Source organism: Eublepharis macularius, chromosome 19 (assembly GCF_028583425.1).
Source record: "Eublepharis macularius isolate TG4126 chromosome 19, MPM_Emac_v1.0, whole genome shotgun sequence".
NCBI lineage: Eukaryota > Metazoa > Chordata > Lepidosauria > Squamata > Eublepharidae > Eublepharis > Eublepharis macularius.
Window position 1 is genome coordinate 6,898,508 of NC_072808.1, and position 237,429 is coordinate 7,135,936.

At 46.3% G+C, this 237,429-nt stretch overlaps 2 protein-coding genes across 7 annotated transcripts; one reads left to right on the top strand and one right to left on the bottom strand.

Moving 5' to 3' along the window:
• Nucleotides 1–7,405: 7,405 nt before the first annotated feature.
• On the bottom strand, nt 7,406–209,376 carry ZNF385A (zinc finger protein 385A). Of its 5 annotated transcripts, none has more exons than XM_055003145.1 (8): nt 209,336–209,376; nt 97,143–97,285; nt 47,307–47,417; nt 44,928–45,093; nt 19,225–19,560; nt 13,448–13,626; nt 11,243–11,338; nt 7,406–9,704 (listed from the first exon to the last, which is right to left on the bottom strand). In XM_055003145.1, the coding sequence occupies exons 1-8, from the start codon at nt 209,346–209,348 to the stop codon at nt 9,474–9,476; spliced, it is 1,275 nt and encodes a 424-aa protein (XP_054859120.1). In that variant the 5' UTR covers nt 209,349–209,376; the 3' UTR covers nt 7,406–9,473. The 5 variants fall into 5 exon arrangements, with proteins under 5 accessions (XP_054859120.1, XP_054859118.1, XP_054859119.1 ...); XM_055003143.1 differs by having other exon boundaries at nt 97,101–97,285; XM_055003144.1 differs by lacking the exon at nt 209,336–209,376 and adding an exon at nt 154,616–154,682 and having other exon boundaries at nt 97,101–97,285.
• Nucleotides 209,377–221,861: 12,485 nt separating this feature from the next.
• LOC129346165 (retinol dehydrogenase 16-like) lies at nt 221,862–235,647 on the top strand. 2 transcript variants are annotated; one of them, XM_055003466.1, is made up of 6 exons: nt 221,913–221,967; nt 223,628–223,698; nt 226,962–227,286; nt 229,497–229,755; nt 232,947–233,110; nt 234,692–235,647. In XM_055003466.1, exons 3-6 carry the CDS (start codon nt 226,974–226,976, stop codon nt 234,907–234,909), a joined length of 954 nt encoding a protein of 317 aa, XP_054859441.1. In that variant the 5' UTR covers nt 221,913–221,967; nt 223,628–223,698; nt 226,962–226,973; the 3' UTR covers nt 234,910–235,647. The 2 variants fall into 2 exon arrangements, with proteins under 2 accessions (XP_054859440.1, XP_054859441.1); XM_055003465.1 differs by lacking the exon at nt 223,628–223,698 and having other exon boundaries at nt 221,862–221,967.
• The last annotated feature ends 1,782 nt before the right edge of the window (nt 235,648–237,429 follow it).

Below are 237,429 nucleotides of genomic sequence, written 5' to 3' on the forward strand. Positions count from 1 at the left end.
ACAGTATTTCCATGTTGGGCTGGACTCTGTCAGCCAAAATGGCATCAAACAGTGGATTTGGAGCCAGAAGAGACTGATCGAATTATCGCCTCTAGGGCTGACTGGGCAGGGAAACTCCTACAAAGCTGTGCTGCCTTTCTCAGGCTGGGAATAACACAATGGAAGCATTTGTTTGAAGGAGTCCCAGAGCTCAGCCTGTCAAATCCGGCTGGGTTCACCGCCAGCCTGCCCCGACCCAGGCACCCCACATCACCACCCATTTTCTTAAACTACAGCATGATTTTTTCCATCTCCTGGTTGCCATGGGAAAGACCCAAATAGCAGGCTAGGCTCCTCTGCCAGCATCCCATATAACAGCCAAACTTACTTGCTAAGCCAAGCGACTGGCTAAAAAGCAGGTTATGCGTTGGGGTTGCATTTGCATCAGCCTGCACATGGTTACACTGTTCCATGCTGGAGGAAGAATTGATAGCTGCTCATCTAATTTTTGGACCACTTTTATTCTGAGGAATGCCAATATGTGGTTTTCCTTCCCTGCATTTTATCCTCCTGCAAGGTGGCTTAAGCTGAGAGACAATGACTTGTCCAAGGTCATCATAACAGAGGAGTAGGGTTGCCAGATCTGGGTTGGGCAATTCCTGGAGATTTGGGGGGTGGAGCATAAAGAGGAGGGGTTTGGAGAGGGGAGTGGCCTCACTGAGGTATAATACCATAGGCTCCACCTTCCAATGCAGCCATATTCTCCAGTTGAACTGATCATTGTCACCTGGAGATCAGTTGTAATTCCAGGAGATCTCCAGCCACCACCTGGAGGCTGGCAACCCTACAGAGGAGTGAGCTGAATTTGGGCCTCTAGTCTGACACTTTTCTACACTGACTGCCATTTACTCAGAAGTGTCCACAGGTTTCCCTCTTAATTATCTGAAAAACTGCTTTTGAACCTTGGACAGATTTTACTGCAGATCTCGTCTTGGATAAGGAATCCCCTCTTCCCTGTCCCACGAGAGAGAGAGAACATCTCTTCCAAGGCATTGCTTGCCATCCATAATTTTTACAAGCTGTTTCATTAAAATGAATTTTTTTAAAAAAAATCTGAAACTGCTTTGAGTGATGAGACCATTTTAATAAATCAAAACGTTTTTCATCTAGAAATGTAACTGATCAATTGGTTAAACATCACACCTCTAATACATTTGTGTGTGTGTATGTGTGTTTATTCTTGTGAGTCCGCCATCTGATCACTGTGACAGACCCAATACAATAACACACCTAGTGGGAGTCTCAGGACTTATGACAAAACAATGCTAATGTTCTTTAACAACTGGAGATGTTTCACAATGTCAGAAGAGGGTCTCTGGAGAGCACTCTTGTTCAAGGATTTATTAGTTTGGAGGTGCTATTCCTCTTCCTAGCTGAGGGGAGAGATAAAAACAGCCTTTTTGGAGTTTGGAGCAGGCAGAATTAGGGAAAGACAGAACAATCTGAAGGGGCAGAGTCCATTACACCACCTCAGAAATTCCTCCATCTCGATTTCTTGCCCATACAGACCAGGCCTCAGAGAAAGGGGCTGTCCAAATAAAGTTCGATTCAGGGCCAAGCTACACATGACGAATGACACTTGAACGGCAAGTGGATTGAGTGGAGGGCAAGTGAACAGGGAGAAATACACTTGCCGTTCAAGTGTCATTCGTCATGTGTAGCTTGGCCCTCAGTCTCAGCAGGACAAAATCCTTCTACCAGTGGTTTGAACTACCTTCAGAGTCCAAACCCTAAAATATCTGTAATGCAGGACTAACTGACAAGAACACAACGGCCCACACCTGCAGTAACCATGCCTACGTACCTCGAAAACCTGGTGTCCTAAGGTCAGCCATGAGGTCAGTCAGGGCCAAGCTACACATGACGAATGACACTTGAACGGCAAGTGTATTTCTCCCTGTTCACTTGCCCTCCACTCAATCCACTTGCCGTTCAAGTGTCATTCGTCATGTGTAGCTTGGCCCTGAGTCCCCATCTTGTTGCATATAACTCTCTTGCTGAGCTTTATGTGTCGCAATTCCCTCCCTTAACCACTATAAGGGGCCTCTTCTGTGTCTTCTTCCATTCTTCTACATGTCTCAACCCCACAATTTCTGCGACAACTTTAGCTGAAACAAAGCTCACATGGCTTCACTTGTTCGTATTGTTCCCTATCTCATTTCCTCTGCTTCTCTCTGTTGAAATCTCCGCAGGGAGCGTGGGTTTTTAAAAAATGTCATTCAAGAAAACACCTTGCGTACTTATGGAGAAGTTGTGTGGGTAGATCATTGGACTAGAATCTCGTTCAAACCCCCACCTGCTGTGAATATCACTGAGTGACTCGGGGCCACAGCCTAACTTACTTCACAAGGTTGTTGTGAGGGTAACATGGAAGAGGGGCAAGCCATGTAGCTCCTTAGAGGGCGGTTTGGACACTTCCCCGCATCTCTGATGCTTTGTGAGGAGACATCTTATATCTTAACCGCTTATGCTTACTGTGGGAGACCCCTGTCATGTCTGTCTGTCTGTCCTACTATGAAAGACTTCTATGCTAGTAATTCTTCCAGATTTTTGCCTTGGACATTTAGTAGAATTCAGTCCTCCTTGGGAACTTACTTATCAGTCCAATCTGCTGATACAGAAGCCTCAGAGCCAGTTTGGTGTAGTAGTTAAGAGCGTGAGACTCTAATCTGGAGAACTGGGTTTGATTCCCCACTCCTCCACTTGAAGCCAGCTGGGTGGCCTTGGGTCAGTCACAGCTTCTAGGAGCTCTCTCAGCCTCACCCACCTCACAGGGTGGATGTTGTGGGGATAATAATGACATACTTCATAAACTGCTCTGAGTGGGCATTAAGTTGTCCTGAAGCATGGTATATAAATCGAATATTATTATTATTATTCATGTGTATTGCAAAGCTCGAGCGCAGATTCACCAGCCCGTTTATCAGGGTCTGGCACCCTGTGGAAACAGGTTATCCCATACATACTACCATCACCCTCAGCCTATCCTAGAAGGCTTGGATAGAAATGCCAGCCCATGTCCATACCTTCAGCTCTCCTTTAGGACCCGATGAGCCCCCAGCCGGGTCTTTTAAGAGGCCAGCAGTCCTGCCTGTAGAGGTCATCATGGCTTCTTTGCCACAGAATCAAGGCTTCAGCCCTGATAAAATGGAAAGCAGATAGCTGCGCTGCTGCTAGCTCAGAACGATGTACAAGAGCATTCATGGGCACGTATGGCTGCTTTCACGCTGCTTTCACACTGGTATGGGCCAGTTCACCACGGCCTTCACCTTGGGGGCTCTCTGGTTGAACGGTCCTGCTACCCACCAGATGGCCCAGGTACTTCACTTGGTGCACCCCAACCTGGCATTTAAAAAAAAATAATTTGAACTGGTATGGGCCAAAAAACCCACTCGCCAATGACTGCTGAAGTGCAATGAAGTGCATTATTCAACATGTGTGAAAGCAGCCTGTGTTTACTCTCAGGGTTTCTTCATAAGCCATGACTTGGTGGATCAGGCAAGGGTCCAGCATTCTTTTCCTAGCAGCATCCTCACAGAATCACAGAGTTGGAAGGGGCCATACAGACCATCTAGTCCAACCCCCTGCCCAATGCAGGATGAGCCTAAAGCATCCCTGACCAATATTCATCCAACCACTTCTTGAAAACTGCCAGTGAAGGGGAGCTCACCACCTCCTCGGCAGCTGATTCCACCTTTGAACTACTTTGACAGTGGATAAGTTTTTCCTAATATCCAGCTGGTACCTTTCTGCATGTAATTTAAGCCCGTTGCTTCGAGTCCTATCCTCTGCTGCCAATTGGAAACAGCTCCTTGCTCTCCTCCAAATGACAGCCTTTCACATATTTAAAGAGAGCAATCATGTCCCCCCTCAATCTCCTTTTCTCCAAACTAAACATTCCCAAGGCCCTCAGCCTTTCCTCGTAGGGCTCAGTCTCCAGACCCCTGATCATCCTCGTCGCTCTCCTCTGCACCCTCTCGATTTTGCCCACATCCCTTTTAAAGTGAGGCCTCCAGAACTGCACACAATACTCCAGGTGTGGCCTGACCAGGGCAGTATAGAGAGGGACTATGACCTCCTGCGATTTCGATGCAATGGCCCTTTTGATACAACCCAAGGCTGAGTTTGCCTTTGAGAGAAATCCTGCTTGATTTCTCTCTAGGAATCCCACAGGAAGGCAACTGCCCTCTTCCGTTAGGAGCCCCAGAATTTGATATACAGAGCTATAATTCCTCTGAACACCAATGATCCATTTAGTCCTCATAACCCGCAGCCTCTGACAGAATTCTCCTCCATCAATTTGCCGAAACCTTTTTTTCCAAACCACCTAAACTAATGATCATTGTCACATTTTGTGGCAGTGAGTTCCAAAGGCTAACGGTGTATGCTGTGAAATTTAAGAGCTGGAAGGCTGAGCACAAGAGAGAATACAGCAGTGGAATCTTTATGCCAAATCATTCAGTTGGTACGTTCATCCACCCTTCTCTCTTGTTTATTATAGCAAGCAGGACAAAGGGTTAGCAAATGAACATTGGACCAGTAGGAAAAGAGAAAAGAGTCCAGTAGCACCTTTAAGACTAACCAACTTTACTGTAGCATAAGCTTTCGAGAACCACAGCTCTCTTCGTCAGATGCATGACGAAGTTCTCTTCATCAGATGATCTTGGACCAGTAGGGTATCACAGCAGCTTCTCTGATGGAGTTATCAATCTGACACAGCCAGCTTCAGATATTACCATTGACATAGGGTAGATGCAGACCACTATTACCCAACAGCAAAGAGTCCAGTAGCACCTTTAAGACTAACCAACTTTATTGTAGCATACGCTTTCGAGAACCACAGCTCTCTTCGTCAGATGCATGGGCCAGTTCACAATGCATCTGATGAAGAGAACTGTGCTTCTCGAAAGCTTATGCTACAATAAAGTTGGTTCATCTTAAAGGTGCTACCGGACTCTTTGCTACTTTGCTACTGTAGACGAACACAGCTAACTCCTCTGGATCTATTACCCAACAGTAACTTTAAAATGTGCATACATCCACTTGCTCAGTTGCTTGATTGCAGGTCACCCTTAAGAGATCTTAAGATGCTCGCATCGTAAGACAGATGTCACCACTGAAGCATTATCTAAATGCATCAGATGTTCCCTGGTTTGGGGCATTGTTTCAGCAAGCCAGCTAGGAGTGAAATTGTTGAGAAACTGCCATAGACCTAGCTGTGCAAGTGATGACCTGGCGAGATGACCTTGCTATAAAAAGAGGATGTCTCGTTGATATGATTTCAAAGGCACCATGCTGTGCAGAGAACGAGGGCAGTCCATTGCCCCCTGCTGTTGGGAGTCAGCATTGCTCCGCACAGGACCGAAGGAGAGACGACAAGCAAACACATGGTATGTACTGAAATGTATGTTATGTGCCAACTTACAACTGACTTACTGCAACCTCAGCAAGGGGCTTTCAAGGTGTCAAGCGGTGGTGGTTTGCCATTGCTTCCCCCTGCAAAACAACCTGTCTTCCCTAATGGTCTTCCATCTAAGTTCTAACTGGAGGCGACCCTGCTTAGGTTCTGAGACCTGACAAGATCAGGCTATACCATGCAACCTTCCCTCCCATGCAGTGAAAGGATAAATTAGAATCAGCTTCTCTTCTTGCACTCCTGCAAACTTACAGCCAGAAGAATTAGAAATGTTGTGAAGGAAACATAATTGGAATACAACTCGATATAATGTGAATCAGACTGTAGCAACCAGCCCAAAGGAAAAAAAATATACCATGGCTGCAAAGATGGGAAATACTAAGACTAGGCAACCTGGACTGAGACTGAACAATGATCTTGCACGGCTCTCATTAATTTCCAAGGGTTTGCATACGAAAACTTCCCAGTGAATTGTGCCCCGTGGCACAATCTGTCTCTAAGTCTTCTGTCTTCAAAGGTACTCAGATTCTGTTCCTTTGCTCTTTCTCATTGGTATTCAGTATCGGTTGAGGCAAATCAGCCAACTTTCCCATTTCATGTATTTTAAAGTTTTAGTAGGTGCGCATTTCAGAACTGTGATGTACATTCAAGTGCACAGGCTTTTCACCTTGTATATCTTGTGAAAACATAGCCAGGCATAACAACTGTTTGGCGTTATATGCTCATTAATATTGTAATGTGTGAAACGGACCTAAATAGGAGAAACCTCAATTACAGGGCTAGATGTGCTGAGGGCGAAGCTACAAGTGACGAATGACACTTGAACAGCAAGTGTATTTCTCCCTGTTCACTTGCGCTCCACTCAATCCACTTGCCGTTCAAGTGTCATTCGTCACTTGTAGCTTGGCCCTCATTCTCCTGGTTTGGCAGGGGGAAACCCCAATTGGAATGACCTGCACTGAAGATTCTATTCCAATCATAAATGGCAATAAATATAATGCAACTTTGCAAGTGAGTTAGTAACACTTCTTTCTCTTTGGGATTTTCACAAATTGGCAGGTCAGGGACTGAATTAGGGAAAGGGACCTTGCTTTCCGCCAGACCAAAGGAGAAAGTAAGGGCCAAGCTACAAGTGATGAATGACACTTGAATGGCAAGTGGATCGAGTAGAGAGCAAGTGGAGGGCAAGTGAATAGGGAGGAATACACTTGCTGTTCAGGTGTCATTCGTCACTTGTAGTTTGGCCCTAAGTGGTAAGAAAGTGGCTGAAAGCAGTCCCTTTCATCTTCTGACTGGGCCCCGCTGAGAGAGACAGTACCAGGAAGAAATTGAAGTTCTTTCACCCCTCTTTGAAACTCCCACTGCCTGAAGCTCTGGAAAGGTCAACTCCATTATGGTCAGTGATGTTCGTATGCTATGGCGGCATATTCAGATTAAGGAGTGCTCCTGAGAAACCTGAGGGCCAAGCTACAAGTGATGAATGACACAGGTTGGACACTTGTCAGCTTCCCTCAAGTTTTGATGGGAAATGTAGATGTCCTGGCCTTGAAGCTTGGCTCTCCGACTGCTGTCCAATGGACTTTTCAACTGTCACTTGTCCAACTTTCCGCCAAGCTGCCTACATTTCCCATCAAAACTTGAGGGAAGCTGACAAGTGTCCAACCTGTGCCTTTTGCCACTGGTCGTTTGGCCCTGAGAATCGGACCTGGAGGCCTGAAAAGTTGAGAGACCAGGCTGCTAGTATTGAAACCCAAGCCTTGTCAATCCAGTGAGGCTTTCACTCTGTCACAAGGACTGATTTTGCACACACTCCCCCTTCCTAGCCCCATCCGAACCCGGAAGGCCTCAGAGCACCCAGTCCACCATACTCTACTAGGCTAGACTGCAACCTTAGGTTACAAAGTCTCAGCCCGTGACGAACTGAACAGACAGACTGAACACAGGCATAAATGAGCCTTATCACTTCTTTTATTGTTGTTGGGGGTGGGAGGGGGTAAAAGGTGCTGTGTGGGATGAAGCAGAAAGGCATTGGTATCAGCAAGAAAAGAGTGGGCCTGGGGGGCACGGACAGAGTCTAGTATGGATAGACGGATGGAAAGACAGACACTCAGGGGGTAAACGGGACACTGGGAGGGGGGCAGAGCAGGGGGAGGGGGAGTAACAGGTGGATCTGTAGTCTGAGGTAACATGGGGGCAGGCCTGGCAAGATTCATGCCAGCCAGGGATGGGGTGGGTCCCCTTCCCTCCCTCAAGACAGTATCTCTATTGCTTTGAACATCACTCACAGTTTTGTAAGGGCCACGGGGCAGGGGGGGGTCAGGAGAGAGGAGTGCGGCCAGTATACGGCCACGGCGTGGAAGACCTTCTTCCCTGGGCTATGGGGTTCTGTTCTGGGCCTTGCTTTGTTCGGCTCGGTAAGAAGGGAAACCACAGACCGTGGTGCGTGCATGTGAGAGAAAGAGCGAGTGAGCGAGAGAGAAAACCTCAGTCACTCTGTTAATCAACACATAAATGAATGCACGCATATAAGATACAATCTACTGATGTGAGCCAACTCGGATGTGAGCCAGGGAATTTAACAAGCATCTGGAATTTTATACACTCCGGGTGGGGTTGGGACTTTAGGAGAGGGGCCTGGAGAGGAGGGGGGGCATTTAATCCCCAGGAAATGACCTGGCCTCCCAGTTCATGTCCCGCCCACTCAAGAAAGGGGGTAGAGGACCAAAACTCTAGAGAAACAGTAAAAGGAAGGAGAAGGGAGATGTTGTGCTACTATGGCAACGGCACAAACTACCCAGAGGAAAGGTCTACAGGCAGAGGGAGAGAGATGCAAGCAGACCCTAATGAGACAGCCCTACCCTTCCTCACAGAGGGGCTGGGAGTCTATGCTAAACAACCTACACTCCTGGCCAGATGAGTAGAGACTCCGTCTTTGGAGCAGGATGAGTCCCATTCCTTCCTCCTTCCCCCATGCTCCCATGGGACATATTCTTCCAAACTCGGGTGAGGAGCCTCCAGATTTGATAAAAACCAACTTTAAAACCAAAACAACAATCAATAATTTTTTTTAAAAAAAAATTAAAAGCAAACAGCCCAGGTTCCCTTGACCTTCCCTTCCACGCAGCGGGAGGGGAGGAGTGCTTGATCCAAGTACAGGGCTCGGAAGAGGAGGAGACGCTGTCGACACTGGGCTCTATCTGTCTGCCTTTTAATGCAGGAGGGCATGGCGGGGCATGGGAATCGGGGGCACAGTTCTTGCTCTGCCAGTCTCTTGTTGAGGTGCAGTGGTGGTGGGGGCCCACAGGGGCCCCGTTGCATGGAAGCGCAATGAGGGCAGGGCCAGCACATGGGAGGGAAGGGAAACCAAGGGATATGTACATGGAGGTGCCGGCCAGCATTATTGCAGTAGGGGCTCTTTTTCCGGAGGCCCTGTCTTCTGTCCCGCACACGTACATACACACACATACGCCCCCCCACCTCTCAGTGCAAGTGGACAATGGCTTGTATGAGTGGGGGGGCCAGGAGGCCCCCTTAGCTCGGGGATGAAAGGAGATTGCTTGCTAAACGTTCCCTGAGGTACCAGAACTGCCCCTCCCTTTTCAATGCTCCATGGAGTCCTGGGGGAGGCACTACCACTCTCCAACCGTTCGTACCTCGGGAGATGTGACTGACACACGCGCATACACGCACACACACACGCGCACACACAAAGGAACACACCCCGGCCCAGCCCGTGGGGAACCCAGCGCTTGTGCAGATTTGGCCGGGACCCCAGATGGGGTTGAGAGCAGGGCGGTATGTGTGTGGAGGGCTGGGATTGTCCCTTGTCTCTTCTCAGAAAAATAATTCCATTTCCAGTTTAAAAGAAAAAGAAACAAAAAAAAAGTAAATCGCTCCCGTTGGAGGAGGCTGGACGCCGTGTGACGTTGCCGGGGCCAGTTTGCTAGTTGCCGGGGGGCGGTTCCAGTGGTGCCAGGAGTCCTGGGATTGTGGCAGGCAGGTGGGCAGACAGGCGGCATCAGTACGGCGAGAAGAGGATGGGTCCGTGTGCAGTTCGGATGGGCCCCGGAGCTGGGCGCAGCAGCGGATGTGTCAGCGGTGGGCCCTGCAGCAGTGGTGGTGTTGGGGCTGGTCGCAGTGTTAGGGGCGTGGAAGCAGCGGCGGCCATGGCTGCTGCTACAGCCAGTGGACTGGGCAGCAGCCCAGCTGCCAGTGACTTGGGAAGCTCCTTGGGGAAGGCCAGGGAGCCCTATGGGGGGGGGGGGAGAGAGGAGAGAGAGAGAGAGAGAGAGAGAGAGAGAGAGATGCATGAGAGACCATCAAAGAAAGTGATGATGGCCCTAGAAGTAGGACAACAATGTTCAAATTCCCGTTCAGCTATCGGTTCAAACAGATCGTTCATCTCCTTTCATCTTCCGTTACTAAAAGGCAACCTGTAGGCTTGTGCAACTTCGATTTTCCTTGGGGCCATGCAGGGAAAAGAGAGAGTGTTTAACCCTTCCTTCTTCTCCTCTGTTTCATTATTTTGAAACTGGGCTCTGTACTTTCTTATTAGTATTTTAAATGCAAAAACAATACTGTCTTTTCTCCCTTAAAACGTTGATTACCAAAGTGGGAAAACCAGTCTTGAATGGTGAAACCAAGTGGAGGCTCAAGGGTTAAATTGTTTTTTTGCACAGCCCCAAGGCCAATTGAGACGACACCAGGCAGGCCATCTTCATCTTGCCTGTTTGAATCCTATAAACCTCAATAATCACTGGTCACAAATAGAAATGGGCACGAACGGAAAAAAAACCCCAAACACCCTGTTCGCCGTTCGGTGCCATCCACAAACAACGAACAAGGACGAACATGAACTGTTCCCGGACATGTTTGTTGTTCGTGGGGGCCAGAACCCCCACCCCAACCCCTCCTTAGCCCCCCTCCCCTCAAACCCACTTACCTGGCCCTTTAAAGATCCCTTTAAACTATCAGCTGGCAGGGGGGAATTCCCCCCTGCTGCCTGCCAGCGGATAGTTTAAAGGGCCCTTTCCTGCCATGTGCAAGGGGCAAGGCCCTTTAAACACCCCACAAACTGACCTTCCCAATGTCCAATACCCACCAAATGTGCAGGGGACGTAGTCCTCACTGTCCTCTGAAGACCCCCCAAGTTTCAGAGAGATTGCACCCCGGGAAAGGCATGATCCAAGGGGCTCCCCATTGGCTGTCATTTTCTCTTCCAAGTGGCAAAAACGGGACTCTCTGCTGGAAGTACTTTGAAGGGTTGAAGCCAGAAGGAAAGCCAGAAGGAGTTCAGACAGAGTTCAGTCCCTCCTTGCCTCCAGTTGCCAAGGGGATTGATTGCAGCAGGTGCCAGACTGTCTGGCTTGCCAAAGGGCTGCAGAAGGCAACGAACGAGGCTTGCAATGACCACCTGTTCATTTAGGATGGGGCTTCACTGACAGCTTGTTCGAGAACAGCAGATTAGGCTGTTGGTTGGTTTTTTCTGTTCGTAATGCTGTTCGTGCCCATGTCTAGTCACAAACTTGAAGTGAAATGAAATTTTGAAAGGACGTTCCGAAGATGATGAAACTCCATAATACTTTAAAACTGAAATTTGTTCCCAGATTCTGAAATGGAAATTTGGACCCCCCCCCCCCCGCAACATATTTCTACATCTTTTTATTTTGTTTTGTTATCCGGTCAAGGGAGTGATGGTTATCAGACACTGCTGTGAGTCAACTATCAAATATGCTCATATAGGGCAGTGCCCCCCACTGTTGATCCCAAGCCCAGGCTTCCACTCACCGGCAGCTCTGCCAAGCCTCGCTGCTTCTTGTGCCTACTCAACAATGGGTTGGGCTTCCCAGCTACGCCATCCCGATGCCGCCGACTGGAAATGTGCTGCAAAACACAGAGGAAGAACCAGATGGAATGCTTAAGAATGAACCAAGGAACCTGCCTTCCTGGTGCAATTCCCCCCAAACTTCTTCCATCAGCCCCAGTGCAGCCCCTATGGTTCCTGCATGCTTCCTAGAACAGTTACTGGATAGAACAATGTTTTACGGTGGTGGAGGGTGCCATCAAGTCCTAGCTGGGGTTTTCAGGGCAAGAGACTAACAGAGGTGGTTGGCCATTGCCTGCCTCTGTATAGCGACCCTCCCTTCCAATTGCTAACCAAGGCTGACCCTGCTTAGCTTCCAAGATCTGACCAGATAGGCTTGCCTAAGCTATCCGGGTCACGGCAACAATGCTTTATACTCGTATATTTTATCTGGTAAGTGTTGCTGACATAGGGTAAAGTGTGGAAGTAAATGCATGCACACACATAAGCAGAAAAATCATGATGGTAGGCAGGGAATAAAATGGAATTCCACCCATCAGAGACGTGAGCGGCTCAAGGCATTTTGCTACTCCTGTGCTGCCCTAGCTGGACTGAAGATGTTCTGGAGGCAGTGCCTCTGTAGCCCACCTTGAAGCCAGGCAGCAGTAGCATAGGTGCAGTGTGCACTTGCTTCTTCTTATGCCACTGCTGCTGATTTGGTGCTATGAGTGACTATTTAAGTCACTAGAGTGTTGAACCAGCCCCAAAAGGAAAGGACAGGAACTCAGAGTCCTGTTACCCATTTGGCTGCATTTAATGGACCCCCACAGCGGTCATCACAGGCAGCTACCTTGCCTTGCCCCATAAAACGGCCCACTTTGCCACAGCGACACTGGCTGCAGCCGGTTCTTAAATTTCTAAAAGGATATGGGCTGGGACTACAGATTTCTAGGCAGCTGAATTCTTTGTCTTGAGTGGTTCAGTGGTAGAGCCTCTGCTTTGCAAGCAGAAAGTCCCAGGCAGGGCCGGATCGAGGGGGGCAGAGGGGGTACCCTGCCCCTGGTGCTGCCAAAGAGCCGGGCGCGGCTGCCAGCTGCCGGGAGCACGCCAGAGCTGGCGGCTTGCCACACGGGAGGCTGAGCGCAGGGTTGGGAGGCCCACCGCACGGTTCAGATGCCCCGCTACCCTGTGCTCCCTGCGCGGCAAGCCGGGTGCCCCAGCGCACGCCCACGCCGCCACCGCTGCCGCCAGCTCTGTGGTGCACCGGTCCCAGGTTTAATTCCTGGCCTCCCCAGTTAAAAGGATTAAGTAGTAGGCGATGTTAAAAGACTTCTCTAGATCCTGGAAAGCCGCTGCAGATCAGTGTAGACGGTATGACCTTGATATATGGATGTTTTGGAGTCAGCATAAGGCAGCTTCACATGTGGATGTATTCCCCTAATCACAGAGGTGAAAAGATTAGCTACTGTTGGTGGTGGAGAGTGCCCTCAAGTCACAGATGACTTATGGCCACTCCTGTTGCGGTTTTCATGGCAAGAGACTAAGAGGTGGTTTGCTCTTGCCTGCCTCTGCAACCCTGGTCTTCGACAAGATCAGGCTCACTTGGGCTATCCAGGTCATGGGGGGGGGCGGGGAGAAAGTATGCGCAAAGGGAACTGGGTTTAGCATTTATTTTGCTCAGGGCTTTTTTTTGAGGTGGAACACGGTGGAACAGAGTTCCGGCCCCTCTTGAAAATGGTTACATGGTCGGTGGTCCCGCCCCCTGATCTCCAGAAAGAGGGGAGTTTAGATTGTCCTCCAGTGGCATGGAGGGCAATCTAAACTCCCCTCTGTCTGGAGATCAGGGGGCGGGGCCATTGGCCATGTGACCATTTTCGCCGAGGGCACTTTAAACTTTAAAAAACTCCCCCCATCTTCCAGCTGACCCAAAGTGATGTCATTGTGCAGTCCTGGGAGTGTGCACACACTTTGCACATGCGCATGTGGTACCAGGGGCACCACCTCCCACCAAGAGTTGCCCCCTGTGCTGGCAACCCACTGAGTCCCACCACCTCTTTTCCCAGAAAAAAAGCCCTGATTTTGCATGTTCCATAGCTGAGCATCGGGAAACTAGTTTGCGGGGCATGAGCCCTGGCTCAAAGCAAGTCCTGACTTCTCTATCCCCCCCCTCTGGCAACCAGCCTCCATACCTGTTTGAGTTGAATCTCCGAGTTGACTTTGACATTACAGATTTCACAGTGGAAGGTTCTCTCCTGAGCGCTGGGGTCTTGGCTGCCTGGCTCCCCTCCAGCTGTCGGGCTGAGGCGTGGATATGCCTTGATAGGCCCCAACCCGCTGCGCGCTTCCAAGATAGTCTTGTGCTTTGTACCTAGGCAAAGAACATGATCCAGCTCCGTAAGCGCTACCGCCTAAAGCACCCTCTGAAAAACAGTCTATTCATCCAGTCCCTTTCTTAACCATGCTCTCTGACAGACACTTCTTTCACGCTGAGCAAAACGGATTTTTATTATATTCTAGAAATCCATAATGCAAGAATGTAAACAGTAGCATTGGGGCGGGGGGGGGGGGGAAGCGAGGGGGAGAAAAGTTGAGCTGCTTGATTTAGTATTTAACATTTAATATTGTGAAAGGAGAGATTAGGATCAGTAATTTCTATCTGGCTTCACTTTGTGGTTGACCGTCTAGGATGCTGTAAAGTTTGAACCAAAAACGGTCCTTGGAGGTGGGAAAATGAGAATCAAGAGGGAAAGCACTTCCATCCTAATTAATCATTCCCCCCTCTGCTTTTTAAGCTGAGAAGCTGTACAACAACATAACCTCTTATAATATTCTTCTACAATCGGAGAGAAGTAAAATAAGGATGGCAGATCAATGCCATAAGGCACGTATTTCCACCCCCCCCTCACCCCTCTCTCATTCAGCATGGCATGAGTGAGGTAAAAATACCTGCCTCCTATTCTACACTGCTCAGTTTTATGGCACAATGAGTGCTTACGCTTCTCTGGAGACTGGAAGTCAAGCTACATGATACGCCTGACACGTGCTGGGCCACAGGTGCGTGGCCGGACTTGCAGTCAAATGTACATTGGGGAACTCACCTTAAAAAGTGCTTATTTGATCAGTGCTGGGAGGGGGTAGAAGGACATCCCAGCTTCCCTCCCAACCCTCTTTCATCTGCAGAAAGGGAGGAGGAGTAGGGTTACCAACCTCCTGGTGGTAGCTGGAGATCTCCTGGAATTACAACTGATCTCCAGGCAACAGAGACCAGTTCCCCTGGAGAAAATGGCTGCTCTGAAGGGTGGACTCTATGGCATTATACCCCACTGAGGCCCCTCCCCAAACCCCACCCTCTCCAGGCTCCACCCCAAAATCTCCAGAAATTTCCCTGGACCTGGCAAACCTAGTGGGGAGGGGGCTTTTTGCCTTCCTAGGCAGTATACATGGAGCCAGAGAAAAGGGGGAGAAATTCCCCCCACTCCTTTTTTACTGGCAAAAGTGGAGTGGCAGGTAAATTGGAGGCTTCCCCCCCCCCACAGAGCACCCTCTCTGCAACAAATAAATGAACACTTTTTAAAGCGAGTTCCCTGATGTACGTCTGACTGCAAGTCCAGACTGAGGGCCAAGCTACACATGACGAACGACACTTGAACGGCAAGTGGATTGAGTGGAGGGCAAGTGAACAGGGAGAAATACACTTGCCGTTCAAGTGTCATTCGTCATGTGTAGCTTGGCCCTGTGAGGCCGTCTCTGAAGCTCAAGGATTTGGAGGTAGAATACAGGTGAGCAGAAATCCACTCTGGCCTTTCTGGGCCCCGGCTCTGCTGATGTCCCGTAATGCTGGGTCCTCCCCCACAGTTTCCTTCTGCTATCCGAGTTTCCCTTCACAGCTCTGCAGATGTCTGTCAACGACAGCTCTCTGTTAGATGCTGATGCATGTGGACAGAAAATAGAGCTTGAAGAATGGCAGACAAAATAATGGGGAGAATAGGAAGGAAAGGAAAGTCTTGCTTCCAAAGAGGCAAGGCGGCCAGCTGGGCTTCAGAGATCCCAGTCTTGAGCTCTGCTTCTCCAGGCATGGAAAGCTGGCGGGAAGAGGGCTTATCCTGCCGCCTGTGAGCTCATTTGCTGGGGAATGCCGCTCTTGCTGCCAACGAGGGTTCGGCAGCTACGCCCAGGGCTCTTGCTATTGTTTCCAGGGCTACCAGGCCAAAAATGAAGAGCACCGAGGAAACCCTGAGATGAGAATGAGTTTATGGATATAAAGAACATTTGCAGAGAAATGGCTACGAGGGGAGGGAGGCAGGACTAGAATTGGGATTGCTGCCTTCCTTTTGGCTGGGATCCCAAGCTTTGCACAAGGCAAAAAGTTCAACAGGCGAAGTACCCCCTTAGTGTACCTTCTGCTCAAGAAAGCTGCTCCTATTGAATTTCTGCCTGTTAAGAAGTTGGCATGAGGTATGAGAAGTGGGCTGTCTTAACAACAACATTCAATTTATATAACCGCCCTTCAGGACAACTTAACACCCATTCAGAGCGGTTTACAAAGTATGTTATTATTATCCCCACAACAACCAGCCTGTGAGGTGGGTGGGGCTGAGAGAGCTCTGTCAATATTTTCTTTATTTAAACGGTAAACAGTAAACGTAAAAGGTATAAACAATAAACCTAAAAAAATAAAAAAAACACAACATTCTAATCAAAAAGAGTCCAGTAGCACCTTTAAGACTAACCAATTTTATTGCAGCATACATTGGTTAGTCTTAAAGGTGCTACTGGACTCTTTGATTTTGCTACTACAGACTAACACGGCTAACTCCTCTGGATCTTTGACAACATTCTAATGACACACTAACAATACATATAGACATACAATAACAAACTAGACAAATTAATAATAATAATAAAGGAAAAACACAGTTTAAAAAGCTATGGAAAGGAAAAGACTAAAACTAAACTACACATTGAATTCCGATTTTCTCCACAACAAATATATATCATTTTCAAAATCTTCACTTATTCTGTTAAACATAAGAGCCCTCTTTTTCCTACTGTTCATGTTTCTTAATCCATAAATCCAGATATCATCAAGTCATTATGATCCATTTCATGCAAAAAGTCTATAAACGGTTTCCATTCCGCCACAAATGGATCTAATGTCTTTTCTCTAATCAGTGAAGTAAGTTTTGCCATTGATGCAAACTCCAAAACTGAGAGAGCTCTGGAAGAGCTGTGACTGACCCAAGGTCACCCAGCTGGCTTCCAGTGGACTGTCAGAAAATGCACTGGCTCCAACACCAAGCAGAACAAAGAAGAGCCATGTTGGACAGGGTCTGAGCTTAGGCGGCAGATTAAGGAATGATTCCCTTCCCTTGCTTTTTGGATTTGGATTAGCCATGCTGCACAACCCAAAGGCTGCTCAACTTCTCACCCCTCTTGGCTCTTTCAGGGATCTTCGCATGCTTGGCTTTTCCTTTTATTCAGCAGGCTGCTTACAGCACGGTTCAGGAAAACAATGGCTTCATTTGCAGATGCTTATAGTAATATATCCACACATTGCACTTCAGGGATGTTTAACCGCTCTAAGGGGATTTTGCACAAAGCCACCCAGCCTATGAAAATGCGCTTTTCAGGACGGATTAATGGCTCTGGGGGAATGCCGTAAGGTGACTTCTATAAAAGGGCCTTAATAGCGGCTGCAAAAGAGTAAGGGATATCTAGTGCACCAGAGAGGAAAGGGAAAATCATCTCAGAGCCGGGATAGCTATAAAGGTAAAAATATGGGCTTAGGGAGGGGATCAGAACAAAGAGATCATGAACAACCTGGATGTTAGTTTACGGGCAGGGAGAACACCTGCCTGATCAAAGAAGTGCCCCCCCCAATCCGGAGGGGCTCCACTGTTTTTTAGGCCAACAGCTCTGGTTACAGGGAATGGTGCCAGACTGCATGGGTTGGCACAGGTGGTGGTGTATTAGTTGTTACGGTTTGTCATGCTGTGCTCTTCCCAGCATGGGGAAGCCTAAGAAGTTAGCTAGGGAAAAATCAAACTCCCCTCTCCCCAGGGCAGGGAAACATTAATGCAAACTTTCGCTGCTCTTGTTATCGAACCAAAAATCAATTACCTATTTCTTCTCTCTCTCCCTGTGTCAATAAATGGGTTAGGGAGCATCTAGGTTTTCTGCCAGTGCAGTGTAGTGGTTAGACTATCCCGACTAGGATCTGTGAGACCCACGTTCGAATTCTCACTGTACCACGGGAGCTTGTTGGGTGACCTTGGGCCAGTCATATACTCTCAGCCTAACCTACCTTAAAGGGTTGTGGTGAGGATAAAATGGAGGAGGGAGAAATGTTGTAGGCCCCTTTGGACCCATATTGGACAGAAAAGTGGGTCCTTTATGTTATTTATAGTCCATCTGTCTCGCTGGGACTCAAGGTGGATTATACAGAATAAGGGCCAAGCTACATATGACGAATGACACTTGAACAGCAAGTGTATTTCTCCCTGTTCACTTGCCCTCCACTCAATCCACTTGCCGTTCAAGTGTCATTCATCATGTGTAGCTTCGCTCTAAGTCAATGAACAGAATGGGACATCCAATTAACAATGCAACCGGATATGTATTGTAACAATATGGAATCAACCAGAGATCAAAATCAAAGGTGAAGCAGAACATACCCAAAAATGACATAATGGGAACCTATTTAAAGCAACAGGTGCTACGAACTAAATACAGTGGTATTTTTTACAGTAAGTCCCAAACTGAGTGAGACTTGAGGGAGGTTTGGAAGGAGCAATATTGAAGCTCTTTGTAAGCAGCTTCAGGCCTGAATCGCAGGCATGAAAGTATATTTCATATGCTGGTACAGGAATCTGGAGGGGCGGGGGGAGAGTGCAGAATGAGGTCCTGGGTGTGGAACTCAGCTATTCAAGAATTCATTTTTCATTTTTTAAAAAGCCCTAATGCCTGTGATCATAGGTTGAAATCTTAGAAGCCAGAGAATGAGGTAAATAAGATTTCAAGCCGTTGAGGGGTGGGCTTTGGTGCTTTTCATAGCTCTCCCTCCCTTCGACAAGTAGAACTCAAAATATGCAAAGTGCATGTATGCAACTGTGTGAACGTGCATTGAAATGTTCCTTGGTGCAGCAAATAATTTCTCAAACTAACTTGTGCTCCAAACTACAATTCACCACTCATATGATGTTAGTTTCATGGCTTCATGGGCATGAACCGGGGTGGGTGGGGGAAATGAACTATGTAGTTCATGGTTTGTTGCATTTCATGAACCACAAACTTTCACGAATCTACCCCGGTTTGTGAACCAGTTCATTTGGTTTGTGAAAACGTCACATCCAGGTCAGCAAATGGTTACTTCCGGGTCAGCAGAAGGCCGTTTGCGGGTCAGCAGAAGATCTGCAGGAAGTCCATCCCCTGTTGCCTAGGAAACTGATCAGCGCCAGGCTGTCAGAAGTGACGAACCAAAAAATGAACTAAATGAACCAGCCTAAAGTTCGTGGCAGTTCATCTGAAATGGTCTCTGATGAACCGCTGGTTCACGAACCACGAATGGCCTGGTTCGTTATGAACTTTGGTTCGTATTTCGGTTCGTGCCCATCTTTACTCTTATCCTTTGCAAAGCTCCCGCAGGAGGGGACACTTTGCAGCAGAGAACCAATGGAGGAAGAGAAGGAAAGGGTGTTTCATCCTTCCCCTGCCTGTCAATTTTTACCTAGGTAGAATAGGGGAAGAGAGTGTCAAGTGAAATCTGGCTGGCAGAGGTAGCTTTAAGTTGCCCATTTCACACACACCCCTCAGTTTTTCTAAGTGCCCTCTCCCAAGCGTGCTCTGTAAACAAGAAAGGGCCATCATACTAAGCTAATGTGCAATTTGGCTGTAACGACATCCCCAACAGAGACTTTCCATCACCCTTCAGGCCCAGCCATTCCTTTTCCTTCTCATGAAAACATACCTTTGTTGTGGGCCTCGAGCTGAGAGAGCGAGTTGACCGCTACCTTACACAGCGCGCAGTACAACAGCTTCTTGGCCTTCTCTTCATCGGGCTTGCTGCTGCCGTTGCTACTGGGTGCCACTCCCGGAGTGGCTGGAGCGGCAACCGTCGTTGACATCTCTCCTACTTTGGTCCCCCAGGCTGGCCCGCTCTTGGAGCTCTGGCTGGGCTCAGGGCAGGGGGCTGGGTGGGGTGCTGCAGCCGCTGGAGATGCCAGGCAGGGCTGCTTATCTGGAGAGCTGGGTGCTGGCACAGGGGCCACTGTCCCTGAGCCCCCAATGCCGTTGAGATGCTCGGCTGCAGGAGGAAAAAAGAAGAAGGCATCATGGCTGGATCTGAGAAGCAGAAGCAGGTGAGTTACCTGCACTTTTTACGGTAAAGGGCCAATGAATGAAAGAAAAGTGGGATGATTCATTTAAATAATGAATGCCAGGCTAGGGCTCGGTCTTTAAACTAGTGCAGAAATTGCCCCCTGTACAAATAGGGTACAAGTACTGTACTTTCCTTCATGCTTTATAAAAAATAATGTTCCCCAAAGGCTTCTTCCACACACGTTGGCTAATGCACTTTCAATGCTCTTTAGCGATTATTTGGAACTGGGTTTTTGTGTGCGAAACAAAAAATCCACTTCCAAAGGATTGTTAAAGTGCATTGAAAGTGCATTATTCAACGTGTCTGGAAATGGCCAAAGTCCACCTTGCTAAGATAATGAGGAAGGTCAGGAAGAAAAGGGAAAGCTCAGGCCTCAAGAATAAAAGATGCTTAACCAATGCCAATGGTGGTGTAGGGATTATTAAGCGTACTGGATGAGAACCTGTGAGACCGGAATTCAGATCCCTAAGCTACCACTCAATGAAGACTGACCTCTCCAACAGAAACCTTTAATTCTGTATTCTGCTCTACCTCCCCAGAAGGAGTAGAAAAATGTGCTGGCTGAAAGTGGGGAATTCATGCTCCCACGCAAGATATACCGCTACTAATGCATTAATATCTCACTCAGAGCTGAGCTCTGGAATTCAAAATAGGTTCCGGAGCTGAGCCCCGGCTTAATTTAAGCCTGGCCCGTGGGGCAGGATTACTGGGACCTTTTCTTGATGAAATCAGGATAAGGGCAGGTGAGGCAGCTTGCTAAAATTAAAAACAAGATGCAGATCCCATGCCCAGGGGACCCTCAGTTCTAAAACGGAGGACCCATCTGTATATGCGGCACACAGGTGTCACCTTGGCATAATGCATTCTGCTCCTCCGATTCAGAATTAATTGTTTTTGCTGAGCAAATGGGCATGGGGGAAAAAATCAAAGAAGATATTGAAGAATGGAGAGGTTAGGCAGCCAGAGAGGAATCCAAGCTCTCCTGTCAAATACTTAAATCATTCTGAGTTAACCAACCACCTGCCTTTTCACTAATGCAGCAAGCAATAGAACACCAGTGAGGTTTTTTTTATATATATACTGAAGGCATTTTATTCATTCATTAAGGAATTTATACACTGTAGGTTGAATCCAGCCAGCTTCTTATGCGCAACCATGCCCGGTTCTGTTCTACTACAGCTCCTGTCCCACAGGGCTTCTGTCTGCACAAGTTCTATGATCCTCTGCAAAACTAACCTTTTTCATGGTTAAAGAGGTTCCCCTCCTCCTTTTTCACCAGTGGAAAACCTGGTTTGATCCACTCCTGCATTTTACAGTGGCTCAAAGCTTACAAAAATAGAGCTAACCAAGCACTAAACAATACCCATTGAGAGCCTACATGATAGGTACAAATAAATAAACAACCTCAAGCCCTCTTTCCCGCCATCAAATACAATGACAACTTCCATTGAAAGCTCTTTTGGATAAGACATCTTAACAACAACAACAACGTTTGGATAATAGACTTTGCAATTCTGGGGGATGCCAGTTGAAGAAAAAGAACAAGAAAAAATGATTAAATATAGAGATCTGGCAATAGGAACCACCCGACTATGGATGAAGAATACAACAGTAGTCCCTATTGTCATCGGGGAACAGGGACTATTTCGAAAAACTTCGTAACTTATATGGAAAAACTTCAGCTTTCTGATATAACACCTACAGAACTGCAAAAGATGGCGTTACTTGGAACAGCGTACATTGCACTGCAAAGCTTGTATCCAGCAATAATATTCATAAGCAGGGCTTTTTTCCTGGGGAAAGAGGTGGTGGAACTCAATGGGTTGCCAGCACAGGGAGCAACTCTTGGCGGGAGGTGCCGCCCCGGTACCACATGTGCGTGCGCAAAGTGTGCACACGCTACCAGGGCCAATGACATCACTTTGGGTCAGCTGGAACAAGGGGGGAGTATTTAAAAGTTTAAATCACCCTTGGCAAAAATGGTCACATGGCGGGTGGCCCCGCCCTCTGATCTCCGGACAGAGGGGAGTTTAGATTGCCCTCTGTGCTGCTCCAGTGGCGCAGAGGGCAATCTAAACTCCCCTCTGTCTGGAGATCAGGGGGCGGGGCCACCAGCCATGTGACCATTTTCAAGAGGTTCCAGAACTCCGTTCCACCACATTCCAGCTGAAAAAATGCCCTGCTCATAAGCAATAGTCAGAAATGTACAAGACAGCCTTTTGCTCCTTGGAAGTTCTGCCCTGCTTTCTGAAAGTTTCCCCAACATCCCCCCCCCCCTTTTCTGCAGGCCCAAGATAAGGTTCTCAAGATGACTGATTCTCCACCAAACACTGTATTTCGCAAACATTCACTATGCATCCGTGGGTGTGCCCGTGGGCCGTGCCCATAGAGGCCCCTTCTTCTAAAAGTGAAATAGCAGGAGATAATTCAGACGAAAACGATGATACAGTGTCTCTACATCTTACATGGAGATGCTCAAGTGACTTATTTTTTGTGTAGTCTTATATTAAAGTGTACTCTGTCTCCCTAGCAGTGCACATGTATCCACAATGGGAGAACAAGTGGAAGATCTTTTACTTGAGCATCCCCGTGTAAGACGTCTTGTGTAGAAAGACTCTAAAACTTGAATAGCTGGAAGCAATTCAAACTGCTGGCAGCAAAGCAACAGAAAGCAGAAACACAGAGAGAGAGGAAATGAGATTTGGGGTGCAGGCACAAGAAAATGAAGGATTTCAAAGTATGCACTGCCAACAGATAATAGCCGATTTACATTCTGATGCATTATTTATTGCAAGCCGCTTTGAGTCTCGGGTGGGGGGGAGTGAATTGAGGGCAAACATTTCCCCAGATAAATAAATAAATATCTGTGCTTGTTCGCTTTAACATCTGTTGTCAGCGCTGGTGAGGGAGAGAACAGAATGTCATTCTCTCAGCAACAAACCCTGGGAATATAAAATATATAGTGGTGCTGAATGTTTGCTCCCAGATCCCATATCTTGAGAACATATCCCTTTCTTGGTGCCGGTCTGCAGCCAGTGTTTCTCCCTAATTTGTTGCTTCCATTTTCTACCTTCCGTTCTCATTCACTAGGTATAACCCCGGACAGTCAGGAATCACACACTGGATGTGACGATACGGTGCTATGTGGTGGTGGTGGAGAGGGCCCTCCAGTCATAGATTCTGCACACGTTGGATAATGCACTTCCAATCCTCTTTAGAGATCATTTGGAACTGAATTTTTTGAGTGTGAAACAAAAAACCCACTTCCGAATGATAGCTAAAGTGCATTGTCCAACGTGTGCGGAATCAGCCCCTGTTAACTTATGGCGACCCCTGGTAGGGTTTTCAAGGCAAGAGACTAGCAGAGGTGGTTTGCCGTTGCCCGCCTCTGCAACCCTGGTCTTCGTAGGAGGTCTCCCATCCATGTACCAACCAAGACCAACCCTGCTTAGCTTCTGAGATCTGACGAGATCAGGCTCACCTGGGCTATCCAAGTCAGGGCATGGTGCTACAGAGCCAATAAGATTTGGCTAAGTGACACCCTCACAGAGAGCGAATAAAGCAAACTGAGGCCAATCCTTCCTGAACTGGTGATTTTGGCTGATCAAGCCAATGGAATGACCAATTGTCCTCCCTCCAAATAAGCAAACACTTGGCTCTCTTTTACTGCAGTACACAAACTGTGACCAAAAGGGGCATTTTTCTGCAGCTGCTGAAACATTCACAGCCTTCCTTCTTTTGGCTCAGCCATTTATCTTTATTTTGTCCTATTTTACGGGTAATTCAACAAGAGGGAAAAAAACCTCCTCAAAACGAATGCAGTACAAGCACGCTCGGCAGGAGCGCACACAGAGAGATGTATTCCTAAACAAACTCGGGCAGCATTTCAAGCCACAAACCGTCCTTCATCAGGGAATGGCGCGTATACTGAAAATGCAGCCTTAGATTAAGACCTGGATCTAGGACTGCATCGTCAATATATCTGCAGATCCCTGGTGAATTATTGGCATTATTTAATGAGGATGAATTGCCCGTCATTCACTCCAGATCTTTTGATGAGCATGTTCGGAACAGATTTTCCAGCTTGATTTGGCTTCTTTCCTTGTATTTTTGGACACACGGGGCAGTTTAGTGTGCTGCTTAAAGTGGGTAATTTAAGCCTGTGTGAAAATGGGGTGCATCTACACTAGAATTGTAGTGCATCTACACTAGAAACTTCTCCCTAGAAGCTAAAAGGATAAAACTGAGGCTGTTGTACTTTGGTCGCATCATGAGAAGACAAAATTCTCTGGAAAAGTCAATAATGCTAGGAAAAGTGGAAGGCAGTAGGAAAAGAGGAAGACTGAAAACGAGATGTCCAGACTCAATAAAAGAAGCCACGTCCTCCAGCTTGCAGGATCTGAGCAAGTCTGTTAATGATAGGACGTTTTGGAGGTCTTTCATTCATAGGGTTGCCATAGGTCGCAGCTGACTTGATGGCACATAACACACACAAAAACATACTACACTAGAAACATATTGCTTTTAGACCAGTTTAATTATCATGGCTGCCCTGGGGATTGTAATAAGACCACTCAATATGCTGTGGTGGAGAGTTCCAGTGACTCCCACAGAACTACAGGCTCCACAAGTGTACAAGGAAACAGACTATTAAGCCAGTGTGAGCCTTTTAAATCTGTATTGTAGATATTCCTTCAGGTCTTGACCTTCAGAGATTATTGCTTCACAATGACATGGGTTCCTTTGTTTGCTCAAAAATTTTCTGTCCTTTCAGAGATGCTCCTCAACTGGGATGTACATTTGCTTACAACATCATTCTCTCACCTCCGCCTTATCCTCACGACAATCCTGCAAGGTAGGTCAGGCTGAGAGAGAACATGACTGGCACAAAGTCTCCCAGCAAGCTTCCATGGCATGGTGGTGATTCAAACTTGGCTCTCCCAGGTTCACCAACCTGGTTCGAGGACAGCTTATTTTGCCTTAAGGAGAGAGCCTCCAGTCTAGTCCTTCTCCTACTTCCCTCTCCCCGTTTTGGATCCAGAGGAGTTAGCCATGTTAGTCTGTAGTTACAGACTAATGAAGAGAACTACGGCTCTCAAAAGCTTATGCTGCAATACAACTGGTTACTATTCTCCCTGTTTTGGGGAGCTTCCGCTTTTGGCATGACAGCAAAGCAAGGCTGGCTAACTTAAGAGCTCGCCTGGCACCTTGTAACTACTTGGACAGCGAGAAACAGCGGAATTGTTTGCTGCCAGCCCATGAGCTCAAAAGCAGCAGCTTCTGGAAGAAATGATGGCAGAAAGTGCTCTTTGGAGCCACCAGAGGCCAGCCAAGACTTGGCCAGGCATCCCCCGCCCCCCCCCCCCCAATCCAGCAAACAAAAAGAGCTAAGTGCAGGTATAACTTTGTTCTCCCAGGGCCTGTGGAGAGAATGTGGATGCAGCCCCTCTGCCAGCTGTCTGGAATTTTGCGTGCCTTCTTGTATATACTCCTGCAGTTCCTATTTACCAAACAAAGCCCCTATTTTCTAGTCTCTGCCCCTGCTAAAACCACTATCCCTATATTTCCTTTGGTGGAGATGCCTCATAGAAATAATTAGAGTTGCTAGACATGTAATTCTTCAGGGGTCCCTTCCCTTGTTAGGATGATGGCGGCCCGTGTCATCACAGGCCACACAGGCACTAAAAGCATCGTGCCATGCAAAAACCTATCCCTTTCGTCAGCTACAACCGTTGAGGTACACGCTGTTACGTTTTCCAAGAATTTATTGAACTGAAAGAACAAATATCCTCTTTGCTTCCAAACAGGTAAAGAATCACAGACTCATAGAATCATAGTAAAGAGTCCAGTAGCACCTTTAAGGCCAACCCATTTTATTGTAGCATAAGCTTTTGAGAACAACAGTTCTCTGCATCAGATGCCTCTGACGAAGAGAGCTGTGGTTCTTGAAAGCTTATGCTACAATAAAGTGGGCTAGTCTTAAAGGTACTCCTGGACTTTTTACTATTTTGCGACTACAGACTAAAACGGCAACTCCTCTGGATCTATGATCATAGAATCATAGGGTTGGAAGGGACTTCCCAGGTCATCTAGTCCAACCCCCTGCACAATGCAGGAAATTCACAACTACCTCCCCTCCCCCCACACACACCCAGTGACCCCTGCTCCATTCCCAGAAGATGGAAAAACACCTCCAGGATCCCTAGCCAAACTGGCCTGGAGAAAATTGCTTTCTGACCCCAAGGTGGCGATCGCCCATACCCTGGGCGTGTAAGAAGGGGCCATAAGAACTAAGCACTGATATAACCCTAAGCACTGATGTAACCCTTCCTGCCCTCCCTCTCATGATCTGGCCAGGTTCACAGAATCAGCATTACGTCGCTGCTTAAAAACCTCCAAAGGAGACCCTACCACCTCCAGAGGAAGCCTGTTCCACTGAGGGCCCGCTCTGTCGGGAAGTTCTTCCTAAGAGAAAATGAATGCAGCATACTGAAGGCAGAGCTGTCAACAATGTGTAAGGGAGGTGGGCAAAACTCAGACGGAGGATCTTTACAGGAGGACTGAATGTTATAAGTGTGCCCTGCCTATATGGTCTCACACAAGGGCCTGGCTCTTCCTTCTGCCCAGCAACACTCACCGTTCCATCCCAATTCATTAGACTCCACTCCTATCCCACCTCAGCTCAGCCTGGTTTTTTTTCAAGCACACTGGTACCCTCTTTTATCCTTCTGGACCTTTACAAAGTGTGCCGAAGGACATCAATGTTCACCCCATTTCTGCTCCTGGCAAGTCACATCAGAGCACGCTAACAGCCAGCTGTGCAGTCGGCGTGAAAGCTCTTCCCCGTTTCAAAGCAGGGAGGGAAGTTGGCCTCCGTACTGAGAAGACATCTTCCTGGGCGCTTTCGCTGCTTCTGCTTTGATTCAACAGCACTCATCACACAGACCTGACAAGCCTTGCGGAAACCTGCGGCTTCCAACATTCCCTCTCGCGCCATTCCTGCTCACGCCGGAAGGTTTTGCTATTAATAAGTCCCCGCAGGGCAACCGCAAAGCAAACCAGTCTGAAGAGGGGGTTACCCAGCAGGACGTTGCTTTGAAAGGCTTAAGGGATCATTAGTTGTTTCTGGACTTTTATGGTGATATGTAGGAGGCTGAACGTTTTATTGAACACATTTCTTAGAGCCATTCTTGGTTTAACAGCTAGGACCCTGGGCTCCCTCATTCTTAGATCTGGTGGGGGGAATTTTCAACTGCCTCCTAAATGCTGTCCCTTGACATTCAGCTACTGGTTAAGTCGCAAGTGATGAGTAACAGCAGGCTTACAAAGCTATGTTCTCGGGATCAAATGACAAAAACCACAGTCTATTCAAAGAACGCTCGGACAAGCAATAATGGAGAAAACTATCCAATTGTATGGGCTTTTGATGAGTCACCTGAAGTCCTTAAGCACTGAGTCTGCAAAGTTCTGGCACAAAGAGAAGATCCAGGCTGCAGAAATGAAGTGTGACCTTGAATCTATTAATAGGGCCCACTCTCTCATTGGCAATTCAGTAATTTTTTTAAAAAAGCAAAGCTGTTTCCGCTTATAAGGCTGTGTCCTTCCATGGCTCACCAAATGTCCACCCAAGCCAGCATTCTGTTTCTAACAGCAGCCAGTGTCAGATGCACCTGGAAATACTATCAGGATCTGACGAAGAGAACTGTGATTCTCGAAAGCTTACGCTACAATAAAGTGGGTTAGTCTTAAAGGTGCTACTGGACTCTTTTCGAGGATAAACTGGCTACCACAGTTATATTTTTTCCCAAAGTAAAATTCAGAGAAAACTTGTTCTAGAAACTTTTCCTCTTAGACACGGTCACCTGTACAAGTAGTAAAGAAAGTCCTCAAACTACAGCCACTCGCAGTTTACTTCCTTCCTTCCTTCCTGTTCTGGGCAGTAGGGATGGGCATGAGCTGGAAAAAAACCGAACCATGCTGTTTGTGGTTCGTCGCATTTCACGAACCGTGAACCACAAACTTTCACAAACCTGCCCCGGTTCACGAACTGGTTCATTTGGTTCATGAAAACATAACATCCAGGTCAGCAAATAATCACTTCTGAGTCAGCAGAAAGTCACTTCCAGGCCAGCAGAAGGCCACTTCTGGGTCAGCAGAAGGTCTGCAGGAAGTTCATCGCTTGTTGCCTAGGAAACTGATTGATCAGTGCCAGGCTGTCTGCAGTGATGAACCAAAAAACAAACCAAACGAACCAGCCTAAAGTTCATGGCAGTTCATCAGAAACGGGCTCTGACGAACCGCTGGTTTGCGAACCACAAACTGGCCCGATTCATCATGAACTTTGGTTCGTATTTTGGTTCGTGCCCATCTCTACTGGGCAGTGATCCTGTGATAGCCACCATGTGACAGTCTGGCCTATGGTGAGCCAGTGAATTTCATAAGCCAATTATGACCTCTGTGAAGTTGTTTTTCTGTTCTGAACATACTTTCCTGGGTGATTTTGACATCCAGGTACTGACTGACTTCTTCCCCATCTCATCTCTGAACTAAAATGTGTTTAATGTTTCCTAATAAGAAAGGAGCTCCAAGCCCGTGGTCACTTCAGCTGCTCTTTTCTGTATCTTTTCCAACTCTAAGATATACTGTTTCAGATAATGTAACCAGAACTACAGAGGCACATTCCAAAGACTTGGGGATATGCCCTCCCCACTCACAATGCAGATCTGTCCAATCTCTTTTTAAGAGCCACCTATACTAGTGGCTGTCACTACACTCACTGGCATTGCACTGAACAATTTAATTACTTGTTGAGTCAACAAGTATTTCGTTTTGCTTGTCCTATACATATTGCTCATCTCCTTCACTGATCTAAGACAGGCAAAAAGTTCAAAGTTGTTGCAAAGATGAGAAAAGATCATATATACAACCTCAAGCTCCTTGAATAATGGGCAGGCTAAAAATGGGGCAATACAGTTTTGAAAATGGCTGGGTGGGAAGTCAAGTTGGCGTTCGAACTTGAAGCATACAATTGTGTCCCGAACATACACACCCAATTTCCTTCTGGTATCTCAGAGCAGAAACTTTACAAACAAGCAAACTGAGAAAAGCAATCACGTCAACTAAAACAAAGGCCATACTTCTACTTTGGACATTGTTCCTGTAATTGAATTTGCTTTTTGCAGCACTCTGAGCTGTTATTGCCAGAAAGTTTTCCCTTAGACCCTTTGCCAGCAGATCTGAAGGGATGATATATAAAACTGCCCAGAGGAAAAAGCTCTATAGTTGTGGTCTGGAAGAAGTGGATGGCATACTCCATGGCCCTTGGATGATTCAATCAGAAAAGAACTTGAATCAGCTCTAAGGGCACTTTATCAACTTACCAGAGTCAAAAATGATTTACTACAAGAAGGCATGGAGATGTTTATTTCTATCCAGGGCAACAGTCTGCAATGCTATCCGCTGGAACTTGGAGAAGTTTCTTGCAAAATAATGTGATTTGTTGCCATCAGGCTCATCCGATGCAAAAATGTGTTTTATTTAAATCCATAGGCTTATTGTTTCAATGTGTTTGTGGCCAGTGATGCAATAATATATCAAATTGCATTCCTTTGGTACAATTGGCTTACGCAAATCATAAGTTATATGGATGTGTGTGGCATACATTCTGTATCTACTCAAGTCTGCTGTTAGGTTAATACCTCCATTATAGCCAGTATGCAACCAGGGCCGGCCCGCCCATTGAGGCTGATGAGGCTGCCACCTCAGGGCGCTAAGGCGCCAGAGGGGTGCTGGCCCAGGGGCAGGGGTGCGCGCCATGGAGCTGCTGCCACCGCCACTGGCCAGAAGTGCATGCTGGTGGTGGAAGCATGGGGCAACTGAGCGGGCAGCCTCCTATTCAGTTGCTCTGCGGGCCAGGCGCAGCCGGTAGCCAGGGCGGCTGGCTGCGCCTGGCCCACAAAGCAACTGAACAGGAGGGCTGGAATGCCCCCCGTGCGCGCACCAGCCCCTGTGTGATGACATCACTGTGTGTGATGTCATCACGCAGTCTGGTGCGCGCACGCGCACAGATGCAGCATTAAGCTGCCTCAGGTGCTGGCGATGCTGGAACCAGCCCTGTATGCAACAGTTACTTAGGGGTTGGATGTCAGAAAACCTTGCTTTGGTAAGAAGCCCAAGGGTGCCCTTAGCCAAGTCGTAATTTCTCACAGGACTGTTGTGAAGCTAAAACACCACTGCTGAGTTTCTTGGGGGCAATGGAGGTCACAAATGTAATACAATACATGGATACATCCTGATAGATGCTTCCAGGTAGAGAGCCATGTTGGACTGCAGTACCTGAAGAAGGGAGCTCTGACTCTTGAAAGCTTATACACTAAAAATCTCGTTGGTCTCCAAGGTACCACTGGACTCCAGTCCTGATAGACGAAAATCTATATGGTCTTCTTCTGGGCAGAACGACAACACAATCTCGTTAGTTTAAGAATGGTAACAACCTCTTTTGATTGGTTTATTTAAAAGTCTCTCTTCCTTGTGTGAAGGAACTTAGCACCACATCAGATGGTTTTGTCCTCTACCTGAAACCATTTAGTCATTGGGCAATATTTCTTTATTAATTTTATCCACACAGCAACCCTGCAAGTTGGCAAGCAACATAAAGTCCACTGTTGAATTTCATGTAGAACAACGCCTTGTCCCCAAGCTTCCTATGTGTAAGCCCCACACTCTACCCACTGAACCACACTGGCTTTCCATATCATATATGAAGATCTCTGCTGGAACAGGCTAAGGGCCTCTCTATAGCCGAGCATCCTTATTTTTCCAGCAATGTCCATTCAGATGTTTCTGTGGAGCCTGAAAGCAGGGCATGAAGTCTTCTTGTTGGCCGCTGTGTGAGGCAGGATACTGGACTAGATGGCTCACTGGTGTAATCCAGTTGGGCTCTTCTTATGCTCTTATATTCTTAATAATCAGAGGTATACTGCTTTTGAACATGGAGGCTTCTTTTATTTACAATGGCTAATGCCCATTGATGGACTTGTCCTCCATGATTTTGTCTAATCTCCTGGGTTCAAATCATCACTTGGCCACAAAGCAAATCGGATGTCTTTGGGCAAGTCACGCTTTCTCATCTTCAGCTATCTCACCAAGTCGCTGCGAAGATAAAATGGAGGATGGAAGGGCCTTGGATGCTACCCCCAAGCTCCTTGGTGGAAAGCTGGGATAAAAAAGGCAATAAATAACCTGTCAGTTCACTTAAGCTAATGGCCATTACCAGCTTCATGGTAGCTACCTAAGTTAATTACATGTTAGGTGGAAAAAGTGCATCCTATTTATCATGTGTCTAATAAAAACCAATTTCATTATGTAACTCCAAATTTCTGTAAAGGGGGACAAAAAAAAATCTTTCTACCCATTCTTTCTACACGATACATGGCTTTTATAAATCTGTATGTTTTTATGCCTTTGTCACCAGTTTTTCCAAAGTGAAAAGAAGAAAACTTTCTGTCTAGGGAAGATGCTCCAGTCCCATGATTGCTCCTCGCTCGTCACTGCACTTTCCCCACAGTATGCTATCTTCTTGTGTGTGGGGGGGAATTCAGTACCATATTCTAAATGCAGGCGCAGTGCGTATTTCTATTTATGACACCAGCTGTTTTATTTTCAGTCCCTTTCCGAACAATCCTCAGAACAGAATTTGCCTTTCTCACAGCTGCCGTAAACTGAGTCGACATTTTCATTGAGTTGCCACCAGAACCACGCAATCCTTTTTTCCTGTCTGTTCAGGTCCTATTTGGGTTTGTGTAAAATTAGGAATTTTTTTTAGCCACATACAATGTGAATCACTTACTTATCACTGCAACTCATTTGCTATCTGGCCTCACTGTGTCTGTGGGCCAAGCTACAAGTGACGAATGACACTTGAACGGCAAGTGGATCGAGTGGAGCGCAAGTGGAGGGCAAGTAGCTGTAGCTGGGCCCTAGGCACAACTTTCTTGGCCTCAGACTAATATGGCACCAGCTTGCTTTGCTTGTATCTGACGGTATTCTGCATTAAATATATGTAACATAGGAGAATGCTTGAATAAGGTTATCCAGAAAGCCTGAGTTAGGTAGGATTCTATAATCTTGGAAGCCATGTGGATGGAGGGGAGCAGGGGAGAATGGTACATTAGCCACTGCTGATTGATGCATGAATGTGAATGAGGCATTCTTGATGCTCTGGTGAATAACCAGGATCGGGGAGCAGGGGCAGCAGTTGCAAGCAATGGTAAGCCTTGCAAAGGGATTCTCCCCCTATAAAATGTTTCTCATTGTGGTTGCCTTCATGCCTGCCCCCCCATCCAACCAGCATAAGTAGCCTACCTAAATTCTCTTTGTTGCATTCTCTTTGACTTCCTCAGCTGGGTTCCATCCATAGGCTTGGATCCGGACTAGAGATGGGCACGAACCAAAATATGTACCAAAATTCATGATGAACCAGGCCAGTTCGTGGTTCGTGAACCAGCCATTCGTCAGATCCCATTTCTGATGAACCGCCATGAACTTTAGGCTGGTTCATTTGGTTCGTCACTGCAGACAGTTTCCTAAGCAACAGGGGATGGACTTCCTGCAGACCTTCTGCTGACCTGGAAGTGACCTTCTGCTGGCCCGGAAGTGACCTTCTGCTGACCCAGAAGTGACAATTTTCTGGCCTGGATGGGACGTTTTCACGAACCAAATGAACCAGTTCACAAAACGGGGGCAGGTTTGTGAAAGTTCGTGGTTCGTGAAATTTGACGAACCACGAACCACATGGTTCGTTTTTTTTCTGGTTCATGCCCATCTCTAATCCAGACTACATTGTCTGCTCCTGCAGAACACTTCTATCAGCTGAGCTCTGCTGTATTTAAGGCTGCAGTCTATTTCTGATGCAACTTGTAACAAAATTGATTTAGCCTCCTATTGTCAGCATGGATTGATTGATGGTGGGAATCTCAGAACTAGCTTCTATAGCCAGGAAGAGAGAGCTTTCTCAATTAGTGATGCTGGGCATTGATCTCGGTCATACCAGTGCAAGTGTTATTCTACTGAAAGTCCATCACATTTGGTTACCGACTTACTTAACGTATGTCCAGGGCGGAAGCAGTAAAATTAAGCAAGTGAAGTGAAGGGGGTCTCAGATGCTTCACCAATGAGTTAGGGACCACAGACTTCACCACTATGTTGCCTTATGTATTATCTATTGCTTTAAATTTGTACTCCTATATACTACCTGTGCTTTATATTGTCTAATGTCAGTCCTAGAATTGATTATGATCTGTTTCAGCAAGTCTTCAGCTCTGTATTGGATCCTTGCTAATGCTACGTCTTTGTAAACTTGTATTTATTTATCCTATGGTGGTGTCCTTGACAATGTATGGAAATACCCTTGACACTGCTTGTAATAATCTCACACTATGTAATCCACCTTGAGTCTCATTGAGAAAGGTGGACTATAAATGACATGCATAAACGAATGAATGAATGAATGAATGAATGAATGAAGTTCCATGCGAGAAAAAACTACCCTAGCAAAATTCCTGTGGGTCTGATTAATAGTTGGTAATCCTATTGTGTCCCCCCTCCTTTTTTGCATACCCTCTAACAGTGGTGCAACAGGTAGAAATTCAGCAGGTAAACCCTTCCATGTGGCTGCATCTCTATGCAGGAGAAACGGTGACTGTTGAATTTTCATCTATTCTGCAGCATTAAAGCTCTGCTACCGAGCAGGGGTGGGGGAGGAAAACCCTTCTCCCAGAAAGTTTTGGAAGGTAGTCGCCATTCAGAAATGATGCTGGCAACACATATGCATAGAGCATGAGACTTGGAGCCACTGGAAATTTCCAGACAGAAAGGGATTTCCATCTGCAGAGCATGGCTTCTTCGCCTCCACCCTCCCACTGCAGCCAAAAGGGCCTTCCAAAGAGAAGCCCCAGGGACAGCATGAGTGGAAGGTCTGCTGCGGAAGCGGAACTGGGGAAAATCACTTCTCCCCATTCTGTCTCCAGAAATCCTCCTCTGGATCAAACTACAATTAAGAGTAGCCATATAGCAAGGAAAACGGAGCCCTTGGTTTCTCTAAAGGTTATATAAACAAAAGAATACGGCTTGGCAGGGGTGAGCAAAAATTGCACCTGTATAAATCTTCTTTATGTCTGATCACCTTACCAGTGGGCCTAAGACGGTCCCTCTTTTGCATGCCGCTGTCTTCCCTGCCCCTTCTCCTATGTGTTAGCGGTACCAGATCAGTCAAAAACCATCTGTTTGCTGTTCCTTTCTTTTTTCGTTGCACTGCTGGAGCACTGGGGGAAGCATGGTTGTTTCCCTCATTTGCCTTGAAGCCGACAGCTATTATTAGGCCCAATTTTGAGCAATTAGAATCAGCCTTTGCCGTTGACGGTTTCTGGGCTTGGGTCGACGCCTGCGTAGGCTGCCCCGGCCAGGCCCAGATCAGCGTGTCAACGGAACAAACAACAGCCGCGCTTGGGGAGCCAGGCATGTGCTCCTAATCATCCCCCCACTTATTTCATTAACACAGCTACAAAACAAAAACAAAAGGCTCCCTGGTTCAGTGTGCAGCACTGAAAGCACGGCAGGGCTGGTGCACCAGGGAGCATGGTGCTTTGGCACATTTTGCAGGGAAAGCAGGCGTGGGGTGGGGTGGGGTGGGGGAAGTGCAATTGCCCAATCACAGGCTCTGCTCCCCTGCACCTGACGACAATCTCTCTTGCTGGGTTTAAAGGATCATTTCTTCCATTAGAAACAGAGCTCTGGTTTCAATTTGGAAACTCCGCAGCAGATAAAGATGAGAAGAGGTCACTGATCCAGGGAGAGGAGCAGTGAACTCTTTTAAGTGCATAAGAGAGAGAGGTTCAAGCTGGCATGATCAGATGCCACAGAAGGCAGAGATCTTGGTGCCTTCGCTTGTAATGCAGAAGATGGAATTCTGCCTGGAGTACCTTCTCTCTTCCTTGCAATGGCACAGAATGACAAAGCACACTGGCCAAAATTCACCTTTCTACACAGCTACGAAAAGGTATGAAGACCACTGTGTTCAGTGGCATCTGGTCACCCGAGGGTTGCCAGCTCCAAGTTGGGAAATTCCTGGAGATTTGGGGGATGAAACCTGAAGAAAGTGGGGTTTGTGGAGGGAGAGGACCTTGGCATGGCATAATCCCATAGAGTCCACCCTCCAAAGCAGCCATTTTCTCCAAGTGAACTGATCTCTGTGGCCTGGAGATCAGTTGTAATTCCTGCTACCATCTAGAGGCTAGCCAGCAAAGGAATTCAAGACCACCTAACGACAACCACTTCAATTGTAAACATTCATATAATCAATACAGTAATTATAAATTGCCAATATTTGTGCAGTTCATACAATATTCAATACCCATTCATTATTCACTGTTGTATCAATACATTTATACAGTCTTTGTTGCAAGACCCATAAAGTGCTAAGTGCTAGTATAACGACAAGTTAATCGTCCACTGCCATATAACTTCCAATCATAAGTCCATAAGCAGGAAGATTCAATCCAATACAGTAATTCCAGGAGATCTCCAGCTACCATCTAGAGGCTGGCAACCCTAGGTCACTCCGATTCACTCCGATTCAAGCCTGTCAGCTCAGTTATAGAAGTGTATGGGCAGACTGCAATTTGCTTGCGTAAAGAGAAATGTACTCTGCACATGCTCAGAGGAACTGCATTTCCCCTTCAGATTCCCTAAGGCTGGATCCAGGCACTGAAAACAGGTTTTAAAGCTGAGTCCAAGAAGACTGACTGCAAGTGTGCTCGAAGCTCAAGTTAAGCCTTGGATGAAAATAGAGGCTGGCACTACTACTGTCTTTGGAGCAAGCGCTACTGTCTTTTCATCAGCATCTGGAAGCCTTCTACCAGCTGTTCACCATCTTCTACCCCAAATGAAAACGACACATTTTAGGCCCATTGAACAGAAACTAAATGAACCCATGCACCCACAACAGAGAAACGCCAGTCTAAATCAGGGTACAGTGTGGCATTCCACACAGTGCCTGCTGTGCCAAAGAGAGAAAAGTCAGCAGAACGTTTCAGCCAGAAAACTTCAACCCAAACTAGTTAAAATGGAGCAGAAAAACCAGGATGGGAATTAAGTTGGAAGAAGAATTTCTCATGCCTCTGAGAACTAAAGATGCCAGGCCTAGGACTTAATAATAATAATAATAATAATAATAATATTCGATTTATATACCACCCTTCAGGACAACTTAACGGCCACTCAGAGCGGTTTACAATGTATGCCATTATTATCCCCACAAAAAACACCCTTTGAGGTGGGTGGGGCTGAGAGAGCTCCAGAGAGCAGTGACTTGTCCAAGGTCACCCAGCTGGCTACAAGTGGAGGAGTGGGGAATCAAACCTGGCTCTCCAGATTAGAGTCCTGCTGCTCTTAAGTGACTGACCCAAGGCCACCCAGCTGGCTTCAAGCGGAGGAGTGGGGAATCAAACCCGGCTCTCCAGATTAGAGTCCCGCGCTCTTAACCACTACACCAAACTGGGTCTCAGTTTGTCCCTGCTGAACTGGAAGTCCTGCCTCCTAATCAAGGAAGAGCCTGAGATTTCCCATTGGTGAGGGCAATACATTTTGCATATGTTTGCAGAAGGTTTTTAGAATGTGTACGTTGCCAGATCAAGTACGGGGCTGAAATGAGGTTCTGAGCTTGTCTTAGAGATGCTCTCCCCCACCCCCCAATGGCTCCTGCTCCTCTTCCTAGGTCAGTATGAGCCCTCAATGCATATGAGATCCAGCAGGCCAAATCCCCCCATGTCTAGCTTCCGTTGTAACAGTGAACATCGTGGCTCGGCAAGTATGTAGCTAAACAAAGAGTTTGGCTCCAGGCATCTGTTAGATTCCGGAAATGCTCAGCTTTCATTTGTTTTTGTTTATATCTTATTCCTTGGGAGTCTAAGGGTCTTAAAGGGGAGATGAAGAAGCCACACACCCCATCCCACAGGCCAGAACTTGGCAACTTGCCAACAGAGCATGTGGTTTCTATTCACACACAACAGCACAGAAAAAAGTTTATCTTCTGGATGTCAGCTCTCTCCAGGCCAGGGGGAATTGTGGAAGGAATAAGCAGAAACTGAAGGACAAAACAGTATATTTTATGGCGATAATCCCAAACCTTTTGGTATGGTGAGCCACAAGTCCAAATTTACTTGGTATGGTGACCTACTTAAAAAAAAATTGAGCATGCGGAAATCAATAAAACTGCAGAAGTCTGTGGCCCACTTTCTGACTGCTTCATGACCCACAGGTTGGGATCGGAAACACTGTCTTATGGTAGTGGATGCAAACCAGTCCTGTGTTGAGGGTAGAAGCAGCGTTGGCAGAGCCCAGGGAGTATTGTGTAGCTGCTGAGTGTCCGTGACTGCACTGCACCAAATTTGATATCTGGTGCCTCGTGCAGAACCCCTTCTGAGATTTTAAAAAACAAAGATTCTAGCCCTTAAGACTTTGGTGAGAAGCTCGAAAAATACGTAAGTGATTCTAGGCAAAATGTTCAGAAGCCTGAAGGGGGATGAATAGGCACTGCAGTGGTCACAAGGGACGTGGAGGATACAGGCCTCCTCCCCAGCAATTCCCTTCAGGCTAGCCTGCAGAGAATAAATTATGCAAAGCCCCACTGCATGCAAATGTGTACATTTTAATCAGCTAGTCGAATTTGGCATTTTGGGCACAGAAACTGGGTCAGCTGATGGAAAGTATATATAGCCTTGAGCACGGCGAACGTTCATAATGAACTTTCCTGTGCATTTTTAACATACAAAGTGCTTGTACAATCTTTTGCTTTTTAAAACATCTTCACAGTACTTCACAGTACAATTCTATTTGACCCAGAAGAACCAGGATATAGGGTTGCCAGGTCCAACTTGAGAGATTCCTGAAGATTTGGGGGATGGAGCCTGAAGAGGGTGGGTTTGGGGAGGGGAGGGGCCTCAGTTGGGTATAATTCCATAGAGTTCACCCTTCAAAGCCGTCATTTTCTCCAGGGGAACTGATCTCTGTTGCCTGGAGATCAGTAGTAATTCCAGGAGATCTCCAGCTATCACCTGGAGGCTGGCAAGCCTACCAGGATAACATTTTGTGCAAGAACATCAGAGGTTGCCAGTTTTCTTCTGGCAAGACTAATGCTTTTAAATTTTCAAGCTTATTTAACATTTTTAATCGGTCCTGATCCACGGCTATTAATAACTGCTTGATAGGCAGGAAAGATAGCAGAGGAAACTTTTTCTGTCACTTCATTTCTGTATCTGGCAAAACTTCCTCTGTAAAATGGTTTGCCTATCAGTCACAAAAACACTGCCAGAAAGAGAGTGAAAAAACCCTGGTAAGTCGCACTTCAACCATGCTAAAGAATTGGGTCACAGATTAGGAGGGGCTAGAATGTGACCCGTGCCTTTAACAGACCAATCTATATCAGACTGGAATAGGAAACTTTGGGATATTTTTATCATTGATAAAATAGCTGATCGTCTCCAATCGATTGATAATTTGCAATACCAATCGATATTCTTTGAGCAATGGCTACCCTTCTTAAATGACATATGCAATACAAAACAACCGCACATCTCTGACCCATTTGTTTACAGTTTTATTGGTGTAACTTGAATAATTATACTCTGAGCCAGGGCTCATTTTGAGGGGGAACATGCCAGAACACAGTTCCGGCAGTTCCCCAAAGAGGTCACATGTCAGGTGACCCTGCCCACCTGACTCTCGGCCATTTGGGCCCATTTCGGCCTGGATTGGGGCTGAAACGGCCCAGATCGGGCCTCTGACGGGTGGTGGATCACTCTCTCGCTCAGCAGAGGCCCGATCCTGACCATTCTGAGCCCCTTTTTGGCCATTTTCAGCCCCTTTTTGCCATTTTGGGCCCAATTTTTGGCCCTGAATGGCCTGGATTGGGTCCAAAACAGACAGGATAGGTGATGTCAGGGGGTGTGGCATATGCAAATCAGTTATGCTAATGACACACTTCTGGTGATGTCAAGGGGTATGGCATATGCTAATGAGTTATGCTAATGAGTTCCTCCAGCTCTTTTTCTACAAAATGACCCCTGCTCTGAGCTAAACTACAAGAGACAAATTACACGTGAATTACAACGTTAGCCGGGAAGCTGAGTTTTAAAAGACAGACTGGAGGGCTCTGTCAATTTCCCCTCTCTACAGAGCCGCAAAGATCGCCCCTTGGAGAGTTTATTTCCTCTTTGCCTCCTAACAGTGGAGGTGAAACTGACAGAGCCTACAGGAGGTGAAGAGGAAATTACGAGTTTAACCTTCTATGACAAGTTTAACCTTTTTGCATTGTAAATCGTTTTTTGTTTATTGTTATATAAAGTTTGTAAAAAAAGTTACAGAAATAATTTTTTTTTTTTAAAAAGTAGCCTGATACACAATAAATTAACCAGAGGACACTTGGCGTGAAAAATAAAATAAAGTGATAAATGATCCACTTGCTTGATTTCTCTGTGAAAGTCTGTTGCAAAAAGATACTGGAACTGGACCAGTTAAATATCAGCAGGCCTAAACTTAACACTGTTCACTATCCAGCTAAAGTGAATCATGACTCAGTCTAATTGAAAACAGTGGGATTAAAGTCAGTTGCATTTAAATTGCTTGTTTATACATTTCTTAAATAAATACCTCACCACACTGCTTAAAAACATTCAAAGCAGCTATCAGCAGGAGCTCAAGGAATGTCCCGCCGGATGTACCGTGAGACATCCCTCCTGACTTCTTCTCTACCCCTGCTCTCTGCCACAAACCCACGTGCAACTCAGGCTTGGACTGACCTTCCCCTACCCTGAGGTAAAACCTCCTCCTTTGTAAGCCTATGAAGCTGTATACTGGGCTGGGAAGCCTCTGGTAACATGGTTGATATTGAGCTTCAGTGTTCTTCTTTGTCCCATCCTTATGAATATTACGATCGGTTACCCAGCCAAGTCTTTATAGGGGACAGATCAGGGGTTTGTGCTTCCCTTTATCAGAAACTGGCACACGAGGCTTGGGGAGATTCCAAGAATATAACTGAAGGTTTATTAACAGAAGTTGAACTTAAAAGACAGGTAGGCAGGTGTGTAAATGTAATGACAGAAAGGTTTATGTACAACAACTTCACTGGTGTGAGGCACAAAACATTCAGTTGCTGCTTTTAGAGGTTCACACTGCTTCACAGATGTTACACTTGTCAAGTAAAAGCACAGCATGACTTTCCCTCCTCTCTAGACTTAAGGGCTCTCCACAGAGACAGACCCTTCCCAGATCTTGGGCAGGTGACATAGCTGTGAACTATAATCTTGTTCCTGGCACTGAAGGGGAGACTCCTTGCTACCTCCTCCTTGGCCCTCTATACTTCCCAGATCTATTGAGTCTATGTAGGGGGTGTATGCTGGTTTCCCCCACTTTAGTCCTAGGACTATAAGTGCTTCACAAAACACAGAGGACTTTCTGGCTGACCCTCACTGGTCGAAAACCAGGCTCCCACTCTCTTTCACTCTCTTGTTTTCTCTCCCACTCCCAACTGACAGCTTCCCCCAACGTTCCATCCCCAACTGCCATTCTAGGCCAGCCACAAGGGGGGAAGGAAACCTGTCAATCATAACCCTCCTGCTGGAAATCTCAGCGTGTAAAGCTGAGTTCGTCACACTCTCTTTCAAAGTAGCACGGGAAACCACGCGTGCCCAGCAGGGCTTCTAGAACTCTTGAAAGATGATATTCTGTTGTGAGCATTTGGCTACCGTTTTGATTGCTCTGGTTCGTTCGTTCATTTTTATTTTACTGGATTTATAACCCGCTTTCTCTGCAAGCAGGCTCAGAGTGAGTAACAACAAAATCACATTCAATATATTAATTACATTAAAACGTAAACCGTAAAAAAACTGTACAAGAGGCAGCAACTTTTAACAGCAACCCGTATGCCGAACCCGATTGAATACATCCCATGGTGTTTGGTGGGTCGGCAGATAATTGGAAGGAGCGGGCTACATTCTCCACTCAGTAGGAGACGGGCAAAGAAAAAGAGCCCACCCAGCCCCAACCGCAGCCATATGCCTGGTGGAACATCTCTTTCTTACAGGCCTGGCGGAAAGATAGTAAATCTTGCTGGGCCCTGGTTTTCACCAACAGAGAGTTCCACCAGGTGGGTGCCAGGACCAAAATGTCTCTGGCCCTGGTCAAGACCAGGCAGGCATCCTTGGGGCCAGGGACCAGCTGAGAATCATGGCCAGATTCTTACAACAAAAAGGAATCTCACAAGCTCTGCTCTGCAGGGAGGCCTAGCCCTTAGGCCTGGCATTATGCTATGTTGTTCTTAGGCTGCACCATAGATGTGTTCTGAGAGTGCTGTGCCTTCCCTGCGGGAAATGGTGGTGGGGGTGGGTGGGATCTTTACCTTTATGAGATTTTTTTTTAAGTCAGGTTCAGGCTACAGCAGGCCAACTGAGCCTGAAAATCAGACTTGAATACATCCTGTGTACAAACTATTTGGGTTTAACTGGAAGCAAGCAACACTTGGGTTTTCTTTGGGACACAGCATAAAACATCTTGAACATGAGCCCCTGGTTAGAACATGGCTTTGGAACTTTGCCCAGAGTTGCTATGACAACATAACCAACCCAAGGAACCAGGCGAGTGAGCAGGGAGCATTGTGTGCTACACCCTTCCTCGATGAGTCACTGGGACTTACTCTTTAACACTCTATCCTTTCATATGTAAGAGTCTGAACCCTCAACAAAAGCAACAGTCTTGATCAGGTGGGAGGGAGTAGGTGGGGGGGACCCATAAATATAAATATGAGGTCATTGGTGGCTAAGAATCAGCGGCCCTTGAGTAACCGTTTCTATAACTTCCACACCTCAAGACAACAGCATCCATGCCAAGTATTGGCTAGGAGGATTTAAGAACACTTCTAGCAATGGCTGTACAAAGCCCAACAGAAGGTTCAGAAGAACTCAGATCGTGCAAGAGGGAAAACAAGAGAGGATTCTCCCATCAGACAGACATGCTCTTGCATTCTCTAAGTTGATTGAACACATTTTGAACCTCAGCTTGTGAACAGGTCTACTTATATCCGGAATCAGTTGAGACCTGGACTGTTCTCAAGACCTCTTGATGCAAATGCAAAGAGATTTACTTTGCTTTAACAAGACCTGAGCTGACTTCAATGTGTTTATTTAAAATATTTCTCCTACACCTGTGGATGTTCACAGTAATAAAACACTTCAAAATCACACAAATTCACCTTAACGGTAAAATTCTATGGTGATTCCTAGAGCTACCCCTGTTACTTCTGGGTTGTACCCAGAAATGAAGGATCACTGACTAGGCTGAAGCATTCCCCCTCCCCTTATTTTTCTTCCTCTGCCATTCCAAGCAGCGGAAGGCAATGGAATAAATCCTCAAGAGTTTGCCCACCATAAGTAGTCACATAGTAAGCCTACCCATAAATGACCAGCAGGCCACATCCACGGAGGACTGTCTCTATCCTGATATGCAGCCAGGTAGCAACTGTGCTCCTCTTAATAGGGCCTTGCTAACAATTCCCTTGCTCAGAAGCATACAGCCCACCAATCTCCACAAAATAGCAGACCCCAAGGAATGACATGGGTGTGTGTGTCTGCAGCAGGAAGCGGAAATTGGTGGTGATTGTCAATTTAGTCCAGTGATGGTTCAATCCATTCTGTTCCTGCTGAACCACTTTGCAATAGCCTCCCCAGAAGGAATGAGGTAGGCACCTACTCTTGGTTCCCTTCTAGCAAGGCAGTCAGATTTATTTCAAAGAGCTGATGGGGCAGCTTGAATGAGCTCACACTTAACTGTTTAATTTCCTGCTTCTAAATTATGTACTTGAATTATATCTATTACTGTTAACCGAGCTGGGAGAAAGGTGGGGTAAATAAATGCTCTAAATCACATCCCAAAGGACTGTTGCCTTTGTACAGGACAAACTAAAGGTAAAAAAGGTTAAGGTAGCCCCCTGTGTAAGCACCGAGTCATTACCAGGGCTTTTTTTCTGGGAAAAGAGGTGGTGGAACTCAGTGGGTTGCCCTCAGAGAAAATGGTCACATGACTGGTGGCCCCGCCCCCTGATCTCCAGACAGAGGGGAGTTTAGATGGCCCTCCGCGCTGCTGAGCGGCATGGAGGGCCATCTAAACTCACCTCTGTCTGGAGATCAGGAGGCGGGGCCACCAGTCATGTGACCATTTTCAAGAGGTTCTGGAACTCCGTTCCCCCACGTTCCCCCTGAAAAAAAGCCCTGGTCATTACTGACCCATGGGGGGATGTCGCATCACGTTTTCGTGACAGAGTTTTTGTTATGGGGTGGTTTGCCATTGCCTTCCCAATCATCTACACTGTACCCCCAGGAAACTGGGGACTCATTTTACTGACCTCGGAAGCATGGAAGGCTGAGACAACCTTGAGCTGGCTATTTGAACCCGGCTTCCGCCAGGATCGAACTCAGGTCGTGAGCAGAGCTTGGGCTGCAGTACTGCAGCATACCACTCTGTGCCACGGGGCTCTTACAGGAGAAACTAAACAGGTACAATACAGAAGAACAGCTTCTTGGTCACCTGCACTAAGCCTAAAGGTCATTTCGAACAAAACAGATAACTGCTAAGATGATCCCCCCACATCTTCCTCCCTTAGCAAGTAAAATTATTTGCAGCGTAGCTGAGTTATTTTCTTTCTTCTGTGTACTGCCTTTCAGTTCACCCGAGGATCCTGAAGGAGTCAGCCCCAAGGAAGAATTAATCTTTCCCTTTTTTTTGCTCCATGTTCTACCTCCTTCCCTAAACACGCCACCTTCCCAGGAGAGACATTTCGCTTGGCATCTGTGAAGGAGGGAGTCAGCGGCATGCCGTGCATCAGGAAGGGCTGTGTGGAAGCGTGGGAGGGCAGACGGCTAGTTCCCTTGCAGGCCGCCCCAGCTCCCTGCTCTACAGCTGGGAGGCAGAGCTCCCCAAGCGAGGAGGCCGGCCCCAGCTCCATTTCCACCAGCTATCAGAACTGCAATCAATGTTTAATTAGAGGCGATTTAATTACCCGCCTGCTCGACCGTCACCCGGTGCTGACAAGCCGGCTCAGGTTCCCAGCATCGGGGGGACCAGCAAGACGTCAAAAGAAAGGATGCATGACCAAGCCCTTCTCGCAGCCCCCCTCCTCCCCACCTCTAGCACAAAGGTTTCACCCTCAACCCTGTAATTGGTGCAGAATACAGCTAATGTCTTATTGAACCCTGTAATTGAGTTGGAATCTAGGCAGTGCCTCGGACTGCGATTCGTTGCCAGAAAACATTATAAACATGCATCATATTCTCCCTGTAGCTGGCTGTATCATAGGAAAGAAGGCCAGAAACCTTCCTGAGTAGAGAGGACAACTCTAATTCAGAAAGCCCGTTCCTCTCAAACCCATCAAATATGCATAGGTGTGTTGGGGGTTGTGATTGCTCAGTGGTTAAGATAAATGTTCTTTGCACATGCTCAGGGGCACTTTTTTGTTTCACAGGGCTGGACGTCGGCATCCCAGAGCTCAGGCAATATTCCAGGGCTAAGCTTGAGTGTACACTGAGCTGTGGACTCCTTGCAGGGATCAGCCTGACTTTGGGGGATATGTGGCAGCTCTGACACATACACACACACACAGAGTGAGTAACCGCTGTTCCATGCCTAGAAGTTGGCAAAATACTGTCAGGATCCCTAGACAAACTGGCCTGGGGAAAATTGCTTCCTGACCCCAAGGTGGCGATTGGTCTTTCTCTGGGCATGTAAGAAGGGCTACAAGAAATAAGCACTGATGTAACCTTTCCTGCCCTCCCTCTCATGATCTCAGGGCCAAGCTACACATGACAAATGACACTTGAACGGCAAGTGGATTGAGTGGAGGGCAAGTGAACAGGGAGAAATACACTTGCCATTCAAGTGTCATTCGTCACTTGTAGCTTGGCCCTAACTGAACTGGTACTTCCACTGTAGCACAGTGGTTAAGTGGTTTGGATGCCAATCAGCACTCTACTGGTTCGAATCCCACCACTGTTATGAGCTCTGCAGGGGGCCTTAGGTAAGCCTCTCCTCTCAGGGCCAAGCTACACATGACGAATGACACTTGAACGGCAAGTGGATTGAGTGGAGGGCAAGTGAACAGGGAGAAATACACTTGCCGTTCAAGTGTCATTCGTCATGTGTAGCTTGGCCCTCAGATGCATGACAAGATTAGAATGGGAGAAATTGAGTACCTGTACGGTCAGAGTCACTCTCCCCGGTGCTGGAGGACGGGCTGCCCACGGGTCCCGGCTTATCTCCCTCGCGGCCTCCCGATTCCTTCTGCCGCGTCCGAGCTGCCTCAATTCCCTTTACTCGCCGGGCATGGCGGTTCCCCTTGTAGTGTGCTTCGGCTTGGCTCTGCGTGAGGAAGACAGAAAAGAAGAGGCCAAACAAACAGTTACTGACGCACTTCTACTTTGCTTCTTCTGCTCTGCCATCTTTTCAGGACAGCTTTGTTCACTCCCAGCATGCCCCTACCAAACCTGCCCCAAACCCTTCCATGCCCCCATCTTGCCCCAACCATGTATTGATAGGAAAGTAGAGGACTGTAGCTGTGCCCAGATGGCTTCTTAAGACTCTCAAGCCTGTTAAATATTTACATCTAGCTGTTCTGGGATGGCTAAGGATTCCTGTGACTTCATTGGGCACCTATACAAATACAGAGCTTTGCTACATCCCCGATTCCCCCTTGGCAGAAACTCTGTGTGTGGTGTGTGGTGTGTGTGTGCTTAACAACACAAAATGAGCAGAAATTGAACATGTACATACTCCAGCTTGGAGATACAGCAGATCCTTGCCATTCGCGGCTTGCAATTTTACCAATTCAACATCTGCTCACATGATGCGGCCTCCAGCCTGTTTTTACTTCCACCGTAATGATTACATCATTACATTTTGCTGGAAATGTGCCTGTTTTGTGACTAGGGGCAGCAGACTCCTATCTGCCAGTATTTGCAGATTTCGCCATTCATAGTGATCCTGGGAATGGAACCTTTGCGAATGGAGAAGGTCTACTGCAAAGTGAAAAGACCGCAGCTCCTGAATCTGGCTGCCACACAGAAGGCACGTGGATGGAGTCAGGGGAAAAGAAGAAAAGGAAACCAGACCCCAAGTTTCAAACTACACGGGCAGCCCTCCCGTGCCCAACTATTCCCATTGCTGTACTTCTGTTCTAACTTCTGAAGGGCCATCTACGCAACAACTACTCAGAGGCCCAGATAAGAGTGGTGCAGGTAACAGAACATGCAAACTGAGTCTTCTTTATTTCCATAGCAGAGTCAGGACTGGATAATTTGCCAGTTTGGTGTAGTGGTTAAGAGCGCGGGACTCTAATCTGGACAGCCGGATTTAATTCCCCACTCCTCCACTTGAAGCCAGCTGGGTGACCTTGGGTCAGTCACAGCTTCTTGGAGCTCTCCCAGCCCCACCCACCTCATAGGGTGTTTGTTGTTGTGGGGATAATAATGACATACTTTGTAAACCGCTCTGAGTGGGTGTTAAGTCATTCTGAAGGGCGGTATATAAATTGAATGTTGTTGTTGTTGTTGTTATACTAGGTAAAAAGACACATCCAAATGCTCAAGCAATACTCAACGCTCAGGCTCTCTACTGGGTGCAATGCTCAAGCTCTCAACAACTCACCTTATTGAACATGGTTGCCACTCCCGCTGGCTGTAATCTAACCTTCTTTTCAGTCTCTATATCTACACCTTCCACTCTATTTCTCCTGTGCTGTCTGTGGTGGGCCAATTGATTAAATTTGCATCCTGCCTTTCTGTCGGCAGCAAACAAAAATCAAAGTTTGACCCAAACTTACACACCAAAAAATCAATGTAAAAATAGAAACCCGAAGGCTGCCACTTCTCTTGTCTTCTGGCAACAGATGATGCTGAGCAATGACAGCAGGAATAGGAAACAGAGGGCTGTTGTTGCAGCCTTCCTTCTGCTGTGCTGATGGATGTTCTGAGCAAGAAACAGGGATGGCAAAGAGAGGTTTGCCTCTGTGCACCCATCTCTCACGTTGCCCCATTTGTGTGCACTTCGTTTTTTCAGCCAACTTCCCCACCTGCCTCATAAATCAATTGCTTTGAGCATGACAGTGCCACATGCTTTCTACCCCATCCAGGGCAATCAGGATGGGATTAAGACATTGCAAAAAAAAATGTAGCTGCTCAGGGCTGCCCCAGGAGGGAAGAAGTATGGGTTGCGTGGGGGGTGGGGAGGGGAGGGAACTCAGGATGCACTGTTTTCTGGTTTATGAGGTTTAATCTGGGGGAGCTGCTACAGAGAAGGAATCCAACCTACCCTACTTATGTGGCCTTATAATTTGGTGGTCTTTGAATCCAGCTCTCCAAATGCAACCTATTGGTCTAGGTTCCATTTCCATTAGCTTTGCACTGAATCTGGTTTGAGTAACAGATTTGTGGTGTGAGCAAGACCACCCTGTGGATATTCAATGGCACTTGTATGTCTCATGCCAATTAGCACCCTTCAGAATCCACCACAAGTTCACAGTATGAGAGCCACAGCACAAGACAGAGATATCTGAGCTCATCGCTCCAGTGACTCACCTCAGAATTGAAGCGGATCTGGCAGACGTTGCAAGAAATAATGGGACGCTTGGCCTTGGCGACGGGTACCCCGAAGGTATGGTTGATCACGGCCTTTTGCACTGGGTCCATCTTCCAGGAGAAAGTGAAGAGAGGGGGGGGGGAGAGGTAGGTTTTGCCGTCATAGACTGTAACTGATGGTCATAAGAGTAGCTTTCTTGTCCACTACTACATTAACTGGAGGCCAAGTCACATGATCTCCTCAATTTATGGCAGTTTCCAGTCAGCCTGTGATAACTTCCAGGCCCGTCAGCACATATTAAAGAGTCCCTGAGCATGTTTCATCACAGCTTGAATCCAACTCATCTCAGCTTTAGGCAACACATTTTTTTTAAAAAAACCCTCTGTCTTTTGTCAAAAGCCAACCTGAGCATTTTAAAAATTGGAAATAGAGAGAGAATTCCATGAAATAAGGATTTTGAATTTGTGGGCAGGACAACGTAGGAGATCTGAGGCATTCTCCATTCTGTTGCCCATGATATAAAGAGCCAAGAGACAGTTTAATAAATTATTTATATATATATTGTGATGTTATAAGGGTCATGAATAAATCAATCCAGTTTGACAAAGGCCAGTTTTTGTGTGTGCATGTAGGTAAGGTAATACAGCTGAGAATCTTAGAATGGCCTTTTCTCATGTTGGAGATCAACAGATGTAACAATGAATATCTTTAATATATATTTATCTTCATGTGTAAATGTCTGGCCTTAGAAGGAATTGTAGCAACCTTTGGTGGATACAGTAAAAGTGACCAAGACTGTTTTCACACTACTAACCTGCTTCCGTAACGTTGTGAAACATCGCACAAAAAACGCGGAAGATAGCATCTTCTCGTGAATGTTTTGTGCGACATCACACAAAACTCTTCTGAGAAGATGCTATCTTCCGTGTTTTTTGCACGACGTTTTGCAACGTTATGGAAGCAGGTTAGTAGTGTGAAAACGGCCCAAGAGTCTACAGTGGCAACAGCTCACCACATGGGGTTGATGCAGCTGAAAGCCAGAAGATTCCAGAAGGTCAAGGCCAGACAGGGTGGGGTGGCCTGCCCCAGATTTTGAAACAGCACTGGAAGGCCACAGATTTTTCAACTTATTATTATATTTTTGCCATCTTGGTGGTTGAAATTTGGGTTTTCCATGTGAGACACCAAAACATCTAGCGCTACATCTGGTTGCCTCAGGCTGAGGGGGTTGTATGACTCAGCCCCCAGTTTGTTCTCTGAAAGAGAGGATTTTAAGATACAGTGACAAGCCTGAGCATTACAACAACAGAACAAAATACCAAACATGGGAGCAATATCTAGGGTAAACAGGGTAGTGGAAGCACAAAACATACTGGGCAGCCTGGCATAGCTATCAAGGAGAAGACCAAAACAGAATTGGTGCGGTGAAATCTCTTAAGCATTTGCGCCGAGAAGCCCAAGGCTCAAATCTGACCTTGGTTGCAAAGTGACTAGGTGGCTTTAGCTTCTCTCAGCCCCTCATCTACAAAGCAACCTTATCTCTATAGGACTGCACCCTTCCCTCCAAGGAGATCAAAGTGGCACATATGGGACTATCTTCTTACAACAGCCTTGCAAGGTAGATTAGCCTGAGAGACAAAGACAGCCACCCAACGGGGTGATATAACCAAGCAGGGATTTGAATTTGGGTCTCGTCCCCACGGCCAATCTATGCACTCCACAATTTTCTGTTGACGTTCCACAACACTGACCTCCCTCCTTGCACGGATTACCATACGTAACCTGAACAGACTTTGCTATACGATTTTAAAGTATTTTTATCTGGGTGTGCCATAGGGTTGCCAGCCTCCAGGTGCGGCCTGGAGATCTCCTAGAATTACAACCGATTTCCACATGCCAGAGATCAGTTCCCCTGGAGAAAATGGACGTTTGGAGAGCATTATACCCTGCCGAGGTACTTCCCCTCCACAAATCCCACTATCTCCAGTCTCCACCACCAAAATCTCTAGGAATTTCCCAACCTGGAGTTGGCAACTCTAGTGCGTCAGCCAGTGCCAGAAGGGGATATGAGATATTCACAGTATTTCCCCCCTCAACATCAAGCATTCCAAGTGGGCGAAGAAAGACCCAGACATCACAAGGATAGTTAAATCACAGTGGAGTTGTACATTTAGAGTATTTAAAATACGTATCTGCCTGCCTTTTTATCCTGAGCATCTCTGGACTCAAGGTCAGTAACCACAATGTAAGAATGTACAAGAACTTCCAATGGAAACTATGGAGAGAAACTCCAGACAGCATCAATAAGAGCAGCAAGGGACACAGAATTCTGCCCAGCCGTTTTGCAGCTGGATCTAGCAGCCAGAGGACTGAGGGCCAAGCTATAAGTGACGAATGACACAGGTTGGACACCTGTCAGCTTCCCTCAAGTTTTGATGGGAAATGTAGGCATCCTGGTCTTGCAGCTTGGCTCTCCGACTGCTGTCCAACGGACTTTTCAACTGTCACTTGTCCAACATTCCACCAAGCTGCCTACATTTCCCATCAACACTTGAGGGAAGCGGACAAGTGTCCGACCTGTGTCATTCGTCACTTGTAGATTGGCCCTGAATTCAATTCTAGACTTGGTCAGTTAGCTGGCGGGCCAAAGATGCTGGGCATTGTTTAGGCTACCACTCTGGCCAATCTATTTCTCACTCTTGTATCCTGGGAGAACTAACCCCCATTCAGTTCTTACAGTCTGTTCCAATGTCCCAGTTAAGTTTGCTTGGCCTGCTTCTATGCCACATTACTGGACACAGAGACACATTGTATAGAAAAGATCTTCTCCTCAGGAAGTGCATACTCTGTAGCACTGCCAGGAAAAGATGCCTGGGAATCTTGCAAGCGCCACCGTCTCAAATTTAACCCTCTAGAACCTATTCTTTTCATAGTTGATGAGTGCAAATGCAACACTTCAATTGGCTGGTTTGGCAAAGACACGACAGACCTGGAGTTGATGCAAAAAAACCCTCTGAGGTGCTTGGCAGTGCTGAGGCTAATCAATAAGTTCTTGGCACAAAAAATGATCAAGGCCTAGGATTACTTGGCTATTTGGCCCCAGTTTCAGCCATTACAATATAATTGTTAACAGACAGCTGCAGGGAAGGGCCGGAGCCAAATCCAGTGCCAACTGCCTTGTCAGAGAGAGATTCAGTTGGCAAGGGAATGAAGAAGTTGAGGACAATTCACCATAAAGAGATCTCTCCTCCCCAGTACAAGGCTCCCAGTACACTGCCCTGAGTACTCTAACTGGAGAATAGTAAAGAGTCCAGTAGCACCTTTAAGGCTAACCAACTTTATTGTAGCATAAGCTTTCGAGAACCACAGCTCTCTTCATCAGATGCATGGAGGAGATGCATACATCTGACAAAGAGAGCTGTGGTTCCCGAAAGCTTATGCTACAATAAAGTTGGTTAGCCTTAAAGGTGCTACTGGACTCTTTACTATTTTGCAACTACAAACTAACACAGCTAACTCCTCTGGATCTAACTAGAGGAGTGACAAGATAATCTCAGCTTCAATTGTGCGCAGGCTGTCCAAATTGGAGATCATTTAAAGAGTTTTTGTACACAAGGCTTTAAATCAGATCTTGCATCATTTTATTTATTTAGACATTTCTCCCCGAAGTGACTTTTATTCTCTCCTCCTCCATTTTATTTATCTTCACAACAACTATCCTGTGAGGTAGGTTAGGCTGAGAGCGCGTCCCTGGCCCAAAGTCACACTGCAAGCTCCCAGGGCAGAGCAGTAATTCGAACCTGGGTCCCCACAGCCTGTCCCAGGCTAAACATCTCTGGTGCTCAACTGGATTTGTAAGGGGGAAATTTACACGAACTAAAATGCTCATCCACAGATCAAATGTCCTTCCTGAATTTTCTACTTCGTCTGATCATTAGGTTAACATAGAAAGCACAAATCAGCGACGATCAAAGATTTAAAATCAAAAAGAGTCCAGTAGCACCTTTAAGACTAACCAATTTTATTGTAGCATAAGCTTTCGAGAATCACAGTTCTCTTCGTCAGATGCCTGATACAGAGACTGGTCAAATACTCCTCTGCATCAATGAGCAGAACCACAAGTGACAAAAGGCACAGGTTGGACACTTGTCAGCTTCCCTCAAGTTTTGATGGGAAATGTAGGCATCCTGGTCTTGCAGCTTGGCTCTCCGACTGCTGTCCAACGGACTTTTCAACTGTCACTTGTCCAACATTCCGCCAAGCTGCCTACATTTCCCGCCAAAACTTGAGGGAAGCTGACAAGTGTCCAACCTGTGCCTTTTGTCACTTGTGGTTCTGCTCTATGATCAAAGATTTAAGTCTCAGAAAATGGCCTAGGAATGTATGCAAATTAAACTCACACTACATTCTGTTTTCTACCATTGTTAGCGTGGTTGGTCTAGTATGTGGTGAGTTTAGTATAGGCAGGTGTCTGGCGTTGTCTTCCTTTTTCACCACGGTCCTGCTTTCTGTCTATAATTAGAGAGCCAGTGTAGTGTAGTGCTTGGGATGTCAGACTAGGACCGAGGAGACCCGGGTTCAAATCTCTACTCTGCCATGGAAGCTTGCTTGATGACCTTGGAGCAGTCGCACACACTCAGCCTAACCTACTGTGATGAATGGAAGAGAGAATGATGCAAGCTGATGACAATGACAACAACAACAACAGTGTGCTTATATACTGCCCTTCTGGACAGATTAGTGTTCCACTCAAAGCGGTGAACAAAGCCAGTGTTATTGTTATCCCCCACAATACAGCTAGGGAGCTGGGGCTGAGAGGAGTGGTTTACCCACGGCCACCTGCTGAGCTCATGGCAGTAGTGGGTTTCGAAACCAGCAGAGCGATGATTCACAGCCCAACCACTTAACCACTATGCTACAACATCTCCACTTCACTAACGGAGCTAAAAACATTTGGGGGACTACAGCAGTCCATATTATTATTATCCTCTCCATGCAGCTAGGGAACTGGGCCTGAGATGCGTGGCTTACCGAAGGCCACCTGCTGAGCCCATGGCAACAGTGGGAGTCGAATTAGCACAGTACTGACTCACAGTCCAACCACTTAACCGCTATGCTTCCCCCCTGCCTAAATTCAGATTTGCCTGAATTTACCCAAGCACACCCTTTTCTGACAAACTGGATTAAATAGACGGGGCGAGACTTTAGAGTATGTGTGCGAAGTACGAAGCAACTGCACAAACACAGTTTTTATTAAGGGGGGGGAGTAATAAAGCACAATACGGTATTCTGGGAAGAGGAAGCACAGATGTTCGAGAAAAACACAAAAGATTTGTTCTGGGACATCAAGGAGTATACTTTAAATTAAATGAAAATGTAATAAAGGTACTGGCCTGGAAGACGCCTTCGCATAGTTTCTATATAATGTTTGGATGTTCTATGATAACAAAAACAAACAAACCTGGAATTAAGGGCCCCGTTCAGGTATTACTTGATGCTCGGGAATCGGGATTCTTCTCAGAGATGCTCTACACAAGACATCATACACAGGGATGCTCAAGTGAAAGATCTTACACTTGTTCTCCCATTATGGGTACACAGGCATTGCTAGGGAGACAGAGTACACTTGAATACAAGACCACACAGAAAGTAAATCTCTTGAGCGTCCCTGTGTAAGATGTCTTGTGTAGAGAGACTCTCAGGGAATGACGATTCTCAGGGCTCATTCTGAGAGGGAACGTGCCGGAACACAGTTCCGGCAGTTCCCCAAAGAGGTCACATGACAGGTGGCCCCACCCACCTGACTCTCGGCCATTTTGGGCCCGTTTCAGCCTGGATTGGGGCCGAAACGGCCCAGATCGGGCCTCTGACAGGTGGTGGATCACTCTCCCACTCAGCAGCAGCCCGATCGTGACCATTTTGGGCCTCCTTTTTGGCCATTTTCAGCCCCTTTTTGCCATTTTGGGACCAATCTCAGCCCTGTATGGCCAGGATTGGGTCCAAAATAGCTAGGATAGGTGATGTCAAGGGGTGTGGCATATGCAAATCAATTATGCTAATGACACACTTCCGGTGATGCCAGTAGACATGGGCACGAAACGGAAAACAAAACAAGAGTTTCGTGTTTTGTCGCGATCCACAAATCGCGAGTTATGAAATTTCATGAAATTGATGCGTTTACTGAAACAATTCGTTAGTTTCTTGATTTGTCAGAACCCAGGGCAATTCATACCTGGAGATGCCATACTCGCAGGGAGGCTCTCCTCCACCCATCCTCCCAGTTTGCAATACGTTGATCGGGAAGGTCAACAGGAAGGATGGGAAGGGAAGTACTGCCAGAGGCCTCAGAGTCTAGCTAGGCCCCAGAGCCAGGCAAAGGCCTGAGAAAGGGGGGGGTGGAGGAAAAAGGCACCCTCACCCAAAAGACCTTCCCAGCAAGCTCCCAAATCCACTCTCTTTCTCTTCCCAAAAAGCTCCCAAATGCTTCCCAAAAGATCTCCACTCTCTTTCCAAAAGCTCTAAATTCCACTCCCTCACTCCCAAATTCTAGCAACAACAGATCCTCCCTCTCCTCTTTCTGTTCTGAAACTGAAAGCACGGGGCAGAGCTGTGCCTTAAATAAATGCTCACATAGAGCAGAACAGGATCTCTCTTGCTGGCAGACAGACCTGCCCATCAGAGTTTGGAGGGAAGAGATTGGTGTTCCCGTGGCTACAGAAGGCCCATCTCCTCGGTAGCCATCCTCTGCCCCTTGCTGTATGGGACAAAATGGGAGGTCTCTCCAGTGGGCAGAAAGAGCTGCCTATCAGGGTTTTGAGAGCTAAGATTGGGCAATGAAAGAACTGCAGACTTTCCTGCCCTCCATTGCCTAGAGAATCAATAGATTGGCGCTGGCCTGTCTGGCATTACGAAACGATCACAAAACACCCGAAATGGCCCCAAAGATTGTGGATTTTGTGAAACCTCGCCCTCTGCCCCCGAAACACATTTCTCGAAGCACAAGATGGTCAGTTTTGTCACGATATTTGTTTCGTATTTCGATTTGTGCCCATGTCTACTTGCCAGCATAGCATTTAAATCAGGTCTAAGGGCCAAGCTAAACGTGACGAATGACACTTGAACGGCAAGTGGATTGAGTGGAGGGCAAGTGAACAGGGAGAAATACACTTGCCGTTCAAGTGTCATTCGTCACGTGTAGCTTGGCCCTCAGAATGAGTATTTAGGCAGGGTTCTTTTTTTATTTATTTTGCAAGTCTACCGCATCACTACTGTTTCAACCCATTACGGTTAAGGAAGAAACTGTGGAGTGGTGAGACGGGCTGCATGATCAAGAGCATTGAGTGGGGCGTTTTGAAAATCCCCAGCTCCTCCGAAGCAGCCAAGCATTAGAAGGTCATCAGAGCAGATGAGCAGAATGGGATCACAGCCAAGCCCCACAGGCCTTTCCAGGCATTTGCTAGGAAAGCAAGAATTTCCCAACCTCCCTAGAGAGGAACCGCCCTGTTCTAAACACACATGTCAGAAAGAAAGAGCACCCCCCCCACCCATTCCCAGCCCTGCCAGCAACACAGCCTGTCAAGTCTCTGCATAAACTGGAACCACTTCACACGCCTCCGCAGGGATGGGGGGGGGGGGGGTGATAGAGGCAGTGTGACAGCTGTTCAAACAGCTCCTACTTCATCCCAGGATGTTCAACATTCACAGGGGGGGACATAGAAGAGGGGTGGGGAGATGCAGAACTGTTCACACCCGGCTGGAAAGACTTTGCAACCTAAGGTTTGTCAGAGGTAATAGCTTCCCAAATGTTTAGATTAGTCGAACTGCGCGGTGCAGCATCTGCAGAACTGGACCATTGTAGACTGGGGGTGGGTCACATTTTTATTTCCCCCCCCCATTGATAGTGAAGGATTCTAGTTTCCTACAGATAAGGCTCCCCCCCTTTTTTTTAAGAACGGGGGAATATTAAAAAATGCCGTCTATTGCAAGGTGTTAATGTAGGTATTTAAAGCCTTTCATGGACTGGGACTGGCATAACTGCTGGACTGCCTCTCCGGCACTGCGCTCTGCAGTCAAACAACTCCTGGTGGTCCCCAGCCCAAGGGACATCCATCTGGCTTCCATCAGTGCCAGGGCTTTTTCTACCCTGGCCCCAGCCTGGTGGAACGCTCTCCCGGTGGAGATCCGGGCCCTGCAGGACCTATTCCGCAGGGCCTGTAAAATGGAGATATTCCACCGGGCCTTTGGTTGAGGACCAGCGGGTGTCCCCCCTCCCCCTATTCCATCTAAGATCACCACCTCTTCTATGACTGCCCTCGGCGATGCGTTCTGCCCACAGCTATAACCTATGGAGGTTTTTAATCAGTACCTAAAGCAGCCTCTATATAATGGCGCCTGGAGTATTTTAGTGTAAGTTTTAAGTGTGTTTTTAAAGTTGACTATTAACTTATTGTATTTTATCGATGATGTGAGCCACCCTGAGCCCATTGGTGGGGAGGGCGGGATGTAAGTCAAATAAAATAAATAAATAATAAATTCAGGATGGAATGCTTTGGCGAAAGTTCCATCCCGTGGTTGACCTCCGGTAGAGCTCAAGGCTCAGGGACAAATCAGACATTCGGGTTTTTAAAGATGTCTGGGTTTCCCGGGCCCAACAAGCTTTTAAAAAATAGAGGAGAAACCACGTGGGTTTAGAACGCTGCTGCAGGGGGGAGGAAGGGCTCCTCCTTCACACACACCCCATGCCAATGAGTCAAAGTTTGTCCCAAAAGTGGCCGCTTCTCATTGGAACTCCACTACACTTGATCTTAGCCAAAAGGCAAAACTGCGCAGAGGTTTGTGGATCAACATCTGCAGGAAAATTAATAAAGAAGTTCATCGAATGCCTTGTGCTGATATACATCTGATTCTATACTTTAAGCAGGGTAGCCTTACAGGAAAACTAGGTTTTGAATAAGGAAAACAAGACATAAAGAGGAAGGAACTGTAGAGATGGGAAATGAATATAATATATAGTTTGTTGTTATTATCGCCTTTGATTTCTTATGAGGTTGTGTTTGATATCCCCTGATGGGATGTCTATGTGTACATGTATGTGTTCTTATTGAAATCAACTTTTTAAAAAAGTTATGCAGTGGTGGTTATTCACCACGAGTAGTCAAAGTGCAGCTTCCTTGTTCGGAGACGGTATACTGCTGATTACCAGTTCCTGGGGACAATCCACGGGGGACTGTTATCATCTCCTGCCCTGCTTGTGAGCTCCCTGGGAGATGTGACAGGCAACCCCTTGGAGACAACGCACTGCACTAAAGAGACCTTTGATCCAACTCTGCACGGCGTTCCTTTTGCGCTTACGCCGCGGTCTCCTCTTCTGCAAAAGGACATGGACTCCGCAAACACTGCTCTGAACTTCTCCCTTCTTGGAGAAAGAACAGCAAAACAACCACAGCTGGGGAGGGAGAGCCCTCCAAGATATTTACCAGCTGAAAAAGAGGCTAAATACATACACACAAACACACACACACCACTTTCACAGGCATTGTGATAATGCAAAATCCTTACCCGTTTTGGGGGGAGTGCGGCTATGGGAGGATGGCAGGGAGAATGCAAGCTTGGCTGATGGAGGGGCAAGGGGCTTCAGGGAGAGAATTGTCACTGCAGTTTGTGCAGCTCTGCAAAGGTGACTTTGGAGACTGTTATTGATCCCTTTGCAGTATTGGCTGAGTGGAATCACCTCCCTGGAGAATGGGAAAGAGGGACACTGCAGGGATTACTTATGATGGCAAACTGGTGTCCTACTGCTTAACACTGCATTCCGCTTCAACAGAACAGACAGCCTCCCTTGCCCACAGAGCTTTCAATTTACGTGGTAAAATTCCAGAGGAGTAGCTGTTTTAGTCCGCTGAAGAAAAAAATTCAACTGGACGCTCTGCCAAAGAGGGCTCTTGGGCCACGAAAGCTTATGCTTGAATTTTAAAAAGATGTTAGCCTTTGACATGCCCCAAGACTCCTGTCGATTTTTACAATTTATATGATCTGGCCTTCTTCCCAGCAGGGGCACAGAATTGTGCAGCACAGAAATCAGAGTGGGAACAGGTAGGAATAGAATCTACTTCTCAGATATTAGTTCTGCCCAGTTCCTTCTTTAATCCAGAGCAAAACAAAACTTATTTTTTTCTCCCTGATTTAAAGGGCAACACTCTGGAAATCAGCCTGTGCAAAAGCACAACAGTGTGAAAAAGGAAAAAAAGGGTTGCAAAGACAAACCTTCCCTCCCTAAGGTCCAGAATCCCCCCTTTTCTATAGAGTTTCATTTCTCTGTCAATCCTGTGCTGTAATGCTACAGGCTAAGTTGGCAGGGAAATGGTGGCTGGGGGGGGGAAGCCCTTTAAAGAGCTAGAAAGGGGGAAGGGAAGGGGGGGGCAGAGTGTGTCCTCTAACCATACTGAAAGCACAGTGTAGTTTTGCCTCTCCTCCCAATTCCCCCATTAATTTGGAGCAAGACAATATCTGACTGGGCTTTCCCAACCGATTTGAAGGGGGAAGCCCTGGAAATAAGCATGGTGTCATAGGGAGGCTCCCAAGAAATACAGAGGCCTCTTGCTTTCCACACAGGGAAAAAAACCTTGAGGGGAAGTCATCATAGACAAGACAGGAGCAATGGGGGAAGCAGGGCTGCTCTAAGTTATTTTGGTGATGGTGGAGATTGCCCTCAAGTCATAGCTGACTTACGGTGACCCCTGGTGGGGTTTTCAAGGCAAGAGACTAATAGAGGTGGTTTGCCATTGCCTGCCTCTGCAACCCTGGTCTTCATTGGAGGTCTCCCATCCAAGTACTAACCAAGGCCAACCCTGCTTAGCTTCTGAGATCTGACAAGAGCAGGCTCACCTGGACTATCCAGGTCAGGGCAAATTATTTTGGCACTTGAGGTAAAAAGTAAAATGGCACCTTTTCTACACACTCAGTGTGTGTAATTCTTCCACAACCCTCATTTGTTTCAGTGCTGGTTGTGAGGAAGAACTTCTTGATGGTTGCCCCCCCCATGGATTAGACCTCTCTCCCCTCACCCCACTGCCCTAAACTGTCACTGATATTTAATGAGTACCTCATGTAATCATGCATGGTAGAGAAAGCTGAAGTAATGGGAAAGCTGAGGTAACGCTGATACAATGGTAGGAGGGAGAATCCTGTGATATTGGCTAAGAAGATTCCAGAAAGACTTTACTAAGGAAGCAAGTCTAGAGGAGGAAACTTGATAGTAGGGAAGTAACGATGAATAGACAGGAGAAGGCATTTTCAAGAAAATAACACAGCGTAACCAGAGACCTGAAAAAGGAAGTGAGTGATGTAGGTCAAACCTATATCCAGGTCTATTCACGCAACGATATCGAAAATCTGTCTCCAGAGGCGACCATTTACTGTTCATTGCTTCACACCTTTACAATAAGGCTGCCTCTGACCCTTCCTGTACCTACATAATGACATTCCATTACAGTCCCACTTAGATATGGGCACGAGCCAGGAAAATAGCGGTTCGTTGCGGATCATGATTCATCGCATTTCACGAACCACTAACCGCCATGAACTTGCCTGGTTCGCAAACCAGTTCGTTTGGTTCATCACTTCTGGGGAGCTGCAGAAGGTCTACAGAAAGCTCATCCCTCCACTGCCTAGGTAGCATATTGATCGGCGCCAGGCTGTCTGCAGTGACAAGCCAAAAAACAAATGATACAAACAGCTCTAAAAATCATAGTGGTTCATTGCGGTTCGTCAGAAATTTGTGAACCAAAAACTGGCCTGGTTTGTGATGAACTTTGGTTTGTATTTTGGTTCGTACCCATCTCTAGTCCCGTTTAAACACCAGCAACAGATCCCATGTCTCTCATTTTCTCATATGGAAGTAAACACACACACAGGTGAAGAGCTTGGATACTCTCTTGAAGAGCATCTTTTAAGAAAACACCTGTTCCACAGGAACAAAGAAAGGTGCACCTTCCAACTCTTTAGAATTTTAAGCATTGTATATATCTAGGGAGTATCAGCTGAAATTAACCCAGCTGCTTGTATAATCATGTTGATTTTTTAAAAAGTACTAAACTTAAAAAGCCATCTTAGCAGCTCTCATAAAGTGGACTTCATGAACACATAAAGCTGCCATATACTGAATCAGACTATTGCAGTGCAATCCTATGGTGAGTTACTCCAGTGTAAGCCCATTAAAGTTAATAGACTGGAGTAACTCTGCCTAGGATTGCACTGTTGTTCTAGGATGTCTGGGACTTAATTACCACCTGATCCTTAACTGGAGATGCCAAGGATTGAACCTTGAACCTTTTGCCTACAAAGTAGATGTTCTACCACTGAGTCACAGCTCCTTCGTATGGTGGGGGTGAGCACAGGCCAAATGAGGTTAGGAAAGGGACCAAGAGGAAATTTATTTATTGTTTTATTTATTTATGTCATTTATAGTGCACCTTTCTCACTGAGACTCAAGGCGGATTACACAGTCTGAGATTAGTCAATTTCAAGGACATTTCCATATGAATGAGAGTCACATGGGAAAATTCACAGCCTTTGAGGGGGTGGGGTATAGGGAGAAAAGGGTTCAGAGGGTGGAAGGGGGGGTTGCATGGGACCTTCAGTAGAACCTTTAAAATCCCATTTCCCTAACAATTTACAAAGCAAACTGGCACAGAGATTGTAGAATGCCTAATTCTAACCCCCCAGACAGACATCACAGCTGCCCCTATAGCTTCTTGTCTTCTTGGCTGAATTCAAACATCATTACTAGATGATGATGATGATGATGATGATGATGATGATGATGATGATGATGATGATGATGATAACAATATTCGATTTATGTACCGCCCTTCAGGACAACTTAATGCCCACTCAGAGCAGTTTACAAAGTATGTCATCATTATCCCCAAAACAAAACACCCTGTGTGGTAGGTGGGACTGAGGGCCAAGCTACAAGCTACACAGGCTGGACACTTGTCAGCTTCCCTCAAGTTTTGATGGGAAATGTAGGCGTCCTGGTCTTGCAGCTTGACTCTCCGACTGCTGTCCAATGGACTTTTCAACTGTCACTTGTCCAACATTCCGCCAAGCTGCCTACATTTCCCATCAAAACTTGAGGGAAGCTGACAAGTGTCCAACCTGTGTCATTCATCACTTGTAGTTTGGCCCTGAGAGAGCTCCTAGAAGCTGTGACTGATCCAAGGTCACCCCACTGGCTTCAAGTGGACGAGTGGAGAATCAATCCCGGTTCTCCAGATTAGAGTCCCACGCTCTTAACTGCTACACCAAACTGGCTCTCTGTTACCCAGGATGTGTACAAATGTAGCTTTCTTTGCATGGAGAAGCTCAGTTAGAAACTAAATCTGGTTACAAATGGGAGCGTATGGGTTAATCAGAATCAGCTTACCCTTTCCCCTAAATTTGAATTCTAAACTGCCCTGGTTTAGAATCACTGTTTGTAGCTAATTTTGGTTAATCTGTAGATCTCCATTTATACACCGCGGGTAACTAAAATTGCGGTGCAATCCTATACCCTTCTAAGTCGACCTATGTCAGAAGGGAGTAACTCTGATTTGAGTCGTTTTCACACGTCTCGGCATTTCTGATGTCATTGCGCCATGAAAACAAAATCGTGGCGTGATGGCATCAGAAAACACGCCATGAAGAAGCTCTCGTTCTGTGAATTTAGCGCTATGCCGAGACGTGTGAAAATGACCTAGGACTCTACAGGGTAAAAGAAAAAAATTCTGGCAGAATTAGGCTAAGTTCCATGAGGATTGACAGGTGATAGCTTTGACATTTTTACTTGCGGTGGGTATTTTAATGGTCTCCTGTTTGGTTTTACCCTGCTGGTGGTTTATTTTGCATTTATTGCTGTTCATTTTAGATTGTGCAGTTTTTCAGCCACGGTTTTATAATCACCTTTGGGGGAACCTCTATGCCAAAATGAGGCGTATAAGTATTTTAATATATCTTTTTGGAACAGAGACCCATTTTCTTCTCTTTTTAAATGTAAGCTACTAAAATGAAAATAGATGTAATGTTTTCATAGTGGCGGAGCCAATTTGAAAGCATCTTCCCGTAGAACATATGTTCCTTTCCTCCCACAACGGTGAGCTCTAGAAAAAATATATACTGAAAAAGGAGAGCTCCTAGGTTATGTTCAGGAAAAAAAGAATATTTGGGCTGTACGGACATTCTGCATGATTCTTGTTGAATGCTGATTAATTTATAGCTGTGATGGGTACCTACTGGCTAGTACCAGTAACATCACCAACATGCCTCCACTGTCAATCCTGGGAGATGCACAATAAAGCAACCAATCAATATGATAAAGCCAATAAGCACACAGATTTGCTTTTAAAGAAAAATTATAAATAACTCACATACACAAACTAAAGCATACAGGGAGAAGAACCCAAACTAAAGCATACAGGAAGAAGAACACTTAAGGTCTAACAAATCAGAGGTCGTTTTCACACGTCTTTACCCTCACGCAAAATCACGCAAAACTCATGGAATGAGGGAGTCTTCATGGCACACCATCGTGCCACGAAATGGAAACATGACGGGGAGATGTCAGAAATCATGCCATGAAGATTCCCTCATTCCATGAGTTTTGCACGATTTTGTGCGAGGGTAAAGATGTGTGAAAATGACCAGAGACTTGACTTTTTAGAGTTTATATTTGAACCACAAATTGCGAAGACAGTTGATAGAAGTGCAACCTTCCCAGAAATTTCTGAAACACACGGGATATAAACCCAACCGGTAAGGGCATGTATACAGAAGACCAAGTATCTGTGGCTACCATGTACTTCTTTTGGCGTACAGAGTACCCAGGTTCATGCCTGGTGCATTGCAACCTAGAAGTCATGGGACATGTTAGCCAAGGTACTACTGATTATCCAAGGTCACCCAGAACCAGGCCACAAGTGATGGAAAAGATTCAGGGATTTAGAACCGCCTATTCCGGTGCTAGATCCCACTCTACTCCTAGCACCAGGAACAGAACATAACAGTCTTAGAGCGGAACTACAAGTGACAAAAGGCACAGATTGGACACTTGTCAGCTTCCCTCAAGTTTTGATGGGAAATGTAGGCAGCTTGGCGGAATGTTGGACAAGTGACAGTTGAAAAGTCCATTGGACAGCAGTCAGAGAGCCAAGCTGCAAGACCAGGACGCCTACATTTCCCATCCAAACTTGCGGGAAGCTGACAAGTGTCCAACTAGTGTCAGGCATCACTTGTAGTTTGGCTCTCAGTACATGAAAGGCTGGTACTTGTGTCCACCGTCCCAGGGACGCTGGCAACCTCCCAGCTCCTGTCACTCTACCTGTTACGTTTCCACTGCCTCTGGCCAGCATGTAATAGATACCATTTCTGCTCAAGGCATCAGAGAGTGTCATCCACAGCCTCTCACCAAGACAGATGGAAAAGGGCAAATTTTAGACAATGACCTTCTCTGATTATGTGCATCATATAACCACTCTTCTGAAACGGAGCCAAAATGATGGAGCAAAGAGGTCTGCGACTCTCCTGACCACTGGAAGGGCATCACACAGATAACAGTTTCCAGTAGTTCAGCGCCATGAGGCTCTAATGACATAAAAATTAAGTATCTAGTCCTTAGGAAAGAAGATAAAAAAAGCTCCAACAACTTCGATGTAATGAAAAATGTATTGCTAACGGGGCAACCAAGTGTCAAGAAGAAGAAGGTTTTAAATAGGGTGAGGTAGAAGATAAAATTTAGCTTTTCAGCAGGCAAAATTAAGGATCCAGACTAGTTAAGCACTATTTAGTTCCATTTATTCAAGTAGGAGAGCTTAGCACACAATGGTATTTAAAAGTGTTGAACTTTGGGCTCCATGCTACCCATTATAATTAATTTATGGATTTAAATTTATATTCTGCTTGTTATAGGCTCAGATTTCATTTCGAAAGTATCCTTCACTACGCCCATTGTCACTCCTCTCCCCCCCCTTGACTAGGGTTACCAGCCTCCAGGTAGTGGCTGGAGATCTCCCAGAATTACAACTGGTCTCCAGGCCCTAGAGGTCAGTTCACCAGGAGAAAATGGCTACTTTGGGGGGTGGACCCTATGGAAGTATGTCATGCCGAGGTCTTTTCCCTCCCCAAACCTCACTTCCTCCAGGTTTCTCCAGGTTTCACCCTCCAGATCTCCAGGAACTTGGAGCTGGCAACCTTACCCTTAACAGAACATAACATTAAGGTTGGCCAATTGACCAGACATCAGCTAAAAGGCCAAAAATTTCAAATATTAACTTCTTAAAACTGTAACAATAACCCATTGCAAAAGTTAACTATGGAAAAACGGTGAAATTAAACCCTCAAGTAAGAAGTAATATATTACTTCTTAATAACAACTTAATGCAGAAATAACTGGACAGTTTCCTTTGGCTTTTATCCTGGAGCCCCAGAGATGAACATAAAACAGTTACAAAGTCTTATAAAAATTAAAATAACGTGTTCCCCACCCTCCCAGGGCAGCAACAGGTCAAAGTCTGATATAAGGGTTGTTATTGTAATAGCAGAGAGCAGAGGAGGGTAGCAGTTCCTAAGTATATATGGATATCAACCTTCACATCACTCAGAGCAAAAAGAACCCCCCCACACACACACACACTCCTGCTTTGTTATTAGATTACATCATAGTGCAATTAAAATGCTAGGCTGTCATTGATATAAAAACATTCTTGTCTTGATGGGATATTTCATCAAAGCCAGTTGCCAACATTCCATCCAGCATCCCAACATTCTAACATGCTCTGATGTGACTGAGAGATTCCGGCGTGAGGAGCAGGCTATATTGACAGAAGTGGACTGGATTCTGAATGGCTGGGGTTACCAGGGTCAAGGAACAAGAGTTGCCTTCATGGCTGCCATTCACTTGTATGGCAGGTGGTGTGTGTGTGTGCGGGGGGGAAGTATGACACTTGGGACTGGACAGTAGAGAGGTGAAGTCTACCTTCCATCTCTGAAGTGGGATCTTCATATGTCTTCCTCCCTTCTCTCTCTCTCACACACACATAGTGGAAAAGAGCAAGAGTCCAGTAGCATCTATAAGACTAATTTTGTTAGTCTTATAGATGCTACTGGACTCTTGCTCTTTCCTACTGCTATAGACAGACTAAATGGCTACCCATCTCTCTCTCTCTCTCTCTCTCACACACACACACACACACAAATAGAGAGAAAACAAAAAGAGGTGCGCTTTTAAAAGCTACTAGAAACAATGGCTATTTATTAAAGCACTCCTTGTTACTATACCTGATCAAGTTCCCTCTTCCATCAGAGGCAAAAGATTATGAAGAAAACAAGGTGGCTATCTCTCCTTTTTCTCACCCGTTGATCACTTCTTATCTCCTAAGCAAGGATCTGTTTTCACCATTGTGAGAGGACTGAGTGCTCTCTCAATGGTAAAAAGAGCTCCTTATTTAGGAGATAAGAAGCGATCAACAAGCGAAAACAAGGAAGGATATCTGTACCTTGCTTCCCCATAATCTTTGTAATGCCTGTAATGCAGAATGCTTCCATACTCGAATCGGGTCAGGCTCAGCGCTTTAATAAATAATAATTGTTTTTAGTGCCATTTTGAGGTTTGGCATTAGCAATTGTACACATGTGTGCTTTTGCAGAGGAGCACGCCCCACTTATTTTCTCTTCTGTATGACCTCTCTTCTCAGACAACTCACCAGTCTTTACTATCATTGGCTAGCAATTGACTAGTCAGCTGACAACATTTGACCAGTTGTTTTGCAGCCCAAGACACATTCTTTAGATTACATACTCACACCAGTGGGACCCATAAACAAATGGCAAAATGGGTGCTAACTGTAGCAATAGCATCGCTGAGGAAAGGCATTCACTGATTTGTTGACGGGGAGAAGTAGAGATTAACAAAGGTAAAATGATTGTACATCAGTTCAAGGTAGCTTTTATGACTTCACTTTTGTATGCTCCCATGCCCCACAGCAGCTTAATTTGGGCCGAATTGGGCCCAATTTGGGCTGAATCAGGCCCGAATCCAGCCGAATTGGGGCCGAATCCAGCCGAATTGGGCCTGATTCAGGTTGTTTAGGGTTTAAATCTTTATTGAAATAAACCCTAATCTTTTTAATCAAGCGAGGTATTAAACTGTAGTCATAATTTAAAAATTCCAATAACTAATGAATTTAGGCATACAACAAAAAGTAAATCTCTTAATATCTCTCAATTAAAGCTCTGAATGGTTTAACATCAGATCGTTGTAGTCTACTATGAAATGCATTGGAATCTCTGTGTACACACAGACAAATACATTTCTAACCTTAAATCTTCTGCATGAGATTTCCTTCATCAAAATCCTAATTTCTTATTTTAGTGAAATTCTTTTATACTAACTGACATTTTCTATCTGTAACGACAGCTCTGAGATCTTATACATGTGAATAATATAAAAATATGATTGGTCTTAGACATAGCTGATTCTTCATATTTTCAGTCATGACATCTTCATAGTCCAAGTATGATTCTACAAATCTTTAGCAGATGTTGAGAAACTAATGGAAGTGAGATGAACGGACTACCCATGTTTCTCCTTAACAATTAAGGAATCATTAATCTTCCTTTTCCCTGCCACTGTTAATTGGTTGTCAAAAGATGAAAGAACATCTGTATTTTTACGCAACTTTGCTAACAAGCTTCATTAGCGGTTATACAAAGTATTAAAGGTTATACAAAGTTCACTAGAATGCACATCGTGTATAACTAGCGTATACGTGATTAAAATCATATATCTATGACAATAGGACACAAGTCTAAAGTTTTTTAATGAACGTCCTCTTTCAATCCTGGCCATTTTCACACTGCTTACTGGCTGTGGAACGTTGTGCAAAGCTCCCAGAACGACAGCATCTTTCTGGCATGATTTCCCATCATAACTCCAGTTCTCACATGAAATCGCACCAGGAAGACGCTGTCGTTCAGGGAGCTTTGCGCGATGTTCCGCAACCGGTAAGCAGTGTGAAAACGGCCCCTGTCAGTGTATCTCTGTGAGGAGGGGAGAGGCAGGGAGGTTCTGCCCCATGGGAATCACTCTTTTGATAGAATAATATTTGATTTATATCCTGCCCTTCAGGACAACTTAACGCCCACTCAGAGCGGTTTACAAAGCATGTTATCATAAACCCCACAACAAAACACCCTGCGAGGTGGGTGAGGCTAAGAGAGCTCCAGAGAACTGTGACTAGCCCAAGGTCACCCAGCTGGCTTCAAGCAGAGGAGTGGGGAATCAAATCTGGCTCTCCAGATTAGAGTCCTGCGCTCATAACCACTACACCAAACTGGCTCTTGGGAGATGGGGGAGAGCACCAGGATGTTGGGAAGAGAGTGGGGTTTACACTCAGTTCAGAGGCCCATCAATTTCAGAAACTTGGCTAAATCTGTTCTCCTTGAAAAAAGGCTAGAGCGTAGGGTTGCTAGCCTCCAGGTAGTGGCTGGAGATCTCCTGGAATTACAACTGGTCTCCAGGCCACAGAGATCAGTTCACCTGGAGAAAATGGCTACTTTGGGGGGTAGACGCTACGGAATTATGCCACGCCAAGGTCCTTCCCTCCCCAAATCCCACTTTCTCCAGGTTTCTCCACGTTTCATCTCCCAGATCTCCAGGAATTTCCCAACTTGAAGCTGGCAACCCTAGTAGAGTGTCTTAAATGGGCTCCCCCATCCAGCTCCTGAGACACAAGGTTTAAGCTTCTTCACCCTTCGGTGTTTCCGAATCATTCATGGGACCACGTTAACAGCAACAGCAACTGTTCCACTGACTCCTGCCTACCCACACGCCCATGTTGCAGCATCACACAAAGCCCAGCATCGCTATCTCTCAAGGACGCTTTCCCTCCATACAGCATCCCGGCCAAGGACTGTAAACTGGCGAAGTGCCTTTTTGGCATCTGCAAGGCCTGGCCTCAATCCTCATGAACGCTCCTGGGCCAGGCACACAACAGGCTCCCAAAAAAGCATCACTCTAGCCAGGGCACCTGGGAAATTACTACTAACATGCAGTATTTGTGTTTGTTTTCATTCAACAGCAACCAAAACAAAACAGCTGAAAGTATCCGGAAATACAGAGTAGGGAAGGACTCAGGAGGCAAATCGCAACTGAAGTACTAAGAAGGCTGGGCACATTACACATTGGTCCTATGCCAGTGTGGCAATCTGTTATCAGCACAATGCTATGTTCAAAGTTTAAAAATAAAATAAAATTCTGTACTTAAACAATCCAAATTCTCTGCCGAGAGAGACTCCACTCTGTATCCAGTGTACATTATACAAACAGAGAGCATCTGCAGTCTTTGGGGGTATTTTGCATAATTAATTCTGGGCATCCTAGTTATGGGTGGGATAGTAGGTTTGCCAGATCCAGGTTGGGAAATTCCTGGAGATTTGGGGGTGGAACCTAGAGAGGGCGGGGTTTGGGGAGGGGCCTCAGAATGGTATAATGTCATACAGTCCACCCTCCAAAGCAGCCATTTTCTCCAGGGGAACTGATCTCTGTGGCCTGGAGATCAGTTGTAATTCCAAGAGATCTCCAACCACCACCTGGAGGCTGGCAACCCTATGGGATAGTGACCTGGAAACCACACGCCCCAATCATGGCAGCTTCTTGCCTTGAGCTCCGACTTTTTTGATAACCCACCATCTCTTCTGGCTGCTGCAGAACTTCCCGAGCATCTTTCAAACATAGGTCTCAAGCCACAAAAATTAGAAACGTTTCCTTTTTAAAAAAATGAAAATGTAAATCCTCTGGAAGCTGAATCCTACAACCATTGCAATTTTCCATGTTCTCCCCCCACCCTTACACAATCCTGGCTTCAATTAACCTGCTCAGTACTGGCCATTATTTGCTAAGATCTAGTCACTCTTGGCTTCCATTTTAAACATGGAGGACAAGAACAGAGTTTTGTTTAATGTAAGTGTAGCCATCAGAGACTACAGAGCTATTTCATCCTTAATCTTTTTTTCTGGGAAAATAGGTGGTGGAACTCAGTGGGTTGCCCTCGGAGAAAATGGTCACATGGCTGGTGGCCCTGCCCCCTGATCTCCGGACAGAGGGTCCGGAGCTGAGCAGCTTGGAGGGCAATCTAAACTCCCCTCTGTCTGGAGATCAGGGGGCGGGGCCACCAGCCATGTGACCATTTTCAAGAGGTTCTGGAACTCCGTTCCACTGCATTCCAGCTGAAAAAAAGCCCTGATCTTCATATCAGTTTAAGCTACAAAGGTCCCTGAGTCAGGGGGTGGGTGGGCAGTGAATAAATATTAGACTTGGTCTCAATATTTCATTCTTTTAGGGAAGTTCCCGCCACATGTTGTTTGCCAATGTCGGTCAAGATATAAGTTCACCAAATCTTTTTTAAAAATTGATTTTCCATATAGATTGCATAAATAATTAAACATTAACTAAACAGAAATATAAGCTATTAATTACTAAACATGACACCAAAGAGAAAAAACCCTCTATCAACACATGATTGCATCACCACAATCAATGAAGCAAGATAACAAGCACCTCAAAAATCCGTGAGTCAAACTGACAATAAAAAACAAGTACCCCAAAAATAAGTGAATCAAACGGACCATAAACAACTACCCCAAAATCAGTGAGTCAAACGGACCATAATTAACAATGATAATTAAGCTCCCCAGATCTTTGAAACAGGTACTAACTAAACCTATGTGTTCTCTAGGGAAAGTAACACATTTCTGTTGGCTGTATGCAATTAAGAGGTATGATGGGGAGGTATACTATTGGTTACCTTTCCTTCCCCCACCTCCCACAGTGATGTTAGATTTCCAAGAAAACTGGCTATTAAAAATGGGCAGCAGGCAAACATAGACAAGGGATTTCTGCTCTGTGGCTGGGAACCTTTGTGCCTTCTTTCTTTCCAGCAACTGCGTGAGCCACAAACAGAGACAGATGGTCTGCAGGACAAAGATGGATTTTACAACTCCACAACAAGAAGAACATGAAAGTTCGGTAAGGAATTGCAGGCATCGGAGATGAATAAATGATTCAGAAATCTCTCCCTCAATCTTTCCAGGGCTTGTCCAGTCCTGATTCTCCACATCTTTCTCTCATACCCTTTAAACTGACTTTCTACTTCACTCAACATTCTGTGCTTCCTGGAATATGCTCAGACCTCATTAGGCTGTTTTGGGGTGTTTCCCACCCACCCCCATTTTGATTAATTTACAAAATCCCTGGACAGTCCCTTGTATATAGAATCATCTTCCTTGCTTGTGGTTGACCTGGTTTTGCTGCTTTGTATTTGACACAGAAGTAAGTCATTTTGCCTAGTGAGCCATCAGATAATCTTTGAAGTGCTTCACATACATCTTGGGGGAATCCTTACAGTAACCCTGCAAGGTAGGCCAGTATATCAACCCTTATCGGGGCTGATGGGGGGAAAAAAGCAAAAGAAATGGAGGCTTGCTTAAGACTACTGATTAAGCTTATGGTAGAAGTAAGATTCAAAACAGAAACTCTCGAGTTTATAGTTGTCTCCCAATCAAAATCTGCTAGGCCAGCATATGTACAGTCGTTATTCTAGTGGTATGGAAACTAAACTTGCAGGAGTTCATTATGTCACAATGTCTTGATTGTGATCTGTAAACAAAGCACTGGTAAATGCTAACTGTTTTTGATTGGATTTAAAGCTACGTCCTATTGCCACTCACCTATGATATAGGAGGCAGTGAAAAATCTCTGGAATGTAAGTAAGAGAGTTACCAATAAAGTTGATCCCTTCGAGTGAGCACTCTTCTGTGGGGGTAGCAAATGAATACACTGAATCTATCAAATGCTGATTCTGCACACGTTGGCTAATGCACTTCCAATCTTCTTTAGAGACCATTTGGAACTGAACTTTTCGTGTGTGAAACATAAAAAAATCCACTTCTAAACGATTGCTAAAGTGCATTGAAAGTGCATTATCCAATGTGTGCGGAATCAGCCATCCACTCTGGCAAGCAGAAACTCTCCCAGGTCTCAGGCAGAGGCTTTTCATATCATGTGCTACCTTATCCTTCTTACTGAAGACGCCAGGGATTGAACTTGGGACCTTCCGCACAAGAAGTGGATGCTTTAGCACTGAGCCGTGGTCCCTTCCCACAGCTCCTCCAGTACTAATGGAAAGCTGTTTTCAAGACAATGTGGCCGGACAACCTTAGTTCCATTCAGGGGTTATTTTGTAGAAAAAGAGCTGCAGGAACTCATTAGCATAACTCATTAGCATATGCCATGCCCCTTGCCATCACCAGGAGTGTCATTGGCATAACTGATTTGCATATGCCACACCCCCTGACCTCACCTATCCTGGCTGTTTTGGACCCAATCCTGGCCATTCAGGGCCAAAACTGGGCCCAAAATGGCAAAAAGGAGCTGAAAATAGCTGAAAAGGGGCCCAAAATGGTCAGAATTGGGCCGCTGCTGAGGAGGAGAGTGATCCACCACCCATCAGAGGCCCGATCCTGGCTGTTTTGGGATGAATCCTGGCTGTTTTAGCCCCAATCCTGGCCATTTTGGGCCCAATCCAGGCCAAAATGGGCCCAAAATGGTCAAAAATCAGGTGGGTGGGGGCACCTGACATGTGACCTCTTTGGAGAACTACCAGAACTGCGTTCCTGCACATTCCTCCTCAGAATGAGCCCTGGTTCCATTTGGCCTTCCCTCAAATACCTTGTGTGCTAAACCCTTTTATCATCTGTCGGCTTATCTATGCTACAAATTTATGCGAATTTAAAGTGCTACAGCTCCCTTCCTCTTTCTCAAATAAGTGGACACTTCTCTATTAGAGATCTTTAGTGTGTTCCTCCTGCCCTGGTCAGAAAATTATGATTCCTAGAACTGCCTGACTATCACTTAAATCCATTTCTAGGTCTACAGTTCGTCCAGTTTTGCACCCTCCTCAATTCGAAGACACGCTTTCCAGTGAATAATGGTTTTAGACAGCCCCTGAACATCTCCTTGCTAGATTTCAATTATATGCAACCTTTAGGAAAAAATAATCTGCTAGCAAGGCAGTCTAAGTTGCCTAAGGAAGTACAGGATGTCATTGTTTGGCTGATCTTCGATTGGAGATGCTAACAGGATAAGATATTCTGCCTTACGGCAAGAGGTTGGGCTTGATGATCCATTCGCTCCCTTCCAAATTCCAACTCTATGACCCCAAAGTAAGAACAATGGAACAAATTGGGCAATAGAACAGGCTGCCCTGGATAATTTTGAAAACATCCTTCGGGGATGTTTTCGGGAGGAGGCTCAAGCTGTCATCAGAGATGGTTTAAAGACTAAACAATCTCAGTGGTACAGCTGGGTTAGACTCTGGTTAATTTCAAAGGAGGAAGAGAATCACTAGAGCTCCTTGGAGGCTGCAGGGACCCCATGAAATCTGACTGGCATTTCCAGTACCAAAATGAATGCGAGCCAGGGCCAGATCGAGGGGGGGCAGGGGGTAGCCTGCCCCCGGCGCCGCCAAAGAGGGGGTGCCAGCATGGCTGCCAGCCGCCGGGAGCACGCCAGAGCTGGTGGCTTGCTGCGCGGGAGGCTGAGCACAGGGTTGAGAGGCCCTCACCTGCCCCGTTGATGGGGCGGCTGGCTTGACCACCCAGCCCTGCACTTATCCAGCCACCCCAGTGGATGCCCACACCATCGCCAGCTCCATGGTGCACCATGCGCTGGGGCAGCGGGCTTGCTGTGCAGGCAGCACGGGGCACGGGGCAGGCGAACTGTGCAGAGGGCCTCCTAGCCCTATGCTCAGCCGCCCACATGGCAAGCCGGTTGCCCCAGCGCACGCTTGTGCCACCGCCACCAGCTCCGTGGCACACGGGGTGCTGGGGCAGCCGGCTTGCCACATGTGCAGCATGCTCCCGCCCTGCATGATGACATCATGGAAGTGATGTCATCGCGCAGTGCTGGGAGCATATGCATGAAAAGCCAGGCAAGGGTTGCACCAGGCGCCGGCGGGAACCCTAGATCCAGCCCTGATGAGAGCATTTGTGTGGCAACCCCAACAGCTAGTGCCAAGCAGGGCTTACACCAGGGGTTCCCAAAATTTTTGAGCCTGCGGCCACCTATGAAATTCTGACACAAAGTGGTGGCTGTGGGAGGCTGAACCAACCACAAAATATCAAGGAGTGAGGTTATGCATCATTTCAGTTGCAGATAAAGGTGCTACTGGATTCTTTACTGTTTTTCAACAAGACACTGGACATTTAGGGCTGTGTGCTGTCTTAGCTTTTTTTCCCCTGAAGGACAAAAACAAATGTGGTGTGGAACTACATCAATATACAAAAGGCAAACAGCACGTGCACACAGCCACAATTTGGATCAAAGCCACATGAGAGGGTAGAGGGAATTTATCACCCCCTGCTTGGTTAGGCTAACTGAGCTCCACACACTGTTATCACTATTTTAAATGGAAAAAGACAGGTCCTTACAAAATCCTTTAGACCTATGGGCTGGTTAATTGTGTTACCCCAAGGCAGAATAAAGACACATTGCACATGCCCAGAGGCATTCTATTGTAACATCTTCCGTCCTCAGACTAAATATGGAAAATTACGAAGCTCGTCTCTGGATCAAATTAATTTTGGGTTGGACAAGAGGATTTTCCGACTCTCAAAATTCTCAGCTGGGGCCGGGCTAAACAGTAATAAGCTATTGTATCTATTGAAGGGCAGCCAGCATGTGAGCGGTAGGAAATAACAAACCCTTCCCTCTGTCCTAATCCTCTCAGCAACTTTCCCTAAACAGGCCGGGCCTCAGGATACTTCTCTATCAGCAAACCGACTCCAATCACAGGGGCCAATAATGGCGAAACCTCCCTCACGCTAGAAAGAGAGATGAGCTGGCAGGCCGCCTACCACAACAGTATACCAAACTAGACTCTACAGCTGTCTTGCGACAGAGCTAAACAGGGCCAGGCATTAGAGTCGAAACTTGGCACAAGCTCCTTCGCCCTAGAAGCAAAAAGTCAAGTCTGCATCTGGCAGAATTCAGTGTTGCTCTTTCCTTCAGGATCTACCCTGAAGTCTAGTTAGAGGAGATCCTGAAGAAAGCCCCCACCCTATTGTACACAATATCCCCCACCACACCGTGAGTTGGATCCAAGCTAAATTTCCCAACGGCAGAATGGGACTTGCCTGCCTTCCCCCCTTCCGCTGCAGCCCACCAATCTCCACAAATGCTGCTCTTGGAACACAAACTGCTGCTCTTGGAGCAATGTCGAGGAATGACATGGGAGGGGGCTGCAGTGAGAAGGAAATGGGTGGAAACTGCCGATTGAGTCTGGATCCAACCCCATGAATGCATCAGAACTCAGGACTGGAAAACTGAAGCTCATACGACACGTCGTGTTTTTCCACCGGTTCTCCTTGGGTCCAAACGATCCAAAATGCATTTGCAAGCTTCTCACCAGGAACTCAATTCCCAAGCTTACAGGGATCAGATTTGGATCAGAACCAAGGTAAATGGCAAGAAGGAGCTTCAGACTTCCCCCCTTTGTGCCATTTTCCCTGTACAAAATGGAGCCAGGGAGTTCTATTTGTCCTGCGGGAGACTCCATGCATACTTACAGGGTACACAAAGTTCTCCCTCAAGGGACAAACAGCATCCCCCCATGGCCATTTTGGGTTGAGAAAACAGCAAGGGAGAAGGGAAGGCATAACCTCTTTCCCCCATGTGCTGTGGTCCTCCTCACCCAAACTGGTTTCCACACTCCTAAGAACAGAGCTCTCCGCAGAGAAATCTCAAGCCCGCATTTGATTGACAGTCCTCATGGTGGACGCAGACCCAACCTCAGAGCTGCATATTCTATAATTAGGTACTCCAAAGCGTCAGAGTTAAACAGTGACAGAAGTTTGTACTTCTAAGCCCCTCTTGTTCTAACCATCATGTCTGCAGAGGCCCTTGCCAATGTCTGAGCCGAGATAGCCACCAGCCGCAGTGTGCAAATATCACCAGTCTCTCCACCCACCCACTCCCCACTTTGAGAGGGGCATGCATGCCTTTTTCCACCAACAAAGTGGCTGCCTGCCTTAGGGTTGCCAGGTCCAGATTGGGAAATTCCTGGAGATTTGGGGGGTGGAGCCTGGAAAGGGTAGGGTTTGGGGAGAGGAGGGGCCTCAGAATGGTATAATGCCATACAGTCCTGCCTCCAAAGCAGCCATTTTCTCCAGGGGAACTTATCTCTGTCACCTGGAGATCAGTTATAATTCCAGGAGACCTCCAGCCACTACCTGGAGGCTGGCAACCCTAGCCTGCCTTTAAGTCCCATTTAAGCCTACTTCCCCCAAATTCCTCTTTCATTTCTGGCTTGGAAAAAAAAGAGATGATCTTGGATTATTCTAGCCTTCCAAGGGCCATGTTTAGCCCAAAGGGATCCCTTTGGCTAGTTCCTATTATAGATACGAAAGTAAAATTACAAAAGTAAATGTAAGGAGTCAGTTCTCATATTGCAGCTTGGCAAGACAGCTTGGGATAAACTATAACATCATTATTCCTGCTCTTGTCATTACTAAGGAAAGAAACTGATAGTCCTGACACACCCAGACCGAAATCTACTTCCACTGACCGCTTCTCCTTATGTTTTATGAATGGAATCCAGAAGTCCTGGTTCCTTGCTCTGCTGCTGCCCTTCTTGGGACCGTAGAACAGATCTGAAGTTTTCAAACATTCCCCTTTCATTCCACTCCCATAACTTAAAAGCATCCTCGAACCCTTCCATGCCCTCACCTTGGGTGGAGAAAAAACCCGTTGTGACACTGCTCTCTATCCAAGCTACCCAGGCCTCCTGTTTTCAGCCCCTCTGCTCTTTCTCCCTATCCCAACTTTTAAGCCAGGTCTGTGGCTCTGAAGAAGAGCCAGGCAGTTGCAATTTTCTGCAACCTGCTGTTCCTCCAAAGTGGGGGTATCGGTAAAACCAAGATTAAAATGTGCAGCCGGATGGAATTGGCCTGATTCAATAGCTTCTTTAATGGGAGAGCTGAGAGGTTTTTGAGAATCCGGGATTTTTAAATGCCAGATGGAAGTCCCTTACGGAAATGGAGCATGACAGTCTCTTGGCCAAAGCTTGGCATCCCCTAACAGAAGTGCACGATCAATTCAACAGGGAGCAAAAAAAAAATGAGCCTGGAAGACAGACCCGAGGGACTCCCTTTCATCTCCTCTCCAGCACTCCGCTGCACATGCAAACAGCATCTTCCACGATTTCCCCCTCATCGCCTGGAGAGCTCACATGCCCAAAGGCTCCTTGTCGTGCAAGACGACTCTCTAAGCAGGAAAACATCTCTCGTTATTCTTCCATGCCTTGGGGCTCCCCAGACTTTTAGAAAAGCAAGCGGCCAGCATTTTCCACTCTACTCACCCCCCGCCCCTTTCCTTGCAAGAACAGCAAGACAGCAACCCCCAAAGCAAGACGGCAATTGTCTCAATGGGCTGTTCTGAAGCCCAGAGCCGGCCACCCGCTGGGTGAGGATGTAACTACATCTTGTCATGACATTCAACTAGCAGAAATCCCACGTTCAGCAGATAACAGCTCAAAATAATACCTGAGCTAGAAATAGATGCCCTGGTCTCAGCGTTTGACCCAGGGAACTTAGGACAGAGGTACAGAGCAGTTCGCTGTGTTAGTCTGTAGTTGCAAAAAAGTAGAGTCCAGTAGCACCTTTAAGACTAACCCACTTTATTGTAGCATAAGCTTTCAAAAACCACAGCTCTCTTCATCAGATGCCTCTGACAAAGAGAGCTGTGGTTCTCGAAAGCTTATGCCGTTTGAATAAATCTCATTGTTCCACTTTGAACTGCTCCTACAAGTTCCATTAGAGTATTCCATCTTGTCCAGCATCTTCTTTCCTACAATGGCCAACGAGATACTTCCCAGAAGCCCCCAAGCACGGCATGTAGGCAAATGCTCTCCCTCACTATTCTCCCCTCCTAGCCACTTGCATTGCCCTCCCCCTATTTGTAAGAGACAGTGGGCCAAGCTACACATGACAAATGACACTTGAACGGCAAGTGGATTGAGTGGAGGGCAAGTGAACAGGGAGAAATACACTTGCCATTCAAGTGTCATTCGTCATGTGTAGCTTGGCCCAATGCTAAAACCAGGTTTTGGGCCGAGGAACGGCATAGATCCCCAATCACAGGGCACAGCCCCTTGCGTCTAAGGCTGTATGATTTGTGATCGTCCAAAGCTTATTTGGGGGGTGCAGAACTTTTAAGTACCTTCAATAATCTGTAGTAATACTGGCAAACAGAAAATGGGAAACTTCAACTTTCTCCAAGACTAGGGCTCTCCATTAGCTATCACAGCTAAATCTATCATTCACATAAGTCCCTGCACATAGAAAGACAGCATTTCAGGGTGGAAGTTCTCATCTAGATATCTCCCTGGCATCTAGTTTTTTATGTGCAGAGAGAATTCTCCTTTTTGTATGGAGGAAAGTTAAAATAATATGAGCCCTTTCAACCCCCCAGCAATCTGAAGAGGTACAGCCCGGACAAAATTTAACATCTCAGTGTGGACCAGGCAAAAGATGCAGTCTACTTAAGTGCAGAAATTGTACCTTTGTTCCTGTGCACACACAAAAGCACAGATTCTGCAATAGAGAGAAGGGGGGGAGCGTCTCCATTTCTACACAGCATCATCACCTGCTTTTTCAACAGCCTTGAGCATTCTCTCAACAATTCACATCCTGTCCACCTAAATAAAGAATGTCCTTTTGTTTCCCTTAAGGGTTCTACATAACCTTCTATATAACAAAGCCTTGGAAACAAGGAGAATACAGTCAAGGGCTTTGTTTTAGAACAGGGAAGCATGGAGGCCAAAGAACTAGAATTCTTGCCAGAGGAGGAACAGGGTCTTGGGCTGAAGGGGGAGAGGAACAGCCCCGGGAATTAGAATGTCTGTCCTTCCCTTTCCAGCTCTAATACTGCTATCCTAAGAAGAGTTACTCCAGTCTAAGCTCAATGAAATCAACGGGCTTAGAATGTGATAACTCTGCTTAGGGTTGCGCTGTAAGAGAGGAGTTGGGTTAAGTTCTGTAGCTTTCCACCTTTTATTTATCAGATTTTTACTCTGTTTATTCTCCAAGGATTTCCGGGAGGTATTCATTGTTCTGTACTCTACTCCCTAAATTATCCTCACGACAACTTTTTGAGGTAGGGCAGGCTGAGGAAGTGACAGATGATCCAAAGTCACTCCGTGAGTTTCACAGCAGAGTGGAGATTGGAAGCCGAGACTCCCTGTAGTTGGGCTCTGTAACCACCACACAACACTAGCTGTGGGTTCATATAAAATAGAAAACAAAAGCAACACAGGATAAAATCCAGTTTTTGTTTCAGACAGGTACGAACCATGTACACTAGAACAGTGTACACTAGACTTCTGAGAGCTTTTGCCCCATATTTACACAGAAAATAGAGAGCCAGTTTGGTGTAATGGTTAAAAGCGGCAGGATTTTAACCCGGAGAACCGGGTTTGATTCCCCACTCCTCGGCTTGAAGCCAGCTGGGTGACCTTGGGTCAGTCACAGTTTCAAGGAGCTCTCTCAGCTCCACCCACCTCACATGGTGTTTGTTGTGGGGATAATAATAACACACTTTGTAAACCACTCTGAGTGGGTGTTAAGTGGTCCTGAAGGGTGGTATATAAATCGAATAGTAAAGAGTCCAGTAGCACTTTTAAGACTAACCAACTTTACTATAGCATAAGCTTTTGAAATCTTATGCTATAGTAAAGTTGTTTAGTCTTAAAGGTGTTACTGGACTCTTTACTATTTTGCAACTACAGACTAACACGGCTAACTCCTCTGGATCTACGACCCCAAAACCCTGTTATCTGTTTCAAGTCTGGTTACCTGCTATGGTTCCCCTGCTTTGCCAAAGATTTTTAAAGTTTATTTTTTTTATTTTAGTTATGTCATTTATAGTCTGTCTTTCTCACAGTCAATATCAAGGACATTTCCATAAGCAATGCCATAGGGTAAAGTTAGGAGGCGTTTGTATGGCCAACCAACTTTATCGTAGCGTAAGCTTTCGAGAACCACAGTTCTGACGAAGTCCTGCATCTGACAAAGAGAGCTGTGGTTCTCGAAAGCTTACACTACGATAAAGTTGGTTAGTCTTGAAGGTGCTACTGGACTCTTTAATATTTTGCTACTACAGACTAACACGGCTAACTCCTCTGGATATATAAATCGAATGTTGTTGTTGTTTAATGAAGAGGCAAGAACGGGCACTCTTCGGAGGCCTCCTGTGTTCCACACATAAGAGTTCCTGTTCTGAACGAAAGGAGGGAAGCCTAGAGAAGGGACTCATGCAGAGATAAGCCACACAGCTCTCTATTTATTTTATTTTATTTTATTCGATTTGTATTCCGCCCTCCCTGCACCAGCAGGCTCAGGGCAGATTCCGATTAATAGAATAATATAAAATACAATATCTTTAAAACATCTTAAATATTTAAAAAAGAACACAGACAACAAGCAATACAGCAGCAGGTTTTGCAAAACATACGGCACCAGCAACCACCACCAGAAATATATGGCAGAGGCTAGGTGGTAGATGTCCCTTTGTAGAGGCACAGCTTTCTCTAGGTGGCCGGCAGGGAGGCCCAAAGCATCAACCGTATGCCTGGCAGAACAGCTCTGTCTTACAGGCCCGGTGGAAGGATCGTAAATCCAGCCGGGCCCTGATCTCTATAAGGGCAGGAAAACCTGCTACCTCAAGAGGAAGCTAATGAGCCCGTCCTACCCAATACAGAAACACAGCAATCGTATCCAGCAGAGGTTGAATGGGAACAGGCAGGGCTAGGGCAATGAATCATGTAGAGATCGAGCAGCAGCCTTCTCTGTGGGTGGATACTTCAGGCTCAAAAGAGCCTCTAATTATTCAATAAATGTATCACAGCAAACGAGCTGTTCTCTTGAAGCAACAGGTTTGGGAATTACTGGGTTATATAACACTGAGCGGCGGATTCGAGAGCATGAGAGACTCAAGTTCAAGTCCTCGCTCTGCCACGAAGTTGGCTCAATGAGCTGGGCCAGTCACACACATCCTGTCTCTCAGCCTAATCTGCCTCACAGGGTTGTTGTGACAATAAAAGGAAGGACGGAAGAACAACGTATGCCACCGAGAGCTCCCTGGAGGAACGGAGGGATAAACATTGATATAAATAAATCTGGGTAACATGGTTTTTATCACTAACTCAGGGGTCAGTGACTATTTGCAAGGCTTGTGAGAGGCCAAAGTCTAGATTCATGGATTCAGTTCCCAAATCTGAAAGGCAGAGGATAACAGTGGTTACAGCTGGAATGGGTGAGACCACCATGGTGTGTTGCAGCCCTGGATGAAAACATGGGATTGAGCAGTTTCACAGTGTGTGTGTGTGTGTGTGTGTGTGTGTGTGAATTCACCAACTGACAACAACCAACTAAACAGGACAGAACCTGGCTACATTTCCAAGAGAGAAACAGGGTTGAAATGGGAGCCTGTGATCTTTTTCTCCTTCTTCTTCCTCTTCCTCCTCTACTGCCAGGGCACAGCGTTATGCCAATGAATTGTTGCAAAGCGTTTATGATGCCAGGATAAAAGGAGGGGTGGTGGTGCTGAGACAATGAGAATAAATGTAGAATACCAGCTGCAAAGCCCACAGGAAAGATCAGAAGAGGGGCAGTGTGGTTTAATGGTTAGAATATTGACTAGGAGACCCAAGTTCGAATCCTCACACTATCACAGAATTTTGCTGGGTCACCTTGGGCCAGTCACACACTCTCATCCTAACCTACCTCACAGGGTTGTTGTGAGGATAAAATGGAGGTGCTGAGAATGACGTACCTCACCCTGAGCTCTTTGGAGAACGGGACGGGAGAGAAATACAATAAATAAATAAGGATCTTGCCACTGCCTGGAGGAACATGAAAGCTGTGACCTTGCGGAGAAGGAAAGGTATATGCACGTGCACAAAAATATAATGATTCTCAGCTGTTTGCCACCTCCTAGGAGGCAGGAGGGAAATGGGGCGAGGGGCAGGCACAAAGATACCTGTTAGGAAAGCGAGAGAGGCTCACACACCTGCCCCAATGCTCTAACTGGAGGAGAGGGGTGCTAATGGTCAGAGACCTCCACCTTCAAACTTCAGTAAAAGAGCTGGCAAAAGGAAGGGGAGAGAAGGGGGGGGCAGGAGAAGGCAGGCCTGCCTGCTGGGACCGGCCATTTGCAAAATTTGTCAAGACCAATGTGCAAACTCCCCACTAAGGAAATGGGGCTGGGGGAAAGGAACGGCTTACGATGCTCCCCGCTGTGCCAGCCCAAAGACTGCATTCACAAGGAGGGCACAATCCTGAATTTCCCCCCACTTAGGTTAGAGCCCTGTTAAGCAACCTGCTGGCAACTGCGGTGATGAACAAGGAGAGAACCTAGAATTCTTCAAGTTAAAATGAGATGCCAAGATTCCTGGACAGTACAGTTCTTGGCTCTCAGTAAATAAGCAAAGTTTAGTATATCATATGGATCCCCCCAAATCTTGGGGAAGGGAGACAGAGCGTTGATCACAGAGGTACTGGATCTAATGGATTCCAACTGTGTGCTAAGGATCAAGGGTTTATTTGTGACTGGCTGGTATAGGATGCTGACTAGTGGCTAGAGCACAGTACCAACTGGGACCACTGGTTCCTCTTCTCTGGTGGTTTATGTAAGTTCAATAGCACCTTTAAGACCAACCACCTTTATTGCAGCATAAGCTTTCGAGAATTACAGCTCTCTTCGTCAGATGCATCTGATGAAGAGAGCTGTGGTTCTCGAAAGCTTATGCCGCAATAAAGTTGGTCTTAAAGGTGCTACTGGACTCTTTACTATTTTGCAACTACAGACTAACACGGCTAACTCCTCTGGATCTATGTAAGTTCAGTACACGGCCGGTCTCATTTTACCGGGCACAAAAGCAAGGAAAACCCAGCAAGGGAATGGGAACACACAGCCTTCGACAGCTTTTTGTCCCCTTCCCGTTCCTGCAGAATCCTTGGCTGGGAAATGATGCCTTTCTTACACCCACCCCCTCCCCATCAAACTTTGCGCACAGTTTCACCAGAGCAAATGGCAGGCGGGGGCGGCGAAGAAAGGATGGGGAAAGGAGAATTGGCCGGCTGTGTTTTAATGACCCATTACAGAAAAGTGACTTGAGACAGAGAAAAGGCGACAGGCTTCTCCTCCCGTCCCGACCCCGCAGCGCCTCCAAACCGGCCCCCTACCCCGGACCAGGCGCCCTCCGCTTACCCCGCGCGCCTTCGCTGCGCTGCCCACGCCGGCTGAGTCCCCCGGCGCATCCCAGCAGCAGGCAGAGAGCGGAGCGCCCTCCTCCTTCTCAGGCCGGGGAGGAGCGAGCCAAGATGCCTGCCTCCCTCTCTCCCTCCCAGCCGGCTGGCCAGACTGGCCCTCCCGCCGCCGGAACGACTGATCGACTGATCGTGTGAATTCCCATCGGCGACGTCCTCTCGCCTCTCAAGAGGAGGGCGCAACAGCTGGGGCCATCTCTCTCTCTTTCATTCATTGATCCAGAGCTAGCCGTGTTAAGTCTGTAGTTGCAAAACAGTAAAAAGTCCAGTAGCACCTTTAAGACGAGCCAACTTGATCGTAGCCTAAGCTTTCGAGAACCACAGCTCTCTTGCATCTGACGAAGAGGGCTGTGGTTCTCGAAAGCTCATGCTACAATAAAGTTGGCTAGTCTTAAAAGTGCTACTGGACTCTTTACTATCTTTCATTCATTGACATCGCCTCGATGACACGACTCTAAGCCATCCTCCACGCAAGGAGGGAGAAAGGAGTTATCTGCAAAGCCAGTGAGCCTGCTGCAGAAAGAACGCCCCTGAGCATGCACAGACTGCAACTGCCTCCACAATGTGTGGAGGCTGTTGATAAAATACCTTGGCTATTAAAATACAATATAATACATTTATGTATAAAAATACATATACATTTGCTATTAAAATACATTTCTCTTCCTTTTCCACCTCTCTCCTCAGAGGAGGATATCCTCCGCAATGTCCGTACCCTAGAATTAGAGCGTTCAAAGAGGTTCAAAATTTTAGTAAGCTGCAGAAAAGCCATGCAAGGTAGGTCTGGGACACACACACACACACACTTTGCAGGTGGGGGGGAGATAAGGAAATCAGGTACTTGTAGGTGGGCTTGTGGGAACATTGCAACTCACAGCTCATATCTGGCGGCACCGAGGAGGCACTTGCCGATATTCAACCCCCACTCAAACCAATTTTCAGGGCCGATACTGAGCATCACCAAATGGGTCTCCTGAGCATGTACAGAGTGCATCTCCCCCGTAGATTCAAGACCTCTTTCATTCCTGGCATATGTATCAAAATGCTGACCTTTCCTCAGTAATTCTCGTTATTATTTATATAATAGTACTTCTGATCTACAAGAAAGCCTGTGTCTTTACTTCTGACAGAGCGTATGCAGAGTGGGTGAAAACAGCATTCCCGACTTGCCTTCATCCTCCTCCCGTTCCCCAGACACAGCCACATCTTCAGTCCGGAGTATGAACATAGACCAGTGGTCCCTGGAGCTGGACATTGTCTACACTGACTGGCAGGAGCTCTCCAAGCCATTCAGGAAATTTCTTCCCTGAAATCCTCCTTGGTGGCGATGCCAGGACTTGAACTCAGAACCTCCTGCATGCAAAGCATGTACTCGTCCACTGAGCTACAGTTCCTGCCTTGCTTGCTTCAGCAGTGAACGACAGTATGATTATTCCATATGTATTTTGTTCTTCTCCCAGGAATGCAAAGCGGTTTAGCTACCCACACCGCGACAATATGCACTGTTAAAGATTAAACACATTGCCCGCTGGCAGCCCTGTTTGCAAGTGCTTTACCCCCTTAAAAATGGAGATTTTAAAAAACAAAGATTAAAAGTGATGAATGGAGACAACGTAAGTAGCTTGGGCGCCACGCTGGGTAGAAAGGCCAGGCATAAATGAAGTAAAATAAATCTTTATGGTTTTCACCTTCATACTAGCACTAACCCTCTCTTATCCACATTGTACAGATGTGGCATTAAATCTGACTTGGAGAGATCTTTCGATCAAAGCCATGAATCCATAGCAAATGTGGAAGAACTCGAACCAAAGCCTCCCGAACTCATTCCTCTGGGGAAACTACATTTTGACCCACTCTAGAGTTTAAACAGAAAGCTAAAAACCGTCAAGTCCTTCTAGGCTGACAAAACTGACACCTGTTTGGAAACATCTGGAATGTGATACAGGCAAATAGGATTATATTTTTTTTAAAAAATGGGCAGACAACAAAAAGCACGTCAAGGCTACGATCCTAAACAAACTCTCCCACTGAAATTGGTGTGACCCAAAAAGGGCTTATTACGGTTTATACCCAAGGTTATTATTCTAATTATTCTAAATACGCAGTCTAGAATTGCTGACTAGGAAAAAAATCTGGCCTGCCCCTGTGCACAAGATATGAAGAAATTAGCCAGTGAAACTGTTCACAGCTTAGACAGACACAATCAAAGCTTATATCTGTACACCATGCCGCCACAGCTAGGTATAGCTACTGCGGAAGGCTGAAAAACTGGCAACCTTGCATTTGTCCTAGTTAGTGTGCACATATATAGATCAAGGTCTTCAACTCTTCTTACTGAGCGGTCCTGACATGCTTCTTTAGTGCTTATATTAGTGCATAAGTTTTTTGAGAACCACAGCTCTCTTTGTGAAATGCATCTGACAAAGAGAGCTGTGGTTCTCGAAAACGTATGCTACAATAAAGTTGGTTAGTCTTAAAGGTGCTACTGGATTCTTTATTCTTTTGCAACTACAGGCTAACATGGCTAACTCCTCTGGGTATATTAGTGCATTATTGATCAGACAAAGATTCCTTGACATCAAGATTCAGAATCTCAGGAGTCTTGCAATAAGCAGATGTTCACCCCTAGGTTTGGGGTTTTTAACCCATGGGTATAGGTAGGGTTGCCAGGTCCAAGTTGGGAAATTCCTGGAGATTTCAGGGGCGGAGTCTGAAGAGGGCGGGGTTTGGGGACAGGAGGGAATTCAGTGAGGTATAATTCCATAGAGTCCACTCATCGAAAGCAGCCATTTTCTCCAGGGGAACTGATCTCTGTTGCCTGGAGAACAGCTGTAATTCCGGGAGATCTCCAGCTATCACCTGGAAGCTGGCAACCCTAGGTATAGGGCAGAATATCTCACTTGTTTAGTGGCCCCACATTATCGCAGAGCTTATTCGTTAGCTCGGTTTAATGTGCTACCTTCTGTGATACTTTATGAGAGATTCCATAAAACGCCATATGCGAACAGGTTATGCACTTGTGCTCAGCGAGACATGGGGCCAAGCTACACATGACGAATGACACTTGAACGGCAAGTGGATTGAGTGGAGGGCAAGTGAACAGGGAGAAATACACTTGCCATTCAAGTGTCATTCGTCATGTGTAGCTTGGCCCATAGAAACCCTGGAACATGTTTTTTTGCATTGTACTTATTACTGTGATATACGTCCCACACTCATTGACCCGCTATTGAGAGAGCAAATTGGAAAATCTGATAAATGTAAAGTTATCTTCCCATTGGCTACTCAGAACCAAAAAGTTATCGAAACTGTAGCTAAATTTTTGTATCTTGCATCTATGAAGTGAGTTGTGTATTTGCAGACTCAGGGCCAAACTACAAGTGACGAATGACACTTGAACGGCAAGTGTATTCCTCCCTGTTCACTTGCCCTCCACTTGCTCTCCACTCAATCCACTTGCCGTTAAAGTGTCGTTTGTCACTTGTAGCTTGGCCCTGAGTTCTGGTTGCATCGAGTGTTTTTTTTTAACATGGATGTAATGCCAATAAAGGTTGCTGCTGCTATATTAGTGCATTATCTTATTTTGTTGGCTCTATGTACCCTGACCTGGATGGCCCAGGTGGCCCAATCTTGTCCCATCTCAGGGCCAAGCTACACATGACGCATGACACTTGAACGGCAAGTGGATTGAGTGGAGGGCAAGTGAACAGGGAGAAATACACTTGCCATTCAAGTGTCATTCGTCATGTGTAGCTTGGCCCTCAGAATCTAAGCAGAGTTGCCTTTGGTCAGTATTTGGATGGGAGACCACCAAGGAATTCCAGAGTCGCTATGCAGAGGCCGGCAATGGCAAACCACTTCTGTTAATCTCCAGCCCTGAAAACCCTACAGGGTCGCCCTAAGTCCGCTTATAGTGGCATAAAAAATGTACCACAGTTTCTTACTGCATTGATTTTAGCTGTAATCCAACTTGAGGTTCTTTGAAAAAAGCAGGCTACAAATGAAATAAATAAAGCTGATTGCTCCTATTAGATCTGCCCAATTCTGCTTCATGTTTCACACATAACCTCAGACAGATCCTTCAGGGTTCACCCAGGCTCATAAGCACCCAGAAGACCCTGGAGATCTGAGAAAGCTGCTGTACATAACAGTGATTTCCAAACTGTAAACCAGGCATACTAGGATGTCACAAGAGAAAGGCTGCAAAAAATACACTAATTAAATAAAGGCTCCGGCAAGCCTGGCACCTACTTTTAGAAGAGGATGCCCACTGCATCTCTGTATGACTTACTGCTCAGGCCTTTCCTCCTTCCAGTCAGCCTCTGCACTGGACGGATAATTCCGTAATGTTTTTGCATCAAGTGTGATTGGAGTTACTCAGCAGAATGACCTGTCCTCACAGGAGGCTGCCTGTTGCAACTGTGCACCATTCTGCATTGGGGCATGTCTCCTTTCCTTTGGGAAGTAGACTCAAGATAGTTCCTCTTGAGAAACACAGAGGAACTCTCAAGGGCAAGTCATTCTTTTCATCATGCGCTAAAAGGAAACCCTTTCTACTACCATGTAAGATGGACGAGGGGCCTCCAATTTCTATTCTCTCTGTGATGACAAAGATTTTTTTTTCTCCATAGAGAGAGTTCAGCTATGCAAAGCCTCACCTCCCCCGCCCCCCCCCCCGCCCCCGGCAGCCTGGAAGGATTCAATTGATGAGATGATTATTCCATCCACCCTTTCTCCAAGGAGCTTAAAGCAATATACTTAGCAGCCCCTGTTTTACCCTCACAACAACCTTGCACAGTAGGCTAACAGAGGTCTTTTCCACACTATCAATTTCTGGTGATTCTGATTCCATTCTGCTTCTCTCGATCTCCAGATTTCCACATGAGGAAAGGAAGCATGAGATGCAGAACCTAGCTTTCCCTGGACTTTTTTCATGCACACATACAGCACCCTTTTTTTTGAAGCCGCTGTTGAGTTGCTGCCGCTGCGATCTGTGTGTGTGTGGAATTCTGAGTACCTAAGTGCGTCTCTCCTCCCCTTTTCCTTTCCCTGGGTACTGACTGGTTGGCCACCCAGTGCCAACCACTCCCTCCCTCCCTCCCTGGCTGTACACACTCTTCCTTTGTATTTTTTTTTCTTGAACCAGGGAAGGTTTGTAATGCTATGCTCAGAAACGGCTGCTGCAAAATGCTCCCTTTTTATTAATTTTTTTCCCTTAAGCCAGGGAAGGATTGTAATACTGCGCTCTGAAATGACTGTGCAAAACGGTCCCTCCCCAGCTGTGCACACACATCTCCAGCCCCCCCCCCAAAAGATGGCTTCAAGAAAGCAAAATCAAAAAGAGTCCAGTAGCACCTTTAAGACTAACCAATTTTATTGTAGCATAAGCTTTCGAGAATCAAGTTCTCTTCGTCAGATGCGCCTGGTATGGGCTTTTGGGGACCACAGCTCTCTTTGTCAGATGCATCTGGCAGGGAGAGCTGTGGTTATCGAAGGCTTATACTACATAGGAATTGGATGCTTATACTGCTACAAACTAACACGGCAAACTGACTCCACACCAAAAGGAGATGTTTACATTTACTAGCAAAGGAATGTTTTGGTTGCCTCCCCGCTAATTGCATCTTGTCCCCTTCTGATATATGTCCTCTTCTCTCCCCTCTCCCTCCTCCTCTTCTGTATTTGCCCAGTTTGTATCATGCATCTGACGAAGAGAACTTGATTCTCGAAAGCTTATGCTACAATAAAATTGGTTCGTCTTAAAGGTGCTACTGGACTCTTTTCTATTTTGCTACTACAGACTAACACGGCTAACTCCTCTGGATCTTCAAGAAAGCAGACACCAAATCGCCTTGAGGTCGTGCAATGCAGGCAGGAGCCCCAGCTGATTCAGCGCCAATTGCCGTGCGTACACAACAGTGCCGGCTTAATGTGTGCCATGAGGAAAAGGCCAGAAAGTGACTAGCTCAAGATTATCCAGTGAGTTTCCTGGCTGAGTGGGGATTCGAACCCAGGTTACCACACCTGCCGACCAACATTCTAACCATTACGCCAAAGTAGCAGAAAGGCTCATCCCCCATTCCTGCATAGCTATGCCCAAGTCATTGAACATTTTCAAAGGGAAACCATCCCATTCTTTTGCAAGCTTCAAAAAGGCACATTCACCGAGCCGAATGGCGTCATATGGAGATTTAACTAATTTAATTGAGTAATTACTTAAAAACCAGACAGTGGATTTAAAAAAATCCTTTATTTCATTGACAGTTCTACAAATCACCCTTTCTACATAATGTTTCCTCTCACTCGTGCTCACAGACTGACTTCAAAGAGCGAGCACCAAGAGTTGGGACGGGCATCGCCTGCCAAGCAGAGCTTGGCAAGCCACGTGCTAGATTGAATTGCTGCTATTTTGCAGCAGGTGCAAACCAGGCCGGGTGATAGGAAGAAAGTCGGTGCTCGCCAGTTGGCACCCTCTGCCTCCCCCCTTTCTCCCATACTCCAGAAAATGCATGCACTCAAGGGAATTCGCCTGTAACATATGTGCACATGCGCATGCTCAGACAGCAATCTTGGTGTAAGAAAAGAGGCGTTCCAAAGCAAGCAAAAAGCATCCCCATTTTCCTCTCTGGAATGGTGGGCGCCATTCTTGGGTCGAGATGCCATTTGGGGCATGCAGTGCTCGTAGCAAAAGTTTCATGAGACATCTTCCACGCACCCACAAGAGACACCCAATACTCCTGGAACAGCTAATCCAAACCACATCTGATCTGCATAAAAACAGCTCCACCTTTCTTTGCTGATTGCCCGGAGATTTCACAACCATCCAAGGCTCCACAGGGCTTAAACGAAAACTACAAACAAGCCACTATTTGCCTCTACATGATAGTCTTCTGTGTCTGCCACCCTGAACCTCTTTGAGGGATGTAATAAATGAAGACATTTTTTTAAAAAAAAATGAAGACAGGTTACATGAGGCCATTTAAAGTATAGTGTGTGAAAACGTGTTTAGTAGTAGAGATTTTGACACCTGATATACACACAACACAGCAACTGTCAAAGAAGGCTCCAAGGAAGAATAATTTAAGCCTTGACAATTTTATTTAGGATTCCAGATGGAAATCTGGTTAGGGTAGAAGAGCAAGATTTGGGTCCAGTAGCACCTACTGCACCCAAATCTTGCCCTTCTACTATAGACCAACATGGCTACCCACCTGAAACATTTAGGGCAGAAGAATCCTAGCAATATACATCTCAACTGTGTTTCTTCTGATACTTGAATTAGCTGTAATGAATTGGTAATAATAATATAACATTCAATTTATATACCGCCCTTCGGGACAACTTAATGCCCACTCAGAGCAGTTTACAAAGTTTGTTATTTATTATCCTCACGACAATCACCCTGTGAGGCGGGTGGGGCTGAGAGAGCTCTGAGAGAGCTGTGACTGACCCAAGGTCACCCAGCTATCTTCAAGTGGAGGACTGGGGAATCAAACCTGGTTCTGCAGATTAGAGTCCCACCACTCTTAACCACTACACCAAACTTTCTTTAACTTATGTAATAAAGATCGGAGTTTTTTAAAAAATTTGAGATCTTTTTTGCTCCTTCTCGAGGCTTGTTCCCCCTGTCATGAAACTGAAAAGTCTATGCCCCAAACTGATCCAAGAGCTACTCTATCATACAGCAAGGGCGATCTATCTATTTAGCTATCACGTTTGTTTTAATTCCCCCCTACTCTGTTCTTTGGATCTTGGAGTAGCATACGTGGTTCTTCTCCATTTTAATTTCTTCAGCAGCCCAGTAGAGAAAGGTGACATGATAGAGGGTAAATTAGGCTGCTTCATGGTTGAACAGGAGCCAAGTCGCCTTAATCCAAAACTCTAATGACTACTTCATGCTGATTCTCCAGTGGGGCTTTTCTGGGGCCTGCCACCTTTCTCCCCTCCTAGCCTTTAACAGCATTTTGTCGGGCAGAAATTAGACTCAAGATGGAGTTCAGTTGTTTTCTAACTAGGCTTGCCAGCCTCCAGGTGATAGCTGGAAATCTCTCGGAATTACAACTGATATCTAAGCAACAGAGGGCCAAGCTACACATGACGAATGACACTTGAACGGCAAGTGGATTGAGTGGAGGGCAAGTGAACAGGGAGAAATACACTTGCCATTCAAGTGTCATTCGTCATGTGTAGCTTGGCCCAGAGATCAGTTCCCCTGGAGAAAATGGCTGCTTTGAAGAGTGAACTCTATGGAATTATACCCCACTGAGGCCCCTCCCCTCCCCAAACCCCACCCTCTTCAGGCTCCACCCCCCCAAATCTCCAGGAATTTCCCAACCTAGACCTGGCAACCCTAATTCTAACCAATGTAAATTTTTTTACCTTTATATGTAGTATTTTTACAGCAGCTAAAAACACACAAGTGTCTGCTCTGTTCATTTCTGCTGTGCATTAATCATGCTCGGCTATTAATCCCAACACAAATGTTGCTCGACCCACCATCTTATGCTCAACAGAAAGCTGAAACCGTGTGGCGCTATACCACATGGTTCAATACCCGATCAGGTTGGAAAAATTTGTGTGGACTGATTCACATATTTTACATACATCGCTCTATGTGTCATCACTGAATGACTCTTGTGTACGAATGTGTGAAGTGTTTCCCCACTGAAAAAGCATTGCTGTTGAGGTGATGTAATGTGGCATGAAAGCTGAAGTTTTGGTGAAGCTGAAGGAAAGGAAGAAGCAGGGCTTTTTTTTCAGCAGGAACGTGGTGGAAGGTGATTCCAGCACCTCTTGAAAATGGTCACGTGGCCTGTGGCTCTGCCCCTTGATCTCCAGACAGAGATCAGTTCACTGAAAAAAAGCCCACTTCGCCCAATGTCAGAGGGATGAGGGAATCCCCTCGCCCCTCTCGTACTGGGTGAAGGAAGCACCTTGCTCCTTGCTCCAGCAAAGGGGTGGAGCTGGGTGGGGGGAAATTTAAACTTTAACCCCCTCTTGCTCCAGCTGACCGGTGCCAGTCAGCTGGAGCAGGGGGGAGTTCAGGTTGCGAGCTGCGCAGAAGGCGATTTAAACTCCCTCCCATGTGGGAGCACTCTCAGGGGTGGCTGCGCCCCGCACAATGACATCACTTCCCAGAAGTGACATCATTGCACAGACCCGGGAGCGCATGTGTGCTTCATGTGTGCGCATGTGGTACCAGGAGCACCACCTCCTGACAGGAGTTGTCCCATGTGCTGGCAAGCCACTGAGTTCCACCACCTCTTTTCCCAGAAAAAAAGCCCTGGGAAGAAGTAATGCAAAAAAGAGGAGAATCAGAAAATGGGATGCCGCCATAGCCAGGGGATGGAAATGAGACTGCTTTGATTACAGGGCTGGGCAACGCTTTCCATTTCTGGGGACAGCCAAGAGCAATGTTTGAGGACATCTACTGTGTATGCAAAGAGTGCTGAAGACTGTGTGCTCAGAGACACCCTGAAACGAAGCAACCGCATTCCCAGGAGGGTCTTGGAGGGAGATCAGAGATTCTGAACTTTTGCTGCTTTTCTTGCTGTTTGCACCGCAGGACATCTTGCCTTTCTTCCCATCTATAGTTCAGAATTGGAAGGCTTCAAGTTAGAGGTTTTGACTCCGCTCAGGGCAAAACTATACATTGGGCTGGAGATCGTAGGCATCTTTATTTTTATTTGAATGCAGCCTTACGGGACTCAGTGTCTGATCAGAGGAGGGAGTTTTAACCCTTAATATCACAGTCCCAACTGCTTATCCCATGAAGCTGTTGTTTAGTCATGCAAGGGGGGAGGGGGGGAAACAACTACAACAGCAGCTTGAGACAGAAAGAGAGAGATCTGGAACGGCACTGCCACTCTTCCAAGCCATTCCTGAGCCATCCCCCATGCACACACACATGTGCACAACAGCAAAAATGTAAAAACAAAAAAGGGAAATTGAATCAGCCCATAATGTGTTGTTTGGCCCTTAAGAAGAAGCTTCCCTCTAGGAGAGCAACTGGATCTGGGAAAACAGAAGAAACCAGCGAGAGGACACTGAGACGGAAATGAATGAGAAAATCAAAAAGAGTCCAGTAGCACCTTTAAGACTAACCAATTTTATTGTAGCATAAGCTTTCGAGAATCACAGTTCTCTTCGTCAGATGCATGGTACATAAACTGGTCCAGTTTATGTACCATGCATCTGACGAAGAGAGCTGTGGTTCTCGAAAGCTTATGCTACAATAAAATTGGTTAGTCTTAAAGGTGCTACTGGACTCTTTTTGATTTTGCTACCACAGACTAACACGGCTAACTCCTCTGGAAATGAATGGGGGCTCTTTGGCTTGTTATCGATGTCTTAAAATTCAAGCCAATGTAAATTCAGGACTACAAAATGCAGACCGCTTTCACTCTAGAGGCATGTCACTCTCAGACACTAATTCAGAAAAAAAAAACAAGACACCCAATGGCTAATAGCTCATCTCACACTGAATTGACACCTAATGTAGCCCTTGATAATGAAGCTTTTAATAACAACAGCAACATTTGATTTGTATACCGCCCTTCAGGACAACTTAATGCTCACTCAGAGCGGTTTACAAAGTATGTCATTATTATCCTCACAACAATAATCACCCTGTGAGGTGGGTGGGGCTGAGAGAGCTTGGAGAGAGCTGTGACTGAGCCAAGGTCACCCAGCTGGCTTCAAGTGGAGGAGTGGGGAATCAAACCCAGGGCCAAGCTACACATGACGAATGACACTTGAACAGCAAGTGTATTTCTCCCTGTTCACTTGCCCTCCACTCAATCCACTTGCTGTTCAAGTGTCATTCGTCATGTGTAGCTTGGCCCCCAGTTGTCCAGATTAGAGTCCCGCGCTCTTAACCATTACACCAAACTAGTTACAGGGACATTTCTGACAGAAATGGAAATCATATACATCATGTCTATGTATGCTGTTCCCTGTAACATTCAAAGCACACACTCACTTTCTCGGAACCACATATCCACCACTCATGCAAAAAGTGGAGATCACGGCATACATACACATTAAAAAAGAAAAAAAAACCCAATGGCTTTACGAGAATAATGTGAACCAAATCTTACATGTTCAGATTCCAACCAAGCCAGAGGCCAGTTTGCGAGCCAGTTTGGTGTGAGAGCCAGTTTGGTGTAGTGGATAAGAGTGCAGGACTTTAATCTGGAGAGCTGGGTTTGATTCCTCACTCCTCCACTTGAAGCCAGCTGGGCGACCTTGGGCTAGTCACGGCTCTCTTGGAGCTCTCTCAGCCCCACCCACCTCACAGGGTGTTTTGTTGTGGGGATAATAATGACATACTTTGTAAACTGCTCTGAGTGGGCATTATGTTGTCCTGAAGGGCGGACAAATGTTGTTGTTGATGATGTTGTACTGCTGCTTCTACTGACAACTGATGGGAAAAATTGCTCCTGGCAAAAATTCTCCCTTGAAAACATCTTCTGTCTCCAATGAAATCAGGAAAGCCCTGCTTTGTCTTTATAAGAAAATGTTACTACCTGATTTCTCTATACAGTGGTCAAGGTAAAGGTGGTCCCCTGTGCACGCACCGAGTCATTACTGACCCATGGGGGGGGGGATGTCGCATCATGACATTTTTATGGCAGACTTTTCATGGGGTGGTTTGCCATTGTCTTCCCCAGTCATCTACACTTTACCCCCAGGAAACTGGGTACTCATTTTATCGACCTCGGAAGGATGGAAGGCTGAGTCAACCTTGAGCAGGAGGGAAGGCTGAGTCATCCTTGAGCCGGTTATCTGAACCTGGCTTCCGCCAGGATCGAACTCAGGTCGTAAGCAGAGCTTGGACTGCAGCACTGCAGCTCATCACTCTGGGCCACGGGGCTCCTTATCTATACGATGACTAGAGGGTAATATATGTGGCTTTAATGTGAAATGGGGGAAGATGCTGGAACAGATCTAATCTGGACAGGAATGGCCAAGAGATGCTTGTTCTTCGTCTTACAGTCCCATCCTAAGAAAATTTTGCTGGAAGTAAGACCTACTACTTAATAAACTAACAGTAAAGAGTTCAGTAGCACCTTTAAGACTGGACTCTTTACTATTTTGCTACTGCAGACTAACATGACTAACTCCTCTGGAGTGCAATCCTAAAACAGAGTTACTCCAGTCTAAGCCAAATGATTTAAATGGGCTTGGACTGGAGTAACTCTGATTAGTATTTCACTGTAAGACTTACTTTTGAGCAGACCAGCTTAGAATCGCTCTGTTAGTGGCTCATCTTCTTCCAAACACATAACCAAGGTATCTAGCAAGAGTGAATTATGTATGGGCTGATCTGGATTCATATCACTCCTGAAGACCAGAGTTTCCTAAAACGGGACGTGTCTCAGGAAGGGCGTAGGAAGTCTGCAATGGAGAAATTAAGCATTCTGTATCCATGGCTCTTATGTAACATTGTAAACTTGGCAGGAGGAAGAGACAGGCCATAGTTGTTGGCAACATTAAAGAGGGAAAGGGTGCGTGAAAGGAGGGGCAACATTACACTGTCAAAACCGAGCAACATTTTAAAAATTGGGATCTCAGGGCGTAGGTTTGCTATATTCAGATTTGATTTTAGACACGCACACGTAAGATTGGATATGAGTAAGGGTTGGTTGGATAGACAGGACGCATTGCAGAGCGGAGCCTTTTAAGGGGCTGTCCAGAGGGTTTCAGACTAACCTGACTTATTATGGGCCAGCAGGATTAAGTGGGAGACGTGTATTGTGAGGTTGCCTAGATTTGGGTAGGAAGGGTTGACGTTGGGAATCTCAGGTTCGAATCCATTGTGGGGCTCACTGGGCGGCCTTCAGAAAACAATACTGTTGCAGCATTCTTTCTTGGCCAGAGATACCTTACAGGGTTAAGGTAACAGCCACTATGGTGTAGTGGTTAGAATGTTGGACTCGAATAGGGGAAACTTGAGTTCGAATCCCTGCTCAGCCATGAAGCCCACTGGAGGATGGACAGGACAAGTGTGTGATGGTAGGACAGGCAAAGGATAAAAACCGGGGCATATTCCCCAAGCATGAAAAGGAATATAAACTGCAGCTATCCCACAGAGCTGAGGAGCTCCACTACTGGCAGAGAACTTGTTTTTCTCACAATCCAGATCCTCCAAGCCTAGAAGAGTCCAGTAGCCCCTTTAAGACTAACCAACTTTATTGTAGCATAAGCTTTCGAGAACCACAGCTCTCTTGGTCATGCATCTGATGAAGAGAGCTGTGGTTCTTGAAAACTCATGCTACAATAAAGTTGGTTAAAGGTGCTTACTGGACTCTTTACTATTTTGCAACTACAGACTAGCACGGCTAACTCCTCTGGATCCAAGCCCAGAAGGACTTAATCTGGGGCAGACAAGCTTGTTTGCTCGCTCCTTTCATTGTTTATTTAGGCAATTTTTATATCACCTTTTTCCTCAATGAGGACCTGAAGTGGCTTAAAAAACCACAATTTAAATAAACAGGGGAGAAAGCCCACCAAAGTGCAGTAAAAGTACAAAAAAAGATAACTACAGTATATTACATCAGACTACATCCTAGGCTGATCCTAGAGCTGCACAATATAATTTCCGGTGTGCAGAGTTTTCACTGGTCAGCCACAATCCTAAACTTGGCTGGACCGCAGCACCTGCCATTCTAGCAGGGCACCGAAGGACAGTGGCTCCTCCTGCTGGTAACTGCCTGGCAACACAAGAAGGAAAACTGTGGCTGGTGCACCAAAAGTTTTTATGCCTCATCTTGAGACCCAAACTAGACACAGGTTGCTGAACAGCTACAAAGCAGCAGGCACGGCTCACTGCAAAAAACTGTGGGAACAGGGAGGAAGAGTACTTTAATTCCTCCTCCACCTGCCCAGCCAGTTTTCCTGGCAATATCTGGCACTCTGCTCCAGGGGGAAAACCTTGATTCTTGCTGCCTCCTTTCCACTGCAGCTCCGTTTCTCCCTCTTCTGATATTTATGATTAAAGCTCCAGCTTTCATCTACTAGTTTCCTCCTACCAATTAAAGCATGCACCTTTCCAATCTGTATTTATTTTCCCCATCTGAGTGCATGTTTCTCAGATGCGGATTTCCAGGCTGCGGGGAAGGAGAGAAGGAGGGAGAGGCCAGATTAGCAACTAAGTAAATCCATAAATTGCAAAAGGGCCTCACCTGGACACCCCCACCCTGAACTACAAGGACCATTTCAGTCTCCAGCCAGCAGAGGGCACTCCAATACAAGCCAGAGGGCCAATGGACTGGGACGCAGGGAAAGCCTCCAAGGTTACAATTTTTCACCTCCTATCACTCCACCCGCAGAATTGGAGCCACAAGAGTGTGCAAAAGCCCAGTTACTGCACTGTGCCACAGATGCACTTGAGAACAGTTGCAGATCTTGCGCTGTTCGTCTGGGCATATGCTAGAACTCGGCATATGCTAGAACTCACAGGAAGGCAAGAAACCCTGGACTCGCCCGTGCAGTATTTATTTATTTAGGGATACGATGTGCTTGTGCAGAATGTTGGACCCCTAAAAGTTTAAGCCCTCCACAGGCATTCATCTGGACTTTCTCCGTTTGGGCACGTGGAGGGGTGGTTTTTCGGAACGGCCACTCCAAGAGAGCTGCCGATCAGACTTTCATTTTTATTGGCTTGTTCTGTAATAAAACTGCATTCTGGCCGGTAGCCAGTATTAAGATCTAAAAAAAGCCAGTAAACGCCAAAGTCAGACTAATGTTTTTTTTTTCCTTTTGCTATTGAGTCCAAGCCTCAGGCTTTCCAAGTTCTATCCCAACCAATCCTATTCCACCCCTGCATCAAATGCATTCTGGGCCACTTTAAACATAAAGTTGGAGAAAGAAAAAAGACCCTGCTTGGCTGACTTTATGCAGGTTCGGGGTTTTTATTTAAACCGTGCAAAGTAAGCTAAATCAGCACGCTGGCGTCAGATGGCTGCCAATTTTGGGTGTGCGAGCTAAGCAGCTTAGAATGGGTCTCAGCAAGGTTTAAAAGAAACCCGGAACTTGTGCTGAAACAGAGAAGCGCTTGGACTTCGTCGCCAGTGTTACACATGCAACCCCCAGGAAAACTAATTCTTGGGCCTCACCCTACAAAGAAAGAAGGGTGCCATCTCCTTTTGTGAGCCCTTTGAAGAGTCTGCCAAAAGTAGTTGTGGCAAACCTCCCTAACCGGGATTTCAGTTAAGAGACATCCAGGGGTAATAGCGTCCCCCACCCCCCGCCGCCCCTTTCAGTGCATGTGTCCTGGGTGCCTCACCTGGCATCCCCAAGCCAAAGCCCCTTTTTCTCTGGTGGGGGGCAGAGGAAGAGAAGGAGGAAAGTGGGAGGAGTTATACAAACAGTCCTACCCGAGCCTGCACCTCCTGGGCCGGAAGCAGCCACGGCCTTACCGTGTTGAAACCCGGGAAGAGGCCCACAGCCGGCTGCGCCTCCATGGGGAACGAGAGGAAAGGCTTGAGGTCGAGGGGCGGCTGCATCATGGCGGGCGGCGGGCGCAGGATGGCTGGGATGGGGCCCGCCCGACTCAGGCTGCCTAGGCAAGGAGAAACAAGGACAAGCATAAAGGGGATTGCCCAGCAATAACAAGCAATGTGGTCTGTTGCAAAGCTGGGGAGGGAATCCTGTGACCGGACGGAACAATATGGCTACCCTGGGCAGGCCAAGAATTCAGTGGGTGGTGGAAAGGGGGGGGGTATTGTACTGTACATAAGCAACTTCTAAATCAGCCACAGTAACTAGGTACTGTATTTAAATACTTCAAGCTTACACTCACAAATAACCTATTCAGCATCTAAAATTTGCAAGTCGGAGGGGGAAAGAATGTCCAAAAAAAGCACATTTCAGGTCTCATATTTGAGACTTAATCCAGTTTCAGATCTGGCCTTTTATCAGTACTGTATGCACATAGCTTATGCTACGATAAAGATGCATCTGACAAAGAGAGCTGTAGTTCTTTGAAAGTTTATGCTATGATAAAGATGCATCTGATGAAGAGAGCTGTGGTTCTCGAAAGCTTATGCTACAATAAAGTTGGTTAGTCTTAAAGGTGCTACTGGACTCTTTACTATTTTGCAACCACAGACTAACATGGTTAAGTCCTCTGGGTCTACTACTATTCCAGTGTCTCTACATGTCAGAAAGCAAACTGGAAAGATTGCTGCAGTATCACTAGCTGTAATCAATCCTGGGTCCCTGATAGGTGTAGCTACATGACGTTTGTCCATGTACGTGTTCAAATTTTCAATTGCATGCCTACAAACTGAATGCACGCCACTAGGGGAAAACAGGCCACTAGAAATTGTGCACTAGCTTTACAACCTAATTACACAGAGAAGAACTTCTACAAAGATGAATGTGAGCTTGGATGTTCCCCTAAAACACAGGACCTGACTCCCATAAAGCTCAGATTGGTGATGAAAGAAAAGGAATGAGAAAAACCATACATGCAGAGCCGCACGTAAACTCATACAGAGATGCACACCCGCGCCTTTTGAACTACCGCCAAAAGCAAGGTCACAAATCTGTCTCTCTTTCATGTGGCTACCCTGCCCTTCTCAGAGGAGGTCAGAGCATTGTATAGGATCCTCTCCTCCTCCACTTTATCCTCACAGCAACCCTAAGAGGTAGGCCATGCTGAGAGAGAGAGAGAGGCTGTCCCAAGGTCACTCAGTATGCTTCATGGGCTAATTGGGAATCTGAAACCAAGTTTTCTTAGTACTGGTCAACTCACCATACCGGCTCTCAGCATGAACTGATTATGGTGCTAAGCAGATGGATCACAAGAGGACTGATACCGCCAACTAGGGACAGAGCTTAATATCTGAAGCTTACTGGGTGCAGCTTTTTGAGAAACTCAGCTTTCGTCATTTAATAGGCAGGTTTCTAGTCCTCATGACAAAGAATACATGCTTCAAAGTGTGCGAGCAATACCAGCTTAAGGCTGTTTCCATACGCCCTTATTGAGACGACCCTCTCACGGAACGCTGGCAGCTTTCCCCCAGGAATCCAGACGTCTCCTTTTTCAAAACGGTTGTGAGCTGTTTGGCTTCTGTTTTTTCGGCACCTTTTCTGGGACAGTAGAAAGTGCATTCCCAGAAAAGGCACTTAAAAAGGGGGAAGTCAAACAGCCCACAACCATTTTGAAAACAGAGACATTTGGATTCCTTGGGAAAAGCTGCCAGCGTTCCGTGAGTGGGCTGTCTCTGTAAGGGCATGTGGAAACAGCCTAAGTCTCAGAAGCGGGGCAGGGGGGGGTATGTTTTCCAATGGCTGTGAAAGGGCTACGGTACTCTGGACGCTTTCTCAAACCTCTCTACTTTTAGCAAAGCCACAATAAATCATGCAGAATAGTGGGGGGGGGGGAGGGGGGATGCAGGATAAGGTATGCAAAAGAAATTATACACATATCTGTATTTGCATAATTTATTTAAATTGCAGGGTTAAGCTTGTCTGTGTACGGAACGTAAAAGGTAAAGGTAGTCCCCTATGCAAGCACCGAGTCATTACTGACCCATGGGGGGACGTCGCATCATGACGTTTTCTTGGCAGACTTTTTTTTTTTTTTACGGTGTGGTTTGCCATTGCCTCCCCCAGTCATCTACACTTTACCCCCAGGAAACTGGGGACTCATTTTACCGACCTCGGAAGGATGGAAGGCTGAGTCAACCTTGAGCAGGATGGAAGGCTGAGTCAACCTTGAGCTGGCTGCGTGAACCCAGCTTCCGCCAGGATTGAACTCAGGTTGTGAGCAAAGCTTGGACTGCCACCACGGGGCTTTTAGATTGCCCTTTTTAAAAAGTCTGAGGTCGGATTGCACACAGCTACGGACATACATTCACATCAATGTGCAGATATGCCCACACAGCACGTTTATGCAAATCAAGCTAACGAGCATCAGGGTGCAAGCAGTAAATGATGAATAGCGGTGATTAAATCAACTAAGCTCAGAATGCAGGCGGAAATTTGTGACTTCCACCCCGATCAATCAGTAGATCTGACAATAAGCAAACTTGGAAGATTAGGGACTCCTGAAGGGTACCTCTCTATGGGGGACACATAATAATGTGAGCTCCGTCCATGCTGAAGTAGACTTGATGAAAACCCATACCTCAAGAACCAAACTTGGCCCCCCCCCCCCCGCCCGCTCCTTTTGGTCTATATCAAAAGCTGCAGATAGCTTGAGCATTTAAATTATTACATACAGAAAAGAAACTGTTCAAAAACCTCAAAAAGGAACCCTGATAGAAGCTTCACAGGACCTAAATGTATTTAAATGCAAGCAATTAATTGATTGATGGCTTAAAAGGCAGACAGTTAATCGATTTTTTTTTTAAAAAAAACCCTTACATTAGTTAACAGTCCTAGCTTCCATGCAATATATCACTTTGCACAAAGTTTAAAGCTTTTTGTAAAGAATGCTAACAGAATCATCAATATGAATCAGGCCTAGGTCTTCCATGAATATCTATCACTTGTGATCATTTACGGCCCGGCTGTAATTTCTGGGAGTTTTAACTACAAAGCCAGCTGCCCTCTATTCACCTGGGAGATACACAAGGTTGGCTGCTGTGCTGACAGGCAACTTGGGAAGGAGAGTGGGAGAAGCTCTGGTGCTCAACTGGTTCTTTCCCACTCTTCGCTTCTATGGTTTTCGCCCTGCTGTTTCACACCATCTAGATTCTGCACCAGTCTGCACTCCCATTTTATCCTGGTAAATGAGGCTCTCCAATACGTTACGGGTATGTTTGTTCATGTATTCTGACCGCTGTGTTGACGTCCAGAGCAGTAAGGAAAAAAGCCACACTGGAGAATTTACAAGGAAAATGTCTCCATCTGAATAGCAGGCGGCATGGTGTAGCGGCTAAGAGAACAAGCTGTGATCTGGGAGTAGGGTTACCAGCTCCAGGTTTGGAAATTCCTGGAGATTTTGGGGGTGGAGCCTAGAGAGGGTGGAGTTTGGGGAAGGCAGTGGCTTCAACTGGGTATAATGCCATAGAGTCCACCTTCCAAAGCAGCCATTTTTTCCAGGGGAACTGATATCTGTTGGCTGGAGATCAGTTGTAATTCCGGGAGATCTCCAGCTGCCACCTGGAGACTGGCAACCCTATCTGGGAGGCCTGCAGCCCAAATCTCTCCCCAGCCATAAGCACACTTGCTTTTTGTAATCCCATGCAAAATTATTCTAACCCCGTCCATTAATTCCAGTGAGTCTAAACTGGCACCTCACAGAGACATGTATGGTAATTGGCCTTCAGCAAGACATTCCTCCTCAGCCCTCATCAGCAACATAGAAATACTACTGGCCTACCTTATGAGGCTGTTGTAAGGATTACAAGATAACATTGCAAAGTGCTTTAACAACTCAAGGGCTAAATCAACTTTATTATTAAGTAGTCTAGAGAGATGGAGAGCCATATTTACGGAGCCTTTGGGATTCTCAAAAACGTATCAAATAAAATATCTGCAGGGGAATAGATGATAGCTGCTTTCAAAATGGCAGAAAGAACCATCAGGTCATAGCCAACTTATAACAACAACAACAACATTCAATTTATATACCACCCTTCAAGATGACTTAACACCCACTCAGAGTGGTTTACAAAGTATGCCATTATTATCCCCACACAAAACACCCTGTGAGGTGGGTGGGGCTGAGAGAGCTAGAAGCTGTGACTGACCCAAGGTCACCCAGCTGGCTTCAAGTGGAGGAGGGGGTAATCAAACCCGGTTCTCCAAATTACAGTCCTGCGCTCTTATCCACTACACCAAACTGGCTATGGCAACCTTGTAGGGTTTTCAGAACAAGAGATGAACAGAGGTAGTTTGCTTGCCTCTGTGTAATGACCTTGGACTTCTTTGGTAGTCTTGCATCCAAGCGCTAACCAGACCAACCCTGCTTAGCATCCAAGATCTGACACAATCGGGCTTACCTGGGCAGTCCAGGTCAGGGCTTGCAAAATATAAAGACACAAATGGAAATCTTCATGAGAGGGCATAAGAACTAGAGATGGGAGCCCAAAACTCTCCACCCATTACAGAAGTTAACTAGCTTAGCATAATTTCGTGTCTGAAACTGTCTCTGTATTTTTCATAAGCAGATATGGATTTTACATGATTAATTTTTTTTCAGACCCCCACATAAAATAATTACTTCGCGAAGATCCACTCATTGCATCTGAAGAAGCGGGCTATGGTCTACAGAATCATCCTACTATATAAAAGGCAAGCCGTATTGGTGATAATTCACTTTTTATCCTTGTGCAAGTACATTTGCTGGCCCCTCCGTGGGGATAAAAAGTGAGTCGTCGGCAACACGGCTTGCCTTCCCGCCATCACGATGACCTCCTCGGGGCCTCCGGAGGCCAAGAAAGGCCTGGCGCAGCAGTGGCCCAGCCCTCCAGAGGCAGTTTTCTAAGCTTGGTTGCTAGTACTAGAATAAAATTCTGTTTGTCTTTCAAAGGTAGCACAAAACAACCTAATCATTTCTCTGGTTGCAACAGACCAATACACACTAGAGATGCCTGCATTTTCACAGCTTCATGACCTTGGTAGATAAAACCTGAGATTTTCAGCTTTCATTTTCTAAGAACATGCTAAATTTCCAATCCAGACAAGCTGTTGTGAACATGCAGAAACGAGAAACTAGAAAGGGAGTGTCACACTAACCAACCAAAAGTAGAAGAAGAATCACACCGTGACTAACTGACTAATAGAAAGGCCAATGGAGAACACAACCAAAATGTACAAAATAAAAGAGAAGTAAACTGAGAACCTAATAGGGATTTAATGCGACTAAGTATAGAGGGCAACAGGAACTGCCGAAAGGCAGGCAATAGTATATCATACATAAGTTCCAAGGTCTATTTCAAGGTCTGTTTTAAAGTGCAAGGTGTTTGTACTGCTTGTGAACATGCAGGCAACTGGTTTTGTGGCACCAGTCATGCTTCAAAGATAAAAGCACACAGTGGGCCTCTGTGCAACACGGCTTTGTTTTTCTGCTTGGATAGGGCTTCTCTGTTTACTCAGAAACGCGTGCGGCTTTGCAAAGAGGTGCAGGAAGGATCTCCATTCATAGTGCCTGTAATCCCACCGTTGCCTTTGAGAAGCAGGTTTAGCAGGTTTCTTTGAAAAGCCTACAAACCCTGTTTGTCCAGAGGTGACAGTTGGGACAAAAGCAGGGCTTTTTTTTCTGGGAAAAGAGGTGGTGAAACTCAGTGGGTTGCCAGCACAGGGGGCAACTCTTGGCAGGAGGTGATGCCCCTGGTACCACATGTGCGTGCGCAAAGTGCATGCATGCTCCCATGGCCAATGATATCATTGTGGGTCAGCTGGAACAACGGGGGAGTTTTTAAAAGTTTAAAAGAGTCCAGTAGCACCTTTAAGACTCACCAACTTTATTGTGGCGCCGAGAACACAGTACAAGGGTGTGGACTGCATGAGACCCAGGTTCACGCCCACGAAGCTGCCTTACAGTGAATCAGACAACTGACCCATCATGGTCAGTATTTCCTACTCAGACTGGCAGCTGTTCTCCAGGGTTTCTGGTACAAGTCTTCCACATCACATCGTTTTTCAATTGGAGGTGCCAAGGCTTGAACCTGGGACCTTCTGCACGCAAAGCAGAAGCTCTTCCACTGAGCCACCGCACTGGGTTGGAATTGCTGCTCTGGCTGGCTAGGGGATCTCGGGCCAGTCACACACTGCCACTGTCCTACCTCACAGGGTTGTTAGGAGGATAAAAACAAAGAGAAGGATATAAGCCATTTTAGGTCCCCTTTGGGGATGAAGGAAGGATATAAGTGAAGTAAATAAAATTAATCAATGAGCCATTGTTACCGATTGAACACAGCCTGGTGGATGCGAACATCTCTCGCAATCGCCCAGAACTAATTGCAGAGCAGAAAATTAACCGAAGGCCGATTCCATGTGGAGGCTGCCACAAAAGCCACTTCCGAGCGGCAAGGTCTCCCCCCACACGGGATCTGTATCATTTGTAAGTAATATATATTGGAAGGCAGTGGCGAGGAGGTTCTCCAAGCGATCAGGGTCAGGTCTACGGTCAGCATGCAAATTGCCTTGCAACGGCCACAGCAAACCCATTACACAGTATCTTTCAGCCGCCTCCCTGCAGAGGCCGATTCTGATTCTAAATTAAACCGGACACTGATGAGGACGAACCAGCCGGGGGAGATTACAGGCCCTGCTGCTTCGGCACAGTCAGGGCCGAGAGGGTGCCGTCCTGATGCCCGTCTTTATTGGCACTTCTGGTCTTAAAAGCGGGTTGATTACGACTCTGATTTCTAAGTCGACAGAGAGAGCGGCTGTCAGTACAGAGACGAACGGACAGGATGATATCACCCTCTGCAATGACAGAAAACCGTGGGCACTGCCAGCAGTCCAGTCAATGCCAAAAAATGCAGGCAATGTGTGACTCAAGGATCCACCCCCCCCTTTTTGTGGCATTTACCACAACAGAGGAGCAGACGTGTAGTGCAACCAGAAGTGAGAAACCAAGCAGCAGGGTCTGCTTCAGAACCGGTTTTCATTGCTGCCACTGTCTTCTTCAGCTCTTGCTGGAGCTGCAGGGAATCAGTCAACTTAACCAGGCTGTCCAAGTAGGACAAAACTCTCCTGGGCATACAAGCTCACCCGTAATAACAAATTGCACACAGGGGAAAAAACAGAGGCAGTGCCCTGTTTGAAAAGGTACATCGGTTGAGCTGCGCTCTCGCCTCTCTGTTCCTGCTTGCGGTGGCGGGGTGGGGTGGGGTGGAAGAACAGGCTGCTCTGAAGCTTCTGTGTCCTTGCTGTGCCCGGACTGCCCCTGGCACCGTCGCTGGAGGATGGCGCAAGGGCTTAAAGCAGCTTAGCATCCACTTTTACCAACAGCCCGGTGGCAAGATTCCAGAATGGGAGCTAGACGACCGTGCCAGAAGCTTGCAGAGATAATAAGGCCCCTTCTAGATTTCAAATCACAAAAGCGCACAAACACACACACGCACCTGGCAGAGGCCGAATGCACTTGTACACACATGAAGCTGGCTATGCTGAGTCAGAGAACCTTCATCTATCAAGCTCAGGCTGCTCTACTGTGACAGGTAGCAGCTCTCATATTACCTATTACTTGGTCCTTTTAAATGCAGGCGCTTGAGACTGAATCTGGGAACTCTGCATACGAAGCAGATGTTCTGTTGCTGAGCCACGGACCCTCCATTTACCCCAGGCAACCACGCATCACCATGAAGTGTGCTTTGCTAACAGGGGCAGGGAATCTCCCCCCCTTTGGAATATCTGAGATAACAGCACATCTGAGCACGTGCTGAGTACCCTTCCTCCACGGAGTAGCCCCAAACAGCCCCCCCCCCAACATCACACACACATATGGAATGAGAAGGAATACAGAGCTGCAATGCCTAAAATGCAATAGGAGAAAATTTAGACTTGCTCACGTAGGGTGTAAGTCATAAACACCAGGAAACCGACTGAAATGCTCAAATGCTGCACGGAGACGATCTTTTTCGGCAATGCCAGTGAGGCTATAAAAATGGAAAAAAGTGGGGAGGGGAGGTGCAGCAAAGTCTGCCCCAAAGCTCTGCAGGAATCCAAATACCGGAAAAAGAGGATGGGGGAATCCCAGCCTTTAGTGGAAGGAGTCTGAGATTCCACCCACCATGCGCCACCAGCAAGAGCAAGAACTCAACCATCTGCCTGTGTTAATGCAAGAATGTTTTTCTCCTAACGAGGCCAGGAAGAACATAAATAAAAGATGGCACCGCAATTCACGTGGGTGTCGACAGCAGGATGTGTGTTTGGATTTGTGTACAGTAAAGGAAAAGGCGGCCCGCTTTGCAATAATGATCTGGGTCTGTGAAAATGCCAAGCACCCAGTCCTTCAGAAATCTGATGCTGGTGAACATGGAACGCACCATGTTTGTAGTCGCAAAATCGTAAAGAGTCCAGTAGCACCTTTAAGACTAACCCACTTTATTGTCGCATAAGCTTTTGAGAACCACAGTTCTCTTCGTCAGGCGCATCTGACAAAGAGAGCTGTGGTTCTTGAAAGCTTAGCTGACGAAGAGAGCTGTGGTTCTTGAAAGCTTAGCTGACGAAGAGAGCTGTGGTTCTCGAAAGCTTATCTGACAAAGAGAGCTGTGGTTCTCGAAAGCTTATGCGACAAAGTTGGTTAGTCTTAAAGGTGCTACTGGACTCTTCACGATTTTGAGGCTGTCTCCCAAAAATTTTGAAGGAGCCCAAACAGAAATCTAAACAGTACCCTCCCTACCCATAAAAGAGCACAATCCAATTGGAAATTTTCCTGTACAAACCCCACCCAAATAAACTGCACTGTTCAATTTGGTCTGTGCCATAGAACTCCCATTCTGTTCTTTATACACACATCTCTGTTGTTCTCCCCAACGGGGAACCAAAGCAGCTTATAAATCCCCTCTTCTGTTTGATCCTCACAACAACAACCCTATAAGGTAGGCTAGGCCGAGAGAGCGAGTGACTGGGCCAAGATCACCAAGCAAGCTTCCATAGCACAGCGGGGTTGGGAACTTGGGTCTCCCAGATCCTATGCCCACATTCTAACCACTAATGCCAAGATGACTCTACCACACTTATTGAAAGGCAATGTGGTGTAGTGGTTAAACTAGGAATAGAAAGGCCAGGATTTAAATCTGAGCTCAGCCATGAAGCTTGCTGAAGAATCTTGATCTAGACATTAGTCGAGCCTATCTCACAGGGTTGTCGTCACAAGGATAAAATGGGGAAAGGAGCTCGATGAAAGGTCAGGAGAAAAATTGGATTGTGAGATAATGGAGCCTGAATACGGCAGTCTGCGGTGCAGACTTGCATTGCCGCATGGAGTTGTCCTCAACCGATCTACAACAGATCAAGATCTGCTGAGGACAACCCGTTTTCCCCATTCACTCCAGCACACACCCTGCTGGCAGCAACCGCACAAACAGCCATGCCTTCTTTTTAACAATGCTGTTTGTGGCCTTAGAGGCACAGGCGGTCTCAACCTTTTGCCTGAGCCTTTCACTCCCTAGGAAATAGCAAAGAGCAGCCAGAACGACGGGTTCCTGTCGCTGGCGGCCTCGGGCTTGGCATGAGGTGAGTCCTCATCTGAGGAGGAGAACCTGCCCTGAGCAGATGCTTCCTGTGAGGCGGATCTCTTGGTGCCTCCCCGAAGGGAACTTTCACCAGCACCAGCATGGAGGCCCCAGCACGGACCTATTGGCCGCCAGACCTGCCACGATCTCCCCTAGGAGCAGAGAAGGTGAAGGGCTAGAGCTGAGGCCTGGACCAGGCACAGGAATGCACACCTGGCAGCCCGAAGCCTTCCTATTCTAAGAAGAAAACACTGAGGGCTAAGCTACAAGTGACGAATGACACAGGTTGGACACTTGTCAGCTTCCCTCAAGTTTGGATGGGAAATGTAGGCGTCCTGGTCTTGCGGCTTGGCTCTCCGACTGCCGTCCAACGGACTTTTCAACTGTCACTTGTCCCACATTCCGCCAAGCTGCCTACATTTCCCGCCAAAACTTGAGGGAAGCTGACAAGTGTCCAACCTGTGCCTTTTGTCACTTGTAGTTTGACCCTCAATTTACCATCACAGGGGGATGTAAAGCTTAGACTCAGAGCGGGACCACAAGTGACGCCTGACACAGGTTGGACACTTGTCAGCTTCCCTCAAGTTTGGATGGGAAATGTAGGCATCCTGGTCTTGCAGCTTGGCTCTCTGACTATCCAATGGACTTTTCAACTGTCACTTGTCCAACATTCCGCCAAGCTGCCTACATTTCCCGCCAAAACTTGAGGGAAGCAGACAAGTGTCCAACCTGTGTCATTTGTCACTTGTAGTTTGGCCCTGAGGCACTGCAGGATCTGAACCCTGCTACTCCTCATGAGTAGAAGCGCTGACTCGGCTAGAGTTGACAACTCCAAGTTGGGATATTATAATAATAGTAATAACCTTGTACTTATAAACTGCCCTTCAGGACGATTAGTGCCACACTCAGAGCAGTCAACAAGTCACTGTTGTTATTAATCCCACAACATACACCCTGGCTGTTTTCATATGCGCCCTGGGAGATCACGTGAAACATACGGCATGAAGTGTCTTCCTAGCATGCTCTCCCAGCATGATCCCCTTTAATGTCCCAAGGACATCAGAAAAAGGGATCGTGCTGGGAAATCGTGCTAGGAAGACGCTTTTATTCCGTGAGTTTCACGCAATCTTCCGGGCGCGTGGCCATGTGAAAACGGCCCCTGTGAGGTAGGTAGGACTGAGAGAGCTCTGAGAGAGCTGTGACTGACCTAAAGTCATCCAGCTAGTGGAGGAGTGGGGAATCAAACCTGGTTCTGACTGATTATTTTAGAATAAATACTACAAAGGATGTTAATCCAATAACAATTTGGGAAGCCAGTAAAGCCTACGTAAGAGGAACATTGTTACAATAGCGTCCAAAAAGAAAAAGTTGTGCTGGAAGTAAAGGACAGCACTTGTATAATTGTATAAATTAAATGCAGTACTTGTATAAGTTTCAAACTAATTTCAAACATAGTCTTTATATGTTTGTATACGTCTCAATTTAATTTCAAACGTGGTGTTTGTGAAGTTTTCTTTATGCACTTTCTATTGTTATATCTTTTCTTTTTAATAACATTTCTACACTGTAAAAAACAAACAAACTCCTGGTTCTTCGGATTAGAGTCCTGCCGTTCTTGACCACTACACTAAACTGGCTCTCTTGGAGTTTTTTTCCCAAGGGGGTTGGGGAAGGGAAGGAACCTCAGCAGAGTATAATGCCATACAGGCCACCCTCCAAAGCAGCCATCTTCTCCAGAGGAACTGATCTTTGTCACCTTGAAATCAGTTGTAATTCTGGGGAGCCTGAAGGCTGGCAACCCTATACCAATGTGGCTTTTAAAATTTAGCTGGGGGAGGGAGCACCAAGCTCTTCTCTCACTTCGCCAAATGAGCAAGTGCCTGAGTGCTCAAGGCTGGCTGCAAACTGCAATTCAAACCCCTTTGCCTGTTTGTGGCAAATGGCGGCACTTCCTAGTTCACCAGAATACAGTTGCCAACCTCCTGGAGGGGTCTGGCGAGCTCCCAGATTTATAACTGATCACTGGATGTCAGAGGTCACGGAGGACCTTCTCCTTCCTAAGCCCTGCCCTCCCCAGGCTCCACCCCCAAATCTCCAGGAATTTCCCAACACAGCGTTGGCAACCCTACACTGCAGCAAACACACACACACACAAGGAAACCAGGCTGGCGTAACAGGACCTCCCAAAGTTCTGGCTGATGTCTGGCCTGGTATCTGGACTAAGATGGGAGTAGGAAGGGGGGAGAGTTGCATGCTTTTTACCTGACCAAAGGTCTTCCCCCATCTTGGAGGGCTTTTTTTTTTCCTGGTGGTTTCCCTTGCACATTCTCGCTTGCTCATGTGCTCAGGAAAATGCAGAGCGATTACATAAAGTCGCAATGCTGGAAATAGCCCAGCCTCCGTGAGCGCTGGTTCCTCTTTCCCTTCTTCTTCCCCCCCTTCCCCTTGCCACCAGAAAGCTGCCCGTTCCTCACAGCTGCTCATAAATGGGTTTCAGAAAGTGCAGCCAATTGAAAATGTTCAAAAGTGGGGCAAGCATACAGCAGAAAGATGCAGAGGCTCAAAGGAGCATGGATTAGGGACGGCCTCACAGGAAGAGGAGAGCGGAGAGACCGCCATCAACCCGGAACTGACTTGCTGATTCCCAGTGTGGGAAGAGGGCAGAAGTTAAGGATCAAACACAAAGTGAAGGGGGAAATGGGGGGATACAGCATTTCTCCTTCCTTCTCATCCAGCAAAGCAAAAGAGGCAGCAGTGGCAGAAATCTGGGGTTCTTTCTCTAAGGCCAGGCTGGGCTGAATGGGTCTTGGCCGATAAGCTTCTCTACACTCATAGCAGAACTCATGATACAGGTCATGTCCTCTGGGCCCAGTGGGCAGCCATGCCCAGGGATTTTTTTCAGCTGGAACGCAGTGGAATGGAGTTCCAGAACCTCTTGAAAATGGTCCCATGGCTGGTGGCCCCGCCATCTCCGTCTTACAGGCCTGCCGAAATGATGCAAGATCCTGGCGGGCCCAGGTGTCCTCAGACAGAGAGTTCCACCAGGTTGGGGCCAGGACCGAAAAGGCCCTGGCCCTGGTTGAGGCCAAACGAGCCTTCCTAGAGCAAGGGATCACCAGTAAGTTCTTACCCGCTGAATGAAGCGCTCTCTCGGGCACATACTGGGAGAGACGGTCCCTCAGGTATGCTGGTCCCAATCCATTTATCATTATCCCCACACCAAAACACCCTGTGAGGTGGGTGAGGCTGAGAGAGCTCCAGAGAGCTGTGACTAGCCCAAGGTCACCCAGCTGGCTTCAAGCGGAGGAGTGGGGAATCAAACCCGGCTCTCCAGATTAGAGTCCCGCGCTCATCATAACCACTACACTAAACTGGCTCTCTTATTTAGCAGCAAGTAGGGTTGCCAGCCTCCAGGTGGTAACCAAACAAGGAGAGTACATGGTAAGTAACAACAAAAGCAAGGAGTCTCATGTGTACTGACTAATGGACCTATTAACAAAAATTATGTGTCAGTTTCTTATTTAATGCTACTATATATAATCTAAATAACATACACAGTGGTACCTGGCAGTACACTAAAGAGAACAATTTGTACATGTGCTGTAACATAAGTAACCTTCTGTCCAAGTATACATAAAGTGCTATTGCTAAGGTGCTGTAGTAAACTTACATATTATTTGCACATTCTTAAAAAGTGTGAGTGCATAATATAGCAGCAACCAGCAAGTATACTATCAGTATACATGAAGCATTATATACAGAAGTCATAAGCGCTATGTATCCAGTTGGCAAGGAATGGAGAACACCCATTTGGAATAACAGAGAATCCTTTTAACATAAAGGATGCTGCTTAGAATTAGAAACATCTTCTAAATACAGTGGAAACAGCTAACAGCAGACACTGCAACAGACCCAGATGCCAACTCTGCCCTCATATCTACCCAGGAAATACGATTACAGGACCCAATGGCGTCAACTACACTATCTCTGGCTCTTACAGCTGCTCATCCTCCAATGAGATATATGCCCTCATGTGCCAACAATGTCCCTCTGCTCTGTACATTGGACAAACCAGCCAAACTCAGCGCAATAGAATAAATGGACACAAATCTGACATTAAAAATGGCAACATCCAGAATCCAGTGGGAGAACACTTCAATCTACCAGGATATTCCATCAAGGACTTAAAGGTCAACAGAAACCTTTCAAAAACAGAATCCAACGGGAAGCTGCTGAATTGGAATTCGTATGTAAATTTGACTCAGTCAGGCTTGGATTGAATAGAGACTATCACACATTCTGCACATGTTGGATAATGCACTTTCAATGCTCTTTATCAATTGTTTGAGGTGGATTTTTTGTTCCGCACACAAAAAAATCCATTCCAAATGATGTATAAAGAGGATTGGAAGTGTGCGGAATCAGCCTATGAATGGTTATCTCATTATCAGAAGTAACTGATTTCATTATCAGAAGCAAACTGATCCCATTATCAGAAGCTACTGATTGCATCTACTCCCCCCTCCCACCTATATATCTGATCAGTTTCTTCTTACCCTCCATACATCTGACGAAGAGAACTGTGATTCTCGGAAGCTTATGCTACACTAAAGTGGGTTAGTCTTAAAGGTGCTACTGGACTCTTTTCTATTTTGCTACTACAGACTAACATGGCTAACTCCTCTGGAACTAACAGCAGGTCTCTCCTTCTGTACAAAAAAAAAATTGTCTTAAGGCAGTGCCTAGGTTTGAAAGAACCACCATTGATTTTAGCCCACACGGTGGCGTTCTGCATAGTCTGAGAGAAAACATGGTATTAAAGAGTCCAGTAGCACTTTTAAGATGAACCAACTTCATAGTTAGCATAAACTTTCGAGAACTACAGCTCTCCTCATCAGATGTATGATGAAGAGAGTTGTGGTTCCTGAAAGCTTATGCTGTAATAAAATGGGTTAGTCTTAAAGGTGCTACTGGACTCCTTACTATTTTGCAACTACAGACTAACACGGATAATCCCTCTGGATCTGGGAGAAACCCTGTTATCGTTACTGGGGAATGGGGTTGCCAAACTCCAATTGGGACCTGGAGGTGTCCCAGCATTATAACTGATCTCCAGTGGGCAGCAATCAGCTCCTCTGAAGAAAATGGCCACTTTGGAGTTTGGACTCTATGAAATTATACCATGCTGAGGTCCCTTCTGTCCCCAAATCCTGCCTTCCCCAGGCCCCAAAACTTCAGGAAAATCCCAGCCTAAAGGAGGCAACCGTACTAGAGAAATATCATGCAAGGGCTTGGGACTGGAGAGTCTTGGCGGGGCGGGGGGGGGGAGTGTTCCCAAAAGGCTTGCCAACTCCAAGTTGGGAAATTCCAGGAGATTTGGGGGGTGGAGCCTGGAGAGGGTAGCATTTGAGGAGGGGAAACACCTCAGCACGGTATGATGCCATAGAGTCCACCCTCCAAAGCAGTCATTTTCTCCAGGGGAACTGGTTTCTACGGCCTGGAGATCAGTAGCAATTCCAGCTCTCCAGCCACCACCTGGAGGCTTGCAACCCTAGAATGGTTATCCCTCCTGCCCACCATCTACCTCAGTCCTTTCTTCTCCATTCCCACGGCATCTCTGCAAATCTTTAATAGAATTAAATCTCCTCAGAACCAAACGGAAGAAAGAGAAAGGACCGGAAGTATATAGGTGGAGGTGGAAAGTGCCATCAAGCCATAGCTGACTTAGTGGCGACTCCTGTTGGGGCTTTCAAGGCAGGAGACTCACAGAGGTGGTTTCGCACCTCCTGCCTCTGCATAGCGACCCTGGTCTTCCTTGGAGGTCCCCCATCCAATTACTAAACGAGGCTGACCTTGTTTAGCTTCTGAAATCTAACGAGATCATCTATAAGGTGATGAAGAAAGTCTGGTGGACAAACCTCCCTGAAGAACGGGCTCATGAACTCCTCCTGCCCTGAGCCTCCTCTAGAGCCCCTGTAGTCTAGTATTCGGAAATCGCTAATGTTGGCTTAGCATGGGAGTCCTGAGATGGAAGACTGGATGGTACCACTCCTGGCTGCAGGAAAAGTCACATTTTTTGGATGCACTTAGACACGGTACCCTCTTGGAAGCCAAAAAGTGCCATTTAACGGAGAAAAGCCACCACTCCAGAACTTTTTACTTGGAAAGGAGTTGGTACAGAGGGGAGGATTCAAAAATGGAACTCCCCCCTCCCAAAGTCTGTAGTAATACAGTCCATTCTATCACCTCAGGGCTCTGCCGTCCTTCGTTTAATCCGCTGCACTGAGGAGGCCAGGCTGATAGGAAATTCACAATCCCACCCGCCACCACAGTCTCCCAACAAGCCTCAAGGGTTTCTCCCATCCTCCAGTGACGGAGTTCATCCCCCTCTTTCCGCCGCCTCTAAGAACATTTCTCCTCCCTGGGCAGGTATCAGCATGAAAAAAAAAATACAGAGGCGTCTGTAATGAAATCCAAGTTTAACTGAGTTTGCTGCTTGCTCGGTGGTAGAGATCAAACGTAAAATCGGAAAAGCAGCCCTCACCGAATGCACACAAAGAGGAGCACGTGCACGCACCCCTTCACATACCTGCATTTGTGCGTTCACAGACAGACATACTGAGGTGCTACCGCACAGCCACCCACATTCTCTTAGACCATCCGCTCACAAACACATGCATTTAAAGAACACAGACGCACAAACACGTGCAGTGCGCCACTCAGAAAAGCCACATGTTATGCTCAGACGACAGGAGTTCCCACTGAAACACGTCACTTTCTCCTGCATCATGTACATGCTGCAGCACGCTGCATTCCATAAAAGGTGCGAACACATCTCTAAACTCTCCCCACTCCTAAATGCAAATTGACCCAACTGTACCCACAGACATGGCCACAATTCCCAGAAAAGTCACAAACAGTGTGTGTACACATACGTTCAGACTGCACTTAGTATTTCTGGACCCCAATTTTTTGTGATCTCATGCTGAATCTAAAGTCACCCTAGAAGGGCAGAGGAAACAAATAAGGCAAGCACAAAATGCTATCAATGCTGGATTTATCACTGAACAAAGGAAGAGAAAGTCCTGTTGTGTCTGCACCACAACATGGAAATCTGAACAGTCACAGATTCCTCCGCTTACATCTGCATGCACACACAGAGAGGGATCAGGCCCAGACGCACTGCCAACCTTGAAGGAGCTCTGTTCACTGCCGGTCAGGTCACAGTACGGTCAAGAGGGAGGAGGGAATGCAGGTGAGACAAAGGCCTTTTGTTTGGGGGACGGCAGGTGCTGGGAGTGTTATAGGCCAGGCCGCACCTTTTTGAGTAAGGGACTGCAGAAAAGACAGCCTGAACAAGGACAGCCCAAACCAGATTTCCTTGCAAACACTCCCCAAGTAGGTAAGAAAAGTTCTGAGACAAATTCAAAATGGGAGAAAGGCAGGATTTGTTCCCTTGTAGACAGCAAGACCATTGGCCTTGAACCACAGGTAAAGCAAGCACCAAATGAAGGGGGGAGAGACATATGTAGAGTAAATCAGCCATTTGGAAGAGATGAAGAAACCCAGGAGTCCTGCCTAGGATTGCCAGCCTCCAAGTGGTACAAACATAGAAGTGTAAAGAGTCCAGTAGCAACTTTTAAGACTAACCAACTTTTCTGTAGCATAAGCTTTTTTGTAGCACAGCTCTCTTGGTCAGGTGAAGAAGAGGTGAAACTAACAGAGACTTTGGAAGGCAAAGATGAAATAAACAAACTCTCTGAGGAGCGATCTTGGTGGCTCTGTGGAGAAGGGAAATTGACAAAATCTTCCTATCTTTTAGTACTCGGCTTCCCAGTTAACATTGTCTCTCCCTTCACCTGAGCATCCTCGTGTAATTCGTCTCGTGTGGTTTAGCTCTTAGGCCTCATTCATTTACAGCATCGTCTAAAACCCTTCTAAGGCCATTGCTGTCAATGGGCTTGGAAAGGCATAACTTCTCCGAGGTCTGCACAACACCGGTACAATTGTCTTGGGAGTCTTCTTACCTCGGCCTCTTGGACATCAACAGAAGCTGTGTAAGAAGTGTTCTGCAGCTCCCATTCACTTCACCAAGGCTTGTGCAGAAAAGCTAACCAGATGGGTCAGATCTGCTCATCTCTTGTTGAGCTGTCTCTAGTAGTAGTTGAAATAGATTATTTGAGGCACCCACCTCATGATACTGCATGCCCTCTGCAGACACAATCGTGTCAGCTGCTGGCTAAGGTCACAATGAACTTCAAGGCTGGGCCTGGAGTTTTCCCAAAATTACAACTGGTCTCCAGACTATAGGTATCAATTTCCCTGGAGAAAAGGGCAGCGTCAGAGCTAAGCTACAAGAGACGAATTACACGAGAAGGAGCACGTGAAGGGAGTCGCAATGTTATCTGGGAAGCTTTGTCAATTTCCCCTCTCTACAGATCCCTGCTCAGAAGGTTTGTTAATTTCCTCTCTGCCTCCTAGAAGGGGAGGTGAAACTGACAGAGCCTTTGGGAGGCAAAAAGGAAATTAACAAGCCCCCCAGGAGTGATCTTTGCTGGCTCTGTAGAGAGGGGAAATTGATTAAAGCCTTCAGATCTCTTTTAAAACTCAGCTTCCCAGCTAACATGGCAACTCCCTTTATGTGCTCCTCCTCGTGTAATTTGTCTCTTGTAGCTTGACTCTCAGACGGTAGACTCTATTAGAGTCTAAAACATTCACCACCCTGTACCCTATTTCTCCTATAGTACATCCATAAAGACTAGTATAAGCTAATTGTCACAGGTAAAGGCACCAAAGTTCAGAGACCAGTTGAGGAGTGAGAGAGGGATGAGACCACTACTGGCTGACATCTTTCTGTGTGCCTTGAGTGGATTTTTCTCCAGGTTGCATGACCTGGCCACCACAGGAGGAGCGGATGGGGGATGCCATTGGAGACCACATACTGTCATTTCTGTAGGAAAAGTCGAAGTGACACCACTCCTCTCTAGGGATTGCCAGAAACTCTATGGTTTTAAAGTGATTCCTAGACAAGACTGACATCACTACCAGAGGTCTTCCCTGGAAGTGACTTCACACCATTGCCTGACAGCCTTTTAAAGATTTATTTTCTTCAGCCACTGCAGCAGGAAAGGGCAGCCAGGAATCCCATGCCCTTGACATTGAGAAAAACCTGAAAAGAATCTGAGTAGCGGCCAATTATACCAGCACTCCAAGGTTGCCATGGAAGGCACTGATGGCCACAGATCATTCTGAATATTCCACTACTCCTTATAGTCCTTCCCAACCCCAGGGAAATTTATTCCTGTGGTGGTAAGACCCATGAGATCCAACCAGGGCTTTTTTTCTGGGAAATGAGGTGGTGGAATTCAGTAGTACCAAATGTGCATGCGCAAAGCACGCTCACGTTCACGGGACTGCATGATGATGTCACCTCCAGGAAGTGAGGTCATTGCACAGGGCGTGGCCACTGCCAGGAGTGCACCCGCGATTCCATTCTGCTCGCCTCCCCACCCCAGGCCAATTTGGGCCCAATCCTGGCCATTTCAGGCCTGTTTTGGCAATTTTGGACTCCTTTTGGCCCAATTCAGACCTTAAATGGCCGGGATTGGGCCACTGCTGGGTGGGGGAGTGTCCCCAAGCTCAGCAGTAGCCTGATCTTGGCCGTTTCAGGCCCGATTGTGGCTGTTTGAAGCCTGTTTTGATCATTTGGGGCCCCTCTCAGCCATTTTGGGCCTGAAGGCCAGGATTGGGCCGCTGCTGGGCGGGGACCACTGCCTAGAGGACAGGCCAAAACAAAAACAAATGCAAACGCAAACGCAAAACCAGCCTTGAGGACACATGAGGCTGGAGTTCTATGACTCCCAATGTAAGAGGAGCCCTGCTGTATCAGACCAGAGGTTCATGTATCCCACCACCCGTTTCACTATAAGCCTTCCAGAAATTAAGAGACGTTTTAATAACCTGTGAAATTCCCTGCCCTTGCTCAAGAATGTCTGATGCAGAATTATACATAGGGAGAGGAGAAAGGAACACACAAAGGAGTGCTTAATTTGCATAATATAGTCCAGACGCGGAATCTAGATTGTTTGAGAGCAGAGTTCTAGCTAAAATTGGTGCAAAATATAGATCCCTTCCCCCCAACCCTGCACATTATATGTGCCTTGCTCTCTTCAATCCCCTTTACCTCCCAGCATCCAAAGCTTTTGTTCAGAGAACGAAGCTGATTAAACTGATAAATCTATTGGAACTGATGATTCAAGAGATTTGTGGAATGCTGAGTTGATGACCTCCCCCTCCCGCCCCCTGCCTTCTAGCCTCAGGGAACTGGAGAGAAGGGAGAGAGCCTGAAACCGAGGGTATCCCTTTAAAGCTCTGAGTGACTAGCAGCAGGAGGCGGGGTGGGGTGGGGTGTGCAGACCCTCCGTTTCATGAGTCAGATCTGGGAGTCATTACAAGAGATTCCTGTCTTAGCAGAGGCAGCTCCGTCCGAAGCACTTGGGAGCCCTGGAAGAGAACCGGATCAGGCCTTGTGACACATCACTGGGCCACCCACACACCACTCTCCTTTACCTTGAGACTCTGCTGTGCCTGAGTAATAAGAGGTCTCCCCCCACACACACTTTTTCCTCTTCTCTCTCCCCCCCCCCATCCAACCGTGGCTGTGTACAGAGCTGGGAAGCAACGAGGCAGAAGAGACTCTGATCTGTCGTGACAATCTGGCCCAGTTTCTTGCTGCCACTGCAGTAGTCAGGGCTGTGGAGGAGGAGGGTAAGGGGGAGCCCAAGGTTAGTGGTGGGAGGAGAAGAGGGAACGGCTCTTTCAGTGTGAGTGGCTTGTGGGAAAGGCTGCAAGGATGAAGAGATCTTTCTAATCAGGCAGCAAGGAATGCCTGGAGGAGAGGTTCAGCTCGGGGGGGGGGGGGTTTACAGACACAGAGCCAAGCTACAAGTGATGCCTGACACAGGTTGGACACTTGTCAGCTTCCATCAAGTAGGTGTCCTGGTCTTGCAGCTTGGCTCTCCATTTAATTGAAGTTTACAGAGCGGCAGTCTATGGGAGGGAGAACATACGGTCGGGAGGGGAATGCAGCCGTCGGGCTCTCGCCAGGCGCCCCCCTTCCCCTCTGCTGCGTGTGTGGGGGTGGTTTCTGTAAACTTCAATTAAATGGAGAGCCAAGCTGTAAGACCAGGACTACAAGTGACGTCAAACTACAAGTGACGCCTGACACAGGTTGGACACTTGTCAGCTTGCCTCAAGTTGTGATGGGAAATGTAGGCGTCCTGGTCTTGCAGCTGTAATGGAGAGCCAAGCTGTAAAACCAGGACGCCTACATTTCCCATCAAAACTTGAGGGAAGCTGACAAGTGTCCAACCTGTGTAAAGTGTCTCTTGTAGTTTGGCTCTAAATTTCCCATCAAAACTTGAGGGAAGCTGACAAGTGTCCAACCTGTGTCATTCGTAGTTCCATTCTGAATTGTGGGCTTATATCTATGCAGTGAAAATAAAACAACGTATTTCCATCTCTGATCTTCTTGGAAGAGAGGTACAATTCCTATTCAATACAATTAAATCATCTGACACACATGCTGGTGGTCTTGTATCGCTTCTGTGATTTGATGCAAAAGTTAGACGAACTGGAGAAACAATTTTGCTGTCTTGAGTCTTTGGCTAAGCAAGTCACCTCTCTCAAGAAAGGTTTTTCTTTTCTACTTAAGTGCTGGGGGTGGGAGGAATATGTTACGTGGCTTCCCTTTTTTCTCAAGCACCAGATATTTCCACTGCTAAACGCATAACATTGGCGGGTGGGAGCGGGTGGACTTGAAACCTAATTAACACTGTCTTTCAGGAGATATGGAGGTTTTCATGGTTGTCTAAAAGGGCCATAGCTGAAGACAGGAAATAATTTTTACCGAGATCATAATTAGAGATGGGCATAAACTGGAAAAAAACCGAACCATGTGGTTCATGGTTCGTCAAATTTCACGAACCACGAACCATGAACTTTCACAAACCTGCCCCTGGTTCGCGAACTGATTTGTTTGGTTCGTGAAAATGTCATACATCCAAGTCAGAAAATCATCACTTCTGGGTCAGCAGAAGGTCACTTCCTGGTCAGCAGAAGGTCTGCAGGAAGTCCATCCTCTGTTGCCTAGGAAACTGATTGATTGGCACCAAGCTGTCTGCAGTGACAAACCAAAAAATGAACCAAACGAACCAGCCTAAAGTTTATGGACGTTCGTCAGAAAAGGGATCTGATGAACCGCTGGTTCGCAAACCACGAACCGGCCTGGTTTGTTCTTAATTTTGGTTCATATTTCGATTCATGCCCATCTTTAATCACAATAGCGATCATGAAATTTATTTCTTTTCCATGCAGGATTTAAACAATGCTCCGGGTATTCTGCAACTCTGTGTGACTGCAGAACTTAGATGCTGGACGCAGAATTCAACATCCTGAGATTCTTAACATTCTTTTTTTAAAGAAAGAAAAATCATGTCTCTGTTCCCCCGTGGCTGCAAACATAGACGTGAAAATGTTCATCTGACGTATGGCAAAATTCCAGGAAGCGTACTCATTTTATTTAAATAGTAGAACTTCTAGAGGGCTTGGCTATATTTTCTTGCACAACTCCTTCACAGTTGGAATAAAGGAAGAAATTATGCAAAACAAACATTTGTAGGCAGATTTTCTTAATTAGCATAGTCTATATAGGTCAGAGGATTTGCCTCCATTCATTCTCCCATTTTAAACATAGAATCTGGGAGCGAATTTAATATCAGGTACACATTGCTTTTGATGTAATTTGGTTGGTCACCATGAGACTTTGAATCTGGAGCAGGGGTGGGGGGAATCATCGACGCAACGATGATGCAACGATCATCACTTCCAGCTAAACCGGTTTAGTTGTAGCAAACATCAATGAATCAATGAAGTCTTCCCCTATCTCATTTCCCCACTGTTTATTTGAGCAGTGGCAGCGGAAGAGAAGCAACTTATCTGGTTGTGGCTGGGGATCTCCCAGCAATATTCCTTATCTGCTGCCCTTGCTCAGTGGAGAAACAGGGTGGAAATGGCATCAATCGATGCCTGGGCTTCACTTCCTTTTTGGAAACAGGAAGTGACGCCGTGACTTTCTAGGAATTTCAAAAATCTCTATGGTAAAAAGCACAGAGATTTCTGAAAATCCTAGAGCATCCTCTCCTGCTCTCTGGGGCTGGTTAGGTCTGGGCTTCTCTGGAGTAAGGCTGCCGACTGGGCTGACTAGACTTGGGAGCGCAGGCTGGAGCATGAACCTTGGAGATGGAACACAGGACTTGTGTCTGGCAATAGGATTGATCCAGCAAGGCAGCCTTCTCAAGCCTTAGCCTAAAGAGGCTGGGTATTAATCAAACTCAGCTGCACTTGCTGGCAGGTGTTGAAGCTCTTGAGGCTGTGCTGCGCTCTGGCCAGGATCCTGTGCAGAAGTACCAGTCTCAGCACTCTGCCCTGGATCTACAGGGAGGTGGCAAGCACACAGTCTGCCTCCTTTGTTCCACCTCAGCCTGAGCCTTCCACCACTACCATTCCCTGAGGAGTGGAAGAGGATCCTGGGGGGTTATGGGCTTGAGTTTTCCTGTCCTGCCCGACAGAGGCCTAGTGGTTATCTCAGAGGCCAGTAGCAAGGGATCACTCCCAGGCTCTGGCAGAGTAGCCTCTGGTGCTGCTGAAGCCTGGTCGGCAGATGCCTCTTCAGCATCCAGCCTCCCGGATCCTGCTGGTCGTGCTGGTTCCCTGGCCTTGGCTCCCCAGGCTCTTCCTCTGAGCTCTCCAAGTCAGAGTCAATGGGCTGGTCAAAGCGGGTCATATCCTGTTTCAAAACAGGAAATGAAGTCTCAGAAGTCTCCCCTACACACAATGCTCCCGAGGATTGCTGGCCAAGGGTTAAGAATCCTAATCTGCAGCCATCTGCCATGGTGTATCCTTAGGGTCCAAGCCCAGCCTCATAACTAACAAGACAATGGGGAGAGCATGGTAGAGGCAGCCATCAGAAAAACCTCAGAAGTGGTGTCACATCTTTCTGGGAATCACCAGAAACTCTATGTTCAGTCCTCTCTGGAAATCACTGGGAAAAAAATCTATGGTTTTACCATAGAGTTCCCAGCAATTCCTAGAGATGTGTGATGTCACTTCTGGGTTTTCCCATTTTTTATTTTATTTTTCTCCCGCTGCCAGCAGGAAACAGGAGCTGAAGGCTGGGGATTCCCTGCCCCCAGTGGGGGACTGACAGCCCTACATCTTCTTGCTTATTCCTGCTGTCTTCTTGCAGCTCAATGAAGCTAAGCAGACGGTGAACCAGTTAGGGGAGGGGCACTCTGCTCAGCAAAGTTTGGAGCCTTCCTCGAGCCTTCCTCTAACTTAAGCAGATCCGCAGAAGAGCATATGGCTGGTGCTTCCTCCCCCCTCTCCTCTGTTTTCTGCCTCCTGTGTCACTCATGCATAAGATGCGGGGATACTATGAGCACATCCCCATTAGAGCCTGTGCTATCGATACCTCTCATAGGGCTGTTCCACTTAGGGCTCTATTTTGTGAAATATAACCACAGCGTTAAAGGAGGGATTGCTGTATATTATAGCAGACAATGCTGGAGTTGGGTCAAAGAGACCTAGCACCAACTCTCCCAGCATCAAATCTCTCTCAACCAACCCGCCACCTAGGCAAATTACTAGCGCCCTTTGCTCATAATAGTCTGGGAGACTGAATATGCTGGGTTTGGAAGCAGCCCCATGAAGTCAAGCTACATCCTGGATGTAGAACACATTCACTTAAAGATTTGTAAAGCTCCTACATGTTTACAAGTCGCATATGTAGGCCCTCGTCCCTGAAAACAGTGCTTTGTTGAAGCTCTTGACTGCAGAGAGAGTTACCTGCATGCAAAACTCTGCTTTATTGAAGCTGCTGACTGCACAGGGAGGTACCTGCATGCATGAACTTGCGTACACCTTCAAGTGAACATGCCGAGGTTGAGGGTGGAGCTTGTTGCCACGGTGTCACTTCTCACCACCGGCACACTGTCAGTCTCCATGGAATGGTACGGGGAAAGGGCTTATCTCTCAACCTAACTTTTCTTCATAATGAGGATAAACCAGGATAGTCCCAAGGACATTAAATCTCCTCAGAGGAAGGCCAAAAAGGAAATGTAATAAATCAAATCATCTCATGCGCACATCACAGGGGATTGGGATTGATCGTGTTCTAATTCCTTTCTGTTCTATGATCCAACACACTTGCTGGGTTTATGCGTTTTATTTAGGTTTTTATACTCTGTGTCCCTGCCCCCTGTCAGGGGGACTCCAATTGCCTTACAACCTCGTCCTGCCCTCCTCTATTTTATCCCCTCAACAACAACAAGACTGTGAGGTAGGCTAAAGAGAAAGTGACTAGCCCCATATTACCCAGCAAGTTTTTATTTCAGAGCGTGGATTTGAACCCAGGTATCTCAGATGCTAAGCTACAAGAGACGAATTACACAAGAATGCACATGTGAAGGGAGTCACAGTGTGAGACGGGAAGCTGAGTTTTAAAAACGATCAGGAGGCTTTGTTAATTTCCCTTCTCTACAGAGCCAGAGAGAATGCTGCTCAGAGGGTTTGTTAATTTCATCTTTGCTTCCGGAAGGCTCTGTCAGTTTCCCCTTCCCTTCTAGGAGGCTAAGAGGAAATAAACCCTCTGAGGAGCAATCTTTGCTGGCTCTGTAGAGAGAGGAAACTGTCAAAGCCTTCCCATCTCTTTTAAAACTCAGCTTCCCAGCTAACATTCTGACTCCTTTCACGTGCATGTTCTCATGTAATTTGTCTCTTGTACCACACCATATTTGCATTATGGAAACAATTTCGCTACCTTTGGTCATTGCTCTCAAGGGACATAATCTCAAGTCTATGACCAAGAAAACAGCCCTACAAACAAACAAATGTTTGTAGAACCATATATATATCCATTATCCATTATCACTTTTCCTGATGCTCTATCAAGGGTGTTTATCTAGCACCACTATGAGCAGAACCACAAGTGACAAAAGGCACAGATTGGACCCTTGTCAGCTTCCCTCAAGTTCTGATGGGAAATGTAGGCAGCTTGGCGGAATGTTGGACAAGTGACAGTTGAAAAGTCCGTTGGGCAGCAGTCAGAGAGCCAAACTGCAAGACCAGGACGCCTACATTTCCCATCAAAACTTGAGGGAAGCTGACAAGTGTCCAAACTGTGCCTTTTGTCACTTGTGGTTCTGCTCTCTATATATACATATGCTTGTGTAGAACATATATATATATATGTTCTACACAAGTGGTGCTAGATAAACACCCTTGATAGAGCATCAGGAAAAGTGATAATAGATAATGTGTTCTGAACATTATCACCCATTCACCCATGCTTGTTTGGAGAGGTCCTGTCCTTTTAACTGAAAAGGAGGCAGAGGAATTAGCCTTTTCAGGTATAGATTCGCTGTCTGACGGAAACAAAGTAAGGATTATGTTGCCTACAGAAGGACGGAGGTGGATGGAGCTCTTGTTGCGGCTTTAAATCCACCAAAACCGCTCTAGAGGTTACAATCCCTCCCCCACCTCGTCCTCCTTCATATAGCTCTGAGGACTAGCAACTTACTCTTTTTTCCCCTAACATGGAGAACTTTAGTTACGAGAATTTCAAGAGCCATTACACTGCCTACCTATGTACCTGATGGTACAGCACAAATTTGGAGATCTAAAGCACACAGTTCCCATCCATTTTATCCTCACTGCAACCCTGTGAGATAGGTGAGGCTGAGAGAGTGTGACTGGCCAAAAGTCACAAGGCAAGTTTCAACAGCAGAGTGAGGATTCAAACTCAGGTCTCCTGGTCCCTAGTCTGACCCTCTAACCACCGCACCATATTGGCTTTCACTTTAATGAGAATTTTTGAGAGAGAGAGAGAGAGAGAGAGAGAGAGAGAGAGAGAGAGAGAGAGAGAGAGAGAGAGAGAGAGAGAGAGAGAGAGAGCAGAACTAGAGGCTGAGAGCTAAACTACAAAAGATGAATTACATGAGGACAGGTACGTGAAGGGAGTCGCAATGTTAGCCGAGAAGCTGAGTTTTAAAAGACAGATCGGAAGGCTTTGTTAATTTCCCCTCTCTACAGAGCAGCAAAGATGGCTCCTCAGAGGGTTTGTTAATTTCCTCTTCACCTCTGTCAGTTTCACCTCCCCTTCTAGGAGGAGAAGAGGAAATAAACAAACCCTCTGAGGAGAGATCTTTGAGGCTCTGTAGAGGGGGGAAATTGAGAGAGCCTTCCGATCTGTCTTTTAAAACTCAGCTTCCCGGCTAACATTGCATCTCCCTTCACGTCAGCGTCCTCGTGTAATTCATCTATTGTAGTTTAGCTTTGAGAGACCTTGCCGTGCCACCCAATGTCTTCAGGGTAGAACAATGATTTGGAAGCACTTCTCCAGATGGCTGGACGGCATTGGAGTTAGCTGCTTTAATGGAAGGCTGGCAAGATGTTTGTCCCAAAGGCATTCCTGCCAAGAGTTTCAAACAAAGCTAAATCCTTGCAACACACACAGCAAGAGGGGAAGGTTCCTTCTCCGGCCCTTGTTGGCAGCCAAAAGCCTTGGCCCAGTCCTCCCAGTAGCAGGTGTCTGGCAAATTCCCAACCGCCCCTCCCCAATGCATCCTCCGCACTTCCCACATTCCCAAGTGCGTCCAGGGTGTGCCGGAGTCAGCCGACAACTGCAAAGGCCAGCCAAGGCACCCGATGATCCCACTTGCCCAACAGAGGGTGGAAGGTGACCCTCGCCCAGCTCTATCCATTACATCCGCCCCCAACATGCACGTGCCATCCATCTGTGGTGTGGCAACCAGCCGGATTCCCAAAAACACCACCGCACCAAAGGGGCACCCAACCCAGAGAACAGGACCCCGGTGTCAAAAAATGCCTTTGTTCTTCTAGCCCCCCAATCCATCTAATTCTAGTTAATTCAAATTCCTGTCTCCTGCTTCTTTCCAAATTAGCTTGATCTGTAATCAAGGCGCTCTTAATGGTGTCAGGTTCTGGGAGAGATTTCAAGACCAAAAAAATCACTTTCACCTCAAACGGTTATAAAACGGTGCCGAGTCCCTCCCCACTCACTGCAGCAAGGTCACAAGATCCCTTGATTAGAGTCTGCTTGTCTTGAGATCAAAATCTTACAAACAAGGCCGAGCCCCAGCACAACAACTTTTACAAATTAAGCACTAGTGACTGCCTGGATAAAATAGTAAAGAGCCCAGTAGCACCTTTAAGACTAACCAACTTTACTGTAGCACAAGCTTTCGAGAACCACAGTTCTCTTCGTCAGATGTATCTGACGTTCACGCATCTGACGAAGAGATCTGTGGTTCTCGAAAGCTTATGCTACAGTAAAGTTGGTTAGTCTTAAAGGTGCTACTAACTCTTTACTATTTTGCTACTACAGACTAACACGGCTAACTCCTCTGGATCTATGCCTGGATAAAGGTGTCGGGGTGGCAAAGGCACACAAAACAGTCCTCAGAAACACTGAAATTTAACCACCAAGACAACATCTGCATTAGCAGCTTAACATCTGTTCGGGCCAATTCAAGGCACCCGCAGGGCACTTTTCCCTACACAGGAAGCAAGATAACCACTGCCAAAATCAAACAAGTTGCATAAACAATCTGTTTATGATTAGTAACCTCATTCCTTCTATTTCCTTATTAAGATATTTATATCCTGCTCTTTCCCCCAAAGCCACTTGCAGCACAGTTCTCTCCTCCTCCATTTTACCGTCACAACAACCCCGTGAGGTAGGTTAGGTTGAGACACAGACTGGCCCACGTTTGCCAAGTGAGCTTCTGTGGCAGACTGAGGATTCAAACCCAGGTCCTCCCCGATCCTAGTCAGACGCTGTAAAACGTAAACGGGATGGGGTTAAGCCCACCTCAAGCATTTCTCCTGTGCTATCTACCTGGCCTAACCATGGTGACAAGCAGGGCTCATTTCGAGGGGGAATGCACAGGAACACAGTTCCGGCAGTTCCCCAAAGAGGTCACATGTCAAGTGGCCCTGCCCACCGGACTCTCGGACATTTTGGGCCTGTTTCAGCCTGGATTGGTGCCGAAAAGGCCTGGATCGGGCCTCTGACAGGTGGTGGATCATTCTCTCACTCAGTAGTGGCCCGATCCTGACCATTTTGGGCCCCTTTCCGGCCATTTTCTGCCACTTTTTACCATTTTGGGCCTAATTTCGGCCCTGAATGGCCAGGATTGGGTCCAAAACAGCCAGGATAGGTGATGTCAGGGGGTGTGGCATACGCAAATCAGTTATGCTAATGACACACTTCCGGTGATGGTAAGGGGCATGGCATATGTTAATGAGGTATGCTAATGAGTTCCTCCAGCTCTTTTTCTACGAAATGACCCCTGGTGACAAGTCTGCTTTGTTAGATCAGTCCCTTACAGAGGAATCAGGCCTCTTACAGCAGAGCGCATGTGCCACAGCAAAAAAAACAAAAAACCTATGCTACTCATCTTCTATCTGTTCAGAGCCAGGAGCCACCAAAGATACAATTCCCTACGCACATTTTGAGCTCCAGGGACTGATGCATCAAGCGTTGTCAAGGAACATCAGAGGGCACTTCTAAATACACAAAGCTGCTTTATACTGGGTCAGACCACTGGTCCATCAAAGTCAGTATTGTCCACTCAGACGGGCAGTGGCTCTTCAGGCAGAGGTCTTTCACATCCACGGGGATCCATGGTACAGTGAAACTGGGAGACCAAGGTTCGAATCCAAGCCTTCTGCAGGCAAAGCAGATGCTCTGTCTCTATCGTTCTCCTAATTTACACAGGAGTTTCCTAAATCCCCTTTCTGGCAATCTAGCACCCAACTGGAAGTCTTAGAAATAGATCTCACCAGGGCTTTTTTTCAGGGGGAACGCGGTACAACGGAGCTCCGGCACCTCTTGAAAATACTCGGCAATAGTGCTTGAAAATAATATTATTTCGAAGAAACCCATGTGTTTCTTCCTCATTTCCCTCTTGAGAGTTCCACCACCTCTTCTCCCAGAGAAACCTCCCTGGATCTCACAAATAAGAGATGCCACACAGCATGGGTTTCTGGGTCTCTAGCTCAAGTTGACTGCACTACCAGAACACAGCCTGGGAGTCCACGTGCGTGTTCTAAGTGAGAAAGATCATTTAGGACAGTGCACCAGCTCCATGTGGCTAGTGGGGAATTAAGAATGTTGAAAGTGGATGCCCAAAGATGTCCTTCTCTGATTTAGCCAATCAGTCCGACGCTGCCCAAGTATCCTGAAATAACCTTGCGCGGTTATGCCCATGACTATGTATAATCTGCACTTTACTTGCTGCTTGTTTCTAAAAACCAAATGTATTATGCAAAAATGCACACCAGCCTGTTTTGTATAATTCATACAAAGTGATACACGGAACATTGAAGTACTTTTTCCCTAACCACTGGAAATTCGAGTAAATTCTCGGCCCTACTTCCCCTTCCCTGTCTTACCCATATCTTTTTGAAATTCTACCGTCGTTGCCCCTCGCCGCACAAGAACTTAAAACTTTTCATTATTTGTTTTTAAAAGCGATGATAGGCGGATGTTAAATTCTGCGCGCAATACTGAACACTGTGAAGGAAAAGAATAGAGAGAGCTTTGCTGACAGCTACTGAGACCTGGCTCATAGAAGAATTAGGCATGCAGAATTTAACACTGCAGTTGGTGGATTCCGGTTTTGAATGTTAAAAAATAGAAGAAACTCTGCAGAAGCAAAAAAAACTAACTCCGCAAGGAAAAAGTATCCCCACCCCTTGGCTTGCAATTCTGGTTTTCTATTTTCAGGGAGTTTTAACATAAGGGAGCATTCCAAAAATGCGGCCCGCCGTGATTTTTTATTTTTCTCCTGCCACCACTCCGCATGGCGGTGAGCAACAAGTGTTACCTCCCACCAATGCACGCCCTGGCAACTCTACTTACTGTTCTTTTAAGAGCTGTTGTTCTTCTTTCCCTTTAGAGCTGCACTATAGTGTTATAGAGGAGTTCACTAAGGAAAGTGAAAGTTAGGGAAAGGGGTGGGGGTCAAGGCCATCGAGAAGTTCTAGCATGATCACTGTCGTGCCTGCACTTTTGTGGGAGGGGGGACATACCAGCAGAAAGCAGAGCAATATTGGGAGGGGGGGTTCTTCTAACACCATTCCTGTACCACTTGCTGCCACCGCCATGGCATAGGCATGTTTTTATGCCCCGTTTAGAAGTAGCCCTAGACACAGCCATATGAATTGGCTATGTGACCCGTGATAAGCACAGCTATCGTTTGGTAGCTTGGTTGTGTGGAAAGGTTACCCCAGGTCAGCTTTCAGGCTTTATTCCAAAATCATCCACCAAGGCAAACCTAAAATATAATCCAGAGGACTTAGCTGCGTTAGTCTGTAGTTGCAAAAGAGTAAAGAGTCCAGTAACACTTTTAAGACTAACCCACTTTATTGTAGCATACGCTTTCGAGAACCACAGATCTCTTCATCACATGCATATAATAATGTTCGCAGGATATAACATATAATAATGTTCGCAGGTTATAATTAAAACGGCTAGCACTCTTGGTCCGGGTGGGGGACTAACTTTGCATTCTTCGTCAGCAGGCTGAAACCAAAAAAATTAACAGGTGAGGCTTTTTCCTGGCAAGGCACAGCGAGGAGGTAAAGGCTTCACCTGCTTGTCTGCTTGGCGCCAGACTCAGGAATCAACTCCAGGGAGTAGCAAAGGACTACCAGGCGCTCCTCCAAAGAAATTTCCCACTTCCCTACAGATCTGGCCCGAAAGAAGCATAGCTTCATGAATCACAGCAAATTAATTGTCAAACAAACCATCACAGCAAACTAATGTCTATGTTTGGAATTACACACACACACTCACAATCTTTCAGTTGGTGAAAAATGAAAAATGCATCTCTCTCAGCCTATCCAACAAGCAAGAGCCAATGAAGTTAGCCTGGGAGGGGTACAGATTCCCAGCCAGGAGGCTGGAGGCCAGACCCAAAAACACACACACAAACACACCCCTCCACTCCCTATTAGCATAGCTGCCTGGCTGGAAACAGTAGCGCAAGAAACAAATTGCTTCCCTGGTAATGGTCTTTGTGATCCTTTCACTCCTCCAAATGAATTATTCGACAGCCAGTCCTGGCCTGGCTGCTTTGAGAGGCAGAAAAGCAAGGCCAGGACAGAGAGAAAGAAGGAGAAAAAGCCCACACCAACCACAATGACAGAACGTGTGTAGCAGGTCTAATATGTGTGCTGCAGCCAGCCATAGCCAGGGCAAAGGGACTGCCAGTGTGGTATAGTGGTTGGGCTTCGATTAGGGAGACTAGGCCCCAGGTCTCTTCCTAATGCACTTGCCGGTGACCCTTGTAGGCCCTCAGGGCGCCCACCTGGCAGTGTGGTGCACTCCTGCACCCCGCAACAGGCCCGTTTCAGGATGAATCGGGCCCACGGGGGGTGATTCTGGCTCCTGGGCCGCCCTTTGACCCGCATCATGTATGCCGGGAGCGCACTATGCGTGCGCGCAAAACAACACCCTGAAGCCAGCAAGGGGTAAGTGCCAGGCTCCAGTCTTCTGCCGGGGGACTCAAGGGATCTGGCAACCCTAGACACACAATGATCACAGAAAAAAGCACAGGGCAGTGGATACAGCGGCTGAAGCAAGAGTGGGAACACCCTGGTTCATTGACCTAGTCAGCCACAAAGCTCACACCCTAAAAACACCATTCACTAGGTAGGAATACATGTGCAGATCTCCCATCATATATTCAGCAGCACCCGAATCAGACCTGATCTGGAAAGCTTAGGGTAAACCCGAAGCAGGAAAACCAAATCTTTTTCCTGTGCACACCCCCTAGACTGTAGTACAAGGGGAAGTGGCTTTTAAGCCACTGTTTTTCTGATCAAAAACAGCTGTGGTATGCTCCATATCTCTCTCCCATGTTAAAAGCTCCTGTCCATCACACTCCCGACCGAATCTGGAACGGGAATAATAACAACAACAGCAGCAATATTCGATTTATATACCGCCCTTCAGGACAACTTAGCACCCACTCAGAGCAGTTCATAAAGTGTGTTGTTATTACCCTCTTAGAAGCTGTGACTGACCCAAGGTCGCCCAGCTGGCTTCAAGTGGAGAAGTGGGGAATCATACCCAGTTCTCCACATTAGAGTCCTGCCACTCTTAACCACTACACAAAACTGCTGTACATGTGCCTGCTGAATTTTTTTTAAAAAGTAAAAAACTAAGGAGCTTTGTATTTTTGGAACTCCTGATGTAATAAGGTCCTCCGTGAATCACACACTCTCTTTGCTTAACCTACCTGTCAGGGCTGTTGAGAGGATAAAGCAGAAGAGAGAACTCTGACTTCGATGGAAGGAGGACAAGAATTTTTAAAAATGTGACGTACAAACAGAATGCGACAGATAAAACACAAACCAAAGCCCCACCAGATATACCCTAGTAGTCAACAGTTTCCCAGATGCCCTAAATAGGAATCTAATACCGCTTCACACAAATTGCTTTCCCGTTTCCCTCGTTTCTCTCATACACAAAAACAACCCCATTTCCTTCTTTCCCACTGCCCTTTCTGTGAACCACAGAGGTGACTCAAGAGAGGGGTATTCTGTGCATCATGTGCAAATGAATGCAAAAAACAAATGTAATTTTTTTTTAATGAAAAGCAGCCTCTGAAGACCGTAAAGAGAGTGGGAGGTATGCTCAAGTGGCTACGGCTCCAGAATGTGAGGGGAGAGAGATAATAATCAAGGACTATTTTGAGAATAAAAATAGTTGATGGGTTGAGCATCCCCTCCCCTTTGACTCCTCTGCTCAAATTTACCGTCTCTCGAGATTGCTTTTCCTTTTAATAAATGAGACTTCATTACACATACTTGCATATACAGTTTGCCTTCAGAGCAAACGAGTCAATATGTGCAACAGAATTCTGAGACTGTAGACCAGACTGTACCATTTCATGCAAGGAGGGGTGTCATATTTTCAAGTCAAAAAGAGTCCAGTAGCACCTTTAAGACTAACCAACTTTATTGTAGCATAAGCTTTCGAGAATCACAGTTCTCTTCGTCAGACTAACATGGTTAACTCCTCTGCATCATATTTTCAAGTATTTCCCTTGATTAACTCCAGGAGATTTCCAAGCCCCAGCTGGAGGCTGGCAAACCGAGGCCTGAGTTACTGCTTACCAAAGCTTCCATATGCCTTCAACAAAGACCATCTTCTTCCACCCCAAGCAGAAAAGAGTATGTTTGGCCATATGGAAAGACACCCTGGTATAGTAGTTAGACTATCAGACTAGAATCTGAGGGCCAAGCTACACATGACGAATGACACTTGAACGGCAAGTGGATTGAGTGGAGGGCAAGTGAACAGGGAGAAATACACTTGCCGTTCAAGTGTCATTCGTCATGTGTAGCTTGGCCCTCAGAGACCCATGTTTGAATCCCCACTCTGCCCTGGAAGCTTGCTGTTTGACCTTGGGCTAGTCACACCCTCTCAGCCTAACCTACCTCACAGGGTTGTAGTGAGGATAAAATGGAGGAGTGGAGGATTCAAACCACTTTGGGTTCCCACTGGGGAGAAAGACAGAAAAAGAGACCCCACTCTCCTGTCTTTCTGAAAATGATGCAAAGTCTAAGTATTTGAAAAAGGTTTTTACTCAGATAGGAGGACTGTATGGCATGGAGGCAGCCTCAGAGGCTTTGCTAATGAGTTAGGGACCACAGGCTTCACCACTATGTTGCCTTACACACGGGCCGTTTCCACACACTATTAAAGAGATGGGCCACTTACTGAATGCTGGCGTTTCCCCCCACAAATTCCAGACGACTCGGATTTCAAAACTGAAGCAGGCAGTTGGCTTCTGTTTGTTCAGCGTCTTCTAGCAGGCACAGAAAAGAGTGGGAAATCCCATTCTCAGAAAAGACGCTGAACAAACGGAAGCCAAGCTGCCTGCTTCCGCTTAGAAATCGGAGTCGTCTGGAATTTGTGAAAAAAACCGCCAGTGTTCAGTCAATGGCCCGTCTCTTTAACAGCGTGTGGAAACTGTTGCTTTAAATATGTGCTCCTATGAGCTACCTGTACTTCATTTGGTCTTATGTCAGCCCGTGAATTGCTTATGTTCTGTTTCAGCATTTCTCCAATTTTGTATTGGATTCTTGCTAATGCTATATCTTTGGAAACTTTTCTTTATTTACCCTATGGCATTGTTTATGGAAATGTCCTTGATATTGACTGTGCTAATCTCACACTGTGTAATCCGCCTTGAGTTTCAGTGAGAAAGACGGACTATAAATGACATAAATAATTTTTTTTAATGAAGTAAATAAATAAATATATGAATATATGAATAATAAGGTTGCACTGTGGTTAAGACGTACAAATTCAGATAAAATATTGAGTATAATGTTGAATATAAAAACCGGAGTATAAAGTAAGGAAATAGAGAGGAGCAACATTTTCTAGCTTAAATGAGCTGTTATATATTCTGTTTATGTCCTTTTTTATGTACTGTTATTGTCTTTTTCTTTTCCAATAAACTTTTTATGGGGGGGGGGGGGAGACCAACAAATTCAGGTGGCATTGTAATGGAAAAGAGAGGGTGGACAGAGAAACACACAGGAAACCAGAACAGCATCAGCCGAAAAAGAGCAGGAGATGCTAGAGCAAGGAAAAGGGGATACAGGACGTCTCCTACCCCATGCTACCGCCCATTTAGAAAGTTGTATTCCTGGCACAGCCCATCCTCAGGCCAACATTTGATTTGGTTCAAGAACCGATGTGCCGCGCAATCAAGCATTATGACACTGTTCCAAACTGACCCAGAGCATCACCTCTGCAAAGCCTACTGCATCAGAAATAGCTGCTATTCTGTAAGGCGGCTGCGTAGCGCAGAGCCAAGGGGAAAGAGAACGCAGCGGAGACAGGAGTGGTGACAACTCACATACGCAGGAGCTTAATGGCATGTTGGTCACTAGAGGGCCTGCTGCGTTAGCACATCCCATAGCACCTGTGACCCAGCAAGGAAGTGTTTCACTGGTACAGCTGCCACCATGCATGGCGAAACAGGAGGAGCCCACCCCCTCTATGGGCATAGGGGGCTTCTGTAAGCTTTGCTGGTTGATGGATCATTGTGTCTACAGCTTGATCTACCCAATACCCAAACTTTGGGAGAGATGTACGGAGATGGATACAGAAAATGGAAACACAAAGACCCCGGGAACAGTTTTTAAGGAGCGCATGATTCCCGACAATCACAACGAAATGCGTTCTTCTGTTTCTCCATGCGCTTTGCCCTTGCAGGCAAATGTCTAAAGCACTGCATTTCGACCTTGCAAGAACTGAGTCCCGCCTGCATCTTCAAATATATCTAGGGTTGCCTGCCTCCAGGTAGTGGCTGGAGTTCTCCCGGAGTTACAACTGGTCTCCAGGCCACAGAGATCAGTCCTCCACTTGAAGCCAGTTGGGTCATTCACAGCTTCTAGGAGCTCTCTCAGCCCCACCCACCTCACAGGTGTTTTGTTGTGGGGATAATAATGACATACTTTGTAAACCGCTCTGAGTGGGTGTTAAGTCATCCTGAAAGGCTGTATATAAATCGAATGTTGCTGTTGTTGTTATTTCATTTTCTATGTGCAGAGTACACTCATGGAGGGGGGGGGGAGAGATAAGGAAGTGTACAAATTGAGGGCTCAACCCCCCACCTGCAATCTCAAGAGAGTTGCAAACAAGGTATTGTCTGTATACAGCAGTATTATTTCACTATCGCAATCATTTACAACTAAGTAATGCTTTGTGGACAAATAACAACAGCAGCAGCAGTAGCAGCAACAACAACAATAATAGATTTATATACCACCCTTCAGGACAACTTAACACCCACTCAGAGTGGTTTACAAAGTATGTTATTATTATCCCCACAACAACAAACACCCTGTGAGGTGGGTGGGGCTGAGAGAGCTTGGAGAGAGCTGTGACTAGCCCAAGGTCACCCAGCTGGCTTCAAGCGGAGGAGTGGGGAATCAAACCCGGTTCTCCAGAGTAGAGTCCCACTGCTCTTAACCACTGCACCAAACTGGCTCTTCCAGTTTGGGAGCAGACCACTGAGTTGCAAACCATTCTAGTGGCAACACCCAAACGAGGTGTGAATATTCCTCCACATTTTGATTTGGCTCTTATTGGATCAAGTCACTCTCTTTCAGCCCAGCGAGCGTGGGAGCCACAGATTGGAGAACTGAAGCAGCTCTGGAGTTGTCCATCCCCGGGGTGGGGGTGATCCTATCAGCACCCAGGTGTCCTATGGAGAAATAGGCAAAGATAGCCTAAGTGTGATGCTGCACTGACTCAGCTCCAAACTGGGTGAGGCAAAGTTCTTCTTGGCAGTACCCAGGGCTTTTTTTTCTGGGGAAAGAAATGGTGGAACTCAATGGGTTGCCCTTGGAGAAAATGGTCAAATGACTGGTGGCCCTGCCCCCTGATCTCCAGGCAGAGGTGAGTTTAGATTGCCCTCCACACCGCTCGGCAGCGTGGAGGGCAATCTCATCTCCCCTCTGTCTGGAGATCAGGGGGCGGGGCCACCAGCCATGTGACCACTTTCAAGAGGTTCCGGAACTCCGTTCCACCACGTTCCAGCTGAAAAAAAGCCCTGGCAGTACCAGAAAACACAAAACTTTTGATAGTGTGATAAGCAGTGGGTAGGACGCCAGCTGAAACCTCTACAAGATATGTTAGGAAATCCTTTTAATTTTTAAGAGATTTAGCAGCAATCAGGAAATTAGGAGAAATGAGCCAAAACAGTTGTGCTTGAGTCCTCACAGTAAGGTTTAAAGAACGTGAAGAGGATCTGCATATGCTAACTTTCTCTATTCTTCTCAGTCTATAGGTGTGGAGAAAACATCCTAAGGCTGCCAAGCCCATAAAAGAAAATCAATGACCAGGATAAAATGGACAATCCCCTTCCCCTCACAAAAAAGTTTCTCAGACTTTAGGGAGAGACCAGCCCACGTTTGCCTCAAAATGCTAACGCTGGAGTAAGAAAGAAGCATTTGCCCAAGAAAACTGGCAGTTCCAAACGGGATGCTTCCCCTATAATTCTTCTCCCTGGCTGTTTTTTCTAGTTCCCCTCTCCACAGTCAGCTCCAAGACTGGATGTACGCCAAGTTGTGGGGAGAAAGAGTTTGCAGAAAAGAACTGAAAGTATCCCCAAATCTCCTCTGTGAATATTCACACACATACATGGAAAAAAGGGCTTGGAAAACATGTTTGCACATACAGCGAGCACCAAATAGAAATTCTGAACATGCAAAGAAAGACCAAAGACTGGAGGGAAGAAATGAACATGAATCATGAGCTCTAGAGCTTTGCACTATACTTCATCTAGCTCAAAGAAATGAGATTGTAGAGGAATCTCTCTGGCAAGGCCTAGAACTAGAGTTGCCAGGTCCCCCAACCCCCCAGGGCGGGAGGTTGGAGGCCTGGCACCTACCTTGTGTTGTGCCTGTTGGGAAGTGATGTCATCGTACAGGGCACGTGCCACCCTGGATGCACTCCCATGCTCTGCAGGGGAGCCGATTCAGGCCGAATCAAGCCTGATTCGGCCTGAATCTGGCCAAATTCAGCCCCAATTCAGTCTGAATCCGGCCCCGAATCAGGCTGCTGCGATGCATGGAAGCATACTGTGCTGCCCGGGAGTGTGCCTCAGAAGGTGCATTCCCTCCCCGTCCAGGTAAGCGGGAACAGGGGATGGAGGGTGGGAGCAGGGCATCCCCTGCCCCCAGCAGAGGACTAGCAACCCTACCTACCTTCCAGCCTACCAAAAAAAAAAGAGCCTTTACACATCGCATTCACATCAGTGATTATCAATTATTCCCACAACCCTCCCATGTGCAAAGTTAGAGTAGGTTCACACTCTACCGTGGCACATACATATTCTATGCAATTAGAGTACAAGTGTGGCCAGCCCCTCACTCGACCCCTCTCCAGCATCTGTATTTTATTTTATTTACTTCATTTATACCCTGCCTCTCTCTCCAGTAGGCACTCAAAGCAGCTTATATCATTCTCCTTTCCTCCATTTATCCTCACAGCAACCCTGTCAGATAGTTTAGACGGGAAGTGTGAGACTGGCCCAAGGTCATCCAGCAAGCTGCCATGGCAGAGCAGGGATTCGAACCTGGGTCTCTCGGATCCTAGTTCCACACTCTAACCACTATATCACACTGTAGAATGCATTATGTGACTCAAGTCAATCGTGCATACCTGTGACCTATTCTCTGCCAGCAATCACATAACCTATTCTCTGCCAACAAGGATTGGGTGGATCTCAGGAGCAAAGCCTACTCAAGCATGCAATAGTTTACACCAGATGTTCCACATGAAGTGTGGCATATATGTGCAAGCTTAAAGCTCACTCGTAGCCGCTGTTATTTATACAATATGGCTGCTTCCACACACGTTGGATAATGCACTTGCAATGTTCTTTAGTGATCATTTGGAACCGGGTTTTTGTGTGTGAAACACAAAATCCACTTCTAAAGGATAACTAAAGTGCAGTGAAAGTGCATTATTCAACGTGTGTGGAAACACGTGTTAGGCCCAATGTGAAGCAGCCCTGGAGTTCAGAGATTAAAATTCCTCTGGGCCAGACAGCAGCCTATATTTTACTGCTCCACTCAACAAAATCCAGCCTAAAAATATCAACATGTACCAGTATTAGAGAGAATGGCTATAAAATGTTATACAGATGGTATTTAACACCGAAAAAATTAGCCATAGCCAATAAACAGCTATCTAATAAGTGTTGGAAATGTAAGGAGCATGAAGGTTCTCTATTTCATATGTGGTGGACTTGTCGTAAGGCTAGAGACTTTTGGACCAAAATATGTGCTGAAATGTCTTTGATACTTCGCTATAATCTTACTAGAAATCCAGAAATGTTGTTACTATCTTTGCATTTGGAAGATGTTAACAGAAATGATAAGATATTGTTATATTACATGATAACAGCAGCTAGAATAATATATGTTCAGTACTGGAAGAGAGAAGAGATACCTGAAATTGAAGAATGGACAAGGAAATTGTTGTACATGGCTGAACTGGACAAACTAACAAGAAACTTGAAGGATCAAGATCCAAAAGCATTTTTGGAAGATTGGAAAAAGTTAAAAAAATATATGGAAAAGAAATGGGATGTTAAGGGACAATTATGGTCTTGTCTAATGCTAATTCAGTTTTCAACCAGAGGGCAATCCAAAGAAGATGAAGGAAGTGTCCAAACTTTGTTAAGCAGAAGGTTAGGATACAAGCTACTAACCTCCACTCTGCAGACTTCCCATGTCCAAAGCCAAATCTTGTACCTCTTTTCACAACTGAGAAAAAGGTTTGGACAGCCACCTGTTTGCAATGCTTGTGTTAAAGGATGCATAGAGGACAGGACAATAGCGCTTGGATCCCCCCTAAAATTTCCACGGATGGGAAGCAGTGATATTTGTAGATTGCTTATCTAGAAGATGACCGCTTCCACGTAGAATTTCTCCGAGGTTTTCGATCTCCCAGGAACAGCATTTTAGGGGGAGGGGGGCAGCAGCGTATGGGGGGGGGGAGTTGGAAGTTATGTTCCATAGATGTAAATCCTTCTGTTCCACTTGTAGAAATTCTAGGTGAGATCCAAGCCATGGATTCCCCAAGGGAGTTGATAATACTGAAGCAACATTGGGAACAAACCCAGGAATTCCTCAAATTTTTTTCATGATTTGAGAAATCTGGAGAGGGCTAAGGAGCAAACATTACTCCATCCCTCAAACAGCAGAAGGGCTTTCACAAAGAAGGGAGCAGCCGCATTTTCTGCTGCTTTAGAAGGCAAACTTACAGGACAGTAAGTTTATCTGAACTTTACATTAAACTTCCAAGCAGTAAGAACCAGGGCCATATTAACCCATGGCTGGGCCTCTAGGCTTTCAGGTATTTTGGGCCTCCTCCGGCACATCAATTTTTCTCTCCACTACAGCTGACAGCCTGACCCTGGTATAGTAGGTACTAGACCGCAGTACAAAGCCCTGTATCCATTTGGAGGGTCACCTGAAGAATTCCATTCACAATTTTTAAAATACTTTTATTGTGCAAGTAGAACTCTTCAGGAAAGCACATTTTGGGGGTATAATGTAATATTTTCTAGTGAATAAAATTTTTATTATTTATTAAAAATATATAAAATTTATGGATAATTGTTTTAATATAAGAGACAATTTGTTTCACTTCAATAAGGAAACAGTTAATTATCTTATTAATAGAGAATCAACTGTAATTTATGGGGGGGTGTACCTCAGCAAAAAAAATTGATGGGCTCCTAGTCCCTGTGGGGCCCCTAGGCTTCGGCCTAGCCAGCCTTATGAATAATACAGCCCTGACCTAGGCTTCGGCCTAGTCAGCCTTATGAATAATACGACCCTGACCTAGGCTTTGGCCTAGACAGTCTTATGAATAATATGGTCCTCACCTAGGCTTCAGCCTAGTTGGCCTTATGAATAATACGGCCCTGACCTAGGCTTCGGCCTAGTTGGCCTTATGAATAATACGGCCCTGACCTAGGCTTCGGCCTAATCAGCCTTATGAATAATACGGCCCTGGTAAGAGCAGTTCTACAGAGGAATTAGAGGGAGGGGTGTTCTTCCTTTCAGCCAGGAATGCTCTAGGTTTGAATTCTCTAAACTGAACATGAGGAAGGCAGCTAGATGGTCTCTAAGGCCCTGTGCAACTCTATGATTCTACTGCTGAAGTAGCTAAGAGTCTAATAGCTAAGCTACAAGAGACGAATTACACGAGGAGGAGCACGTGAAGGGAGTCACAATGTTAGCTAGGAAGCTGAGTTTTAAAAGAGATCGGAAGGCTGTGTCAATTTCCCCTCTCTAGAGATCACTGCTCAGAAGGTTTGTTAATTTCCTCTTTGCCTCTTAGAAGAGGAGGTGAAACTGACAGCGCCTTTGGAAGGTGAAGAAGAAATTAACAAACCCTCTGAGGAGTGATCTCCCTGGCTCTGTAGAGAGGGGGAATTAACAAAGCTTTCCAATCTCTTTTAAAACTCAGCTTCCTGGCTAACATTGCGACTCCCTTCACGTGCTCCTCCTCGTGTAATTCGTCTCTTGTAGCTTGGCTCTAAGCCATGAAGCCCACAGTTCAAACAGCAGTCAGGAATTTGCTAGACCTTCATTGAGCTATTTTTCCTCAGCAGGAATACCCCACATGCAATCAGAGGATAACTATACTGACCTACTTTACACAGTAGGTGTGAGGAGTATTGAAACAGTCCATGTGAAGCAGGATAAATGCTGTCATAATTGCGCTATTTATCTTGCATGCACATCCCACATACATTATAAAAACATTGTACAATGTTAACATTGAGCTTATCGTTTCTCAAGGCTTGGCACTGTTCGCCAGGGCCCAATAGCAAAGAGGAGAGTGCCTCTGAACACATGCAAAGTACATTTCCTTGACCAGGGAGGATCCACAGCTGAACCGCAACACATGAGATTAGAAAGCAGGAAAACTCTACACCTGAATCCCAGAACCTTTCTTTTTCATTACCTAGTAGTTCTTCCCAAATAAAAAAAAGATGAGGAACTGAACATTGCCCGTGGCTAACTACTGAGCCCAAGGGCCAAACTAGGATACAGAACCAGATTTTCCAGATCCAGTGCAATTGCTTTATCCACTGGATCCTCAGTTTCCAAACTGATGGATGTGTTAGACTTCAGCACTTTTTTTTATAATTAAAGAGTCAAATTACGTCAAAATTCGGAGAAACAGATCAGCAAACAGCTCATATAAGAAAGCCCGTTTGCATAACGCCAAATTTGCAACAGCGTTACTGATAAATGAAATATTGGCTAATCGTCAATGATGTCTGTGAGGCCCAAACACTGTTTATTGCAAGTTCTTCATTAAGAAGTAGGGGAGGGGCTGTGGCTCAGTGGAAGAGCCTCTGCTTTGCATGCCGAAAGCTCCAAGTTCAATCCCTGGCTTCTGAAATTAAGAGGACCAGGCTGCAGGTGATGTGAAAGAACTTTCTTCACCTGAGACTCTGAGAGCTGCTGCCAGCCTGAGTAGGCAATAATGACCTTGACAGACCAGTGGGCTGTGAGTCAGTCTGGCATAGTGGTTAAGAGCAGCAGGACTCTAATCTGGAGAACTGGGTTTGAGTCCCCACTCCTCTGCTTGAAGCCAGCTGGGTGACCTAGGGTCAGTCACAGCTCTTTCAAAGCTCTCTCAGCTCCACCCACCTCACAGAGTGATTGTTGTGAGGATGATAATAACATACTTTTTAAACCACTCTGAGTGGGCGTTAAGTTGTCCTGAAGGGCAGTATATAAATCGAATGTTATTATGTTATTGTTATTATACAGTATAAGGCCGTTTCACATGTAAATAGTACAGTGATTAGATTGTGGGACTAGAATCTGGGAAACCCAAGTTTGAATTCCTCACTCTGCCATGGAAGCTTGCTGTGTAACCTTGGGCCAGTCCCATGCACTCAGTCAAAACTACTTCACAGTGTGGTGTGCGGATAAAATCGAGGAGAGAAGAATGATCTATGCCACTTTGGGACCTTGTTGGGGAGAAAAGTAGGGTATAATTGAAGCAAGTAAATAAATAAAGGGTCAGAACAAATATATTGAGGAGTACCCCACATTATTGTTTTAGTGCACTGGCATAAATATGCACATCATTTATACCTGGATTACTGGCAACTGTTCTCCTCTATCGTTTCTCTTTCTGTAAAGCATCTCTAAGAGTCAGGGCCTTTTCAGTCCTGGCCCCAACCTGGTGGAACCCTCTGTCCAGCAAAACTAGAGCCCGGCAGGATTTGCTATCTTTCCGCAAGACAGAGATGTTCCGCCAAGCATATGTCTGAGGCTGGGCCAGCAGGGGGTGGGGGGAGGGAATGAATGATCTAAACCTTCCCACCAGATCTGTCCACCACCCTGTTTTAATTGTTTCAATTGTTCAATTGTTCCTGATCATTGTATCAGCTACTGCCTATGTTCTTCATCCAAAGTGAAGTTAAACAAATAGCTAAGCAGTGATTGCCGCCACCTTAGTAACATATCTATTATTATTATAAACTGATTAAGACTCTTTATATGGTTTTAACTGAACTTTTATGGATAATTGTGTGTAATTATGTTTATTGTGTTTTGAATGATGATGATGATAACAACAACAACATTCAATTTATATACCACCTTGCAGGACAACTTAACACCCACTCAGAACAGTTTACAAAGTATGTTATTATTATCCCCACAACAGTAAACACCCTGTGAGGTGGGTGGGGATGAGAGAGCTCCTAGAAGCTGTGACTGACCCAAGGTCACCCAGCTGGCTTCAAACAGAGGAGTGGGGAATCAAACCCGGCTCTCCAGATTAGAGTCCCGCCGCTCTTAACCACTACACCTATGCCCTGAGCCCGCTTGTGGGGAGGGCAGAATAGAAATCCAATAAAACAAATAAAATAAATTTTCATCCCCTAAAAATCATCACCTGCCATTGCTTTCCATACCAGTTATTCTAGTAGCCCATCGTTCTCTCCAGTACATATTACCGTAAAGATTTTCTTTCCTTTTTCAGAGTGTGGCATACGGTTCTGTACAGAATCATAACATTCTGGCCCCTGCTTCAGAGAAAGCCAATATTGCAGAAGACAATCTGCGTCTCCTTTGGCTACCTACAGCATCCCCGGGATATTCTTGTTGCTTTTTGCTACAGCAGCTCTGACCATCCAGTATCACTGCAGCGTGGACTCAAGAACACAAGGTCACGGCAAAGTCGGGAACCAGGCTGGCAGGCCTTGCCCCCCTCCCTTCCTGGGACAGAGCAGAGCCGACTGTTGCGGCTTGCTGTCTCTAGAGGTGGACTAGATTTTACCGCAACTGAAAAAATCTGGGCAATTGTTACAAACCAGCCCACAAATGAGATCCTGCTCAGGCGATAAAAATAGCCACTAAAGCTGTGGCTACCTGGTTACATAAAGGCCGGCTGGGCGCCTGGCTCAGCCTCAGACAGACACGGGACGGGGGGGGGGGGGGAGCAGGTCCAGCTGGGATCCTCCATTCACATGGAGCATCTTGCGATAAACGACTGAGTTAATCAGAGCGTAGCAGCGGCAAACAATAACCTTGTTCAAGGATCCTGCGTGGAGGAACAATTCCTGTTCTAACTCGGCGCTCTCAATCCTGTCCAAGAATGCAGGTCCAAGATCCCTTGCCTCTTCAGCCATTCTGGCCCATTCACAAGCACACCGTGATGAAAGGGCAGAGGGGCAGAAAGCAGTTCTATAGCCACTCTGCAGAATCGACCAGCAATCAAGTACACAGGGCATCCCTTTTAAAAAAGAGTGGTTGCAAGCTCTTCTGCTATTCTTTTATTTTTAGGAATCTAAGTCCTTGCCGTAGCCTTAGACCACACTCAGTCACAACCACAGAACCCTAATCACACAGAAAAGCCCCCTGGCAAAGTAAAATGTGCGTTGCTGCAGGAATAGACTCGGAAAACAATATTTTAAGAACCGAACTTCTAGATGGCTGGGTACCTGAAACGCTGGGATCTTTTCACCCCTGTCAAAAGAACACACACACACACACACACACACACACACACACACTGCACTCTGGAACGGCCTTGCCCAAAGCACAAGAATTAAGGTACAAGACAGGGATGCCATCTTCCAGGTGGGCCTGGAGATTTCCTGGAATGACAGCTGATCTCCGGACTACAGGATCAGTTGCCCTGGAGAATGTGGCTGTTGGTGTGTGTGTGTGGGGGGGGGGTGAACTCTATGGCATTATACCCCAATGAGGTTTCTCCCCTCCCCAGCCTCCACCCTCCTGATGCTCCACCCCCCCCCAAAAAAAACTCCAGGAGTTTCCCCCTCTGGAGTTGGCAACCCTCTTACAGGAAGATGTCGGCAGTGAAACCCTAACAGCAAAAACCACACAGAGAATATTTTGCCGCAGGATAGAAACAAACGGAACCCTTTCTGGTTCAGAATTAAAATCACGACGACGTTCCTGACACTGGAGAGCCAACATAACCTGAAGGATGTTAAAAACTATAGGTCAATTCCACCAAACAGCAGTCCTGCACTCCGAACGACACTATTCGCCTCCCTGTGGTTGCCTTTTAGGAAGGGAAACATGGCAACTTTCAAGCCCTGCTGATCCGACTTTGTATTCGCCTCCTAACAATGGGACCCTCGGCAGCGACTTGATTAGGAACTGTGGAAAACAAATTGCGAAGGCAAGCATGACTGGGGGAAACCGACCCATGTGGCTCTGATTTGCACTTTCTTCTATGCAGCATATCAAAGGTTCCCAAAGGGTCTTTGGAAAAGACCCTTGCAGGAAAAAGAAAAAGCAATAGGCCAATGTAGGGCCCTTTAAAGACCCAAGAAATTTATTACTTTTACTAATGAAAGCCCACTTCACCAGATGCATTGGCTCAGGCCCATACATTTGTTATTCTTTAAGTTGCTAAAGAATTCTTGCTTTGAATACAAAAAAAAAAAAGTGAGTTTGCTTTCAGAAACAACCAAACATTGCTCCTAGTAAGTCTCCCTGAAAACAATTTCATGTGGCGTTTTTTCTTTTCTTTTATCAGAGTAACATTTTTTCACCCTAATTCTCAAGAGTTCATTTGTACTAGTGTGATACAGCGGAATGCATGTCGGAGGCCCAGGAGAAGCAGAGTTGCCAACTGGCCTGGAGAAAAATGCCCTACCCCTTTTTAGAGGGGCTTCATGGGGTCTTATTTACCAGGCAGTGTTTTGGCTGCCCTGAAAGGCTTCAACTGCCCGTTTCCACATGTGAAGCCCCTGTGTTAAATGGACAGGGCGTTTTTCGCCAGGCCAACACTATTCCAGAGTGGCCTTGAGCAAGTCCAGGCCTGTATGTCCTTTATCTATTTTGGTTTCACAGCATATGGAATTGGGCATTGAATGGTGGAATTCAGCATCCCCAGAATTTCAACTTTCAATGCTGAAAAATAAACCCAAGTTTCTAGCCCTCATGAGTTCAGAATACTATTGAAATTGCTATTTTATGAAATCTCAGATGCTACAAGCAGACCAGAAGTTCCAGTTGCCCTGCCTAGCTCTCCCGTGCAGCAGATAATCAGAAGCAGAATAAACAATGCTGTGAGTTGACATGGCCTAGTGGTTAAGAGAATGAGCTGTGTGACCCAAGAAGTCCTCAGTACAAATCTCACTTCTGCCACAAACTCACTAGGCAGCCTTAGGCAAGCCACCATCTCTAAGCCTCACCACATACAACGTGGGGATAATACCCGCCTACCTTGCCAAGCTGTTGCAAGACCTGCAACAAGATAACATTATGTGAAACAATTTGAACAGAGAAAGAGCTACACAAATACTAAATAGCATTATTACATGCAAAATATGCTTCGTTAGCTGGTCATATACAGGTTGTAGAATTCACAGGTTTTCTGGAAAACTAAGGTTCTCGTTGCACAGTGTTCTTATGTTTTAAGAACAGAATATATTCAGCCCTAAACAAATTACTATCAAGGGTTATGGGGCATTCAGTCTGATCTTATGCACAATTACTCAGGAGTAAGCTCAGTTGGTTTCAGTGGTACTTACTGCAAAGTAAGTGTGTATAAGACTACAGGCTTACAATGAAATCCTAAGCAAATCTCAATGGACTTAGAATGCTTCGACTCTATTTATTTTTATGTATTTATTTTAAATTTCTGTTCCGCCCTCCCTGCGAGCGGGCTCAAGGAGGATAACAACATATTAAAATACAAAATACAATAAAAACAACATATTAAAATACAATAAAATCCATACACATTTAAAACAGGATGGTGGACAGCCTTCACAGGGAGGGTTAAGATTTTACACACCCCTTTTTTTCAGGCCGGCGGAGGCCCAGCCTCAGCCATATGCCTGGCGGAACAACTCTGTCTTGCAGACCCGGTAGAAGGATAGTAGGTTCTGCCGGGTCCTGATTTCAGCAGACATAGCGTTCCACCAGGTGGGAGCCAGGACCAAAAAGGCCCTGGCACTAATCGAGGCTCGGCAGGCCTCCTTGGGGCCAGGGACCACCAACAGCTGTTTGTCCCCTGATCAGAGTGTCCTCTGGGGAATATATGCGGGGACTCTACTTAAGATTGTATGGGAAGATGGAAATATAGATACATTTGGTGCACCAAAAGGTGCTATTGAAATTATTCCACTCACCACCCCAGCCCTGGGTGGGAACATGGAAAGGGCTGGAGGCCTATCACTTCCAAAACCCTGCTTTTAAGCAATAATCATAAATAACACCAGATGTTCACAAACACAACAGCCAGAGGAATCCAAAGGATTCCCCAACCATTTCAACAGTCTCGGCATCGATTGCCAACAATTCCAGGCAGATTTACTTGATCGTTGAATTAATTCTGCAAGTACCTTAAGATCACTCCATACCACCACTTGCTACACCTTCCTTCTGCCCACACGTTGTGCCTTTTTTTAAAAAAAGACACAACAAAATTGCAATTGGAAGGTGGAAACAATCATGTGTCCATTCCGTCACATGGCAACGTCAACCCACAAGGACACTGCCACATCGGAATAGCATTAAAAACCCTTGGATAAATTAACTGTGGCACACGATAGCTTGAGAATCAGGTTTCAGGTGGGTTTGCAGTTGAAGAGCAAGATTCAAGTCCAGTAGTAGAGCAGGGGTCATTTCGTAGAAAAAGAGCTGGAGGAACTCATTAGTATAACTCATTAGCATGTGCCACACTCCTCTCCATTACCGGAAGTGGGTCATTAGCATAACTGATTTGCATATGCCACACCCCCGACATTACCTATCCTGGCTGTTTTAGTCCCAATCCTGGCCATTCAGGGCCGAAATTGGGCCCAAAATGGCAAAAAGGGGCTGAAAATGGCTGAAAAGGGGACCAAAATGGTCAGGATCAGGCCGCTGCTGAGTGGGAGAGTGATCCACCACCCATCAGAGGCCCGATCCAGGCCGTTTCAGCCCCAATCCAGGCTGAAATGAGCCCTAAATGGCCAAGAGTCAGGTGGGCAGGGCCACCTGACGTGTGACCTCTTTGGGGAACTGCCAGAACTGCGTTCCAGCACGTTCCCCTTTGAAATGAGCCCTGCCTTAGAGAACCAATACGATTTCCAGGGTATACGTTGTGAGAACATGATGTACGGTTCTCCAATTACAGAGCTAAACTACAAGAGACAAATTACACGAGGATGTTCACGTGAAGGGAGTTGCAATGTTAGCCACAAAATAGAAAAGAGTCCAGTAGCACCTTTAAGACTAACCAACTTTATTCTAGCATAAGCTTTCGAGAATCACAGTTCTCTTCATCAGATGCAGTTCTCTTCATCATTTTCAAGAACTGTGGTTCTCGAAAGCTTATGCCACAATAAAGTTGCTTAGTCTTAAAAGTGCTACTGGACTCTTTACTATTTTGCAACTACAGACTAACATGGCTAACTCCTCTGGATCTATGGCCATGTTAGCCAGGAATCTGAGTTTTAAAAGAGATCGGAAAGCTCTGTCAATTTCCCCTCTCTACAGAGCCGGCAAAGATCGCTCTTCAGAGGGTTTGTTAATTTCCTCTTCACCTTCTAGAACGGGAGTTGAAACTGACAGAGCCTTTGGGAGGCGAAGAGGAAATTAACAAACCTCTGAGGAGCGATCTTTGTTGGCTCTGTAGCGAGGGGAAATTGACAAAGCCTTCCGATCAGTCTTTTAAACTCATCTTCCTGGCTAACAATGTGACTCTCTTCTCCTGTGCGTCCTTGTGTGCATTTCTTCTGTCATGGAACTCAGGACGATGCCCATCACGTTCACAGGACACATTCTGCCACTGACAAGGCCCAGACATGTTGTGCCATGCGCTCTCAAACACTACTGCAAGCCCGTTGTCAGCGTCAGGACTCCTGACAAGGAAAACAATTTGCCCTTTAAGCAACCGCAAAAGTAAGTGTGCTACCATTATGGAACAGTAGCCCATCCCAAGATTACCTGTATTATATAAGCATTTGCAAACACGTGCTTTGCGTTGATGGTGTGCCTTTTTAGATGTGCAACAGAAAAAAAAAATAATGTAACAGCCCAGAAATGCCATAAAGGTAATCAATCCTTCCTCCCTGTCCTTGAACCAGAGAAGGTCCATGACGCTTTAATTACGTGGTGGGGTCTCTGCCATGTCCCTTTAAACAATCAATCAATAAGTCTTCTTACTCTCCTTTGGAGGAGATAATGAATAGTTTTAGCAGCAGCATGACTCACGTTCTGAATGCAAAATTTTTGCTCCCTGGGTGCGATGGCATTTGGGACATATAACAGGCCCAAATTAAGGAATCGGGGAGCGGGTACTATGCCGAACGGTACTGGAGATTCTTAAAGAGTGTTATCGTCTCACCGGCTGGCATACACATAAGAACAACTCTGGATCCTGAAAAGAGAAGCAAAGCCCTCTCTTTTGAATTAGCAGCCAGACACCCTCTCCAATTCCACACCGGAATGGAAGCCTGTCAGTTACCCGTACTTAGTGGGTAAGCAAGGCAGCTCAAACCTCTCCCATCCATCACAGCAGAACCAGGGAATTAAACCAGAGCCACAAAATGCAAGTGTACTACAGACGCCGAAAATGCTAACAAATGCAAACGTTAAGACAGACAATTAACACCCTGGCTTACGGGACTTTACAGGCCAGGCCATGATCAGGCCAGGAATCACAGGCTGTTTCTCACACTGGTGAACAGTTCAGTACCACATGCCCAGATGTCCAACCCTCAAGTGGCAGCCGGTACAGGCGAGTAAATTTTTACTTTGTCTGGGGAAAGGGGGAGGCAGGTTACTGAATGTTCTCCCACCACACCCTACACTGTGGGGTTACATAAACATTACGTAAGTAAAGTAGAATGTTGGGGATCAAGATTCCCAAGGTTTGCTCCCAGTGAAGGGCAGCCAATTGTGGGTGGCCGATTGCAGGCAACATGCTTTGAATACAACACCCTGCGTGAGCCAGGATGGCACATGGCAGAGATGAGAACAAGCGAGTCCATCTCACAACACCAAGCAGAAGAATATCAAACCACGCTGATGTGGATAGAAACTCTAACCACATCAGGTACAATGCACGCAGCTTGGCATTTTAAAAAACATTTTCTTTAAGTACAGACAAGGCACAAATTAAGCCAAGTGATTACCTTGCAGATAAGATAGCATGGCAAGCTTTCAAATTGCACAGAACTCCTCTTCAGGTGGAAGAGTTCTGTGAAGACAAACACTTGGCATCTTACCAGCGTGGTCCAATCAGAGCTATCGCTGGAACCAATTTTTGGATCTGACCTATTTTGGGACCATTTATACGCTCTTAAAAAGTGAGAGGAGGTTAGACTTTATCCTGTTTGTCTTCGCCACACATCCCAGGAAGGTTGGGGGAAGAGGGGGAAAATGTTAGGGTGCTAAGATTCCCATTATACAGATGACAAACTGAGGCTGAGAGATGCTGACCCCGAAGAAGACAGTTGCAGAACAGGAATTTAAAAGCAAGACCTGCACTGCCATATGCCTGGTTCCATCACTGGCTCAAAAAAATGGAGACGGGGAAAAAAACCAAGGGGGTCAGGGCCTGTTGTGATTGCTGCTTGCCAATCCCAGCTGCATCCTCAATTAACCCAGCTTCCCAGCTGGACTTAACAGCTGGGGGATTATTACAGCCCCCACAGAGCCGGTGTAGCAAAGCCCGGGGTCAGCCAGGCCTTTCCTGCTGCTACATTCACGCCCCTTTGCGCTGTGCAGGAAAACAAGCATTGCAAAGGCAATCTGCACTTGAGAGCCGCAGATTCTACCAAGGTATGCCACATAAGCGCACTTGACTCTATTGACTTATCCTTACGTAGGTGATTCTGTTTCTAGCGTTTGGCTCCCCCCTCCCCAATCTGCAAGGGTGGGGAAGCAGGAATGAGAGTACCAGTTTTCAGACTGTCTTGTGCAGCACCCCGGAGTTCCTTATCCAAAGTACACCGTAGGGATGGTGCAAAAGGGAAAATATCCCTGGGAGAAGGAGTTAATGCACAAAAGCCTCAGTCCTTGGGAAGCCCTGCCTTAATGAGGTTTAGAAACTTGTTTGTTTTTCTCTGTTTTAAGTTGTATGCCGCATTCCCACACAAACCCTACTTGAGCAAGCAGCGGATTCTGAGGGTTCCAACTCTCATTCTTCCATCAAGGGAAACAGAGAGAAAGGGGTTCAGAGCTTCCACTAAGATCCATGGAGAACAGCCCCCCAAGACCCAGCAGCCACAGAGGACTGGCTAGAGGGCGCTAGAGCCTCTACCAGGCCATAAAAGATCCCGGGAAACTCTGGTGAGCATCAAAGAGGGGATAGATCCCTGGCAAATTGGCTGACAAGTCTTAAATCAGTTTTGAAGCCGCCATCTTGCTGAGCAAGCCCGTGCTGAGTCTCATTCGTGCAAAGCTACAAGGAAGGAGGAGCCGTGGCTCTTTTGCGAGAGCATGTATTTATTTGCTTTTCATCCAGGAGGATTAAAAACAAGTCAGTTGGAAGCCAGGCACACGTGAGAGAAAGATGACAACTTCACACACACACGCACACGCACATGCACACACACAAACCTTTTGATGTCCCTGAGCCTAGATACACAAGTTCCTGCTCTGACAACTTTAGGTTCCTACATCCGTCCCACATCTGAGATTCCTCTAGCTTGGTCCTCCTGAAAGTCTTACCTTTCCATCCGAGATCCAAAGCCAAGCTCTTGGACGTGATAGGGAACGAAAGGAAGTGAACGGGATACATTGACTTAACAGCGTCGTCAGTCCGGAGAGAAAGATAAAGGCACTTCAGAACGTTCAGAGAAGAAGTTAGACTGTTTGGCTGTCCTTCCCCCAGACTAACGCATGAGATGCTGGCAGTGTTCGGGGCTTTGCTCCTGGCTGATTCCGTCCAGACCCGCAGCGTTTTTCTCCTCGAGTGGGCAGGGGCAAGATCGATGCTAGGGCCACAGCTCAGGCCTCCGGACACGGCAAGTTCCTTTTCCAAGTCTTGGAGATGGCAACCTGAAAACATCCAGCCTCTGGCATCGTCGACAGCCAGCTACGCCAAGGGCAGTAAACAAAGCAGATTTGGCTGAGATATCAGCCAGGGAAGCTGCAGGGTGGACAATACGGGGGCCACTTCTTCTTGCCAACCGTAGCAACGACAGCCAAATCCAGTTTGGGCTTCAGAGGCTCGGGACGCAAGAAGCTTGTATGAACTTGGCCAGGAAAAAAAAAGGGGGGGGAATAATTTTGGAAATGAAAATCACCCCACAGATCCCTTGACAAACTGAGATTCGCTCAAGGAGGTCACCCGCTACACAGCGATTCTCCTGAAGGGCAGATTTGCTGTGCCACAAAAAGCCTGCCGGGCACCACCTTTGCCCGCAGGGCCTTCCATCGCTGCTATTCACTGTACATTACAGTCATCCTCTCTGCACTGCAGTTCAGTCTCGCACCCATTCCAGTTAGCCACTGTCACGGCTAGTTGCGCCATCCTCTTTGGTGGCCCTGAAGCGTTTGCTGCCTTCCCATCCAAGAGACCACGGAACTCGCATTACAGTCACTCTTCCCACAGTCATGGGTCTGCATTCCTCTTTTCAGAGGTACTCCGTGCCCCATGAACACCTTAGCAGGTGTATCGGCTGTGGTGGCTCCGTGCTTGTTCCTTGTTTACCACTCTTTCTAAGAAAACTCACTGGAGCACCCCTGCGGGGCTTCACCGCGGCTCACTCCACTGCCACCCCAGATCATTATTAACTATTTTTATCAACAACACAATTGCCTTCTGCAAAAGTGCTGTGGGACTTGCCCAGCAAATCTATGGTTGCGCTGATGTGTAAACAGATGCACCCACAAGCTGCAATGCCCTAGCCATCCAGAAAAGCTGTTAGGTTCCTGTCTGGAAATATCCTTGATTGCAACATCTCCAGCGGCCATCATCAAGATTTCCCAGGGCAGAGGGAGAACTGTTAGCCAAATAAATGGAACCGACTCCCGGAGCTGAAACGAAAGCCAGTCGTAGGATGCGATACCATGCTGTGATATCTTTGCGTGGCATTTCCCATCCCAAGAGCAAGTCTGGCGCCTACGTGGGAAATACCTGGGACTCTGTCTGGATTCTATGTTACAGACATAAAAGCTACTTGGCAGTATGGAACCCAGCACTGGAACAGATCGATACAGAGGAACGTGTAGAAAAGAGAAACGGAGGAAAGGTAAAGGTGGTTAAGATGGAGTGGAGCAGGGCTTTTTTTCTGGGAAAAGAGGTGGTGGAACTCAGGGCTGCACAATGACGTCACTTTGGGTCAGTGGGAACAAGGAGGGCGTTTTTTAAAGTTTAAATCGCCGAGCGGTGCGGAGGGCAATCTAAACTTTCCTCTGTCTGGAGATCAGGGGGCAGGGCCACCGGCCATGTGACCATTTTCAAGAGGTGCCGGAACTCCGTTCCACCACATTCCTGATGAAAAAAAAGCCCTGGAGTGGAGGATTCTAATGAAGCAAGGACACATGCAGGGGGGAGAGATAAGACAGAGAAAGAGGGAGGGCTGTGAGCATAGACAAGAGACAGCGATTAGAGAGCGCCTCCCCCCACAATCCGAAGCTGCATTTGAAGCCCAAGAGACGATCAGTTCATTCTCTCTCTTCTCCGCCTCAGTTTCTTGTACCCCCTCCAACAGTCGCCCCCCAATAGACTCTAAGCAATGCAGATCACGGTCACCAGTGGCGTCTAAGGCCGCAATTACCATTGCTGGGCCCTAGGCACGGGAGGTGGGTTAGGCTGGCAAGTGGCCCACGTGGTGTCCCATGGTTTCAACACCAGAGGTCACAAGGATAAGAGGTCATGAGAGGACACAAAGATAAAGGGTCATGATTTTCTTCCAGGCTGCAGTTCCTTCCCTCCCCAGGGAAATTTTTGTGGAAGAGACTTGACACCTCCAGGAAAGTGGAAGCAACAGCAAACAAGTGGCAATGGGTGGCGGTGCGGGGGAGCCAATATTCCAGGCAAAGGGTCCTAGCAGTGATTTTTTACAGATGGGGGCCGATTCCAGCAAGCAAAAAATGTGGGGGGAGTAGGGAATGTTTGATGATTTTTCTTCCAGGCAAAGCGGGCAAGCTACTCAAAGAGATCTGAAAGTCCAAAGTGTGATTGCATGTGCACCACACACACACAAGGTCATCATGGACACTCATGGAGTTGCGTGGGGGAGCCGTTGACAGGGAAAGCATTTATTGATTTACTTAGTTACCGCATTTCTATCCTCCATCTTTCTCCCCAACGGAGACACAAAACGGCCTACATCATTTCCTTCTCTTCCATTTAATCCTCACAACAGCCCTGCAGAGTAGGTTAGGCTAAACATGTGTGCCTGGCCCAAGGTCACCCAGCAGGCTTCCATGGCAGAGCGGGGATTCGAACCTGGGTCTCCCAGATCCTAGACCAGCACTCTAACCACTGCACCACATTGGTTTTCATTTGGGGGACAGGATTGGAGGAAGTCCTTTCTAGGATGCTGGGCATATTCCTGGCCCTTCTAGCGGGATGCAGTGAAGTCAGAGAACAGTAGAGCTTGCATAAGGCTCTTGCTGCCTCAAGCCAATTAAAATTTTGCTCCTCTCACCACCCTCCCAACCCCACTCTCAGAATCGTGTCATCTGCATAACAATAGCTCAATCAGTTATCAAGAGTTGGCCCGGATAGTATTTTCTAATTGTCATTTTTGATCCCTGTCGCTTCTGCACTTCCTCCTCTTGGGAAGTGAGCCTCCCCCACCCACCCCCACACCTGCCCCAGGCCCTCCATTGCATTCCCAGGAATGCAGTAGATATCATTCACCTGTGACATACTGTTTCTGTGTACCCCTTTCCCTGGAAAGTAGCAGCCCCGTCTCTCTCCCCAAGGAAAACCTATAAAGCCGAGAGGCTGGAATTTGGGCATCTAAGGGGGCTGGCTGGTTGACCTCTAGATTGGAACCCCTCATCTGAGCTGCCTAGGAAAACATCTCTTGCCCCTTGTGGGCACCTCTAGAATGGCCCAAAGGTGACCATTCCTTTGCTACATACACAAGCCCTTTTACCCAGCTCGATGCTCTCTAGCACGGATGAGAATCCCCTCTCTACTCGGAAGGAAACAAGGGAAGACATCCAGCTTGCTCTTATGCACAACTAGGAGAAGGTGCCTTGAGGGGAACCGAATCCATGTTAAGCAATCTTGAACGTGCTCACCCCCTCGCTGTCCTCGGGCCTGGCACCTCCTCACCCCTGAATTCCCAAGCGATTCAACAAAGCTCCTCTTGGAGAGGGGTGTCAGTTTAGAAGTCGAATCCACTCTACCTCCTCTGTGCCAATCCACCCACCCCGCAACATTGGACTCTTATGGAAGGATCAGGTCTGCTTTCCCCCACACCGAGCAGGCAAGCAAAGCGCTTGCGAAGGAGGAGCAGCAGAGCGTCTGGCTGCATGGAGAAGCCCCCCTCCCTCCCCCTGCGCTGAGATCTAGGTCAACAGTGATGCTTCCAGCTTTAGACAGTTTGTCAGAATGAGGAATTCATCTAGTCTTCCTATCCCCCCTCCCCAGTTCTCCTGCCTGGCAACAAACTCTTCTCTCCCCCCCCCCCCACCAGCCCCACAACCCCTCGAGCGGCTGGGCAAACATGAGGGGGCTTCTTCAAAAGACCCTTCCAAGGCCATGCCCCGCTGCCAGGGGAACAAGTTACCCGAAGATTTTTGAAAGAGGTGGGCAAGAAAGGTCTCTATTCCCCTAGAGCTTCCACGGCTCCCCCCCCCCGCCCTTGGGTTCCTACCCTCCCCACTGCATTGCTAACCTCTATGGCCCTCCTTCTCCCCCCCCCTTCCCAAAGTAGTGCTGCTCAGAACAGTTCAATAACTTCCACCTTTGTGACGCAGACCTGAGCTGTTTGGAAAGGGGGGGGGGACAGAGGTACTGATTAATACTCCGGGGAGAAGGCAGAGAAATTCCTCCGGATCTCTCTCCCCTGCAATGTCCCATTCATCTCTGCATGTACATATGTGCCTAGATATACACATGCACATTTACACATTTGTAAACGTATACACATGTATATATGAGATTTGCACATATGACACTGGTGTATACACCTATCTCATCATAAGGTTTTGCACATGTATATATACATATCTCATCAAAGGGTTTTGCACACGCATACACATATACACAGAGATATTGTATACAGAATGGGAAGGCGGAGAGCTCTTAGGAAAATACTCTTCATCCATCACCCGGGATAGGGACCGCAACCTGGCATTCCCAGGGTCAGCCTTGCCCGGTCTGGACTGGGGAGGGGTGCGGGGGGGGGCAGCCTTCGGGCAGTTTGTCCGAACGAAGGGTTTCTTTCTCCCCCGCACAAATAAAGGGGAGCACCGGAGCGGGGCCGTTGCGTTGCAGGCAGAGCCAAACTACGGGTTCCGTGCCGGGGAAAGGCGAGAGGGCGGGCGGAAGGCGGGGAGGGGGGGCCTGGGAGAGAAGTCAGGACGGGGCCGGGGTGGGGGAGATCCGGGCAAAGTGAGAAGCCGGCGGCAGCGCCACTCACCTAGGATCATCGCCGTGGGGCTCCGGCCGCCGGAGCAGCACCTTGCGTCTGGCCGCGGCGCAGCAGGGACAGCAGGCGCTTGGGCAGAGGCTCCGCCGCCGCCTCCCCTGCCTCCGCCTCCGCCTCCGCCTCCGCCGTGTCCGCTGCGGCGGTGCTGCTCTCGCTGAGCGGGGAGGAGCGGGCCAGCCTAGACGGCGCAGCGGCCCGGAGTGCAGCAGGGCGCGCCAGCCAGCGAGAGCGCCGGAGCCCGCGCAGGCAGCGCCAAAAAATGTCAGCCCCGAGCGGGCTCGCGACCCCCCCGGCGGGCGGCTCGCCGGCTCGCCATTGGCCGCGCCGCCAACTCGGGCGCCCAATGAGAGGGGGCCGAAGGCAGCGGCAGGGGGGGCGCCTCTTCTCCCTCCCCAAAAGTCTGCCTGGCCGACGCGGCGGCAGGTAGAGCGAGAGCACCTGGGCGCGCCTCGGACGCTGTGCGCGCCGGAGGGCGCACGCAGGGCCGGCGGGCTTCGCCTGCATCTGGAAGGAGGGGAGGGGAGGGAGCAGCCCGCTTGGCTGCACGGCGTGTGCTGTGTGCCCTCCAGTCGCCTCCAACCCATGGCCATCCCATGAAGGAAAGACCTCGGAAACGTCCTCTCATTAACAGACTTGCTCAGATCCCGCAAACTGGAGGACGTGGATTCTTTTATTGAGTCAAGCCACCTCGTTTTAGGCCTTCGTCTCTTCCTACTGGCTTCCACTTTTCCTAGCATTGTTGACTTTTCCAGAGAATCTTGTCTTCTCATGATGTGACTAAAGTACGACAGCCTCAGTTTTGTCATTTTAGCTTCTCTGGAGAATTCAGGCTTGATTTGATCTGTGTGTGTTGTATTATGTGTTCTCAAGTTGCCTCCAACCCATGGCGACCCCATGAATGAAAGATCTCCAAATAGAGATGTTTGGCCCTCTCTGTTTGGCCCTCCTCCAATATATCTATCCTTAAATAATATCTCCAGCTTTTATGAAGTTAGACATTCCTGCCATTCTCAGACACTCTTTGCATCTGGGCCTTAAATACATTCTATATAGTGACGCAAGTTAGATGGCTCTTCTAATCTACACAAGGCCATGTGTGTGTGTTATATACCGTCACATTGCCTCCGACCTATGGCGACCCTATGAATGAAAGACCTCCAAAACGTCCTATCATTAACAGACTTGCTCAGATCCCGCAAACTGGAGGACGTGGCTCCTTTGATTGAGTCCAGCCATCTCGTTTTAGTCTTCCTCTTTTCCTACTGCCTTCCACTTCTTCTAGCTTTATTTACTTTTCCAGAGAATCTTGTCTTCTCATGATGTGGCCAAAGTACGATAGCCTCAGTTTTGTCATTTTAGCTTCTAGGGAGAATTCAGGCTTGATTTGATCTAGTTCCCACTTATTGGTCTTTTTGGCTGTCCATGGTACCCACAAAACTCTCCTCCAGCATCACAGGCTGCTTTGGAAATCGAGGCCTGCTGTCTTTCGTGACTTGACCAAACTTTAAAAAAGAAAAGTGCTTTTGAATATCAGAATAGAGGATAGGAGTCCAGTAGCACCTTTAAGACTAACCAACTTTATTGTAGCATAAGCTTTCGAGAACCACAGCTCTCTTCATCAGATGCTTCTGACAAAGAGAGCTGTGGTTCTCGAAAGCTTATGCTACAATAAAGTTGGTTAGTCTTAAAGGTGCTACTGGACTCTCTACTATTTTGCAACCACAGACTAACATGGCTAACTCCTCTGGATCTATGATAGAGGATATGGACGAGGAAAGTCGGCCATAACAACACATGTGGTTTGGGTTGGTTTGTCTGCTTACTTTTCCATACACTCACTCACTCGCAGGTTCAACACTAGATTGTATCAAGGGGGGGGGGGGACACACAGTGACCTCAACAACCAGAGGAATTGTAAAGAAAATGAGCATGTGCCGAAAAAAATGGCTTGGGGTGTCTTGGCACCTCAGTGGATCATGGTTCACACCCACACCAGAGATTAGGGTTCCTGGGACAGCGGAGAAAACAGGTTTCTCTACTCCACTTCTCAATTAAGTGGTAAGAAAAGGCGTGCTGTAGCTGCACTGCTTTAATTATGTCTTTGCCCAGCATGTAATTCCAGCACCATAAGATGTACTGTTCAGCATTGGCCCCTGCTGAACTTGATGCAGCTTTGAGAGAAACCTGGGCACATTCATAAAGGAGACATCTGTCAACAGTTATGGGATGTGATAGCCAAATGGAACCTCCATGTTGAGAGTCAGTATATACTTTCGAGAACAGATGCTGGGGACCAGCAACTGGGATAGAAGCCTCCCATCAGATCTAGAGCTGCCAACTTCTAGGAGGTGTCTGAAGTTACAACTGAACTCCGGAGGACATAGGTCAGTTCTGGAGAAAATGGCTGCCTTGGAAGGTGGACTTTATGGCAATATACCTTTTTCAGGTCCATCCCCTCCTCAAATCTCGCCCGCCCCCCAAAACTCCAAGAACTTCCCAACCCCAAATTGGCAACCCTCATTGTATTATGCACTTTCCAGATGCATCAAAGCTAGCTACAGATGGAGATAAAAAGCTGGTCTAGGTAGACCTTTGTTCAGATTCACCAAGGCATTCGTAACAGAGACAGGAAAGGTTGGAGCATTGTGTTATATCGGCCCTGGGGGTGCTTTTGAAAGTGGTCGCAGCAGCAACTGGTACCTCCCCTACCATAATATATGGGAACACCCTCCTCCAAAAACTGCCCTCCAACCCTAAGGGGTCATAAAATGGAAGGACATAATTTTACTGTTTTGAAACATGAATAGTTTAAAAAGACGCACACTTTTACACTGGAACGTCACGGTGGTGGACTGCATAGCTACTGAGGATTTAAAAATTAATAAAATTGAGCAAGCAAGTAGGTTGTTGCATCACTCACAGCTAATTACATCACAGAAGATATTCAGCAGGTTCCCATGACATTTGCATAGCCGTATTCCACATGGCAGTCATAACAGCAATGAATGTGCTCATCTCGGGAAAGAAGTGTATTTTCCCACAAATTCAAAAATTTTTTACTGCTCAACTGCTAGGAAAATTCACTGTCCACACAACATAAGTGTGGCCCCAAGAGAAGATATGCACACAGTGGGTGCAATGAATGAGACAAACAAATATGTCTTAATTATCAGGGATCATTTCGTAGAAAAAGAGCTGGAGGAACTCATTAGCATAACTCATTAGCATGGGCCACACCCCTTGCCATAGCTGGAAGTGTGTCATTAGCATAACTGATTTGCATGTGCCACACCCCCTGACATCACCAATCCTGGCTGTTTTGGACCGAATCCTGGCCATTCAGGGCCAAATGGTCAGGATCGGGCCACTGCTGAGTGGGAGAGTGATTCACCACCAATCAGAGGCCCGATCCAGGCCATTTCGGCCCCAATCCAGGCCGAAACGGGCTCAAAATGGCTGCGAGTCAGGTGGGTGGGGCCACCTGACATGTGACTTCTTTGGGGAACTGCCAGAATTGCATTCCTGCGTGTTCCCCCTCATAATGAGCCCTGTTAATTATACAAAGATCTGGCTGTTTCTCAAGACCCTGAGAAAATCATGGTTGGTTGGTTAATTGGTTGGTTGCATGTTTATCCTGCCTTGCCACCAATTACCTCAGAGAAGTGAACATGATGCTCTCCCCTCCCCCATTTTATCCTCACAGTAGCTCCATGAGGTAGATTAGGCCAAGAAAGAGTAACTAGCACAGGGTTGCCGAGTATTTTCATGGCACGTGGGAATTTGAACCTGGCTCTTGTGGATCCCTGTTCAACACACTACGGGCCAAGCTACACACGACAAATGACACTTGAACGGCAAGTGGATTGAGTGGAGGGCAAGTGAACAGGGAGAAATACACTTGCTGTTCAAGTGTCATTCGTCATGTGTAGCTTGGCCCTACGTCTCACAGAATGAGGATTATTTATTTATTTATTAAATTTATACTCTGCTCCACCCCTCTGAATTCAGTCTCAGGGAGAAGAGAGGTTCAGCCAAAGTGCCTCTTTTACATTCGGTCAGCAGCCCTCAGAAAAACCTCTCCCTGACTCCCACCAAAGGATAATATAAAGTTTAAGATGCTAAAGAGTCCAGTAGCACCTTTAAGACTAACCCACTTTATTGTAGCATAAGCTTTTGAGAACCACAGCTCTCTTTGTCAGATGCATCTGACACGGCTAAGTCCTCTGGATCTATAAAGTGTAAGAAAATCCTGCACAGATACCACGTCAGAGAGGTGTCGTGAGCGTGCCCAGTCTCGGGGAGGGGAAGGAACCCCACCTCCCTCCCCGCACAAACAAGTCAAAGATCTTTCCTGACTTGCTGCATTTTCTTTGACGGACTTGGGGGGAGGGAACCTGAGCTTCCGGCCAAGTCCTGTCTCTAATCTAATTAACATGGTCTGCTCTGACCTCCTTTGTCAGAAGAGCTACAGACCAAAGCAGGTTCCTATTAGCTGTGTAGACTGGCAGAGACCAATACAAAATGAAAAGCTTCACAAGGAAGCTTGCGGGGAACGCAGAATACAAATTTGAAATAAATAAATAAATAAATAAATACAGAAGCAGAACCACAGTGACCTCATCTGCCTTCCCCTTTTCTTGAGCCATCTAGACATAGCTTGAGTATTGAGAGATATGTTTCGTTCCTAGATTGAATTCCGTATAAAACATTAATTATTTGTATGTTTATACTGCAATTTTCTCCCCAAAGCTGTTTACAATCATTATTCTCCCCACGTCTATTTTATTCTCACAACAAGTGAGCTGTGGCTCACGAAAGCTCCTACTCTTCCACAAATTTTGTTAGTCTTATAGGTGCTACTTTCCTCTTGCTCTTTTCTTCAACAACAACCAGGGTTTTTATTCAGCTGGAAAGTGGTGGAACGGAGTTCCTGAACCTCTTGAAAATGGTCACATGGCTGGTGGCCCCGCCCCCTGATCTCCAGACAGAGGGGAGTTTAGATTGCCCTCCGCGCCATGTGGCACGGAGGGCAATCTAAACTCTTCTTTGTCTGGAGATCAGGGGGCGGGGCCACCAGCCATGTGACCATTTTCACTGAGGGCAGTTTAAACTTTAAAAAACTCCCCCTTGTTCCAGCTGACCCAAAGTGATGTTATTGTGCGGTCCTGAGTTCCACCACTAAGTTCCACCACCTCTTTTCCCAGAAAAAAGCCCTGCCAACAACCTTGTGAGGGAGGTTAGACAATGAGAGAGTGACTCACCCAAGACCATCCAGTAAACATCTATGGCAGAGTGGTGATTTGAACCATGTGGTCCCTGATCTTAATCCAGTGGTCTAACCACAGTACCACACTGGCTATGCTGCCTTATATTGAGTCAGATAACTAGCCTGACTAATTCAGTATTGTCTCCTCTGCCTAAGAGGGGATCTTCACATACTACTAGGTAGAGACTAAACCTCGGACGTTCTGCATGCAAAACATATGCACAACCACTGAGCCATGCTAAACCATGCTATTTCTCCTAAACGTTGGAAGAATTGTGGTGAGCTGGGGACCTTTCTCCACTGCTGGTGGGAGTGCAAATATGTAAAAGCATTCTGAGATAAAGTAATTAAGGAAATAGAGTTTATTTTGGGATATGTAATACCTAGAACATATGAAGTAATTTTATTGAGCCACTGAAAAGATCCAAGGATTCCAAAAATCAGAATAAATCTAATGCTCATATTATTAGCGATAGCAAAACTAATTATAACTTCTAACTGGAAACCAAAATCCACACCGACAATCTCTAATTGGCAAGCCCGAATTTGGGACCATTTTCTAATGGAAAAACTTTTGGATCAATTTGCCCAATGAGAAAACCAAAACTATAAATCCCACCTTCTGGAGCAATGGTCCCCAGTTCTAGATTACTTAACAAAAGATGAAAATATGACCAATACGAGCAGGAAACATGACCTCTACTGTTCCCTAGCAAACTTATGATACCGGTTGGCACATTAATATGATCATCACTTACCAGTCACCAAACCTTGAAAAATTTCTTTTAACAGAGCTTTTTCCTATATATCTTTGTCACATAACAGCCACTCAAATAACTGAATAATGAATACTGAACCATGTAACAGGAGGTGTACTTTTCTGATTGTTATATGTAATGTTCTACGTTGTTCATTTGTTATCGTTGTTTTAAAAAATTACTGAAAACGTTGAATACAATATATTTGTTTTAAAAAAAACCACTGAGCCACAGCTCTTCCCCCAATAATTGGGTTGACACATTTATTTTTTGTCCAGTGTTCCTGGGCTTTCAATGGCTGCATTTCCCCTATATGCAAGAACAGTGTTTGGAAAAAGTTTCCTTTGCCAGATTTTCTCTTTGTCATGCACAGAGGTCATTTCATAGAAAAACAGCTGGAGGAACTCATTAGCATAACTCATTAGCATATGCCACGCCCCTTGCCATCACTGGAAGTGTGTCATTAGCATAACTGATTTCTATATGCCACACCCCTTGACATCACCAATCCTGGCTGTTTTGGACCCAATCCTGGCCATTCAGGGCTGAAATTGGGCCCCAAATGGCAAAAGGGGCTGAAAATGGCCAAAAAGGGGCCCCAAATGGTCAGGATTTGGCTGCTGCTGAGCAGGAGAGTGATCCACCACCCGTCAGAGGCCCGATCCGGGCCGTTTCGGCCCCCAATCCAGGCTGAAGCAGGCTCAAAATGGCCGAGAGTCAGGTGGGTGGGGCCACCTGTCATGTGACCTCTTTGGGGAACTGCCGGAACTGTGTTCCGGCGCGTTCCCCCTCAAAATGAGCCCTGGACTCATGCAGCTGCTAAAAGCACAGCCAGTAAAAAGACTTGATGTGACATCTTGCACAAACCATCCCCATTGGCTTTGTTTTCACACTTTTTGAAAGAATTTTTTTTTTAATGGGACACCATGCACATATTCAGCTTTATGTCAGTGCTAAGATTGCCAGCCTCCAGGTGGTGGCTGGAGATCTCCCAGCATTACAACTGACCTCCAGGCCATAGAGACCCGTTCCCCTGGAGAAAATGGCTGCTTGGAGGTTGAATTGGCATTATACCCTGCTGAGGTCTTTCCCCTCCCCAAACCCTGCCCTCTCTAGGCTCCACTCCCCAAATCTCCAGCAATTTCCCAACCTGGAGCTGGTGCAATGTGCATGCATTAGTGTTTCAGCCCAGGGACAATAAACTCAGGTGTATGATGAAGAAACATTAATTCTGTTGAAAACATTGGCACACCTGCTTGAAGCTCAGCTTTCCCTGTTTTTCAAGCTGCCACACAAATCTTGCCTGTGTCTGCTGAAGTTCTTGTAACTCTAATCCAAAATCAGTAAGGCAACATCTTGAATTAGGCCAGCTGCTGCTAGTACGGGAAGAGAGAAACTTTTGTCATACACAGAACTCATCTTCCAGTGAAAGGAAGCAACCCAGCTTGCTGTTTTGCTCAGTAAAGAGTATTGTGTAACCTGAGAGCGTGCCTTCTCTCATCTTTCTTTATAAAAGGCAAGCCGAATCAGCAACGATGCACTTTTTATCCTGGTGCGCCTGCATAGGAGCACCAAGATAAAAAGTGCATCATGGCCAATGCAGCCTCCAGAGGGTACCGCTGCGATGGGACAGCCAGGCAAGCCAGCCTGCACCTCCCCCCCCCCCAAGGGAGTTGCGGCGATGGGAAGCCCAGCGTTCCTGGGTTTTCTAGGGCCCATTTTTTAAAAAATGAGATCTCTTGCTAATACTAACATAACTTGGTCTAATATGAAAAGCCTAGTTTATCAATTTTATTAGAGAGTTCCCCTTTTTTCTCCAGTCTGGGAGCCAAGCTACAAGCGACGCCTGACACAGGTTGGACACTTGTCAGCTTCCCTCAAGTTTTGATGGGAAATGTAGGCATCCTGGTTTTACAGCTTGGCTCTCCATTACAGCTGCAAGACCAGGATGCCTACATTTCCCATCAAAACCTGAGGGAAGCTGACAAGTGTCCAACCTGTGTCAGGCGTCACTTGTAGCTTGGCTCGGGGAGAAGCACTTACTTGGGATGGGTTTTCACTTGGGCAGGAGCGGAAAGGGATCCAGCGTGGGACAGGCTTAGGGGCAGGGTGTCAAAACCTCTGACGCGGTGCAGCAGGCTTGGGCAAGGGCACGGCTGGGGAGTGGAATGGGTGGAGGCGAGGTGTGGAAAGCTTTTCACAAAGGCACCGGTCGCCTGTGCAAGGTTTGGCGTTTCCATAAGTGGGTTGTGTCTTAGGAAGATAATTGCTTCTGTTCCACCTTTCCCTCCAAAAGGGGAAGGGCTGTGGCTCAGCAATCGAACGTCTGCCCGGCATGCACAAAGTGCGGCATCTCCGCTTAAAAGGCTCAGGCAGTAGCTGTTCCTTTGAATAAAACTCATACAATTATAACATATAAAACATGGCTTATACGTAATTTACACATAACATTCTTTGGAAATAACATTTGTTAAGAATCAGTTATACTTCTTGCTATTTCCTTATGAATTTTACACGCTGCAGCAAGAAATCTAGCACAGGAAGCAGAATCAATGGGTTAACACCTAAAAAGTTTCCTGGTAAGTTCTGAGTTGGAACAGCCCGAAAACCTACCTAAAAAAGGAAAAATAAACTAGTAGCTGATGTGAAAGCCCTTCACCTGAAACCCTGGAGAGAGGCCAGTTAGAGTAGGCAATGCTACAGTTGATAGACCAAAACTCAGGGCCAAGCTACAAGTGACGAATGACACTTGAAGGGCAAGTGTATTCCTCCCTGTTCACTTGCCCTCCACTTGCGCGCCTCTCAATCCACTTGCCGTTCAAGTGTCATTCATCACTTGTAGCTTGGCCCTCAGTCAAAGGCAGCTTCATATATGTTCATGAAAGGGTTGCTAACAATGAATTATACATTGCTAAGCAACAACAACAACAAAACACCTCCTAAATCACAGAGCAACTGCAACTGAAACAAATTCTGATTAACTAATAAACAAAAGCAGGCCTTTCTCTGGGAAGCAAATTCCATGATTGGGTTACCCTAATTGAGGAGACCTCACTAATTGCTCTAATACTTATTTATTATTACATCATTTATATGCTACCATTCTTCCCTGTGGGGACCCAAAGCGGCTTACATTATTTTCCTCCGTGTTATCCTCACAACATCCCTGCGAAGTAGGTGAGGCTTGTATGAATCTACCCATTTACTCTGCTCATCTTCAGAGGCTTTTCTTTGGGTGCCCGACCTTCCAAGACTAGATGAGTAGCAACTAGAGATAGGCACGAAATGAAATACAAACCAAAGTTCATCATGAACCAGGCCGTTTTTCGGTTTGCGAACCGGCAGTTCGTTGGAGGGCATTTCTGATGATCTGCGATGAACTGCTATGATTTTTTGGCCAGTGCATTTGGTTCGTTTTTCGGTTCGTCATTGCAGACAGCCTGGCGCTGCTCAATTAGTTTCCTAGGCAACAGGGGGATGGACTTTCTGCAGACCTTCTGCTGCCCCGGAAGTGACGCATTCACAAACCAAATGAACCAGTTCACAAACTGGGCAATTTCATGCCGGTTTGTAGTTCATGGTTATGAAACGTGACGAACCATGAACCGCGACAAACTGCCATTTTCCTGGTTTGTGCCTATCTCTAGTAACAACCAAGAAAGGGCCTTGTTGGTTGTGGTGCCAAAAGTTTGGAACTCCCTCCCCAGGGAGATTTATCTGACTATATTGTTGTCTTCCACCAGCAGGTAAAGACTTTGGGTGGGGGGTGGGGGGGGGGAATTGCATTCCCTCACATACTCTTATTAACGCTCCTCCTTGTTTGTGTGCATGTGCGTGTGCATAAATTTTAAACATTTTTAATGTTTGAAATGTTTTCTTGTTGGCCATGAGTTGGTAGAAAGGTAGCATAGGAAAGTCTTAAATAAACAGAAAGGGGAAAGGAGTTCATAGGGAAGCAAGCACTTCCTTAGGTATACAGAGTACAAACCCATATAGAATTGCATAGGAAATCACCAGCACCATAAACTATGCCTAGAAGCAAAAAGGGGGCGCAATAAAGCAAATGCAACAACAGTCTCTTAGGTTCTCAGCAAACCATGCCAAATAAATGGAGTGCTGAAGCTTTTGGGCAGTCTTCAAGGATGGTCACACAAAAAGTACATTACAGCAGTCAATCTCCATTGTTCTCAAATCAAGGAGGAAGATCACAGTCCTCCAGGAAAAGATGCAGTTGGTATGTCAAATGTAATTAATAAAAAGCACTCCTTAGTCCTTATACACAGAATCATATACAGGAGCACTCCCATGCAAGCTAATATGTTGTTCATACATGTTTTACATATAGCCTGGAACACATGCTTGATGCATAAAGCCGTATGAGGATATTCCACCTATCACTGTCATGGATAAAGTCTCCCAGGGGGGACGGGGGGGGCTGATATTCTACTTTAGTAACATTCTCACAAACTGTTCAGAAATATTAGAATTCCTCTTGAGGGAATGTTTCCCTTTCTTTGCCTTTTGTTCTACCCTCTCTCAGATAAAGCCATCACTGGACAGTGAGTTTGTGCCTTTAATACCTGTACAACAGGCAGAAACCAACAGGTAAAGCTTCCTATGCCATGACAATGCATTGATACGAATAATATAATGCATTGGTTTGTACTTGGTCAGTAAGGAACATCTATCCATGCTGAAGTTAGCAATCAGATTCTTAAACCTTCTCTCCCCGTATGTGCCCCGGAGAGCGCTTTGTTCAGTGGGTAAGAACTTACTGGTGATCGCTAGCTAGCCCTAGGGAGGCTCGTTTGGCCTCAACCAGGGCCAGGGCCTTTTCGGTCCTGGCCCCAACCTGGTGGAACTCTCAGTCTGAGGACACTTGGGCCCGCCACGATCTTGTATTATTTCGGTGGGCTTGCAAGACGGAGATGTTCCACCAGGCTTACGGTTGAGGACCATCGTCAGCATCAGGTCCATCATTGAGCCTCCCACCAGTCTCCGGTATTCGAGTACAGCTCCTGTGTCTGTCTACCTCCTCTTTGTATGCTGGGGGTGGGAATGTGTAGCCAACCATATCAGGGTTTTGTATATATATAATTGTAATTGCTGAATTTTATTGTAGAATCTGCTATGTAATTGTATTCTATGACTGTTGTACCCCGTCCTGAGCCCACTTGCGGGGAGGGCGGGTTAAACACCAAATAAACTAAAACCAAACTAAACTAAAGTCAATTGATTTTTGAGATGGATGAATCACCCATAGGTGGCTTCCCCCTCTCAGCGTTCACCTAAAATAATCGCATGAAAGCTTTCCCTTATGGTAACAGATCACCTGCACGCACTTTCTGGGGAAGAAATTCACAACAGCTCCGAGATTTGGCAATTTGCACTTTCCCCCTGTGGCATCTCCGAGAATATCCAGGTGGAATAAGTCACTTTGTGGGGGTGACTCACCCACTTCCCATGAATCAACCTACACCAAGAGCAGAAAGTTAAGAACAAAAATGCATATAAAGTTTCTTGTTCATTGGAATGGCGTACCCTCTTACACGAACATGACTCTCAGACTGGATCACTTCGGAGAGGTTCTATTAGGAAATTTGCTATAGTTTATTTTTTTAAATCAAGGAGAGAGAGCTTCAGTCATATCAATAGAGAGAGCAGCTGAACGCCTTGCCTAACTACTAGTATGTCAAGTCGTGCACCAAGACAGGTACGGACATGCTTACCAAAACAGCCTTTTAATTGCAACTTTCGCAGCCTCCTCCCGAGATAAAAACTGACTTCACGCCCAGGTAGTCCCCCTCTTGCAAATGTAGCTACACACTGTAATTTTAATGCCAGAGGGGGCAAAATCATTCCTGTGCCATACAGTAAAGCTTTCATTTGGGCTTGTGACGTCCCAGCATCTAGGGAAGAGCCAGACAAGAGGCGTAACAATCCAGATTTTGTATTGTCAGCACACGCCCATGATCAGAAGAACAGCCTTGCTGGACTGGACCAAAGGCTATGCAGTCCCTGCCTCAATGACCTACAAGGGGGACTTGGGCTGCTTCCACACACGTTGGATAATCCACTTTCAATACTCTTTAGTGAACGTTTGAAACTGATTTTCCATGTGTGGAACAAAAAATCCACTTTTTTGGATTGCGAAAGTGCATTGAAAGTGCATTATTCAACGTGTGTGGAAATGGCCACGGTGCTGAACTCCTCCCGCTATGGATTCCTTGTATCCCTTCAGAGGAGTTAGCCGTGTTAGTCTGTAGTACTACTAGTCTGTAGTGGCAAAATCGAAAAGAGTCCAGTAGTACCATTAAGACTAACCAACTTTACTGTACTGTACTGTATGAAGAGAACTGTGATTCTCGAAAGCTTACGCTGCAGTAAAGTTGGTTAGTCTTAAAGGTGCTACTGGACTCTTTTCGATTTTGTATCCCTTCGACACCCTGGAGGAAATGTGCCCTGTCCCTTTAACAGAGGCTTGATAGGAAGTTATTTACCTGGTGGTGGTATTTACCTCTATGCCATAACAAGCTTCAGCTACCCATTTCTACACATTAAGCCTCTATTAAAGGGATGGGAATTTCCCCCCTCCAGATAGTTAATGGTAGTCCTGCATACAGCACCTGAGCATGCGCATCCCACTCTTAGCTGTGTATGGATATGAATAGCTTTTGATAGATTTACAGTGCCGCTCTAAGCAAAGCTACAACCTTCTAAGTCCATCGAAGTCCACGGGCTTAGAAGGGCGTAACTATGCTTAGGAAAGGATTGCACCGTTAAACCCCATGAAATGTGTCTGATCCCATTTTTAAAGACGCCGGAGGGCAGATTTACACATTATGTATGTTTATTGTCACGTTAAATCTTTATGCTTTGTTTCAGCTTGCTTTCACCTCTGTTTTCAGATTTCAGCAATCCAAACCTTGTTGTGTTGTTTATTGGACGTCCAATTCCTGTTGATTTAAACGGACTCAAGCTGTGTGATCCGCCTCGAGTCTCAGCGAGAAAGCGGACGATAAATAATGAAAATGTTGTTGTTGTTGTTATATTCTTAGATGAAATCTGAGTTGGTGAAGGACCAAAACTTCCAGCCCAAACATCCAGTGGACTGTGAAAAGATAAGATACTACCACCACCACTACTACTACCAATGATAATGATAATGATAATGATAATGATAATGATAATGATAATGATAATGATAATGATAATGATAATGATAATGATAATGATAACCCAACTATGGGAGAAGATGCAACAGTAGTTCCCATTGTCATCGGGGCACTGGGAACTATTTCAAAAATTTTTCAACTTATATGGAAAAAACGCAGCTTTCTGACATAACACCTACAGAACTGCAAAAGACGGAGTTACTTGGAACAGCATACATATTGCACCGATACCTGGCTGATACTTAGGTCTCTGGAGGAAGCTTGTATCAGTTCAGCAAAGCCAATCAATGATAACATGTGATCTTTATTTATTATTTATTGTGTTGCATGTAATTTATAATAATAATCCAGTAGTGATAAGACTGCTAGGTGCGATTCCAAAAGGACTAACTAAACATCTAGGCAATATCTGCATGGACAGGATAATAATTGCACAGTTGCAAATAGCTTGCACTACTGGGAACATGCTGCATGCTTTGGCAATACCTCACTGACTCCTAGATGTTTGGATAAAATGCAAGTTGATGAAGGAGCAAAAAAAAATTCTAGCCCAGATATCTCGTGGACCATGTCAACATCACATCATCATCTTTCTGCCATCATGGAGATTTCCCATCTAGCTATTAGAAGAAACCAGTAGTTTGCATTGATGTGGTGCAGAGTGGTAAGCTGCAGTACTGCAGCCCAAGCTCTGCTCATGAGTAGAGACGGGCACGAACCAAATTACGAACCAAAATTAAGCATGAACCATGCTGGTTCGTGGTTCGCAAACCAACAGTTCATCAGATCCCATTTCTGACGAACTGCCACAAACTTTAGGCTGGTTCGTTTGGTTCATTTTTTTATTCGTCACTGCAGACAGCCTGGTACCAATCAATCAGTTTCCTAGGCAACATGGGATGGACTTCCTGCAGACCTTCTGCTGGCCTGGAAGTGACCTGCAGACACAGAAGTGATGATTTTCTGACTTCGATGTGACATTTTCACAAACCAAACGAACCGGTTCACAAACCAGGGGCAGGTTTGTGAAAGTTCGTGGTTCGTGGTTCGTGAAATTTGACAAACCATGAACCACAATGTTTTTTTCCGGTTTGTGCCCATCTCTACTCATGAGTCCGATCCTGGCAGAAGCCGGGTTCAAGTAGCCAGCTCAAGGTTGACTCAGCCTTCCATCCTTCCGAGGTCAGTAAAATGAGTACCCAGTTTCCCGGGGGTAAAGTGTAGATGACTGGGGAAGGCAACGGCAAACTACCCCATAAAAAGTCTGCCAAGAAAACATCGTGATGCGACATCCCCCCATGGATCAGTAATGACTCGGTGCTTGCACAGGGGACTACCTTTATCTTTACCTTAGTTCAGAACTTTGGAACTAAAACACACATGCGCTCCACAAGAAGAAAAAATGGGCAGACTGCAGTATCCATGCCTTTCCCCTCCCCCCTTCCCGTCCTTGCCTTGTTTGGGGCTCCTCTGTCCAATGCACAGCACACTAGCTATTGGCGCTAAACTAAGGTGTAGGAGTAGCGGCAGTTGTTATTGTGCTTGAAGTAAGACCCAACAGTTGCTATGTCCATTATTAGAGACAAGCTGGTGGCTTGTAGTGAATGGTGGGGGAGATACATGAGAACATCCCACCCAACCGCCCCCCGAACCCAAATCTCCATCTCCAGAATGCTATAAAGTGTTAAGGACTTGAGCTGGCTAATTTCCTCATCTCCCTCTGGGATTCTTCCCTCTCTTAGGGCCAAGCTACACATGACGAATGACACTTGAACGGCAAGTGGATTGAGTGGAGGGCAAGTGAACAGGGAGAAATACACTTGCCGTTCAAGTGTCATTCGTCATGTATAGCTTGGCCCTAAATCTCAACCGCACTCAGGATTCCAAGGGCAGTGAGCGTGCTCAGTCCTTATCAAGTTCCTTGGGCAGGTATTCTTTATAGTTTTTCTGCACACACCAAAGTACGCAGAAACCCCTACTTTATTGTATTGATCGACTTAATTCATACCCGGCCTTTCTCTCCAATGGGGACTCAAAGCGGCTTGCAACTTTCTCCTTCCCTTCATTTTATCTTTGCAACAATTCTCGGATGCTGAGAGTTTTTGACTGGCCCAGGGTCACATAGCAAGCTTCCATGGCAGAGCGAGGATTCAAACTTTGTTTTCCTAGATCCTACATCAACACTCTAACCACCATACAATGCTGTTCTCTAACTGCAGGTGGGCCCCACTTCAATTCCTTCCTGGCCTGATTATGAACTGTGTTCAGTATTAGAGGGAACAAGGTTGCCAACTCCAGGGCTGGAAATTCCAGGAGGTTTGGTGGTAGTGGTGCTGGAGGGGAGTGAAATTCGGGAAAGCAAGGGAAATCAACAGGAATGTGATGGTTTCGAGACCAGCCTCCAAAGCTGCCATATCCTTTTAGGGAACTAATCTCTGTAGCAGTTGTAATTCCAGGACAATCTATGGAGTCCATCTGATGAAGAAATCTGTGGTTCTCGAAAGCTTATGCTACAATAAAGTGGGTTAGTCTTAAAGGTGCTACTGGACTCTTTCCTATTTTGGAGTCCAGTTGTAATACCAGGACAACTCCACACACCCCCACACACCCACACCCCTGGAGTTTGGCAAATTTAAGAGGAAACTATGACCTCTTCCTTACTCTATTGCATTTTCCAAAGTGGATCCCAACCACAATAAAATCACAACTGTTAGATCCTCACCCAATTTGCCTGCCTAGGTAGGGTTGCCGTTCCCCGGTGGAAGATCCTCCGCTCCCAGCCTCCTCACCCCACTGCATGGTAGGGGGAAAGATACGGGAATGGGCCTTATGGAGCACACTCCCGGCGCAGCTTGATGATGTCATTCCCAGGAGTGACTCTCGTGTAGGCCCCGAGAGTGGTCCCAGGCTTCGCGCCAGGCTGATTTGGCCCGTTTGGAGTCCCAAATCAGCCAAGGGCAGAGCCTGGAAGTACATCGTTCTTGGAATAACTTCCACGCCAGCCCAGGAGTGCGCATGCACTTTGTGTGCGCGAGAAGATACAGATAAGTGCCAGATTGGCCTTCTCCCACTGGGAGGGTAAGGGGACCTGACAGCCCTATGCCCGGGGCTTGGCACCTAAAATCATTTTCAAAGCTTGAACTCAGCCTCGGATCATGTGAGATAATCAGGAAGCGATGACCTCTGCAAATGTGTACAGTGACCTTAATCCAACACAGCGCTACATGCACATTGGCTCATTAATGGTGCTGTGGCCAGTGGTTTTCCCACACCACTTACCACATCCTCATGCGCTTGAGATGTGCATGGGTCCTTCCAAGCCAAACAGTGCAACTTCTAGGCAAACTGGAGCCTTATTACATCCCTTGGTTATAAATTAATTGCTGTCTTAAGGTATGTCTGGGGTATAATATGAGCTACAGCAACTAGAAAGAATATGGCAGAGTGAAAGTAAACCAGTATGGAGTACTGGTAAGGAAATGGGTGAAGTGGTAGCTTGCATCTTTTGCTTGAAGACCCTTGAAAGCAGGGGGGGTTTTCTGGGGAAAGAGGTGGCGGAACTCTCAAGAGGGAAATGAGGAAGAAACACACAGGATTCTTTGAAATCACATTATTTTCAAGCACTATTGCCGAGTATTTTCAAGAGGTTCCGGAACTCCTTTCCACCGTGTCCCCCCTGAAAAAAAAGCCCTACTTGAAAGAGATAGTACTGGTAACAAATGTGAGTTATTGTTTCCACTGTGATATAGGGCCAAGCTACACATGACGAATGACACTTGAACGGCAAGTGGATTGAGTGGAGGGCAAGTGAACAGGGAGAAATACACTTGCTGTTCAAGTGTCATTCGTCATGTGTAGCTTGGCCCATAGTTACTTCTGGAGGGAAGGCAGAGTAGTATAGCCTGATCTCATTTGATCTTGGAAGCTAAGCAAAGTTGGTATTGGGGGGCCACCAAGGAAGACTCTGCAGAAGAAGGCAAGGGCAAACCACCTCTGATTCTCACTTGCCTTGAAAGTCCCTTATGGGGGTCTCCATACAACAGATGTGACTTGACAGCAGGCACATACATACGTAGTAATTTCCTACCATCATGATGAGTTAGCTGGTTTCTGCCATGCAACGTCAGACCAGCAAACTTCTGTAGGGCCGCCCCTTCCAACAGAGATACCCTAAGTTGTGATTCTGGCCTGTTAGCCACAGCCAAATCGATGGTTTAGGCCAAACAGCGATCCATTTTGCAGGGACTGTCTGACAACGGCGGCCAGATAAGCATCGTATGTGGCCACATGCCTCTCTTATCCAAACGGCTGCAGCATGAAAAGATTCTTGTGCAGCTGACTCAGGAATGGCTAAAACTGGGAGCCTGGCACCCGAGCGAGCGACAGCCCTGTCGTGCCACCTGTGCTTCTCCTCAAAAGAGCTCCAGTGCGATGGCGACCTCTACATTCTGGCAGACTCAACTGAGCTGAGTTGCAGCAGCTGCGGCTCCCTTCATTAACCAGGGTTCCTTCCCATCAGCTCTTGGTGCTCCTGTAAACAAATGCTTTCGCTAAGCAGGAGCTGCTGCAGAAGTGAGCAAATATGACTCAGCGTGGCTGAGACTCCCCAGCGCTGCTGGAAGGAAAGAGAGCGGGGAGGCTTAACACCTCTCTCAAACACACAACAGAGGGCTGGCTGTCAAGTGTAGGAGCTAGAAAGTAATTCTGCTATCGGCCAGTTTTAGCAATATCAAGACTTTAGTTACATCTCTGAATCCAGGCGGGTCACATTGTTTGAAGTTGCAATGAGTAGGGAACAGCGAAGCCAGACATTCCACCGCCGCCGCCACCCCAAATCAAAGGAAATTTAGAGAGAGGATCCAGATAATACATCACTTTAGTTGGTCCAGTCACTTTGTGGCAGGTTTTCAGGCCACACAGTGTTCTTCTTCCGTGAGAAAACGTCTGTGCAGCTTCCAGGCTAGCTCCCATCATGCATAAAACAGAGACGTGCAACTGGTGTTCTGTGGGCACAAACAGGGTGTCCAGAGAGATGCCAGCTGTCCCTGCCCACCAGCCAACAGCCCAGAGGTATGAAAGGGGCAGAAAGTCAGAGGCATCAGTGGCCTTTGGCCTTGTCAAGAGGTCATCTGGGAGACAAACCCTTGAGGGTTTTGCCCATCACCGAGAGTTGCATATACATTCTGTCAACACAGTTCTTCAGTTCTGTTGTAATGTATGGATTGAACTCAGCTTGTGATGAAAGCAGGACTCACTGCACAATAAACGGAGAAAGAAAATGTATGCAACTCCTTGTGGTTTGCATAAAAAAGGGGGTATACCCTGAAGCAAGCAGATACCACGGTATTACTGATCCAGGACAGTGCATACTGCATCATGTATGGCTGTGTAAAAGGGTAAGCCACGCAGAGACCTCACCGTTTGGATAGAGAGAAAGTTCAAGAAATAAAGGTGGAAAGGTTTCAGAGGAAGAGAGTAAATAACACAGGTGCCATCTTTACCACTGACCTATTCCTGTGGCTTTAACAGCCACCCGAAACATAGAGCTTTAGCAGGCGATGCTTTTCCCATCACTTGAGCTCCATGCTAGGATCACTTTCCTGCTTAAGATGAGTGTGTCAGGCTGCTGGTAAAAGAAGGCTAATAATAACAATAGTAAAACATGCCCGTTCGGTTTCCTTCCCCCTTTAGCTTTGGGTCTGTGAGCTGCTCTCCAGCCTCAGAAGGTGAAATAGCCGAGCAGTTGATCAAAAAGCACCTGGTGCCAGTGTGTCTCCTCCTTCCCGCCCCCCCCAACATGCCCCAACCTGTCAAGCAGGAAGCAAAGGGAAAGAACCTCAGCCAAGTGCTGGAGCTGCGGCTTCATCTGTCATGGCGTTGTGCGGAGAGGGAAATAGGAGAAACACATCATTTTTCTTCTTGACCAGGCAAGGAGAAAGCTAGAATGCAACCAACTCCCCCACCCCGCAAACACAAGCAGACACCACAGTTATCACTGTCTGGAGCAATCTGCTTTAATTAACCAGCATACCTGAGGAACCGCCTCTCCCCGTATGTAACCCGGAGAGCGCTTAGATCAGCAGGCAAACATCTACTGGTGGTCCCTGGCTCCACGGAGGCTTGTTTGGCCTCGACCAGGGCCAGGGCATTTTGGGTCCTGCCCCCAACCTGGTAGAATTCTCTGTCAGAGGATACTTAGGCCTGCCAAGAACTTGTATCCTTTCAGCGGGCCTGCAAGACAGAGATGTTCCACCAGGCATATGGTTGAGGCCGGCATTAGGTCCATCAAACAAGCCTCCCTACCGGTCTCCCGCTAGCAAGCGGGCTATATAGTCATCTGCCCCTACGTATGTGATGTTGTTGAATGAACTGAATTTTTTGTATATGGCCAGAGGCCTTCACAATCCAAAACCGTTCATGTGATGTTGCACAATGATACCGACTCGCGCCTCCCCTCTTTTTCTGAGGGCCAAGCTACACATGACGAATGACACTTGAACAGCAAGTGTATTTCTCCCTGTTCACTTGCCCTCCACTCAATCCACTTGCCGTTCAAGTGTCATTCGTCATGTGTAGCTTGGCCCTTAGTTCCTTAACAGGACCCAGTTTTTAGAAACTTCAATAGGCTATTAACATGTTAGATAGTTTCAGATGGGTAGCCGGGTTGGAGCAAAAATATATGATACTACTTACATGGGTTTGAATGAGTGTGCAAATTTATGTCTGGTCTTGCAATTCTGTGCTGGCTGTCTCATGAACAGAGCATGTATGCGCCGCTTTCAAGGGATCTCTTTGTGTGTGGTCGTGTCCACAAGTGTCTGTGCTCACCACCATGGAGACAGTGGCAGAGTACCAGATTTCCAGTGGCACCTTAAAATCCAACAAGATTTCCAGGGTAGCATGGATGCAGGCCTTGCCCTAGCATCCATGTCCATCCTTAGACTAGATAGGTAGTTAGGATCTTTCTCCTTTCCTATCAAGGGTATGGAGTTCCTACAATAAAGAACTCTCCTTTCTTTTCTAAATATAAAGCAAGTGTATGCTTTTGTTATTTTCATTCATGCGCATGCACACACCAGCCAGCAGAACCAGCTCACAACCACCTATAATCGCACTTCCTATGCCAAACGGTAGACTCTGCCAATGACCCAAACATGGAATCCCTTAATTAGGTTTCTGAGGCCGACATAATGATTTATTTATCAGCTTTGACTCTCAAAAGTTTATATCCTAGAAATCTTGCCCGTGTTTAAGGTGCTGCAGGACTCGAATCTTGCTGTTTTTAACATGTTGGATCATATTATAACCCTCTACTTTCAGAATGCTTTCTCCTTAATTAGTTTATGTTTACTATACTTTATTGCACTGCATGAGTGAGAGGCTAGAATTTCCCTTATGTGTAACAACCTGGACTACCATTCAGGTCTCTGACACAGACAACCACACCTGATACAGGCTTCTCTTAGGGAGGGAGGGTGGAATGTCTCATTCGGCAAAAAAATCTCCATCCATACGTATGCAAAACGGGTGCTTGTTCCATCAGCATGGATGGAATAAAAATGATGCAGGACTCGTGTCACAGCTGTGTTGTCCCACCTACTTTGCAAGAGAGATGGGCCGCCTCGCTCCTGCTGCAATGAAGTCACAGGGTCAAGTGCTGTGTGCGCTTTAGAGCCAACATTGTCTCCAATTTTTTTTTTCTGTGTGCACGTGTGTTTTTAACTTACAGTGTTTCTTACAATATAGATTACCACTATAAGGCTTATCTACCTTCATTCCACTTTAGATTCTATCTACTGTTTGGGACTCGACGCTTTGTCTTTGATTCCTTTCTTCTCCGGTGTTCTAATGTTTCAGCACTGGAGAGGGTGAACATACAAACCTTAAAAGAAGCTGATAAAAGCAAAAGAATACTGCTAAAGGTGGGGCGTTGTTGTCTTGCTGATAGTAAAGAGTCCAGTAGCACCTTTAAGACTAACCCACTTTACTGTAGTATAAGCTTTCGAGAACCACAGTTCTCTTCATCTGACAAAGAGAGCTGTGGTTCTCAAAAGCTGATGCTACAGTAAAGTGGGTTAGTCTTAAAGGTGCTACTGGACTCTACTATTTTGCTACTATAGACTAACATGGCTAACTCCTCTGGATCTATCTTGCTGATGTGTTGTTTGCCAGTGTATTACATGACTATACTGGGGGAGCACTTAGCCCCTAGAGAAATATTTAAAAATTAATTCATTTTTAATTTTTAAAGGGGGGCCATTATGGGCCATTTTATATGTCACTTGTTTTACACATACATTTCACATGTATGTGTAAAACTCCAGTGTTGTGCATGGAGCAGATACATGTTTCTGGACATATTCCAGAGATATTGGCTGTAGCTCTCTTCCACTATCCATGTATAGGATTTAAAAAGCATGCAATTGGTCTGCTGCGATCAGGCTAAAAATTCAGTGTTCTGTTTTCAGAAGTGGCCTAGCAGATGGTTTGGGGAAACAGACAGGCAGAACATGAAGGCATCTACCCTCAGCAACTATTAAAAGATATATTTGTCTCTAAACATGAGAAATGCTATTTAACTATCTTTGGCTAATGTGGCAACTGTGTGTGCAACAGTAGAAGTTCTCAAGCTACCCTCTGTTACAAGTAACACTGAGGGATACCACTAGCTAGCAGATGTGCAATGACGTCCCACGCAGTACTCACACTCAAAACAGACACTGTAGACAAGGAAGGAAAATCACATTTTCCAAAACAATTGAATACAATGTTTTAAAAATATTATTTATGCAGCAGAAGAGGGTTTTTTTTAAAAAGCAAAGACATCTGGAGCCCTTCTACGACTGCAACCCCCCCCCACACACACACACACACACGCGCACACACACACAACAGGATGCTTGTGAACAAGGCGGCTTTCAATCTTTGTCTCTGCAAGGCTGCCTGTTTCAGGGGGGAAAGCCATTCTGACTCTCCCCAAAGTGTAACAAGCCTGTTTCTACACAAGAAGACTTTGACACTGTTCAATCATTTTTTTCCCTGCAGTCAGCTATAAACAAACTGAAACTGGGGTTCCATAAGGCACTTAATATAGTACAGATGCCCCGTGGCTCAGAGTGGTAAACTGCAGTAGTGCAGCCCAAGCTCTGCTCATGAATCACGACCTGAGTTCGATCTTGGTGAAAGCTGGGTTCAGGTAGCTGGCTCAAGGTTGACTCAGCCTTCCATCCTTCTGAGGTCGGTAAAATGGGGGTAAAGTGTAGATAACTGGGGAAGGCTAATAAAAAAGAGCCTTATGGTGCAGAGTGGTAAGCGGCAATACTGCAGCCCCAGCTCTGCTCACGACCTGAGTTTGATCCTGGTGGAAGCCGGGTTCAGGCAACTGGCTCAAGGTTGACTCAGCCTTCCATCCTTCCGAGGTCAGTAAAACAAGTACCCAGTTTCCTGAAGGTAAAGTGTAGATGATGGGGAAGGCAATAGCAAACCACCTTGTAAAAATCTGCCAAGAAAATGTGATGTGACGTCCCCCCACGGGTCAGTAATGACTCGGTGCTTGCACAGGGGACTACCTTTACCCTATAGTACTATATTCTCCCCCCCCCCATAAGAATCCATCAATCCTTGGGCAAGATCCTGCCATATATTTTTTGTGAAATACGTCCCATTCAGCAAAGGCTTTGCATCTCCCCATAATTTCCTTCTGATCCTTTGTTTTACAGTGTAATTAATTACTTCCAGTTCTTTAACAGCCACAGCATTCCTGAATAATTTGCCAATAATCAGTTTTTGTGGAGTTGGGGGTTTAGGAATTAAGGACTGCTTTTCACTCTCTAGCCAAATCTACTGCCTCCTTTTAATTTTTTAAATGATTGTAATAGCACAATGACAGATTTATTTTTATTTAGGAAATTATGATCATATAAACTAATGAACAATGGCTCCTTCTTCACCAGAATTGCTGGTTAATTCATGTTTCAGAAATACTGCAGCCTCAAAAAGAATGGGAAGAAAGTAATTAGTCTGTAAAGCAAAAGAACAAAAGGAACACGGCAAGGAGAAGTGAAATTTTGCTTAATAAGTTAATTAAGCTGAAAGCAGAAGGAAAAGAGGAAAATTTAAAGGGATATTAGCCCTGTGAAACCTCCTTAGATGAACTTGCTTGTTCTTTAATGATACAGCTTCTCTGCTAAACGGTCAGTGGGAGCGCTATGCTATGCCTTGGCAGTTATGTGGGAATAAAGCATCTCAGAGCTAAGCTACAAGTGAGGCCTGACACAGGTCGGACACTTGTCAGCTTCCCTCAAGTTTTGATGGGAAATGTAGGCATCCTGGTCTTGCAGCTGTAATGGAGAGCCAAGCTGTAAAACCAGGACGCCTACATTTCCCATCAAAACTTGAGGGAAGCTGACAAGTGTCCAACCTGTGTAAGGCATCACTTGTAGCTTGGCTCTCAGACGCTCTTTAAAAAATCAGAACGCACCTCTGAATTACTGTTGTGAAAATGCATGTCAAAGCTCAACTACACATTAGGATTTCTCCTCTGTTTATTGCAGATATCTTTTTTTTTAATTGCAGATTTGGCTTCTTGTCTCTGAGGGGAAAAAACCCTACCCCTGATCAGATTTGATCCCTGCTGGGGACTTGTATGTTTTCCCCAACAGGAGTAAAAGCAGGCTGGAAATGGGATTTTCCAGGAGGAGAAGATTGCATTTTCCCTCTCTCTTTCCCCTCCTGCTCTTCTTCTCCTTGAGAGCAATCCTAGAGGCTGCATTTGTAAAAAAAAGAAAGAAAATACCATTGTTTAAAATAAATGTAAGAAGGTATTGTATGGAAATGTCCTTGATACCGATTGTACTAATCTCACAGTATGCAATCCGCCTTGAGTCTCAGAGCGGGACCACAAGTGACGCCTGACACAGGCTGGACACTTGCCAGCTTCCCTCAAGTTTTGATGGGAAATGTAGGCAGCTTGGCGGAATGTTGGACAAGTGACAGTTGAAAAGTCCGTTGGACAGCAGTCAGAGAGCCAAGCTGCAAGACCAGGATGCCTACATTTCCCATCAAAACTTGAGGGAAGCTGACAAGGGTCCAACCTGTGTCAGGCGTCACTTGTGGTCCCGCTTTCAGTGAGAAAGGCGGCCTATAAACGATGTAAATAAATAATAAATAAACAAACATGGGTCCCTCAGGTGACTAGTTCTCAATATAACATTGTGTAATCCTTGGTCCCTGCCTCTGTTTGCTCCAGTCGTTCTTACACCAAGATCTCTCCCTTTTCTGTTCTGAGGCAGCTTTGTGACTTTGAAGTGCCCTCCAAACCTTATGCCCCATTGGCAGCAGGAGCTTGGGTTACAGTCACCTGAATGAGGATTCAGTTTCTGATTCTTAGGCCAGAGAGGGAGAAACATTCACAAGCCAAGAGGCATCTGTGCTGTTTTTTGACATCTCACCTCAGTGATCAGAGACGGGCTTAGAGCCACTCCTGAGCTAGCGCAACTCTCCTCTCAGCAGACCCCTCAGAAAGTTTAGGGGAGCTCTATAGGAAGGAAGGAAAAGATCCTCTAGGGAGCCAATGCAGTGGTTAGAGAGTCAGATTAGAATCTGGGAAATCTAGGTTCAAATCCCGCTTTGCCATGGAAGCTCGCTAGAGTTGCCAACCTTCAAGTGGTGGCTGGTGATCTCCCAGAATGACAACTGATCTCCAGGCCACAGAGATCAGTTCCCCTGGAGAAAATGGCTGCTTTGGAGGGTGGACTCTATGGCATTACACCCTGCTGAGGTCCCTCCCTTCCCCAAACCCCGCCCTCTCCAAGCTCCATCCCCCAAATCTCCAGGAATTTCCCTACCTGGAGCTGGTAGCCCTAAAAGCTTGCTGGGCAATCACTCTTTCTCAACCTTATGTACGACACAGAGTTGTCAACGTGAAGATAAAATAGAGAAGAGGAGAACAATGTTGTTAAACCAGTTGGGGGCCCCCGTTGGTGGAAAAGGTGGGGTATAAATGAAGTAACCAAACAGATAAATTCGCATGCATTAGGGGTTGAGTGACAGGAAGAAGGAAGCTAGAACCGTCTTAGGGCCAGGTCCACTTTTGTTTCCAAGATGCTAAGCAAAATGTGCCACACCCCGTCCCCGAGCGAGACAACCCATCCTCCAGTTCTGATCCCAGAGGTGAAAATGACACAAAAAGGCAATTGCAATAAATAGTTTCTCTGGTTGTGGCAAACATCCCCCAGTTCCCGGTCTGTGCAGAGGGAGTGCACTTCATGGAAGAGTCTAGTTCAGAGATCTCTTGCTTGATCCATTGTTGCTTGCTGTACATCAGTCCAATGAGGTGAATTAAGAGTTTCCTGGATAAGGTGTTGCATAGTTTCTCACTGTAGTCCGTCTCCTCTGAAAAAGGCAATTGTGTCTGTTGCATTCAGATTTGCCAGCTAAAAATACTAGGGGCAGCAGATTGAATAGTTTGCCTCTATGGCTCCTCATTCGTGTACACAGGTAGCTCTCCAGTAAAATTAGTTGCTATCCAGGCCTGTAGGGCACCAATTTAACCTCCAGATAGCCATTTGATAGTGAGAAGGGGGAAAGGAGGAGGGTCTAGTTGCTTAGCAACCTGCAAGTTGTCAACTCAGAACTTATTTTGGGTTGCTGGGCAACCACTGCTTCTTCAAACAAACAGAAGGAATCGGGGAGGGGTAAGGAGGAGGATCCAAGATGAGGCATAACTTGGAGAGAGGAAAGTGTGTGCTGACGATGTCCTTTTCATCATACTGTGTGGCTGACCCTGGTTACAGCCACGGCAAGGTCTGATGTTGTTTATTCACCATGAACTCAGACCTGGGAGAAGAAAACCAGCAGAGGGCTGGGCCTTAATAAGCAGTGTTGAGTGATGATCTCTGGAACACTGCGCAGGCTTGTCTTGACTTGAGCCATATTTGAAAGTCGATTCACTCATTACAATTTTTACCATGCAACGAAAGAACAAAGGGTGAGAGACATAGAGCATTAACAAGATTTAGCTCAATCTCCTCATTTTATGGGTATGGCCAGATATCTCACTCATTTGGATGTCCCATCTTATAGAAGAGCTTTCACCTGGGCCCAATGTGAAGTTATCCCTTCAATGGTCATTGAAGGGAAATATAGAAAGATCCCATACGAGGATGGACGCTGCCATTGCTCCGTTGGTGAAGGGGAATCACTTATTCATATGTTCTTTCGCTGTCCTTTCCATCAAGTCTATAGTGACAATTTTCTTTCCCCACCCTTAGACTGACCAACTGCAGAGGCAAATAAGGCCTGCCTGGAGAAACTCCTAATTGATGAAAATCCAACTAACTTCAGGCAAATAGCTAAATTCTGTCTCTATTTGGTTAAATTCCATAATAAAAAGTATAGCCATACATAGTCCGTCCTGCTCTTTTTACGATTTTAACTATTTTAACGTCAATGTTTTAAATATTAGAATTACTGTGGTTCCCAGAGAACTATATACATTTTAAGATAAGATTTTAAATGCTAAATGTATTTTTCTATGTCCTTTACACTTTTACGCTGGATTTAACTATTTTATTGACTGTTAAGGATGTATTGCCATTGTAATGGTCTCTGACTGCAAATAAATTCATTCATTCATGCGACAAAAGAGGAATTGGCCAAATACAGCCACTTTGCTGGTCTCAGAAGCTGGAAGGTGCTGGGGCTCTCTGGATCGCTGAGCAGGCTGTTTTCACACTCTTTAAAATCATGCAAAACTCACGGAACCAGGGCGTCTTCATGGCGTGATTTCTGATGTTATCGCGCCACGAAAATGGAATCATGATGCGGTGATGTCAGAAATCGCTCCATGAAGACACCCTCGTTCCATGAGTTTTGTGCGATGTTAAAGAGTGTGAAAATGGTCCAGGTCTCCCTCTTCAGACCTCTTGCCCTCGTTGGTGCTGCTCAAAGCCGCCCAGCTGGGCTGTGGGGAGAAATGATAGGAGAAATTGGGGAGGCAGCATTGCTGGATACGATGACATCACTTCCAGTGTGACCCAGAGTTAACATCATTGTGTTAGGTTAAACCATTGAGTTTGGGGTGAATGCTAGATTGTCACCACTAATGTTACAATGTCACCAGCCAGGCTGTCCCTATCAAGTAAGTTTCCCACTGGTTGCCAGCTTTGGGCTGACAACTCAATCTCTGAAAGGTTCTGGTTGGTAGCACATTTGTATACAGCTGTATTAAAACTGACCCGTAAGTTTGCATGTGTTTTACCTTGTCCAAGAAGCATAGGGGAAGGGCATGAGCAAGAACGCCCACACTGGAGCAGCCCACAAGCAGAGGTCAGAGGCCATGTTAAGGCACAGGAAGGTGTTCAAACTCATATGGCTCATTCCTTAAAGGAGAGGTGCCAAGATCCCTTTCTGTGGCTCAGAACATGTCCTTGGAAAGGCTCTGATTTCCACATCGCTGAATGCAGGGCTCATTTTGAGGGGGAACGCACAGGAACGCAGTTCCAGCAGTTCCCCGAAGAGGTCACATGTCAGCTGGCCCCACCCACCTGACTCTCGGCCATTTTGGGCCCGTTTCAGCCTGGATTGGGGCCGAAATGGCCTGGATCAGGCCTCCGACAGGTGGTGGATCACTCTCCCGCTCAGCAGCAGCCCAATCCTGACCATTTGGGGCCCCTTTTCAGCAATTTCAGCCCCCTTTTGCCATTTTGGGCCCAATTTCGGCCCTGAATGGCCAGGATTGGGTCCAAAACAGCCAGGATAGGTGATAGTCAGGGGGTGTGGCATATGCAGATCAGTTATGCTCATCACACACTTCTGGCAATGTCAAGGGGCGTGGCATATGATAATGAGTTATGCTAATGAGTTCCTCCAGCTCTTTTTCTACGAAATGACCCCTGACTGGATGGAAAGTAGTATGCAGAACGAGGGAGTCCTGCCCAATCCAAACTTAAATAATATATTGAAGGTTGTGTGTGTGAGAGAGGAACTATTAGGGCCTGGAAACCCCAAACTTCTTTGAAGGAGCACAAGAGTCTCAAAACTCTTCAGCCTGGCCTTGGCCTTTCTGCCCAGCACAATTCTCCTGGGGAGTGGGCGACATACGGAGAGTTCATCTCCCCCTTAATGCAGTTCTGTTAATGGAGAGATCATTGCGCGAGCGGTAGCGCTGCATGCCACGGTCTGCGCCCAATTGTGAATGCTAACAGTTCACTGCAAATATCATTTTGTAAGTGCATTGTTCAACAAACAAATCTTTGCAGGCGTGTTAACCCCAACGTAACCCACAGCTGCGTTTCTTGCACTACGCTTTGCGCAAGTGGATATACCTGCTTGGGTGCAATGAAGTTTTCTTTGAGCAACAAAATTCTCCTGCAAGTATCTTCTAACGGAAGGGCAAGTACATTTGCGGAAACGGAACGCACAATACAAACCGCTGTGACGTGTCCAAGAGAGCCATCATCTTTTGCAGGCGGCCCCACGCTGCTGGCCAGCTCTGAGATGCTGGATCAGCCAGCAGAGACGGGAGAAAGTCACCCACCACCAACACCAGCACCGGCAGCAAAGCCTTCGTTCCCGACCTTGCGGGAGGCTCACGTTTCCCATTCTCCAGTGACATTAATAATGCAGGCCGGGCCGTGTCGTGCTCAATAGCCTGCTGCTAATTTGCTGTTCTATCCTTTTGTGCACTGGCCAAGCGGGACTTTAATGGATGTAATGATGAGAGGAAGAAATCTGAGAGCCAGATCCCAGCCTGGCCGTGTCGCCAGCTGCGTGGCTCAGGCGTAGGGCACGCCACCCCCTCTGCATTGCCAGTAGGGCGAGCCTTAGGTTTCCACAGGATCAGGGAAATTTGACAACACGCTTGGCCTCTCCTCCCCCCCTTCTCACAGCCTGTGGTATTACTTGTCCCAAGGGCACCCTCTTGCTAGCAGAAAGGGGTCCAGGTGGGAAGTTGACGTTTGCATCTGGAGGGACCCAGGACAACTTCCTCTTCGGGCATACATTTCAGTCTTTTTGTGTCTAGCAGTAAAATCTGAACCCAGTTCAGCCCCAGACCCTATGTGTCAGACTCCTGAAACAAAGTACTGAGCAGACTCATAGATCTATCACATTTTCAAATTTCAGCCTTCCTCCAAAGAGTCCAATACGTGACTCTCATCTCTCCCATTTTTATCCCTGCAACAGTTTTGTTAGGAAGATTTGGCTAAGAGATCTTCATAAACTGGGGAGGATTTGAACCCAAGTTTCCTCATTTCTAGTCTGGAGGCATTAACCATTTTTGCCCCACCCTTTCTTCAACACCTCAAAGCAATGTATATGGCTCTACTCCTCCCTCATTTTATCCTCAAAATAATCCTGTGAGGTAGGAGAGCCTGAAATAAAGTGGCTGTCTCTAGGTCACGCTTGGCAGATTGAGGATTGGAACCCAGATCCTAACCTGGCATTCTAACCACTAGGCAATACAGTCTCTCCATAATACTGTGTAGTGTAGATGCTAAGTGTATGAGTTGTTAGCCACAAACCAGTTCCAATCTTAACTCGGCTGTGAATTGCCAGCAAAAACAATCCTTTATATGGATTATGGTAAGATCCACTTTATAAAGATTACTGGAATATAAAGCACTAGAAGTGCTATATAAATGGTCAATTTATATAAATGGTCATTACACTGAGAGTTCACTGCCCAGATCCAAAACATACTAAAATCTCTAACTGCCCTTTGTCAGTTGGCAGAGGGAAGCCCATCAGCCCATTCGGGCCGAAAAGGTGGCGGCAAAATTTTGCTGATTGCAAGACAAGCCACTTATTCATGGACTGAGAGGCCATTAAGTGGAGCTGGTCAGGACCTTATGGACTGTGATGACCTTTGCACTTGGGTGTTTTTGAATTAGAAAGCTGATTGTCCTTGGGAAAAAAGATTCATGTTGACCTTTTCGCACCAAATGAACACTATGTTCCACTGGCTTGTATTAAACCCAAAGACAAAAAAAAAGATATTTGCTTAATCACATCATTTCCAGAAAGATCTGAAGATATCCCCTAGCAGGCAGCAGAAATGGGACGATTTGTCAAGCCCTCACTAAGCAGCCAGCCCTGACTTTTGGAGTGGGCAGGAGGTAAGAGTGGTTCAGAGGCAGGGTGCACATTTGGATATTCCATCCTGACCTGAAACAACGGCTAAACTTTCCTGGTTTGTTTTGGGTCAGGATTGAAATACCTAACACAAAACAAAATTGCTCTTGAAATTTCGGGATTCCTGGAATTTATCACTCTGAAATTTCAGCAGCTTTTTGGGTTGTTTCAGCTTTCGGAGTCTTCAAAGGGCAGTAGACCTGGCATCTGGCATCTGAACTCCAGGTCTACCATCCACCTATAACAGTGACAGTAGACTTGGCATTTGTTCCAGGCACTAGGTCTACCAGCAGCCAATATTCCTGAACCTGAAAATTACCTGAAGCAATGTAAGTACTCCCCAAATGTTGTGAAAATAATAATCATGACGGTTGTTGTGGGTTTTCCGGGCTGTATTGCCGTGGTCTTGGCATTGTAGTTCCTGACGTTTCGCCAGCAGCTGTGGCTGGCATCTTCAGAGGTGTAGCACCAAAAGACAGAGACCTCTCAGTGTCACAGTGTGGAAAAGATGTAGGTCATTTGTATCTACTCAGGAGGGGTGGGGTTGAGCTGAGTCATCCTGTAAGAGTTTCCCAGGGTGTGGAATGCTAATGGCGGGAGGCTTCACTGTATCCTGAGGATGTTCTTTTGCATATGGATTGGTACTTGATGTGCTAATCTTCTCTGCAGGGCTATTGTCGGGGATAGAATGTTTTGTTAGCCTGGTGTTTTTCAGAACTGGAAACCATGCTCGGTTCATTCTTAAGGTTTCTTCTTTCCTGTTGAAGTTTTGCTTATGCTTGTGAATTTCAATGGCTTCCCTGTGCAGTCTGACAAAGTAGTTGGAAGTGTTGTCCAGTATTTTGGTGTCCTGGAATAAGATACTGTGCCCTGTTTGAGTTAGGCTATGTTCAGCCACTGCTGATTTTTCAGGTTGTCCAAGTCAGCAGTGTCTTTCATGTTCTTTTATTCTTGTCTGGATGCTACGCTTTGTGGTCCCGATGTAAACTTGTCCACAGCTGCAGGGTATATGGTATACTCCTGCAGAGGTGAGGGGGTCTCTACTGTCTTTTGCTGATCGTAGCATCTGTTGTATTTTTCGGGTGGGTCTGAATACTGCTTGAAGGTTATGCTTTTTCATAAGCTTTCCCATCTGATCAGTAATTCCTTTGATATATGGCAAAAACACTTTTCCTGTAGGAGACTGAAGTTTGCTATAACTGGGCTGAGTGGGCTCCTTCGACAATACAATAATCATGACCTTTCTGAAATGCCAAAACAAAATTAAAATGAAAGCTTTTGAACTGCCTGCTCCTAGAGTAACCTTAGGAATGCCTGACTAGAGATGGGCATGAACCGGGAAAAAACCGAACCATGCGGTTCGTGGTTTGTCACATTTTATGAACCATGAACTTTCACGAACCTGCCCAGGTTCACGAACTGGTTCGTTTGGTTCGTGAAAATGTCACATCCAGGTCAGCAAATCATCACTTCCGGGTCAGCAGAAGGCCACTTTTAGGTCAGCAGAAGATCTACAGGAAGTCCATCCCCTGTTGCCTATGAAACTGATAGATTGGTCCCAGGCTGTCTGCAGTGATGAACCAAAAAAACGAACCAAACAAACCAGCTTAAAGTTCGTGGCAGTTCGTCAGAAATGGGCTCTGACAAACCACCGATTCACGAACCACGAACTGGCGTGATTCATCACGAACTTTGGTTTGTATTTCTGTTCGTGCCCATCTCTACCTGTGACTATATCTTTGCATTTATCATTGCGTCTGGAAAAGCCCTGTGCATTATTGCATATCATCATAGGAGAATATCACCAAAGCATCTTTTGTTATGTGCACGTTCTTCTTAGCTGTCAGTGAGATTTTGAGGATATGTCCTGCAAAATAAATTATTGAGTGATCTATACGCATGACACGTATTGTGTGGTCTATACATACACAGGGCAAATTGTACACACCTGTGCAGCACAGTTTTCAAGAAGCTTGTACTTGACTAGCTTTGTTGAATTGGGGCTCAAAGGTCTTGCAATAAGAAGATATTGATCAGAGCTGTTCTATCCTACCTACTTTGCTTGATTAAGGGCCAAGCTACAAGTGACGAATGACACTTGAACAGCAAGTGTATTTCTCCCTGTTCACTTGCACTCCACTCAATCCACTTGCCGTTCAAGTGTCATTCGTCACTTGTAGCTTGGCCCTAAGAGTCCTGCAAAAATTGTCCCATATGAAGCTGCCATATACTGAGTCGAACCATTGGCCCACTGAAGTCGGTATTGTCCAGTCTGGCAGTGGCTTTCCAGGATCTCAAGCAGAGGTCCACCTGCTACCCGCTCTTCAACTGGAGATGACTACGACTGAACCTGGGACCTTCTACACGCAAAGCAGATGCTCCACTACGGGGTCACAGCCTCATCACAAAGAGAGCAGCAATGTAATCCATAGAAGTTATCACGCTGGAAGCAGCATGTCAACCTCTGTTCACTTGCTTCCAAAGCAGTGGTGACCATTCATGGATGCCACAAAATATTAGTGAAGAGAGGCAGCAGTCCGGCTAGATTTGAATCTTTTTCAGTGCAATCCTAAAATTAATGGGCTTAGACTGGAGTAACTCTTCTTAGGATCGCACTGTCTCTAATCTATTCCTGCAGAGGAATTTCAAAGGGAGATTAGGAAGAGAGACTGATGAATTGCAACTGATAACAAAGCTCAAGACAATGCATCCACCTGGACTGAATCACGACATTGACTTCCTGTCTCATTACCAATGCTGATTTCTCCACGCCCACTACCCCTCTGCAAACCCCACCCTATTCAATCACGCCTGCCATTGTCATTCACTGGCTATTATCATTTGGCTTCTGAAGTCACGCCACTCTCCAAGATATAAGGACAGATGGACTTGCATTCTAGCTGTATCTGAAGAAGTGAGCTGTGGCTCACGAAAGCTCATACCCTACCACAAATGTTTTTAGTCTTAGAGGTGCTACTGGACTCTTGCTCCTTTCTACTGCTACAGACAAACTAACACGGCTACCCATCTTGAATCTATGGGATAGAGAAGCAGCCACAGAGCAGCATAGGAGAAACAGGCCAAGATGAAGACCTGACTCTGCCACAGTTTGGAACGTAACTCTCCTGCTTCCATCCAGGAATACCACGCAAAGCTGCTGCTAGGCCCACTTAACCCCCATCTGGTTTGGATAGGATCCCAAAGTCCCCCTCTCCCATTATGCAAGCCAATTTGAGTTAGCAAATTACAACAAGAGCTCCCACTCTTCAAGTGCATTTTCACTCTCGTTCTTAATGCTGAGTCAATGAGCCACATCCTAAAGTAGCTCTCCTTAGCAGGGTCATTCAAGGCCTCCTAAGAAGCCAGGAAGTGCCTAGCTAAAGCAGACCAAGAGGGATTGGGAAGATGCCCCAAGCAGGGCCTTGCCAGTTGTTTGGCTCCAAAGGAAAAACACCAGGGGATATCCCTGTTAACCAAGGTAGACTAGTTGTTTGGCTCTAGCAACTGGTATTCTGTGATAAACTGGCTCTAAACTGTAATAGCTCCTTCTGGGGAAAGATCATCTGAACTAATGGTCATTGGTAGTTGTTTGGCTCCAGCAACTGGTATTCTGTGATAAACTGGCTCTAAACTGTAATAGCTCCTTCTGGGAAAAGATCATCTGAACTAATGGTCATTCATTACCATACCATGTGGCACTGAATTATATATTTTATTATGCACTATATGAAAAGTCCATTCCTTTTGTCTGACCTGACTCTACTGTTCATCAGCTTTATTGGGTAACTCCAAGTTCTAGTGCGTGTGTTATGTGCCGTCTAGTTGCCTCCGACCTATGGCGACCCTATGAATAAAGGACCTCAAAAACATTCCACCATTAACAGACTTACTCAGATCTTGCAAACTGGAGGACGTGGCTTCTTTTATTGAGTCCAGCCATCTCCTCTTTTCTTACTGTCTTCCACTTTTCCCAGCATTATTGACTTTTCCAGAGAATCATGTCTTCTCGTGATGTGGCCAAAGTACGATAGCCTCAGTTTTGTCATTTTAGCTTCTAGGGAGAATTCAGGCTTGATTTGGTCTAGTACCCACTTCTTTGTCTTTTTGGCTGCCCACGGTATCCGCAAAACTCTCCCCCAGCATCACATTTCCAATGAATCAATTTTCTTCCTGTCAGATTTTCACTGTCCAACTTTCACATCCGTACATCATAATGGGGAATACCATAGTTTGGATTATCTTGATCTTGGTTCCCAGAGAGACATCTTTAAGTTTGAGTATTAGAGGGGAAACGGCCCTTTGTTTGCTCTCCTTTCTCCATAAACACAAATTAAGAGTGGAACAGCCCCAGCTCGCTTCAGTGTGTTTGTCTTCATTTGTTCTGTTGGATTCCTGCCCTTTCAACATGCATGAAGTTGCATGTTTGCGTGCCTGTAACAGGTATGTGGAGTCTCATTGTCAGATGAGTCCTTTGATACCTTCTTAGGCCTGCCTTTTGACTGGTAGGGTAGAACAGATGGCATGCCAAATACACGTATGACCTCTGTCTTCTTTCCTAAAACAAACATGGCAAAACCCAAGCGAATAAATGTTGGTCTTGCACCCAAGTTTGAATTCTAGCTTTTCCAGGAAAGGGTCTGACCCGAAGATTTCAGCTGGTGCAAAATGCAGCGGCGCGCATCATTATGAAAGCACCAAATAGGGTGCATATTACACCAATATTGCGCGAGCTGCATTGGTTGCCAGTGGAGTATCGGATCAGGTTCAAGGTCTTGGTATTGACCTATAAGGCCCTGTGCGGACTGGGGCCAGTGTACCTGAGTGACCATCTCTCCCCGTATATTCCCCAAAGGACCCTCCGATCGGGAGGAAAGAAATTGTTATCAGTCCCTGGCTCCAAGGAGGCCCACCTGGCCTCAACTAGAGCCAGAGCTTTCTCAGTCCTGGCTCCTACCTGGTGGAACACTCTGTCTACCGAGACCAGGGCCCGGCAGGATCTACTATCTTTCCGCCGAGCCTGTAAGACAGAGTTGTTCCACCAGGCTTATGGCTGAGGCTGGGCCTCCACTGGCTGGAGGATACAACACCTACCCCCCTCCCTGTGAGAGCTGCCTACCACTGTTCTTAAGCTGCTGCTATGTTCAATTGTACTGTTGCATTATTTGTTATTAACTGTATTGCCGCCATCAGGAAAAAGAGTGCTGCTATTTTTTATATTTTTGTATGATGCTTTAAAATGTTTTATATGGAATGTTTTAAATGTTCTTAATGCTGTTATCCGCCCTGAGCCTGCTCACGGGGAGGGCGGAATACAAATATGATAAAATAATAAAATAAATAATAAAATAATCTTGGACAAGATGTACTCAACCAGCCTGTAGACAGACCAGATATAAAGGAAGACAGAAGTCCTGTATGTGGAATTATGTGGAAAGGGGGTAGGTCTCTTGCCTGGAAAAGTGGTACCTGCCAAAATTCCCTCCTTTGTGACATTCAAAGTATGGGAGCCTTTTCCTCCACAAAGGGAAAAATGAAAAGGAATGGCAAGAAAATATGAAAATATGACTTGCCCTGAAGGACAGTAATGAGGAGGGAAATCTAAATAGGGAAAAGGCAGCTGCACTTTGTAGGAAAAGATAGACAGTGGCAGTATAACTACTGGCAAATCTAGTTCATTCATAGCAAATGTCTGAGGAGGAGACATCTGCCATAGAGTGCTTTTATGCCCTTGGAGTTATTCACACATATTCAGTGTCTGAGTAGGAGAACTGGAAATTCCAGCAAGCATTTGTATGAGAAGTTTAATGTTCAAAATTCAAATTTGTATTTTACAACGTGAAAGTTTACCTCAGAAAGTGAAACGTGAGTGCTTCAGACTTCTTGGCACCCCACGGGCCCTTTGGCAGGCATCAAATACGAAATCTCGTGAGAGAGCTGTCAACTCTCAAATAATATCAAGTGCTAAATACCATTCAAAATGTCAGATACTGAAATCAAATATCACTGGATGCCAAATACAGATATATCTGTGGGCATCTGGCAAAGAGCCAAGTATTCTGGGAACACGTGGAAGACGTTTGACATTAAAATTCATAAAGAAGAATTCTGAAACAGTTGGTTTTGTTTCGGCTGTATTATAATCCCAAGGTTTCCTTGTAAGGCTGTGCTTCTCAGGCTTTTTGCAGTGAGATTCACTTCTACATTGACTCTGCCTTTCGGAGTCATTGCTGCGGTGCCTCGGGTTGAGGCTTGGCTTCAGCCCAGCTGCCATGGCAAAGATCCAGGAGGCAACGGGCAGAGACAAGACCCACTGCCTCCCATATCTCCGCCAGCAGCGAGCGAACAGAACCTCAAGGCCTGGCAATAATGTAGGCTAGGTTTGGGCTTAGACCTGGCCACCAGCAGTGCCGTCTGGGAAGCAATGGGCATTAGACTACACCCATCAATTCCCACACCACTGGTGGCTGGGGCCACCTGGGAAAAGAAAGAAAGGGAATGTGGGCAAGTTTGCCCTGCCGTCTCCTTTCCGAATTACCAGGATGAGGGAGAGGTGCTCTCTCTCTCTCTCTCTCTCTCTCTCTCTTGCTCTCTCTGTCTCCAAAGTTCCTGTGAAGATGTGTGTGTGACTTATGGCGACCCCTGGTGGGGTTTTCATGGCAAGAGACGAACAGAGGTGGTTTGCCATCGCCTACCTCTGCAACCCTGGTCTTCGCTGGAGGTCTCCCATCCAGTTACTAACCAAGGCTGACTCTGCTTAGCTTCAGAGATCAGGCTCACCTGGGCTATCCAGGTCAGGGAAGATAAAATGGGAGACATAACCAAGTTCTCTGCCCTGAGCTTCTTGGAGGAAGTTCAAAATGTGGTTGACAGGCTGATTGCTAAAATCAGAGTTAAAGGAGGGAAGCCCCTACCCTCCTGCCTGGTAGGCGCCCCTCCCCTTATAAAATGGCAGGTTGCCCCCAAAGGCCTCCAGAATTGCCCCTCATTTGTTGGAAAAGTGGGGTGGCTTGACAGATCCAGACACGGATGACGCGTGAGCGTCCCCAGACTTTTTGCTGCTTGGCTGTGAAAAGCCCAACTTCCTCCGATCCCAGCCTGGCTGTAGCTGCTATAGACACATCTTGGCATATCGTTTGCTGGCATCTACTTAAGGTACAGCCATTACTGGAGCTTACTTTGGATCAGAATCTAATTGGCTGGTAAATATTGCCCATATTGCTCGAGACTGAACATCTTGCTGTTGTGTATTTGCCCGCTCTTGAATTTGTCACTGCAAAATATTGTTATATTTTGAGAGCAAGATGTCGGTCAATGTAAATTTCAAGCGTGAAAGCACGTTTCCTGGACAGAGCTGGATCTATGGACCAACTAAGTACACTACAGCTTATGGCCTTGGATTTTGAGGGCACTCAAAATACCACCAGCACCCCCCAAAAAACCTACCTAAATTACCTTTTGGGGCACAGTTGCTAACCTCCAGGTGGTGGCTGGAGATCTCTTGGAATTACACATTTTCTCCAGGCCCTAGAGATCAGTTCCACCGGAGTAAATAGTTGCTTTCAAGGGTGGACTCTATGGCATTATACCCCATTGAGCTCCCTCCTGCCCCCAAACCTACCCCCTCCAGATTCCACCCCTTCCCCAAATCTCCAGGAATTTTCCATCTTGGACCTGGCAATCCCATGGGGGGACGTAAAGCTAAGATGAGATCCTTGACATAGTTTTAGATCCAGATGAGTTTGCCGTGTTAGTCTGTAGTTGCAAAATAGTAAAGAGTCCAGTAGCTTTCGAGAAGCACAGCTCTCTTCGTCAGCGGCAGTAAATCTGACGAAGAGAGCTGTGGTTCTCGAAAGCTTATGCTACAATAAAGTGGGTTAGTCTTAAAGGTGCTACTGGACTCTTTACTATTTGACATAGTTTAAGCCCTCAGCATGTCTTAATTCATCCCCGATTTTAAAATTCTTTTGTAGGACATGCCCTCTTTCCCTTTTTTGTCATTTTATGAACGTGTAACCTAAACAAAGACCAATAGATGGTTCCAAGAACAGGCTGGTCATTTTTAGAAATGCTATGAGTCATCAGGTAAGAAAGAAGTGGGATTCCGCTGATATTAGTGTCTGTTTGATGCGGCGTATAAATGCCAGGAATACCCAAAGTAAGTGCAATTCTCCTTGAGCACTGGGTAACTTTAGGACGCTTGAAGACTTGTTTGGAGGCATTTGTACTGCTTGTGGTCTGTTGGGCTCTAGATACGATTGCAAGTATATCCCAAAATTGGGCGCACAAGTACTCATTCCTACACTACGGCAATGCAAAAGGTAGCAAAACTAATATATCTGGCTGGCCTCTGTCAAACTTTGGAAATGCTCTAGGACTTGGCCAAAGTTTTATCGCCCTCTAGTGTCTTGAAACAGGGAAGACGCCTTCTCTCGATAGTATTTTTTTCTCTGATCGTACGTGAAGGGGTGTCTTCAACCCTGTTCTCCTGATCCCTAGCAGGTTGAAGGGGAGCCTAGACATTGGGTTTACACCCCAGTTGAGTGCTGTAGTGTATGCTCTGAGGGGAAGGGAAGTATCAGAGAGAAGAAGAAGCCTGTTTTCCCCAGGACACCCTCATGGTCTCTGAAGAGCAAGCTAGAAGGGCTCATTGACGTTCCACCCATCAGTCCCAGAAATGATAGTGAAGAACAGATGACATGTTGAGTGTTCCTTTACTTCATGGCAGAGTCATAGGGAACCTCCCGGAACATTTGGGAGTGGGGATTGCATAAATCAGCGTTGTGCAGTACCCTGACATCACTTCTGGAGATATGCCTCAAAGTGGTGTCACAGTGTCATATGACACTCTAGGAATTTCCCAAAACTTTATGGTAAAAACCATAGAGATTTGAAATATTCCTAGAGTGTTGCATGGCTCTGTGACCACCCAGGTACGCACTCAGAAGTGATATAACGGTATCACACAAGACTGGCCCCCCCCCCCAATTTGGCTCCCAGTGTTCCTGCAACAAACAGTGGGAGCGTTGAGTATAGGAGAAGGAGGTAACCTGACCTTCTCACAGAGTAATCACAGTCCACATATACAATTCTGGGAGCTCCTGAAAATGACTTCCAGGGAAATCTAAGTCTTATTGTTCTACTATGATCTATTGCTATCACTGTACATACAAAAACATACACACAAACATACCACTTTCCAATTCACAAAGCAGCTGGGGAAATTGAAAAGCAAAACAATATAACAGATTTTTTTTTTAAACCCTCAAAATAAAAACTGAATATCCCTGTTCATCAGAGGGACAGTGAAAGAACAGTTTTTTACCCACCTTTGAAAATAATTCTGCAAGGGAGCCGAAGGTTTTAGAAACTGTACCTAAAAAGCTCCAAAATATGTAACACCTCAGGAGACCATAAGAAAATGACATCTTACATATATCAGAACGTTAACAGTATTTTAATAGACTCTGCCATCCTTGTAATGCATTACATTAAAGACCTCTCTCTGTCTTTTTTGCAGGTATGGTCCATCTCTTCTTTTCTACGAGTATTTCTAAAATACATAAAATAAGGAACAGACCCTTGAAACTGACCATAAACTTGAAAGGTATTCCACAATTTGGGGGCTGCAGCCGAAAAGGCCCTGCTTCCAACAAAGGCCAATCTTGTCTCCATATAAGATAAGATACACAGTCAGGCTCACTGGCAGATCACAGACAAAAGGGAGGTTATGGGAGGGCATATAAAGAGCCGCCCTCATCCTATAGGTCTATCCAGCTCTGCACTGTCTGGTGTAACTAGTCAGGATCTCAGGTCCCAGGCTGAGTTAACAGATCAGCTATCTCTAATCAAAGATACAAAAGATGAAACTTGGAACCTGGCATTTTCTAAGGATGGAGTTATACCCTTCCTTCCATAGCCAGTAGGTGGTGTTGCATACTAGCAGAGAAAGACTGAGCAGTGAAGTTGACCGTTCAAATCTCCCCTCAGTCACAAAATAGCTTTAGGCAGGACCTTTTCATCAAAACACCTGTTCTGAACACTCCATCCGGCAATAATAATGGCCTACTTTATAGGGCCCTACCCTGGGTAGCCCAGGCAAGCCCAGTCCCCTCAGACAAGCTACGTAACAACAACAAAAACAACAAACAAACAACAAGAACAACAACAACATTCGATTTATATACCACCCTTCAGGACAACTTAATGCCCACTCAGAGCCAAGCTACGAGTGATGCCTGACACAGGTTGGACACTTGTCAGCTTCCCTCAAGTTTTGATGTGAAATGTAGGCTTCCTAGTCTTGCAGCTTGGCTCTCCATTTAATTGAAATTTACAGAAACTTCCCCCCACACACACACACACACAGCGGAGGGGACGGGGGGCACCCGGCAAAAACCCAACACCTGCACTCCCCTCCCAACCACAGTCCCATAGACTGCTGCTCTGTAAACTTCAATTAAATGGAGAGCCAAGCTGCAAGACCAGGATGCCTACATTTCCCACCAAAACTTGAGGGAAGCTGACACGTGTCCAACCTGTGTCAGGTGTCACTTGTAGCTTGGCTCTCAGAGAGGTTTACAAAGTATGCCATTATTATCCCCACAACAAAACACCCTGTGAGGTGGGTGGGGCTGAGAGAGCTCCTAGAAGCTGTGAGTGACCCAAGGTCACCCCCAGCTGGCTTCAAGGGGAGGAGTGGGGAATCAAACTCGGCTCTCCAGATTAGAGTCCTGCTGCTCTTAACCACTACACCAAACTGGAATTGGTCTTGGTTAGTAATTGAATGGGAGAGCTCTAACCAATGACAAGGGTTGCTGTGCAGAGGTATGCCAATGGCAAACCACCTCTTTTCATCACTTGCTTTGAAAAACCCAGCAGGGGAAGCCATAAGTCAGCAATGACTTGAGAGCACTTTCTGCCACCACCCTCATTACCATCATTGAACTGATGATTGTGGATGGAATTGTACTCCTCTTGAATGGGGATTGTCCTAGACTGCTGCTCACTGACCTTTGACATTCAGGCTTTTTAAGAAGCATAGGCTACAATCACTCATGGAGAATGGAGACCTCTCACAGTCACACATGCCTTGGAAACATCCAGGATGGACCACGGCTTGGGTTACCAACTTCCAAGCAAGGCCTGGAGTTCTCCTGGAAGTATAATAGATCTTCAGATTAGGTCGGTCAGTTCCCCTGGAAGAAATCAAAGATTCAGAGGGAAGACCCTGAAATCACTTCCCCACTGAGGTCTCTTCCATCCACAAACTCAGCCCTCTCCAGGTGTGTGTGTTATGTGCCATCGAGTCACCTCCGACCTATGGTGACCCTATGCATGAAAGACCTCAAAAACATCCTATCTTTAACAGACTTGCTCAGATCTGCAAACTGGGGGGATGTGGCTTCTTTTATTGAGTCAAGCCATCTCGTTTTAGGTCTTCCTCTTTACCTACTGCCTCCCCCTTTTGCCAGCATTATTGACTTTTCCAGAGAATCTTGTCTTCCCATGATTTGACCAAAGTACAATAGTCTCAGTTTTGACATTTTAGCTTCTAGGGAGAATTCAGGCTTGATTTGGTCTAGAATCCACTTATTTGTCTTTTTGGCTGACCATAGTATCCACAAAACTCTCCTCCAACACTGCATTTCAAATGAACCAGGTGCCACCCCCAAATTTCCAGAAATTCCTCAAGCTGGCCTTGGCAACCCTAATAGCTGCAAAGGGGCTGCACTTGGAGACAGTCCAGAAACTTCAACTGGTTCAGAATGATGTAAGCTGCTTTGGATCCCCTTTGGGGCAGGGGGAAGGGGGTAGAAATTAAATAAATAAATGATAAATATAAGCAACGATGGAGGCAGATAAAAGGTAGGTTAGGTGGTGCATGGGGAAAATAATAACAACAACAACATTCAATTTATATACCGCCCTTCAGGACAACTTAATGCACTCAGAGCGGTTTACAAAATATGTCATTATTATCCCCACAACAAAACACCCTGTGAGGTTGGTGGGGCTGAGAGAGTTCTGAGAGAGCTGTGACTGGACCAAGGTCACCCAGCTGGCTTCAAGCAGAGGAGTGGGGAATCAAACCCGGCTCTCCAGATTAGAGTCCCGCACTCTTAACCACTACACCAAACTGAAAAGAGAAAGGAGAAGGGAAAGGTGAGGATATGGGGGCTGCCAGGAGGAGGAAAATAGGAAATAGTGCAGAGAGGGTGAAACACGGAGAAAGGAGTCACCCCTTGCAAGTCCTTGCGAGTTCCTTACCATGCAACTAGACTTGGTGTGACCAACACTGTACAACTCTGCCATGATTTTTCCAGATAGAGGTTTCCAGGAGGAGTGAAGGAGGGAAAGCAAAAGGCAGGGGGGCAGATAAAGATAAGTTGGCTGGTAGATGGCATGGAAAGAAGGCGGCAGGAAAAGGGGAGAAACCCATAGGGGCTTTTAGAGAAGGGAAAGAAGAAATCATGGGGGGAGACCCCCTTATGGGTCCCCTGCATGTTTGTACATATTTTCTTACAATACGTACACATTGCAAGAGTGCATTGATTTGCTACTCAAGGTGGGCACTTATGCCCCAAGGTCTGTGTGTATTCTGCAAACATGCAATTTAGCACCCTGAGAATCTCACCTTTCATTTAAAACATTACGTAATTGCTACTATATTATTAAACTGCCTCTGTTTTTCCTCTTCTGCAACATACACCAGCCAGGAAGAATATTAATCTAAACCACACATCCTAACTGGTGTATAAGACCTTCCTTTTTAGCCTCTAGGGATTTCAGTTGACTATCAATGCTTATTAAGCAAGCACTAGATATATAAATCAAATGTTGTTGTTGTTGTTGTTGTTGTTGTTGTTGTTACTAGAGCCCAGAATGAAATTTTGGAAGATTTCAAAACTTGGCAGCATTTCCCAAATGATTTCCCATTTGAATTTTTGGACATCAGGATTTGATAATCAAATCTGGGATTTATTTAATGTATTTATAGTCCATCTCCTTCGTTGGGACCCGGCAAATTATAGTACAAGTTGATGTGGTAAACAGCTAGGACATTCAATGAATAAATGTAATTGAGGGCCAAGCTACACATGACGAATGACACTTGAACAGCAAGTGTATTTCTCCCTGTTCACTTGCCCTCCACTCAATCCACTTGCCGTTCAAATGTCATTCGTCATGTGTAGCTTGGCCCTGAGTATGGGTTGCAAAAATTTGAAAACAAGCATAAATCCGAACACAGAGATGAAACATAATTAAACATGATATCTTTAACGATGCAGAAACTACCTAGTAGAAGCCTATCTACATCAACAGACAATACCCAGTAGAATAGTCTACAGTCCCTCCCTGACCCTTTACCAAGGAACAAAAACTGGATATCAAAATGAGATCGTTTACATGACGTTAAAAAAAGCAACACGTTGTTGTAAATCACCAGTCACAGTCATTCTCAAACTATGGGTTGAGGTCCAAAGGTGGGCCATGTGTCTCCCACAAGTGAGTCACGGAGGTCAGGAGAGAGGCAGAAGAACAGGATAAAGCAAATTTAAGAACTTTTGATTCCTATCAAATACTGTATGTCAGCTGTAAGTATTGGTTGCTGCAGATAAGAGACAGTCACATATCCAAGGCTGCTGAAAGACACAGGCAATGGCAAATCACCTCTGTTCGTCTGCTGCATCAAAAACGCTACGGGGACACCATATATTAGCTGTGACTTGACAGCACCTTACACACGCACATCAAACATTAACAGACCCGGGGGCTATTCTCAGCCACAACTTACAAGAAGAATTTAGTGGGAAAGGTTTGTTTCGGCTCTGGATGATGATCTCTGTACTTTGCTGGAGAGAATAATACATCTATTCTCATAGTCAGTATAAGGTGTTGGCATGAGCCTGTAGCTCAAACACTAGAGTATACAGGCCAGCTCCTGATTTCTCTTCCTACAACCTACCCAAACATTCAGTTCACAATCAAAGTACCCTTCCACGTTCTTTCTGCTTTCTGAGGTTTTGGGAGAGACCGTTTTAATTGTAGTGCCTAGAGGCTATGGAATGTCCGTTCTGTGGCCTGAATTCTTTTTGTCTTTCATTGGTCAGTAAAAACTTGGCTGTTCTGAAAAGATTTGGGGCAGGGGGTTGATATTTTTCGCTGCCAAGTTCCTTTTCTTCTTGCTCTTTTTCCTGAGAAAGTCTTCCTTTTTAGTATGCTTGCCGATTGCTAGTATCCTATAAAATCCCTTTTATGTGATTCTTATTCTCTTCAGCCACCTCATTGGTCTTTTTTCACATGGGAAGGAGGGATTAAAATATTTTCAAGAAAGGAATAAATATTGACACAGCAAAGATTTCCAAGTGTTGAATCAGAAACCCTGACGTTTAAAGAAAAAAATCCAGGCCCTGAGTGAGAAAATACCTTCAAATGTCTCGTCATTGAGAAAGGCAGAAATGTGGAAACGGTCATTACATTTTGGAGGCCAGTTTTATTGGGAAGAACCGGGGTGATTTCAGCCAGGGCATAAACATGATTTACATGTCCCAGGTGCAGCTTGGCTCAGTATCCAGGCAGAGTCCCAGGTTGCAGCTCCAAGTCCCTCATTAAAGAGCCGTGAATACTTCCCTTGCCAAGCTGTCTATATTTAGCCTCCCTTGTGGGATGCCGGACACATTCTCAGCCCTCTCAGCTCTAGTTAATCTTCCTCCCGGGAGCCTGCAATCAAAACAGCTCTTTTGTATACTGTCCTATGCTGGCTTAACCTGGGTCTTAATGACATCATCAATGAGCTCATCATAGTATCCAGGTATGATGTCACAGACATGGGGATGGGAGTCCATGGAAAATGAGGAGATTTGAATGTTGTGCCAGTAGCAGGATTACTGTGAAAATAAATAGTAAGACCTCAGTTCTCCAACTGTTTGCAATAAGAAAATAAGACCATTGCATGGGACATACTATTTGGCTGAACAAAGTAAAACAATCATTTCAATTTGCTAGTGATAAATTAATCTCTTCCCTACAGTTCTACTCTTTAAATTTTGATGACGAATTTTCGCCCATTATCGCCGAGGATCCAGAGAGCAATCTTTAGCTGCTTCCAGCAGTTAAGCAGTAACTGGAAATCAACACCATTTGGGATTTTATTTAATTTTTATGTATGTCATTTATAGTCCACCTTTCTCACTGAAACTCAAGGTGGATAACACTGGCTGATTCCGCACACACTGGATAATGCACTTTCAATGCAATTTATCAATCGTTTGAGGTGGGTTTTCTGTTCCGCACATGAAAAAATCCGTTCCAAATGATCTATAAAGAGGATTGGAAGTGCATTATCCAACGTGTGCAGAATCACTAACAGTGTGAAATTAGTACAATATCAATATCAAAGACATTTCCAGAAACAATGTTATAGGGTAAATAAACACAATTTTACAAAGACAGAGCATTAGTAGGAATTCAATACAGAGTGGAAGAAATGCTGAAAGAGAACATAAGCAATTCCAGGACTGACATTAGATCACAAGAAGCTCATAGGATCACATATTTAAGACAGCATACATAAGGCAACATAGTGGTGAAGTCTGTGGTCCTTAACTCATTAGCGAATCATCTGAGGGTGAAGAGCTCCAAAATAAGGTATGCCTCACATTGTGAGGCCGTAAGAAAATGATGTCTTAGGGCCAAGCTACACATGACAAATGACACTTGAACGGCAAGTGTATTTCTCCCTGTTCACTTGCCCTCCACTCAATCCACTTGCCGTTCAAGTGTCATTCGTCATGTGTAGCTTGGCCCACAGTTTTCACAGAGGGCCAAGCTACACATGACGAATGACACTTGAACGGCAAGTGGATTGAGGGCCAAGCTACACATGACGAATGACACTTGAACGGCAAGTGTATTTCTCCCTGTTCACTTGCCCTCCACTCAATCCACTTGCCGTTCAAGTGTCATTCGTCACTTGTAGCTTGGCCCTCAGGTGTGTCAGACTCAGAACATAACTTTATACCATTCTTGTATTAAAATTGACCATTGCATCTCTTTAGCTTCCTTTGTGGGATGCCAGACACACTCTCAGCCCTAGTTAATCCTCCTCCTGGGAGCCTCTTCTTTTCCGTGATCTTACTGGATTAATATTAAATGTTTTCCTGGATCAGGTGGGCAAGGCTATGTGGGTTCATCCTGCCATTCTCTCTGCTGCTCGGATCCCTGGTTCTGGTAGCTATGAGGCAGGGCAAGAGAGCGGGATGTGATTGGGATACCATGTCTGGGAACTCAGGGAGTGACATATGGAAGATGGCGGTAATCAGGCATTACAGGGCAGACGTATTACCTTCTCCTCCCTCCCACCCCTCAGAGCTTGTAATTCTATCACCAGACCTGCCAATACAGAGTGTGGGGCTGCAACCTCGTTGCCATTTTTGGTCCCTTACTTTATCCAGAGCTGTACTCTGATTACATCCAAAGAAGACTACAGCAATTCATTCCACATGGGACTGCCCTTGAAGACTATTCAGTAACTGCTTTTGATTCAGCATGCAATGACAAAACTGCTGACTAGAGTACGTTAGCAAGAATATATCTAGACAGTTCTAAAAACATTGTTCCGTTCATTCCTGGATACAATTCAAAGTGCTGGTGCTCACCTTTAAAACCTTAAATGCACCATGGTTTCTGAAAGAAGGGCCATGTGTTCCCATATGAACCTGCCCAATAGTTAAGATTCTCTGAGCAGACCCTGCTTTGTGAACCTCCCCCTTCTAAAGAAAGATGCGTGTGTGTGTGTGTGTGTGTGAAGGCAGGTGTCCTGGTGCAGCCCTGCACCCGGCAGTGGCCTGCTGAATTGGGTCGTTGCAGGTGGGGAGCTGTTGAGGAGTGCCTCACCTTTTATCCTTGCTTGTTACCAGAACTGCTATTTTTACAGGGGAAATTAGCAAGCAGTTCATCTTGAGCTAGCGCGGATTTTTAACCAATGTATACCAGAGTCAGTCTTTCAGATTACTCAGCCAAGGAAGTGGAGGCTGATATTCAAATAAATAACGTTTACTAAAAGTGTTGCATATGCCTGACGTAGCACTTACATACAGCACACATACAAAAACTCAGAAATAAAGGTTGGAAGGAGTTACAGAGACATTTGCATTAGCAGGTTCCCACTTGAGATCGATGGCAGGGAGAGGCAAAACGTTACCTGATCATGGCGAGAAGCAGAGATCCCAGCAGCGAGGTTGGGGGGGGGGTGATGTACAGTGCCCGAGCTGTACACGCAGAGGATCTGTTAATGATAGGACGTTTTGGAGGTCTTTCATTCATTGGGTCGTCATAGGTTGGAGGTGACTTGACGGCACATAACACACACACACACACACACACTAGGACTTCAGCTTTCAGATGGAAAATTCCTAGAGATTTGGGAGTGGAACCTGGGGAGGGGGGATTTGGGAAAGGGGAAGGAGCTCAGTAGGGACACCATAGAGTCTAGCCTCTGATCTGCGAAGTCTGGAAATCAGTTGTCATTTCAGAAGAACTCCAGCTCCTTCCTGGGGGTTGGCAACCATACTCAGCCACATTTGGCTCTGGGACCATATACTGCAGAGCCCTAGTGCCTGCAATATAAAAATTCTGGACTAACCATGGTGCAATCCACTTACTCAAGATTAAATCCTGAATATGCACTCTTGCTTTGTCCGTTGAAGTCAGGCAATCCATGGGGTTTCGTTTGGTTAAAAGAAAAAGTAGGTCACATGACAAGAGCTGTCAGGCCTGCTATACACAGTAACTCCATATTGCTTTCTGATGCTTTCTCATTCTGTAGTTTTCCAGTGTTGTTTGCCTACAGGTTCACAGAGAGCCAGCTGTGTTCCCAGGAAGGCCTTATCTACCAGGACTAGACATCGACCTTGGAGGAGCTTCCCTCGGCTTCCCAGGCATCTACTGTAGCCGGGCAATGGGGGGTGGGGGAGAGTGGAAGGAGGTTTTGATATATTGCAACTTGTAACTAACACGTCATTCTCAACAAAGCTTCATGGTCAGCCAGAAGCGTTTATGCCTTTGGATAAATAATGGACACCTGTACTTTGAATATAATCTTTCAATAAAGAACCTTTTGAATCAAGAGACCTTAGATTTCTTGCAGCAAGGGGTGGGAGATGAAATCAGAGTAAGTGGAATTCCATAAACTGACAAGAGCAGTCAATCGCATAGGAAGGTTCTAGGGCCTGGTTGAACAACAAAAGGCTGATGACGGAGAAGAGGAAGCTCCCTGGATCTTTCCCAGGGCTGGCTCCTCTCTCAATGGGATAGTTTCAGAGAGATCTGGGCTTCCCTCATCGCTTTGGGATGGTGTGTGTGGGGGGGGGGGGTGGAGGGGAACCAGTGCTCCATGTGGCTCAAATACCAATCTGCCTGGGCTATTTACAGGCTGCAAAGTTTGGGATTCTTGAGCTACTCTGGCCAGGCCCAGCTGGCTCAGATCTCTCCCATGTGCTCTGAGAAAAGAAATCCCTGGGGGGTAGTTTGCAAGCCAGAATTGCTAGATTCCTTCCCTCCTCTGGTTGGGGTTAACAAACTGGATCCAGCCGTCTCTTGTGCAAGTTTCAGAGGTTAATTTGATTTTCTGAAATGCAGCATATAGAGGGCTCCAACTTGGTCAGTCGTTCTGCCCTTCCTCAAGGTGTAATACAGATTGAACTATACCTTTATATGCCTTTCCTTTTCCTGTCATTGGCTGGAACTCAGGGAAAGTCGCTTGCTGTCAGCCAAACAGAAAGGCAACATTTTTTTAAAAAAAATTTAAAACATTTTTTAAAAAATCTTCGAAGTGACTTCAAAGGAGGCGTTTTCAAGAGCGGAGGATTTCCGGACATGCTGAGCAAAAGACTCTCTTGTGTGACGGAATTAAGCTCCCAAATCTCGACTCTCTTCCCCAAAGGTGGGTGTTTGCTCCCACAACACACTCAGCAGTCAAACATTTTATTTCTGCACTAGGATCAGATTTGTTAATCTCTGCTGCTACTGTGTTGGTTTTGCATTGCGTGGGTGTGGGGTGGAAAGCTTAGGGATTCCCCCCCCACACACACACCTTTTTACAGGCAGCAGGGATTTCCCCACCTTTAAAAGCTACACAACAGTCAGGAATCTGGCATGGTCCATTTGTCACCTGTTAAATACTTGTGTGCTGTACAGCTTCTAAAAGGTCCCTCCAGAAAAGAGGAAAGTGACAGCACGGGTGGGGGTGCCTTTGAAAAGGGGCCAACCATCCTGAGTAGAAGGACAAATGTAGGCATAGTCTATTCCAGTGGTCTTCAGCTCATGGGTCAGGACTAGGGGTGTGCAAGCCAAAAATTTTCGGCTATAGCCGAAAGTAGAAAGCCGAAAGAAGATTCTCTATCGTTAAAGCCGAAAGCCGAAACAAGAATCTCTTTCGGCTTTCGGCTTTCGGGATTCTTTCGGCATTATTTCGGCATTCTTTCGGCTTTTTTCTAAGGGAAAATGCCTCCGTCTTCCAGGACGCTCGGAGGAGGCATTTTCCCACCGAATAAGCCCAAAATTGGTGGGGACCTTCCTCTAACCCTTCTCTAACAACCACCCAAGTTTCAGACAGATTGGACTTTGGGGGGCCATGTTATGGCCCCCCAAAACAGGTCCCCCCATCCTCCCATAAGAAAGCGAAGGAGCAGCATATTGTTAGCATGCTGCTGCTAATCTTTCTTCATTATTTCCTATGGGGAAAAAATGAAGAGGCAGGCTTCCTTTGCCAGGGGTGGCATTTTGCATGCAAAATGCCCCCCAGCCCTCAGGGGCCCTTCTCCCACCCCTCCTCCCACCCCCCACCAAGGCTCAGCCTGCTCCCACTTGGGGGGGGCCATTTCATGGCCTCCCCAAGTAGGTGCTCTAATCTCTACCACTGACAGCTGGGGGAGGCTTGTGTTGCCAGGGGTGGCATTTTGCATGCAAAATGCCCCCCAACCCTCTGGGGCCCTTCTCCCACCCCTCCTCCCACCCCCCACCAAGGCGCAGCCTGCTCCCACTTGGGGGGGGCATTTCATGGCCTCCCCAAGTAGGTGCTCTGCTCTCATCTCTACCACTGACAGCTGGGAGAGGCTTGTCTTGCCAGGGGTGGCATTTTGCATGCAAAATGCCCCCCAGCCCTCTGGGGCCCTTCTCCCACCCTTCCTCCCACCCCCCACCAAGGCTCAGACTGCTCCCACTTGGGGGGGCCATTTCATGGCCTCCCCAAATAGGTCCTCTCAGCCCCTAAAGTCCACCCCTTACAGCCCCACACAAACCCAATTCCCCCCCAGCTGCCACACACAGACCCAAATCCCCACATTAGCCCCTCACAGACCCAAATCCACCCCCACCTGCCCCACACCCATAACCCCAGGAACAGGCTGGCAAAGGCCAGCCCTCTCCCTTTGTTCCCTATGCTGGGAACTTCTAAACTCTCTTTCCCTGGGCAATTCTGCACAGCCCAGGGGTGCCACAATGGTGGGCACACTTCTGAGTGCCGGCTGGTCCCTGTGAAAGAGCACCTGAACCACAGACACCCTCCCTCAAATTCCCCCACCACCTACAGAGATGGCTGGCCAGCCAGCCCCATTGTTCCCTATGATGGGAACCAACTGCACAACAAAGAATAAAACAAGAACAACACAAAATAAAGTTTTAAAAAAATTATTTTCTCCCTTCCAAAGTACAAGTAGGCAAGTACAAGTAGGCAAAGCATTATGACACATTACACCAGCAGTCCCCCACACAGAAAAATTAACACAACTCACTTAACATCAGAGAATCACAAAACACGATTCCTGTCAAAAACACTTTATTTCTTGAACAGCTTTAGGTTACACAGAAGGGGGGCACACCAAAGGGCATGGCAGCAGTATCTTACACAAAAATAACACAACTCACTTAACATCAGAGAATCACAAAACACGATTCCTGTCAAAAACACTTTATTTCTTGAACAGCTTTAGGTTACACAGAAGGGGGGCACACCAAAGGGCATGGCAGCACTATCTTACACAAAAATAACACAACTCACTTAACATCAGAGAATCACAAAACACGATTCCTGTCAAAAACACTTTATTTCTTGAACAGCTTTAGGTTACACAGCAGGGGGGAACACCAAAGGGCATGGCAGCACTATCTTACACAAAAATAACACAACTCACTTAACATCAGAGAATCACAAAAACACAATTCCTGGCAAAAACACTTTATTTCTTGAACAGCTTTAGGTTACACAGTAGGAGGGCACAACAGGGCATGATAGCAACGTACTACAAAAAATAATACAACCCACTTCACCGTTTTTGGCAGCAATTGTGTTTGTGTGATTCTCTGATGTGAAGTGAGTTGTGTTATTTTTGTGTAGTACACTGCTTTCCTGCTCTGTTGTGCCTTCCTACTGTGTGACCTAAAGCAGTTACAGAAATAAAGTTCTTTTGACAGCAATTTTTTGGGGTGATTCTTTAATGTGAAGTGAGTTGTGTTATTTTTGTGTAAGATACTGCTTCCATGCCCTTTGGTGTTCCCCCCTGCTGTGTAACCTAAAGCTGTTCAAGAAATAAAGTGTTTTTGACAGGAATCGTGCTTTGTGATTCTCTGATGTTAAGTGAGTTGTGTTATTTTTCTGTGTGGGGGACTGCTGGTGTAATGTGTCATAATGCTTTGCCTACTTGTACTTTGGAAGGGAGAAAATAATTTTTAAAAAACTTTATTTTGTGTTGTTCTTGTTTTATTCTTTGTTGTGCAGTTGGTTCCCATCATAGGGAACAATGGGGCTGGCTGGCCAGCCATCTCTGTAGGTGGTGGGGGAATTTGAGGGAGGGTGTCTGTGGTTCAGGTGCTCTTTCACAGGGACCAGCCGGCACTCAGAAGTGTGCCCACCATTGTGGCACCCCTGGGCTGTGCAGAATTGCCCAGGGAAAGAGAGTTTAGAAGTTCCCAGCATAGGGAACAAAGGGAGAGGGCTGGCCTTTGCCAGCCTGTTCCTGGGGTTATGGGTGTGGGGCAGGTGGGGGTGGATTTGGGTCTGTGAGGGGCTAATGTGGGGATTTGGGTCTGTGTGTGGCAGCTGGGGGGGAATTGGGTTTGTGTGGGGCTGTAAGGGGTGGACTTTAGGGGCTGAGAGGACCTACTTGGGGAGGCCATGAAATGCCCCCCCAAGTAGGAGCAGTCTGAGCCTTGGTGGGGGGTGGGAGGAAGGGTGAGAGAAGGGCCCCAGAGGGCTGGGGGGCATTTTGCATGCAAAATGCCACCCCTGGCAAGACAAGCCTTCCCCAGCTGTCAGTGGTAGAGAAAAGAGCACCTACTTGGGGAGGCCATGAAATGGCCCCCCCAAGTGGGAGCAGTCTGAGCCTGGGTGGGGGGTGGGGGGAAGGGTGGGAGAAGGGTCCCTGAAGGCTTGGGGGCATTTTGCATGCAAAATGCCACCCCTGGCAACACAAGCCTCCCCCAGCTGTCAGTGGTAGAGATTAGAGCACCTACTTGGGGAGGCCATGAAATGGCCCCCCCAAGTGGGAGCAGGCTGAGCCTTGGTGGGGGGTGGGAGGAGGGGTGGGAGAAGGGCCCCTGAGGGTGAGGGGGCATTTTGCATGCAAAATGCCACCCCTGGCAAAGGAAGCCTGCCTCTTCATTTTTTCCCCATAGGAAATAATGAAGAAGATGAGCAGCAGCATGCTAACAATATGCTGCTCCTTCGCTTTCTTATGGGAGGATGGGGGGACCTGCTTTGGGGGGCCATAACATGGTCCCCCAAAGTCCAATCTGTCTGAAACTTGGGTGGTTGTTAGAGAAGGGTTAGAGGAAGGTCCCCACCAATTTTGGGCTTATTCGGTGGGAAAATGCCTCCCCCAGACGTCCGGGAAGACGGAGGCATTTTCCCATTGAAAAGCCGAAAGAAAGCCGAAAGAATCCCGAAACGTTTCGGCTTTTTTCTTTCGGCTACCCGAAACGTTTCGGCATTCCCCGAAACGTTTCGGCATTCCCCGAAAGAAGCCGAAACACTTTTATTTCGGCATTCTTTCGGCATTCTGAATGCCGAAACGCACATCCCTAGTCAGGACTAGAGATGGCCATGAGCCAGAAAAAAAATGGACCAAGCGGTTCATGGTTCGTCAAATTTCACGAACCACGAACTTTCACGAACCTGCCCCTGGTTCATTTGGTTCATTTGGTTCGTGAAAACATCACATCCAGGTCAGAAAATCATCACTTCCGGGTCAGCAGAAAGTCACTTCTGGGCCAGCAGAAGGTCACTTCTGGGTCAGCAGAAGGTCTGCAGGAAGTCCATCCCCTGTTGCCTAGGAAACTGATTGATTGGCACCAGGCTGTCTGCAGTCACAAACCAAAAAATGAACCAAACGAACCAGCCTAAAAGTTCGTGGCGGTTCGTCAGAAATTGGAAAAAGTGCAACTGGACTCTTTACTATGATGCATCTGACGAAGAGAGCTATAGTTCTCAAAAGCTTATGCTACAGTAAAGTTGGTTAGTCTTAAAGGTGCTACTGGACTCTTTTCTATTTTGCCACTACAGACTAACACGGATAACGCCTCTGGGTCTGTTTCTTTCAGGGGAACTGATCTCTAATCTAACCAGTAGGCAACCTTCCTTAAATAAACGGGGGCCTTTTCTCTCTCTCCGTTCTTCTAATATCACCATGGTTGGGGATAAATTGTGGAAGAAATTCAGGACATCTCGCTTTTCCAAACGATGCATTGCCGGTAGGTTGGTAAAAGCTTCACCTGCTCATGGGTGGTGGGATTAGGCTGTCCGCAGCTATTAATGTCACAGGAGACTTGCTTGGCTGGGGGGAGTTGGCTGCTTTCCCCTGCCTAATGCTGTCCTTTACCTGGTGAGGTACAGTAAGCAGATCTTCGGAGAGGCAGCATATTCGTTTTCTAAATAAAAATCTGGTCGGGAAGGCAAGAGCACATGGTAGTTCTTGATGGGTGGGTGCCATCTGAAAGGCCAGATTTGTAATCATGGGTTGTGGTTATACAACCATGAAGGAATGAGACTTTACACATGCTCAGAGGCACTTTTTTCCTGTACATGCTGCAGGGTCAACCCCTGACACTGAAAATGGGTCCTGCAGGAGATGATAGTCTTAAATTAAGCCCCCCACACCCAGCAAGGAACATCAAACTACATCTTGGCGTCTGCAAGAAAAGGAACAATATACACAGTGCTACAAGGTGCAGGCTTATGGCCTGGGAGGAAAGAGGCTGTGTAATAAATCCCGCTGGGCTTAAAATAAAACTCACAGGTGTTTTGCAAATCCTGGTTGATATTTCAGGGTTCTAATCAGTTTCGCAATCATAAAACACCAGCAGGGAATGATGTCACGTCTCTTACCTGAGCTCAGCATGAAATCTCAGGAGCAGGTAATGAGTCACATGCAGATGCAGCCCTAGGGAAGGTCAGAGGTCACCACGTACTGAAGCCATAGGAAGATCCAGAAGTCACAAAATTCCAGAAGGGGACTGAAATCATTGAGATCTCAAACTTTGGAGAGCTGTTCAGAAGCCACAAAAGGGAGCTGGCCTCAGGAATCAAAGGCCACGTGGAAAGCAGCCACGGGGGGTATCAGAGGTGAACGGAGGACGTGGGGGGAATGCTGATCCCACTGGGAAAGCGTTCCACTTTTCTTGCCGATGCCACCGCAGCGTGACACAATGGGGTCGTGCTGTCTCTCTCTGTTTCTCATCAAAGGCAGAGCAAGGAGGCACCCAACGCAAAGATGACAGCCAGAACTTGAAAGGTGGCATGCAGCCGCCGTCAGGGCTTCATCAGTCTCTTTGCACGGTGAGGGAGGGAGGCGCTGGGGCGGGGGAGACACCGACGCAGCAGACAAACAGAGCTCCACAGACCCATGGAGTGCGGTGGGAGACGGAGACTGTCCTGTTGCCCAGCCAACCTGGCACCCGCTCTCTCTTTGGCAGGGAGCAGCTGACACTGCCGACGGATGGGGCTGGGAATTCTTGTCCTTGCTGAGCTGACAAGTTGGGCTGGAAAGTAGGCAGGACAGCCACACAGCTGGGAAGTGGTGTTGGCTTTCAGCCCTCTTGAACAGGGGGGGGGGGCAAGCCTTGCTGAAAAGCAGCAGAGATTTTGGATGTGTGTTGGGAAAAGCAGGAAGGAAAAGAGGGAAATCTGGCCTTCTGAAAAACTGAAAGTGGACACGATCTTCTCTTAAACAATCATGCTCTTTTCAGACTGCCATATTTTTCCTGGCCCTGAGCTTTTAGCACCAGCCCAATACACCAAGAGATTCCTCAGTACTTATCCCCTTACTAAGAACACCTTTGCCCTGATATGGATAGTCCAAGTTAGCCTGATCTCACCAGATCTTGAAAGCTAAGCAGGGCCGGCCTTGGTTAATAATCAGATGGGAATCCTCCAAAGAAGACCAAGGCTGCTATGCAGAGGCAAGAAATGGCAAACCACCTCTGTTAATCTCTTGCCTTAAAAACCCCAACAGGGGTCGCCATAAATCTGCTACGACTTGACAGCACTTTCCATCACCAAGAACACATTTCCTGGTTCCATGTCTGTGTAGGGCAGGCTGCAGTCTACAAAATGAAACGTAATCTAGTCCTGTGGTTTTTTTTAAAAAAAAAGCTCTGTTTTTTCTCTCAGAAGCTTAAAACTTCAAGCCATTCAGTAAAACCAGTTTGCCCCTCCCTTCAGGACAAAAGATAAAGCATCTTCGCCAATGCTATTACTTTTGGAACGCTTTGCCAGAAGCTACAGTGAGAGCACACAGGAGCATTCAACAATAAATATCTGCCGATGGATGGTTTATTAGCTACAATGGTAAAACGAAAGCCATGGGTCGCTTTCTCATTTCTTTAATGCACACCGTTGCCAACTGATCAGAAATGCTCCTGTGCATTTAACAACCACCTGGTCTTTAGAAAGCCTTCTGGTTGATGCTGGGCTTGCGTGTTCCAGAGCAGAATTATGGGGGATTATCTAGGACAGATGTGGAAAAGTTAGATATCCTATATGGACATCAACCTGTGTGCCCAGTGTAGGAAATCCACGTTCAGTTGAATATATTTCTGACAGGTGGCAGAGTGCCTTGCTTGTGTATTGACAGCATGCATTTATTTATTCCCTGAGATATTTGCATCTAGCCTTCTTTGAAGAACTTAAGAGGCCCGTTTGCATGATCCCAGCAAAGGTATGTCCAAAAAACTAGATGCATGTGAATTTCCTATGGAATATTAATTATCCATGTTGAAAACAATCACAGATGGAACAGTTTCACAGTGTCACTGTGAAAACTGATCATCTCTTTCCCTGCTCCTTTCTTCCTTCCACTAGTTGTCCATAACATTGCAACAGTGCAGTAAATCAAAGCTATCATCACCCATGACTAGAGGTGGGCACGAACTGAAATATGAACCAAAGTTCATCACAAACTGGGCCTGTTCACGGTTCGCGAACCGGCAATTCATCAGGGCCCATTTCTGACGAACCATCATGAACATTAGGCTGGTTCGTTTGGTTCATTTTTCAGTTCGTCACTGTAGACAGCCTGGTGCCGATCGATCAGTTTCCTAGGCAATGGGGAGAAGAGGCTTTCTGCAGACCTTCTGCTGCCCCAGAAGTGACGTTTTCATGACCAGAAGTGATGTTTTCACAAACAAATGAGTTCACATGAAAGTTCGTGGTTCGTGAAACACAAAGAACCACGAACCGTGTGGTTTGGAATTTTCCCAGTTCGTGCCCACGTCTACCCATGACCATCAAATGCAACCTCCATGTACAGAGGACGTGTACCTTCAAATGCCGCATGTCAGAGACAGAGGAGGGCTATTGCCTTCATGCCTTGCTTTGGAGGGCTCCCAGAGGTCTCTAACTGGTAACAGGTGGAAACTGAATGCTGGTCTGGGGGCCCGATCCAGCAGCTTTTCTTCTGAGAGCTTGGATGGTGCAGTGGCCAGAATGTTAGACTATTCTGGGGCCGATCCTTAAAGATCAGCCCTGTGCAATGACATCACTTCTGGTCACACTTGAAGTGATGCTATCAGTAGGAGCATTTGTGCAATGGTGCACATGTGCAGAGATGATGAGATGACACCACCACCCTGGTTGCTGGGTAGAGATCCCATTCCTTTGGAAGTGACATCATGATGTGGAGCATGGGGGCGCATGCGCACTTTGCATGCTTGTGAGGAGGATCATGGGCCCACCAAAAAAGTAAGTGCCATGTCCTCCACCTCCTACTGGGAGGCTAAGAGCCAAACTACAAGTGACACCTGACAAAACACTCTATACCCGACAATAGCCCTGCAGAGAAGATTAGCACATCAAGCCCCAATCCATATGCAAAAGAACCTCCTCAGGATACAGTGAAGCCTCCCGCCATTAGCATTCCACACCCTGGGAAACTCTTACAGGATGACTCAGCTCAACCCCACCCCTCCTGAGTTAGATATAAATGACCTGCCAACATCTTTTCCGCACTGTGACCCTGAGAGATCTCTGTCTTTTGGTGCTACACCTCTGAAGATGCCAGCCACAGCTGCTGGCGAAACGTCAGGAACTACAATGCCAAGACCACGGCAATACAGCCCGGAAAACCCACAACAACCATCAACTTTCCTTAGATTCTAATCACAAAGAGAGAAATTGAATAATAGAATTTTAATCTGAAATCCTTTCAAGTATTCTGCTTTGCACTGATCATAAGGAAAGAAAACAATGTGGCCCATAAAGATAAAGAAGAATAGCTCATACTATTTATGGAGTTTTAAAGCCTTCACGACCTGGATTCCCCATGCGTTTTTACAGAGCAGTGCCCTCTTGTGGCTGTTCTTTGCTATTGCACCAATACCTGATCACTGTTACCAGAACTGCCATTTTTATAGGGGAAATTAGCAAGCAGTTCATCTTGAGCTAGCGCAGATCTGTATACCAGAGTCAGTCTTTCAGATCACTCAGCCAAGAAAGTGGAGGCTGATATTCAAATAAATAACGTTTACTAAAAGTGTTGCATATGCCTGACGTAGCACTTACATACAGCACACATACAAAAACTCAGAAATAAAGGTTGGAAGGAGTTACAGAGACATTTGCATTAGCAGGTTCCCACTTGAGATCGATGGCAGGGAGAGGCAAAACGTTACCTGATCATTGCGAGAAGCAGAGATCCCAGCAGCGAGGTTGGGGGGGGGGTGATGTACAGTGCCTGCACTGTACACACAGAGGGTCCATCTGGGTCAGGGATGGTGCACAGTGCCAGGCCGAGCACAGTGCCAGGCACCGGGCATGGTGCCGAGGACCGAGCCCCTAGCGTCAGGCAGTGCCTGCTTAAATCGCCGAAATGTGCCCTGAGGCAGGGGCTCTTTGGGGGTGCTACGTGATGGCTCTCAGGATGTTTTCAACAAAAGATATAATGGGCCAGTGTTAGGAATTTGATGGGCCACTTTAGAATCTAATTGTGTGATAGCGACACCCTTGGGGGCGGGACAAAAGGAAGGGAAGGAGTGCAGGGCGGGTTGATTGAACCTGACAGGAAGCCAGGTTGCACTTGATGGGATCAGCTCAGAATGTTCATGTTCGATGGGCGTATTGATAAGCGTCCATTATCCGCCCTGTACAGGTGGCATGTCGTTCCTGTCCCTGGGCTGCTGCAAGCGATCTGCATATCAGGGCAAGGCATAGCTTCGGACGTGACAGGAGCCTTGCGGTGAAATGGTGGACTCGGGGAGAACCGTCCGTAGTAACTGCCTGTTGCCTGAGAACATGGCTGCCCTCTGGTTTGCTTCTGTGCGTTCGTGGGCTCACTAGCGGATCTCCCGGGATCTAGCACCTCTGAAAAAAGATCACGTGACTGGTGGCCCTGCCCCTAGCACCCAAAGACCTGTGGGCCGCTTCCCCGGGTGGAGCTTCTCCCGGGCCGCTTGCTTCCTCGGCCTCTTCCCCGGCCTTTCCCTTCTTCCCATTGCTACTCATGATATGGAATAGACTTTTCATCCACACGTAACTGTGAATTTACCTTTCATCCACACATTTCTCTAATCATTTTTGAAGTCCTTAATAACCACTAGCAGTTGCCACTTCATGTGGCAGTGAAGAGGAAGAGACGTCACTTCCCGGAAGTGACGTCATCTCACGTTTCCGGTGGTGCACGTGCTTCACGCGTACACATAAGGTGCTAGAGAGATCCACTGTCTCTTTTCTCAGAAAAAAAGCCCTGGCGTCACCTCAAATTATTCTTCAGGGCTACTTCCACATAGCAAGGATTTTCCATTTGCTGCTGGAAATGCAGAGGCAGTGGTAGAATTTTCATATGTGGAGTTTTCTGCATACTTTCCTCTCTCCTGTCTTTTCTCTTTCACACCTGTTCTGCAATAATTCTACATTGATCCGCTGAATTCTACAAGATCCGCTGAAAAAAAGTCCTGTGTGGCGCACAGATAAAAGCCACACTGAACACTCCTTTAATGCATGTTTTGTACATACGCAAAGCTCTGGACTGTTCCAGTTCCAGGATCCCTTTTGTAGATGGCTAAATTAGATATTGCATGGACCAAGAAAGGAGATGTGAATATACGATGTGCAACATGAAATAATTAAAGTTACTGCAGCATAGACTATATAATGTGCCAGACTTAAAACAGAGACATCTTGTAATTGGACGGGCATGTGTGTACTTGTTTCAATTACAGCAAGCAAGCTACTGGAGGAGGAAGCTGACATGTATCAACATTAAGAAATATTGAACATAAATATTTTAATTACAGGGTTACCTTAATCCTATTCATAGGTCCAGAGGAGTTAGCCGTGTTAGTCTGTAGTAGCAAAATGGTTTCTGTACCATGCATCTGACGAAGAGAACTTGATTCTCGAAAGCTTATGCTACAATAAAATTGGTTAGTCTTAAAGGTGCTACTGGGCTCTTCTTAATCCTATTGAGTCACATACATATAAAGCAACACACATTTCCGAACTTATTTTAGACATGAAGCCACTGGAAAAGACAAATCCCAGCTGTAGTATTTCTGGCATTTGACTGGATCATCAAGGATGTAACATTTAATATTTAATCAATTTTAAATATGATTAGTGTCTGAAGAAGGGAGCTCTGACTCTCGAAAGCTGACACTCTGAAAATCTTGTTGGTCTCTAAGCTGCCAATGGACTCACATTCTGCTATAAAAATTGTATTCGCAACTCTGTTCCAATGAGTTTAAATTCTGCTGCCTCTGAAATATTTAAAGTTATCTGACCTAAATCAAAATGTAATTCAGCTAAGCAAGAGCAAACAGCATAAATCTCTACTGGACTTCAGGAGGCAGGAGAACTACCTTTGGATAGCTGCTGGCTTCGGTGACCTTTGAAGTTTTCTGCATTTCAAGCTGCAATAGATCACCTCAGCAGTTCTAATGTGGGTGTCGTCCCCCCCCCTAAAAAAATTCAGTAGAATGCTGCAGAGCAAGAACCAATATTTGGTAGCGAAAGCAGGATGAATTCCACACTTTTTGCACATGGCACCGATAGTCTTTAACAAAAAAAAAATCTTGGGCAAGCTGCCCGGAGTAGAAAGATGGATTTCCCATCACTTGCAATCCCCGAATTAAGATTTGATAACCCTTCTAAGAGAGACACTTTAGCCAAGTACACGAAAATGAGATTCCTGCAAAAATGATAAGTGGAGTGAATTAATTTCCCAGCCTCAGAGAAGAACAATTGCCTTGATATCTACAGATGATCAGGGTTTCTGCGGACACAGCAGGCCTTAACTGTTTTGCTACTGGCACCAAGAAATATTGCCCCCCCCACACACACACACATACACACTCACGTGTTTGCTTCTAGGACTGCGCTTACCAAGTTTGAATTTTGTGGTTAGGAAGAATAGCCACAGTAAAAATGGAGGGCCACAGGCCGTCCAGAAGAAAAAGACAAGTGGCTGTAGCAGTACATCTTGTGGAGCCAGGAGATTACAACCGGCTGGTATGTGATTTTCCACCTGGCTGGTTTTTTTTTAACATTACCTGGCTTGGTAATATTAGGCATCTCAGGACCTGATAGAACAAGGTATGAATCTATTTTGGATGGGGACATTCTAGATGGAGTTGTAATTTGATGGCCTAAAGTTTTATCTTAGACTATTTTACAGATTAATTGAAATAATATGTTTATGTGGCACTAAAAAACCTCAATGTTTTTTTTTTTTGCTGAATCATAACTGATGTAGTGAGTGGTCAGTAGTAGAGATGGGCACGAACTGAAATATGTACCAAAGTTTGTGATGAACTGAGCTGGTTCGTGGTTTGCGAACCGATGGTTCGTTAGAGCCCATTTCTGACGAACTGCCATGAACTTTAGGCTGATTCGTTTGGTTCCTCTTTTGGTTTGTCACTGCAGACAGCCTGGCGTCAATCAATCAGTTTCCTAGGCAACAGGAGATGGACTTCCTACAGACCTTCTACTGACTCGGAAGTGGCCTTCTGGCCTAGAAGTGATCTTCTGCTGACCCAGAAGTGACGATTTGCTGACCTGGATGTGATGTTTTCACTAACCAAACAAACCTGTTCATGAACCGGGGCAAGTTTGTGAAAGTTCGTGGTTCATGGTTTGTGAAATGCGATGAACCACAAACCGCATGGTTTGTTTTGTTTGTTTTACGGTTCGTGCCCATCCCTAGTCAGTAGCTGAAAACAGCTGCCTCATTTTTATAAGATTTGGATACTCTTTAAACTGCTTGATTATACGCCTGAAGTGAATATTACTTGTACTCTGTCTACGAGGAGGAATGACTAATCATTGGGCCTTTATATCTGAAGAAGTTGCTTACACACAAAATAAGAGCCCAGGGAACTCATCAGAGTTATATTATAATGCAGCTGATGAAGAGAGCTGTGGTTCTCAAAAGCTTATGCTACAATAAAGCTGGTTAGTCTTAAAGGTGCTACAGGACTCTTTACTATTATAGCGTATGTTACTTTAGATCCCCTTTGGGGAGAAAGATGGGATATAAGTAAAAATATATTTAAATTTTATTATGTTTATATCAAGTGTTCAGTACAACACCTTAATTTGTTCTACCATCTCCAGTTTTGCACTATCTATCTATCTATCTATCTATCTATCTATCTATCTATCTATCTATCTATCTATCTATCTATCTATCTATCTATCTATCTATCTATCTATCTATCTATCTATCTATCTATCTATCTATCTATCTATCTATCTATCTATCTATCTATCTATAGATATAGATATAGATATAGATATAGATATAGATATAGATATAGATATAGATATAGATAGATACTTTTGTGTTCAATATAATATTTATTGCTCCGCATGACACATAATGTTGTTATATATGCATTTCTATGATAATTAAGCATTTCTATGATAATCGCTCCATTGCTAATGGCTTAATACAGTCAATTGCTTTTATTCGGGCACTTTCTACTGTGGTAGTTTGATGTTCCAGAGGAGTCTTTTTTCCCCCTTTTTGGAAGGACATCTGATAAGTTGTGGCCATTATGAGTGCTTCCAGGAAATCGTCCACATGCATTTGCGAATACGTTCTTTGCATCACAAACAAGCAATTTATTGCAATTGTGGTGCGGCCATTCATCCTCTTCTTGAACTGCAATCAGTATGTGTGTTGCGTCAACCAAACTATTTATCCCTGGGAATGGAGCAATTTTCAAAGAATTCGCTTTTAACTGCTGCCACCTGTTCATCAAAAGAGATAGTGATGAATTCACCAGTATGCTCAAGCATAGCATTAAAAAAATGGTCCAGGAAGTAGCTAACAGATGACACGCAGATAAACAGTGCTGTATGGTCCTCTAGAAGGAAAGGATGTATGGAAATCTGTCTTCTCTTATGGTCTTCTCTTACGGTTCAAAATTCTCAATGTGCTGCTTCGTGAGAATGCCATTCAATGGCAAAATCAGTAATATTTATTATTGCATTTATTACTATGGCAAAATCAGTAGTATTCACTATTGTAAAGATAGCTAGAATATGAGGGAAAACAGGTTCTATTATTATGAAGCTGCAACTCTTTTCCACCTATGGTGGAATGGTCCAAGAACCTAAAGTTTTGGAAATAGTGATCGAACTGCCTTGTTCTTCTTCACAAACATTTACCTTGTGTTCCAGAAGTCTTTCTTTAGAATTATGTGCTAATAGTAGCAGTTATTGACTTCATTTATACCCCACTAAATGTTTTGTTAATGTAAATGTTAATGTAAATTGGCATGCAATTATATTTATTTAAAATAAAGAAATGGCAGTGTTGTCTCATCGTTGGCAGAATCAAGCAATATTCAGAAAAGAGCCAAAAAGGAAACAAAGAAACAAAAAGGTCAGGCTTTTTTCAAAGAGAATAGCAACTCCCTTCCCCCATTTTTCGTAACGCTTATATAATAGGTTTGGTTTCTAATAATAGCACAAACCATACCACAATGTTAATTATTTCACTTCATTGTGGAGCTCACTGTAGGAGACAGAGGGCCAAGCTACACATGACGAAAGACACTTGCCTGGCAAGTGGATTGAGTGGAGGGCAAATGAACAGGGAGAAATACACTTGCCGTTCAAGTGTCATTTGTCACTTGTAGCTTGGCCCTCAGAAGAAAGAAAACTAGCACAAAAGCAACATAGAATCATTTAGCTTCAAGCCATCTTCTGACAAGACTGTAGCCAGTAGCCAGTCTGTAGCCAGTCTGACAAGACTGTAGCCAATGTTCTGCACAAAAATTTATCATGCTACTCTCTGAATTCCCACCTTTAATTTGAAAGAAAAAGACTTTTTAGCCTTTTTCATTGTGGAGATAATATGGGGAAAGTGTTGTGCTTCCCTTCTTGTGATTTGAGTGTTCCCGTTCTTAAAGTGCAAGCCATGTCCATGCATTCTCTTTCATAGAGTCAACTCAAGTTTGGCTAATTGAGAATGCCTGAAAGGCACTGCTGGCACATAACAGAACATACCATGTTAGCGCATGTGAAAGCAAATGAGCCCTGGGTCCCAAGGTGATGGTGTGTTAAGCTGATAAAGAGAGACACAACTGGATTTGTTATAAGGATTAATCCTTGGACATATCTTCTATTGCAATATAAGCTTTTATGCATCATATGATGGGTTGCGTGCCAGTACAGCTCAGTTTGGAATTATTTAAAAGCCTTAGCATTTTAAATGCATTTTTTTAATTCTTGCAAGAGAAGGTGTGCCACATCAAAGAGAAAGCATTCAAGTGCTCATGGTTCAGAAGCTAGAAACAAAGCGACAATTTGCTCAATTCAGGCCTCACAACAACAAAGCACAATTTCTTGAAAATCTTTGGGTTTACAATTTTGGAAGGGGAAGGAAATTCACAAGCTGAGGACTGTATTTTTTGCCTCATAATGCCATCTCCACAAGCCAATGTTCTGCTAACTGCCTAGAACCATCTTTAGCCACTTCACAAGAAGCTGGACTTTAATTTTTTGTTTCACTTTCCGATGTGAATACTTTTAATCGTTATTAAGACAGTTTCTTCTAGCAGAACTACATAGCAGTGCTTTAGCTACAGAAAGTAAATGCCAGACAACTAAGTAAGTTTATATAACTCAGTTTTCCCTTTTGCAGCTCTTCTCACAAAACTCAAGCTCTCACTCACTCCTATTGGTCGGTAGAAATGTATTCCTCATCAACTGCCTTATATGTCGGGCCCTGACTGAGTCTTTTTTCCCTCAATTGTACTGCATCCGTTTTTGCTAAGTAAAAGGACTACCGAATTTTTCTTTACTTCTGCTATCTGACTTATAAGCAGGGCTTTTTTTCAGCTGGAATGTGGTGGAACGGAGTTCCAGCACGGCTTGAAAATGGTCACATGGCCAGTGGCCCCACCCCCTGATCTCCGGGCAGAGGAGAGTGTAGATTGCCCTCCGTTCCAGCAATTTAAACTTTAAAAAACTCCCCCCTTGTTCCAGCTGACCCAAAGTGACGTTATTGTGCAGTTGTGAGTTCCACCAGCCTCTTTTCCCAGAAAAAAGCCCTGCTTATAAGCAAAAGCCCATTATTCCCAGTCAGCAGCATTAGAGACCAGTCTAAGGGCCAAGCTACAAGTGACGAATGACACTTGAACAGCAAGTGGATTGAGTGGAGGGCAAGTGAACAGGGAGAAATACACTTGCTGTTCAAGTGTCATTCGTCACTTGTAGCTTGGCCCAAAATCTCTGCTGGCTTTCTGAAGAGAATGCCTGTTCACTTGCTTTAATATCCTTGTAAACCTTTATAAAACTAAATCTGCCTCCTGCACTCCATTATCATAAAGCTCTTATAAACTGTGTGTGTGGAGGGTGGGGGGGGGGACATCAGACCTCTCCTAATAATAATAATGAGCTCAAAGATTTCAAAAGGACTAACTCAGCTCCAGGTGGAAAAATTCCGGGAGATTTTAGAGTGGAGGCTGGAGAGGGCAGAGTTTGGGGAGAAGAGGGGACTGACCTCTATGTCCTGGAGATCAGTTGCAATTCCAGATCTCCAGCCACCATCTGAAGTCTCGCAACCCTACACCCAGTGTGGTGTAGCAGTTAAGAGCAGCAGGACTCTAATATGGAGAATCGGGTTTGATTCTCCACTCCACCACTTGAAGGGGTGACCTTGGGTCAGTCACAGCTCTCTCAGAGCTCTCTCAGCCCCACCCACCTCGCAAGGTGATTGTTGTTGGGGATAATTATAACACTTTGTAAACCGCTCTGAGCGGGCATCAAGTTGTACTGAATCAAATGTTATTATTATCCCTAGGTGATATCAGCATAGACATAAAACAACGGGCCAGTTGCAAACAGCTGTAGTTCTTGGGATGTGGCATGTATTCAGGCGATACCTCGCTGACTCCTAGATTCTTGGATAAAACCAGCATCTGTGAGGAGTAAAACATTCCAGGCCAAACATCTGGCAGGCAGTGGAAAATAGAGATGAAGATAGCTATAAACTATAACATCCCCACCCTTTAAAACTAAATAGAAAGAAAGAAAGAAAGAAAGAAAGAAAGAAAGAAAGAAAGAAAGAAAGAAAGAAAGAAAGAAAGAAAGAAAGAAAGAAAGAAAGAAAGAAAGAAAGATCCAGAGGAGTTAGCCGTGTTAGTCTGTAGTAGCAAAATCAAAAAGAGTCCAGTAGCACCTTTAAGACTGACCCACTTTACTGTAGCATAAGCTTTGGAGAATCACAGTTCCCAGAAGAGAGCTGTGATTCTCCAAAGCTTATGCTACAGTAAAGTTGGTTAGTCTTAAAGGTGCTACTGGACTCTTTTCCAGAAAGAAAGAAACTAGCCTGGGCTATTCCTAAATTACTCTCTCTGGATATCATTAGAGCCAGCTCTAGCGTTTTTATGAGCAAGAGTGGCATAGGCGGCACCTGCCAATCAACAGCTTAAGTGCTTAGAATCTGGCACCGGAGAGGGAAGAGGGCTAAAACGCAGTTTAACCCTTCAGGCGGTCTAGCCCAATGGTTTCAGCCCCCCCCCCCAAGCTTTTGAATACTTTCATTCTTCCTGCGGACGAATCCGACCAATTTTATAGCATCTTCCAGCAGCCTCGGCAGGTAAAAGCTTCGCTCCCTCTCTCGCTGGGTTTATCCTTTAAAAGGACAAACAAGGCAACCCTTGAAAATTTTTATTTGCAAGAAAACCCCGTAGATTCCGACGGGACTTTTTTCCAAAGGCAGAAGGCAAAAAGCGCTGCAGCCTAAAACTCGAGGAAAGTCCCCTCCGCCGGTCCCAAGCCGGCTCACGGGCCAGGAAACAGCTTGCCACAAGCCCACAACAAGACACGGGCTGCTTCTCCCAAGCTCTGGAAGCCGCCGTCTGCAAGCCCTTTCCGCCTTCGCTCCGGGCGGCGCTACGCATGGGCGGGACGAACGGTGCCTCTCCATAAAACAGACCTTGCTGAATTTTTTTTCCCCTGGAGAAAGCAAGATTAGGAAGTCGCTGCTTTTTGCTCCGAGGGAAGCTTGGGCGGTAGGTCTGCTGGCTGTTTTGTAACTCGGTTTTCAGGGGGAAATAATGCTTCTGTGGGGCGCGGGGTGGAAGCGGGTTGCTGGCCTGCCTGTAGGAATTCCAAAGTTTTGGAAAGTTGAGATTGAAGGATCTGGGGTGGGAAGGGGGAGGGTGGCTTCTCATTTTCTTTAATGAATAGGGAAGAGGAAGAATGAAAGTGGCGGGGGTGGGGGGAGTGACAAGCGTAGAGAGTTGGAAACTTTACCAGCTCTTTCAAACCGAGCGTGGTCATGAATTCTGTTGCGAAAGCTTTTTAACCCTCGGGTGACGGCTCCTTTCCAGCGTTCCCCCTGAAAACAGCTTTTGTTGAAGGCTTGAAGTGACCTGGTTTGAGCCTTGAGGGATTTTTATTTTTGCACTATATGTGCAAAAAATAGCACAGAGGTAGGTGCCGGGGGTGGGTGGGTTCCAAATGTCTCAAAAAAGCATAACTGTAAAGAGCCCAGTAGCACCTTTAAGACTCACCCACTTTATTGTGGCAGAAGCTTTCGAGAACCACAGCTCTCTTCATCTGACAAAGAGAGCTGTGGTTCTCGAAAGCTTATGCTGCAATAAAGTTGGTTAGTCTTCAAGGTGCTACTGGACTCTTTACTGTTTTGCAACTACAGACTAACATGGCTAACTCCTCTGGACCAAAAAAGTGTGATGTCTATGAAGACCTTGGTGGGCCTGCTAACAAAATGTGGGGGAGAGGAAGGATGGACTCGGCCAGAGACACATGGAGCAAGCAGAGGCCCAACCGTGTCCATCTGGGGGATCAGTGATGGGTATAAGCAGGGCTTTTTTTCAGGGGGAACGCGGAGGAACAGAGTTCCAGCACCTTTTGAAAATACTCGGCAATAGTGCGTGAAAATAATATGATTTCAAAGAATCCTGTGTGTTTCTTCCTCATTTCCCTCTTCAGAGTTCCGCCTCCTTTTTTCCCAGAAAAAACCTCTGGGTATAAGCCATGCCAGTTGACTTCTCCTGTGTAGTTGGCCCAACAAGAATGCTGACATCTCAGTTGTTTGGTGCAGATCTGGCCCTGAGTGCCAACTGGTGTGCTACTGTCAGCATAAGGTCCAGAGAAGAGTTAGCCATGTTAGTCTGTAGCTGCGAAATAGTAGAGTCCAGTAGCACCTTTAAGACTCACCCACTTTATTGTGGCAGAAGCTTTCGAGAACCACACCTCTCTTCGTCAGATTCATAGGAATTAGCTGTGTTAGTCTGTAGTTGCAAAATAGTAAAGAGTCCAGTAGCACCTTTCAGACCAACCAGCATAAGGGCCGTGGGTTGCCTATCCCTGTCTTAGAAGCTGCACTTACCTGTTACAAAGAATGCTAAGAACAACCAATCAGCCCTTCTGGCTTAGACCCAATGGTCCATCTAATCTAACATTCTGTTCTACAGAGTTGCCAACCCATTGTTCTGGCAGGCCAATAAACAAAGCATAGAGGTCAGTGTTCTCTGTAATACTGTAAGGAAGCCATCTCAGAGGGATAAGAACCACAAACTTTATCATGATGTGCTATTGTGTGCTATCTATTGCATTTGGTATGAGCCTGTTGGGTAGTTGTTTAATGTTGTTTAATCTAATAATATAATAATTATAATAACATTCGATTTATATACTACCCTTCAGGACAACTTAATGCCTACTCAGAGTGGTTTACAAAGTATGCCATTTTATCCCCACAACAAACACCCTGCAAGGTAGGTGGGGCTGAGAGAGCTCCAGAGAGCACTAGTCCAAGGTCGCCCAGCTGGCTTCAAGTGGAGGAGTGGGGAATCAAACCCTGCTCTCCAGATAAGAGTCCTGCACTCTTAACCACTACACCAAACTGGCTCTCTCTATCTTAGAACTGTTTGTGCTCTATTTCTGCTGATTTTAAATCTTTGCAAATTTGCATGTATAGAGCCTATTACAATGATTATTGAAGCGTCCGTGAAACTGACGGCGCTAATTTACACTGTGTCATCTGCCTTGAGTCTCAGGGCCAAGCTACAAGTGACGAATGACACTTGAACGGCAAGTGGATTGAGTGGAAGGCAAGTGAACAGGGAGAAATACACTTGCCATTCAAGTGTCATTCGTCACTTGTAGCTTGGCCCTCAGTGAGAAAGGTGGACTATAAATAACTTAAATAAAAATAAATAAATCCTTGATCGTCTTGGCGGTCCTCTTCTTTACTTTTCCATCTCTGCAATTACATTTTTAAAATACAATGCCTAGAATTGCAGGCAGTATTCTAAGTGAGGCTGTGCAATGGCTCTATAGAACGACAGTACTGGGCAGTTCTTTCTCAGGGCCAAGCTACACATGACGAATGACACTTGAACAGCAAGTGTATTTCTCCCTGTTCACTTGCCCTCCACTCAATCCACTTGCCGTTCAAGTGTCATTCGTCATGTGTAGCTTGGCCCTCAGTCCTTTTTCCTAATAATCTGCAGCGTGGACTTCAGTTTTTTCACTGCTGCCATGCGCTGAGTTGACATTTTCATTACGTTATCCTTTATAACCCCAAGATCTCTTTCTATGATCTATTTTTAAGAATTACAGCAAAAAGCCTACAAGCAGTGTGTGGAGGGGAGGGTAAACCGGTGCGCAGGAGGGGGAGGTATGGAAATCTGTATCTTCCCTTGCAGACTTTTAAGAAGGTTTGTACCAAAACAGGTTTGGAAGAAGTCAGGGCAGAGCTGAGCTAACACAGAAAGGGAGCAAAGACAATGTTCTATGGAAGCCTCCCAAAGAACCATTGCAAGTTGAGAATAGAGATGGGCATGAACCAAAATACGAACCAAAGTTCGTGATGAACCGGGCCGGTTCGTGGTTCATCAGAGCCCATTTCTGACGAACCGCCACAAACTTTAGGCTGGTTCGTTTGGTTCATTTTTTTGGTTCGTCACTGCAGACAGCCTGGCGCCAATCAATCAGTTTCCTAGGCAACAGGGGATGGACTTCTTGCAGAACTTCTGCTGGCCTGCAAGTGATGATTTGCTGACCTGGATGTGATGTTTTCACGAACCAAATGAACCAGTTTGCGAACCATGGCAGGTTCATGAAAGTTAATGGTTTGTGAAATGCCGCACGGTTCATTTTTTTTCCGGTTTGTGCCCGTCTCTAGTTGAGAAGCAAAGAGTATGTTATGGAAGCAAGCATAAACTTATTTGACTAAAACCCGCAGTCTCCGATTTTTGTTCCAACTACTATCCTGTATGGAGCTGATTTAGATTTACAAGAATGCAAGCTCTGAAGTGATTTATGGAGGTAATTCCAGCTAGAACGATATAAGTCCTGTCAATTGCCTCCAGATGGAGGCAAACAGAGGAGAAAAAACAATGGTGCGGTAGGGAAAAGATATTTATTATATTTCACTATTGATGTGGCTCCCCCCACTTTTTGCCCACGGTGACTCTAAGGGCATTGTTTAGTTGCATAGGAGGAGAAGGACTGCAACCTCACCATGTATAATGTTTAGCATGCATTTGTTGAACTGGAGCATAGGTTAATGCACCATTCCAATTCAATTTAGCTTGAATCCGCGATTTAAAAGACTGATTAAGGGAGTGATCCTAAACAGTCTACTTAGAAGTAAGTCCCATTTAGTCAAGAGGACTTTCTCCCAGGAGAGTGTGCTGAGAAGAAAAACAGCAAGAGAGTGAATATCGGCTGTAACCTTGTGTTTTCTTGTTGCATATTAACAGATCTGCAACTAAGTGGTATGTGCAAACAGAACCTTTGGTCCTGGTGCTTGCATGCCTTTAGAACCCCAGAATTGTTAGCGCAGAGAAAAAGGAGCTGATTTTGAAAATGTCAGTTTGTGTCTCTATAAGCACATAAGGACATCATGCTAAATCACTTCCTTTGAGATTTAACAGGTCAAGTCCTATGTACGCTTGCTCAGCAGTAAATCCTACTATATTCAGTGGAACTTACTCCCAAGTAAGGTATTTGTTTGAACGATAAATGTCTGGACATTCTCACTGAAAGTGTTGGTGGCAGTGACAGGCGGAAAAACAGGGTTTCCCTGGGGGAAGCAATCTTAGACAGGTCTTCTTGGAGGTAAATGCCACTCCCACTTAAGTGTGCATAAGATTGCAGCATGAATATAGGTCGATGTCCATGACACTTGGGAATCTTTATTTGCCATAATAATACACAATAATAATACACAACCTGTTGCAGAGCTTTTAATGTTTTCTCTCTCACTCACTCACTCACACCATGTAGCTTTTCATGGGTTCCGAAACTTGTTTGTGCTTCAGCCGTGCAAGTAGCTATGCAACATCAGATCGGTATTGCATTTGTCTGAGGGCCATAAATGACAGAGAGAGTGGCTTGCCTAAGACAGAGCTCAGGGTCTCACACCACACAGTGACGCCTGTCACGTGCTGTTTAAGTGCCGGGTTTTGCAATTTTACCTGGGAGCTGTAGTTTTAAAAGAGCCACTGTATCAGATCTCTGTGGAGAGAGAAGGAATCACTCTTTTTGTAAAACAAAGAGTTGGGAGGGAACGGTGGAAAAGAAAAGCTTTTGGCTAGCTCCCTTCACTCTTTAGTTGCTGAACTACACAGTCTCCCCTCCACCCCCAGCAGAGGGGGTGAGGAGGGAGAGACTGTTCAGCAACTCCTCTGGATGAAATCTGTCAGACCTAAAAATAAAGAGGCTGAAGGAGACTGTGTAATTCAGCAACTAAGGAGTTAAGGACGCTAGCCGAAAGCTTCTTTTCTTTTCCACCCCCCTCCCGAACTCTTTGTTTTACAAAAACAGTGACTCCTTCTCTATCCCACAGCTCTTTTAAAACTACTGCTCCCAGGTAAAATTGCGAAACCCGACACTCAAAGAGCACATGCCAGGCGTCACTGTGTGTTTTTACCCTCAGTGTCTGGAATGGTTCTCTAAGTTCATTTCCAGCCTCCCATTTCTTATCGATAATCCAGTATCCCATAAGTCTCATTCTTCTCTTCCATTATAGCATCCTTTGGCCATGTGGCTCTGGTTGGCACTTGCAGCAGGCCTCTATTTTATGCTCCGATGGTTTCGTGGCAAGCAGATCTTGAGCAACCTGACGGACAAGTACGTCTTCATAACTGGCTGCGACTCTGGCTTTGGGAACTTGCTAGCCAGACAACTGGATTGCCGGGGCCTGCACGTGTTGGCAGCCTGTTTCACGCCACAGGGAGCAGAGAAGCTAAAGGAGCACACTTCGGAACGGGTGCAAACCATCATCTTGGATGTCTGCAGCACTGAAAGTGTGGCCAGAGCGACAGAATGGGTAAAAAGCCAGGTTGGCGACAAAGGTTAGAATGGTAAAATGCTTTGGTTCTCAAACCCCTTGTGTTTTGAGTAGCTCTTTCCTAGCTGAATGCAACACATTTTTCCTTCCACTCTTTCTCCCACTTAGCGTACAGGAAGACTATCTCTATTCACAGTCATTGGTTCATCAAACTTTTGCAGTTGAGTGGAGGTTTCATCCTAGTTCACAATCTGTCTTTGCATTACACGGCACAACATGTGGGCAGAAATAAGCCTGTGAAGGAATGTGTGCACACCCCACTTTTGATGTCATCGTGCAGGAGCATCCCCCCTCACCTGAGGTGGGCAGCAATGGTGAAGGGGTGGAGAGGCGAGCAGGGAGGCAGCCCACCTCCCTGCTTGCTGCCATATGCTGGGGTGCCCAACTCGCTGGGGGCTGAGTCGAGGTGGGCAGCAGCAGTGAAGGGGCAGAGAGGCGAGCGGGGAGGCAACACGCCTCCCTGCTTGCCTCCCCGCTCACTGCTGTGGCACCCGACTCACTGGGGGCCGAGCCGAGGCGGGCAGCAGTGGCAAAGGGGCACTGCGGGGTGTGTGGAAGTGGTGCCCCTTCAAAATTTTGCACCTGGGGCAGCAGCCCCCCTAGCTGCCCCCTCCCCTACGCTATGCATTTTCCTTTAGGAGGGAATGCTTCTAGTTGTATACCAAAGCAACTCTGATCTGATCAAAAACCATGTGGCTTGTTTTTGCATACTAAGGATTGATTCCCATATCTACCTTATCATGTACAAGATTTTTACCAGCAAACAACGAAGAAGAGAAGGGGTTTGGGGTGGGTGGGGGAGAGCCCCCAGAGACTCAACCCAAACAAGCGGGGGGAAATACAGGGGTCAAGTTACAAACTAAAATATAAAATATATTCCTTAAAGGTATCGGGTGTGCCCAAAGTTCAAATTAAAAACATAGGTCCTGAATAGCAGGCTACATGCATATGTTAAAAATAGCTAAAACGTTCTCCATACAGTTCAGCGACCAACACAACGACAGACCAGATGCATTTCAGCCCTCAGGCCTTCCTCAGTGGTCAACTGTACAATATTTCTGGTAAACAAACACACCCACACATTCAGAAACCAATATAAAAATGCTCCCGATGCGCTTATCTCTAGTATTGTGTGGTATAATACAAACTGTTGCAGCAGGCTGTGGACTGCGCTCACACAATGCTCTTCGTTTGATATTGTATTCTGAGGCTTGGTTTCCAATGTTTTTGGGTGTGTTCCATCAACTTATTGTTGCAGTCAAGCGGCACTTTAACCTCTCAAAGTTCAGCTATATGAAAAAATAGAAGGGTAAAGTCCCCAGAACTTCATTTCGAGAAGAATGGCAGGTTGTTGAGGGATAGAGGAGGAGTTGTGTTCTGTGACTACAACTCTGTGCATAGTGCTTAAGATCCAAACCTGTGACTTTAATGGAAATGCTATACTCTGCTTGTGAGTACCACTAGAAATGCTTTTTCTGTATCCCGTATCAAAGCTGTAATAATATAGGTGAGGAAATGAATTAAATCTGGCCCTCAAGTCAGAGTTGACTTATGGCGACCGCTGGTGGAGTTTTCATGGCAAGAGAATAGCAGAGGTGGGTTGCCATCACCTGCCTCTGCAACCGTGGTCTTTGTGGGAGGTCTCCCATCCAATTACTAACCAAGGCCGACCCTGCTTAGCTTCTGAGACCAGGCTCTGGAGCTTGAGACCATCCACTGAGTGAGTCTAGGTGAAAGCACAGATGCTGGCTCCTCCATAGGACTGTGTTGGTGGCATGGAAATAGGGCAGCCCCCAGGCCTAAAGAAAAAAATCCCTTGTCTCTTTTTGTAAAGGGGATGTATTTTACCAGCTAGTGTTATTTACTTCCATGCCCTGGAAAGCTTAATCTACCCATTTGCACACATTAAGCCTCTAGGAAAGGGACATGACATCTTTCTCTCGGCTTGTTGGCAAGCCTACATGAAAAACACTTCGCAGAATTAGCCCCCAATGCATGATTAATGCTAGATAATAATATCCCTCTCTTACAGATACTGGGAGGTAGACCTTCTCTCCGTATCATTTAAATTCATATCTCACGTTTTTGTAAATAATAGATTTTTAATGGGCTTTGGCTTTGCCTGATGTGTGGGAAGAAAGGGGTGCTCAAGATGCCTTTCCATAGAGAAAGGGCTCTGTTGTGTCTCTAACCTCTTCTCTTGTCTCTTTTCAGGACTTTGGGGGTTGGTGAATAATGCAGGTATCTCCATCCCAACAGCCAGCAATGATTGGCTGACCAAGGAACACTTCAGGAAAATTATGGATGTCAATTTTCTTGGGGTGGTGGACGTGACGCTACATATGATGCCTTTGTTAAGAAAAGCCAGAGGAAGGGTGGTCAACGTGGCCAGCGTCATGGGACGGCTCTCCTTCTTTGGAGGTGGTTACTGCCCTTCAAAATATGCAGTCGAGGCTTTCTCTGACAGTCTCAGGTAATGTTTATGTCTCCAGATCAATGGAGAAGATATCTTTGGGGGTGAGAGAGTTCTCTAGGCAAGCCACTGTGTGACAGAAAGTGTTGAATTCTGGTGTCACAGTGGTAGAGAAGGAAACTTTGGATGACAGATATCCTTACTGCAACACCCCCCAAACTTGATTTCTTGTGTTCAGTCTAGAAAGGTATCTATCTTTCAGAATAACTATTGCCTCTTAATTTAAAACTAGTCAGAAAAGGGTTCCAAACTATAGTAGTAGATACTTCCTGATTCCTATGTTCATTAGCTAGTTCTGGTGGCTTTCCAAATCGTTAATCCTTCTCCATTAAATGTAACAAAAGGCAATCTTCATTGCAGAGAAGCAACTGTGTTAGTCTGTGGCTGCAAAATGAAAAAGGGGCCCAGCAGCACCTGAAAGCATAACCAAATTTATTCCAGCCTAAATTTCAGTCAATTGGCAGTCAGTTGATTTTTATCTATGTGTTTGTTTTGCTTCACTTATATCTCACAACCAATGTTCCCTCTAAGCGGTACAGTGTTGTGAGCCAGAAATCTACTTTTGTGAGCAGCAACTTGCAAGTTTTGAGCACACCTTTTCTAAAACCAGAATCCATTTGATTAAAAGAATTGTTTGAGGCATTATTGGGTGCTATCAGTGGGCACGCTTTATTAGAGATCACTTTCACTTATTTGGTCTATTTGGGCAGCCTCTAATTCCTAATGCCTATTCTATTTGTCCTCAGCTGTCCAACTCCTCTTTGATAACAAGAATTCTCTTTTCCCCACAATTTTGATTTTTGTTTGCTGGCTGTACATTCTATTTATCTCCAATACCTCATGCCTTCATATAAAATTAAGCTTCTGTTGTCTTTTCAGTCTTTCTGAAGTTTAATGCACTGGAGTTTCTGCTGCAATTAACAAAGTCCAGCACTCTTGTTGTACAGCTGTCAGATGAAAGGTGTCTTTCACAGTTTCATGTGTTTTTCAGTGTCTCCATTGCAACTTCATGATAAACCGGTCCTCTGAATATATGCATACAAATTAATAAATCTTGGTATCCTACAAGCATTATGAAAGATCACAGATAATGCTTGTGTGTTAAACATGCTAGTAAATGTGATGTATATTGCTTAACATAGTCCACATGTACAGCTTTAACCTATTGATAGGGGCCTTGTTAAATGGATCATGTTAATTGTTGGTATCACCTGTTCCTATCAGACTGTGTGTCACAGAATGAAAATAAAAGCAACCAGCTTTTCTTTTAAATTGAAAGGGTGAATCTGTTCTCCGAAACTGAGACCGTGTGTGCCCAATTGCAGTTTAGAGCACATTTTTATGGCTCAGTTGTAAACCTCTGGCAAAATGGGGTTTTGTAATGGAAATGGGAGACTTAATGAACAGTCACTCTATTTACTTAGTGTTCTTTTATCCTCCTCCCGTTCCCCTCCTCCTTGGCTACAAGAAATGCTCTGCCAGTTCTTCTTCTCTTCTCTGTGCCGTCTCTTCTCTGCCTCTTATTATCCTCTGTATATCCATAGGTCCAGAAAGAGGACATTTTTTATTGGTAGTAATGAGAAAAGAGACACAGGGAAAGAAAATATGAAGAAGACATCCTCAACCTCTACCTTCTCTAGCTCCCAAATCTTCAGGAATTTCCCTACCTGGAGCTACCAACCGTTGTTTCTATGAGAGCCAGATGAGGCCAGGAGCCGCAACTGCCCATTCGATCTTGGCCATTTGCCCAACTTTGCTGCCTCCTCTGGCTCCTGTAGCCACAGGAGAAAGGACACTCGGCCGCCCACCACCACCACCTCCTCTAGCTCTCTGTGAGAAGAAGGAGGAGTGGCTCGGCAGGCCACCTGAGAGGTCATATGGATGCCTGCTTGCTGAGGCCGCAAGCCCCACGCCGCCGCCAGCTCCTGGAGCAGCGGGGCTGAGGGGAAAGGCTGCAAGGCCCTCACCCCACGCTGCCGCTTCTGGCTCCTGGAGCTGCGGGCATGCAGCGAAGACGCCCCGAGGCTGCCCACCCGCCACCGCCGCTGCCTCCTCTAGCTCCCTGTAAAGGAAAGGAGAGGTGGGTCGGCAGCGAGCTGAGAGGCCATGCGGGCGCCCACTCCGCAGGGCTGCTGGCCCCATGTCACCGGCGCCAATGGCTCCCAGAGCAGTGGGGCTGAGGGGAAAGGCTGTGAGGCCCTTGCTGCTGCTGCCACCGCCACCGCCACCTCTGGCTCCTGGAGCTGCGGGCGCACAGCAGACTGCAGAGAGGCCCCAAGGCTGCCCATCCACCACTGCTTCTGACTCTGGCTCCCTCCGCGCCATGGCTGGGGCCACAATAGGCCCTTCCAGCAGGAAACAGGGAAGCTGGGGGCGGGGCTGGGGCTGCAGCCGGGACTGCGCAAGGCACACCAGGCCGGGCCACATCAAGGTGAGGCCAGGGTCTCACCAGGCAGGCCCTCGGAGCAGGAAACAGGGAGGGGGGCCCAGGACACCCCTCTGTGCGCTGGGCTTCTCACCTGTGCGCTGGGGGGTTAAAATTCGTGCGCGATTGCGCAGAGCGCACCTTAACGGGAACCCTGCTCACAACAATCTGGTGAGGCTAGGCTGAAAGTGTATGACTGGCCCAAGGCCAACCAACCAAGTTCCATGGCAGAGTGGGGATTTGAACCTGGGTCTCCCAGAGCCTAGTCCAACATGCTATGAAAGCATATATTTATAGTGGTGGTGGAGAGTGCTGTCAAGTCATAGCTGACTTATGGTGACTCCTGGTGGGGTTTTCATGGCAAGAGACTGAGGGCCAAACTATAAGTGACACCTGACACAGGTTGGACACTTGTCAGCTTCCCTCAAGGTTTGATGGGAAATGTAGGCATCCTGGTCTTGCAGCTTGGCTCTCTGACTGCTGTCCAATGGACTTTTCTACGGTCACTTGTCCAACATTCTGCCAAGCGGCCTACATTGAGAATAAGCATATCTACTATAAATATGCCCTGACCTGGATCTTGTCAGATCTCAGAAGATAAGCAAGGTTGGCCCAACTTTTCATAAGTTGCAATTGGGAACAGTATCCTGGGTTAAATGGAACTTGTCCTGTTCTGCCAGGACTCTTCTCAAATGTTATTTTTTGAGCCACTCTGATGTTCCAAGAACCATGGTTACACACTGCTTCTCATCGTCTTGGTTTCCAGGCGTGAGAACTTCTCCTTTGGAGTGAAGGTCTGCATAATTGAGCCAGGCTACTTCAAAACGACGGTCACAAATGAAGATATTGTCAGTGAAAACTTCAAGGGCCTCTGGGAACAGCTCCCTGATGAGACCAAGGAAGTGTATGGGGAACCTTTCTTACAGGCCAGTGAGTATCAACCTCCCACCTTTCTGAATTTGGGGGCTGCTCCAGGCAGACTTAAAAGAGGCTCTTTTGAGAAACCACCTGGCTGTTGTAAAACATCCATGAAAGAGATTGCGACATGCTGCATGCTTTTGCACACATTGCTATTTCTGTGGCTACCCCCTCCCAATGAGCGGCTTGAGCAAGACATTCGTCCCCTCCCCCTTCAAAACATTCTGGGTGATAGCACAAAAGGGTGACTAGAAGGATAGAGACAAGGAATGCGAAAAGCATTAAACCATCTTGGGCTGTTTCCACACTACTCACCTTCTTCCGGAACGCTGCGGAACATCGCGGAAAAAACGCGGAAGATAGCATCTTCTTGTGCAAGTTTTGCATCTTCTTGTGCAAGTTTTGCGTGATATCGCACAAAATTCATGCAAGAAGATGCTATCTTCCACTTTTTTTCACGGTGTTCCACAGCGTTCTGAAAGAAGGTGAGTAGTATGGAAACGGCCCTGGTTTCCTTCATTAGATACTTTGATAAACTCTCTGTTCATACTCTGGGAATACCCAATAATGTTAAAGCGAACTTTGTGGGGGCCTAACTCAGGGCCAAGCTACACATGATGAATGACACTTGAACGGCAAGTGGATTGATTGGAGGGCAAGTGAACAGGGAGAAATACACTTGCTGTTCAAGTGTCATTTGTTATGTGTAGCTTGGCCCTTAGTGCCGGGACAAGAGAATGTTAGAACTTCCATGTAAGCTGATCTGAGAGCAGAACCACAAGTGACAAAAGGCACAGATTGGACACTTGTCAGCTTCCCTCAAGGTTTGATGGGAAATGTAGGCGTCCTGGTCTTGCAGCTTGGCTCTCCGACTGCTGTCCAATGGACTTTTCAACTGTCACTTGTCCAACATTCCACCAAGCGGCCTAAATTTCCCGCCAAAACTTGAGGGAAGCTGACGAGTCCAATCTGTGCCTTTTGTCACTTGTGGTTCTGCTCTCAGTGAGACATAAATGGAAGGGTAGACCTGTTTTATTTAGTTAGTTATACCTTGCCTTTCTCCCCAGTGGGGGACTGCAAGCAGTTTACCGATTTTATCCTCACAACAACCCTATAAGGTAGGTTAGGCTGAGGCAGTATGATTGGCCCAAGGTCCCCCAGCAAGCTTCCATGGCAGAGTGGGGAATCGAACCTGATTCTCCTAGATCCTAATCCAACACTCTAACCTCAACATCACACTGGTTCCAAGTTCAAAACCCCCTAAACTGTGATGTGTCCAAGGGCTTTGAGGCTTATAATTGGTCTCATTCACTTTACTAGAAGATGATGTTCAGGCACACACATCATTTTTCCTTTGTTTCAACGAGTTTTTAAATTGGAATCCAAGATCTTCAAGATTGTTGGGCTAGCACATGTGAGGATAGATAGAAAGGGGGGATATACAGAAAAGTGTACAGCCTAGGTAGACGGTATAATGGGTAACTAGCAGGCAATGTGCACATGAAGTTATATTGGAATTAATTCATGCTTTGTCTAAAGGAAATTGTAGTGACCAGCGGCTGCCTCTTCTTTCCTGTCTCCCCCTTCTTGTAGTACTTAAATCGGTCTCTGTAATGCACTCCCGCTGCAATTCCAACCTGAGGCTGGTGACTGACGCCATGGAGCACGGTCTGATTGCTGTTCACCCTTGCACCCGTTATTCAGCCGGCTGGGATGCCAAACTCTTTTATCTTCCTCTGAGCTACATGCCATCGTGGTTGGCAGACATGGTGCTTACCTGGTCTTATCCAAAACCATCACAGAGCAAATAGAGTCATGGGACCATTCAGTGTAAGCAGTAGAATTTGCAGAGGGCTAGAAATCTCACTGTGTGATGCTTCAGAAATATTGCCAGCATTTGAAGAATGCTGTGATGTTAGTGGAGGGGTTTGGAGGGGGGGCATTTCTCTGGTGCCCTTTAATAGGAATTTTTTTCCAACCTGTATCCCACATTAGCTTCCTGCTGTTGGATAATAGAAGGGTATGTGGGACCAATGCCTTGGTATTTCCCCCAGAGTTTCCCTAGCTGCATCCGCACATTGTTGGCTGTTGCATTTTCCCTACACTTTAGCAAATTGGACTTTTCTGTCTTGACAAACCAGGACAGATACAGACGCTTGCCATAGCACATGGATTGCATTCGTGTGTCGATGACTGGGGAAGGAAATGGCAAACCACCCTGTAAAAAGTCTGCCAAGAAAACGTCGTGATGTGACGTCCCCCCAAGGGTCAGTAATGACTCGGGGCTTGCACACTGAGCCACCCCCCTTGCCTCCTGGAGCAGATTCAGTCTTTGTCAAGTCTCTTCTTACAGTTTTTTGGGGGTTCCTTTTTTCAACCGATTTATAAAGTCATATTGGGATGCATACTTGGGAAATCCCACAAATAGAACCCCCTTGTTCATCTGCGGGTATACCCATTTGTGATGCTTTTGGGGTTGGCATACGAATGCTGGTGTTATAAATTGTATGCCCATGTGTTCTCCTTAATAAAAGTTTGCAAGAAATGTTTTTGAAAGTGTACTTCAAAGACTGGGGGAGAGGAACTGTATGGTGACATCACAGGTGCTAGCCAACCGGTGTCCTTTCAAACTGAACACTTCAAAGAAGTATTTTTCCAGGTCACTTATCCTGTGACCTAAAGGGCACAGTTTGTATTAAACAATATGAGCATACTTTTAAACACCCAGGGCTCATTTCGAGGGGGAGCACGCAGGAACATAGTTCCAGCAGTTCCCCAAAGAGGTCACATGTCAGGTGGCCCCGCCCAACTCTCGACCATTTTGGGCCTGGATTGGGGCTGAAACAGCCCGAATCGGGCCTCTGATGGGTGGTGGATCACTCTCCCACTCAGCAGCGGCCCGATCCTGACCATTTCGGGCCCCTTTTTGGCCATTTTCAGCCCCTTTTTGGGGTGTGGCATATGCTAATGATTTATGCTAATGAGTTCCTCCAGCTCTTTTTCTACAAAATGACCCCTGTAAACACCCCTGCTCACTGCTCATAACAACAACAACAACTCTCTCTTCTGCCTCATCTGGCAAATTACTGCACCCTACTAATCTCCAAGGCAACACTAGCACTTTGCAACATTTTACTTAGCCCCCTTTCACGCTCAGTCCTTTGATCGGGTCTGGACCTTTTTTGCATCAGGTTTCACACTTCTGAGCTAGTCATGGAACGCTACTCTGCTCTTTGTCCGAGGGATCTCCGATTTTTCTCCCTGCGGACATAGCCCAAGTTTAATTTAAACCCGCTGGCGAGTCAGGGCTGGTGCGAGGAATGTCAGTGTGGACACTTTTTCCTGTATTCTCCCTCCTCTCCTTTTTCCCTGGGTGCTGATTGGTCGCTGTGGAATTGACCACTTCCACCCAACACAGCCCTCTGAACTGTTCTTTCACCGTTTTTTTTTTAGTTAAGCGAGCAAAGGATCGTACGGCTGCTTCTGTGTTGGCTTCCTTCCTCCCCAGCACTTCCCTGCTCCGCTGCTCTCTCAGGCAGAATTGCTTTTCTAGCCCTTTTTTAACCTGGTCTTATCCAAAACCATCACAGAGCAAGTAGGGACCATTTAGTGTAAGCAGTAGAATTTGCAAAGGGCTAGAAAAAATTCTCTCAGGCAGAAGTTTTCAATAAGCTTTTATAAGTGGGCAGTGCAGCAAGCCCCAGCTGAGCTGCGCCGGGTGCTTCCCTGCTCCACTGCTCTCCGCTGTTACCTCACAGCATCACAACATTACCACACATGCTCAAACTTAAATTTTTTTTAAAAACTTGTGACATGTGTTGAGAAGCCCACAAAGCCTGAGGCAAATTCAATGCCTGATATCTAGTATAAAATGCAGGAAAGAATGCAAAATCAAATCGGGAGCTGAGAGTGTAAAACGGGGGGATGCAAAGCCTCAGCCATGGCGATGGGGGCGACTGATCAAATCCAGCGGTTTTAAACTTGAGTGTGAAAGGGGCCTAAGTTTCTTAGTTCCTAGAAGGAAGACCTTTTCTGCCGCATTTTAAAACTGAAAAAAGTAGTGCTTTATTACATCACTAGGTAAGCTCCTTATAGGCTGCCTATAAAAAACAAAATATGCACAGTAGGATAGCAGTTTGGAAATAATCTCAGGAACATTTCCACGCCCTTTCAAAATTACTGTGCAGCTGTGCTCTGGTTATCTGATTAACCTTTTAGTTTTCCTTACCCTCTAAACCTGAGATGACGCCACCTTGGTTGTTTTTATGTTGCTTAACTCAGGAACAGATGCCCTCTGCCTGACGGTACGATTAGACAAATCTGAGTAGAGA

Bases quoted from the DNA above. Each gene is read 5' to 3' on its own strand.
- ZNF385A (XM_055003143.1), bottom strand. The intron at 45,094-47,306 runs GTGAGTCACTGG...TTCCTCACGCAG, and splicing joins AGATCCGCTTCAATTCTGAG to AGCCAAGCCGAAGCACACTA. The intron at 13,627-19,224 runs GTATGTTTTCAT...TTCTTTGCCTAG, and splicing joins GCTCGAGGCCCACAACAAAG to GTACAAAGCACAAGACTATC.
- LOC129346165 (XM_055003465.1), top strand. From the start codon at position 226,974: ATGTGGCTCTGGTTGGCACTTGCAGCAGGCCTCTATTTTATGCTCCGA. The intron at 229,756-232,946 runs GTAATGTTTATG...CTTGGTTTCCAG, and splicing joins GCTTTCTCTGACAGTCTCAG to GCGTGAGAACTTCTCCTTTG. The intron at 233,111-234,691 runs GTGAGTATCAAC...CCCTTCTTGTAG, and splicing joins GGAACCTTTCTTACAGGCCA to TACTTAAATCGGTCTCTGTA.